At 34.8% G+C, this 257,270-nt stretch overlaps 22 protein-coding genes, 1 long non-coding RNA gene, 1 other non-coding gene and 6 pseudogenes across 48 annotated transcripts; 16 read left to right on the top strand and 14 right to left on the bottom strand.

Moving 5' to 3' along the window:
- Window positions 1-7,183: 7,183 nt before the first annotated feature.
- Window positions 7,184-9,369, top strand: LOC142542289 (BTB/POZ and TAZ domain-containing protein 1-like). Its single transcript, XM_075648858.1, has 5 exons — window positions 7,184-7,426; window positions 7,739-7,872; window positions 8,189-8,492; window positions 8,607-8,923; window positions 9,078-9,369. Exons 1-5 carry the CDS (start codon window positions 7,199-7,201, stop codon window positions 9,229-9,231), a joined length of 1,137 nt encoding a protein of 378 aa, XP_075504973.1. The 5' UTR covers window positions 7,184-7,198; the 3' UTR covers window positions 9,232-9,369.
- Window positions 9,370-19,994: 10,625 nt separating this feature from the next.
- LOC142542292 (uncharacterized) lies at window positions 19,995-21,966 on the top strand. The gene is made up of 2 exons (XM_075648865.1): window positions 19,995-20,686; window positions 20,987-21,966. The coding sequence occupies exons 1-2, from the start codon at window positions 20,138-20,140 to the stop codon at window positions 21,110-21,112; spliced, it is 675 nt and encodes a 224-aa protein (XP_075504980.1). The 5' UTR covers window positions 19,995-20,137; the 3' UTR covers window positions 21,113-21,966.
- Window positions 21,967-23,067: 1,101 nt separating this feature from the next.
- Window positions 23,068-23,139, bottom strand: TRNAT-UGU (transfer RNA threonine (anticodon UGU)). Its single transcript has one exon. It is a non-coding gene; the product is annotated as a tRNA-Thr (tRNA).
- A 79-nt stretch (window positions 23,140-23,218) lies between these two features.
- LOC142542291 (protein-L-isoaspartate O-methyltransferase 1-like) lies at window positions 23,219-25,689 on the top strand. Of its 4 annotated transcripts, XM_075648863.1 has the most exons (5): window positions 23,363-23,487; window positions 23,942-23,989; window positions 24,167-24,497; window positions 24,883-25,047; window positions 25,405-25,689. In XM_075648863.1, the coding sequence occupies exons 3-5, from the start codon at window positions 24,170-24,172 to the stop codon at window positions 25,653-25,655; spliced, it is 744 nt and encodes a 247-aa protein (XP_075504978.1). In that variant the 5' UTR covers window positions 23,363-23,487; window positions 23,942-23,989; window positions 24,167-24,169; the 3' UTR covers window positions 25,656-25,689. The 4 variants fall into 4 exon arrangements, with proteins under 4 accessions (XP_075504975.1, XP_075504976.1, XP_075504977.1 ...); XM_075648860.1 differs by lacking the exon at window positions 23,942-23,989 and having other exon boundaries at window positions 23,219-23,487; XM_075648861.1 differs by lacking the exon at window positions 23,942-23,989 and having other exon boundaries at window positions 23,219-23,487; window positions 24,913-25,047.
- Window positions 25,690-29,622: 3,933 nt separating this feature from the next.
- On the bottom strand, window positions 29,623-33,345 carry LOC142542293 (E3 ubiquitin-protein ligase RGLG2-like). 3 transcript variants are annotated; one of them, XM_075648867.1, is made up of 12 exons: window positions 33,215-33,345; window positions 32,436-32,662; window positions 32,001-32,085; window positions 31,786-31,926; window positions 31,596-31,709; window positions 31,417-31,514; window positions 31,190-31,269; window positions 30,983-31,088; window positions 30,738-30,865; window positions 30,476-30,656; window positions 29,968-30,024; window positions 29,623-29,865 (listed from the first exon to the last, which is right to left on the bottom strand). In XM_075648867.1, the coding sequence occupies exons 2-12, from the start codon at window positions 32,655-32,657 to the stop codon at window positions 29,785-29,787; spliced, it is 1,293 nt and encodes a 430-aa protein (XP_075504982.1). In that variant the 5' UTR covers window positions 32,658-32,662; window positions 33,215-33,345; the 3' UTR covers window positions 29,623-29,784. The 3 variants fall into 3 exon arrangements, with proteins under 3 accessions (XP_075504982.1, XP_075504983.1, XP_075504981.1); XM_075648868.1 differs by having other exon boundaries at window positions 33,159-33,288; XM_075648866.1 differs by having other exon boundaries at window positions 33,073-33,224.
- A 3,304-nt stretch (window positions 33,346-36,649) lies between these two features.
- LOC142542294 (putative late blight resistance protein homolog R1A-10) lies at window positions 36,650-39,629 on the bottom strand (annotated as a pseudogene).
- A 724-nt stretch (window positions 39,630-40,353) lies between these two features.
- LOC142542295 (serine/threonine-protein kinase AFC2-like) lies at window positions 40,354-43,924 on the top strand (annotated as a pseudogene).
- A 740-nt stretch (window positions 43,925-44,664) lies between these two features.
- On the top strand, window positions 44,665-60,222 carry LOC142542296 (quinolinate synthase, chloroplastic-like). Of its 2 annotated transcripts, XM_075648870.1 has the most exons (8): window positions 44,665-45,608; window positions 52,424-52,708; window positions 53,294-53,518; window positions 53,624-53,803; window positions 54,352-54,846; window positions 59,535-59,696; window positions 59,780-59,890; window positions 60,131-60,222. In XM_075648870.1, exons 1-7 carry the CDS (start codon window positions 44,838-44,840, stop codon window positions 59,864-59,866), a joined length of 2,205 nt encoding a protein of 734 aa, XP_075504985.1. In that variant the 5' UTR covers window positions 44,665-44,837; the 3' UTR covers window positions 59,867-59,890; window positions 60,131-60,222. The 2 variants fall into 2 exon arrangements, with proteins under 2 accessions (XP_075504985.1, XP_075504984.1); XM_075648869.1 differs by having other exon boundaries at window positions 44,666-45,608; window positions 59,780-60,222.
- A 1,580-nt stretch (window positions 60,223-61,802) lies between these two features.
- On the top strand, window positions 61,803-62,909 carry LOC142542299 (manganese-dependent ADP-ribose/CDP-alcohol diphosphatase-like; annotated as a pseudogene).
- A 255-nt stretch (window positions 62,910-63,164) lies between these two features.
- LOC142542298 (high-affinity nitrate transporter 3.1-like) lies at window positions 63,165-64,275 on the bottom strand. The gene is made up of 2 exons (XM_075648871.1): window positions 64,078-64,275; window positions 63,165-63,834 (listed from the first exon to the last, which is right to left on the bottom strand). The coding sequence occupies exons 1-2, from the start codon at window positions 64,205-64,207 to the stop codon at window positions 63,347-63,349; spliced, it is 618 nt and encodes a 205-aa protein (XP_075504986.1). The 5' UTR covers window positions 64,208-64,275; the 3' UTR covers window positions 63,165-63,346.
- Window positions 64,276-68,291: 4,016 nt separating this feature from the next.
- Window positions 68,292-70,930, bottom strand: LOC142541319 (uncharacterized; annotated as a pseudogene).
- Window positions 70,931-73,614: 2,684 nt separating this feature from the next.
- Window positions 73,615-77,214, top strand: LOC142541395 (uncharacterized). Of its 2 annotated transcripts, none has more exons than XM_075647932.1 (8): window positions 73,615-74,401; window positions 74,515-75,230; window positions 75,324-75,538; window positions 75,624-75,704; window positions 75,800-75,886; window positions 76,035-76,167; window positions 76,370-76,435; window positions 76,544-77,214. In XM_075647932.1, the coding sequence occupies exons 1-8, from the start codon at window positions 73,947-73,949 to the stop codon at window positions 76,690-76,692; spliced, it is 1,902 nt and encodes a 633-aa protein (XP_075504047.1). In that variant the 5' UTR covers window positions 73,615-73,946; the 3' UTR covers window positions 76,693-77,214. The 2 variants fall into 2 exon arrangements, with proteins under 2 accessions (XP_075504047.1, XP_075504046.1); XM_075647931.1 differs by having other exon boundaries at window positions 76,370-76,441; window positions 76,544-77,212.
- A 1,642-nt stretch (window positions 77,215-78,856) lies between these two features.
- LOC142542300 (uncharacterized) lies at window positions 78,857-80,961 on the bottom strand. The gene is made up of 2 exons (XR_012819498.1): window positions 80,834-80,961; window positions 78,857-80,021 (listed from the first exon to the last, which is right to left on the bottom strand). It is a non-coding gene; the product is annotated as an uncharacterized LOC142542300 (long non-coding RNA).
- A 2,983-nt stretch (window positions 80,962-83,944) lies between these two features.
- Window positions 83,945-87,519, top strand: LOC142542302 (large ribosomal subunit protein bL19c-like). 2 transcript variants are annotated; one of them, XR_012819499.1, is made up of 7 exons: window positions 83,945-84,069; window positions 84,158-84,345; window positions 84,725-84,946; window positions 85,052-85,138; window positions 85,234-85,367; window positions 86,031-86,188; window positions 87,314-87,519. XR_012819499.1 is itself a non-coding variant. In XM_075648874.1 (6 exons), exons 2-6 carry the CDS (start codon window positions 84,259-84,261, stop codon window positions 86,134-86,136), a joined length of 636 nt encoding a protein of 211 aa, XP_075504989.1. In that variant the 5' UTR covers window positions 83,945-84,069; window positions 84,158-84,258; the 3' UTR covers window positions 86,137-86,371. The 2 variants fall into 2 exon arrangements, 1 of the variants encoding a protein (XP_075504989.1); XM_075648874.1 differs by lacking the exon at window positions 87,314-87,519 and having other exon boundaries at window positions 86,031-86,371.
- A 483-nt stretch (window positions 87,520-88,002) lies between these two features.
- LOC142542301 (putative serine/threonine-protein kinase WNK3) lies at window positions 88,003-92,134 on the top strand. The gene is made up of 8 exons (XM_075648873.1): window positions 88,003-88,423; window positions 88,633-88,670; window positions 88,786-89,013; window positions 89,096-89,319; window positions 89,415-89,572; window positions 90,208-90,391; window positions 90,470-90,607; window positions 90,698-92,134. Exons 1-8 carry the CDS (start codon window positions 88,331-88,333, stop codon window positions 91,504-91,506), a joined length of 1,872 nt encoding a protein of 623 aa, XP_075504988.1. The 5' UTR covers window positions 88,003-88,330; the 3' UTR covers window positions 91,507-92,134.
- Window positions 92,135-99,139: 7,005 nt separating this feature from the next.
- On the top strand, window positions 99,140-100,894 carry LOC142542303 (elongation factor Tu, chloroplastic-like). The gene has a single exon (XM_075648875.1). The coding sequence runs from the start codon at window positions 99,236-99,238 to the stop codon at window positions 100,667-100,669; it is 1,434 nt and encodes a 477-aa protein (XP_075504990.1). The 5' UTR covers window positions 99,140-99,235; the 3' UTR covers window positions 100,670-100,894.
- A 1,867-nt stretch (window positions 100,895-102,761) lies between these two features.
- On the top strand, window positions 102,762-105,457 carry LOC142542304 (pentatricopeptide repeat-containing protein At3g48250, chloroplastic). The gene has a single exon (XM_075648876.1). It carries the CDS (start codon window positions 102,860-102,862, stop codon window positions 104,720-104,722), a length of 1,863 nt encoding a protein of 620 aa, XP_075504991.1. The 5' UTR covers window positions 102,762-102,859; the 3' UTR covers window positions 104,723-105,457.
- LOC142542305 (pachytene checkpoint protein 2 homolog) lies at window positions 104,838-111,133 on the bottom strand. 3 transcript variants are annotated; one of them, XM_075648878.1, is made up of 14 exons: window positions 110,867-111,133; window positions 110,688-110,751; window positions 110,420-110,526; window positions 110,174-110,241; window positions 109,675-109,778; window positions 109,473-109,577; window positions 108,909-108,998; window positions 108,776-108,800; window positions 107,959-108,028; window positions 107,803-107,873; window positions 107,622-107,712; window positions 106,645-106,778; window positions 105,675-105,803; window positions 104,838-105,235 (listed from the first exon to the last, which is right to left on the bottom strand). In XM_075648878.1, the coding sequence occupies exons 1-14, from the start codon at window positions 111,027-111,029 to the stop codon at window positions 105,095-105,097; spliced, it is 1,362 nt and encodes a 453-aa protein (XP_075504993.1). In that variant the 5' UTR covers window positions 111,030-111,133; the 3' UTR covers window positions 104,838-105,094. The 3 variants fall into 3 exon arrangements, with proteins under 3 accessions (XP_075504993.1, XP_075504992.1, XP_075504994.1); XM_075648877.1 differs by having other exon boundaries at window positions 108,725-108,800; XM_075648879.1 differs by lacking the exons at window positions 104,838-105,235; window positions 105,675-105,803 and adding an exon at window positions 105,810-106,393 and having other exon boundaries at window positions 108,725-108,800.
- A 1,176-nt stretch (window positions 111,134-112,309) lies between these two features.
- LOC142541320 (uncharacterized) lies at window positions 112,310-112,735 on the top strand. The gene has a single exon (XM_075647874.1). The coding sequence runs from the start codon at window positions 112,310-112,312 to the stop codon at window positions 112,733-112,735; it is 426 nt and encodes a 141-aa protein (XP_075503989.1).
- Window positions 112,736-114,873: 2,138 nt separating this feature from the next.
- On the bottom strand, window positions 114,874-119,760 carry LOC142542306 (protein JOKA2-like). The gene is made up of 6 exons (XM_075648880.1): window positions 119,472-119,760; window positions 117,206-118,396; window positions 116,836-117,087; window positions 116,387-116,536; window positions 115,204-116,004; window positions 114,874-115,108 (listed from the first exon to the last, which is right to left on the bottom strand). Exons 1-6 carry the CDS (start codon window positions 119,496-119,498, stop codon window positions 115,103-115,105), a joined length of 2,427 nt encoding a protein of 808 aa, XP_075504995.1. The 5' UTR covers window positions 119,499-119,760; the 3' UTR covers window positions 114,874-115,102.
- A 971-nt stretch (window positions 119,761-120,731) lies between these two features.
- LOC142542308 (C2 and GRAM domain-containing protein At5g50170) lies at window positions 120,732-126,753 on the bottom strand. 2 transcript variants are annotated; one of them, XM_075648881.1, is made up of 9 exons: window positions 126,125-126,753; window positions 123,870-125,027; window positions 123,225-123,407; window positions 122,861-123,144; window positions 122,663-122,779; window positions 122,220-122,482; window positions 121,964-122,135; window positions 121,607-121,879; window positions 120,732-121,497 (listed from the first exon to the last, which is right to left on the bottom strand). In XM_075648881.1, the coding sequence occupies exons 1-9, from the start codon at window positions 126,477-126,479 to the stop codon at window positions 121,300-121,302; spliced, it is 3,003 nt and encodes a 1,000-aa protein (XP_075504996.1). In that variant the 5' UTR covers window positions 126,480-126,753; the 3' UTR covers window positions 120,732-121,299. The 2 variants fall into 2 exon arrangements, with proteins under 2 accessions (XP_075504996.1, XP_075504997.1); XM_075648882.1 differs by lacking the exon at window positions 126,125-126,753 and adding an exon at window positions 125,765-126,118.
- Window positions 126,754-129,676: 2,923 nt separating this feature from the next.
- On the bottom strand, window positions 129,677-130,871 carry LOC142541396 (RAF-like serine/threonine-protein kinase 20). The gene is made up of 2 exons (XM_075647933.1): window positions 130,628-130,871; window positions 129,677-130,517 (listed from the first exon to the last, which is right to left on the bottom strand). Exons 1-2 carry the CDS (start codon window positions 130,773-130,775, stop codon window positions 130,045-130,047), a joined length of 621 nt encoding a protein of 206 aa, XP_075504048.1. The 5' UTR covers window positions 130,776-130,871; the 3' UTR covers window positions 129,677-130,044.
- Window positions 130,872-132,612: 1,741 nt separating this feature from the next.
- Window positions 132,613-137,768, top strand: LOC142542309 (histone deacetylase 6). 2 transcript variants are annotated; one of them, XM_075648885.1, is made up of 6 exons: window positions 132,613-133,249; window positions 134,335-134,775; window positions 134,917-135,059; window positions 136,065-136,155; window positions 136,223-136,364; window positions 137,429-137,768. In XM_075648885.1, the coding sequence occupies exons 1-5, from the start codon at window positions 132,704-132,706 to the stop codon at window positions 136,316-136,318; spliced, it is 1,317 nt and encodes a 438-aa protein (XP_075505000.1). In that variant the 5' UTR covers window positions 132,613-132,703; the 3' UTR covers window positions 136,319-136,364; window positions 137,429-137,768. The 2 variants fall into 2 exon arrangements, with proteins under 2 accessions (XP_075505000.1, XP_075504998.1); XM_075648883.1 differs by having other exon boundaries at window positions 137,548-137,768.
- A 690-nt stretch (window positions 137,769-138,458) lies between these two features.
- Window positions 138,459-143,072, bottom strand: LOC142542310 (tryptophan aminotransferase-related protein 2-like). The gene is made up of 5 exons (XM_075648886.1): window positions 142,073-143,072; window positions 139,709-140,012; window positions 139,309-139,589; window positions 138,865-139,169; window positions 138,459-138,761 (listed from the first exon to the last, which is right to left on the bottom strand). Exons 1-5 carry the CDS (start codon window positions 142,318-142,320, stop codon window positions 138,574-138,576), a joined length of 1,326 nt encoding a protein of 441 aa, XP_075505001.1. The 5' UTR covers window positions 142,321-143,072; the 3' UTR covers window positions 138,459-138,573.
- A 6,413-nt stretch (window positions 143,073-149,485) lies between these two features.
- LOC142542311 (cell division cycle protein 48 homolog) lies at window positions 149,486-155,002 on the bottom strand. 3 transcript variants are annotated; one of them, XM_075648887.1, is made up of 9 exons: window positions 154,800-155,002; window positions 153,329-153,494; window positions 153,021-153,249; window positions 151,561-152,327; window positions 151,189-151,410; window positions 150,989-151,060; window positions 150,561-150,842; window positions 150,116-150,475; window positions 149,486-149,954 (listed from the first exon to the last, which is right to left on the bottom strand). In XM_075648887.1, the coding sequence occupies exons 1-9, from the start codon at window positions 154,835-154,837 to the stop codon at window positions 149,652-149,654; spliced, it is 2,439 nt and encodes an 812-aa protein (XP_075505002.1). In that variant the 5' UTR covers window positions 154,838-155,002; the 3' UTR covers window positions 149,486-149,651. The 3 variants fall into 3 exon arrangements, with proteins under 3 accessions (XP_075505002.1, XP_075505004.1, XP_075505003.1); XM_075648889.1 differs by having other exon boundaries at window positions 153,329-153,539; XM_075648888.1 differs by lacking the exon at window positions 154,800-155,002 and adding an exon at window positions 153,665-153,847 and having other exon boundaries at window positions 153,329-153,518.
- A 746-nt stretch (window positions 155,003-155,748) lies between these two features.
- Window positions 155,749-170,415, bottom strand: LOC142542312 (protein MICRORCHIDIA 6-like). 6 transcript variants are annotated; one of them, XM_075648890.1, is made up of 19 exons: window positions 170,260-170,414; window positions 165,596-165,898; window positions 165,317-165,391; window positions 165,175-165,209; window positions 164,570-164,648; window positions 164,347-164,436; window positions 164,206-164,278; window positions 162,277-162,355; window positions 161,091-161,219; window positions 160,888-160,986; window positions 160,655-160,756; window positions 160,371-160,508; window positions 160,079-160,171; window positions 159,500-159,551; window positions 159,298-159,409; window positions 158,777-158,985; window positions 158,527-158,639; window positions 156,666-156,709; window positions 155,749-156,502 (listed from the first exon to the last, which is right to left on the bottom strand). In XM_075648890.1, exons 2-19 carry the CDS (start codon window positions 165,888-165,890, stop codon window positions 156,427-156,429), a joined length of 1,893 nt encoding a protein of 630 aa, XP_075505005.1. In that variant the 5' UTR covers window positions 165,891-165,898; window positions 170,260-170,414; the 3' UTR covers window positions 155,749-156,426. The 6 variants fall into 6 exon arrangements, 3 of the variants coding, with proteins under 3 accessions (XP_075505005.1, XP_075505006.1, XP_075505007.1); XM_075648891.1 differs by lacking the exon at window positions 170,260-170,414 and adding an exon at window positions 166,761-166,942; XM_075648892.1 differs by lacking the exon at window positions 160,371-160,508.
- A 4,756-nt stretch (window positions 170,416-175,171) lies between these two features.
- On the top strand, window positions 175,172-177,062 carry LOC142541322 (DNA (cytosine-5)-methyltransferase 1A-like; annotated as a pseudogene).
- Window positions 177,063-181,321: 4,259 nt separating this feature from the next.
- On the bottom strand, window positions 181,322-186,700 carry LOC142542315 (pre-rRNA-processing protein esf1-like; annotated as a pseudogene).
- A 6,010-nt stretch (window positions 186,701-192,710) lies between these two features.
- On the top strand, window positions 192,711-250,642 carry LOC142542314 (serine/threonine-protein kinase ATM). 6 transcript variants are annotated; one of them, XM_075648893.1, is made up of 81 exons: window positions 192,711-192,922; window positions 193,787-193,895; window positions 194,000-194,143; window positions 195,661-195,822; window positions 195,909-196,104; window positions 196,212-196,368; window positions 196,450-196,586; window positions 196,700-196,772; window positions 197,013-197,116; window positions 197,397-197,495; window positions 198,019-198,075; window positions 198,539-198,623; window positions 199,049-199,093; window positions 199,196-199,270; window positions 199,713-199,754; window positions 199,873-199,943; window positions 202,158-202,234; window positions 202,492-202,577; window positions 203,061-203,132; window positions 203,465-203,611; window positions 203,698-203,775; window positions 203,857-204,044; window positions 204,531-205,134; window positions 205,235-205,306; window positions 205,413-205,577; window positions 206,009-206,134; window positions 206,271-206,398; window positions 206,783-206,939; window positions 207,109-207,155; window positions 207,239-207,302; window positions 207,386-207,460; window positions 207,537-207,656; window positions 208,002-208,187; window positions 210,771-210,892; window positions 210,983-211,052; window positions 211,178-211,305; window positions 211,762-211,903; window positions 212,002-212,142; window positions 212,290-212,388; window positions 212,502-212,548; window positions 212,877-213,060; window positions 213,161-213,373; window positions 218,307-218,378; window positions 225,598-225,667; window positions 226,285-226,402; window positions 226,527-226,650; window positions 227,637-227,777; window positions 230,039-230,149; window positions 230,848-230,895; window positions 230,998-231,102; window positions 231,248-231,334; window positions 232,407-232,721; window positions 232,818-232,930; window positions 235,478-235,544; window positions 235,620-235,694; window positions 235,860-235,979; window positions 236,327-236,491; window positions 236,564-236,662; window positions 237,170-237,318; window positions 238,145-238,346; window positions 238,485-238,529; window positions 238,639-238,722; window positions 239,045-239,128; window positions 240,372-240,452; window positions 240,572-240,661; window positions 240,756-240,818; window positions 241,030-241,170; window positions 241,256-241,312; window positions 241,461-241,520; window positions 241,671-241,765; window positions 242,065-242,173; window positions 242,839-242,928; window positions 246,137-246,216; window positions 246,304-246,382; window positions 247,939-247,985; window positions 248,058-248,157; window positions 248,334-248,465; window positions 248,545-248,679; window positions 248,764-248,829; window positions 249,265-249,411; window positions 250,267-250,642. In XM_075648893.1, the coding sequence occupies exons 1-81, from the start codon at window positions 192,845-192,847 to the stop codon at window positions 250,342-250,344; spliced, it is 9,216 nt and encodes a 3,071-aa protein (XP_075505008.1). In that variant the 5' UTR covers window positions 192,711-192,844; the 3' UTR covers window positions 250,345-250,642. The 6 variants fall into 6 exon arrangements, with proteins under 6 accessions (XP_075505008.1, XP_075505009.1, XP_075505010.1 ...); XM_075648894.1 differs by lacking the exons at window positions 199,049-199,093; window positions 202,492-202,577 and having other exon boundaries at window positions 202,186-202,234; XM_075648895.1 differs by lacking the exons at window positions 199,049-199,093; window positions 199,196-199,270; window positions 202,492-202,577 and having other exon boundaries at window positions 202,186-202,234.
- Window positions 250,643-251,533: 891 nt separating this feature from the next.
- LOC142541397 (uncharacterized) lies at window positions 251,534-252,645 on the top strand. The gene has a single exon (XM_075647935.1). It carries the CDS (start codon window positions 251,703-251,705, stop codon window positions 252,570-252,572), a length of 870 nt encoding a protein of 289 aa, XP_075504050.1. The 5' UTR covers window positions 251,534-251,702; the 3' UTR covers window positions 252,573-252,645.
- The last annotated feature ends 4,625 nt before the right edge of the window (window positions 252,646-257,270 follow it).

The following is a 257,270-nucleotide window of genomic DNA, read 5'->3' on the forward strand; positions in this document are numbered from 1 at the left end:
ACACAGTATTTGTTGGTGGAAAAATCAAGGCGGATTAAACCAACTAATTCGGACTTTCTAATGCTCACAAAAGATATGACTTCAAGAAACAATCAAACTCCAGATAATCCCAACTTTATTCTCTGTCATTCATGGAATAGAATCTGTGAAGCACATAGATAAAGAGTCCATAAAGTACTCTCCACGACACCGCGATACCTAAGATGATACACGCAGCCTCGATTTTATGTGCATCAATCGTGTACAAGATGTCTTCAAGAATCAACCTGCAGCTTCTTTCCAATTTTTTCCAATGCCATTTTACGTTGTTTTCTGGTCTTATTTGCTTCCAGGATGTGAGGCAGTAGTCCTTGCTCGTTCCCTCGAAGGTAGTTTGATCCCTTAAATGCAGGAGGGTGAGTACAGAAGAATATAAATAGAGTGTTAGTGACAAATATCACTTTGTAACCAATGATATTGTAGCTGGAAACTATTCCACTCACTAGATCAGAAGCATAGAGGGTTGACCAAAAGTTATTCACGCTGCTTCGCAAATAGATTATATACCGACTCATCTGCCCTAATATGAAGTATCGTAACGAAAAAAGCGCCATACATGTGATAAGGGATGAGATGACATGAAAAGAAGTGCAATACGAGTCGGGGGACGTTCCAGGTCTAGAAGTGAAGACTGCTTGGATCTTTGATTCTAGGGAATATGTTGCATAATGGCTTGAACTACGACTTCTTGAACCGTGCACTGGATTAGTAGTCGATTTTCGAGCATCAACAGGTCCCACGATTTCACACCTGATTGCCTGCCTGGAAAAGTATTTCACCTTTATTGTGCTATAGCCGGGGAAAGGTTTGATTGCCATGTTTTTATTCCGCTGGGAAGTTCTACTCGAGTTAAACGTGATTTTTAGGCTTGTTTTCGTGCTCGTAGGCGTAGACATTTATCCCGGTTAAGATGATCGATCATAAGGCTTCAATAATCGGCTTTAGGGTGTAAATTAAAGTTGATGCAATGAGTTAAAATGGAAATCGTTGGTTGCTTTGTAGTTGTAGTCATTGCCAACTTAACAGTGTTTCTTAGGACTTTCAACTATGTTTACTTCGAAGTTTCAGAAAATTAATTCCTTCTTCACCACTTGGTTTGTGTAATGATTTAATATATTTTTATTGTTGGATGTTCTTTTTGTTCTTATTCATATCAGTAGGTAACGTTAATCATTCAAACATTATAAACAAAATAAATATCTATATGTATATCTAGTCTAGCCTAATGTATATACTAATTTAATCGGATATTCAGGTCCAGTATGTTAAGATTGGAAGTTGGACCTAACTCAACCCCAAAAGCTAGCTCTTGGAGTTGAGTTAGGTCCAAGTTTCAATCTTAACATGGTATCAGAGCTCAGGTTCCACCGTTATTTGTTGGACTACCCATAGTTGGGTCACACGTTCTGCCCATAATTGGGTCATTTGTAAACTTCACGATCCAGATGTTCATACCTGGGCGTGAAGAGGGTGTGTTAATTATCCCACATCGGTTGGATAAAATACCTGGGAATTGTATATATGATCTTGGACAATCCTCTCCCTTGAGCTAGTTTTTGGGGTTGAGTTAGGTTCAAGTTCCAATCTTAATACAGTATATATATAATTTAATCGAGTACTCAGGTCGAGTACGAGTAAGATTTTTTAATGTTTGTCCTCACTCCCATAATTGATTACTCGTTTTTGTATTCGAATAAAAATATCTCCGTCCCGTTAAATGAGTGCTTCTAGTAACGATTTTGAAGCGCAATATCATTCGGTTTCCGGGGCCCAATTTTTGGCAAATGAAACATGTACGATTTATATCAAGCCCTGAGACAGATCACGATCGAAACCACACAAATGGATACAATTTACGAGTCCAGGTGTTCCTTTTAGGATGATGGGCTCCGGTAAGTTAAATGGGTAAGAGCCACATAGGTACATCGGCCGAACAAGACATAATCTTTAAACAGCCTTACAAGGTTGGGAAGAAGATTTTTTCGGTGTGACACTGACATGTCAAAACGGGTTAATGGAGTCTGTCTGTCTGGTTAAATTAGCGCATCTATTTTATGTGACAATGTGGATCTAAACAATTTTATTTATAATTTGATAAGTTGGAACGGCTCAGCCTCCTAACAGAGCAGGTCGAGAATTTGTCGACTTGAACCCACCTATTTTATACGATATTAAAGATCTAGCTAAAGAATGAGCTCTCCAGTGTAGCATAATCTCACCTACAGATAAAAAAAAACCGTGTATGTGTGTCTATATATATATATATATATATTATATGAAATTTTATGTATCATGTTTCATATTAGAAAGATATTTTCATGACCTTAGCTGCTAGCTGAATTTTCTTCCTTAAAAAAAACCACATATTAATTTGAAATTTTCTACTAAAATCCAATACCTCAATGATTGTGACTGATGTTAACCTTGTAACACTGTGTGCGTGTGACCTTTGAACAATTAGCACAACTGAATGAATCACATATTACGATTATACACAAAAAAATCTTTATTTTTGTTTCTGGAAACTTCGGGTTTTTCTTTTCTGAAAAAATCTCGTCCTCTAAGAGACACTTGGAGCTCCTCACACCCATGACCAGTGGTAATTGGCATCACATACTCCACCCTTTTCGTTGCGATCACATCCCCAAGAATCGATGGAGAAATAGTGTGACAAGACGGAGAATAAATCACGAAATATTTAAATGAAGTACGTATAGACAAACGGTTGTCTAATAAAATTCTCTGGATTAACTAAATTATGATAACGATGTGAAATTAAAATTACTAAACTTGTTATTAAGTTAAATATTAATTGTAGTTTTGTTAACTTTTAATCTCTTGCGGATTTTGTTTCTGTTTGTTTTTATTATAAATATTATATATAGTTAATTTTATATCGAATCATTTGTAAATTAATATTGATTGTTAATAATTTCATGTGAAATAAAATTTGACAATAATATCACTCCAATATAATATGTGTAATAAAACATGTATATAAATAAAATAATATGTAATATAAGATCATATGTAAAATTTTAATCTCTAAGAAATGTTAGTAATTCATGGCTATTATAAGGATTATCTTGGTTAAAAAAATTATAAAGATTATCTCATAAATTTATTTCAATCTTTTTAATTTCTCATTAATTTATCTTTCTATTAATAAAATTAAAATAAATTAAACTAATCAAATTATATTATAAATAAAATATTAAAAAATTTTGCAAAAGAACATGTATAATCTACATGCTCTCAATTTCTATTTTCATTGGAAAAATATCATAAGAAAAATGACATTTACTGACATGTTTTTAATAAAACTTGCAGAAAAGTGTAGTCTTAAGATATATATTGAGAAATTAGTTAAATATCATAATTTAAGAAATAAAAATAAAATACAGTATCATATTAAGATATTTTGTAGTATTTGTCGTCGATTCAACCAAATAATGAAATAAGACTATTTTCATTTCCAATCTCAATCCCTAAATATATTTTTCTCATATAATTTACGACAATATCTGAAAATTTTCATCTATTGTCTGACTTAATTTATTTAATGAGAATTTCAAATTAATACTTTATTAAGTTAGCTAAATTAACATAATATTAGTCGAGTTATTTTCGATCACAAATCAAATCATCTCATCTTAAACCAAATCAATAAAGTATCTCACCCACATTTTACTTCAACTAAAAAAATGAACAATAAAAGTTAAAATTATTCAAGGGAAAAACTAATCAAGATTTTTCTATGTGCAATTTTTTTTCGTAAAATAGATATTTATATTTTGTAAAATAGTCTGCTAAGTTTTAGCTTAAATGGAGTTACAGAACCAAATATATAGACACTGAAATATAATAGACCTTAAAAACTCAATGTACCAAACAAGTTAATTTAATAAAACTAAAATAAATAGATACTATTATATAATTCAGAAGAGAAGAGCTCAAAATTACAATCAAAATAAATTCTCGGAGACTAAGATAATCTCATTATTTTGTGAAAAATGATAATTATATTATATAGATTAACCGAACCGTAAAAAAATGAAGAAAAATAAATGAAAACAGAAACGAATCATCGATAAATTAAACTAATTAAACAAAAGAAACCAACGAAGCGTCAAATAATTAAGTAAATAAAACTCATAAAATGAGGAAAATATATAATCATTAAAATAAAAATAAAACCCTAAAAGATCCAATATACTGAACAAATTAATGTAATAAAATAAAAAATATATAGACTAATACATAGTTTGGATGAGGGAGCTCAAAATAACAATGAAAAAAATCTTTAGAGACCTAAATGTAATCTTCAAATTTATAAAAAGTGACAAATTTTTTTTTTTACTAATTAATTATTCGATTTATAGGAAAAAAAAAAAAACAAAAACAAAAATAAAAAGCCGCCATGTAGAAACGTATAAAGAGAAATAAAAAAAACATGAATAAATTCAATGAATATTAATGCGCATGTGATATATATGTTGTGGTGCTTGGATCTTCTTCTTATGTATGCAGTTACGTATTAGATTTGTGACTGCCTCAATCCGTGGTCAAGATTTAACACGGCTTGCCTTGCATGACAATTGAGGAAGGACCTACCAATTTCTTGTTTTAGTCATCGACTTCTGTCAACCATTCCTTCCTTATATTTTAGTTATATTCGATCACAAAACAAAGTAAAGATAGATAATTACCTAATGGTAAAAACTTGTGTGAGACGGTCTCATGAGTCGTATTTTGTGAGACTGATATCTTATCTGAGTCATTCATAGAAAAATATTATTTTTTATGCTAAGAGTATTACTTTTTATTGTGAATATCGGTAGGGCTGATCTGTCTCACAGATAAAGATTCGTGATATCGTCTCACAAAGAGACCTAATCTTAATTAATATTTTATCTTCCATCTTAACCGATGCTTGATGTTTTAAAACACTTTTACTAATGGATTTGATAAAGTTAAATAAAAGAAAACAAAGGTGGTTAGTGAAAATTAAATGACATGTACCGAATATAAAGAGAAAATGGTTAATGGGTGCACCGAAAGATCAGACAGAAGAAAGGAAGCAAGCTGCCATGCCCTCAACAACCCCCGCCGCACTAAACAAAAGGTCGTTATTTTTGCATGAAAGTAAGACAACGGCTTGTTCATAAATTTTAATTGATTAATTAAGACGGCACCTGTAGATATTTATTTGCATATCTATTATACATGAACCACAAAATATTTAATTAATTAAAAAGGAAAAAAGTTCCAAATTTATTGTTAATTAAATATCTCAAACGATAAGCAACAGGCACACACGTGTGTGTATATATATATATATGTACACACTATTCTATTAAGGTTGATACACTTAGAATAATTAACTTTGGTGTCATAGTCTGTTTTAATAATTATATATATTAATAAAATGTTAAAATTTTAATTTAAATTATATGTAATTCAGCGGATAGAGTCATTGTTTCTTGGGTTTAGGTTATAGGTTCGATTCTCATTGAGGTCATTATTTTATTCATTTATTTTTTAATTTATATATCAAAATTACAGTGTACCTCACTATTTCTTATAATTATATTTCGATCTTCATTTAAATATAAATCAAATAAATTATAAAAAATATTATACAAGCATTCAACGCGTACTATGTATGCATTGAGAAGCCGGAAATTTCATTTTATTTTATTTTATTTATTTTACGATATTAAATCGTCAAATGACAAAAAAAAAAAAATCGGCAGGTGAAAGATTATTATTAGTAAAAAAAGGCTTACAACTAGCACTCTTAACATTTATGATATTAATTAATGGGTCATGCCACGACACACACAAACAACTTGCAAGTTGAATTGTACTCCTATTAATTAATTAATTAATTATATATATATATGTATGTATATTTATTAAGAATCTTGATTGTAATTTTAAAAAAAATAATGTCATCCTATATATGGTGTTTTGTTATTTCCCAAAAACCATATTCAATTCTTGAAAAATCAAAATCGCCGAGAAGCTTTGAGGTTTTAGATATTAAAATAATAAAAAAATTGACGACAAAAATCTGAATTTAAAAAACACACGATTGAAAATAACTCGGTGGCAAGTACTTGGCAGATGGATTTATATATATTTGTTATGACAAGTTGGAAGCGAGCAGGTACACAAGGGATGAGGATGCCGCCACAAGGAATGTGGTTTGAGTCGCTTCCAAAATCAAAAGGCCGTTTTTTCATTTCCTTTCGACGGCCTTTCTTCCCTCTGCTTTATCCACAACTCATGCTCCAACTCAGCATCCGTCCCACGAAAAAAGCCTTCGAGGACTAGATAGTCAAAATTCTATCTTCCCGAGGGTAGACCAGTCATTTACATTTTATTCCACGTCGTTACATTGAAAATTTGGATCCAGATCCAATGTACTGTCATAAGTGATTTGATCGGTATCATTTATTATGAAGATCACGCATTCTAATTCCACATTTGTAAAAAAAATGATTTTAAATTTATAATAATAAATTAATTGATTTATTTTTTGGATCATCTTTGAAATGTTTTTGAGACGTCAAACTAGTTATTTTTTGAGTTAATGTGATGAATTTTCAATCCGTCTGGTGATGGCGGTGTTTCAAATAATTATTTCAAATATTTTCTCAAATTCAAAATTTTCTCAATCTAAATGTAATCTTATGTAAGAATTTTATTTGATTTGATGAATTTGATTTAGACAATGTATTGGAAATGACACTCGGTTTCAAATATATTACTCGAGTTTCATATGCTAATGTTAAAATAGTCGATGAGATTTTTATCATTGATTATGTCTGTTGTGATATGGTCTCACGGATCTTTATCTGTGAGCCGGGTCAATCTTACCGATATTAACAATAAAAAAGTAATACATTTATCATAAAAAATAATATTTTTTCAAAGATAACCCAATTAAAAAAATCGATCTAACAAAATATAATCCCTGAGATCGTTTAAAAAAAATTTTTATGTGGTACGCGTTTGGTGTGTCGAGATTTACAATATCTTCCTGTGAGCCAGTTGTTAAATTGACCAGGTTGCCATTACGTTTGTAGGAACAAGGGCATGTTGGTGGACCCCATGCGTTAGGTCGGTAATCGCCTCAATGTTTACTATATAAATGGCCACACGGGCTTCGAATCTCTCACAATACCAGTCTCTCTCTTTCCATTCTTCATTTCTCATTCTGTATTCTGTGGTAACAATGGTTCAATTGAAGAAAGTGCTCTCCGGCGAGATCAAACTGAAGAAAAATCTTTCGTTTCCCGGCGCCATAGTAATGCCGGAACCGGACGTTCAAGTCATTACCTCATGTGGCTCGCGAATTCCGGCGCACTCAAAAATCCTCGTACGTTCTCTCTATCTGTTTGAATTTTTTGGAATTCTTTGTTGTTTTCTTTTAACATTTGTGTGAGTCGTCTAATTCAATTTAAAAGGAACAAATTCGACAGGATTTTTTTGAAAATCTTCGTTTGATTGTGATGTTACGTCAGATTTTTTAACTTTCTTTTTTTCGTTTCTCTTTCTGAATTCTGTTGAAAACGCTATATTCCGACTCGTTTTTGTCACATGCTGAGATATGATGACTTTCGGTGCTTTTCTAATGCAAATTTGTTTGAATTCTGGTTTTTTAATTAATATTACGGGTGGAATAGTGCAGGCCTCTGCATCACCGGTTTTAGAGAACATAGTAGAGAGGCCGCAAAAAGGCCAGAGCTCGGAACGGAAAATTCCGATTCTTGGCGTTCCTTACGACGCCGTTTCCGTGTTCCTGCAATATCTTTATTCCTCCGAGTAAGTTTCAATTGACTCGCGGAAACCTGTGTGATATATCTTTAGTAATTTTGGTTTTATTAATTTTATTTATTCTGTTCATCAAAGATTTTTTATTTTTTTTTAAAAAAAGAATCTCTGATTTCTCGGGTCACCAGTTCAATATTGAAATTTAGCTTATTGTTCAAGTATCAGCAGTTCATTTTAAGTTCTCCGCATTAGTTAAGCAAACTCGACGATACGAACATTTCTTTATAGTCCCCAACGGGTTGATATTTGGGACTAAAAACAAGATGCATAAGTTGGTGTCCAAACTAAACAGGATTTTTGTATTCAGGTGTGGAGAAGATCAAATGGAAAAATATGGCATGCACTTGCTAGCTTTGTCACATGTATACATGATTCCACAACTGAAGCAGATATGCTCGAAGGGGTTATCACAAAGGTTGAATGTTGAGAATGTAGTGGATGTGCTCCAGCTTGCAAGATTGTGCGATGCGCCTGATCTTTACCTTAAATGCATGAGATTGTTGTCTAATAAATTCAAAGCTGTTGAGAAGACCGAGGGATGGAGGTTCTTGCAAAATAATGATCCATATCTCGAGCTCGAGATTCTGCAGTTCTTCGATGAAACCGAATCGGTATGTCCCGTTTCCTATTTTAATTGAAATGATGCAAATTTAGAGTCTTGTGAGAAGTGAAAGTTGGGATTCTTCATTTGTAACAACAGTTTTGGCCCCCTTTTTGTTGTGTAGAGGAAAAAGAGGACAAGAAGACGTAGAGCAGATCAGAATTTGTATGTTCAACTAAGTGAAGCAATGGATTGCCTTGAGCACATATGCACTGAGGGATGCACTAGTGTAGGTCCATACAACATGGATCCGTGCAAACACAAGAGTCCATGTACCAAGTATTCGACCTGCCACGGTCTTCAGCGTCTGATTAAGCATTTCGGCACTTGTGCGAAGGGGGCTAAAGGAGGATGTTCGCATTGTAAGCGTATGTGGCAACTTTTCAAGTTGCACTCCTCTATCTGTGACCAACCAGACGAATGCCGTGTTCCTCTTTGCAGGTAAATAATTTCTTGCAACACATGTTTCTTGATAGTTCTTTGTCACCAAATATGACTGCTAAAGTCACCCACCCACCCCTGGTCCCTTTTCGTTCATTAACGCAGTATTGTTAACCTAAAACATGTTAATCAAAAAGGGGTTTGTTTTGTGCAGACAATTCAAAATGAAGGCAAACCAAGTTCGAAGAGGAAACGATGCACAATGGAGATTACTTGTGAAAAAGGTGGTATCAGCCAAAACCGTATCATCTTTGTCTCTCCCCAAGATGAACAAAACGCCAGTGGATCAACTTCATCAGAGCGTCTAATAATCACAATTATGAAACTTTGTCACTAGATGCATACATAAGTTTTTTCATGGATATGGTTTGCAGGTTCCTTTTGTAATAGATGGCTGGTTGTTGAATCTATTTTATCCGTTCAATGAAATCAAGTCTTATCGTTTATTTCAACTTGTCTTCAGTTTTTATTTTTGAATTTCTAATTTGGCATGCGAGAATAACTAGTCGAACATGGCCCTCACAGAACATCCAAATCAAGTATACCTTCACATAACTATTGTACACATATACATGAACAGTGTTGATATATTATTACGTTGAAATTTATTATTTATTAAATGTGATGAAATATGTGGAAAAAAAATATTTAAATCGAGATAAATGTAGCTATACGTATCAAGTGGACTGGTAAAAGTTGGTCCACATTTCAAGGAGGACCCTATCCCTGTCTTCCACTGTGCTTGATAGAATTGTTTGTTTTTAAAGGCAAAGATGTTCCCTCGACCCCTTTTTCCGAGTTCGGTAGTGTTTGTCAATGATTGAGTAAGAAACAATTGTGCCGGGATCATGAATTATTCCTTCTGAAATTAAATCCGTAGAATTATTATTTTATAAATTCTAACCAAATTCACGAACCCACGGGAGGTCACTGCAGTCTACACCAGATAATATATGGTATGCGCTCAACAAAATTGAAAATAATGCACAAGTGGTGGAGGAAAGACTTTTAATAATAATAATAATAATATATATCATCGATTCTTTGAATTTTTTTTTAAAAAAATACCATAGTCATAGTTATTTTGAATATTTATTTAATTATTTTGTTGATAGATACCCAACTAATATATATGGACGCGTTAAATATTAAATTGTGAAGAGGTGTATCACGATGAAAATCTTTATTAATATTTTTCATGTGTTCAGTTGAAAATAATGATTTTAAAGTTGGCAAAAACTTGTGTGAGACGGATATTTTATTTGGGTCATCCATGAAACATATTATTTTTTATATTAAGAATATTACTTTTTATTGTAAATATCGGTAGGATTGACCCGTCTGACAGATAAATATCCGTGAGATCGTCTACCAAGAGAACTACTCTTTAAAGTATTAAAAGTTGTAAGTAATATTGATTGTATATCTAAAAAAAGTCCATGTACCAAGTATTCGACTTGTTGATTCTAATAAAGTATTAAAAGTTGTAAGTAATAGCAAATATATATCTAAAAAAATCTTTATTTATTTACGACCACCACTAAATTAGTGCATTGATTTCAATTCCATCACTTTCGATTCCGTATTTCTTAGAAGTGATTGATGCATTCCCAAGGCTTAGTTCTCACCATGGAAAAATCAATTAACACAAGATATTTTTCTTGTTCATCTGTCAAGTTTTCACCAAAACAATAATGGTCGAATACGAATAATATAGTCCACAAAAAAGAATTTCACTAGCAGAGGATTCGTCAAATATCACTGAGTTGGATTTATTTTTCAAAAAAATCTTTTGAAAAAAAACAAAAAACTTAATATCGCTGATGCCATGATATTGGAAGATGATATCGATTGGAGATGGTCAAACTGGAAATTTTATTGTAAAATAAACATATAATTAATGAGTGATGTAAATACAACATAATTTATTGTAAATCGATGTCCAGGTTGATACCAAGATCTCAAGTTCGAGACTTAATTATAACAAATTTCTTCTCAGGTCTGGGGAAAAAAAAACGAAAAGGTTTTTTCACAATAATGATGCCGAAATAGTGCTTGATTCATGTTTCACACGCTCGCCTCTTCATATGATCACTATAATCCACCAAAAAACAACATTTTCCGCCCTAGCCTGATCAAAGTGACAGCTTGATATGTATTAGAATATGAATAGATCTCTCGTGAGACGGTCTCACAAGTTTTTATATGTGAGACGGGTCAACCATATCGATATTCACAATAAAAAAAAATACTCTTAGCATAAAAAGTAATATTTTTCATGGATGACCCAAATAAGAGATCTGTCTCACAAAATACAATCCGTGATACCGTCTCACACAAGTTTTTGGCTTGACCAAAACCCAATTGCTTTTTTTTTCTGTATATTGTGCTCCCGATCTCATAATAATTACTACGCTTTCGGCTCTAAATATATACATATGCGCGACACTTTGGGGCCATTTTATGATGAAGTAAAGGGCTTCTTGCTCGCTTCTTTTTGCCCTTTGTGTTCGTCTTTTGGTGGTGCTGTGGGCTGCAGGACAGTCTGTCCGTGGCTTGTGGGTACGCTTAAAAAATTTAAAGGTGTTCCGATTCTGGTAGACAAGTATCTCAAATTTAGTTATTCGAACAATCTAGACAAGCTTCATTCAGAAAAAGAATCTATATGGATTGGATGGCAAGGAGGGAGTGACTTTACTCGAATTAAGATTTTAAACTCTATAATGTTTTCAATTTTAAATTGGCGAGTTAATATCAAATTAATATAAAATTATCTAAAATTTATATATAATTTTTTCTAAAAAAAATTTGGTCGGGTGGAGTTGCAGTGACTCCGTCACTCCGTCACTGTGGGATGGGTTGCAGGAGTGTTAATTAAACGGTTTGTATCGAAAAATCGAACGGATTGTAAATTTCGGTTTTAATGGTTCGCTTTTGGTTTTGGTTTTTTACAATTTCGATTTTCAAAATTAAAAACCGTAGAACGGAACCGATAATTTTATATATTATGATAATAAATAATAAACTAGTTAAATAATTTTTAATTTGTTATGAAAAAGTAAAAATTTATGGTAAAAAGTAAAAATCTCAAACTCTCAAAATTTACCAAACTACACACTTTATAATATTTTTCTCTCTACTCAATTGTGATTTTCTTCACAAATGAGAGATCTATTTATAGGAAATCTTTACAAATAATCCAAAAATAAAATACATCATTACCTACATCATCACACACTAATTTTCAATATTTACAACTCTTATTTTCAACATTCAAATATTCAACATTCAAATATTCAATACACACATTTTAAATATATTTTTCAACACTCCCCCTTGTGATGATGATCATAATGATTGTCTTCATTACGTGTTTTTATACTGTCTCGTTAAAAACCTTACTAGGAAAAACCCATTGGGATAAAAACCATAGCAATGGAAAAAGAGTGCAGTCACGTAAACTCCCCCTCATGTTGACACGAACAATTCTTCACAAATTTCGTAGATTGCGTATCCCAATATTATATATGTGCTTTCTGAATATTGACGTAGGAAGCGCCTTTGTGAAGAGATCTGATGAATTTTCACTTGATTGAATGTGACGAACATCAATACATTTATTCTTCTCAAGCTCCTTGGTGAATGCGAAGAACTTAGGATGAATATATTTAGTTCTATCGCTTTTTATGTATCCTTCTTTCATTTGAGCAACACATGCAGCATTATCTTCATATAGTATCACAGGCTTCTCGTCGAATGATAATCCGCATGAGATTTGGATATGTTGGGTCATTGATTTTAACCACACACATTCACGACTTGCTTCATGTAGTGCAATAATCTCGGCATGATTTGATGAAAAGTTGTTACGAGCGTTTGTTTCTGTGAACGCCAAGAAATTGCAGTGCCTCCACGAGTAAAAACATATCCAGTTTGGGAACGTGCCTTGTGTGGATCAGATAAGTATCCAGCATCGGCATAACCAATTATACTTGGATTAGCATCTTTTGAATACAAAAGTCTCACGTCTGTCGTTCCTCGTAGATAACGGAATATATGTTTAATTCCGTTTCAGTGTCTCTTTGTTGGATATGTGTTAAATCTTGCCAACAAATTTACGGCAAAAGATATATCAGGCCTTGTACAATTTGTAAGGTACATAAGGGCACCGATGGCACTTAGATATGGTACTTCTGGACCAAGAATATCTTCATCATCTTCACATGTACAGAATGGATCCTTTTCTATGTTTAATGATCTAACAACCATTGGAGTACTTAAAGGATTTGCTTTATCCATATTAAAACGTTTAAGGATCTTTTCTGTATAATTTGTCTGGTGAACAAACATTCCACATTCTTTTTGTTCAATTTGTAAGCCCAGACAATACTTGATTTTTCAAAGATCCTTCATTTCAAATTCTTCCTTCAAGTATGACACAACTTCTTGAATTTCTTTATTCGTTCCAATGATGTTTAAATCATCAACATATACAGCAATAATTATGCATCCGGATGTTGTTTTCTTAATGAAAACACAAGGGCATATTGAATTATTTACATATCCCTTTTTCATCAAGTGATCACTTAGTCGATTATACCACATTCGACCTGATTGCTTTAACCCATATAATGATCTTTGTAATTTCACAGAATAACATTCCCTGGGTTTTGAACTTTGTGCTTCAGGCATCTTAAATCCTTCAGGGATTTTCATATATATATTACTATCAAGTGATCCATATAAGTAAGCTGTAACAACATCCATAAGACGCATTTCTAAATTTTCAGATACCGCCAAGCTAATCAAATACCGAAACGTAATTGCATCCATCACAGGAGAATACGTTTCTTCATAATCAATTCCAGGCCTTTGAGAAAAACCTTGTGCAACAAGTCGAGCTTTATATCTTACTATTTCATTTTTCTCATTTCGCTTTCGAATAAAAACCCATTTGTATCCAACAGGTTTTACACCTTCAGGTGTAAGGACTATAGGTCCAAAAACATTACGTTTATTTAACGAATCCAATTCAACCTGGATGGCTTCTTTCCATTTTATCCAATCCTGCCGATTTTTACATTCACCAAAGGATTTTGGTTCATGATCTTCATTATCATTTATGATGTCGATTGCCACATTATAAGAAAATATATCATCAATTTCTTCTATATCTTTTCGGTTCCATATTTTTCCAGTATTAATGTAATTGATAGAGATTTCATGATTCTCGTCAGTTTGTGGTTCTGACAGAATATTTTCATCATCATGTGTTTCTTCAGGAACACCATTCTCTATTTTGTGATCATCATGTGTTTCTTCAGGAACATCATTCTTTATTTTGTGATCATCGTGTTTCTCTATAAATTTTCTTTTTCGAGGATTTTTATCCTTGGAACCGACTGGCCTTCCACGCTTCAGGTGTTTAATGACATCATGAGTATCTTCAATTTGTTTCTTTGGAATTTCAATTCGAGCAGGGGCATTTGCAGCATGTATATATGATTTAGTTACCCCTTTTGTGTCAGCAAATGCATATGGTATTTGATTGGCTATTCTTTGCAAGTGTACAATTTGCTGTACATCTTTTTCACATTGTTTTGTTCTTGGATCCAGATGTAACAATGATGATACATACCATGTAATTTCTTTTTTGGTATGTTTCTGTTCTCCCCCTAACATTGGGAAGATTTCCTCATTAAAATGACAATCAGCAAAACGTGCTGTGAACACGTTGCCTGTCTGAGGTTCAAGATATCGAATGATTGATGGACTATCATAACCGATATAAATTCCAACCTTTCTTTGAGGTCCCATTTTCTTTCGTTGCGGTGGTGCAATAGGCACATACACCATACATCCAAAAATTCTCAGATGAGAAATGTCTTATTCTTTACCAAATGCAAGCTGCAATGGAGAGTATTTATGATATGCACTTGGTCTGATGCGAATTAATGAAGCAGCGTGTAAAATTGCATGTCCCCATATAGAAATATGGAGCTTTGTTTTCATAATCATTGGTCTAGCAATCATTTGCAGACGTTTAATCAATGATTCAGCCAATCCATTCTGTGTATGTACATGAGCAACAGGATGCTCAACAATGATTCCCATAGACATACAATAATCATTGAAAGTTTGGGAAGTAAATTCACCAGCATTATCAAGTCTAATTTTCTTGATTGTATAATCGGGAAATTGATTCCTCAATTTTATTATTTGAGCAAGTAATCTTGCAAATGCAACATTTCGAGTTGACAATAAACATACATGTGACCATCTGCTGGAGGCATCAATTAATACCATAAAATATCTGAATGGTCCACATGGTGGATGGATTGATCCACAAATATCACCCTGAATACGTTCAAGAAACATTGGTGATTCAGTTTGGATTTTGACTGGTGATGGTCTTATAATAAGTTTTCCAAGAGAACATGCTTTACATTGAAACTTATTATTCTGAAAGATCTTCTGGTCTTTCAGTGGATGACCATGTGTATTTTCTATAATTCTTCGCATCATTGTTGAACCAGGATGTCCCAATCGATCATGCCAATTGGTTAATATCGAAGAATTATCAACTATCATGTTTGATTCAATGAGACTTATATGTGTATAATGCAATCCAGTAGGGAGCATTGGTAGTTTTTCAATCACATATTTCTTTCCTGATTTATATGTGATAAGACACATATATTTCTCATTCCCTTCATTCATTGTTTGAGTATCATACCCATGGGAATATATATCATTAAAACTCAACAAATTTCTTTTCGATTGTGGTGAATATAAAGCATCATTGATCAAAAATTTTGTACCATTAGATAACAAAAATTGTGCTTTACTACATCTTTTAATCAAGTCTACAGGACCTGATATTGTATTCACCATTTTTTTTTTTTGGTTTTAGTTCCAAGAAATATCTTTTATCTCGGAGGATAGTGTGCGTTGTACCACTATCGGGTATGCAAACTTCAGCTTTGCTCATAGCATTTTCCATTTTTGAATTTCAAAAAAATATGCAATGAAATAAAATTACTGGCAATATATATTTAAATATAACACATATCATAATTATACAATAAAACATTATATGGATACATGAAAAATAAATTATTGTACATTTATATTCTACCACTATATTGTTCATTTTCAGAGAAATCATTGAGAAAATCTGCAGCATCAATATTGTTCATTTGTATCCCACCAACATATTGATCATTTACAGAGAAATCATTCATAAAATCACCAGCATCAAAATGAGTTGAATCACTCAAACGGTCGGTCTCCTTTTCTTTCCCCTTTAATGATTCTTTATAAAGTTTACAAAGGTGTTCAGGGGCTCGACAAATTTTGGACCAATGTCCTGGAGTACCACATCTGAAACAAGAACTTTCATATCTTTTTGAGTGATTCTCATTAACACTTGTATTCTCATGATGCCTTTTCAGTGGATGGTTTGGGACGCTCTTTTGAGATGAGTTATAAAAATAACTATCTCTATTGTTTTCAAAACCACGGCCTCGACCACGACCACGGCCAATTCCACGTCCACGTCCACGTCCATCGACCTCGACCTCGACCTCGACCAAAACCTTGTCTTTGAATTTGATTTTGGTTTCAAGGTTTAAATTCATTTTTACTTACAGCATTTACTTCTGGAAATGATGTTGATCCAGTGGGTCGGAACTGATGATTTCTCATTAATAGCTCGTTGTTTTTTTCCGCCACAAGAAGGCAGGCGATGAGTTCAGAATATCTCGCAAATCCACGTACTCTATATTGTTGTTGTAGAGTAATATTTGATGCATGAAACGTGGAAAATATTTTTTCAAGCATTTCCGATTCTGTGACCTCATGTCCACAAAATTTTAGCTGCGAGATTATTCGATACATCGCTGAATTATAATCGCTGACTTTCTTAAAATCTTGGAATCTTAACATATTCCATTCATCACGGGCGGTCGGAAGTATAACTTCCCTTATATATTCAAATCTTTCTTTCAATCCTTTCCACAAAACCATGAGATATTTTTCAATTAAATATTCACATTTCAATCCCTCGTCGAGATGTCGACGCAAAAATATAATGGCTTTTGCCTTTTCTTGTGATGTCGATATGCCATTTTCTTTTATTGTCTCACTTAGACCCAATGACTCAAGATGCATTTCTACATCGAGAGTCCATGGCATATAATTTTTTCCCGTGATGTCGAGCGCAACAAATTCGAGCTTTGTTAAATTTGACATGGTGGTACTAAAAAAAATTACGATGCATTTTATTAGTTAATAATTATTGCAATACAAAGTAACGGATAAACAACAAGTACAAGTATTTGTAAAAATAAAGAAAACGCACGAGGAAGGATATTCTCCGATAAATACAAGACTCGTGAGTATGACAATCAAAATAATTAAAAATATCCTTGAGAAAGCCATCTTCTTTTTTCTTCGAAAAATTTGATGATGAATAATTTTTAGAGAAGAAGAGAAAGTTGGAGTGATTGAATGTGTTTATGAGATCATATTTATGGGGCAAAAACTAGCCGTTTGTTACCGTTTATGACCGTTGGTGTATAAAAAATAAAGGTATGTATTTGTATAATTTTATGGTAATAATATGGTGTATATAATATTAGACATATTTAAATAATTATGTATATCATATCATATTATTATAATGATGTGTCATAAGATATTTTATTTAAAAATCTTATAGACTTTTATACTTGTCGTATCCCTTACCGGGAGTGTGTGATGTCGTCTTAACATCCTCCCAGGATTTATAACAAGTTTTTGAAAAATTTATTTTTATTATTAATAATAACATTATATTATATATTAAATATATACACAATAAATAAATAACAGTAAAATAAATATTATTACTTTTGTTACCTTTTTCTTCTGTTTGGAGCTTGGAAAAGGATGAAGGACTTTTAGAGCTTCGTGCTGATAACGTGTTGTGAAAAAGTAAAAATTTATGGTAAAAAGTAAAAATCTCAAACTCTCAAAATTTACCAAACTACACACTTTATAATATTTTTCTCTCTACTCAATTGTGATTTTCTTCACAAATGAGAGATCTATTTATAGGAAATCTTTACAAATAATCCAAAAATAAAATACATCATTACCTACATCATCACACACTAATTTTCAATATTTACAACTCTTATTTTCAACATTCAAATATTCAACATTCAAATATTCAATACACACATTTTAAATATATTTTTCAACATAATTAGGTTATTAGTCTTTTTTATTAGTATCTTTTTTCACGCCTCCATAACCCTCGACTCAAGTTATTTAATAGGTTTCTTGTGAGACGGTATCACAAATATTTATCTGTGAGACGAATCAACCCTACCGATATTCACAATAAAAAGTAATATTTTTAGCATAAAAAGTAATACTTTTTTCATAGACCCGTGAGACCGTCTCACACAAGTTTTTGCTTATTCGTTATTTTCATCATAAACTATTCAAAATTGTGTTTTTTTTTTACCATTTTTCATGTTTTCGAGGTGATAATTTATATATTTAGTTAGTTCTATGAGTTACGATGTTTTATGTCTTCTATCATTTTAGATGGTATGTGAGAATAACATTATGTGTTGTACTTGTTTATCCGAAATATTCATGAAATGAAGTGAGCTTAATGGAGGATATATATCAAATGGATGAATTGTAAGATAAATTACAAGTTCGATGTTTTATTGACTATTTATTTGATTGCAATATATGGTAAATTACGTCTATATTAAATTCGCTGACTTAATAATTTAAGTTAAACACGCAACATATTGGAAACATAACTGGTATTTATAACGGACGTATCGTTGTTTTTCCTTCGCGCGTATCTTGCTATGACTTGTTTTTATTTTGTTTTTGGACAGAATCTTGGTATTGACTATTTGCAATTCGCGATCGTGCTTGAAAGGAATAGTTTGAGGCGTGCAATGGGTGGAATTTGTGTATTCACGGTACTGTGTTATAAAAAAAATACATGGTTCAACTAGTCGATTTTATTATTAATTTTTTAATCAAGAAAACTTATGACATTGTATTATATAAATTAGTCAAATGAATCAAATCCATTTCTAAAAGAACTGAACCAAACTGCAAAAGTAGACATGAAACGAAAACAATTTATACCTCGTAAACGTGGTTGTTCTATTTGTTTGCTACTGAAAAAAATAATAATCGAATCGTTTTGAGCTGAACAATAATTTTTTAAAAATTAACTAATTACTCATTATCCGTATAACCTGATTATTTATGCTATTTCTTGAAATCTCTCTTCTGATTCAAAATCACGGTGTAATGTGTATCCTCTCCTGTTCCGGTCATGGAATAGATGTAGTAAACAACGTTAGTTGTGTGTTTTTTAGAGGAATTTAATTATGGATAATTTTAGTGAGCCGGAATGCAGTTCACTAGCCCGTTGACAATATTGCACATTTAATATGGGCCACCTATGTAGCCCAATTATGGCAATTAGAGTCAGATTACAATTTTTTTGGAATATGTTGGAATATCCCGACACTCGATTCGAACGAAAAGTCAAAAGAGTATCGATGGGTGATTTTAAAAATTAGGGGTGAGATGGTCTGCCAAACACCATGGCATTGAGTTATTCTAAACCCCATTTTCATATTATATAGTATACCTCATTTTCATATTATAGTATAAATACAATGTATACACACAAATTTATATATATCGTGCAAATTTATGTAAACACCGATGTGGTGATACTCTTGTAATTTTTCTATATTTCATGACATCTTATATATATATATATATATATGTTCGATTTTTATTTGGCTCTTTTTTTTTTCTCATTCTTTTTTTAATTTATTTTTCAAATTTATATATCGAAATTATATTATAGCTTTTCACAGTTTTTTATAATTATATTTTGATCTTCATTTAAATATAAATCAGATAAATTATTAAAAAATATTGTACTAATATACAGCGCGTATGAGTCAGTACATCAGAATATTATAATATATTATTACCTCATAAAAGAAGTGCAAGTTGATTCATAGCCCATAGATCAGAGCTTCATCGTCGGATATCACATTGACCTGCTTTGGTTTGTGCAGTGTTGTTTTATGATCCACTAACTCGGAAGCAAACAAGAGATTTCGCTGTCCGCATCTGTGAACTGGTTCTCAGTGCATAGCTACGAAGCTGTTGATGGAGAAAGTGCTCCGTTTTCCTCTGCCATTAATCCATGGATCTCCCCTCAAACTTATTTCCTTTGCAACCTTATACTTCTTCACAAATAAAAAACCTCCGAAAATCCGGCTCAAAATCGCAGATGTTGCTGTTCACTTCCTTCTCTCGAACCTCAGACGGCTGATTATTCACCATGCTAGATTGATCCTTGGAGCCAAGAACCAAGCGGAGATGCTGGAGAACGATATCCATCTGTTCAAAGCCTTCCTCAAAGATTCAGCCAAGAAACGCCTCAGGAACGACGCGGCTGAGGAATTTGTGAGGGGAATAAGTGTGGTAGTTTCTGAAGGGGAATATGTGATCGGTGCTTTTGAAAATCTAGCGGGGGAGAGGAGGGGTCGGGATTTCTGGAAGAAATTAGGGTTTGGTGGAATGATTAAACTTGTTGGGATTGCAAAAGAGGTTCGGAGTGTGAGGATTAAAGTGGAAAGAATTTGTAGTGCGATTAGAAGGATAGATTTTGGCGTTGTGCAAGTCCGAGATTTACCTGAAGAAGCCAAAACAAAAGTATGCACATTTTTCAATAAATTTAGCTTCTGCATTTTCTTGTTCCAAGTAAAAATTTTTATTGTTTACCAGTCATGGGTACTAGAAAAGCTGTGTTTCTTGACAGCTCGATCAATAATTTTGGTAACGAAAATTAAATTTTTTTAGAAATTTTTTGTGAGTGTTGTATTATGATCATCAATGAAGTTAAAGCACTAAGAAAATATGGTGTTGATAAAAATGTGATTCTTTTAGCAAAAGCATATCGAACTAACGCTAGTTTTTCCCGCATTTAAAATGTCAGTGTTTCAATTTTTATAGGTGGTGAGGGAGGAAAATGTGGATGTCAAGGAGATTGAAGTGTTGTCTCTGCATTTGTATGCAACGAGTTGGCAAGATTTTTCGCAATCTGAAAATTGCACACGAATTTCCAGTTCGCGATTATAGGCTATTTATTTCTCAAGGAATATGGTCTTATCAGGAGTATTTGGCTCAAAAACAGTGTGCGCGTAGACAGAAAGGAGAGTTCGTGATTGTCTTGCATCAAGACATGAACGCTCTCGTTGCTTGGGATGAAGTACTCCTAGTCTCTTTTTTAAAGAGCAAAAGAGCGACTAATAACAAGATGGTGATAACTACAAGACATAGAAAGAAGTCAGGAAAACTTTTATTCGGCAATATGTGTCTGATTGTCATGGATGATGAGTGTTATAGTGAGACATGGAATCAGCTAAAAATGTCTCTTCTTGATATTAACAACGGAGGCCAAGTAACTTGTAGGATGAAAAATGTGGTTGTTCATTATAGCTGTTGTTATCCTCGTGAAATGGAGTTTCTAGACGAGGATAAGAGTTGCAATGGGCCAATGGTTGCACGAAAAGTTGTTTGCAAGACTGACCTACTGAGTTACAGAAAAATGAAAGAAGATCGCTGAGCTTGTTAAGTCGCAGCACTTATTAATAATCCAGCGCTGAATGTACAGAGCTTAAGTGACAGGATAAGATTTGGTGGCTGGTAACCTCGTAGGCGTTCCGATTCTTTCAGCATTCTATCTGGCTGAATCAACTGTGATGCCTGTGAGTGCTTCAATACCGTAGCACTAACACATGCAAAATAACTTCAAGAAACTGCTCCATTACTTCTTTAGAAACTCCACGACATAATAAAAGGAATTTCTAATATTTTGTAAGTTCAGGTTGCTTTTGCTTCTGTAGAGATATCAAGTACGGGATATGAATTTATCAAAAGCTGGTGTTCGGCCCATTTGGCTCGAACGGTGCAAGTTTCAGCTTTACAGTGACCGAGATATCGTCTGTGTGTTTTACTTTTGTTAGGAACAACATTTTCAGGCAATTTTACATGGTGGAGATCAAAAGATCAGCAAGGCACCTTTGGGTAGATGGATTGAGTGCTACTTGTATGGTTTGAAGGTGGCCACTGATACTCGTCTATGATGGATCTTCTGCTCGAACTGATCAAAATCTAAAAGACCAGACCAGTTCATTGCTTATCTGAACGATGATGCAAAGAGTAGTACTCTTGAGTCGATCAGATTTTAATTTTCACATGTCAAGATTAAGTTTGGATAGAAATTGTTTAAAAAAATATAAAATACAAAATTATGTAATTTTGTAAAATAAAATAAAATTAAGTGTAGTAAAATAAGTTTTAACGCCCTCTAATTATATTTACTAATGCATGAATATATATGTTCGACTAATGGTTACGAGTATGATTTCTCTTATCAATTCTTTTTCGAGCGAGTTTGGTCACACAAAGGTTGTTCAGTATGATTTACGTGATTATAGTGGTTTGTATCTTATTGCATTAGTTTAATGAATTTTCTAACACATATCGAAAGATAATTGCCGTAGGTTTTCACATTATTAAAAAAATATATTAACATTATTTAACCTCATTCGGATCTTTCGGTTTTTATTTTCGGATCTTTCGCTTTGTATTGCTTCATTGATTTTTTGAAATTAAAAGTTAATTTTGTAAATTTGAATTTAATAATGATTGTATGATGAATTTTTCTTTGGCGGTTGAGCAATATACCTTTTGCAATTTAGTTACGAGTAGGTCTTTCGTGAGGGTTTTACGAATCTTTATCTATGAGACGAATCAACCCTATCGATATTCACAATAAAAAGTAATATTTTTTCATAGATGACCTACCTAAATAAGATATCTGTCTCACAAAATACAACTCGTAAAAACGTCTCACACAAGATTTTATCTTTAATTATTAATTAAATATCTTAAACAGTTGGAACATTTATAAACTACAGTTGAGTTTTTCAAAGGATTTACATATTATAATACAAGACGCGGTTCGAATAAAAACACCAACAGTTTAAAAACTAAATTTTTTTAAAAAAATTTACTTATATTTAATAATATGCCCCCATGCAGGATCGAACTACAGACCTCCAGTTTACAAGACTGGCGCTCTACCACTGAGCTATAAGGGCTATTGATTCGTTGCTTTTTAAGCATTTATGAATATTAATTATTTAGCGGTGCGATAGAAGCAGCTGAAGCTTGACAGAGAGACACGAAGCAGGCGGTAAGCAAGAAAGGTCTGGTTGACAAAAAACGATATGCCTTCCACGTCACACTCACCAATAGCTTGGGGTTGCCGCTATCGTGCGCCTATTCAGTTATCCTTCTCGTTCTTCACTCCTCGCTACCTCCACCACCGCCGTACACGGGAACTCTCTCCGCCGCCTGTAGCCGTCCTCAATAGCTCCACCATATCCTCTGGCCGCCGCTTGCTTAATCCTCACTTCATGGGAAACTCTCTTTTTTCCCGCATGGAGGTACTGTTCTATTTAGTTATTTTTTTTCCACTGTTCTTTACCGAGGAACATCATCATGATTTACCAGAGATTTTTCTGTAGAATGAATTATGTGTATTGCCTTGATGATGGCACTGCATTTTGGCTTGAAGTGGCTGTAACTACTGAAATTTTTCATGGAAATGTCTTGTTTGGAATATATTGATTGTTCGGAAGCTGGATTGAGCTTTTCTGCGGTAGGAAATGTTTAAAATTGGATATCTGAAGTGATTCAAAATTAGTCTTGATTATGCAATAAAAAGTTGGAGTAGATGTGCCGTTTATATGAATGATAGCTTATCTGTTAAATGGAATGTGGAAGGATTTACTGTTCCTTGTATGTGAACTAATAAACAAGATTAAGCTGCTGAAGCGAAGTCTAGTAAAAAGTATCTTTACTCGACCAAATAATTGGTTTTTGCGATGGGTTTCGCAGGATTTGTTAAAATGGTAATCGAACTTGGATTGGCGTTTATTGACCTTGGTAAGGAAGATGGTTTCTTCTTTGTTTATTTTTTCCTGAGGTTATATTTTAGAATTCATCACTGAACGAGTGCTTTGAATAACTAATTTTAATTTTATGATTGACTGAATCCTAGAGTTTTCTTAAGAAAATTATGTTATGATATTGTTATTTAGTTTCCTGTTCACTTGGTGACAGATCATGAGACGGACCGTCCTGTCACGTCTTATCTCAATGTTGTTTTATGTTCCTAAGCAGCGGATCTGGACTGGAAGTGGTGTCGATAAGAATAATGAAATGGTGGATCAGTTGCAGAGATATGGAGTGATAAAATCAAATAAAATAGCTGAAGTAATGAAAAGCATAGACAGGGCATTGTTTGTTCCTGAAGGTACACCGCCATATGTTGACACTCCGGCGCAGATAGGTTACAATGCTACTATTTCTGCCCCGCACATGCATGCCACATGCCTTGAATTGTTGGAAAACAATTTAAAACCTGGAATGCACGCGTTGGATGTTGGCTCAGGTATGTATCACCTCACCCTTAAATATTAGGAATTTTTATATTCGTGTAAGCTGGTTTCTGGCCCCACATTGAAAATGTGTTCGCCATTTCTGTTTATTTTGGTTTTTTTTAGGTTATCTGATATGGCTATCAGTTTTCAGCGCATCTATTCCATGTAATTAAATTAATTTACACTACTTTTTAAAAAAATTAATTTACACTGGCAATACCGATGGATGTCAAGTTGGATTTGATAAATGGTTTAAAAATCTTGTTTGTTACTGTTATAAATTATGTTTTTCATATGGTGAATTCGGTAATAAAAAAAAAAAAGATAGATGCAATTTTTGGCCACCGGAATTGAGAACTCTCGGATTTTTATGTCCTGAAACATCTTCGCTTTTAGGCACTGGGTATTTGACCGCATGCTTTGCAGTCATGGTTGGGCCACGAGGTCGTGCTGTTGGAGTGGAACATATTCCTGAGCTGGTCGACTCCTCTATTATAAATATCCAAAAGAGTGCTGCTGCACAACTACTGAAAGAAGGATTCCTATCCATGCATGCTGGCGGTATGTCGTCGATTGCCATTTTATTTCCGATGGAATTGTGCATTCAAAGGTTGTTTTGTTTAGTTATCAGGCTTTTTTTTCGAGGAAAATGGTTTCATGTGCTTTGTAACTATTTGTTGCCTAACCTATTTTGAAGACAGCTGACATATGGTAACTTGATGCCTCGTTTTTATCCATCCCCCTCACCCTGTAAATCCTGAGGCACCCCGTCCGCCCTTTGAGCTTTTGAATTTCTCGCTACCTAGATTAAGTTGTTTAGTCAACTTATCCGTTGAAATCAATTCAGTGCCAAGAAAATCATGTTAGTTCTACTGTATGTTGAACTTCACGGATTACAAGATTTTCAATGCTTAACAGATGGAAGACTGGGATGGCCGCAGTGTGCCCCTTACGATGCAATTCACGTTGGAGCAGCCGCATCAGAAATTCCAGAAGCACTTATTGAACAATTGAAGCCAGGCGGAAGATTGGTGATCCCTGTTGGGAACATGTTCCAGGATTTGAAAGTCGTAGAAAAACAAATGGACGGTTCACTTAGCGTCCGAAGCGAAACTTCTGTACGATATGTGCCACTGACAAGTCGAGAAGCTCAATTGAGGGGGGAATAGGTGGTCTTTTTCATATTGAGCGTGTATACTTACATGGTCCCGAAAATGTAAATAATATGACAAAGTAAAACTCCCTTGTATTCTTCCCAGGTTTGTGTAAAAAAGTGCTTTTTATGTGTAGTTGTTTGCACAATATTGATATTTGCGGGCGTGCCAAGTGCAAAACTGTACCAATTTGTGTAAAAACAATGAAATCTAACTTTTAACTATTCAAGCGACGTAAATTCTAAATTCGACCGTCGGAGTTGTTGAAATCTAAAATGACAGTATCTAAAATGCTAGGAATATACTGGAACACTTGAAAATTAGAGCTTGAAGATTGCAATTTGGTAGAGAGTATTTGTAGATTTTTGTGTTTAGAGTTGTCTCCCGTCTTTAGCCGATTCCTTCATTTTCTTCAGAGCGCGGTTTCTTCTCCACTCTCCCGTGATCTCTTTCTATACGCTCCACGATGTCCTCCTATACGCACGTCCTTTGACTTACTCAAATCAATTTAAATTACTAATGGGTTTATCATTTTCTTTTGTTTTTTTCTTTTGAATTGAGTTTGTTTATTCTTGGGCCTAAATAAAATATTGCCCCAACTGTAGTGTTGTGCATACGCACACATGATCAACTTTCGGCTTTATGAAAACTGTAGCATTTGAAAATTATCATTTCAACCCAACTATTTTAAGTGGTAAGGACTCGACGGATCTTACCAATTTACATGTGATTTGGTGGGTTTGGACGGATATAGTCTATTTGACGTCTCTATTTGTATTTTAGTCATTTTATAAATCGGCAACATCTGAATATAATAATTCATAGCTCATTTACATTTATAAAATCCTGTTTGGATTTCTTCAATTGCCCTTTTACCAATTTTCACAGGTTATAACAAAAGAATACAGAAACGTGAATGGCCAATTTCTCTTTTGCTTTTCTGTTGATCATTCGATAAGATTTTTTTTTGGAATAGATCATTCGATAATTTCGAAATATATAAATATAACACTTTCTAATTGTACTTTTATCGCTGTTCTATCGCAGATATGCAAGTCAGATTTACTCTCAAATGCAATTCTTACATTAAAAAGGAAAAAATAATCATGATTAGATTAAAGATTTGAGTTAGCTGAGAACTGCGTGAACTTTGTATTATATTATATGGAACGTAATCTATAAAATTAACATTGAAATAATACTAAAGAAACGACCTTTTTTTAAATAAAAAAAATTAAATTTTAGAATACATTTGCCTCTATTGAATTATTAATTAAAAACCGAAGGATGATATTATTAATCAAACAAGTCAATAAACTTACAAATCTACAGAGATACACCAAAAAGGAAAAAAAGAAAAAAAAAAAAAAAGAAGAAAACTTTCAGGTATGTTTAAATCTAACCCATTGAGAGATACCAGGAATTTCGTTATTGACAACACTAAGCATGTAATAACCAAAAGGTGCCACTTTGGGGAGATGGAGGAGCTTCAAAAACAGCTTTCATCCCTTCATTCTCATCCCTTGCCATCTTCTTGCACTTGAGAATCAGCATCCTCTGGTTCATTGATGTGGAATGTGTGTTAAATGGGAGCGAATACTCTATAAAAGTGACCTCGTTTCTTGATTCATTCTTCTTTTCCAAGAAAAAATGAACGCTAAATTCCGCCCCATATCCCTCCCCTTTATCACTTCCATTGATGTGAATCGACACATTTCGTAGCCTTTGATGATCGAAATCTTCCTCCATCTGAGCCTGTACAAATACCTCCAAACGTAGTTCGGTGGTATACCTTACATTGTTACGTGTCCCTCTGCATCGTGTCCCATTGTATCTTGCAAATTGTTACGCGTCCCTTCTGCATCGTGTCCCCTTGTATCGCCTACTGGCCTGATTCGGTGTGGTCTGAAATTATGACAGTGCTGTGGTGAGTTAAGGCCATGTGCATTGCCACAAACCTGTGCTGTTCATTAGAAGCTGCCATTTTCCCTTCCCCAATACATCTTTTATTGCACAGTTCAATAGCAGATAATTGAAGACTGATCATGAGAATTTGGTGGAGAAATGGAATTGTTTATTTTCCATGAGGAATTTGAGTGTTGGGTTAATTGAATTGCGATTCAGGTTACCGTTTGTTGCTAGATGGGTTTTACATGATGAGATGCATTGCATGGACTTAAATCTTGTCAATCTTCTAACATTCAAAATTTTAAAAAGATTATTTAAATAAATTCGTTGAAATTTTACAATACGCTATATAAACATATTCCATCTTTTATTTGCAACAAATTTGAATAAGAATAATTGCTTGTGAATTCCCAATAGTACACAAAGTTTTCAATCCCACTGCGTTAAGAATGTTTTTACATACTGTACATCAATCGATTCAATCCGCTTGATTCAAAATCTTGCCAAAATATGTCGCACACTACTTTCGAAAGTCCGATTTTTAATCTCGTTCTATAACACAAAGTAATGTACCATTGCCTACGACTTGATCACACCAATCTCCAAGTGAAAAGTAAAAAATACAGCCATCTCTAAAAATATTAATAGGCTAATAATACATCCCTCATTTTTTTTAAATTCAAACATATTTCAGCCCCTGGTAAGGTGTTTTATGTCTGATTTATAAAAACAGGAGGTTTATTACAAAGGGTGTTTTTTTGTTTTTTGTTTTTAATTTTTAAAGTGGTTGATGCAATGAGCCCATCGCGAACCTTCAGAGGACTAAATATATAAAATGGTGCATGGAAAGAAATTAAATCAATGGTTTTTTTAATGAGTTCTTTTGGTAATTAATTGTACATCTTAAATGACTTTGGACATTAATGCATATTGAATTCATCAATTTATCAATGATTTTTCTTTGTTGCTACTAAAATTGGTTGCTAAAATGAGTTGATTTTTTCATGTTTGCTAATGAATATTTAATTGTTTTATTTTATCTTTTATTTTACATATAAATACATCACTTTTATAACAAGTTGATTTTTAAATATGAACTAAGAAGCATCATATTTTTTAATTTAAATATGTCATTTTGTTTTTGTGACACTATTTTTTTCTTATATATATATTTTTAATGTTTGCGGGTGTTTTTGGGCTTATTATTTTTATTTAACATTGTTGAAAATATTATATGCATAGAAAATTTAAATCATAATATGTCTACATTATTGTGTCTACACGCGTTTGCAAATTTAGGATCAATGTTCATAATGTGTTTTACGTGAAATGGGTCAACTCTATCCGTATTTACAATAATAATTAATATTTTTGTCATAAAAAATAATACTTTTTCATTAGTGAATCAAATAGGAGATTCGTTTCACAAAATGACTCGTGGACTGTCTTTCAAAATTTTGTATGTTATCTTATTTATATATCTATTTTATTTAGTAAAATCACAATTGATATTTAATTTAATAAATGTTTATTGGTTTTATTTTAACATTATTATGATAATTTAGTTAATTAAGATAATTTTATTTGATAATATTTTGTCTATGTTTACTCTATTTAAGTACATCGTGATTTTGGTTTTGATAAAATTCACTATTATGTTATTTTTATTATTTTTTCATTGTGAATTATATTTGGATGAAAAATATATTTTCTAATGTAAGAGAGTTATCGTTATGTTATAATCACGCGGATTGAAAGTGTCATATGAATAGGTGAATATATATGATTTATTGTCATAATATATTTTCATTTTTTGTGTTTTATATATATTTAGATTGATAAATACTCATAAACAATATGTTATTCGATTTTAAACATTATCTAAATCTCATTATTATATATTTCATTATTAGTTATCTACGTGCATCGCACGTATACATTCCTATTATATATATACATATATATTACTTGAACAAGACTGAACAAAGAAATAAAGCGTCACAAATCGGATAGCATTTGCATTATAAACAACTCAAGAAAAGAGGTGCATTAGTTTACGAACTAAACAGAATGCTAAACAATCAATGTACCTTCAAACGATCAAGAAAAATAATCTGATGCTGTACAGATGCAGATGCAAGAGTGAAGACAGAGTAAGGAAAGTAGCAGCAGATTTGTACATGGAAGAGATCTTTTATTGGATGAATCTCATTCAATTCGATGATAAGGTTTCTATTCAGTAAAGCTTTATCCTTGTTTCAATTGACATTCGGCAGATTGGGCATGATGACAGGTCTTGGCCACATCCACAACACGTCTGCTTAACGAAAAAGGAGAAAAAGCATGGAAGATGAAGTCATGGTCACCGGGCATTGTTATTTTTTTTTAGTAAATGGAGGAACTAAAATAGTACTTATACCTGATGTCCACAGCCAAACGCCATATCCTTCGGATCCATAAGGCAGACAGGGCAAAGCTATCAAAGTATTAATAATATAAGGTCAATATACCTGGACTTTGTCATTGAAAGTCGGTGTGCCATTATCGGAATCAATAGCGAGCCACATGCCTAAAAGGGTCTTCATTCTAGAACGAATATGTCATGCCTTAGAGGAGTTCAGTTCCTGTTCATAGCTTCGAAACTCCTCTTGCTAAATCCCTCATATACTTCATTAAATTGGTAAATGGTGCTTATTTTTAGGCCTTTGTCACTTAATGTTCAATCAACTGGGTATATACATGGTCATATATTTCCTAATTATTGTTGCACCACGTACCTTGAACTAGAGCTTTTGAAAAACATGGTTTTTAACAGCAATGTAAAAGAATTATGGTATTTAGGCATAACTTCATCACCCAAGAACAAAAGAACAGAGAGAAACAACTAAAAAAATTAATGGACTATTTACAAAAGCGGGATTCCATACATGGTTTTCGGAAGCATAGCTTGAAGGCTGGCTCGTTTGAGCAACTGGATCGTGTCCTCGAGAAGCAGGTGCACTTGGGTAAAAATTACGAGAATGGGGAGGCTTTGATGCAGTGGCAGCAGCTGGACGATATAGAGGAGGGGGAAGAGATACCCTGTCTACATCCTTCCCTCTAGAAGCACTGAGCAAACCACTCGATCAATGTAAGAACATATCGGTTAAACCTTTCCCAAATTAAAAGAAATTAATTGTAATATTTTACCCAAGAATTTGGAGCTCCAATGTTGCTTTATATTGAGACGGTATCTCCATTAAGGCTCCAAGCGCAAACTCAGCTTCTTTCCTGGATCGGTCCATGTTTTTTGACATGATTTCTGTGAAGTTTACAAACTAGGGATATACAGGGAAGTAATAAATGATGTAAGATTTTAAGATAATTGCCAAAATGAGTACTCTTTTTTTTTTCTTTTTTTTTTACAACGAGCAAGCTACATCTGGTTATCTTACCTGGAAATTGTCGAATGCTCGAGCAGGGATATTGTCATCAAATTCCTTCATCATATCCCATGGCCCATCTCCAACTCCCACTAAAATTATTGATAACGGGTACTCACTGCAAAATGAACCAAAGAACGTAGGAAATATGGTGAAGGGATTCAATTTATTTTTTAGCACATATGATCGCAGCACATCATTGGCATTCACTAAATGCACCTGGCTTTAACTATTGCCTCAACGGTTTTCCTCTCTTGAGTACTTAATTGGCCTCGATCAGTGTCAACACTTCTTGTAACCTAATTAAATGATAAACCATGGATGAACAATGATTCACAAGCCAATACTTCAAAAAATGAACCATTACGGTAAAAACCAACGTAAAGTTCCATCAAGAATTGGGGACCAATTATAGTTTTTATTTGTTCCAAAAAAGCACTGCTTACCTGTCCGTCAGCAATAATCAGTAAAACATGGTACTGGCCACCACTATTCTCAACAATAGTGATCGCCATTTCAATGATAGGAGCGAATGATGTTGGCCCTGAGGAGACAAGAAGCAAGAGTTATCAAGAGAAAAGAAGACTGATAAGTTGGGTAAAAATCAGAAGGCTCGAGTTTGAACCTGCAAGTCGTAATCGAGGTACTAATTCCCTATATCGTGTCAACACTTCCTCAAAGCCATCACAAAATCTCTCATCCGGGAAAAAACTAAAAACTTCTTGGTCATGCGTTGATGCTGTCAAAATAGAATAATAAAATCTCCAATTTCTCAACCGCAGAAAAATGAAATAACAAGATTCTCGAGAAAATACCATCTCCAAAACCATAACATGGAATTAAATTATCTTCATCAAATTTGGATAATGTTCTCCCAATAATTGATATCGCTTGTTCATAAGGATTTTGCTCATCTCCAATGGCATGCAAACTTCTTCGATGAAATGACCTTGCACCTAAAACGGAAGAAAGTTCAATAGCACTGCACTTTTATTATTTTAAAAAAATGGCACTGCAGAAGACAACATACCTGTCCATTCATTGCTCTTGGTAAAATCAATGCCAACAATTAAATTTGAGGATTCCAGACCGGCTCGTGATAGTGCATCAGTGACCTAAATCAAGCATATTTTATTGAGATGAATAGTTCAAGAAAGTTCAAGGCACGCTTCCTATCTTTACATAATTAGAAAGGATGAAACTAATTTCAACATCAGATTGTTGTTTAAGAAGATAAACTATCTCGACATATCCACAAACACGTGCTTACCATGCACATCTTTAACAACTTTAGACAAATCTTAAGAATGCACGACATTAAAAATTTCTACGCCATCGAAGATTTAGTTTACAATAACCGACAATCAAGATTCCAACTAACTGACAAGAAAGATCCATGAATCTGCTCTTACTTGCACCCTTTTTTAATCTTATTCAGCACAAGGATTTCAGATGATGAGTCTACCTGTTCTAAGGTGTCGTAGTTGTCATCTATTCTCGAGAACTTCCTCTCCAATTTTCTCTTGGACTCATACGGAACACCATAGGTTGGCGTTGGGGGTGTGTAGCTGTGACTCGGTTGAACATATGATGGCTGTGGATAGGGATGATTATTCCATGATTGTGAACTGGAGCCATAATTTGAATACCGACCCGAACTCGGATTCTTTGAATTCTTCCCACCCATGAGCTCTACAGTAAAAAAAACATTCATGTTCATAGAGAGGATATGTGACTTTCCCTCAAGAAGGAGACATATTATGCAAGCCCCAAAAAGTATAACATCAGAAACTATAAGTTTCTGAGGATCTAGACTTGTAAAATTAAAAAAACAAATAAAGAAATGATTCCAAAAGAATATGATATAAAAAATTCCCACATCATTTCCATCCCAAAAATTCAAATGCGATTGCAATATATGAACAAAATCAGCACCAGCACGTTTCAGTTGAAGTCCTAAATCCAATAATGCAATTCAGATCTACCAAAGTAAAAATTCAAGCATATCAGTCCACGGAATCGCACTAAGATAATTAATAGAACACATTTTTTTCTATCAGCAACAAAATAAAATGAAATGAAAAACCACCAAAGATTCTAACCTTGATCCTCCAAAAATTTCTTTAAAAAAATCACAAAGAAAATATAAAAAACAATAAATATAACCAAAAGGGAGAAGGGAAACAACATTAGCATCAAAAACAGTATTTTTCCTCCTTCCCATCAAGAAATATATCTTCAAACCTTGTTATCAAGCACCGCACGCCATGCTCACTCTGTTACAGTAAATATTGGAAAGAGACGATAGAGTCGAAAGTCGTCGTGGAAATTTGCTCGAGTCCACTCCACTTTATCCTTTTAAACTTAAATTAATTAATACTAATTATTTCACACACGTATAGTGTGCGTCTGTATATTTTTTATCATTATCTATGGACTAAAATAAAATTTGATAAATTATTGAAAGATTAAGTTGATATTTGAATTGTTGAAATAAAAAATATAAAATAAAAGTGTGTGTTGAAATTTAAAATCGAAAACAAAAAACAAAAGTCTAATATTAATATCATATAAGGGTAAAGTTGGAAGAAAAAGTCGGTGTCTTAAATAATTATATCAATTCCATCTATGTTAACGTCAATTAAATTTTAAACATGGAAGAAAAAGAATATAAATGATGATTTATAGTTTATTTGACACGAAAGTTTTGGAACCAAATGTAATTGAAATCATGATAAATAATAATAAATAATAAACTACATATGAAAGCAATGTTTCACCCAACCAACATGAACAATGACACAATTGCACTTAATTGCTTGTACCTTTCAGATCCTTTGTGAAATAAATCGGCAATCGCTCACTCAATCAAATCATCAAATCTAATATATACAAGGGTGATTAGTGATCATTTACTACTTTTTATCACATTTTTCTAAAGTTCCATTAAGTGAAATGTTCAAGTAATTTTTTAATATGTGATACGTCGAGTCGATCCAAACTGTCATATAAATGAGATGGACTAGGCTGGAGAAATGTCAACCTATTTGGAGGTTGGCCAAACGGGTTGAGTCCACACGGGTTATGGGTGAAGGCGGTGCTGGTCGAGACAGTAATATAAAGTTGTGTTGTTAAGTTTTTTTGAGATAATTTTTTTTTACTTACTTTTAATGAATTTTAATAATAAATAACTTTGTAATATTTTTTTAGTTTTTTTTCATATTTTATTTAACAAATTAATTTTAGACATTTTATTAGTTTCTTAAAGTAATGTTTTTAAATATTAGTTAAACTATTTGATTAAGATATATTTTTATTTTCTTAGAATTTCAATTGTTTGTAAACATTTTTTATTAATTTTTTAAAAATAAACGGGCCGACATGTTTAACCCGCAACCTAATGGCAGGTTGTGAGCTGATCCGCCAGTGCATTTTGACATTCATAGTAGTAAACGATCACAAATCCGAACTAAAGTTATTAATTATTTGATAATTTATATCACAAATATCTCAAATTAAAATATGATGGAAGTTATTAATATTATTCTAGTACTCAATGACATGCTATCCGTGCATAAACAAAAAAATTATTATGATTTTTTAAAAAATAATTAAAAGAAAAAGTTTACATTTTTTAAATATTATTTTGGTTTTTTATAATTATTTTTAAATGAGATCACATGATAATTTGAATTTAAATAAGATTTAGATACAATGCAAATAGATTTGTGTTGATAAATTTACTATCATATATTTCTTCTTAAACAACTACTTTTAAATTAAAAAATGAAACTGATATTAAATAAAAAGAGGGCCATAACATCAAATTTGTTAGTATAAAGACATCAAGTTTAATAATATACGTAGATAGATTATTATTGTTAAATTATAGGTTAATTACCAAAGTCCGAAAAAAAAAATCATGTTGACCATTAAAGATTTTATTTATTTACTACCATTTGATTTTTGTCAATGTAAAGTACACGTAACTGAAAATTGCTCTTGTAATATTATATATATATATATATATATTCTATAAAAAAAATAAATAGATTAAAATATTGAATTCAATGCAAGCTACTTGACAAGAAGATTAAAGATAGGTGAGACATCGGGAGTTTTTCTCCTTTTATCCTAATATTATTAAATAATATGTCATTCGTATTTTTGTACAAGTTACATATATATATATATAAATGATTCAAAAGTTAATATTTGACCAAATATGAGAAATACTTCAAATATAACATAAAATAATACAAGATTTTTGGCCTTAATCAGTTTAAGGGTGTTTTTTTCCCTCTCCTCATAAGTGAGAATATTTAATCTTTAATTTTAGTGAGAAAACTTGTGTGATACGGTCTCAAGGATCGTATTTCGTGAGACATATATCTTATTTGGGTTATCAATGAAAAAATATTACTTTTTATGCTAAGAGTATTACTTTTTTAGTGTGAATATCGGTAGGGTTGACTTATCTCACAGATAAAGATTCATGAAATCGTGTCACATTAATCCTATTCAAATATTTTTATTTGAAACCGGCAAAAAGTATATATATATTTTTTGGTTTACCAATTCACCAAGATTCGTGAATACTTTAAATTGGTTTATTAAAAGGTACCACGACTGGAAAAGCAATGAAGAGATTTTGGTTGCTTAAACTTTTAGTTTTTTACTCATTAATATTATTTTGTTTAAAAATAATGAAACACATTTTCTACTTTGATATTGGTTGAAGTCGCTGATCTTTTTGGTCAGTCTTTTTTTTTTTCCTTCTCAATTTCTAGAGTTATATTTCACAATTTATACAAATCAAGGATCGGCTGACCGGATCATCTTCTAAACTCGAAACCATTTCCATTGTTGGGATGGGAGGCATTAGTAAGACAACTCTTGCTAGAAATCTCTACGATGACTCACTTATTGAATATCATTTTGACACTCGTGCATGGGTGACTGTATCACAAGATTATAACGTGCGAGAAATTTTTAGAGACCTTCTTAAATCTAGTGGATCTGTCAAAAATGAGTTCCGTATTGTGATGGATGATGTGTGGGAAAGGTTTTTTCCAGATGAATCGTCTTGACTTCCCGGTTATCAGAGGTGGCTCTTTATGAAAATTCTATTAGCTACGGAAAAGAATATTTTATTTCTTTCTTATTTTGATAAATATCAATTTAAGATTTTGATTTTTTAGATTATGAAATCTTGCTTGATTTGTTTCTATGTGATAAGATCTTGGTTGATTTATATTTAGATATCATAGGATTTGTATTTAATATAATCTTTTATCTCCAAGATATTTTATCCATGTTTAAAATAGTTTTATCCCTCGTGAAAATCTTATTAAAAAATTATATTAGTCCGATAAATCGAATTGAGTAACCGGATTTTTATTTATTTATAACCGTCAGCATAATGTATTCTTATAATATAGTAGATAAAACAGTATAAATTCAAGTTAATGTTTCAGAAGAGACATTGAAAGAAAGGCAAATTTTATTTGTTTCTCAAAGTGCGACCATAAGACTAAACAAATTTAAACCAGAAAGAGCAAGCAGTTGGAGGATCACAAGATTGATGGGTTTCCCTTACATTGTTACATTTGTTAGAAAACATGAGACCAGCAGTTTAAGAATGTTCGCAAACTGCGGATAGAGCTCGATTGAAGCAATCGTTCTATAAATTACAAATATTAGCATCTTGATATTGGGTACCTCAACTTCATGTAAGAGTACTGCGTTTGCGGATGGGAACACCAAATGCACGTCGAAGGGAAAAAAATTTAAAATGAAAATAGTGTATTCCTATTACAGATACAATTGAAATTGTACCACCTTCTGAAGGACGGTTTTGTCTTAAAATGTTCGATATTTCACACTAACTTTAAGGCTGTCGTTTCCTAAGCTCCGTTGTTCCTCTTCTATTAGCTTTGCTGACTTGACAAGGGAATCGCTACAACAGCGCAGCTCAAGAATCTGAAGAGTTGTAATGTCTCCAATGGCAGAAGGGATCTCTGCCAGTTTGAAGCAAAATAAAACATTCAGCTGCCGAAGGTTGGGGAAGTGTGTTTCATTGGCCTTCCATTGTCTCAAATGGATCTCATCAAGAAGCAAATATTTAAGCCGGAGAAATTCCCCTTCCTCTGGTTCCCACACTCGGCCTTCGAAGGCGGATTTTTTAAGTTTCAGAACTTCAAGATTAGGCAAAGAACCCACCATCGTCATCTTGCTCCAAGGAATCCGACAACCACCGCTCAAAGTTAACTTCTTGAGTGTTGACGGGAAAGAAAAGTTCAATGGTAAATCTTTCCAAAGTTCCACTGTCATCTAATGACAATGTCAAAGTCTCAAGACTGTGTAGGTAGACGAAACTGTTGAAGTCCTTGGGCGACCATCTTTTCCGCTTGCCAAAAACATAGGAAATCCTCAGTTTCTTGAGATGTGGCATGATCTGAAAGACCTCCTTTCTGCATTTGAAGTTTTCTATTCCAGAAAGTGTCTGCAGGTGTGCCATATCAAAAGAATATTCCCTATCAAGTCGTTCGCGGCAAGGGTGAGGGAGTAAACCTCTCTTGAAAGACAGATGCCTCAGTTGTGGCATTTCCCAGATTTCAGAAGGTAGACACCAAACTCCAAAGTTGAAATCATACACCCCTTGACTTAAAATTAAAGTCTGCAGATTTCTAAGTTTGACTATTGCTGCAGGAAGTTGGAGTTTGAATATGTGTCTTGAAATCAATAAACCAAGGTATCTTAAGTTAACCAATTCAACCATCTCAATCGGAAACCCATGAAACTTTATTGTAAGTGCATCCAACACTTTTAGGAGTCTAAATCTCGCAAAAGATAATGACAAGTTCCCCGAGTCATTCTCGGCAAAACATAGAAAAGAACGGACTCGAGATTCGTGCATGCCCACACGCAAAATATGTGAATGAATGCTAACGCGATACTCGCTATATCCGACTTCAGGAAGATTACGAGCGTTGCGATTCAGAACAAGAAGAAACCTCTCCTCCTTGGCTTTTTTGACGCACAAGTCCCGCAAGATGTCATGCATGATGCATGTTTTGATTTTGCCGCGATGGCCTCGCTTGCCAACCATAATGAGACTCCTGTCCACAAGATCTTGTAAACAGTCTTCTGCCACCTCTTCCAAACTCTTGGAATATAGTGGCTTTAAGAATCCTTCAGCAACCCACAGCTTGATGAGTCGAGAGATCAAGATGTCGCGATCTTCAGGGAAGACTCCCATGTAAAGGAAACACGCTTTTAAATGATGAGGCAAGTGGTTGTAACTCAAAGATAGAATCTCCATTAATCTATCATCATTTCCAGTTACACCTGACTTCATATTTCTTGCAATATACTCCCAATAATCTCGAGTCCTGCGTTTGGAGAGGACACCACCAATCGTGACTAGTGCAAGTGGAAGCCCTTTACAATTTTTCGCAATATCCATCCCAATTTTCTCCAACTCAGAAGGGCAACATTCTTCTCCAAAGACCTTAGCACTCAGCAGATTCCAACTCTCTTCCAAACCAAGAAGATTCATATCATGAATATAGCTAAAAGATTCGGAAGAAAAGGCCACCTCCGATAACCGAGTAGTCAATATAATCCGACTACCGTTGTCGTCATCTGGAAATAACCTTTTCATATAATCCCAGAGCTTGGTATCCCAAACATCATCCATCACAATCAGATACCTTCTGCCCTTCAAACTTTTATACACAATCTCTGCTGATTCTTCAATACTGATCACTTCATCATGTGATTCGAGTTTGACAAGTACAACGGAGTTCCAAAGATCCTTCACTACGCCTTGCCAGTGATAATCTTGAGATACGGTCACCCATGCGCGAATGTCGAAGTGATAATCAACAAGTGAGTCTTCATAAAGATTTCTACAAAGAGTAGTCTTTCCGATACCCCCCATCCCCACGAGTGAAATGATGTCCCGACTAGACGATGATCCAGTCAGCCAATCCTTGATTTTCAATAAATCTTCATTCAATCCCACAGTAGCACTCTGTCCACAGGAAGTAGTTCTTGATAGGCGAGCACCAGGTACTCAAAGATTCAGCAACCGGAGGCAGGAGTTCTATCATTTTACCCTTCTTAATCTTGAAGAAAGATTCCAAGATAAAATCAAACTCCTCTACACTCTTCCGTAGGTGCTTGATTTCCAACTCCAAATCATGATTCAAGACCTCTCTTTGACGGAAGGCCGGAATCGCGTTTTGAATCGTAGAGCAGAGCATCTCCCAAAAAGAAGTGCTCGACTTTGGAAGTGCCTCTTTTGCTAAATGGGATTCAATGATATCTTCCGCCTCGTATGCTGCATCTCTGATTTGGCCTTCTAAATCAGTGATTGTTATGGTACAGTTTTCGGAAGAATCTTCAAGAAAATCCAGCAAGTAACATACATTTTCCTTCAGAGATGAAATCTGTGGACAAGGATGAAGGATTTTGTCAAGTGTTTGCATGAGTAAAACTAAAGCAGAATAGGCCATCTCAGTTCATCTCCTCACACACATTACACACAATGATTTTGAATCACACTGCAGTCAAATATTTTCGTCACCAGATGCATCCCACACATGTTTCAATGCAAGTTTACCAACTTTGGATTCTTAATAGAAAAAGATAATGAAATGTGTTATTATTTTATTAGCAACTTGAGAATTTTAGATACTTTTTTTCTACTTTCAAAATACTGATTTTTTCAATAGTTGTTTTTTTTAGGAGTCATACGATTCATTCAAAAGTTTTAAAATCTAGATAAAAGATAAATAAATATTTTAGTATATTTAAAATAGAGTGAGTCTCATGTGAGCCGAGACGGGTCAACCTTACCTATATTCACAATAAAAAGTAATACTCTTAGCATAAAAAATAATATTTTTTCATTGATGACCCAAATAAGATATCCGTCTCATAAATACGACTCGTGAGACCGTCTCACACAAGTTTTTGCCTTTAAAATATTGAAAAGTAGGCGAGATGATAATTATAGACTACCAAATTTACTAAAACAGTTTTGTATAATATTTTTTATTAAATAAAATTAGAGAACTTTGTAATTAGAGAGTTATTTTTGGAACCTCAAAAATCAAATTTATGTGTGTGTATTCCATAAAACTACAATTTGATGGGCCCAGTTGACCAAACCGAAGGTAAGCCCAGACCACTAGTGGTATAGGCCCACTTGTTAATCTCCATAAATTGACAGCTTTTATTTTATTGGTGGACAGGGTAGTCATCCAATGAAAGCAAGGGTTACGATGGTACCACGTGGACGGTCAGATTCGCCCCAAACGAGATTAGGCCACATTGTTAGGTCAATACGATATAGGTAGCGTCGAACATCGGTTTTCTCGCGCACACGCACAATCTCTCTCTCTCTCTAAAATTCTTTTGTTCTCTGGGATGCCTCTCTCTCTTATTTCTCTCTAAAGAAAGTTATCTGTTTTATCTCGGATTCGTATATCTGTAATGGAGATCGAACGCGTTACGGAGTTTCCGATGCATCAAAGGCCGAGGAAGAGGCCGCGGTTGGGCTGGGATGTTGCTCCTCAACAGCCGGAGGTATTTTTAGACCTATTCTTCAGATTCCGTGGTTTGTCGATTTTTACTCGGGACTTTTATGGATGTGATGGAAAATTAGGATTTTAATAGAATCGGGTGGAAAGTTATCACCTGTATGCGCTTGATTGTGCACGGGGGATAATTTTTAAGATGAATCTTTTCTTTCGGTCCAGGCCTGTATGTGTTTTTTTCTCTCGAGAGATGGGTGATTCTTATTTTGGTGGATAAATTGCTTGCGTTATATTTGATGATATCGTATATATTTAGAAATAGATTTTTTTCCTTGATAGAGGTTATGCATGAATTATCTGTTTATCTATATTTTATCAAAATTTTACTCATCATAGAACTATAAATACTTAGGGGTTTACATTAATTTTATGCTTGGATTTTTTTATGCATAATTTTTTATGCCTTAAATGCGCTTCCTGTGAAATTTCTTGGTGAAGTTCAGTCCTAGTTTGATATATTATGATGGAAGGGAAACAAAATATTTGTTTGGAACTCACTCTGATATAGTGTTAGATGGTTACCTTTTTTTTAATCTTGTTAAGGAGTTTTTGATGGATAACTTTGAGTTCAAATAGTTTAATTTGAGTCGATAGCTTGATATTGATTGACATACCAAGTGTTTTCTTCCATTGACTTGGTATGAATATATTTTTTATTTGAGCTGAGTTATTTTATGAAAAAACATTATACTAAGCTTCTCAGTTGATGCAACCTATGAATGAAGTGTGTATCGGTTGGTCTGGAATGTGTTTTCGTGGAGGTAAACAAAATTCTTAATATGTGATATTGAAGAAAAAAAACATGAACGGATGTGTGTGTAGGCTCAGCTAGGATTGTTTTGTGGCCAAGAGGTTGGAATTTGACGAGCTATGCGCCTTCAAGAACGCTTTCGGATCATCCTAGTTCTCTCTTTCTTAAGGACTTGGCCCGAAATGTTTCTCCCCCTTTACGAGAAGATGATGAAGATGGCCACTATATGTTTGAGCGTGGAGAAAATTTAACTTCTCGCTGTAACTATCTTCTTTCATCATCAGATCATATTAAATTATTGCTGGCTCCGTCTTCTGTGTACCATGCATGTAATTTATTGCTTCAGTTTGTTAGAAATAACATGAGATGATAGTCCAGTTTAATTTTTGACGACATGTATCTTCCGTATGTAGGACCAGGGGATTAATTAACTTGCTGTATTCAATGCTTAAAAATTTAATTTTGGATTTATGGACACATTTTATCTGCTTTAAATGTTTTAATCTTTATAGTTACTATTTCTGTAGTACTTAATTTCTATTTATATTTCTAATTTGCAGATAAGATCCAAAGTAAGATGGGTGAAGGTATGTTACCTTATCGGTGATCTTATTTCTCTACTCTATTACTGTTTATGCATTTGCATGATAAATGGAATTCTTCCTACCAGGAACATTTGGTCAGGTTTTGGAGTGCTGGGATAGGGAAAGGAAAGAAATGGTTGCCATTAAAGTTATTCGTGGTGTTAAGAAGTACCGCGATGCAGCTATGATTGAGATAGACATGCTGCAACAACTTTGTAGACATGATGAAGGTGCCGAACGGTGAGTTTCTGATTCAGCTTGTTGGCAAAAATTTGGGCATTTGTAAATAATTAGTTGTTGAACCAGTTTATTTCTTGCAGTTGTGTCCGAATATGGAACTGGTTTGACTATCGTAACCATATATGTATCGTAAGTATATGGTTGATTTAGTGGATTAAATTTCCCCTACTTGATGAATTATAGGGATTAAGATTTGTGGATGGACTTAAATGGTCTTAACAGGTCTTTGAGAAGCTTGGACCTAGCTTATACGATTTTCTTCGCAAAAACAGTTACCGCTCATTTCCAATTGATCTTGTCCGTGAGATTGGCAGACAACTGTTGGAATGTGTAGCATGTGTGTAAATAGTTTCTCTTCGTCGTTAATATTTTCAATTGGATTTTTGTCAGTAAATGTTATGATTTTATGAAATATAATTTTATCCCATTAAATGAATACATATTTTGTCAGATATCTGATCTTTTTACTTGAGTTGGAACGTGGTGCAATAGCTTCATGGTTCATTATTCCGGTGTTTTGCATTATTTTGATGTTTGGTTTGTTGAATCTCAGTTATGCACGATCTGCGCATGATCCACACGGATTTGAAGCCTGAGAATATTCTACTAGTCTCACCTGAGTACGTCAAAGTTCCGGAGTACAAGGTAGATTGTTATCTCATATTTCATTTTGTTGGGTCTTTAGGATGATTGGTCATGTGCTTGGTTTTTAGTTTGCAATACTCTGTACTTCTGTTACTTCCTGCCTGTGTTATTTAGTTTGTCTTGGTCTTTATATTCTGTGTTAAAGTTGTCTGCTTACTACATCGTTGTTTTTTGTTTCTGTCCAGGATTCGTCGAGGTCTCAAAGTGGGTCCTACTACAAGAGAATTCCCAAGTCAAGTGCCATAAAGGTCATTGATTTTGGTAGCACAACTTATGACATACAGGGTCAGTCATACATCGTATCAACCCGACATTACAGAGCTCCAGAAGTCATTTTAGGTACGGTAAAGTGATTAATAATATATTGTTTATATTTACTGATACGGTAAAATTATTTTGCCTGTGTGATTACACTTTGTATCGACTTTTTTGAGCAGGACTTGGGTGGAGTTATCCTTGTGACATATGGAGTGTTGGTTGTATTTTAGTGGAACTTTGCACGGTATGTCAATTAAAAGTCTTATATTCTAGGTTTTGTGGACATTTGACTGATTGTCTTTGTTTGTCTAACTGACTTAATAATTGCTTTGCTTGTCTTAACAGGGTGAAGCATTATTCCAAACACACGAGAACTTGGAACACCTCGCCATGATGGAGAGAGTCCTTGGACCCTTACCTCACCACATGTTGAAGAGAGCTGTGTAAGCTAGGATTCTTGTGTGGCAACACAAATGAACAGATATTCAAGTAATTCTAAGTTGTGGTGCATTTTTATGCTTACAGTGGACATGCTGAGAAGTACGTCAGAAGGGGCAGGTTGGACTGGCCCGAGGGAGCAACATCTAGAGATAGTATTAAAACTGTTTCGAAGCTGCCTCGGCTTCCAAACTTGATTATGCATCATGTAGACCATTCAGCTGGAGATCTCATTAAATTACTGCAAGGTCTTCTGAGATACGACCCTTCGGATAGAATGTCAGCTCGGGAAGCCCTCGGGCACCCCTTTTTCAAGGAATCGTATAGAACAGTCTTGATTTGATACCACATTTTGATGCCAGGGAAGAGGATGCAGTGCCATTTTTGACTCGCTACTAATATTATATGCTTTTGACACCCCATTTTTACCTTTGGTCTGTACATGTGTCTATTTCGATTTTCTTAAAAACAAGAAATCATGTTTTATTTCTAATTTTGAATTTATTTATGAAAAGTTTATATCGATATTTCAAACATTTACGTTGAAAAAAATAACATTTTATTTATAATTATGAATTTATTTATGAAAAATCTACATGATATTTCAAACATTTACGATGTTTTATGTTTGAAAAAAAAAAACATAGTCATATTTCTGTACAACTATATTTGAGTTACATCAATACTCTCCAAAAATATTTTCTTCATGATAATAATATATAATAATTTGTGAACTTGATTTATTTTTCTCAATCTTGAATGTGGAAATTTTATGAAGGTAGAGATATTTTTTTCTTACATCTTCGTGAATCGATAAGAGGGTGGCGCTTTTTAATTACGATTTTCCATGCAATAACTTCCAAATCTAATTCATTTATTTAAGATTTTCCAAAAAAAAAGACTAGCATTTTGAACAAAATCCAATTACTTGATTGTTCTTAAACGGGTGAAAACATAAGAGTAATTTTCTGTGCCATAAAACTTATGTATTAATTAATTCTTTTCAATAAATAAATAATTATTTATAATTTTTAAATTTCGTGGTTAATAATTAAGAATAATTGTGGAAATATAACATATAAAAAATAAAATTTTATTTTCCCCTCAATTTTTGGGTCGTGAAAAGGTGGCTAATTTCCACCTTGTATTAATCCAAAGGCCCTCCTTCATTTCCTGCACAATATATATCCATTTTGCCACCGCCAATCTCCGCCATTCAAGCCCCTGACCCTCCGCCTCTCACCGGCAGCTGTCTTCATCCCTCTCACACACCTCTAACACACACAGATCTTCTTCATCGTGTCTGCGCTTCTGATTCATGCACACAAATTAACTCGCAGAAGATGGACTCAACAACCACACTGTCCGCCGTTGGAGCTGCATCTTCCTCGTTCTTTTGCAGTTCTAAAAACCCTAAATTCGGCCACCTATCCAATCCAAAACCCGCGCACCCTGTGATCAGATGCTTCCATTCGCAAAACCCATGTCGTAATTCTGTGTATCCGCTCAAAACTACATCGAGAACGCCTTTTCATTGCTCGGCCGTCACCTCACAAGCCTCCGGAAGCGGTAATCTGACGAGTACTTCCACCGCTGCTGACGCTAAGCTGCGTGTCCTTATTGAAGAACTTCAATCACTGACCGAACCGGTAGACCGTGTCAAGAGATTGCTGCACTATGCCGAGCTCCTCCCTTTTTTCGAAGACTCATTAAAAACTACGGAAAACCGCGTGCCAGGATGCACCGCACGGGTGTGGATCCATGTAGAACTAGACAGTGAGAATAGGTTGAGTTTTTTGGCGGACAGTGATTCGGAGATAACAAAAGGGTATTGTGCCTGTCTGGTCTGGATTCTTGATGGAGCAACAGCGGAGGAGATTTTGGCAGTAAAGACAGAGGATTTAGGGCCGTTGAATGTTGTTGGATTAAATGGGAAAGGAAGGGGTTATTCTGGCAGCAGAGCGAATACTTGGCACAATGTGTTGATGAGCATGCAAAAGAGGACTAAGGCTTTGGTGGCCAAGCGCGAGGGAAGGTTGCAAGGCGAGCCGTTTCCATCGTTGATTGTGAGTGCTGATGGTATACTAGCTAAGGGAAGCTATGCTGAAGCTCAGGTGAAATTTTGATTTCCGTGTTTGTTGCATGGTTGATTAGTTTTTATACTTGTTTTTGGTGTTTTCTCTGAAGAGTGTTTTTCGTGAACACGTGTTTCATTATGGATTTTTTCCTTAAGAAATATTGCATATATTCAGTCAAAGTTCCATATTATGACCCATTTTAATAATAAGCAAACAATTTGGCACACCTATCTTTCGGGCTTTGGAGGTTATGGTTGGTAAAAATTTCTCTCTTTTGTTTTGAATCAACTGTATGCATCAGAAGTAGATCAGGAAATTAGATTGTTCCTTTTTATTATCTTTTCAGGGGATATGAGATGTTTGTATTATTATTTAGTTTCTAATCATGCTAAGTGTGTGCTAGATTCAGATGAAAATTGCAAGTTAACAAAGTGTAAATTCAAAATTTGCTAGCCACAAAGGTTAACTAAAGCGGATTTAGAGAGAGAATTTTTTGAAATATGCTCCTCCTCTCTCTGAATCTTCCACCGGCCGAGTCCTTCCATCGACCTATCAGAAACTTCTCTACCTTAGCCTAGTCGTCTGCCTCCTTCATCCGTCTCTGTCGCCGGCCGACGTCTGTCGGCGGTCCTCTAGCTTGTCACCTTCCCTCGCCACTGTCGTTGAAGTTGCTTTTAAAATTTTTTCCCGATGAAAGCCAGCTTACCCCTTCCATAATTATCCTTCACACCCTTCCGACTGCCTATCCGACGCCATTCAGGTCGGATATAACCGCGTCCAGAGGTTCATCGCTGACTCAAATTACTCTCTTTGGAGCGACTGGAACAGTTTCGACAAATGTACCCCAGGAATCGCAAGAACATTTGGTATGCGCCAATGGGTATCAGGTCAGATAATCGAGATGAAGTGATTAGGATCGAACACAAAATATTCACGCTGAGACTGGGTAATGAAGGATAATCTATCTGGTGGTCCGAAAGAACAAGGAATTCGAGCTACATGTTGGACTTCGGGAAAGAGGAAGCCCACTGGATTCAACTAAGAATCTTAGACTCCATTTCTACTTCACCGTCTGACTCGCCATTTTTCAGACTCAGAGGAAGGAATGCGGTGTTCACAGTGCAGATATTCTCTAACAAGCGTGGTAGATTTCTCGAATTGTCCAAATACAATCAACAAGGCAGGAAGCTAACCACTATCGTGCCCAGTGGTTTCAAGTGTGTGGGATGGAGAAATTTAGCTACTATTTTGGGAAAGTTAAGGTCGGGGTTTACTCAGAGGGGCATTATACTAGGGCATCACGGCTCAGACCACAGAAACTTCAATAGCGACAACAATGAATGGAGGCTGGGTGTGAGGGACCTCGGCCGAGAGGGGCTGAAATCTTCTGACAATAGAGGCTTATTAACTACCGGAAGGAATTGGGAAGAAGCTCTAATAGTTACCAAACGAAGGGTCAGCACTTCTTGGGAATCTATTCAGAATGCTCTTGGGAAACCAACTAAAACGAATGCAACTCTATTTCCGTTTGAAGCTAACAGAGCAGTGTGGTGGCCTTCAAATGCAGCTCTTTCTATCTGAACTTGAAACGAGGATTCTTTGATAATGGGATTTCGTTGGAATTCGAGGGATGGAGGAAAGACATTAACACGCCATTTATAGTTGAAAAGTGCTGTAATAGTTGGATTAGTATATACGGGCTACCCTGGAATCTATGGAGGCCGGATATTTTTAAGATTATTGGGGATCGTTGCGGAGGTCTGATGGAAATCAGTGCCGATACTCTATCAACTAGTGATCTCGGTGTAGCTAAAATCAGGGTCAAAGGCACTGAAGGTGGGTTCCTCCAAAGCAGAATGCTAATTCCTCTTCTAGGTGAAATGACAGAGTTAAGTAATAGGGTTGAAACTTTTGACCCTTTAGCTTATCACTAGTATGAAAAGCTAACTTACGCCCAAGTGGTGGTGAATGGCAAAAGAACTTTGGCAGGGGTGGGGCAACAACAATATTCGAAGGAAGCAATCTCTTGAGGAGGGGTTCAAAGGAGGACACACCGAAGGGACTCGAGCGAAGAAAGACTCACCAGCCCATGCATTAGACAACGATTTAACGGAGCTGCACACTGGTCCGGTTATCAACTCTAAGCAGAAGGAAGATAGGCATGGTTCTAATGTTCGGGAGGTTAAACAATATTCATCATCAAGTAAGAGTGCTGAACCGCCATCAGGTACTGGTAGCAAGGCACTCAAAATCCTATCGAGAGTCGTTCCTAAAGAACCATTAAGATTTCAGAGTTCACAAGTCTATTCAACGAATTTGACGCCGACGAATGTGCAGAACAGTGTGGAGGGTGCTGCAACCTCTAAAAGACCAATGCCGACTTATGGCAAAACTTATCACAGAAGATCTAAGAGAGATGCTGTTGAAAAAAAAGACCAATCCGATACTCATGGGATCAACATCCAAGGTATTAACAGCCCAAAGAAGTGTTTATGCGAAATTGATGATGGCCAGCAGGGAGATTTGGTTATGGAAGATGAAGAAGACTGCTTGTTCAACGATTAACAAGATGATTTCTTCGAGGAAGAGTCCGATTTAGAAGACACGGCCAGCTTTGTTTCTGGGAAATCTAGTGCATCGAGTAAATCAATAGGAATGCTGGGGGATATCCAAGGGCTATTTTCATCAGTATATGAGCAGCCCCCTATCCCAGCGCCAATTCCACAAGAGGATGCAACACCTTCAGCGGGAGGGAATGTAGCACATGCCAAGTTACATCCACATGAATATGCGACATCTGCTGTGGGACAGGTAATAACCAATTTTCATTCTTCTCTTCTCAATCATTCTCTCAAGCTTCATTCATACTTTCCTGCGTCATTCAATGCATTGGGGTTGTCTAGTGGCCTTTTAGGAGGGGGGTGAGAGGGAAGGTGAATTGTTGGGTTACGGGAAAGAACATTTCGAGGGGTTACAGGAGGTAAGGACAGGGAGGGTGGCAACGGAAATTGTGGCAGCTTGTGATGTTGGTTTATGTGGAGCGGAGGGGAAGGGTCCACCCATTACTTTGAAGAGAGAGCTGAATAGATTAAAGTGTGATATCAATTATGAGAGAGGTTCATCCTCTAAGGGTTCACGCATTTCTTTATGAAAATCTTCTCATGGAATATGAGGGGTGGAGGGACGACGAGGAAAAGAGAATTGGTACGTAGGATGATACGTAAGGAAAATCCAGATATTGTGGTACTTCAGGAAACTAAAAAAGAATATGTTGACAGGTGGTTTGTGACTAGTATGTTGAAATCTAGATTTGTCGAATGGGTTTGTTTACCGTCGGATGGGCGATCGGGAGGTATCCTCGTCATGTGGGATCTGAGAGTGGTGGTGGTCGGTAATAATTTGATAGGCGAATTCTCTGTGTCAATCAAAATAAAGCCGAACGATGATATTAAGTGGTGGTTCACAGCAATTTATGGGCCTGTCAAGCCGGGAGAGAGGGAGAGATTTTGGGATGAATTGGCAGGATTGAGTTCTATATGCGGGGAAAAGTGGTGCTTGGGAGAGACTTTAATGTGGTCAGAAACACGGGAGAAAAAGATGAATAGCATTTCTAACACTACTAGCATGCTATGTTTCGATATGTTGATAGGTGAATTGGGCCTTTATGATCCTCCTCTTTTGAATGCTAAATACACGTGGTCTAACTTCAGGGATGAACCGATTTGTTGCCGGTTAGACATATACTTATTTTCGATTGGTTGGAGGGACACTTTTCCAAACTTCAGACAAAATGTATTACCTAGAATTACCTCGGATCACTTCCCACTGGTTCTTGACACCACAAAGGCGAAATGGGTCCAGCCCCTTTCAGATTCGAAAACGTTTGGTTGTCGCATCATAATTTTAAAGATATGGTCCGGATGTGGTGGGTTGATGGGGAGGAGCAATGGTGGGAGGGGTACAAGTTTATGAAAAAGCTAAAAAAATTGAAAGCCGATATCTCAAAATGGAACAAAGAAGTTTTTGGCAATGTGGGTGTTAGATTGGAGGAGTTGAAGCATAGGGTTAAGCTTTTGGATGAGTTAGAAGCCGAGGGAGGTTGGAATGAAAATTTAAAATCAGAAAGAATAGACGTGAAATGTGAGATGGAAACTTTGACTTTTAAAAAATATCAATTGGAAAGTCAGAAAGCGAAAGTGAAGTGGTTGAAGTGAAGGTGATCAAAACTCAAAGTTCTTTCACTCAATGTTGACTAACAGAAGAAATAAGTCGATTATAGATAAGATGGAGTTGGAGGATGGGACTTTGGTCACGGAGGAGAAAGAGATCGAGGAAAACATTGTAAGATTTTATAAGCATTTGTATAGGAATTCGGAGGGGGAAGGAGGAGGGTTTGATGGATTGGACTGGTGCCCTTTGGATATCGGTGCAAGAGACCAGTTGGAAGTTTCCTTTTCCGAGGAGGAAATTAAAAAAGCGGTGTTTGAGAGTGAAGGATCGAAGGCGCCGGGACCGGATGGATTTACATTAGCATTTTGCCAAAAAAATTGGGACACAGTTAAGGAAGACTTATTGAAGACCAATCAGCCTTACAACGAGTTTGTACAAGATAATTGCCAAAGTGTTGACTAATGAAGTGGTCGAAGAATACCGTAAGAAGAAAAAAAAGGGGTGGGTGCTTAAAGTTGATTTGGAAAAGGCGTACGACAATGTTGATTGGAGATTTCTTGATTTCGTGCTCGAGAAAAAAGGATTCGGAGTAAGATGGAGAAGGTGGATTAGAGGGTGTGTGTCAAACATTTCGTTCTCGATTTTTATTAACGGAAAACCAAGGGGGAAATTTAGAGGGGAACGAGGACTTCGTCAAGGAGATCCTTTGTCCCCTTTTCTTTTTAACTTGGTCATTGATGCTTTGGGAAGGATGGTTGATAAGGCTAAGATTTTAAATGAGGTAAGAGGATTGGTGGTTGGCAGAGGTAATGTGGAAGTCTCGCATATCCAATTTGCTGATGATACATTGTTTTTAGTACAAACGGAAGAACATGTGAGGAAGCTAGTGGAAATAATCAATTTATTTGGGCTGAAATCGGGATTGAAGATCAACTTTCACAAGAGTGTGGTGTTGGGGATTAGTTGTGAGGAAGAGGAAGTGTTTTGTTTGGCCGAGAGGATTGGGTGCAAAAAAGATGACTGGCCGATTAAGTATCTTGGGTTACCTTTGGGAGGGAAACCGATGTCTCTTGATTTTTGGGAACCGGTCCTTACTAAGATGTCAAAAAAACTATCAAGCTGGAAGAAATCGTACTTATCAAGAGGTGGGCGGCTGACCATGATAAAAGCTGTGCTAGGCGCAATGCCTTCTTATTACATGTCCCTGTTTCGAGTGCCAACAAAAGTAGCTAAAATAATGGAAAAAATTATGAGAGATTTCTTGTGGGATGGAGCGGACGGGGACAAGAGTTGTCACGTTGTGGGTTGGGAAATGGTTTGCAGACCGAAAGGATAGGGGTGGGCTTGGATTGGGGAATATTGGTTTGAGAAACAAAGCGTTGGGGCAGTTGTGGAAGAATGTTATTAAAAGCATTTATGGTCTTCAAGAGAATGGATGGAATTTGGGATTGGCCAGGAACACGACTTCTCGTAGCCCTTGGAAATTTATTTCTCGTTCTTTCCCGGCAATTCTACTGTTGAGTGGGTTGGTTTTGAGAGGGGGTAATTTCATTAGGTTTTGGGAGGATGTTTGGGTGGGAGAGGGACCTTGTTTCAAATATCGTTTTCCTTCTTTGTTTTTGATTTGCACCGTCATCAATAAACCAATCTGTAATTTTTTTGAGGTTTTTGAGTCGGGTGACAGTCGCAATTATCGCTGGGACGTGCGCTTTAGGAGACACCTTAATGACAGAGAGTTGGGGGAGTTTGGAAATTTAATGGGTGTCCTTCATTCGGTTACTATCGAGTTGGGTTCGGAGGATAGGAGGGTGTGGTTGGGTGATTCTTCGGGTCTGTTCTCAGTCAGTTCTTTTTACGAGTCATTCTTTCCTTTCCATATTTTTCCTGTTTTTCACCCATATCATCACATTTGGAAAGTTCCTATCCCACAAAAGATTCAAATTTTCTCGTGGATTGTCGCTCTGGGCAAGTTACAGACCTCTGATTCAGTGCAAAGAAGATGGCCATCATGTGCTTTACTGCCACAGTGGTGCTGCTTATGTCACAACCACGAAGAGGATCAAGATCATTTACTTGTGCATTGTTCTTTCTCAAGAAGCATTTGGATTAAGGTCCTGCAAGAGCTGAGATTATTTTGGATTTTTCCGATGAGGGCCAAAGACATGTTTATCATAGATCCGGGATTTCGAAAGGGGGCTATCGTCAATACTTTCTGGTATACGGTCGTCCATTACACTTTTTGGAGTATATGGCTCGAGAGAAACAACAGAATTTTCAATGACTCGTCAAACTCGGAGGACAAAGTGTGGGAATTGCTGAAATTCAGGGTGGCACAGTCAATTAGAAATTTCAAAGAACTGGGTCATTTAACTATTTCAGATGTGGTTAGGGATTGGAATTTTGTAACGTTTTAATTCGTTAGCCGTACTATCTTTATTTTGGCGGAAAACTCTTTCGCTTGCTTTGTAATGGACTATTCTAATTCAATATAATCTAAGTTTCCTATCAAAAAAAAGAAAATTGTAAGTTAACACATTATATTCCAGAAACATCATCTGATGTCTCTTTTTTCAATAACTTATAAAATTTGGGTTATGACTAGTGTGCTTGTGAGGTTGGTAAATAATGAGTAACATCCAAATATTGAAAGTCATAGTTTCAATATCATACATGTATTGCAGGCGAGATTTCTGTCCCCTGATGAGGTAAAAATTCAAGAACTTGTGAATTTGCTGGAGGAGAAAAAAATTGGGGTGGTTGCACATTTTTACATGGACCCTGAGGTCCAAGGCATTTTAACTGCTGCACGGAAGCTGTGGCCTCACATCCATATATCTGATTCATTGGTAATGGCAGATTCTGCGGTCCAAATGGCTAAAGCTGGGTGCAAATTTATCACTGTTCTCGGTGTAGATTTTATGTCTGAAAATGTACGTGCTATCCTCGATAAGGCTGGATTTACAGAGGTACACCATGTTACTCTTATTTTTCTCTGATGTATTTCTTCTGTTGATTAGATGGTGAAATAAATTAATGAGCCTATCGATCAACTAATAATTACCCACTTTCTATATATATATGTATAATTACACTTTGCATAAAATGGCTTTTAAATTTATAAATATCAGGAGATTAATTGGTGGAAAATAAGATAATGGGCGCATATTAAGAAATGTTGAGAAAAGTGGGAAGAAGTATCATCGTTTGATTTTATGTGATATTACAGATTTTTCTTGATGTTTCTTATATGACTGATGTTTCGCTGGTTTATATGCTGGCTAGCCAAGGTTCTTTCTACGGTAAAAACTTCACCATTTTGCAGAAGGAAAATGTCTATTTCATTTTTAACAATAACTTTTATTGTTTTAGACCTAATGGAATCTTCCATGGTTAGAGTTATTGATTTGAAGAGTTGTTTCTAACGAAGGCACTTGATATAGTATGTTTACTTCATTTATTAAGTCTGGTTCCTAACACAATCAATGATTTATGAAATTAGTATGTTTATTTCAGTTTGTTGCGAGTATAGTTGAACTATGAAAATTGTTCAGGTAGGTGTGTACAGGATGTCTAATGAACGAATTGGTTGCTCCTTGGCTGATGCTGCATCCAGTCTTAAATATATGGATTATCTTGCCACTGCTGCAGCTTCCGTTCCTTCTCCCTCTTTGCATGTCATCTATATTAATACGTCCCTTGAGACCAAAGCTTATACACATGAAGTTGTTCCAACAATTACCTGTACCTCTTCTAATGTCGTGCAAACCATTCTGCAGGTTGGCTGCGTCATTGCTTTTTTAATAATTATTTTGTTGTTTTACTTTGTGTCCATACTTCAGATTCTTTTTACTTATTTTGAGCTGCATCTGGTAATTTTCAAGGCTTTTGCAGAAGTGCCTAATTTAAGCGTATGGTATGGTCCTGACACTTACATGGGAGCAAATATCGTGGAGTTGTTTCGGCAGATGACTGTGATGAGCGATGAAGAAATAGCTAGCATACATCCAAATCACAGTAGAAACTCTATCAAATCTTTGATACCTCGGCTTCATTATTTTCAGGTGAATATGTTTTTTAACTTGTGATAGCAAAAGGAACCAGTTGCTTATTGGAACTTGGGGTGCAAACTACTAGACTTGTACTAGATTCTTCATTTTTTGATCGCTTGAAAGTGAAATTTCTTTGATTCGAATTCTACTCTACCTAGATTTTATGATCAGTATGTTGTAAACTTTATTTTGAGGTAAGTTTTAATTTTAGGTTTTTCTGTTAATATATTTAAGGTATGAGTAGCTCGCGAGTTACTGAATGATATAATTTGACCTCAAATTCAGCATGGAAATATATTTGAAAATGTTTGAATGCAACTCAAGTTCGATAATTTAGAAAATGCATCGAATACCATTTGAGTTCGTTTGAAAGGTTCGTGAATTGGCTCTGTTAATTTCACCCCAATTCGGAACCATAGGTTTCCTGTTCTCAACATTTCCTTAAAGGAGGCAATACTTTGTGGAGAAGAACATATTGCATGAGAGTCTGGTTGTACCACACAGTCATGGTGGTTTCACTGTATTTTTTTTTATCATCTGCCTATCTTTTTCCGTGCCAGGATGGAACGTGTATCGTTCATCACCTCTTTGGTCATGAAGTTGTTGGCAAAATTAATGAAATGTATGGCGATGCATTTCTAACTGCTCATTTCGAAGTTCCTGGTGAAATGTTCTCTCTAGCAATGGAAGCAAAGAAAAGAGGAATGGGAGTAGTAGGTTCCACACAAAATATATTAGACTTCATCAAAGAAAGGGTGCAAGAGGCATTAACTAGAAATGTCGACGATCATCTTCAGTTTGTTTTAGGAACCGAATCAGGAATGGTGACTTCAATAGTTGTCGCAGTTCGCAAATTATTAGGCTCTATGAAGTCCGATGAGGGAGCAAAAGTGACAATAGAGATAGTCTTTCCAGTCTCATCGGAGTCGGTAACAACACAGAACTCAACCTTGGGTGAAACAGGTGACTTCTTGCAACTTCATGTAATACCTGGTGTAGCAAGCGGAGAGGGTTGTTCTCTCCATGGAGGCTGTGCATCTTGTCCTTACATGAAGGTTAGCCAATCACCTGCTCTATTTCTGCGTGATGATTCATGGAATATGAAAATCAGTGTGAAATATATTTGTTTTTGTCCTAAACATAATATGTATATGCTTGACCATATACTTGTTTAGTCATTGGAGTTTGAACCTGCAATTTAAGATTTTGGCTGAAGGGGGTATGAATTCTTGTTTATCTATATACCTATAAAAGTGTGGATAATAGAAAAGTTTTCCCATTGTGAACGGACATTATTACCCTTCACATGTTTATTTATTTTCATTATTAGGTAACATATGTGGTAATTTAACATTTAGTCTATTAATTAATAATTAATACTAGCTAATTAACCACATTTTATGGTTATGATTTTGTTTTTTTTTTGACTCCTCTCCATGTTCTTAAATATTTGAGCTAATTTTAAAAAAACATACTATTAAATCTATATACCTATACAAGTGTGGATAATAGAAAAGTTTTCCCATTGTGAACGAACATTATTACCATTCACATGTTTATTTATTTTTATTATTAGGTAACATATGTGGTAATTTCACATTTAGTCTATTAATTAATAATTAATACTAGCTAATTAACCCCATCATAAATATTTGAGCTAATTTTAAAAAAACATACTATTAAATTTACTTAATATTAATATTAATCAATTTTTTCATTAGTTTTTTATTTTCATATTTTTAATTAACAAAAAAAAGAAAAACGTTGAAAAAGTTAGGCACAATATGAATATAATGTATTAATAACCTTTTAATAATAATCAATTGAATTGAAAAACATTATTATAATTAAGTAATTATATTTTATTTTAATTCAAATTTAGTAACTTTTTAATGTTCAATATATATATAATTCATCAGTAGTGTACATGATTTTATTTTTCAAACGATAATAAGGAAAACCTTAAAATGTAAATATATAGTGAAAACGAATTCAAATTTTCTGTTAATAGATTCATTTTCAATTGTGAACGGACATAATTATCATTTACATGATTACTTATTTCATTATTAAATAACATGTGTGGTAATTTCACATTTAGTCTATTAATTAATAATTAATAGTAATTAACCACATTTTATGGTTATTATTTTGTGATTTTGATTTTCTTCCATTGTCTTTTTTTCATTCTAATAATATTTAATTAAGTTATATTTCATTTTTAAAAAAATTATTTCATTATATATATACATATAAATGTGTGGATATAGAAAAGTTTTCTAATTGTTATAAATAAGCGTGAGAAATAAAGTTGAGTTATATTTATATAGTAATTAACCACATTTTATGGTTATGATTTTGTGATTTTGATTTTCTTCCCTTGTCTTTCTTTCATTCTAATAATATTTAATTAAGTCATATTTCATTTTAAAAAAATTATTTCATTATATATATACATATAAATGTGTGGATGATAGAAAAGTTTTCTAATTGTTGTAAATAAGCGTGAGAAATAAAGTTGAGTTATATTTATATTTTAATTTAAATGTAGCAAATAAATCATCTCCATGTTCTTAAATGTTTGAGCGACTTTGTAAAAAACATACTATTAAATTTACTTAATATTAATATCAATTATTTTTTCCATTTTAATAATTTTCTTGGACTTTCATTTAAATTCTAAATTAAATTAATTACATTATTTATTGTTTTATTTCACTATCATTTGAGTACATTCAATGAATTATTAAAAACAAATTTTAATATAATTAGATTTAAAAAAAACTTCAAAAAATTATATATATAAAGGACCCATGATAAAGTATCTGAGGGCTTTGAATGAAGAGGCATTCAAATAAATTCTAAATTAAATATTGACAAACGAAAAAATAAAAAAATTAAAATAATTTTTATTAATTTTAAATTAAATAATACGATTTAAATTGAAAATAAAATTATATTTAATCAAATTTTAAATTTATTTTGTCAAACTATTAATTTCTAAATTAATGAACAAAAATAATATCTTATAAACCTAAATTTAATTGTGAATTTAAATAATATTAATAAAAGAATTAATAAATTTGAATCAGAAGTACCTATAAAAGTGTAGACAAATGAATTGTTCATCCACATACATCAGATGATATGATACTAGAAAAATATTGTTGTACAGTTTCTAAAATGAGAAAGAAATATGTAGAAAATCAATCAATTTTTTCATTAGTTTTTTCTCACTAATTTTGATAATAAATAAAATAAATTGAATGATTAATTGTTTTAATTACTCTCATAGATTCTATTTTATTTAAGTCTCCCCATATTTATATATTATCAAAGAGTACTCATTCATAACAATAATGCCATGACATTTTATTGGTATTTGTTGAGTTATTTACATACAAGTATATAATGACAATTATATTGACAAAAAGGTAATCAAACATTAAATAAAAAAAGAAATAAACACTTAATTTGAACAAAAAAAATATTTTGAGCTTATTCACATATGTTTATATCACAATTGATACTTTTTCAATTTATTTTTCTAAAAAAATTCAATGACGGCATCTATTATATGAAGAATAAAAAAGTAGAGTCAAATAATACATAGATAAAATTATTATGAAATTGTTTTAAAAAATGACACAAATGAGTCAAAAAGGAGTAAGAGTAAGATATTCCTACAAATAATTCTTAGTATAACGTTACCATAACTAATTTGGAAGTTATGTTGGCGTAGAGTAATTCTATTGTGAGACGGTCTCACGAATTTTTATTTGTGAGACGGGTCAACCCTACCGATATTCACAATAAAAAAGTAATACTCTTAGCATAAAAATTAATAATTTTTCATGGATGACTCAAATAAGAAATTTGACCCACGAAATTGATCTATGACACCGTCTCACAAGAGTTTTTGTGGTTGATGTAATGAGAATCACCAGTTGTGCAAATAATATATACAAATTAGAATTTAAATGAGAAGAAGAAAATAATCTATCATTAATTTTCTATATTTTATGTTAAAATTCTAAATTTCTTTCTTTGTGATGCCTTTAAATTTGTAGAGGAATAGATAATTTTATCTATTTACAATTGTAAAACAATTAAGTTATGACAATTATATCACTTAAATTAATATGATATAATAAATTTTAAAATATGAAAAAAAAGTTAGATCATTATAAATATGACATTATAATCATTCATCTGACATCTCTAAAATATTTCTTATTATCATGAGTCGCAATTTGACCATCCCAATTAGTAATTAATAAGAATTGATTATCCATTGTTATTACTATCTCATTATTATTTATTATCTCATGCCTCACCATTTTGTGATGTTAAGTTTTACTGTTTTAATTTAACAAAAAAAGAGGAAAAAGTTGAAGAAGTTAGGCACGATATAAATCTAATTTATTGATAATCTTCTAATAATAATCAATTGAATTGGAAAATATTATTATCTTAGGTAATTATAATTTATTCTAATTCAAATTTATTAACTTTTTAATGTCCAATATATATAGAATTCATTAGTAGTGTAATTGATTTTACTTTTCAAACGATAATAAGAAACATATTAAAATATAAATATATAGTGAAAACGAATTCAAATTTTCTGTTAACAGCTTCGAACCTTAGCAAATGTAATTCTAAAAAAATGAGAGGATAATGAATATGATGATACATGACACTGAAGATTAATTTAGAGTGGTGATATTTTTTTCTCTTTTCTGAGATAGAATATTGATATTTCAATTATTAATTTAAGTAAATGAATCTCCATTTAATAAAATTGTTAGAAATGAAGTTTTCTTAGTTTACTGCTTTAAGCAAATATATATAGGGTATAGAAGGGGTTAGGGATGACAACTTTCCCTACGGGTTTGGGACCCTGCGAAAAAACCCAAAACGGGGATGAGATCCCCGATTTTTTGGGTTGAGGTTCGGGATCAGGTATTTTTTAAATCTCCGAAGTAGTTCGGGACGGATATGAGCTTACTATCCCATCTCTGAACTCGCACTGCCCTGCCCTATTGTCATTTTTAGAAGGGGTGAATGGAATATTTATTTATTTTATTTTTAATTCTTGTGTTTAAATATATTAATTTTTTTCTCAAAATACAATTTGTGTCCATAGATTTTCTGTAGCTAATGTAATGTTTTATTATTTTTTTATATAATTTATTGATTAACAAAATGTAGGTTTGCGAAAGATTTCGAATTTACGATATTGGTTATAGTTTAGAATATAACATAAAATGAAAAATTGTTGTAACGTGTTCTTAATTATTCCAAAATTATAAGTAAGTACTATTTTAGATTTTCAAGATGTAATTTTTACATTTTAGGAACATATTTATCAATTAATTGATTTAATGATTAGATAAATATCAACATCATATACTAAAATGTTTTCTTCCACTCTTATATTGCTTAATTAATTAAAATATATTCATTTAATTCTATTTACATTGTTATATTGCTTAATCAATTCAAATCCTTTCATATTATTATATTTGTATTGTTATGTTAGTTCAATTTAGTGCTTAATCTGATAAATCATTATTTCAAATTCTTATAATTTGTTTTGATCTATCTTTTTTTCGAATGAAATGTTGTTTGATGGATTGGATCACATTATGCAAAGATTAAAAATATTTTTATTATTAATTTATTTTTTAGTTATTTAGAATATGGGTTTCTCATTACTTTTTGTTCTTTAACTTACCAGATGAACTCTCTCAGCTCGCTCCTCAAAGTTTGCCGCAGTTTGCCTCATGACAAAGATAGTCTTTCAGAATATGAAGCAGGACGATTCAGTTTGCAAACCCCAAATGGAAAACTGATTGCAGATGTTGGTTGTGAGCCAATACTGCATATGAGACATTTTCAGGTACTGTGGATTCTTGAAAATTCATTTTACTGCTGAAATATGGAGTATCTGAGTATCAATCATCGCCGTGGTGCCTTTTGCAGGCCACAAAGAAACTGTCGGATAAGCTGATTCAACAAATCCTTCATCATGGAAGATATCGTTGCAAGTCCGAAATGATCAAACGTTAGCGGATCGGTTTTTACTTCTACATGGTAAACTTAGGATTTGCTTATATTATTATCAAACATCAAGATTCAAGACCTTTAAGAAAAGTCACCCTGGCACGGATGTTCGCTGACAGGGTTGTATAGCTACTAGATTGATTGTTCTACACTCATTTTCTCAAGTTTCTTTTGCTAGTTTTTTGTTTGGTTATTTACAAATATGTTACTAGATATAGGGCGATCTTTTTTGTGGCTTATTTACATCATAATTGTGTAACATTTTCGTAGGTCCATTGCTTATATGAGATCGATTACTGATTTGTCATTCTGGGAATCAACAAGATCCCGGCTGAAAAGATTTAGCATAAAGAAAGTTCCTTGTAGTTTCTTGCTTTCTCGTGTCGTGCTGAGATTTGTGAAAATGTGCTGTTGCAGGTGACTTTATTGGTAACGTGTGTGTGTAGATAGTGATGAGATTTATATATATGTTATGTGTAAGTAATATCACAATTACATCTCCTATACTTGTTATTTAACTGGAGCTTTTTGTACTGAATGTTACTAAGTGTTATTTTTTAAAAAAGAAAATATATTCTTATTTATTTATTATTAGGTTTTTTTAAAAGACCAAGTATTCAATGAGCACATCTTCTACAATTGTACCTAGCTTTTCACCAATCAAAATGGTGCTATATATGAGCAAAGTGTCGTAAAGTTCTTGTTTGCTTCTCTTATTTATGGTACCAAATACAGGGGCGAGCTGAGTGTTTGGGCAAATTTTGGAATCCCAGGTCCCATTGATCATGGTTTCACCTATGGATATAAACAATTCAAACCAAACAGTTTGCGGGCTCGAGCTTGGCTCGTTTAAGATTATTTGAGGGCTCGAGCTCGATTCGAGCTTTTATTATCAGGTCAGAACTCGGTTTGTATTGAAATTACTAAGCTCGAGAAAAGTTCGAGCTCGGCTCGTTAAAAAGATCGTTTGTCATATTAAACAAGTCTGGTTTCGTTAATAGCTCGTTTATCATGTTTAACAAGCCTGGCTTGAGCTCGGTTCGTTTTCGAGCTCGTAAAGCATAGAATTGAGCTCGAGTTTGAGCTTGATCCGAGCTTGTTAAAAATTAAATCTATCTATGAACTCATTTTAAATCAGACATAAAAATATAAATTCATTCATAAATAACCAAAACTACAAAAATAATTACTAAAAAAACATAAACTCATTATATTATTAAACATCTCAAAATAATACATCTATCATTGTGATAATAAATTTTCGTCATACACTGATATCACCATATAAATAACATTATAACAATTTCACTACTTTAATACTCCATTCGCTGTGTTCCAAATATAATCAATATAAATTCATTATATTCAATTTAATATAATATTTTAGGATAATAATTTATAAAGTTACTCAACGTGTATGTGACTTGGTGATGTAAATTTTTTAGGGAAAAAAGAATAAGTTGGTGTATTTATGTTAATTTATTATGTTTTAAAGAACATTTTAGTACAATGATATGCAAGAAAGAAAAAAAATGTAAGTGTGATTATGTGGTGTATTTTTTTAAAAAAAATTATGTTCTGTGTTCAATTTCTTTCATTGACATTAATACTAATGTTTTTATTTGTCAACTCAACAAATGAGCCAAGTTTGAGTTTACGAACCACCTAAACGAGTCGAGCTCGAACTTACGAGCCACCTAAACAAGCCGAGCTCGAGAGCATATTATCGAACATGTTTGCGAACTCACGAACTAAATATCTTTGGACTTGAGTTTGGTTTGATTAAATTTTCGAGCTCAAAATCGAGCTTGAACTTGACTTGATATGATTAACAAACAAACTCAACCCAGCTTTCTATCGAACCAAACTTCTCGCCAACGATTTAGTTCATTTACATCCATAGTTTACCGTTTCAGGTTAAATAATTTAATCATTCTTTTCTTGCTGCTGCTCAATAGGTTGTGCAAACGGAGTGGTAAGCGTTCGAAGGAGGCAACCACCGCTTTCCTTTGGGGTGATATCAGATATCCAGTATGCTGACATTCCTGATCGCCGCTCATTCCACGCTATTACAGGCATAGCTTGCTTGTGATGCAAAGAGCAGTAAAGAAATGGAATGAGAAGCAGCTGAAGTTTGTAATCAATTTTGGGGATATTGTTAACAGAATCTGCCCAAAGCTCTAACTGCTGTCAATAAAATCGTAGACGAATTTAGTATTTTCAATGGCCCTGTATATCACATGATTGGCAATCACCGTCTCTACAATCTGCATCGTGAGAAGTTGCTTCCAATACTGAACATCCATAATCGTGAATGTCTTGCTTATTATGAGTTCTCTCCGATTCCTGAGTACCGATTTGTAGTGATAGATGGTTATGATAACATTGCTATAGGTTGGCCGAAGGATCATCCAGATACCTTAAAAGCTCTAAATTTTCTGAAGGAGAGAAATCCAAATTCAGATAAGAATAGCCCAAATGGTCTTCTTGGGCTGGACCGAAGGTTCCTTTTGTTCGATGGAGGAGTGGGGAAAGAGCAGATGGAGTGGTTGGATCGTATCCTTCAAGATGCAACTAAGTTAAACCAGAAAGTTATTATATTCAGCCATCTACCTTTGGATCCTCAAGCCATGAAGCACTTTATGGGATTCTAAGGAAGTGATGGATTTGATACATCGATACAAATGCGTAAAAGGTCTCTGTTGCAGGGCATAAAGGTGGATATTGACATATTGTATTGACTCCCATGGTGTGCACCATCGAGTTCTTGAAGCGGCATTGGAATGCCCTCCCAGCAGTGATTCCTTTGGTTATATCGACCTTTTCCATGATCGATTGTTACTCTGTGGTACAGACAGAATGGGAACGACGGAAATGGTTTTCATCTAGACAGACAGAAGAATATCTACTTGTAACTCTTAGTGCTAACATATTTCATCAGCAGTGAGTTTATTCTAAAAGATGCCGAAAGGTTCAGATTGGTCTCTTTTACTTCTCCATTCTCCTTGTAAGTTGTAACCACTCTACTATCAAACATGTTGGATATTTTCATTTTTTTCATTGTGTACTGAGGTAGTTTGCCAACTTAATACACAAATGAAATATCATATGCTATATTTATTGTGGATGTATCTACCTTAATTATTTGTGACAACCATAGGAAGAAATTCTTTTTGTTTAATTAAGGGGTTTTAAGCTTCAAGAAATGCTATGATGTAAATTCTACGTGCGATAGATTAAAAGATTATTAATATCCTGGAATTCTTTATTCCCTTTCCTTTTCATACCTAGAATTTCAAGAATATAACATATAACATAATAAGAGAAGTATGTATACAACAGCAATGATAATGAACCACACTCACAACCCTCCTTAGTATGATGGATGACTTAAACCTCGAACTTAAATGTTATCCAAGAACTAGTTGTGTCTGTAAATTTCTCTAACTTAACACAACAAACTTTAAGAACTTTCCAAAGATTGCATCACTTAGTTTGCAAAGCTTTGGCCTTTCTCTTTTCAATGAAAAAGAAACCAAATAATGACACGACAGAGAAAGTAGAGAAGCAGACTGAGGCAATATCCAGTGAAGTATGACGCCCTGAAATCGCCCTCACTTCGAACAAATTGCTGCCCTTCTTCGAATCCGTTGTTTGGCCGTAGGCTACCTCTTCATCAGCAGAGTTACATGCATAAACCCTGATAAAATAAGTTGCAGTAGGCACATCCCTTTGAACTACCAACGTTAAGGAATTGTTAGAAGCGTTAGTGTATGGCTGGGCACCCATCTTGTGTTGACATGTCTTGTCTTTTGCCAAAATGTCCACTGTTTTCCTCCAGCCACGATCTTTTTGGCTGATCGGGGAGTAGCACAGCTTGATCTTTATTGTCTTGTAAGTCGAATCTACACCAGTTTGGAGGCTGGTGTTGAGTGACCATGTTACTGTTATTTTGTCTTCTCCAGCGTTCATAACTGCAAGGTTCATATTTGTGTGAGTTTAGCAAGAAAAAATATGTTTTTTGTAAACGTATTAGGAAAAGGATAGTTGTTTTGGCTTTGGTATGGATACAGCTACCTTTCTTGCAAAAGCCTGAAAATTGGGTTTCAAGTTGCATTGCTGCTACTAAGAATAACATTTGACAGTATGCTGCTCAAATGATTATACCATCCATGTACTTAAAATTCTTGTTTTAGTCGGGATTATTAAGATTTTACCTTGTCCCGGATGAGGGGAAGCAGTAACGATCAAGGTTTGCTGAAGGGAGGAAAACGTCGTTACCCCTTTGGAAGTGGATGCAAGCCAAGAGAACACAAAGGAAGCCAGGAGAAAAGCTTGAAGTGCCATTGATGACTTCTTGGTTATTAATTCAAATTAGCTAGTTTTGGACCAAATATACTTTTAGGCTTGATCTCTCTCTATATATAGATAATAACACTTCTTAAAGGGCTTTTACATTTATCATTGATTTAATGGGACCGACATCCAAGAATTTGAACGAGTATATACATATAATAAGATATTAAATACTCTAAGAACTGAAAATTTAGGCAATAATATGTAATATTCTTGGGAAAAAAATAATATATGTTACAATTATTTTCTTTTTAATTTGAAGGACTTGCCTTGATTATTCATTCAGTTCTTTCTCGATTCGTTTTGTTTTGTTTTGTTTGGGAGCTCAAGGGTGGCAGTTATTCCTAATGTAGGAGAAGGAGTCAAACTCTACCTAAATGACAAATTTAAGTGATTTAAAGGATATCTTTTTCATTAAATTAATTGTTTGGATATATTATATTGAAGTGGATGGTAAAATGACTCTTAATCATGCTGAAGAGATATGTTTTTTAGGCTTAAATTCATTAATTTATTAATGGTTTTATGTGATTGGAATTTTGTTTAAAAGCTGACTTTGCTTATGTAAGGATTTTCTTGAAGGGAATGGGAATTCCGTGAGATACATACAATGTTTAAATCGATGTAATTTGTTTTGTCGCCCAATGCATGCGTAGGAAAGCGCAAAATAATCCACAATTTAAATTATCCGTTTTTACCAATGTGTATTAGGATAATGTGATTCAGGTTAGTAAACAAAGTTTTATGCATTTTGTAGCATCGAGTGCTTGCCGGTTTATCAAAAGTTATAGCTGGTGGTAATGGTGCAACTCAAATCTTTGCTGCTCAAGCACCACGGTTCGATCGCTCTACCGAGTAGAAAAAATTATTGCACCCAACAATCTCCCTCCCAATAATTGCACTCCTTGCAATTAATGGAATCGAACCCGTGACATTGGCTCTGATATTGTAGGACCGAACGCTTGTCGCTTTACCAAAAGCTATAGCTGGTGGTAATTGTGCAACTCAAATCTTTTAAACCGCACAACTGCTCAAACACCACGGTTCGATCGCTCTACCAAGCAGGAACAATTATTGCACCCAACACATTTTTTTATCTTACAATTCAATTTAAATTAATTTTAAAAAAGATTGTACGTGTGTGCCAAATGTCACTATTATTAAATAATGTATAAGGCCATCTCAAAAGATTTAATAAGGCGTGATTAAATATATGTAAAAAAATGCTTTTTCTTGAGAACACTTAATAAAAACTTAAATGTAAATCTTTTTTTAAAAAATGTGTTGATTTTCAGCGGGACTGCATGCGACCACTATTCCCTATATAACATGCAATTGTGTTTAGACAAAAATTTATGTGAGACGGTCTCACAGATCGTATTTTGTGAGACGGATCTCTTATTTGGGTCATCCATGAAAAAATATTATTTTTATGCTAAGAATATTATTTTTTATTGTGAATATCGGTAGAGTTGACTCATCTCAACAGATAAAAATTCGTGAGACCGTCTCACAAAAGACCTACTCTTTTGTTTATTAACTAGTTTTCACTTGTGCGATGCACGGTCAATTAATTTTTCTAATTAATGATTAAAATTTTTAAGTATGATAATATGTTTAACTTTCTCCATAACGCGACTGTTTGTCAAACTGAAATGTCTATTGTTTTCATATACATATATATATTAACAATGAAACTGTGTGGACCCGGACGCTGATCTTCTTCTTAATCATCTTTGGATTTAATTATCAATTAAGATAAACAGGGTCTAAAAATTTTTCTTTTTAAAATAAAGTGCGGAAGGTAATGGCATCTACATAATATACATATCTGTATAAAACTACATTTCATTATAAAGGTACAATAATGTACAACAGTCTTTTCAATTAATCTAAGGTTCAACTACTAAAGTTCAAGTAATAAAACCAAATCTATCCAAGTCCGGAATCACCACGCTAAACTCGTCTTCTCTCATCATCTTCTCGACCCCGATCTTGTCCCACCTATTGTCATGCACACATACAAAACAAGACAACAGCCGGATACTCTGGTGAGAATAAATCCCAGTATAAAACATGGTAAGCATGCATATAAACAATCTAAATTATAAACATGCTATCATGGACATATTTAAAAGTAATAGATTTCATAATCTATAAAATCAAATCAAAATAAGCATGCAACTCAATTCAGATAAACATGCAGTTTAATCAAATCATAAACATATACTATCATGACTGAAAGCAATAAAGATGGGTTTCATAGTCTATGAAACCACATCCATAAACGCATACAGTTCTAGTCAAATCATGTCTAGACTCGACTCAACTATAACTCTAGGGATCCCGGTATGAATAAGACGATCTATCACCTACCCTCCCAATCGGGGTGACGGTACGTCTTATTCCTAGACTTCGGCTTGATCTATATCCACATCTACAATAGGAGACTGATCTTCCCCTACGCTGTGATATAGCCGAACATCTAGAAGTTTGACTGATCTGTCAAGACTCCCTATCTTAAATGCAATAAATAACAATCTGTAATTAAAGCATAGCATATCAACACATAAACAAAACATATTCATATCAGAATATAACAATAATCTAGTATGTGATTTTGTTGGGAAACTCAAATAGGATCTTATTTGAGTCGTGTCTTCCCGAATATCACATGAATTATACCTTTGTCGTCCCGGTCTGACGAAGACGATGACCTGTATTCAAATCTGTCCATATCAAATCTGAAATGACAATATCGAATACACTGTATCAGTGAATAACTCAATACACAATCTGTTCTGATTAATACTCAACTCAATACACAATCTGGTCAATATCAATGTAATCTCAATCACTATCATATCTGATCAATCTAAATCAATACTGAATCTGATCCATCTAAATCCAATAATTCAAAGTAAGACTTGGTTTGCTCAAAACTCAATCTATATCAATTCCGGCGGCATAACGGCGCAAATTCGATATACCCGGCAACTCAAACATCATTAATCTGATACCAACGACTAAAAACCTCACAATATCAACCACAACATAATAAAATCTGCACCTACTAGGTTCGAACAACATGCTGGATTTTTCAAACCAATTCATATGATGTCCGTTCTTCGATTCGATTACGGTTCTATAATCTCTATATACTCAAGAACACATATCAACAATTAAATCACAAATCCTCCGACATCTAAATTTTGAAACATGCTGGAAATGGATGAAAATTACCTCCCCTTGAAGCTCTTAAGGTAAGGATCAAGAATCTATATTTGGATTAATAAGTTGATGGTTGGATGTTGAGATATGAATTTTTGAAGATCAAAATCCTTGAAGGAACCCATGGAAACTCACGTTTTCACCCTTCCAAGCTAGGCATCCATGAAAAAAATGAAAATTGGAAGGGAATGCCACGTTCAAGAGGTGACCAAGACAAGTGTCCCACTTAAATTTTCATATTTGCACTTTAGTCCCTCAACTTTTCACTAATTGCAAATTGGCCTCCGCTCAATCTTTTTAATTCAATTCAATCCTAAATAATTTCATTTCAATCCTAAATAATTGCAAACATCTTGGAATATAATTCAACACTCCAAAAGTTTCCAATTACATACTCTCGGATTAAAATAATATCATCTTTATTATCTCGGGCCTTACATGAAACACTGAATAAAAGAGCTAGTTTTGTATTTCGGCTGAAAAATAAAATCATATTTGTATTAGACAATGAATGACATAATGTGTTTATCAATTATATCATATACACATAAATGTATGTACTATGTACAAAACAATAACTATAACAAAAATAATGGGGTTTTAATTTCAATAAGGGGTCATATTCTAATTTGAAATTTGAAAAGTCATCGACTTGACATGATACTATAACATATTCATTATAAATTGGTACAATAACATATAAATTATATATTAATTATTAAACATTTAATATGTTAAACAGATACTTACATTATACATATTTTTCTCATTCAACAAATTCATTTTGGGGGATTTTACTAAATTGACACAGGATGTTAGTTTATATAATTAAATATTTAAATTATTAAGAATGCACACTAAATGGATTATAGACCATATAATTAGAAAACAAAAACAAATTTTGAAAAACTTCCTTAAATATAACATTTGTCGTTGATTTTTTCAGGTTGCTATCATTATCACATATCAAAATTTTTAGACCTTTATGATTTGTAACTCTGGATACAGCAACGTACAACTGACCATGACTAAAAACAGAGTTCTTAAAAAAAAGTCCTACATGAGACAATGATTGCCCCTGGAATAAGCATTTTATGACCTGCATTACTTTCGGTTATAATTTGTCCTTCCAAAACATGGTTTCCGAGCCTTGTCACGATCAATCTAGTGCCATTGCATAATCCAAGAGAATGATCTATATTCCGCAGCAACATAAAAAAAACCGGAGTTCCAACCTTCAAATTTAACTCGTGATTCGGTACTCCAGAACATCTTATTCCATTTAAGAATTCAGGGGTATGCAAATCATTCAGCAAATCAACATTTCTATCCGACTGACACGTCATATCAGAACTTAAATACAACCTTCCCTCTGAATGGTTTAGAGATATCATGTATTCATTTATGGATTGAACGACATCAAGTGTCGGTGCAAAAATAGCTCTTTGCTGAAAATATGCATCATTGTTGATATTGTTGTCTAATGACGGATACATACTCTCAACTATTGCTGCAATAGAATCATTGCCATTTTTGATCAAAAATTCATCAGGAATATCTATTGTAGCATAACCGTCATTATGTTCTCCAATTTCTCCAATTTTTCCATCTCCTAAATCAGCAATCCAATCTGAAAATTTTTTGACTTTAGCACATTCTTCATCAGAACCTAAATTCTGTAATCGTATATTTTTCGTCAATCTCAAAACTATACAATGTCTCCAAAGATATGAAGAATTGATAGTGGCGTGAACAATATCTTGTCTTCTGCCTTTTGGAATAACATGCAATATTTGTCGAAAATCATCACCAAAAACAACCGTTTTGCCTCCAAAAGGCAAATGAAGGCTTGAAAGATTGACAAATCTCATTATATCTTTCATGCTTTTATCCAAAGCTTCAAAACAAAACTTATGCGTCATTGGAGCCTCATCCCAAATGATAAGTTTAGAATTTACAATAAGCTCTGCAAGATGACTCCCTTGTTTGATATTGAATGTTGATTTTTCATTGGGATTAAATGGAATTGCAAAACGGGAATGAACAGTTCTTCCACCGTCAATTTAATGACGGTGTATGTCCCTTTATATCCTCCAATCTGATTGGATCTAACTTGAACTTTGAACAAAATATTTTGATCTATTATATTATCAAAATCTTTCGGAATTTCTACTGATTCCTTACCCTGAAATATTATATGGATGATTAATATTTGATTAAAAAAAATTAAGTATATCACGAAAACCCAAGAAAGATAACCTGATTTTCCTTTTCAGTCTTCAATTCCAGTGCATTTTTTCCAATAAGTTGAATAGACTCTCTATCCCAAAATAAGAAAATAGCATTTCCAGTACTGTCTGCAACTCTAACTTGAATCTTAAACCTAGAAAACAATTTTTTTAAAAAATATTTTAGGTAGATAAATCAAAAAATAAATAAAGAAGCAAAGTCCCTTGTACATGAAACAAATCTAATATTTCCTGTAGTATCAAATTTGTCACATTTTTCACAGTAAAATTTATCACCCACCGCAATCATCTTCTTGGGACATTTTCTAAATGACAAATATCACCAACATCTATGAGATTCAACAGATACAATTCTTGCATAAACCCAGAAACTCCCCACCTGGAAATAGACAAAATAATTTAAGCAAGTACTAATTGTATATACTGAGATGATCAAAAAAGTTAGTGAAACTATTACACAAAAAAGAATATAAATAAATATACCTCATTATTTTCTAAAACTTGTTCTATGGTTCGGAAAATATCCTTCGCATTCGAAAGTTCTTCCATGATATTTGGGGCAGATTTCATCGAAATGGTGCTAATCGAATTTGTTGGGGTCTTACAATCAGAATTCATCCTAAATTGGAAATGTTAAAAGAATTCAATAATATGTCAAAAAAATAAAATAAATCAAAAACAGAAAGAAGTACATGTTACGAAATTCAAGAATTTCAGCTAAGTTTTCATTTATTATCATTTTGGTGACAAAAAATGTACTTTGAACTCGCACTTCACCCCTAAATCGTCTTGCACGACACATTTGAAGAATCACAACAACTGATTCGTCACCGACAGAGCTCAAATATGCCATGATTTCATCAACAAAGTTTCCCCACAAAGTACATGGTAATTTGTTGTTTCTAACAAACATTAAATATATAATGTGCCAAAAATTAGTTCGCACATAAAATATAAAAATAAGATAAAATGGTGGTTACTCTAAATCTTCAATGACCAAGTCGAGAAGTTTTGTTGCGTGTCCATTAATCTCTTTATTTTGAGGTGAGTCTCTTGCTATTATTTTTCCAATGACATCTAGAAATAAAAAAAAACTTATAAGTAAACATAAAATTATTAAAAAAAACTCGATAGATCCCTAAGTAAATAAATAAAAAATCAGCTTACCAAAAAGTTCATTCTCATCAATGATATCTGCATTCTTCAAATCTCTAAAGCTTTTGAATTCAAACATACTTGATGAAATAAAATCATCGAAAATCTCGCAGACATTAGTTTTATTCATAAACATGAGTTTATATTTATGTGTTGTTGTCTTGTATTTCAGACGATTATCTGCAACAATTACGTTTTTAATTGCAAAAAGATGACCTTCTTTGAGAATTGGTTTCATTTTCTGTATGAGGTCTTCTTTTATTGTTGCATGTATGCGCGAACCCTAAAAAATAGAGATAGTCTATATATTATACCTGCGTGTTTAGAGGATTTTGATAGCCAAAATCTAAGAAAATTTGTTACATCTTGATCATGAAAGATGCATTCGAAAGTAGGTCCACTGTTTTCATACGGAGGAAGATTGTAACAACGAATCAACCGTAGTTTGAACGCCCATTAGCCAGGTTGAAGGTTCCACTTCACGAACATAACTGAATAAAGGGGCCATTAGGGTATAGAAGACTTATTGGCTACAAAATCAATTTGAGCACGAGAAGAGATTTTGTAATTGTTGTGTGATGATAATATATCAAGCAAATTTATATATGTATTTATAGATTAAATAAACATTAGTTTAAATTAATAAAACGATTTCAAATGAAGCAAAATTTTTGGATCATGTGTCAAATTTCAGAATTCAGATGTAAATTTTTGAACGAAGCAAAATTTCTTGGAACATGTGTAAAATTTCAGAATTCAGATGTAAATTTTGATTTGTATTTGATTTTTAATTCGGACTTGTATTAGGTTTGTAATTCCCAGAAGGAAATTTAATTTTTGAATTTGAAATTTGAAATGTAATTTAATTTGGTCACTAATTCCTATCAGAATTCAATTTTCAAGGATTATATATACACATACATTAATATGGAGTTTAAATACTGAATTAAATAACTATAATCATTTATTATAATAACATGTCTCGATTATTTCCTTTTATAGAATGTTTATTTAGACGGGAAATTACTAAAAATAGCAGACAACTCTGCTTTTATATATATATAGATTTGAACTTGTAAGATCAATCGCAAAGATGTAAAATAGACGTTGATTACACTTAATTTCTTGGTTATCGTATTTGTCATATAATTTACAAATCTATGCAAACGGAGCTTTCCCAAGATTCCCTACACGAAAGGGAAGTCGAACAGATTTTATTACCACAATATTTCTGTGTTCATATAAAGGAAAACATTTTTCCTTTCCTACTGAAAAGAAAAATCCTTAATCTTCATACAATTTATGGAAGGAAAAAAAATTTTGTATCCGTCAATAATATTACTATTTTTAATATGTGAAATGAAATTGTTCTTCTTCTCAACTTCTCTTCGAATTGAGTTGAGTTCAACATATTTTTGAAACATTGTCCTAAGTATATAACATTTATTCTGACACGTGAGATCCGTGATTTTTTTATTATTATTTTTTTTAATGTGGATCAGATATGTGAGGGATGAGTATGGACAGTTGGACCGCCCAAAATCAGTTCCTTCAAAAATCTTCAACTCCATTGCCAATTCGGTGCGTAATACAGTATGCAGCAATTGAACCATGAAATTTCTTCTCTTTTTTAATTGTACTACGAAATTAACGATTATAATTTTGAATTTTTTTTAAACCATGAAATTTCTTCTCTTTTTTAATGTACTACGAAATTAACGATTATAATTTTGATTTTTTTTTTAAAAAAAAAATCAATTCAATTTTTTACATCAACAATCAATCAAGTGTGAATAAGTGAGCTTCGAAAAATACAGCAATAAACTAATTGTTATTTTGCACGCCTTTGATTCAGTGGGAAGCATCTTCCCCACATATGCTATTTCTTTTAAATTGTTATTAAATAAATTTTTTTATGAGAATATATTTTTTAAACCATTTCTTCGTTTTTTTTAAAAAAAAAATTAATTTCTTGAACTTTGTAAAACCTCTACATAGTCCAAAATCTCATTCCTTCATACAAAATAACGATTTGAGTACTAACTAAAAAAAAGTAAGTCTTTTATGATATGATATATCATATTTATATATATGAGACATATCGATTCGATCTATATTTACAATAAAAAATAATATTTTGACATAAAGGTAATAATTTTTCATGATTCAATCGATTTAAAAATCTGTCTCACAGAATTGATTCTCAAGAATATCTCAAAATAATTTTTATGAGAAAAAAAAAAAGAACATTTGGGCCCGGTATTATCTCGACATTTCAAGAGCCCATATTACCAACTGAAGATCAACAAGGCAATTTATATTAACATTTATAAATAAAATTTTTTTAATCCAAATTCAAATTTTAAAAGAGAAAAAATTTATATTAAACTTTCTAATGCTCTCAGAAGGAGTTAGCAATTTTTAATAGATGAAAAATAAATTTTATATATTGATCAGAAGATTTCATTACATGAGATTCTTAAATTCATAATTATTAATGATTTCATTAGAAAACTTTTAAAGCGAACATTGGAAATTCTAGATCTAATGAGCTCGATAACATCACAAATTATACACATAAATAAAATAAGTTCAAAATTCAGATAATGTCATTGACATGAAGAACATATCAAGCACTTCAATATTCTCGTCAATAACTTATAACTCATCTCATACGAAATGCTCAAATTTGAGACGAGATCTTGCATTTAAGACTCGATTATAACAATTGAAAAAAAAAAATCTTAGCAGTCTGCAATTTACTTAACCCTCAAATCTTCAAGCTCACAAGCTTCAAGGGAAAAAATGAAAACATCACTTTCACTTTATTCTCAAGAGATCTTGGACTGAGTAACCTCATTTTGAAATTTATAAACTAAAATTCGACCCCAAGTGTGTGATATTTATTTATTAAAAAAAAATTGTTTCCGCCATCCCCGAAACGAGAAAAACACACACAAAGGACACTAACTAAGGCCGGCAAAGGTTATAATATAATGGCTAACATTGTCGAACCGCAATTTGTCAATCTCTTCTTGAATTTTCAGTCCAACATACAATTTCCTAGCTTCATGCGTACGTACACTTGAGAAACTATGAGAACTGAAGCCATGGCTAGGAGATTCGACCCGCGCTTGGCTGATGAAGGTAGGAAGCCATCCATTAGCCTTCAGAGGAAGTTAGTCGAGACCAAGAGCGATAACAATCGTAGCAAGCCCGATTTGACTGATTTCATGAATGACATGTTCTTTGGCACGACAAACAATGTCGATAGCAACAAATCGTACAATTTGACCGGTGAGGAGAGGCGTAAAGCTCGCGATGCTGATAATAGCCTGGATGATCAGTTTGATTCCAGCACGAGAAGTGTAAGCAGTCGACGGACTCAAGATTGGCTTGAAAAGGCTAAGCTAATGGTGGCTACATCGCCCGGGAGAGGGCCTGAGTCCCCGGCTCGACTCCTTGGCTCCCCTAGATTTGGTACAACTCAAGGCCGGCTTTCGACTTCGGCAATTGAAAAGAGAGACCCTCTCTCTAGGTCTGCTAGAAGGTAAAAATAATTACGAATCACAAAACTGCATGCATATATTCATTTAAGGGTGAACATTTAATTTATCGAGGTCTGTTGAATTCTCCAAAACTAAAGAAATTTTTAAAAAGCAGGCAAAGGGCATTAGGAGGATACAGCGGGGAAATCCTCTCAAAAACAGCCCAACATACCCGGAACAGATCCGAAACCAAATTGGATTCTCCATCAGATGAATTATTGCCTGCATCAGACCTACAGAAATGGATCTCCAACAACCTCCAATTCCCGAACTCCGAACCTGCAATCTCTCCCGAGCCTACCCCACCAAGCCCCACCAGCCCTCACGCACACCTACCTCCACGCCAATCAATGCTCCGAAGGTCCCGTTTCCATTCCGACCCCACTGCACCGCTGCCACACCTGATCCCAACCCTAACCCCAACCACCCTTCCCTCCAATTCCAAACGACATTTCAAAATACAAAGTCCCTCCAACAACGCACAAACAACAATCTTGGACAACAATTTGCTCTCCCCTCCAAAAAATCTCATAGAATCAGCTCACCGGAGATCGATTTCTTCTGGCACGTGTTCCGTTCCGGTGGCTGAGCCGTTTTCTTCTCCGCGGGATTTGGTGGAGTCAGGCCACAGGAGATCTGCATCTTCATCCACTAGCAAAAGTAACAGAATATTGCCAAGATCTATCGACGCCGATGGGATATTTGAGGATGGAAAAACCAAGGATCAGGATTTAAACCGTTTTTTGGAAGAGCAAAGGGTGAAAATTGGCAAGATTTTGAGTGGAGAGGTTGATGGAAAGGCAAAGATTGTTCTCTCTGGACCTTCAAACAGTTGAGTTCTTTTGTTCAATATACGTCATGTGAGATCCATCTCAACTAATTCCTTTGAGTTTGAAATAGCCTCTCTGGTTTTGATTGTTTAAGGTACGAGCTCGATGGTGGCAGCAATATGCTACGCGTGGTTGTTGGAAAACACAAAGAGGACTACTGATAAAAAAGGAGATGGAAAAGGTAATGGTTTGGAATTTGTAGTGCCTTTGATGAATATAAGGAGAGGGAAAATGTGGAACCAGCGACAAGCGGCATGGCTTTTTCATCATGTTAATCTTGATGCCAATGCTCTGCTGTTTTCCGATGAGGTGCTCCTGTACTGATGATGCTCTTTTAAATTCCCCATTTTATAGATAGGAACGTGTGTTTCTGATTCTTATGTTTGTTTTTTAGGCTGACTTGGAAACTTTAATGATGACAAAGAAACTGAGCATTCTTGTCGTAGGGGAGGATATCTTGAGGACAAATGGAGAGGTTCAGTTAGATCAAACGTCCCTTACGTTTGATTCGATATCTCTATAAGAATGAACAATCCTAACTTTGTTATGTCTCCTGTTTTACATGTTAAGGTTGGATCAGCTTGCACTATTCTTACAGACAATTACTGCGAGGACGCCTACGACCTACTTCAAACTCCAGTCCTGAAAAAACTTATGGTACAAAATTATTAGCATTTCTTGAGTTGGTTTACTGCATACATGGTCAGATTGAGTCTATGTTGTGTCTGGTTTTCATTTTTATAATGTCCTTGTGTGTGTGTGGTTGTGTGTTTTACAAGAAAGTTATTAATATTTTCTTGAATAGCTTGCAGGCATTCTATTAGACACGCAGAACTTAAGCACCTCCCCTAAGCTGTCAATGACCAGAGATGCTGAGGCAGTTCAGTTGCTGTCAGTTGGATCGTCTCCAAATTACCGAAATACCCTTTTCGACCAGCGTATGTCTTCATCATTTCTTGACGATTATCTATTAGAGCTAATCCAATGGGTGACGCGGGGTGGTCTCTGCAGAGTCCTCTAATGTGCCTATTTTCTAGAGTTTTTGTTGCCATGCAACAGAGTTTCTGGTCCTGTCCTGAAAGTAACGATGCCTCGAAAATCATGAACTAAACATCAAAAAATATGTCTTTAACATTGCAGTGATGCAAGATCAAAGTGACAGCGATTTTTTTGAAGTTTTGCGTCGCATATATGGGAAATCTCCGGGTGGAAGTAAGTTAATATTGGTCTTAAAAATAAATTTCCCGAGAAACATCACTACATCCCAAGTCTCATCATTTTTTATTTCACTTTGCTTAACTGGTATTTTTACAGGCAACCTTGATAGCAGAGAACCGGCACACCGTAGAACCCCAGGGAAGAACTCTGGCAATAAAGTGGTGACACCAAGTGAAAAAAAACCTCACAATGAAACAAATGAAGCAAAAGCCAAGAAGAATATCTTGGCTAGTCCAGGCAAATAAATCCATCTTGTTTTTACCTTTTAAAACACTAGAATTTAACTCAGAATGCATTCTTGCTTCAAATAGAAAGGCTCATTTTATCTTACATTTGCTCTCTTCAGGTAAACTTGCACCACCTCCTATGCAGCCAACTGGGAAGGCACCAGCAAAACCAATCGACCCTCCTCGTCCGAAAAACAACAACTTTTTTGCGAAGCTATTTGGATTTGGCTCGAAATCATAACATTGTAATAATGCTGGTTTCATCCAGATATCGAAGCTTGAAGATTCGGTTAAAAGGAGTATTGTCAAACTTCTTAAAGGTTCTATAATTATGGGAAATAAATATAGGATCATCTTCCTTATTTTAATTTCTTGGACCGTTTTCATTCGATATTTTTTCATTTTTTTTGTATCGTGAAATAAATTGAGGCATCATGCATGAGCTGTTCTCTTGTAATAAACTGTCTTACTGCGTCACAACGAAGCAGAATAAGACTGAAGTGTTTTTTTTTTTTTTTTTTTTGGACGAAGAGACTGAAGTGTTTCTTCACTGTAATATGGTGAAATTTTATTTTTTACATTCTCAATATACTGTGTCAATTTTAATTAAAATTAGTATATATTCAATGCGGCTCGATCTCAAGTTAAAATGTACTAAAGCTGGAGCTTAAAAAACCCAACTTTCAAACAAAAAGTTTTGGAATTTATTCACAAAATATTACTAATTATATTCAATCTCACAATCCATTGAAGAAGACAATTCATGTATTAAATTCAACAAGAAATATATAACGGTACATAGTTTGAAATTCATCTTGATTTCCATAATTTTTATATTAATAATTAAATTTCATTTAAATTAGCTTGAATGATTTTGACCATATTCAACACATATTTTCTTGCTCTAGCTTTTTTTTTTAATATTATTTATTGCATTTGCCTATTTAAGAAAGAGAATTAAAATAATTATTTGACAAAAATCTGTGTGAGACGGACTCACAGGTCGTATTTTGTGAGACAGATCTCTTATTTGAGTCATCCATGAAAAAGTATTACTTTTTATGTTAAGAGTATTATTTTTTATTGTTAATATCGGTAAATTTGATCCGTCTCACAAAAAAAAATTCGTGAGATCGTCTGTTGTTATTTTCAAAATTTTATTCACAAGAACACAAAAGATGCCGATTTCACAATGAAAAGATCCTTTATCTGACATATTAATTTTTAATACGTTACATTTTCCCGACAAATACGTTATATATATATATATATATATTTGTGTTGAATCGATTAAAATCAAATATTTTTATATCTTATATTATTTCAATTATTAATTAAATTTAAGTCATGTATAGTAATCGATTATTTGACATCAAACTAAATTAATATTAATAGCTAGCTTACTTTACCTAAACTAATACAAATATTATAAAAAAAACATGAAAAAAATTAGCAACATTAAAGAGAGGAATTACAAAACACAGACATCGCGTGTGCTCGATCACTTGTATGTATAAAGATTTATGAGTAAGTTTCTTGTGAAACGGTCTCACGAATCTTTATCCGTGAGACGGGTCAAACATACCGATATTCAAAATAAAAAATAATATTTTTAGCATAAAAATTAATATTTTTTCATGAATAGCTCAAATAAAAAATTTGTATCATAAAATACGATCCGTGAGACCGTCTGATACAAATTTTTGCCAAGATTAATAATATGATTGCTCACTTTTCAAGATCAGATCATGGAGGAGAGTAGAAAACATTTAAATTTAAAAGAATAAAAAACAAGAACATGGAGATGCTTGTTGATTTGAAATTAATCAATAATTTTAATTTTGAATGTGTGTATATTATATTAATCTGTCTTGTTCAATCATACCATCCAGCTGTCACTAACTTCCAACTTATGTAGAGAGGGCCACCTTACTTCCCATGTGCTTTGCCCCCAATCTTCATCCTAATCACTTTCCAATTTCAATTGGCCCATCTCTATTCCAATTTACAATTATTCTTTTGGACCAGAAACGGAATAAAGTAAATCAATTTAATTTTCTTTGGAAAAAAACGACAATTTTTCAAAAACCAATGAATTTATTAGTAAGATCATTGTTTTACGTACAATCAATATATCTTTGATACACAAAGTTTATACGTAAATTAACCATACAAATCGATGGGATGTTGAAAATTTATGCATCAGATTCACACGTTTTGACAGATAGGAACGATTATTAATGTTGTTGTTGGCACAAAGTCACACTCACTACTCCACCTTCCAGGCATACAGGAACAGGCAAAATTCAGGCATCCCACATGAATTTAACCCCTCCGACGAGCCGGAGCTTCTACCTGATTGGAAGGACGACGAAAAACACGACGATGTCGGCTTGAAGACAAACGATGCGTGCCGTAAACCGGGGATGAAAAGCCAATCATGAACATCCCAGAACACTTCAATCTTTCCCTTGTTCACAAGAAATGATTCATTCCCTCTGAATTTCCACTGCAGATGCTTCACATGTATAACTAAATCACCATCGATCTTAATCTCCATTTCGGGACCGACCCCATTATTCTTGCACTCGATTGAAATTTCGTGTAGACTCCCCTTATCATGAAACTTACCCCTTGTGAGAAACTTCTTCTTACCAAAAATATGCTCTTTTCTTGAAACTAAAATAGGGTCGATTAGAGAGGGTCTGCATCTTGTCTTTCTATAAGCTTCCTTCTTCAAATTCCCGAGAAGTAGCACTACCTCTTCTTCACAAACAATTGCTACATAATAATTTGAACTTGGCTCGGTTTCGCCATTGAATCTTGCTGATTTAAGATCCCAGAAAACGTCGACCGGTTTGCCGTCTACCAGAAACTGTTTCGAGCCTTGTTTCTTCCAAAAATACCATGTTTTGAGCTCGATTTTGCAGGTATACTGACTGCCAAGTTCTGGACCTTGTACTGATATAGATAAGCCATGGAGTAGCAAGTTTTTGCACCATGTTACCGTGATCAAACGGCATTGATCAGCTATTTTAGTCCGGTAAACGGACATGAAAAGATTCTGGCGTGATCTGGTAATTGCATTGGGATCATCTGTTAACTTCTCTCCCGATGAAAAACAAGCTGGGATGCCTAGTTGTTCATGCAACATATCAGAAAAATTATGGAATTTTTGTATGGAAATGCAATTTTGGCCTGAGCCCTCCTTGTGGAAGATTCAAGAAAATGAAATTCTTGATCAATGGAAATAAATTATGAGTTTGTTGAGTAGATGCAGAGAAAGTTGTATAAATCTCAGTTACTTGATGTACGAGCCATAGATGTGGTGCCAGAAGTTTTCTTGGCTGCATTAATGGAACAAAAGAATAAAATATTTATGCTCCAAAATGGCAGATAAAATTAAGTGTGCGATGAATCAAAAATCAATCACTTATATACATGTTTTTGTGTGTGTCAGTCTCTCTCTCTCTCTCTCTCTCTATATATATATATATATATTCATGTGTGCGTCGGATATACACATACTGTAGAGGGCCATTTTGACAATTTCTCGTCAAACTTATTTCATCAAGACATTTGTGAACCAAAAATAGTTCGGGGAATAAGAGAAGTAAACCAATAAAAATATATTTCACTCATGTGTATATATGTTTATTATGTATATCGTTACTTGGATGGTGTGTGTCATATCAGCTGGTTTCTTCACATGTTTCCAAGGGTTCTTGTCAATTTCTTGTACCCTTTTTAACCAGACCACCTTTATTTTTTTTACTCCAAGATAAGTTCAATTATGTTACAGTTATAAATTATATATATATATATATATATATATATATATATATATTAAGGATGAGGACATGATAGTAACCAACTATGTGACACCAATTTTTTCTTCCAACTTTACCCTTATATGATATTAATAGTACACTTTTGTTTTTTGTTTTTTTTTTTAAATTTCAACACACACTTTTTTTTATTTTTATATTTTTATTTCAATAATTCAAATATCAATATAGTCCCTCCATAATTTGTCAAATTTCACTTTAGTCCATCGATAATGATAAAAAAACATTATACACAAGCATCACGTGTAGAGAGTAACTAGTATATATAAAGACTCCATGAATGATGGGTAGAAAGTAATTAAGAAGAGTACCGAAAAATGCTGGTGAAAAAAAGGGGTTTCCAATGGTGGGGCTTATCCCCCCGCGCCTCTTGATTCATCTTTCCTGCTTCCTTTGATAGGAAATAGCACCAACCTTGACGTACATGTGCAACTCTTTTATTTTTACGCTTTCTTAGTTAAACATGATGCATAACTACACACATGCTTAAATTTGTAGACTATTTGTTTTTATTATTATTATTTTGTTTACTTTGCTAGCTATTTTGTAAAAATACAATAAAATCGTCGAATCGATCGCTATATGCCGATATCATTTGTATACTTATAATTCATTAAGCGGAATGTAGTCATGTAGATAATATCACTCATCATAAATTCACAATATATGATATATTATGATTTTTTAAAAAATAAATAAATAATTTCTGCTAATGCAAGTTAATAATATGGTTACATAATAAAGGATTTAAGAATCCCTATAATTTTCTCCCATTGAAATTAGACTAGCAATATATTGAACAACGACCGTCTCGATATAATTGGATGGTACAAATATTAAAAGTTAGAATCCCCCTGTCATCCTTCCTTTTTATAGATGTAGTTTCTTGTATTATCCTGACCAGATATGCTTTTTTTAATGGGTAAAAACTTGTATGAGACGGTCTTACGGCTCGTATTTTGTGAGACAGATATCTTATTTGGGTCATCCATGAAAAAATATTACTTTTTATGCTAAGAGTATTACTTTTTATTGTGAATATCGGTAATGTTGACCCGTCTCACAGATAAAGATTCGTAAGACCGTCTCACAAGATACATACTCATTTTAATTACCCTTCGTTTTAGAGAGTTTGCAATTCTTTTTTACATCTTAAAAATAATTATCATATATATATTAAATATACTATCAATTTAATATATTAAATATACTATCAATTCAGCATTAAATATATATATTAAAATAATTATCATATATATATATATATATTAAATAATTATCATATATATATTAAATCATTTTTTATTAAATATGTAATTTTTTGTGAAATATACTGACTTGGTTATTTAAAATGGATCTTATGATTTTCAACATTAATTTGGACTAAAGTCATATTTTGATAAGGAATAAAATCCATTGAAGATCAAGATTCCCTGATCACGAAATTATTATAATCTCGGATTTTTTTTTTTTTTTTGTGTGCCTAATTGACTATAGAAACTAGATTCTGTAGATTCAACGATCTAAAACCGAACACAAAATTAAAGTATTTAGCGTTATCTATTTAAAAACTAACCAATACATACATATATATATATATATATATTGATGTATCGGTTTGTCGCATCCAAGACACGGCAGAAACTTAAAATTTTTGTAATTTGACAATTAAAATCACAATTTGGGTGTTGCATGATTCTAAGTTCATTCATGTATATAGCTTTTATTAAAAGATTACCTTTATCATTTAACGTCTTACTTCAATTATTTCGGATTTCAAATGGAGATAATTCTTGTTGTAAATCTATTCAATCTCAAACAATTGAGTCCACGGTTAAAAGTTTTTCTCCTCTTCTAATTTTGTGCTAGAAAAAATTTTGTGTTGAGATTTCCGGCCGAAAGGAAGCGGAAACACCGAGGCGTGTAGTGACGAGCGTGGTGGTGTGATGTGTTCAGCCGAAAACCTTCTTGTCAAATAAGGTGGTGCTCGAAAATATGGTGTATAGGAGAGAAAAATCTTGTACATTATTTGACAAGCAACCTTATATTTATAGATATCATTGAACGTATTAAATTTCTACTAGGATTCTTACTGGTAGTTTGACATTATCAACGCTCTCATTAAAGTTTTTATCTTGTCGAATCTCTCATGTTCATATTATTAATTTTTGAACATACATGATAGGATTAGATAACTCATTACCCATCGAAGAGTTTCTAGATTCTTCTAGAACTCTCAACGAGTATTTTGACTTATTAGAAAATCTAGTAATCAATGTTTGATTACAAAAAGTTCAAATTTAATTAATCAAAGAATTCATAATTGTGGTTTAATAGTAATCTCGATCGACAATCAGACATCATCAATATGACGAGAGTACAAAACTCGTTATTATTAAAAAAAATTTATACAAAACTCGATCAGACATCACAATTTTGATATACAGTTACTAGAGTTATGCCAATATCTGAGTTTGTTAATTAATATTTCTAATGTCCTTTTTCGGTTGTTATATTTGTTGATATCAGATTGTTATTTTTTTGTATAAAAAATTATTATTATTTTAAAACTATTTCAAGATTTATATTTTCCTGAACGAGAATTTTCTGTTTAAAACGACTGAGTATAAATTAATATTCTAGCTAAATAAATACATTTTGATTTATTATATTTTGAGAATGGATAAATTACTTAAATAAAGCAAAAATAATATTTTTTTAATTACAAGCAAGGGATTGTTCTCAATCGGTGTTTGGACTCTGACATCAGCCACGAACAAAAACAGAAAGAAGATCATGTCATTTCACTCTATGGATAGTGGGCACAAAAAAAAAATAAAAAAAATAGGTTTCTTGTTAGACGATCTCACGAATATTTATTTGGGAGACGAATTAACCCTACCGATATTCACAATACAAAGTAATACTCTTATCATAAAAAGTAATATTTTTCATGGATGATTTAAATAAAATATCCGTCTCACAAAATACGACATGTGAGACCGTCTCACACAAATTTCTGTCAAACAAAAATCTGAATGTACATAAAAGATTTATAAATATCTTCGTATCTCGATCAAGCGCTTATATTAATATTTTTTTAATGATTATGTATTATTAAATTGGAAAAAAAGTGATATCAAAATATAAACAAAATTTTTGTAACACGGATTTTTTATGTGGATCATTCATGAAAAAATATTATTTTTTATAATCAAAATATTATTGATTAATGTGAATATGGACATGGTTTCTCATAGATAAAATTTTTTGAGACCATTTTAGACCTACTACAAAAATACAAATTCCGTCCCTTATTACAATTTTTTTGTAAAAAAACTTAAATATTGAAATAAAATTCAAAACCTTATTACAAAATAAATTTTTTTAAAAAATTAAATATGATTTTGTTGGGATATGGCATCGCTGAAAAATAAGGTAACTCTCAAGGGCTGTCATGTCAATTTGTTTCCTCATATAATCGAAACCCCTCCGTATTGTTGATTAGGGTTTTGTGAAATTTTGATCTTCCAGAGATTCATACGAGGTTCGCTATTTTTTGGAAATGTTTACCTCTGCAGCTATTGATTGCCTGTCGATTATCTCATGAAATTTTTTTGTTTTTTCTTATTCAGGTTTTGATTCAGAGCTATGCAATCTCTGTTTGGGAAGCTTCGATTTTTCGCGCGACTAAGGGTCGACAATCTGAAAAATGTTGACTTGAAAACAATATCATATGTTGAATCGAAATTTCTGGCGAATTTGGTTAATCAGGACGCCGCGATTCAATTATCGGCTTTATTCCAGCTCGGCGTTCTTCTTGGTATGTGTTGGTTATTGATTAATTCTCATCAATGCTAGCTGAATGCTGATTGTCCTTGAATGATATTTCTTGGAGTCGTGCACCTAGAGTTATTCATTTGGCCGAGTCAGTTAAGTATAAATCCAGAAGTTTGCAAGATCGCCACCAGGATGCCGCCAGCTTTGGATAATTGTGTTGTGAGCCTTGAATAAAACTTGAGGTTGTTTATTCATTGGACCGAATTGACTGAATATGGGCTTAGATCGTGTAAATCTGGTGACTTTGATGTATTTGAGCTATCTATTGCTTTGTCTCTTAATGTTGCTTACGGAGATTTCAGCACTTGTTTTTGTCTGGCCATTTGGTTTTCTGATTCTGATGAAAGAGTGTCTCAATCCAGGATAAAAATATTGGCACTAAAACTTCATCTCCAAACTTTTCTACAAGTGACGGAATAGGTCTAAACTCATGCTTGAATCAGTCATCTTCAATGGTATGTGCCTTGCCAACAAGGAATATTACAAATGTTGGATCTGCTTCTCAAGATGAGTCCCATTCTTGTGATGTGCCTCAACGCATCAAATTCAAGAGGCTGGATAAAACAGCCAGGCACATTATGCAGGCACTAATTTGCGAATTTCACTCTATTATTTTCCTTTTTACCTACATGACGTGGTAGAAATTATTGCATAATGGCAACATATTATTTGCTCGATACGAACTGCAGATAGTTGATAAAGAAGCAGTTGAGGAAGTGAAATCAAATCGAGAGATACCCGATGTCAGGCCAGGTTGTATTGTCCAGCTTAAAGTGGTACTGGTTTTCCTTCAGAATAATCATGATAGTGCATTTTTTTCATTGTCTATCTTTAAGACTTGATTTGTTTTCTCCTGATTTTGCCATGGCAGGAAGTACCAGAAAATAAGAGACGTACTTCAACCATAAAAGGTATTGTTATAGCTAGACGAAATGCTGGTCTAAATACCACTTTCAGGATAAGAAGACTTGTATCAGGAGTGGGCATTGAATCTCTATACCATTTGTGAGTATGCATTTCCATCATGTCAACCCTTCATTTATTTATTTTTCGAATACATTATCATTGCTTGTTTTGGGGCTACTTATCAGGGAAAATGTAGTGAATTTCTCATAGAGTGGTACCAAGTATGGGGTTTATTGTTTGTCTTGGGAACTTACTAGCCAAGATCTTCATCTTGTGCCATCATTACACCCTGTTGCCACCACTTCTCTTTTTGGAACTAGTTCTTAGAATTCAGATCTATTCTTAGCATTTGTACTTCCACGGGAGGTGCAAAAATCATATGATGAAAATAATTCTGGAGTATTTACTTTGATGTGACTTTGAGTGCTATTTTATTGATCCTATTTGCTTCTCACAACCTTCTAAGCTTCTGAATCGCCTGCTGATTTTCTTTTGTTATATTTATTGCGGTATAATGTGGGATCTTTTTCATTGATATCGGTTTGATTTATCAGTTATGCTTATAACAATAGACTCCAAGCTGTAAGCAATGTTATGGAATGCATAAAATGAACTTTGTAGAACCCCTTGATCTATGTGTTTTGTTATGATGTTTCCCGCTCTCTTACGATATTCTCTCGAATTTATTTTATAAACTTCCTTATCAGTTATATTTCTCGGATACTGCCACGAGTTAGCCTCTAAATGAATGGGTGATGACAGGTATTCTCCAAATATAAAGGAGATAAAGGTGTTGGACCAGAAGAAAGTGAGGAGAGCCAAGCTTTACTATCTCAGAGATAAAATGAATGCCCTTAAAAGGCAGTGATCAATGCACCTGAGAAGCAAAACTTCCTGTCTAGATAGTGGAGATGGAAAAGGTATGGTCATTTATTAATGGTGGGGCCGTGTTGAGTGGAAAACACACATTTATTTTTGAAGGAAAAAGTTTTTGTCGTGTTTATTACTGTTCAAGGACTTGGTCTCTTAGTACGCACGACTTATTAGGTAATCACTGTATGAGGATTCAAAGTATATGAAAACATGAGTGGAATTCTTTGCTAGCCACCAATTTTTTTGTCGTTGCTCTCACTTTGGCACTATTACTCGAGCAATTTGAGTTTTTAGAGCAAATTTGTAAACCTTAGATATTATTCCCATGTAGTCTGTTATTCATTAAAGCGTTGATTTCCTACCATTTACCGTAAAATGTCTTGTTTAATGCTTTGAATAGAATTCAGGGGAAAATAGCTATCTTTCTTGATGATGAAAAAGCATAGAGTAAAAGTATATATGCATGCTTCTGTTGGCTACTTTTATGGGGTATCCGTGTAGGCTGTAGCTTTTAATTTGACTAGAACTCGGGTAGCGTTTGGTTTCATGTTCTCCGTACCTGGAACGGAGCGTTTTGAAATATAATATGTTATAATAAAATAATAATAGAGTTATCAGGGAGCGATAGAGGTTGAATTGATAATAATAATAATGTTAACAAATTTAAAGGTAAGGTTTCGGGAATGGGAAAAAAATACTATTATTTATTTATTTAAAATGAAAAACAGGACATTTAGACTTTAGTGCTTGTTTGCGAGTTGTCTTCCCTATACTCGTTCTATAACTTCTTGTGTTCTGCAATAATTTTTTTATATGTTTCGATGCTTCTTGATTCAACTTGTTTTGAACACACGTTTCTTGATTTAGCTGGGTTCTAAGCATGGAGACATTTTTGCAGTTGTAGTGTGTCTTCAATGTATTATAATGCGCTAAAGAAAAATGTTGAATGAGAATAATCCGACGGCTAGTAAATCTAACTTATCCAGATCACATGATACCAGTGACTATGGCATGTTGCTCTCCCTGCCTTTTCCAAAAAAAATGAATGGCTTCCAATATTTTGTTGTACATCTGTGTTTCATTTCATATCTAAGTACGATTTTTTTTTTGATTGAAATTAGATTTTAAGTTTATTTTGAGATGCATTTTTTTTTTGTTGTTGTGAAAAATAGATGCAAGTATCAGTTAGACATTCAAGGTCGGGACTTAACAGATAGCCGCAATCACCTGGCTGCCTTCGGCTGTAGTTGTTTCATCTCTCGAGCAAATATCGATAAATTTTTTTTACTTCCCTCTATGAAAGGTGTTTGGATGTTTGATGATGAATTGTTGGTGCATTGCTGATGACTTGTAATAAAACAAAAGGAGCAAAAAAAAACCTTTAAATTGAAATTTTTAGTAGTTTGGGTACAAAAAATGTTGCTTAAAAAAAAATTAAATAAGTCGAGCTTTTAAAAATATTTTTTAAAAAATAAGTTGAAGTTATTTTTTAAACAAAAACTCAAATACGATAACTTTTCACGGGTCAATCTTGTGAGATTAATCTCTAAGTCGACTTAATTAATAAAGAAATTATTTTTTATGTCAAAATATTATTTTTATTTATAAATATGGATCGAGTCAATCCGTCTAACGTTTTATAAAAAAATCACTCTTGTCAAAAAATCGAGTTAACTCGATCTCACATTTACTAATTTATTATTACATTATCAACTCTTTTTTCTAAATTTTGAAAAAATAGAGTTTTTGTAAGATGATTTAACAATATTTATCTGTGTGAAATGAGTAAATTTGATTTATATTTTAAATAAAAAAATAAAGTTTTAACATAAAAATTAATGAATTTACCTCTAGATTTGTTCCAAATAGAAAAAGAAAAGAATACCCTGAGATGACAGGAGTTTGCTTCCTCGTTTCGATCAAATCTTTTTCTATGTTGCTAAATCCCACGTATATGTACACATATACATATGTTATATAAGACCCAGAATATAAAATTCCAATTCAAATCTCACAGAGTTGAGAAATTCTTACATATTTTTGCTCGTATTCCATTTTTTTAATCTTCTTGATTCCAATTCGAGTGTCAACTAGTTTAATCAGCCTCAAATACTCCAAATTTTCGTTTTTAGAGAGATCTGAATCTGCGAGGTCTTTTGTTTCTGTAATTTTTTTAATTAATTGGGACAATGCCGCAAGATTCCGTGGCGGAATCCGACCCGGAAGATTCCGATTCCGAGCCTGAGTTTGTTGAGGTTGATACCTCTGGTCGCTACGGTCGGGTGCGTATCCTTCTTAGAGTTGCTCTCAATGCTTTGATTTTAAATATTATGTAATCATAGCTAATGGTGCAATTCAAAGTTTGGGATGATTTGCGTTTGCGTCAGCTGGTTTGATTTTTTTTTTTGGAAGCGATCAGCTTTCTATCATAATTTAATCATTTGCTCTTTGCTTGCTGATTTTCAATTTGTTGTGACGTTCAATTTTGTAGTATAAAGAAGTGCTTGGCAAAGGAGCTTTCAAGAAAGTGTACGCTTTTCTGGAATTCCTGCTGCTTCAATTTATATATTTATTATTACATGTACAGAATTTGACTAGTTATGGTGTTTTTGTGGCTCGTGCCTTTTTTATGCTGTCAAAATAGATATAGGGCATTCGATGAACGGGAAGGAATAGAGGTTGCTTGGAATCAAGTTAAAATTGCTGATCTCATGAGGAATTCCGTTGACTTTGAGAGGCTGTATTCCGAAGTTCACTTACTAAAAACCCTCAAGCACAAAAATATTATCAAATTCTACAATTCTTGGATTGATCCCAAGAACGAGCACATCAACTTCATAACCGAAATTTTCACATCCGGGACTCTGCGGCAGTATGTTCAAATTTAAGTGCTTATTTGATTTATAGAGTTGGATGTGGATGGTGTATTGGAAGCTGAATCTGTTTCTGTTTAGGTATCGGAAGAAACACAAGCATGTTGATGTGAGGGCACTGAAAAATTGGTCAAGACAAATCCTGGAGGGGCTTTCTTATCTTCATAGCCATGACCCACCTGTTATTCATAGGGACTTAAAGTGTGACAATATTTTTGTCAATGGAAATCAAGGGGAGGTGAAAATTGGTGATCTAGGACTTGCTGCTATTCTTCAACAGGCACGTTCAGCTCATAGTGTTATAGGTAACATTTGATTTATTTGTATTTTTATTGTTTTTATGTGGCATGCAATAGGTGTTTATACCTTGAAGGATGATGTAATGTGATTTTGATACCAGGCACACCGGAATTCATGGCTCCGGAGCTTTACGAGGAGGAATACAATGAACTTGTAGATATATATGCTTTTGGAATGTCCTTGCTGGAGCTAGTGACCTTTGAGTATCCATATGTTGAATGTGCTAATGCTGCTCAGATATATAAGAAAGTGACAGCAGTAAGTCATATGTTACTCTCGGTGTAATATTTGAATCTTTTCTGTAATCAGCATGTTTTTCGGTTGGAATATGTATTATAATGCTTTTTGTTCCCTTTAGATTCATTGTTGTACTAGTTTTTATGGGGACCGCTGTGTGGTATGGGGTATTAAAAGAAATTAGCCCCGGACTAATGAAGGTTCTCTTATCAAAATAATTGCCTGAAATTATGTTCACACTGTCATGGTTGTTCATTAGAGTACTTCTCTAAGGAGTTACGTGGACCTCGCATTTAGATACTTGGATGTTTGGTGTTGAAATTATTTTTGTACCACAAAACCCTCGACTCATCTCCATCCTATTGAGATGGATCGGCATGGAGTTTGTCAGATATTTTGTTTGTGATCCATTTTTATTCGCATGGTTTGTTGTTGATCTTCTTGTCGCTCTAAAACTAGATTATCAGTGAGATCCATAGCTCTATGATTTTGATGTTAGAAGCCTTGGAAGAAGGAAAAGTAATAGTTTATTGCTTCTACTTTTATGCAAATTTTAGTTGCCCCAATTTGGATTGAGGAAAGTTTACTTATATTTTTCTTGACTTCTCTTCTGCACCCTGCAACCACGTTGTTTTTCATTGTTCCCGCTTGAACAGGGAATAAAACCTGCATCATTGGAAAAAGTTAAGGATCCTGGGGTTCGGTCATTTATAGAGAAGTGCATTGCAGAAGTCTCTGAGAGGTTGTCAGCAAGAGAACTTTTGATGGACCCATTTCTCCTACCCGATGAGGAATCTGGAAGTAGAGGTCGCTGTGTGCAATCCCAACCCTTGGATGCAGGTACATGTGACTGGTTTCTGCCATTTCTTTATTGGAATTCCGTCATCCTTCCCAGTTTTTGACACTTCTTATTTGAAGATGACAATGGCAATCAGCTTGACCGAGGAAGAGACTCTGAAGACTCTATGCCCGAGGGAAGTCGAGATTTCACGGTGCAGGGTCAAAGAAAAGACCATAATACAATATTTTTGAAACTTCGAATTGCAGATTCATCAGGTTATGTTTGTTTCCTTACTCAGCTGATTCAGTGCGTTTGTTTTTACAAAGATTTCCCTCACGGGTGCAATTGGTTTTCTTCTTGAGCAGGTCATATTCGAAACATTCACTTCCCATTTGATATCGAGGTGGATACTTCAACTGCTGTCGCTAGTGAGATGGTTGAAGAGCTTGACCTGACTGATCATGATGTCTCACTAATTAGTGCAATGATTGATTCTGAAATCCGATCCCATATTCCTGACTGGGCGCCTATAGAAGCCTCTGGTGACAATGTTAAAGGTGAGATTATTTCAGAAAGTGCTGAATCTGGAGCTGTGGATGATGCTTCCCCCATTAGTAGTGATTCTGGCCCATTTGTTCTGGAAAGATTACCATCCGGTCGGAAGTATTGGTCCGATTCACCCAAAGCTAGTGGGGAAACCTCACCACTTAGGCCTGGGCCATCTAGCTTGTTGGCAGAGTCAGTAGCCTCTGGATACTGCTTGTATGAAGAAAATTTAAAATCTCCTAGTGGCCATAGAGATATGGATTCTTACCATTTGACTTCTTCATTCGGCCATGTGGAATATTTTTCTGATTGTGATAATAATGTGGAGGAAGCGAATTCTGGACCCCCTGATTCAGAAGTTGCTGATATTCCTGCCAACCGTTTTTATTCGCTTGAGAAAATCTTGATACAGCATGAAACAGATTCAACCGACATCAAAATTATTGTTGATAAGCTAGAGCATCTATTGGAGGAGCAGCTTAGGGAGCTAGGCGATATTCATAAGAAGCATGAACTAGCTGTTATGGATCTTCTGAATGACCTTCCCCAAGAGACTCGCCTGGAGGTTCTTAGCTTCTGCCATCAAAAGTTAACGGAACTTAAGTTGCACCATACATGGTACAAGTAATCCTTGGTATCGAAGTTCCTGTTTGATGTAAGTCTTGCAATCTGATCTAGCTCAGCCGAAGAAATTAATTTGATTTGTTCTTTAATCCTGTCGTTTTCATCCTTATCTTGCGGGTTGAAGATATTCCAGAACGATCAAAGCTTCTTCTAACCAGTGAGAGTGCTAAAAAAACTAAGGTCAGGTAAATGAAATACGTTTATCATGGACCTGTTCTTGATCTCAGCTTTTTGCTTCTTGCTGCTCTTGTTGAAGTGGACAGGAAAAACCACGATTATAGCTCGAACACGTATGCCATAGATTAGTACAATGCTGCTAGGTGATATCTCATTAAATATTATCTTCTTTCGAACTTGAATACCTTTGATATATTTCTCTCTATTCCACAGATAATCTAGCTTTCTCAGAAAAGTATAAATGTATATAGCTACATCTTTGTGTATTAACAACGTTACACGCCATTTATTCTTGAATCGACTATCGTTGTTTTTGTCTGAAGAGACTACTTGTTATTTTACTGGTGAGATTGTTTGAGGATGACAGGAAATTGTTCATATTTGTCCGTGCAGTAAAGAAATGTACGTTGGCAATGGTTATAGTGCGGTGCTGTGTTTCTTTGCAGTTTAGTATATATTGGTGGATCAATTTATTTATATGGGCTTATATGTGAATAATTATGTATTGTGGGTTGTCTATTAAGTTAAGCCCAAAATAAAGTGATCAATTAATGTTTCGGGTTATTGGGCTTTAATGTATCTAATGGGCTGTGGGCCTTTAATGTGTAGAGACATAAGTGTAATTTCTGTTTTAATGATGGGCTAAAACAGAAATATCAGAAGATATTGATAAACATTATCTATAAATATGGGTCATGGTCCCCAGATCTCGCGTTATCACTTTCACTATTCTCTCCTCCATTAAGAAAATAGTTCTGAAGAGAAACTAAAGGATTCTCTCAAGAAAAGAGCGCGTAGATCTGGAAGATCAAGACACGTTCTAAAGAATTCAGGATTATGGCTTCAGGTACGCTTCCGCTTAAGTTTTCAGTCAAATTCTTGATGATTTATCATGATGGATTCTGCGGTTTATGGGTTTTCCCCAACAAGTGGTATCAGAGCCATTCATGTTTGAATCATTGAGATTTGTTTAAAGTTTTTGGATACTTTTTGGATCCAGATCTGAAAAAAAAAATAAATTTTGTTTAAAATTTTTTTGATATGGCTTCAGATCTGGAAAATATATTGATATGTTTTCAGATCTGAAAATATTTTGATACGGTTTCAAATCTGAAAATTATTTTGGTTTAGATCTGAAAATTTTTTTTTTGATAAGGTTTCAGATCTGGAAAATATTTTGGTTGAAAATCAAATCTTTAAAGTTTCAGTTTTGGTAAAAAGATTTGGTTGTAAAATTTTAAAGATTTGGTATAAGATTTCGATTTTCCTTCCGGTTTTTGTTCAACAAAATATTTTAGAGAAAAAATCGAAAATTCGGATTAAATTTAAAAAAAAAAGGTACGGGTTCGGGTCGTACGTACCCGGGTCGACCCGAACCGTACAGATCCGGGTCGGGTCGTACGGAACCGGGTCGACCCGACCCGTACGGAATTTCCGAAAATTTTTTTAAAAAAAAAACAATTTTTTTTTTCGGTTCAGGTTTATTCGGTTAAGGTTAAATATTCATTAATTCAAATAATGACAAGGTTATATGTATTTTTAAAATTGATTAATTGAAATAAAATGTCGCCAAAGTGACCTCTTTTATGGAAATTAATTTTATTTTGAAATACAAAAGGATTTTGGGTATATGTGATTTATATGAATATTGATCGGCCCAAAGGAAGGTTAATATTTAATATAATCACATATGCAATTGTGGTGGTAAACATGTGATAGTTTTTCGGTTTTTTCATGTGAATAATAAATCGGCCCAAAGGAAGGTTGTTATTTGACATGATAGTTACTATCAGTGTTTGACTGCTGCGCCAGGATATCACTTACAAGTTAATCTTTTGTCCAAAGATGAAACATTAATGGAGTGCTCGATATTCTGTTTATGGGGTTTACATTATTTGAATTTATTGATTATTTTATTTGGATATTTGGTTGAGCATGTATATTTGGTTTTTTGTTCTCTGTTCAGATTTGACTCCTGCAAATATTCACTCCAACATAAATTCTATTCCTATGTTAAATGGCTCTAATTTTAAATCATGGCAAGAGAATTTATTGATAGTTCTCGGAGTCATGGATTTGGACCTTGCGATAAGGGTTGACTCTCCTTCTGCCGTTACGGATAAGAGTACCTCTGATGAAAAGAGGGAGTTTGAAAGGTGGGAGAGATCGAATCGCATGTGTATGATGATCATGAAGAGGTCCATTCCAGAAACATTCAGGGGCACAATGTCTAACGACATTGCTACGGCTAAGGCTTTCCTTCAAGACCTCGAAAAGAGGTTTGCTAAAAGTGAAAAGTCTGAAATTGGTACACTTTTGGCAAGCCTAGTTTCAATGAGGTACAGAGGTAAGGGCAATATCAGGGAGTACATTATGGAAATATCTCATCTTGCTTCAAGGTTGAAAGCACTGAAGCTTGACCTCTCTGAGGACTTGCTGGTGCATCTGGTTTTGATATCTCTTCCTCTTCAGTTTAACAAGTTCAAGGTGAGCTATAACTGTCAGAAAGAGACTTGGTCTCTGAATGAACTCATCTCGCACTGTGTCCAGGAAGAGGAAAGGTTGAAGCAAGACAAGACAGAAAGTGCTCATTATGCCTCTACCTCGAAGGATAAAGGAAAGAAACGAAAGTATAAGGAAGCTGCGGATACACAGCCTCCGAAGAAACAACAGAAGAATCCTAGTGATTCTCAAAGTTCTGGTTGTTTTTTCTGTGGCAGTGATGGGCATATGAAGAAGCAGTGCAGTAATTATCACGCTTGGCGTGCTAAGAAAGGTATGCTTCTGAATATGGTTTGTTCTGAGGTTAATTTAACTTCAGTGCCTAGACACACGTGGTGGATAGATTCTGGTGCAACAACTCACATCAGTGTGTCTATGCAGGGTTGCCTGGATTGCCGAAAACCAAGTGATGCTGAAAGATTCATCTATGTTGGTGACGGCAACAAAGTTGAAGTTGAGGCAATAGGAAAATTTAGATTATTGTTAAAGACTGGAATATATTTGGATCTTTATGAAACATTTGTTGTGCCGTCTTTTAGACGGAATTTGATTTCCATTTCTGCATTGGACAAATTTGGTTATTCTTGTTCTTTTGGAAATGGAATATTCAGTTTGTTTCTCGATTCAAAATTGGTTGGTTCTGGTTCTTTATCAGGATACGATAATCTCTATTATTTGGATGTTATTGCTTCATTTAATGAATCCTTGCAAACAAGTAGAGGCACTAAAAGAAAATTAACCAGTGAGAATTCAGCTGCGTTATGGCACAAAAGATTGGGTCATATCTCTGAAAAGAGAATAAGAGACTCCTGTCAGACGAAATTCTCAAACCTTTAGATTACACAGATTTTAATAATTGTGTTAATTGTATAAAGGGAAAACAAACCAACAAAAGAAGATTTGAAGCCAACAGGTGTTCAGGCGTCTTAGAACTTATACATACTAATATTTGTGGGTCATCCCTTCGGCTTCTTGGAATGGTCAACAGTATTTTATAACGTTTACAGACGATTTTTCAAGATATGACTTCATTTATCTCATTCATGAAAAGACACAGTCATTGGATGTGTTCAAAAACTATAAAGCTGAAGTTGAAAATCAACTTGGCTTAAAGATTAAAAGCGTTAGATCTGACCGTGGTGGTGAATACTATGGTAGATATGACGGTTCAGGTGAACAACAACCAGGACCTTTTGCTAGATTCCTGGAGGAATGCGGTATCGTCCCACAGTACACTATGCCGGGTTCGCCCACTATGAATGGTGTTGTTGAAAGACGAAACAGAACGCTTAAGGACATGGTGAGGAGTATGATCAGTCATTCTACCTTACCAGAATCACTCTGGGGAGAAGCACTAAAGACCGCAGCATATATCCTTAACAGGGTTCCAACTAAGGCAGCGACCAAAACCCCTTATGAACTTTGGACGGGTAAAAAGCCCAGTCTTAAGCATCTGCACGTTTGAGGATGTCCAGCTGAGGCAAGGCCTTACAAGACTAATGAAAAGAAACTGGACTCAAGGACGTTTAGTTGTTATTTTATTGGATACTCTGAAAGATCCAGGGGGTACAAGTTTTATGATCCCACGAGTAAGTCGATTTTTGAGTCAGGAAATGCCAGGTTCTTTGAGGATGTTGAGTTTGCGGGGGGAGATAAAGTAAGGGATATTGTCTTTGAAGAGGAATATGTAAATATTCCCACAGGTGTCTTGGACATTGGTCAGGATCATATTCCTCACTTTGACCAAGACACAATACAGGAAGACAATATTAGAGATCATCTCATTCCAGATAAACAAACTCAAGCACCTCCAGAACCTATGCCATTAAGGAGATCCACTAGAGAGCGGAGAAATGCAGTGCCAGATGATTACATTGTATTTCTTCAAGAACATGAGGCAGACATTGGATTGATGGAGGATGATCCTATTAACTTCTGTCAAGCCATGGAAAGTTCTAACTCTCAAAAGTGGAATGATGCCATGAATGAGGAGATAAAGTCCATGAAGGACAATGACGTATGGGATCTTGTCCCATTGCCTAAAGGTACGAAGCCCATTGGTTGCAAATGGATATTTAAAACCAAGAGGGATTCGAAAGGCAATGTGGAAAGATATAAGGCTCGTCTTGTCGCTAAAGGCTTTACACAGAAAGAAGACATTGATTATAAAGAGACTTTCTCTCCGGTTTCTTCGAAAGACTCTTTAAGGATTATAATGTCTTTGGTGGCGCATTTCGATCTTGAGCTTCATCAGATGGATGTAAAGACTGCGTTTCTAAATGGTGACATTGATGAAGCGATTTATATGGTGCAGCCAGAAAATTTTGTGTCCAAAGACACAAATAATATGGTTTGCAAATTAAAGAAATCCATCTATGGGCTCAAGCAAGCATCTCGACAATGGTATTTCAAATTTCATCAAGTGATCATCTCGTTTGGTTTTGAGATGAATTTGGTCGATGATTGTGTGTATCATAAGTTCAGTGGGAGTAAGCATATTTTTCTGGTTTTATATGTTGATGACATTCTGCTCACTAGCAACGATATAGAGTTGTTGCATGAAACCAAGAGATTTCTAGCTAAGAATTTTGAGATGAAGGATCTTGGTGATGCATCTTTTGTACTGGGTATTCAGATACATCGGGATCGTTCTCGGGGTATTCTTGGATTATCTCAGAAAGGCTATATCGAGAAAGTTCTCAAGCGATACGGGATGCAAGATTGTAAACCAACAGATACCCCTGTGGCTAAGGGAGACAAATTTAGTCTCAAACAATGCCCAAAGAATGATTTTGAGGAAAAAGAAATGCAGAAGGTTCCCTATGCATCTGCAGTGGGGAGTCTGATGTATGCTCAGGTTTGTACACGTCCAGATATTGCGTACGTGACAGGAATGTTGGGACGATATTTAAATAATCCAGGAGTGGAACATTGGAAAGCAGTCAAAAGAGTTTTACGGTACCTACAGAGAACAAAAGATTACATGCTCATATATCGGAGGTTGGATCAGCTTGAGATCATTGGGTATACTGACTCCGATTTTGCTGGATGCCAAGATAGTATGAAATCTACGTCGGGCTACATCTATCTCCTTGCTGGAGGTGCCATTTCCTGGAAGAGTGCTAAACAGTCACTTATAGCCTCTTCCACCATGGCAGCTGAGTTTGTAGCGTGTTATGAGGCATCCAATCATGGAATATGGCTGCAAAATTTTGTCACGGGACTGTGCATTGTTGATGGCATTGAAAGGCCACTAAGATTACATTGTGACAATAAATCAGCAGTTATGTATTACAATAACAACAGGAGCTCGACGAAGTCAAAACACATTGACATCAAGTTTCTGGTTGTTAAAGAAAGAATTCAGAGTGGAAAGTTGTCTATTGAGCATATCGGTACAAACTCCATGGTTGCGGATCCGCTTACTAAGGCACTACCACCCAAACAGTTTCATGAGCATACTGCTAGTATGGGTGTTATGTCAATTGAGGAAATCCAGTTTTAGTGGGAGTTTGTTGTTTTAAATGTTTTTCAGTTGTAGACATTTTCAGTTACAGTTATGTAAATTTATTTTCTGCAGAAATAAATTTCAAGTTAAGTCACACTCTGATTATTATTTAAAGTTTGATCTCAATAAGGTTAAAGGGAGGACCAGTTGGAAATAGGCATGTTACGGTCACATTGCATGAAATTTCCATGCTACACATCCACTTCATGATCCATGTCATTCAGTTGTGTTGGCATATGTGACCATTGATGGGTCTAGTTACCTTGAGTGTAGCGAAGACTGCTTTGATCCTATGTTGATGTGATTGATGGACCAGATTGGTTATAGATACATTTCGGAATGACAACAATTTTGAGCTCATAAGGTTATTTTCACAAACATAAGTATAAAGTTGCACATATAGCCCAAGTGGAAGATTGTTGGATCAATTTATTTATATGGGCTTATATGTGAATAATTATGTATTGTGGGTTGTCTATTAAGTTAAGCCCAAAATAAAGTGATCAATTAATGTTTCGGGTTATTGGGCTTTAATGTATCTAATAGGCTGTGGGCCTTTAATGTGTAGAGACATAAGTGTAATTTATGTTTTAATGATGGGCTAAAACAGAAATATCAGAAGATATTGATAAACATTATCTATAAATATGGGTCATGGTCCTCAGATCTCGCGTTATCACTTTCATATTCTCTCCCCCATTAAGAGAATAGTTCTGAAGAGAAACTAAAGGATTCTCTCAAGAAAAGAGCGCGTAGATCTGGAAGATCAAGACACGTTCTAAAGAATTCAGGATTATGGCTTCAGGTACGCTTCCGCTTAAGTTTTCAGTCAAATTCTTGATGATTTATCATGATGGATTCTGCGGTTTATGGGTTTTCCTCAACATATATTGGTTGTGAGCTTTGGCCACTTATTTGAAGCCTTCGATTTCTTTTTTGCTTTTTTATTTATCGGATTCAATAATTTAAGGACTGAATAATAATTTGTATATGATGTCATTTACTATAGCAATATAAGTTACTTTAAAAGTAACAAAGCTTGTATACACATATTCTTCATGGAGCTTTGTTATTGTTCTTACAGCCTGTTTTTGCAGAAAATAATTTTCAAAACTAATATGAGGTTGGAGCTTGTAATTTTTGTGGCCCAAATTTTTGAACGTGGACCAAAAGTAGACTCAAATTTTTGTGGGCTTCCATTGTTTAGTGCAACTGATTCAAGTCTCTTTTCTTCATATAGGTATAGCCACAAGAAATGTATGAGATCATACCTCAAAGAAAAATAAGTCTCTCATTAAATTATTAATTGTTGTAAAGGAAAAAAAATTAAGAGAAACTGTTGAATTTGACATGACACGTGTCAAGATCTGGTCGTAAAATAGTTTTTTTTTTTTTTAAAAAAAAAGAACTTGAGGATTGGGATAGGAATCGGACGAAAGGCCATATTTGCTCTGCCAAACATATAACACGCTCACACACACTTGTTATCCCTCCAAACCCCATCCATCCCGATTCTGCTCTCTTCTCCTCTCAGCTGTCGCCGCCCATGGCTTCGATTTCCGCAGCTGCCGTATCATCGACGACCGCCACAAAATTGGGATATCCCTCCGCCCCTTCTCTCTCGAATCCCATTTCATCAAAACCCACCAAAGTCATCCTATCCTCTTCTTTCACACCCTCCTTATCTACTACTCTCTTCCTCCAACCCGCCACTGCTACCACCGCGCCGCTCCGCCGCTTCACGATCCGCGCAGCGCGTGGCAAATTTGAGCGCAAAAAGCCCCATGTAAACATCGGCACAATTGGCCATGTCGACCACGGGAAAACAACCCTCACTGCTGCGCTTACCATGGCTTTAGCTTCCGTTGGTAACTCTGCTCCTAAGAAATACGATGAAATCGATGCTGCCCCTGAAGAGAGAGCTCGTGGGATTACTATTAATACAGCTACTGTTGAGTATGAGACTGAGACACGGCATTATGCTCACGTTGATTGCCCGGGACATGCTGATTATGTTAAGAATATGATTACTGGAGCTGCCCAAATGGATGGAGCGATTTTGGTGGTTTCTGGGGCTGATGGACCAATGCCGCAGACGAAAGAACATATTTTGTTGGCGAAGCAAGTTGGGGTTCCGAATATGGTGGTTTTCTTGAATAAAGAAGATCAAGTTGATGATGAGGAGTTGATTCAGTTGGTGGAGCTTGAGGTAAGGGAGTTATTGTCTTCTTATGAGTTCCCTGGTGATGATATTCCTATCGTTTGTGGTTCTGCGTTGCTTGCTTTAGAGGCTTTAATGGAAAATCCCAAGATTAAGAGAGGGGAGAATAAGTGGGTGGACAAGATTTACAAGTTAATGGATGAGGTAGATTCTTACATTCCTATTCCACAGAGGCAGACTGATTTGCCATTTCTGATGGCGGTTGAGGATGTTTTCTCGATTACGGGTAGAGGGACCGTGGCTACCGGTAGGATAGAGAGAGGGACTGTTAAGATTGGTGATAATGTGGATCTTGTGGGACTGAGGGATACTAGGTCCACAATTGTGACAGGAGTTGAGATGTTTCAGAAGACTTTGGATGATGCCATGGCTGGAGATAATGTTGGGTTGCTGTTGAGAGGTATCCAAAAGCTTGATATTCAGAGGGGTATGGTGCTGGCAAAGCCGGGAACCATAACTCCACATAAGATATTTGTGGCAATTGTTTATGTGTTGAAGAAGGAAGAGGGTGGAAGGCATTCCCCGTTTTTTGCAGGATATAGACCTCAGTTTTACATGAGGACTACTGACGTGACGGGGAAGGTGAATTCCATTATGAATGATAAGGATGAGGAGTCAAAGATGGTGATGCCCGGTGACCATGTCAAGATGGAGGTTGAGCTAATTATGCCGGTTGCTTGTGAGCAGGGAATGAGATTTGCCATCAGAGAGGGAGGCAAGACTGTAGGCGCGGGTGTCATTCAGTCCATTATTGAGTGAAGTGGATGATAAATGGAGGACCATGAATTGATCTATACTTGGTATCGTGCATTTGAACTAATGATATACTGGTGACAATGGATTGATCTTCCCTTGGGAGTGCATGCATTTTCAGTTAATCGTCATTGATTATTCCCTTTTTGGTTTACTTTTGTTACGCATTAGTCTATTAGTTTAGCTTAAGAACATCGTTGCGATGATTCAATGAAAGATCCAATTTGTTTTGCTCCTGTTGTTCTTAGAGCAACTTATAGCCAACTTGTTAAGTGATTCTGCTCTGGAGAAATGAGAAATTTCCTTATTTTCTTGATTGCTTAAACCCCACCAAAGACAAAATTAACTGCAGGTTATTGTAGGAAGCAGCTTTGGGAAAGCTAAGGGTAGCATCTACAATGAGTTTGGCCTGTCCCATTTTGCCTTTTGACGAGGTTGTGAATTTTGAGATTTTGCTCGTCGGAAAACATTGGCATTCCCATCATTGTTCCATATTATGGTGGCTGAGTAAGGAGAACATATGAAAACTCACAATTTATATGGAATATATGTGTATCGTATTGTCTTCCTGAAATAGCTTTGTTGATGCAATCTTTGAACTTCTATTTATATTTCAGGTGCAATAAATGCTTGATATTAGTTGTTTGTGTACTTGAATTTGGGTTCGGTCGACCCTACCCCTGCGGGCATTGCCTGCAGTGGTCGATCCAACGGTTCGGATTTTTTCGAGCCAGTTTTTTTTTTTTTTTTTACAGGGAGGTGGGCCCGGATCACTCATGTGGAGTGATCCCGGGCCGTTCATCGCCCGTGCAGGCAGTGCCTGCACGGGTAGGTTGAAACAAACCATGAATTTGTAACCAATAAGCATTTGGTTACTCACTTAGTTCAATGTCTACTGATCAGTGCATTACCTTAGACTAAATTTAGAAAGAAGTTCTGAAGGACTAAGAGGGCTGAATAGATACAATTCAGTTATACCTTCTGGATAATTTTCTAACACTCACCAGTTTCGACCCCTCATGAAAATAATCAGCTCTCCCATAAGACTAAATTTATGGGTGGTACACACTTGATTATGTGCTAGAGTACTATCCGAGGACTCAACATCGTGTAAGTATGCAGAGATGCATTCCCGTAATCTTTTTTTATTTACAACGGGGAAGGGACAGGCTCGAACACACGAACCCTCTAGCCTATATCCGACTAGCAGCTTCACCTAAACACGGAGTTTATCATGGCAAGCTTTATCCTCAGAATTTAGCCCATATAAAGAGACGTGTAGTGAGTGGCCACAGTCGAGGTTGTAAAATATAAACTCGAACAAGGTTGTTTCATCTGCAAATCGGAACTCTTTTTTTTTTTCTGAAACCAAGAAGCATCTTCTTGATTTGGTTTTGCTTTGGCTTAACAATATCTTGAACTTTAACAACACATATTACTGACTTGTTCCATCGTTCTCCACCAATATAAAACTCTTCCGTCCTATCGGGAATCCTGTGACCTATGTTCCAACTTCTGCTTTGGTCACAACGAAAAAGGAAGATTGAATCAGATGTCATTCTGGGAGATATGGTTTATATTACAGTTCCATTTTTTGTGCCTCTTCTTATTTGGAAACTTGTATTGACAGGATAATTGTGCTTAAAAATGTATCTTTTTTTTCAAAAATTATACAGCACATCTTTCACAAAGTTGTGTATGTGACCGCTTAATTAGATTGTAGGACTATGGTTTGAATCATATTAAATTTGGAAGTGTGAGGAAACTTAATAAAAAAGGACTTATTACTACGCAGATAAGAATTACACAGAGATCCCATTTAGATGTTTTATTTTGATTTGAATTGATGAATTATCAACAATATACCGATTGATTTTATTCTCCAAATTAATCGAATTCAATAAATTACGCACAAATACTGTATATTAAAGGTTATCCTAAACAAAAACAAACAAACAGCATAAAATTTGTGTTCATTTCAAATTACATTTATTCGAAATATTCGATATTTTGGGTTTTAATTTGGGAAAAAAAAAACCCACGATGAATTAATAGATAAATTTAAAAGTTGTATCTAATGTCTAGTTCTAATGATTCAACCCCCCAAACGATACTACGTTTAGGTCTGGGCCAATCCGCCTCTTTAAAACTCTTGGAAAACCTCTGTTCGTGGGAGAATCAAAAGTGCGAGCAGCCATGAATCATATGAATAGAACACTCCGATTCGCTCACTCTCTCTCTTCGATTCAACTATCTATATCTCAATCAATTCCCAGACTAGTCAACCCCTTTTATCAATTTACACCTTTTCTTTTCGCAAAGATTCAGTCTTTAGAAAGCAGAACTCATGAGCAAATTCTCTTCTTTTCATCGAGTCCGGAATCAGTTTTCTCCCTTTTCTCGTCCGAAGATTGGAGTAAGAATTTAGATAAAGAGATGCAAGATTCAAATTTGGCTCTAACCCATGAAAATGTTGTGTTTATCTTGAAGAAATTGAGCAAAAACCCGGAAAAAGCTTCAAGGTTCTTCAAATATGTTAACGAAGATGGGTTTGAGCCTAGCTCTTCTATTTATAGTTTGATGTTGAGAATATACACAAGAAAGGATTTCTTGAAGGAATTTTGGGTCACGATAAAGGAAATGAAAGAAAAGGGGTATTATCTTGATGAAGAAACTTACAAGACGATTTTTTCAACTTTTCGTGGTTCTAAGATGGAAAACGAGGCCACAGCATTAAGACATTTTTATCAAAGGTTACTTAGAGAGAACGCCATGGGGGAAGTTGTGAATGAGGTGGTTGAGATCATTAAAAGTTTGGAATGGGGCGAACGGGTTGAGAGGAAGTTGGAGGAGATGAAATTCGTGGTTTCGGATAATTTCGTGTTGAGGGTGTTGAAGGAGCTTAGAGGGAAAGGGTATCTTTTGAAAGCTCACAGATTTTTCAAGTGGGTGGAAAAGAGTTTGGGTTTCAAGCACAACAGTGTTACTTACAATGGAACCTTGAGGGTTCTATGTTGGGTAGAGTCGATCACAGAGTTTTGGAGTGTCATGGAGGAGATGAAAAGTGCTGGTTTTGAGATGGATCTTGACTCGTATATAAAGATTACGAGGCAGCTTCAGAAGAATAAAATGTTGAAGGATGCAGTGAGACTCTACGAGCATATGATGGATAGCCCGTTTAAGCCATCTTGCAAGGAATGTGATATGCTTTTACGAGCCATTGCCACACATTCTAGTCCAGATCTTGATTTGGTGTTTAAAGTAGTGAACAAATTCGAGGCAGCTGGATATTTGATGTCTAAGAGTGTTTATGATGGAATTCATAGGTCTCTCACGAGCTTGGGGAAGTTTGATGAAGCGGAAAAAATTGTTCAAACTATGAAGAGCGCTGGTTATGATCCAGATAATATCACATATAGTCAATTGGTGTTTGGACTTTGTAAAGCAAGGAGGTGTGATGAAGCATCTATCGTCCTAACTGAGATGGAAAAACGAGGCTGTAGTCCTGATATCAAGACTTGGACCATATTGATAAAAGGGCATTGTGTGGCTAACGAGGTTGATGAGGCAATCCTTTGCTTTGCAAAGATGATGGAGAAGGGATTTGATGCTGATGCTGACCTCGTAGATGTGTTGGTTAATGGGTTCTTGAGTCAGGACAGAGCAATAGGTGCACATACATTGCTACTTGAATTGGTGAAAAAAGCTAGGTCACGGCCTTGGCAAGCTACTTATAAGAACCTGATCCAAAAGCTACTTGGAGGGAGGAAATTTGAGGAGGCTCTTGAGCTTCTACATATGATGAAGAAACAGAAGTACCCACCTTTTTCCGAACCCTTTGTCAAATATATTTCAAAGTTTGGGTCGGTGGAAGATGCTCACGAATTCTTGAAGACCTTGAGTGTGAAAGAGTATCCATCTGTTTCTGCGTATCAACATGTTTTCAAGTCCTTCTTTGATGAAGACAGACATTCTGAGGCTAAAGATTTGCTATTTAAGTGTCCACATCATATTCGTAAACATCCAGAAGTAAGCAGTCTTTTTGGTTCTGCGACTTAATGTGTAGAAATGCTGGTATTTCTCTGGAAGCGAAATATAAATGGTAAGATAAAAAAACAGTTAAACCCCCAAATTATTGATAAAACAATTATGTTTTTGTAGAAACTCCAGCAAATATAACCACGTTCAAGTGTTTCTGCTGAAATTTGGCAATTGAGCTAATTTGTCTGATACAAATAATGGATTAATACTCCATCTCTGTAACCCTTTACTGGAAATTGATGGGCATATAACTGATGGGTCGAGCGACCCTTAATGGCAGCTTTCTGTGTAGCTTTCATTTGTTCAGTTTCTGAAACATGGTCCTGACATATTTGAAAGAGAACCTTGATGTTGAAAGTGGTGGTGTTGCGAAAAATAATGGTAATTCAGTCAGTCCGGCCTCTCAGAACATTCTCGTTTTGCTGTTTCTATCATCTTCCGCAAGAATATGTCTGGTCCACAGGTAAAAGGATTTGCAAGGGCCGCGTGTGCCAAAAATGGAAGTTTTCTGAGTGTTCTTCCACTTAAACCCTGCAGATTGAAATATATAACTACCAAATGTATCCCCTAACGGTGGACTTGGGAGGAGCTGAAATCTGAGAAAGATTTTTGCTTGAAATTTATTCCACGTATGGGACGCTCTTACTGTATGGACAGAACTATGATGAAAGGTTTGGTTTTCGCTTAAATTTTGGATGATTAAATTTTAATGACATTTCAGGGAAAAAAAATAACCTTGGGACTTGTAGTTTAGCATTTCTTTTGTTTCCATGATTGTTCACAACTATGCTTCAAATCCACGCAGGGAAGATGAAGAGAATGAGAACCTTTTGCTCGAAATCATAAAATTCAAAATTTCCGGCAATTTTAATTTCTAGTCGCAGACAAAATAGACACACTCCCAAGTTTTAGGTGGGAAAATCTGATACTGAGACTTTGATGAATGTACAAAATAAGTAAATGAAGTTACCTTGCATGCTTCTGCAACTTCAAGCAATTGTTTAGACAAATTTAATGGGGCTGCGGACTCCGTTGCTCCTGTTGTCGAATTTAGCTGCTCTCGAAGACTAGTAAAACTCTGAAGAAGGAGATCACCATCCTGCATGAATACCACTCTTACTAAAAGATTAGCAGAACTGCAGCAACTAGTCAGTCTATTCCAACTAATACACCAAGTATCAACATAGTTTAGTTCATTCCAAAGACTGTTATCCCCAACCCCGTAGCGTTGAGTCGAATGGTTTTCTTTCTGCCATCAACTACATAAGATTTCCCTTAAATTGCCGTGCAAAAATATAAATATTCCACATTTCCAAATCATCGAAACAGTAATCCACCCATTGAAGCATGGTAATTTGGCAATTCTGAATGAAAAAATCCCGTGATCGATATTATAGTACAATAAAACACGCCTCAGCTGAACAAATTAAGAACACTGAGTACTCAAAATTAGACATAAAAAAAACTTCAGATCAAGGGTGAATAACCTTTATTTTAATATATTCAAATATACTACGAGCTAAAAAAACATTTGTCTATTTCAATATTTTGTCATTGTTCTTCTCCAACGTCAAAGTTGAGAGAGGTGGAAATCAAGTAAAACGAAATGACCAAAATCATGGGCCGAGCTGGGCTAGTGTCAGTTGAATTTACCGAATGGGCCGCTCTGCCATACACGTTTAGGTATACCTACAAACATTACAAATCATTTTCGTTCGTTTTGTAGTATATGTTACATATAAACGAATCGAAAAATAGCGGGTAAATAATTTTTACAATATAGTATATATAATGATATTATAAAAATCCCATTTCACCTCATTTTTCAAGTTAGTGTATTAAGCACTAGCCGGAAGATATACGAATCTCTTTCAACATTTACAGCAATGTCAATTAATCAAGATTTAAGAAGCCTATAACTCATCCTTGAGAATATGTACCTGGACCTGGGAATCTGATAATATTCCAGTCCGCATAAGTTCAAGCAAGCAAGATCTTAAAATTTCAAAGCGTGCTTGGAGAGTTGGAGGTCCCACATATGCCTTTATATCAGCTCGATCCACGAAAGCGATATCTGCAGCCACAAAATGATAGAAGTTCAAGCACTTGGCACATGGGTTTTCCGAACTTACATAATGTGTTTCAGCAAACAAACAAAAAAAAGAAATTAACATATTTGCGTATGACTTCAACTTCAGCATTTGTCAGATGGGTTTTTTAATCAAGAAAAACATAACATTTAAGGATTGTAGAAGCTTGAGTGATGAAGTTGAGTGGGTGCAAAAATTAAGGAAAACCACATGGATGAACTTCAATGTAGAAAATATGAGGAAAAGAAAAGAGAATTTAGCCAACAATTGCAGCAATCTCAATTCCTTCTTTGAAAACTTAGATTCTCGTATAAACGTGAGCCACCGAAAGCTTCAGTTCAGGTGGTCTTATGATGGAGAGTCTAACGTTTAACTGTTTCCGTACTTGCATCAAACTTGGAAAGGCAAAACATAGTTGCATTACCGTGGTGTCATTTTCTTAACAAAGGACAGCTTTATGATGAATAATTTAATACTTGTCTCATCACCCGAAATATTGACCCGTGATTGTCTTCTGTAGGGATCTGATGATTCCATCTGTCTTGTAACTATACTAAAGTTTCTTTTATTTTCAATTTTTAATGAACAAACTTTGTCAGTTCCCATGCAAAACAAAGGCCAATAATCAACTCCCTGAAGGAGAATGATGTGCATCAATTACCGGCTGAAATTCATCAATTCAATGAGGTCGAACTGACATTATGTATGATACTGTGCATTGAAGAAATTGAATGCATAAAGACCATGACGCTTGGTAAATGAAGCAGGCAATATGATAATGTGTCATACAAACATCTGATACACGCATACACGCAATATAACCTTACCTATAGCAGCAGTTATATTTGAGGTAGTTAGAATTATCACATTGGGTGAGGACTTCAACTTGTCCATCTGGGTCAGGAGAGCGTTGACAACCTGGGAGACAACATTAAGTATTTCAAGGTATAAATGGTTCACATGCACACTCGGTTACTTGAGGATATTCTTACGGCGTGAGAAATGTACCCGAATGGAATCAGAAGGTTCAGATCCAGACAAAGCAGCCTTCCTAGCAGCAGCTAAACTTTCAACTTCATCTAGGTATTTCATTCAAAAAAATTAAGGCACACTTTAAGGTAATTAGGCCAGGACAATTATTAATATACCATCAAAATTTCTTACCAATCAAGACAAATACGAGATTGTTTTCTTCTTCAACCATTTCTTGAATCTTAGAGAAAAGTTTTGCAACCTGAAATCACAATGATGTAACAACAAACAATCAACAGTAAGGACTGGGAAAACTGAAACATGTGGTATCCCCCATCACAGTTGAAGTTGATAAACATGCAACTTCAACACAAATTTAAACATAATATGGTATGCTGTGTTATTAGCCTTAACTGTGTAAAAGAATACGGTACAACTCATCATACTTAATTTTGATAATTGAAATTCGAAGTATTGAAAGGCACCAATTCAATGATGGCAGCTTATAGTTAAGGAAGATTTCGTGCAAGTTGGTTTCATTGAGTAGTAAATAATTTAAGCTGAAGAATTTGTGCACACGGAATGCTATTTTCTCAAAATTATTGTTATCTGGATCAGGATATTATAATAACATGATCCCTTGTATCCCTGGAAACAACTCAGACTCATGCTTTTCATTGTCATGAGAAATTGTAGACTTCCATCTATCTTCTAGTTGATGTCCTCTGTTTGAGGTCATTTCTGTCCATATTCAGATCAACAATCTCTAATCCTGTACATTCAGGCCCTCGGGGACAGGAGTACATTAATTTTCGAATCTACTCTTAGATGGCCATTTTAGAAGCTAAATCCCCGAATTTCTAATTATATCAATTCCAACACAGCTAAAATCTAACCTTGGGTGAGGAAATCTAGTAAGAAAAAAAGTTAAATTGAATGTAAAGGACAGTGGACATACCAGCTTGCCACTTTCAGAAAACCATTTACTGAACAAGGAATGTGCATTAACCTCGATCAACTGGCACTGTGGGTATCTGATTTTTAAACAATATCAAATGCTGAACCGAAATGATGAAATGCAACTGAATAATGGACTAAATATTAAATGACTGGTACACATACAAAACAGTTTTTAATCATACCTGGAGCTTAAGCGTATGGAGAGTTTTTGTGCCAATGCTTTACACAGAGATGTCTTCCCCGTACCTGGAGGTCCATGAAGAAGAACAATGCTGCATAACCATTGAAAAAGGATCAGCAATTGTCTGGAATATTCTTATAGAATTCTGTAGAATTTAGTCAGACAAATTTACTCTAACAAACACAGCCTTTTTAAGTAAGACATTAAACACCTACGGATGCATAAATCATAATATCTACTTCTGCCATGCATTAAAGCGCTTTCCAACCCATTATAGCAGCAAAGCAACCCGCTTTCCAACCCATTTCCCATCATAACTCAAAAGAAAGGTGCAATGTCTGATTTCTGAATTATATCTGATCTAAAGAATTAAGAAATAATATGCAAGAAACATGGCCATTTTCTGATCCTAAATTATTTGTGTTTTGAACCAAATGCTAAACTAAACAAAAGAACAGATTTTTTCATGCATATTCTGGACTTTGAACTCTGACCATAAAGATGAAATTTTTATGGTACTATTTCAAACCAGTAGTTAAATATTTCTAAAACCAATGACTCTCACCGGTTCCATGACACAAGAAAAGGATTCACACCCTTTTCAGTAAAAAGCAATGCACTCGCTGCATATCGTAGTAACCTTTGCTTCAGGCCAGATTCATAAATTAAGCTGCAAAAATAAAATAATGATAACTATAATAATGATAATAAACATGACATCAAGGTTCTACATTTGTCAACCTAAAATGAGGTACTGCCCAACAAACCTTTCCCACAGACCATCAAATTCATTTGCGGGAAGAATCCATTCATTAAAACTAGTATGTTGGCCATCATTATTTAATTCCTCGCAAGGCCCTTCCTCACTGAGCTGAAATTGCAAAAATTAGACAACTGCAGAAATTGTTGAAAAAAAAGTCGAATTTGACCCGTACCAATGGCAAAAGGTCAAGTGGTTGAAAATTATTTCTGGAAACAGTCCTTTTTGTCCACGATTCTTGCTTTAAAATGACTATATAAGGTGTTTACAGTCCACTTCATGCAATCCAGGTCCAAGATAACTAGTCATCAAACTAACGATGTTCCTACAGATACTTATAAACAAATCATGCCTAATATAGAAAGGATTGGTAAATTGTGTTTGCTGATATAAATGGACTTGGTACGAGGACGAGGATTCATTTTTCAAGGCCTCAATAAAATACTTACCATCAAGAGATAAAATCAGCAATTGTGCTAACAATTAGCTACAATCATAAAACTGACCTGAAAAACATGGATGACCGGTCTGACTTGCCAAAAGAGTAGAATATCGTTCTTTTCGACCCACATGTCTATAAACAACAAAACGAGAAAAGGAATCAGAGTTTATAGCTGCATCTTAATTTTCAAGTATTTTAATGCAAATAACAATGAAAGAAGTGTGGAAACCCTCCTTTCATTTCCAGATCTCTTTCTAAAAAAACCAAATTTGAACCAATAAAAATTATTTAAGAAAATAATCCGCTATACCTGAATCACATATACATATCCTTTGAACATTATCTACAAGAAATGAATTATCCACTGGAACCGGGATTGGACCATCAGCATAGCTCATGCTTCTCTTTTCGAGCATACTACACACAAGAAACCCAAGATTAAAGATTTTTAAAAAAAAATCCAACAAAAATAAGAAAAATAAAGACAGAATGAGGTAAGAAAAGTCTCGACCTACATTATTCACACAGAAAAATTACAAATGTCTAAATGAGAAAGTTAAATACCACCGAAGTTTTACCTTTCGACTGTTGACCTAACATCATCAAACCGAGCTGTACTGGAAGGTTTCAATAAAACTTCAACTATGACAGCAATTCAAAAATATTAGGTTAATCTGGAAAAATAAATTCCACAGTTGGATTCAAATATTAAACAAACTTAGCATATTTTGCGAATTTACGCCGTTTTAGCTTGCACCTGAAACAAGGACTTTATCTTCGTTGAATATCGGCGGATCAGGAGGCCGAGCAGATGATGCAACTGGTGGCTCAGTAACGGCGGCGTCTTGTTCGAGAACGCCACATTGGGCGGGGTTCTGCATGGTGATATCCATGGGAACACTCGTTTCAGCTGCTGTCATAGCAAGAAATCAGAGAAATTGAAGGTGAAGATCTGATTTGTGAAACACAAATTGATTCCGTGAATTGGGTGTTTAACTTGAAATTGAAACCGAGCGCGGGAGAGAGCATTATTTTAGAAGGCCTCCCTCATATTTGTATACATTTTCTATTTATATTTATATTTTAAAAAAAAAACAATATTTATATTTATATTTATATTTTTTGATACATTCATTTATATTTAAGTAGGAAGAAAATGAAATTTTAAACAAAATTCAATCCATCTTGCCGTATTTATTGAACTTTCGGAATGAGTTTGAAAGTTGGAAAGGAAAAAAAAGGAAGATTTCTTGTGCATCAGTCTCACGTATTAATATTCGTGAGACGTGTCGATTCAATCTATATTTATAAGAAAAATTAATATTTTTCATTCAAATCAGTATATATATATCATTAACAAAAAAATGAGATTTTTGAAGAGAAGAATAATAATTTGACATTAAAAAAATATTTTTTATGGGTCGAATCGAAAATTTGTCTCACAAATTTCATATAAGAGGGATTTTTAAAAAAATTTGTGAAGAAACAGATAGAAAATATAAGAGGAAATAGAAAAAATATATATAGAAATTATGCTTTTTTTTTTGGTAGAGTTGAGATTTAAAAAAAAAATTTCCTTTAGGAGTTTTATACTCCCATTTCTTCCCACTTTTGGGTGGAAATCTCCGTGCACTATCCTTCCATTACTTTAAAAAACTCCCAAAAAAAAACTATTTTTTAACTTTTTCCTTCTAAATCTTTTCTCTACATTTCGATGCTCTCAAACAAATCTTAGCTCAACGAAGATCCAATTTGCGCTTTGTGGCTTATTTGGTTGAAATTGCATCTTTTTTATTAAAAAAATTATCATTATTGAGATAAGTAGTAAAATAGAGTTAGATTTTAACCAAATATAAGCAAACAAACAAGAAAAATATTACTTTACTTGAATTGAAACGATTTGAAGTCGGATGCATTCCATTTTTAAAAATTATAATAATGGAATTCCACCTAAAATATCTTTATTTCCTAACAAAGTTGTGAACCGATTTATAATTTCATTTGGTCTCTACGTAAGTTCCATTATTAATTCAACTCAAGAAAAAGACAACTTAGACGCCATACATCCCATCTCCCCAAATTTCCTCATCTTTAATGGCAACAAGATAATTGCAGCCAAAAACTCATAAATGAGGCTCAGATTTATCCCAACACATTAGCATGGATCCATAAACATCCCACTCACGAGATCCAAAAGACCATGAAGAAAAGCAAGATCCATGAACAAGAAAACTACGCCGATATCATCAAGGCCGTGGCACAGGCCTGGCATGGCCACTCCAGCAGCTCTATGATCGAATTCACTTCTGAGTTCGACGCTCACAGGCTGTGCTTCCGGTCGAAACCGACCCGGTTCAAGATCGAGGCGTTGCGGGAACAAGTGTTGGTGCCTGCAGGTGTGAAGAAATGGGATTTCGCTAAGTCGCTCTGGGACTCTTATGAGATCGTGAATGTATCCAAGAAGTTGGAGAGATGCTTGTTGAATATGGATGATCCGTTTTCGGAGTCGAACAGGGTGAAGCGGGTTCTGGTCAAGAGGCGGAATGAGAGCAAGAATAGCCTGAGGAATTTGTTCCAGATATCTTCGAGGAGATTCAATGAAGTTGGTTTTTCGTCAAGAAGGTAGTCTTGTTTTATCCTTGTATTGCCGGTTTCAGAAGCAAATTAAAGGCCCTTTTTTGACTGATCCTTCTTCTGGTAAAAGTGAAGAAATTTCGTGCTATTGTGTTGGAAAAAGAAGGGATTGATCATGTAATCTTCATGGTTCCGAAGTCTGGTTACTCCATGTTTTTCATAGCTGTCTCATTGCATAAATATGCATGTTATCGCTTTCTTTGGTCATCGATTCAAGCTTATGGGTTTGATGGGAGGATACTTCTTCCAGCCAAAATTTGACAAAACTTAAAACCATGCTCGCTGCATTATATGGATATGGGGAGTTTTAAAAAAATAATTAACTGATTTTATTAGTCACCTTATCAGTTGAATATATAGTCGAACTTCGGTATCTCGCAGTGTTGGATCGATGTTAATGACTTGCAATGTAATTCAAGTTATTCATGTGCATGAATATCAACACATATTTCACCAACCTATATTTATATCATCAATGACTTGAGTAGACAGGCATGTTGTTTATTTGTATAGTTGTAGGACAACGTTAATAAACATTATTTAGGTTGCCACACTGCCTGCTTTATATCAATCCATATATATTCCAACCTTAATACCTCTTAAATGTTTTCCATTTATCAAAAGTTTGATGCTTCTTCTGAATGAATCCATTGGCCTAGATATCGGCGTTGATCTCCTCATCATGAACTTCATGTTTCCCATTCATATCGATCTCCTCATGTTCAACAAAATGAACTTTCCTGTTTAATTCCGGCACCCTATGATGCCCTTTATTATATGATGATGATTCATAACGTGAATATTATTCTGGTGATGATCCTCATTCTTGTCAGAGCCGTACATGGAGTCGGTCTTGAGACCATGGTAGGCAGCTGGGGCGTTGACGAAGGCATGGGGAACTTGAGAGACGATGTGCGGCATTAGGAAATATTCATCGTCGGAGATGGAATCATCTTTGGCGTAATATTGGGTAGAGACGGTGTAGTAGTCGTGGTGTTTTTGCATTTTCTTGGCTTGTTTTAGTAGTCCTGGTTGCCTGCCCTGGGAGAGTTACGTTGTGGAATAGAATTCCAAATTTATAGGTGGTTCATGTACAAAAGATATTCCATAGCGACAGATCCAATAATTTAGTCGATACATGAAAAACTCGAGGGAGGGGTTGCGAGGAAACGTTATAAATTTATATTGCTTTTAAGTTTACAATCTTAAATGATTAGTTAGTGTCCATCTCTCCCGGAGTTGAATTTTTCCTTAGGTTGGCATGAATTAGATTCTTGTCTTTCGTCCATTTTCATAATATTTGAATGATGTTTCTAGGGAATCTTAAATCATCATCGGCCGAAATCTTTGTTCGCGGAGAAATTATAAATTGAATCGTAAATTCAAGAACTAATCCAGACAAAGTATAGACCAACCCGGAACATGGATATACTTGCAGCATACCATAATTGGAGTTTGGGAGAAAAGATTGTTCTTTCCAAGGAATATAAAAAAGGGGATTCTCCGGCACTAGCGAGATAATGAGACAACAATAAAAAAAAAAAAAGCACAAAAAAAAGAAGAAAAAAGAAACAGAATATGAAATAACCAATGCAGAGCCTAATAGGTTTCATTAAATTGACTTATAAATCCACACTTTTAATGCAATGGAACAGTATATTCACTGACTACTTTTGGCTTGATTCTGATCATCGAAAATTACTTGTACCTAAATAAGATGAGATGTAATGTAAAGGGAAAATTCGCAAAAGTCACCTAAAATTTCAACATAAGACACAATGACATATATGATCTCTATGCTTTGATTGCTCATTTTAACTGAACACCATAGATCATAAAAACCTATAGACATTCAAAGACAAAAGATAGAGCTTTAGTCGAACGCATCGTGGCTACATTCCGACTTGTAAATTTAGATTTGATTTATTTATTTATTTATAATTTGAAATCAATATATGTTCGAATGGAAGAAAAACCTGTAAAATACAATGCTTCGGAAATATAAAGACATTTGATTTGAGCTATGAATATGAAATCAGCCGGACCTGAGCACAAAAAAGTGGGAATAGGATAGTTTGTTCTTCTGTATGAAACATAAATAGGTTTCATTCCAGGAAACATATAAAACAGTTCAAAACCGAACATGAGATATGTTAAACGGACAGACAAGTTCAACCAGCACAAATCCAAGTAAACAAGATATATAAGAGACCGAGAACCGGAAACAAGCTCGAACAATTTATTCATGTCTGGATGTTCCTGATGTTAAAAGTATGATATATTACTACTTCTTCTCCAGAAATAAAATCCATGGCAAAACGCTTGATGCTTCTATTTTTCTTCATAGGCAGTTTCTTTTTCATTTCTACATCATGAAAAACATGGAATCAGCGATCTCTTTAAAAACATAAACAGTATATTCTTCTGTCAGAGCAATATAAAAATTTGAATGGAACTTACCATTTCCTGGAGCTCCTCATGGAAAGAATTCCACCCAGAACATTCACACAGATCTTCGAGTGTTTTTTGCAAATCATACTCATGAAACCTCAAAATCTCCTTATTTAAATCAACCTGCTTGAAGCCCATCTCCTCGAGTTCTCTCAGAAGTTTCTTCTCTAATTCTTCCATACCTTGAAGCTCTTCTGTGTTTTCTCGTGTGTATCCAGCAGCAGGTGGGGGCCAAGAATTGAGCAAAGTTGGTGGTGTTGAAGTATAGAGCAAAGGCGGATGTGGAGGAAAGGTCGCCAGAGGTGGAGGTGGAGGTGGAGGTGGAGGTGGAGGTGGAGGTGGTGGTGGATAGAAAGCGTGTGGTGGCGGAGGATAGAGCAGAGATTGTGGAGGTGGAGGAAGAGGGTAGAACGCAGGCGGTGCTGGTAGAGTATAGAGTAATGGTGAAGTTTTAGGAAAGATCACTGGAGGTGGTGGAGGTAGATAGTGCACATATGGCGGAGGGTACACTGGTGTTGCCATATCCAACTGATCAATAACAGGATAAAAAATCGATGAAGGGGCAGTTGGGGCGGATTTTGTTGCACCGCTACCTACCATTGAACTGTCAGAGATAGGAAACTTCGTATCATGTTCAATATTTGGCAGCGGTGTAATAGGTTCAAATACTTCCACCGGGTGACTATCTTCCACCAGGGGAGCCATAACAGCATTATTGATTTCGGAGCCAGTTAAGACATTGTTTACCAGAGGTAAATTTAGGTTCAAGCCCGAAACACCATGTTGTATCTTTCCAATGGTAGCATGAACCTACGGGTATGCACAAAATATCTGTCGATTTTCCTAGTAGATCAATAACATGAAGAAGAAACACAGAAGAGTACAGGATTTAAGTTGTTAGGCTATAAAAGCCTACATCCACGACAAAATGCCAAAAGGCCCAAACTTTCAAAATCTCTCTTACGTTATAACACTATAATCACCTCTTTATACATGTCGAAATATCTTAGGGTGAATATTTCTTAACAACATTACAATAAAATATAAAAAATCATAATCTTAAAAAAAATTTGATTCCAAAAAAAAAAAAATAGCATCCATGTTTTTAGTTTTGGCAGATCAATGCAGGTACTTGACGAAGTGCGTGACATAACAACGAGATAAATGATGATGTCACGTAAAAGTGACCAACCTGGATGTGGACCCAAACACGTTGCCCAAACGTTTGCCCAGAGGGTGCAGCCATTCTCCAATAAGAGACATATCGACCCGGAACTTCGGGAGAAATGAAATCAACAGCAACATCAAGCTCCTGGTTGACTGCCAGACCAATTGCAGGGACCTAACATGACACGAAACTCATTGTGGCAAAGAAAATCACTTAAATAATTAATGATGAAGTCAGTAAACTTTCAAGAACAAAGGCATCGAGAATACAGTTGCTATAATTCATTTGATGACCCAAAGAAAGCATGCTTTCACCACTTAAAAAGGAAAAAAAATAAGGATATGGTACCAGATGAAATAAGAGAGCACCGAGAAAGTCGGCACAAAATAATGGCATATACAAACCCAAAGAGATAAGCTTACCTGTATAGACGGCAATAGAATTTATATAAAATCACAATGAAGAAAACTCGCCTTTAATTCCACAGAAAATGCGTTGCTCAACTTATCTCCTCCAATCCAAACAAGTTGTGTCTTCTCGGGCCAAACAACTGTACCACTGTTCCTCATACGCCAAATCTTGGTAAATGAAGTTAAAGGTGTTATAAGAGCACCATCAATCATGGTGACATCCACAATGAAGCAGCTATCTAGCTTGGATACACCTGGATTAACTTCCATACCCCTGTGAACCTGTGATTCCAGCGAACAGTGCCCCTGGGCATGCTGATTTAGGACAGGAGTATAGGACACAAGGTACATCACAGGCAACACAAATTAGCACAAGAACAGAAGTGCTAAAACAAAGAAAACAAATAAATAAAGGATTGATGAAAAAGCATACAAAATCATGCAACCCCTTAGACGGCCACTGATGTGGATGTATTTCAGGGAGATCAATTCTGTTGTAGGCATTATCTTTCCCCATCATTCCATTGACATCATTTTGACTTCTGTTCCTCCCGAATGAGACTGCCTGAGAAGCAGGTTGTGGTAAAGCAGCTGAGATGTTTTCAACAGGTATTCCAGAAAGCTGACACTCGTAAGCATGAAAAGGACTGAAAAATGAGCCCGGGAAGTTACTAAAACTACCAGGATTAGAAACAATGAGTGAGTGCGAAGAGTTTCCAAAATCACATGGGAATCTATGTTTGGTACTTCCATCTAAAGGATCACCCTTCACACGATCAAGAGCACAAGAAAATGCTGGGTTTGGTCCAAGGTGAGGCCCACTAACCTTATTGTCCTTCTCTTCTCTAGAAACATCATTTGTAACAGAAGGAGCAATAAAAGAAGTGCACGAAGGTTCAACTTTCACCTCATGGATTTTCATGGTTGAGACGGACTCAATTTTGGGTGAGTCCTCGTTATTCCTGGATAACTGCTTTTCAGATTGTCCTTGTGATTGGGCCTTCGATGGGGTGGGATCAACCTTGGATGAATCAGTCTCTTTGGTCTCTGTCACGGTTGCCTTACTTTCAGGAATGTCATTTTGTGCGGTAGGGCGCACTCTCACTTGGGGTCCTGAAATACGGGAAAGATAGGACAATCCCACTTCGGAAAAGTGTTCAACAACCTCCGCAATACCTGGAGTTATACCAGGAGCAGAAGAAGACACTTTAGACACCAAATCGGCGGAGAGCTTTGCAAGTGTCTCACGTAGAGGATCGGGTATAGTTTTTAGAATTTCAGAAACACCGGATTTGATGTTTTGAAAGTGTTGTTGCACTTCAGGGGAACTCAAGGGAGTAGAAGATCCAGTTGAACAAATAAATGGAGAGCTGTTCTTTTCTTCATTCATTGTAACAGTAATTCTCAAAGGATTCAGGCCCTGTTCCACCGCATCGAGGAGATCATCATCATCAACAAGAGTAACAGTCTCACCATCTTCATCAATGTAAGTAAGTGTGAGCCCAGTATCAGTAGCAAAGTTGAAAAGGATACGAATCTTATCTATCAGTTTGCCCACACTGAGATCCAGTTTATCATCCATAACACTTGCATTAAAACGCCTGAGAAAATCCCCATATTTTACCTGTCAAAATGTTGAGTTTGGTGATCAGGGACAGTGATCGTATAAGGTGAACACAGACTGGATATATAAAACCAAAAAAGTAAATTAAAAGAATACTTATCACAAACTAAAATGCAGACTGACAGCTTCCAATGTGTACACACAAGGGTAACTCAACAAAAAATTAGATAGCACTCATAACTAGTCAGATCTACTGGAGGATAAAGGCATTCAAAAATCTTATCGTGGATCAATGCTCATACAAAAAGCAGAAGTTCACATTATTTTTCAGAGCCACTAAAAACAGAATGAGGTAAAACATTTGCTTTGAATAACTGATTCGTAGTTATTAAGAACAAGAGAGTTTACACATTCCAATGAAATTAATTCCACCATCCTTTCTTGATTGGAGAGGCATGTCACATATAAATGGAGAAAAAAATCGATACTGTAACATTGAAAAAGGAATTGGATATCAACATAGTGAAAGTTATAATTTTACAAACATTTAGGTTGTGATGAATTGCTCAAAAATTAAAATAAAAAATCGTTAATTTCCATAAATTTAGAAGAAAAACACATACAAAAGAGAGAATGAAAATATGATTCATTCGATTAATTATTACTTTCATATCATTTTAGCGTATATTTTGTTCTTACTTTTTCGAATTTCATTCATATTTTAATTTTCAACCCCATATCTTCTTATTATTTTATTGCAGCTTAAAAAAAACTTGATTTCCTTAACCCGCAGTATTTTTTTTACATAAGGATATGGATTCTAATAAAATCATCGTTAATTAAATTTTTTCATCAAATTCTTGGTCAACATATTTTCAGAAAGTATTCTTCAATCTAATAAAAAGAAACGTATTCAGCCTGAAAATACAATCTTGCGACCTTTCGTTCCAAGCATCGAGAGATAGAGTCAGCAATTAACTTTAGCCAATGATCATGCAACAACAAGTGAAGCGCACGTAAAACCCAAATCATTCACAAGAATGCACAAACACTGAACTCACGAACACAGCCCAGAAATCATACACAAGCCAGTAAATCATTGACAAAAGAGAGAGAAAAAAAAAAGAAAAATAACCTTGATCACCAGAGTAGAAGCCTCCATATCCCTAGCAGGGGAGCCAAACCCAGAATCGCCGCCGCCGAAGAGAGCCCTTCTGCTCCTTTTCCTGTGTACGTATATCAAATATACATAACAGAATTCAAGTAAGAAGGCCCAGTCTTTTCAAATAAATTAGAAGCAAATCATCAAACACGAAGAAATCAGGAGTTTTGGAATATATATATTGTTAATAATATATTCATTTTTTGTCATACAGACTCTCTTTCCTTGCTTCCAAAGTAAGCGAACGGATGAAGGAAGCCAATTAGTCGCCGACCCTTACTTGGTCGTATTTGAAATTATTATTATGAGATAATAAATTTTTTTTTTGCTTATTTGTTTAATAAAATGTATTTAACAAGTCTATATTATTGTGTGTATTAAAATATATTAAATTTTTTTCTCACAATTATATATGAACTTATCGAAGATATGTAATAATTGATAATTTGATAGACACTCGTTAAATTATATATTCAAATCATTTTCGTATTTAATCATTATATAGAGTTGAAACAACATAAATTCACCATTGTTATCTAATGCCTGATAATTTTACAAAAACTTATGTGATACGGTCTCACGGGTGGTATTTTGTGAAACAGATCTCTAATTTGGGACATCCATGAAAAAATATTACTTTTTATGTTAAGAATATTATTTTTTATTGTGAATATCGATAGGATCGACTCGTCTCACGGATAAAAATTCATGAGATTTTTTCACAAGAGACCTACTCTTATCCAATATCATTTAAAAATTCAAATGTTTGGATAAAAATTAAAGAAAATATTTTAATAATCTTAAAAATTGGACATATTCATTAAAAAAATCTCAAATCCATGATATACATTTGGTTCAAAATTAAAATAAATGATTCGAAAACCTTATCTATTTATATTTTCTAATTTCAATTTCAAATATACTGCTCAATCTAGTAAAAAATTTCAAATCAAATTAAACACGACTTAATTGAATGGGCTAATTTAAAATTAACTTATCAACTTCTCCCACTCTAAATTATTCTCCACTATTTATTTCTTATCTTCCTCAATTTTTTTCTCAAATCCTCCAACCACCAAATCCATAATTCTCATTCTTATCAAAACTTCTCCTCAAATCTTGCAACCACCAAATCCATAATTCTCATTCCTATCAAAACTTCTCCATGTAGACCAGCTTGATTCTTGAAACAATTTTTACAACGCTGGATTATTTATTCTACGTACAACAACACGCATTGTGTATACTTCGTATAACATTTCATCGCAAAAGCATTCGACATACAATTAATGCAACAGTATGATGCAAGAAGCCAACTTTATGTATCTATTGATTACATTATTGTAAGTATATATGTGTGTGTGTGTGTGTATAGTAACTCTCAAGTTATACCAATTTATGTTCAATAATTAATCCCTCTCATTCTTGCAACTTCTTGCATGTCTTCTTCAGAAAGGGCTTCTCGTACCTACTTGTAAGAACTCGCCTTTCGACCTTTGCTGGTCGACTTTAATACAAGAGCTTCAAGTCATCAATGTATCTTCTATATATATGGCTAAAAACCGCGAATGAGAATGCGAAATATATAAACTTTGCCAGAACCAACACAAACAGCAGCAATATGATAGAAGTTATCCGGAAAGCGCAAACTCGACTGAAGGTGGATATTAATACCTAAAACCGCCGTAGATCAGCCCAGAATACTACAAATTTATTAACTCAGATGCAAGATTTTGTGATTTCAGCTTACGTCTGAATTTGTCAATCGCATTGTAATGTCATGCAAACTCTTAGTTGGCAACTATTGACTTGCCAATAAAACCTCTCTCTCCATCGTTTGCAATATTTCCTTGAACCTTTGGGTGAACTTCCCGGTAACATTCTTTGTTATTCTCTGTTGAAACTTGGTGCTTTTCAACCACACAACACCGGTATAAATTTCACACTTGCAAGAATTATGCGTGAAAGAAGAGTTCTTGATCTGGTATCTGACATGAACCTGCATGCATGACAGAAAAATTTCACTTATTGAACATCACTATTAGATGTTCTATATCCTTGAAAAAAAATCAATAAAATCTGCCAACTCCCGGAGAATTTGATCGTACTCGAAAATGATCACCAAAAGGCACACCACGAAGGATCATGATCTCGTTCACCACCCATCCTCCCTGATTTTCAAGGGGCACTTTTTGTTGTGTAGATGCAACGTCCCCTCCAAAGGTTGAGATATGGTGACTGAACTTGTATGAAACCTGTCGTTCTTGAATTTCGGGAGCCACGGGTTCCCATGTTGTTGTCACATAGTTGAGGCAACCGCACTCTGTCATAACTCTATGTTCCAAGTCTCCTCCATCAAACATCATCGCAAGTGATTTGTCCTGCAAAATTAGACAAGCAGAGTTGATCAATATAAATAAAAAAAATAAAACCGAAGCCGAAATTTTGACTGATTAATATTTTACATTCATAGGAAGTCCGGCAGAACAAATCAGAGACATCTTCAAATCATCGACGACAAAATATGATTGCTTGTCCTCAAATAAATGCTTTCCATTCTCATCCATCTGTTGTTCCAAAATTTCCTGTTTCTGTTCTCTTTCTGACGTTCTTGTTTTCCACAAAGCCATGATTGTCCTTTTTCATCACGGTTGATGAAACATTATGTTGCATATACTATTTTACGTGACAAAAATTAGAAAAATATTTCCTGCAAAATACCTGATCGCTACGTTGAAAGAAACGAAAGAATGGAAGTGGAAAGTCAGCCTTCCTTCCTCATCTAAAATCTTTGCACCGTGTTTTGCATCGAAACCTCGACCCTTGTGTAGAATAATTACAAGAGAGGGGCTTCCAACTGTTGAAAAGGATGGTGAAAGCTCCTGAATATCTTCTATGTCCTCCCAAAGGAAGAAAAATTTAGTTTTGTGACCCAAAAAGTTGGCATAAAACCCAATTATTCGAGCAGAACAAAATAGCCGCCCCTGCAAAAAATTAGCCGCAGCCTCAGACACAAGAATGGAATTTTTTTTATTACAGATAATATGGAACCATTATCTATGGCAAAAAAAAAAGAGCATTCCAAAGTTTATCAAGATGAGGGATGTTTCAAAATTTAGCACTAATCTATGAGTTCGATTCCTAATTGCAAGAAAATGTGCTACCTGTAATGGAAAATTTCTTTTCAAGGAACACGTGAAATCATTGATAAGAAATTCTTCAGATGGCAATCCAAATAATTTCTGAAAGGTTGAATTCTTGTGTGGCGACCGAAGTTTTAACTGCAACCACAAAATACTTTATACTTTTAACATAAAAATCCAATTTCCCATCATGACAATGTAAGAAAGGAACGAGTGTACCTTCTTTCCAACCTCTTTCTCCATTTTTGCTAGATAATCTGCAATCGTTTCGACCCCGTTATTGTTGTACAAAAATATTCTCAAGTGTAGCTTGGATTGTGAAGACTGAGCAAGCTTTCCATTTAAAGGAATCCACATGTCTGCCAGTTCAGCAGAAGTGTGTTTCAAAAAATTGATCTCCGCATGCCCAAGAGAAGAATCTTCCTCAAATGGGCCATCGAAATCAAAAACTTCCACATGGAGCACGGAAGGTGGATCTTCTACAAGATCGAACTCGAGTATCTCTGTAGAAATACGTACAAATATATAGCAGTAAATAATGATAGCATGGAAAAAAAAGACAAGCCGTGTGAAGAGATCATACCGTTCCATTGAGGACAGAGAGTTTGAAGCTTGACGGAGCTTGTTCTTGTCTTACCATTGCAAGTGAACACGACATAAGGATCAGATAACTCTGCAGAGTTCAAAGAAGTTAAATTTGCTCCCTCAATTAAAGTGATTGTAAGAATCCATCCATCACCTTGTGCTTTAACTCCAGAATCACTTCCTATGAACAATGTAATATCAGAACACATAGGATGAAAGTTTTTCCTTTATATAAATAAAACCGATATCGTATAACAGGTTACGCAGTCCCTACGTGTGTGTATATAGCTGAAACAAAAGTACATGGAAGAAGTTCAAGCTTTATGACTAAGATACAAATCTAATCACAACAATAGAACATTTTATGTGAAAGATACAAGCCAAAAAGAAATGACGAGCCAAGGGGATTAGGGACAAAGATTTCAGGAAAACTGAGAGTAATTCCCTTGATACCAAGCATACACGAGTGACCGAGTCCCAAGATTCACAGGCCTCCTTGCATAAATCCAATAATTAATTATTGTCCACTTCTCAACATAGAGAGGCATTCTGAACTAAATAACAGTATTTTTCAAATACAGAGTCCCAAAAATTTAAAACAAGTCTCAACATCTTCACATGCAGCCAAATAGAAAAAGGTTACCTCTTCGTAGTCTAGCATCCACAAAATGTATAATCATGCCATAAACTCTCTCCAATTGAGTGATTAGTATTCCACAAGTGATGATTTCGCCAAAACTATCTGGTAAGTCAAGCCCACCGAATTCTAACCCTCTCAATTTGTCTGGTTCACAGAGAAGAACATGAATCACGATGTACAAAACAATGAAAAAAGTGGACATAACCGTGAAATTCCAAAAGTATTTCACAGTTAACTCCATATTAGACTGAAGCTCTGTCTCTCGAGTTGCCAAAATGTGATCTTCCCCGGAAATATCTGCAGCTCTAACTAATTTAACTTTTCGAGACAGTACGCTTGCAAACTGTTCAAAACTCTCTTTTATTCCTTGCTTCACTCCTCCTTCAATCACGCTTCTCATCATCGTTTTTTGGCTAAAGTTAACAGCCCAAGACACTTCAAGACGGGAAGATTCCTCTCCCAAAGATAGAGATGTGCCAGGCATTATCTTGTAAAGCAATTCAACATTGAAAATGTTTCCATATGGGACATCAGGAGTAATTACATTAACTAAAACTGTGAATTCCCCCCCACCAGCCTTTACATATTTTTGTTGCTCAGTGGCTTTCACAGCCTTAACTAATTTTGTTGCAGCTTTTGTGTATGATACAACTCGTGTCAAACAGAAATCATCTTCAGATTTACAGGTCCAAGCTCCCTCGTGAATGTCTACTGTACCCTGTAATTCTGACAACTCATTTCGAAAATCAGAATCGGGAGCAAAGAGAATGGTATTAAGATCATCTGCAGATGTCATGTACGTCTGATCTAGAAGAACACCACCCTGAAGAGTTCCCGGAATCTCTTGTTTTCCAAGCTTGGATTTCATAAGTTCGACTAATTCATGGAAGCTAGAGCTACAATGAGGTTCCTCCGAACAATCTTCCCCTTCTGATGTGGTGGAAGTTTCAGATGAATTGTCCATTCTTGATGTTTCCTCTGTCTTTACGAATAATTTGTCCACACGATCAGTAATGGACTTCATCAGCGATTTCCCATCATGGGTCATTTTAGGCCAAAGGGAGGACGGATAAGAAAATCGAGACGAAGCAGATTTGATCTCCGGATCAGAAGAACTACCCTGATCTCCTCCATGCATGGAAAGCGAGAGAAGAAGTTTACCTAAGTTCGCACAAGAAAAATTGGCTCATATCACCTGTTTAAAATAACATCATCTTTACAAAGTTTCGGGTACTATCCAAAGCCAAATATAGACAAAACATTAGCACAGAGAGCTTGTAAATTTTTTTGAACTCTGATGCATCATTTTTTAATATGATTGTGTTGTTAACAAGAATGTAGGAACATAAATAGCCTAACAGGGTGCTGAAGCGTAATCCAATGTTTTTTCAAAATCTTTTCCAAAACTTTTCAACTAGAAAATAAACCAATGGTTTCTCTTCTTTATAATCAACACAACAGGGCGAATTTTAAGGTGTGCAGTGCACCACTGGAGAATTTTCAGAAGCATTTATAGGAGAAAGATCATGGCGAGTTTATTGCAACATGATGGCTGCAACATGCAATATCTGTTTAATTCTTCGAACTGAGTCAAAACCAACCTACTCGTAAGTAAGAGCAGGGATACAAAGTGTAACTACAAGTTAACCAAAATGCAGCTTTTGAAAGTGATATACTTCAAAATAAAAAAACTCATAGTCTTATATTTGCATCTGCGTGTAAGGATGTACCCAAGCAAGTAAATGTAAATGTAAACTGTTTAAATGGACGAAATTTTTTTATTTATTGGGAAAAGGACAGCATGAAGACCTCCATGATCTACATGTATTCTAATCAATAATATTATGCAACAAAACATTGATTAACTATTCGATAAACCAATATTCAGCACAAAATACCTTAGAATTAGAAATATGCGCAAACGGACCATATCCTAGACAAGCCATGACGCTTAATCCACGTTTTTGCAGTGGTAACAGAATAAATTAATATGACCACTGGTATTAATTAAAGTTAAACATGATCAAACACATAAAATATCAGCTCCAAAAAATTTATGTACTCAACTCCATCAATCTAAAGTGATCACACCCCTGCGTACACTTAAACAAGTATATCAACCATAACCAAAAACCGCATGAGAATAACTGATGTACACGATAAATCCTGAAAACATAACTAAAAGATGAATTAGAAAAGAATGCCAGAGAAATTTCCAAAAATAAAAGAATGCCATAGGGAGAAGAAATCAACTTTACCACAATCCCTGTCGATTGATTTCACATTCTTGGACCTATGAACTGTAAACCAAGTGGGGGGCAGATGCTGATTCTCTTCTTCTACAACACTCCAAAGAGGAATCTTGACCCGACCCACCAAATTCCCAGCACTGACATTGAAGAATCCTGGTTCATGATCATTATATTTATACACCGAAACCACCAGCTCCTCCTGCAAATCATGCACCCCAAACACAAACTCCTCATTCCAAACTGGGTTCTTGGTATCCTTCAAAACTCGGGTTTTCGACTTAAATTTTCCTACTTTCAACTTCACGTAAGAGTCCTTCACCGCCCAGTCTCTGCCCTCCAACAAATATGCGTAAAGCTTCATTCTCTCCGCTAGCTTGTCTTGAATCTGCGAACGTCGTTTCTCGAAAAGAAGAAGACGTGAATAAAGTTGGGTTTCTTGATGAAACGGCAGTTAAATGGGAAAGTGACAGGGGGTCGAGATTTGTGTATGAAGCCATGAAAAAACGTGGTGAATGGTAACGGTGACACGAAGGGACAAAGCAAGAAAATTGATCTCTCCCTATTAAAGATGTTTTGGTGTGGTTTATTTTAGTGCCTGTAAAAAATGAAAACTTTTTGCAAAGCAAAATGCTATTTTGGATACTTTTTTTTCTAAAGTTTTTGTACAACATTTTATGCAATTATATTTTCAATTGTAGTGTTAAAGAATATACGATATGATAATAGCTTATGTTTTTTTTACTACCAATTATAATATATTTTATCTAACCAATATTGGACTATTTAACTAGCCATAAATATATTAGATAATATTTAACTTTTAAATTATACGTAAATATTATAAAATTTGAAAACCTTAGTTTTAGTTAGAATACAATAAAAGGGCATAACTGGTTTTTTCTTCTTTGTTGGTTTTGAGAAGACAAGAAAAGTTGTATCTAAAATAATTATTATATAATATTATTCAAGACTTATCTATATCATATATATTTCCAGACTCTTCTATATAATATAATAATATAATATAATATAATAATATTTTAGACGCAAAATTTTATTTTATTTTGGATATATATATAACTCGAAATATAACGAAATACCTTTTACTTTCCTATTTAGGAATTTTTTAGTATATTTTCGTTTGTATCAACTTGACTAGGTAACTTAAGGCCAAAGGTTCAGAAGAAAAAATGTCATGTCGATTTGACGTTTAAAGTAAACAAATATGTTTTTTAATCTAAAAGTACGTCTTCGATTTTTTTTTATATGATTATATCATAACTTTAGAGGAAATCAGATCCAACTTTATCAAAGGCATTTTTCATCTTATTTTTTGATAAAATAAATTCGTCCATTAAATTTATTATAATTACTTAAATTTTTTTTTTTTTGAGGAGATAATTACTTAATTTTATACATATATGTATGAGTTTTGTAATTGAAGAATAATACAAGTTTGGCTTTCTCAAGTCTAACAGCTATTTCGAAACGATGTTACAAACGGATACAATAGATATTTAATTCATTTTCTTTCCCTAATCAGTATGGTGTAATCGTGTGTGCATGAATTATGAAGTCGTGTATTTGGAGGAGAACGGGGGTGCTGTTTTACTCCCACATCACTATTTAAAAAAAATTTCATTTTAATTATTTCTTTTTTTTTGTTTTAACTATTATTATGAATTTTTCTTAATATAATTTATATTTTATATTATAATTATATATAATATTTAGGAAAATAATTTAATGATTCGTTAATTATTAAATATTTTTATTGTATGATTATTAAAATTCAAAAATAATTTAATTTTAAACGGGTCCAACATTAATTGGATTCGTCGGATTTCGGATCAGGGGCAAGGCAATTCCAATTAGAATTTGGCCAAACTCATCCTAGACCTATCTTGTTTGAAATAATCTTTAAACACGGTTAAGCAAGTCTACAAGCAGGGCGAGTCATGAGATTTAGTAAACATGGCTTGGACCCCTCCCACCAATTATATATATATCATTGTCTTGGCAAAAACTTGTGTGAGACGGTTTCATGACAAGTACTCCTACAAGCACATTTAACATACTTCCCACTATATTTAATTTACTATTTAATAAACTTAACTTTTCAGTTTAATAAATTAAATCCTCAAAATTTATAAATTTAACCATTTGAATTTATTCTATCCAAATTTAATAAATTCATATATTAAACATTGGAATTTACTATTTCATAAATTCAACCCCTTAAATTTATTTTCTCAAAACTTAATTATCATAAATTCAATTCATTTAATTTACTATAGCATAATATAAATTCAACTTCTTAAGTTTATTCTCTCCACGAGAACAAGTGATACAGTGCTTGTGTGACCCTCAATGGTTCAGGGATACGGCTAGCCGTGAGTTCAGAATTCCTTGTGATTCAGGATATAATCCTTTATTCGGGTTTACCTTAATTTGCCACATACTATGTATCAACAATTGATCACGAGAATGTCAGAAATCATATTTCTGATTAAACCCATCGAACCATGGTAAGAGCGTCTAGTAGCATCGTCTCATGATTCCCTATGTGTCACTGATAGTGCCTGCAAAAATCAGTCGATTGTGATTAGCGTACAGTACAGTCCCTTTATCCCATATATCCAGATCGAATCTGCAACTATTGGTTCATCAGGGTTGCATATTAATTCGATAACTATGTGACACGTATAAATAGTGACATCGCATATACTATTAGAGAACTCATTCTCTAACGTACATCTCATTTTCTGTCCAGAGATTTCACGCACTATTATTTCATTAGATCACATAGGATATCAACATCCATAGGTGAGCAGTGAATCCCCGACTATAATGCACTGGCTCCTACATGTGTCGCATCTGTACCCAACCTCGTCACCTGATGACTTTCCTGGAGTCGGTAAACGAGTCAAAGCACAACACTAACATATAGAGTCTCAGTGTTGTCTCGGGTCGTAAGGACTAATAGTGTACAATCATAACCACAGACTTATCATATCGATGAATGTTAACTACTTGAAAAGTCCGAGGGAGGGTTGTTCGGTATAATCATCACATGAATATCTATCTGCATGTTTGGACATCTCTATGCCCTTACCAAAAAACGCGGTACACAACATCACAGATGCTACTATCGAGCTCAACCGACCTTTATCCATGTTTTAGGCGGCTGAATCTACTACGAACAAATTTAGATCATACAGTGTTTACAAATGAGTTTCAACATCGAATTACGATTCATTTGTATTAAAGTACAATCAAGGTCTTTATCTATGTTTGATGACATGAGTATACATATAAAGAAATGACAAACCATGAAATAATAAATTATATTAAAATAAAGATGGTTTATTACAACCGAGTAAATAAAATCCCTAACCAACAGTCGGCTTACATGACATCTACTCTAACACATATGTCGTTATCGATTTCTGTAAAGAATAAGGTTTAACTCTTCTATAAGTCCAGGGAAAACAAAAAAGAAATTCAAAATTTAATAAATCAAAGAAAATAACACTAATCAACGAGCATATAAAATAAATCATAATATAGACGAAGAATATTCCCTCAGTCCTTGCACCACAAAAACAAAAAATGGGAATATCTGATCTGAAAAAAATACAAGGGAGATGCGAATATCTGCTCATAAATTTTCAGCTGCGTAAGGCCAAAAAACGCAGCTAAGGTGTCAGTTCCCCCCAACAGGATGCGTTCAACAGTTGGTGCAATCCATGTTTGAGTAGGAACCCGGAGTTTTGCCGTTCATTACAAAATCAAATTCAACCTCAGAATTCAATGAATAAGATCAATTCCTCAGAGCAATTCGGTATTCACATCACGCGTGTGTTACTTAATCCAAATATTCAATGGTATCTTGAATTATTTTGTATCTTGTTCTTTTTCTTCGACTATCCTTCATAATAGTAACGCGAATGAGAATAATTCCGGTGAGAGATATTTTGCACGTTCCTTGGATTCCACCCTTCGTGTCGCCGATGATGCCCTGCGGGAATAGGATACACGAGCGTGGATGATTCCCGGCGGTGGATCGCCTGTGAGCAACACCGGTGAACCGCCACATGCGGTGCTGTATTGCAGTACGTCACAGCGGAGGGGCTTCTCTTTCTACAAGGTTTCGGAGGTGAGGGAAAATCAAAACACGACATAGGTGATGGCGGAGGAGAGACTTTCTTCGCCGCTTTGATCGGGAAAAGCACGGCTCTGATTTTCATCTCCAGCGAAGCTCTATCATACTCCTCCATCACATTCCTCAGATCCTCATTCGATTTCACTGAAATCAGTACGTCCAAATCTTCACTCGGTAACTTACACGTCAAAATCATCGAGGATCCACACGATTCACCAAATTTCACCATCAAATCTGTTCAGGAACAGAAGTCAACAAATAATTTAGTAATCAACATTCTTCTTCCAAAAAAAAAAAAACAACGCAAGACGAGGGTAAGAAAAACAACGCAAAGCACAAAATACCTAAAAAAGTAATCGAACGATCAACGGAAAGAACTCTAGTGAAACCGCCGATGTACCGGAGAACGCCGTCGGATGGGCGAGGGACGATTTTGCCGCCGTAACTGTAAAGAAACTTGATTTTCTCCGTAATGTCCAAGCTTGAATTCATAGCTGAAACAATTCAGCGATCAAAGAGAGAGAAAAGTGGGGAGAGAGAGAGAGAGAGAAGGCGAGGACAGTAGCGGCAGCTTCAAGAAAGAGAGGGAGAGAATTCATGAGGTATTTATAGTCCCAGGCTGCGAGGAAGTTTCAAAATTAATAAGAATTCAACACGGAAAAGTAATGCTGGTGAAGTTTGGTGACTTAGTAGTCTAATTAAAATTTTGAATATTCGGTGTTGGAAGATTGACTTTGAGTCGGGGTTTTAGAGTAAAAAAAAGTCAAACATCACTAAAATTCGGATATTTTATCTTTTAATTACAGATATTATTTAATTTAAAAAAATAACCTCGATATTTGAAATATACCTGAGAATATCTTTTTCTTAAATAAATATCTAAACGAAGTTATTTTACGATCGAATTTTTCTCTAAAAATCCTATCTCAAGAATTAATTGTGCTTGATTTTTTTAAAAAAACAAACAATGTAAAAGATCATTAATGATAGATAGGATGTAAAATGCTATTTTCCCAAAAAAAAAAAAATATCCACGCACGAGTTTATCTACGAAAGAATGACTAGGACAATATTCCCCTATGTTTCAAATAAAACCACAAGTTTTTTATTTTTTAAAAATTAGCATAATTCTATTCAATTTCATACACAAAAGGAAAAGAAAAGAAAGAAAAGAAAATTCCATGCACCGATTTATCCACGAAAGAATGACTAGGACAATATTCCCCATTTCCCCTACATCTCAAATAAACTATAAAACAAATGTACAAAAATTTGTATGAGACGGTCTCACAGGTTTTATTTTGTGAGACAGATCTCCTCTTTGAGCCATCCATGAAAAAATATTATTTTTTATACTAAGATTATTGCTTTTTTATTGTGAATATCGGTATGGTTGACACGTCTCACAGATAAAGATTCGTGGGATCGTCTCACAAGAGACCTACTCAAAAAATGATTATTTTTTATAATCATTACAATCATTTTAAATTTCACAAAAACTCAAGTGTTTTGTATTGGGTGAAGGAAATTATGAAACATGGATAGCCAAATAAATAATAAATAAACTATAATAAAAGTTCAATTAAAACAACAATAATAATATCATAAAAATTGGGAAAAACAAAAATTCGATTGAACCAAAAACTTTGTCATACCGATGTAATTTAAAAATTGGGCTTGATTAATTTAGAAATCCATTTGTTTTGTTTTGCTATTAAATCGAAATTTTGTTCCTCCATAATTTTGAGACAAAAACCTGTGTGAGACGGTTAATTTAGAAATCCATTTGTTTTGTTTTGCTGTTAAATCGAAATTTTGTTCGTCCATAATTTTGAGACAAAAACCTGTGTGAGACGGTCTCACGGGTCTTATTTTGTGAGACAGATATCTTATTTGGGTCTTCCATGAAAAAGTATTACTTTTTATTTTGGATATCGATAGGGTTGAGCCGTCTTACAGCTAAAGATTCGTGAGACCGTCTCACAAGAGACGTACTCTAATTTTGATTATATTATTATTATTGTTGATTTTAAATTTTTTAATATGATAACTATTGTTATCATGAATTTATTTCATATGATTTTCTTATCATTATTATTCAATTTTTCAGTATTATTATTTATATAAATAACGAAATTAATAATATATATCAAAATATATAAAACAAATTATACCAAATCTAATGGGCCAAGGTTTAGAACAACGGCCCGCATAATTTATTTGTTAAATGGGCTGGGTTTTGAAACCTCGGCCCCTTTAACTTCAAAAAACGGGTAAATTTTGATAATTTATCTATTTTTTCTATTATTATTGAATTAATTAAAAAACCCCTAACATTGTCGCATTGAGAGATGGTGACAAATTCCTCCTCTAGGTCGGAACTTGCTTAGCAAACTAAAAAACATAAACAGTCCAGAGAGATGGTGAACTCCGGTGGCGGCGGCGCGTCGCTGCCTGCTTCGTGTCCCGACGCCCGGAAGCGGCGAGTGTCGTACTTCTACGAGCCAACAATCGGCGATTACTACTACGGCCAAGGCCACCCCATGAAACCCCATCGCATACGCATGGCCCACAACCTGATCGTCCACTACTCGCTCCACCGACGAATGGAAATCAGTCGCCCATTCCCTGCTGCCGCCGCCGACATTCTACGCTTCCACTCTCCTGATTACGTCGAATTCCTCTCCTCCGTCACCCCTGACACGCTTCTCGACCACACCCACTCGCGTCAGCTCAAGCGTTTTAATGTGGGAGAGGACTGCCCCGTGTTTGACGGGTTATTTAACTTCTGCCAAGCATCAGCCGGCGGTTCTATTGGCGCTGCCGTGAAGCTTAATCGACAGGACGCGGATATTGCTATAAATTGGGCGGGCGGGCTTCACCATGCGAAGAAGAGTGAGGCTTCTGGGTTTTGTTATGTTAATGATATTGTGCTTGGAATTCTTGAGCTACTCAAAGTACACAAGGTAATAATGCACAGATCAATATCCCCTTTTCTATCTTTTACTGGTTGCTTACGCTTTCATCTTAGGATTGGCGACAATTAGTTTTGGTCGTGCTCTTGGAAGTCATGGAGCTCTTTGAGAGACTACTAGTTTTCAAAATTTCTTTAAGCCATTCAAAACGAGGGACATGTAGCTCCAAAACTGCCTACCTCTTGAAATCGAATATGTTGGTTGGGATTTAAATCTTTTTCAGCACTTTTGAAAGTATTTTTTTGTCAAAGATACCTATTTTGCGTCTGCGAAGAACTTTTTGAAAGTTTATGGGATGTTCGAAACCGTGTTAAATTTAGATTTCTGAAAAATGTGCCTGATTTAGAATTTTGAAGGTGAGTATATTTTAAAATATGTGGGAGTGCTATCTTAATTTTGAGAGAAGGATGAATCTAATGGACTTTTGAATGGATAAACATGAACTCAAGAGCACTACGAAGCACAGAGATAGTATCTTTGACATATATGTACTTCACTTATAAATGTATAATGAATTTATTGTTCTGGCGGTCATGAAGACCATGATTGCTCTCTGGAGATTATGTGGCTGATGTTTGAGATTTTGTCTGATTCATGGTTATAGTGTTGTAGAAGCCTTGAAAACCTAAAACACAATTAAATGTGAAAAAATCTTTATTATAATTTTCACGAACATTTGAAAACTTACTGTTGTAGCACGAGTACCCTTTGCATATTGTGGTTTTCCCTCTGTATCTTAATTTCTTTAATTGGGTTGTTTTACCTTCTTCACTTCATAACAAAGCAGTGAAAAATTGTTGTCTATGTTTTCTTCTTTTGGTTTGTTTCGGAGTTCTCTTTGAAGAATGGTTTTATCAGTGTTACTACTCTTGGATCCATGTGTGGATACAATTTTTCAAGATCTTGTGTTATTATTTTAGACTATCTTCAACAGCACCAGTATTTGGTGTTTTAAATTTTCAAGATTATTATTATTCATAGTGTTCATTAGATGACTCGTACTTTTGGTGAGATGATCAGTCTTCACTCTTATATCTGGTGGGTTTATGTTCTGAATTATGTATTCTCAATGGCAGCGTGTACTATACATTGACATTGACATTCATCACGGAGACGGTGTTGAGGAGGCCTTTTATGTCACTGACCGAGTGATGACTGTGTCATTTCACAAATTCGGTGACTTTTTCCCTGGAACAGGGCACATCAAAGACATCGGGGTGGCTGCTGGGAAGAATTATGCTCTTAACGTTCCATTGAATGATGGATTAAATGACCAAAATTTTCGAAGTTTATTCCGTCCCATCATCCAAAAAGTCATGGAGGTGTACCAGCCAGATGCTGTTGTTCTTCAATGTGGGGCAGATTCCTTGGCTGGAGATCGGTTAGGGTGCTTTAATTTGTCTGTGAAAGGACATGCAGATTGCCTTCGTTTTTTGAGGTCTTTTAATGTTCCTCTCATGGTTTTGGGAGGGGGAGGGTATACAATCCGGAACGTTGCTCGTTGCTGGTGCTATGAGGTGTTATTCTCCTTCTCTCTGCTCATGCCTGTGTATTTTATGATTCTCCGAATATGTGCAATTTCTATGTTGATATGGTTGTCAGCTTGGTCGGTCATAATCACATGAAATCACTAATGTTGAAATTTTTACTCTTGGTAGACTGCTGTTGCAGTTGACGTAGAACCGGATAATAAATTACCGTACAACGATTATTATGAGTACTTTGGCCCTGATTATACTCTTCATGTGGAACCAAATCCGGTGGAAAATCTGAATATGGACAGAGATTTGGAGAAAATGAGGTGAATTTTTTGCACCGAGTTCCATTTGAAATTAGAAATATCATTAGTGAATCAATAAAATTTGTTTTTCGATATTTGTTTTACTTTTTTGTGTGTTGTCGAAGTGACTTGAGCATTATCTTTACTTGTCTTCCTGAATTATCCTAGTTTAAATTCAGTTTTGTTTTTTTCTACTGGCAGCTTACATCTAATAATAACTGTTGGCCCTAAAAGCTATGTTGGTTTTGTATATTTCTGTGTAATACTTACGCATCGATTCTTTCACTGCAAGATTTATGGTAATATGTTGTAATATGTTGGGTTTCGTTTGTTCTTCTTTGAGAGTCCTTGTTTATGTCTGCTTCTATTTGTTACTCTTTTATTCAGACTCATCATATCTGTGTTTTCCATTAATTTTACTAGTTAAGTTATTTCATGAGTCGTGTTCAGATATGTAGATTCATTTTGTTTAGTTTATTAGAACTCTTTTAGTTTGCATTTGGATTTGAGAGGGAATTTGAAAGTAGAGTATGAAATGACTCCATATTGAGATAGATTTGAAGTCTGCTACAATAATTCGAAAAATAACTGTTAAGGATTTAAAATCTATTGTAAAATGAATGTGTCTATCAATCTAAATGCACCCTTACTTTCAGATGGTAATAATTTTTTTTCTCTTTTCTCGTTAAGGAGCAGGAACTACGATTTATTAAAATATGCTCTGGCTTTTAGATATCAAATTATTTACTTAGTTTTTTGTTGCCATTGCAAGAATCTGTTAAGGTTAGAAGTGTGGATATCTTTTATAGACTGAAATGGAGCAGTGACCTATTTGGGAGTGACTGATATGCTGACTATTTGCAAGTAACCTTTTTAAGCATCACTTTTATTGCTCCTTGGCCCTTTTTGCCATCTATTTTATGAATTTTTCATGTTTATGTACTGGTCTTATCATTTTTCTTGTTTATGTTAATGTAAAGATATCTACCTTGTTTACAAATTTCTCTTGATTCCTTGAATTTGCAGAAATATGCTACTTGATCAACTTTCTAAACTAGAACATGTACCTAGCGTCCCGTTTCAAGTAATGCCTCCAACCACTGAAGTTCCAGAAGAGGTAAGTTTGCTGAGTACTCAACAATCTTCAAATTTAATTTACATAATTCCATGCTCTCCATTTTCAGAGAGAAGAAGACATGGATGTAAGGGAAAAACCTCGTATATGGAATGGTGAATTGGATTATGAGTCTGAAGGTGATGAGAATGAGAATTCTCTGTAGGAAATTTGAGTAAACAGTTCTATATATGAAGCAAATGATGTATGAGGTATGTTCTGACCTTGTCATTATGGCATTATGCTAGGTCATTTAATGAAAGCAAGAATTTTCATGATAATATCGATTATTTGCGGCAAAAATTGACGCTGTTAACAAAAAGCAGTCCTACACATTTTGAGTTGATGAGCTAAGACACTGGGCAAACCTACTTTTATTGACATATGCATTTCAGAAAAGATTTTAGGTTCTATCTCGTTTTGTCAGTCAATATCTAATGAGTTGATGATCAAACTAAACACTCCGGAAAATGCTCATGAATCAATGGGAAAAAAATAAATGTTATGTACTTTTACTCTTGATATACGTGACTTCATGGTTCTTGGGATCCAAGATTTGTGGTTTAATATAAATAGTCTCTCACTACTCTCATATTAAGTTTTTGGGGAATATGAGAGAAGTTATATAAAAATTTGATTTTGTGTATGGATAAAACATTTAAAAGGTTCATATGGTGGCTACTAGTTGATGTTTTGTTATAATTATTTAGAAAAATAATTGGTTAAAATTAGTGATCGTGTAATTATTGTGCTGAGTGTTTGAAGTGATGGTTTGATGTGTGAAATCATGCGTGGTTTGAAGAATTTGGAAAAAAAAATTCAAAAGAATGGGAGACTAGGCTTTAAAAAGACAAGTGGAAAGAGATTTTAATCAGACCAAGTGTATTGGTATTCACAAGGCAATTATCATTCCATTCACATGTTTTTATATCTTTGATTCGATGGTAAAAGTGGTTCAATGAGCTCTAATGTTTTGGTTGCTGCGTGCTGCAAATTTGATGTCACATATTCTCAGAATTGCGTGATGGCTGGTGCCTTTCACAATTTGTCATATGGTTCCATTCTGATCTAAATGAGAAGCATTACTATACCATATGTTTTAAACTTGAGAAGATTGTATCGTGCTTTTGTTGTGAAGAAATGTTACTTGAGAAAACTATTACCATATATCTTGCTCGTACTTGCTACAGAAGATATATATACTACTAAACGAGTACTATACATGCTTAAGTTTCTTCTTTGATAAATAATTTAGATGTGCACGATTATTTTGCAGATGCATTTCTGTAACAAGCTTTGAGTTTGCATCTTGCTTCATCAGAAAATCAGAAAAAATGTCGATGGTTGTGAACTATTCTGAGATAATTCCGGTTTTTGACTGTCATTAATGTTCAGGGGTTGGGTCATTTGATGCTACCAGTAAGGACGATGCAGACAGATGCAAACAAGATTTTTACTTGAAAGATTTTGGGTTGTGGATAAAATAATGATGTATTATTCAGGTTCGCCAACTAGCCCATCTCTTTCATTTTTTTCCTTTCCTGGTGTACAGGATCCAGTTAGTAACCTTGGATGCTTTATCACTGTGAAAATGAAAGCATGTGATTTTGTTGATATTTCTTGGCATGTTTTGTGTGTAGTCCTTCTGCGTCTTCTTTTGTTTTGGTTTATACTTCTCTTTTCTGTTTGCCATTTATGTGTTTTAAATTACAAGTTTGTGAGTAGGTGGGTTTTTTGTCCTGATCAGTTTTTAATGTAAGTTATTATTTATGAATTTGTCAAAAAAGTTCCGACACCAGAAAATTATGCTGCAAGAAAGGTACTTTAAGAAATGGTCATGCAGTATTGAATGCTTTTGAATATATGTGATGGAAATTATGAATTGGATACGTGTTGAATATTTTGGAAGAATATCAAGAGAGATTAGAGCATCAAATTATTCAAATCCAACAAATAACATATAAAGGAATATCTTTCTTTTGTTAAAAAAATATTTAAATAATGGAGAAAATATAAATTGTAAAAGATTAATTTATACATACTATTAAAATTCATGGATGATATGTTGCTAGAGAGACATGGCTTGAAACAATTTCAAAGTATATTTTATTCATTTAAATTTCTGTTGGAATAACTTAATGATTATAACGCGAACATAAATTTAGAGAAATAAGCACTTACTTGTGGAAATCTATATGTTTTACTTATTGATTCTAGTATGCACCCGTCCAAACAACTGTTACGGTAGAAAAGTCTAATGCATGTGAGCATGATGAAGAAAATGATATGCAGATGATTTTCTTGAAATATTTACTTCCAATGTAAGAGAGACAAAGCAAATATACGAGTACGAGCTTCTACAAACCATGGTTCATTCCTAGTTTCTTACACAAAGAAACCAACAAAAGAAGAAGGTTCATACTATGATGAACTGATACTAGATAATCGTTTGATAAATTGATCAAATATTTTATCGCGCGGTAGAACATTTATTCGAACAAGTTTTTCGTCATCACCAAAATGCTTACCACCTCTAGTTAATATCTTGTGGTGGCGAAGAAAGCTTTCACAGTCATCTATTTCACCTTCACACTTAAACCAAGCGAAGGCTGCAAAAATTGAAATTTCGCGGGGGCGGAGGAGTTAATTTGAAATAACGTACTGGTAAAAATCCAGAACCATTATTACTGAAGAAAAACAGCGAATTTTTACCAGGTTGTGATGCAAATGAGCGATTGGTAAAGCTGCAGTGGCCAAGGGGAAACTCGGGTAGAGTAAAGATTTTTCCATTTTTCACTGTCTCTCTGAGCTGTTTCCATCTTCTTGCCATGAGTTTATGGCTGTGTTCGAAGAAGGCTTCACCTTCATTAAAATCGCCTGTATACTTATGGCTATCAGATACTACTTGTAAAATCTTGGCAGCACGAATCTGTGACTCTTTTGATACGCCTATGCTGCTTAACACGATGAACTCAGTCATTTTCTTAGCTATTTCTTGATCCTTTACGAGAGCCCATCTGCAATTGCATGCCCACAATGTGTCATGAACTGAAAATTCTTTTGAGTTCCATTTTAGGATTGGGCATGTTTTTGTTGTGTTGAATTGAGTTGTTGTAACTTCTCGAGCGATAACTGGAATCGGGAAATGTAACTTACCCGAGTCGTGTACCAGCGTGGCCGGTGCTTTTGGAGACCGTAAACAGCATGATGTCGTGATCTGCAGTGTAGGAGATCGGAGTATACTGCGGCCAGTAGTATGCTAAGTCATGAATTAGTATCCCTCGATCTTGATTCACGACAGCAATTCTTGAAAATCCATCTGGATTGTTTGGAGATGTTACTAGCTCAATGCAAGGCTTGTCTTTCTTGAATTTGCGAGCATCACCACCCCATTTGTAGAGTCCAGACTTCAAAAAGTCCGTGATCAATGGATATGACTGCAACAGTAGAAGAGCTTGGAACTTCATAAGGTGAAGGTGAAGCTAAAAAATTCCATAAGATGAGGGGCAGAAATCTAATTTTCACTTCTTAGTTGATCTAGGAAACCATGGCTTACCGAGTAGAATGGAGCAGCGGATACTACAGTTATTGGCTCTGTAGCATTTGGCGGAGAAACCGCATACAACACAGCCTGGAGCAGCTGTGTAGAACCCGTTCCGACAACAATATAGCGATTCTCAGTCACAGCATTGCCTACTAACTCGTGCAATCTTATGATAGCATCCGCAAATTCGGGCTCCAGAAACCAGCAAAGATTTTTGACATCAGAAAAATAGCTGATGAATCTCCAACCAGGGATCAGGACCGCAGTTTTGTCCCCCATTTTCTGCCAATACCTCTCATACATTGTTGGATCACCGCTGTCATAGTAATTAAATCACAACACAGTGCATAAAAGTGAAAAAATTCCGAGATTTGAAGCTAGAATATCCAAATATTTTTGTACAAAGAAACCGTATGTGCACATTGATCCTTATTGAAAAGGATCAAGCGTGCAATTCGGTTCAAGTCACAATCAATACATCTGTATCAGAAATAACAACTCAGAACAGGCCTTGCGACCGAGCTAGCATAAGTCCTCAGGACAATTATGGGCTTCTAAGTTCCATAAAAAGTTCCCCACGGAAAGTATCCAATGACATCAACACTTTGGGATGCAAAAGACATGCATCCCAAGTGCTGCTGAACAAATGCCCACCAAAATCGTCTCAAGTCACTTTTCGCACACCTCCTATAAGGGCTATTCAAGACGTACTTAAACATGAAGCTTATGTTTTCTTGAATATACATGTATCATGCGATAAATTATAAGAATACGCGATCATCAACTGCGCAATAGAAAACCAAACGTTTATGCAGCCATGGGGATGTAGACGACTTAACAATCACAGGGAAGGTACCTAATCCAAAGACAGTGGTCGTCACCACTCATTTAGGTTTGAAGATGGGAGAGCCAAACTTGTTGCTCATGCTCAATAATGCGATCAAATGATTGGATTGGATTACAAGCAAACATCACGAGGTCCACAATTCACTCTTCATATTGATATCGGTTACATGATACCACCCATAATGGCCCTAAAATCTGAATCAACTATCTTCAACTTCTTTATCTTACATATATTAAAAAAAAGAGTAGAATTATTTCCAATGATGCATCTCATGGAAGAAAGAATGAGAAAATGCTCTACTTAGGACCACCATCTACTGTGATTTCAACAAAGAGCATAAATTGAAGAAGCTTGTACTCTAGCATGCACCATTGGAATCCTCGAGCCCAGAAGGACTTGTCCCTGTCTCTAAAGTGACATGACATAAACCCCGAAGCGCCATGTCATGGAATCTCACCAGTTTGACAGTTCATTAATCTACCTATTTACACACATTAAACAATCTCCTCGTTCGAACAATAAAGTCGAACCATCACTCTAAAGCTACTGCATGGGTGGATGAGTAGCGCAGATCTGCCTTCTTAATCGAATAAAGTTTGAAACTTTGTATGTAATTTCAAGATAACTTTTTATCCGGTAAAAGGTAAAAAGGAGAGGCAACAGAGTTGATTTAAACTGGAAATGTTGTTGCTAGTTGACTTCTATTCTCATATGTTTTTTCTCGATTAAATTCCCTTGTACTATTGATTCTCTTCCTTCGATGTGAAGAAAAATTGGATTGATGGAAAGAGAATGGCATTGATGGCATAGAAGCAGCAAGCTATCGACAATTTTTCTCGGTGCATAAAAGTTTTAAATCATAAGTTTTGCTAATTCGAAAGCCAGTGTCTCCAGTCAGGACCCAGCTCCTTCATTCACCCCAATTCTTGAGGCCGGTCCAGCTTACACCGTTAAATACTGAAGTTTTTGACAAATTTAACACATATTCTTAATAACATGACGAATGAGCTATTTGGGCAGCTTTGTTTCTCAGTTTTAGCCCCACTAATGTCGGGAAAAAAGATATTTATCAGAATTGAAGATTCCAATCAAAGCCAAAAATAAAAAAAATTTAAAAATGGTGGCGCTTTATCCTAATGATTCGACATTTTTGCCACATTTCCAACACCAGATGAATGGAAACGTTCTGCCTTATTGAAAGAACAACTTGGAGGAAGATCCCAAGTACCAAGTCCAACCCCACATCAAGATTTTTCTTTCAACTTTATTCTCCTGGTCGGGTAAACTACTAAAGAAAAAGTGGACAACAAAAGGCCCTGTTTCTCCCACTCATGTCTATACACCAGCATGGGGGCATTCCCTCGAATTTTATGTATGTTTTTTCAAAACAATAGAAATCCCATAATTCAAATATTTTGAGTCGTCTCGTACAAACACGAACTGTTCCTAACGTACTTAGTTTCACCAAGCACAACAAAATAAAACTGTCATTGCAAGAATAAAGAGGAGGGTATTTGTAGATCACTTACTGGTCAAGATCAATGGTTTCATCAACAGCTTTTGAAGAAGATGTCTCTTTAGTTTCAGGAACAGTACTTTCAACAACATAATTAGCATTTGAATTTGTGACCAGAGATGCATTATTGAACTTATTTTCAGAGCTGAAAAACTCTTGAGACTTTTTTTTCCCATTGCAATAGTCTCTGTACAGCAAACCCACATTCAAGGCTAAAGAAATCATCAAGAAATGCCCCAAAATCATTATTTTAAACTCCATACTTGAATTTCAATATCCCTTCTATAAGTGTGCAAAATCCTGATGAAAATAAAAGGGATCTTACAGAACATAAACATAAAGCAAATAAAGTTCAGAACAAGTGAAAAGGAGCCAACGCTGCATGCTCTCCCTGGAGATTGATGCCTATATTTATACAAAGACATGATTTTCTTTCACCATTAAAGTGATATTGCATATATTTTCAGAAGGAAATCTTTACAGCTTAAATAGCTGAACAAGACAGCATGAAATGTTAATCTCATGCTAGAAAACAAATTAGACGCCAATATTTAAATATTCATACATCACTCATTTATTTATTCACTTAAACAATTATCTGAAGAATCTGAAAAGAATTCCCACTTCCCAATGTTCTTAAAAAAAGGTATGCTAGAATCTAAATTTTTTTTTCCATATTACCAAATATTGGGCAAGCTTTTAGAGAGAGCTGGTGAGATACTCAAGTGGGCAAAGATTATACACGCATTTATATTGGTAAGAATCAAACTTTACGTTGAAATCTTATTGACTTTTTTATGAAGATGTTTAGGGTAAAATTAGCATAAATTGCAATGGATTATTTTTAGAAAGCACTGCAGCTTCCCGTAACCAAGAGACACTTGGAGGGTTATGGAAATAGATGGAGAAATCCCATTATTTTCTCTGAGAACTTTTCACGTGCTACTGCGATGTGTTTGTGAGTGTGCTTTCCAGGTTATGGGTCGGAAGGCAAAGTTAAAAAGAAAAGCAGTGTTGTTCTCTGACTGATTCGCTACTATATATATATAATTTGTGAAAATTAATCTCAATGCTATAATCTTTTTCCATGTATTTATTATTTAAACATAAACACTCACGTGAGATGGTCTCTATCGATAGACAAAAAATTAAGTGGTAGGCATGCTTTGTTGAAAATTGCATATGGAATGAAACTGCTGATACACGGTTTCACACGGACGTAAAGTTTTATTCTCTTCTGTCAAAAATAATTCATTCATCAAGTTATTTATCTCATCTTATAACATTTGTGTGTTTAGATCTATAGTATTTATGATGTGTTTGTTCTCGTGTATTAAGAGAATGTGTGTTCTCTTTGGAAACACAGTGAGTGGTTGTACACCATATAATATTACAGTGAAATTCCAATTTATTATTTATTTTCATTTTTATTATTTCAATTTGTCACACCACCAATAATCTCATATATCAACTTTGTGGGCCATATTTAACTATCAAACTCATGTAAGTATTATTTTTTGTGTCCAAAGTGTTATTTTTAATGCAAAAATATTATTTTTGTTAGTTATATTACGAAGAAAAAGTATTCTATATATATCCTGAAATTTTTTATTTTTTATATTGAAAAAATTTTATATTAACTGAAAATATGAATGGAATCCATTGTTATAATGAATCTTTGCACCTAATCTTTTTTCAAACAGAATAAACGGTGTAAAGGGACTACAAAATCAGATATCCACTGACAACATTGGAATATTAGGCACATTATGGGACCACGTTCACATTGCCGAAGTTAATGGGCTGGATCTTTCTTAGATCTCACAATTAATATTAGTCGCCATCCGTTGGCAGGCCCAAAATGAGAAGTGGTCCAATTCCTTGATTAAATGGGCCACAACCCATCAATTTTTGGACCTCAGCCCAGTTGCAGCCTTCCTTCACATTCAAGTCGGCTAGTGTCAGTCGCTATGTTTACAAGGTCCCCTACTAGTAGGTCTAAAATAGTCATATGAATTAATATCATTGAGAACTAGCGGGACGTGGAATTATATTTATTAAATAATAAATGGGTAATTAATTTTCTTTGGTTTTTAAAATTATTTTTAAAATTCTTAAAATTTTATATTGTTTATTTTCATAAAATTCCTACATTGGAAAATTATACTAACTGATCATACATATAAAGAAACATTTTCTCTCTAACCGCGAAATTTGATCTGGATTCGTCTTTGAAGCTGATTTTACGTGAGATGGAAAGTAAAACGTCTTAATTGCATTTTACATGATAATCTTTTGAAATGAAAATGAAATTCAATGTAGAACTTAATTAGACGATTCAAATAAATTTAAATACGTTGGGTAGAGGGTGGGGAGTTATTTCATGGAATATATAAGCCACAAATGATGAACCACGAGACTTTTTTCCTTCTTATCATAAATAACACACTTGTACGTCTATAATTTTTATATTTTTTCAATTTATTTTTTTATTATAAGATAAATTGAAATAAATGAATGATATAATATGGGAGATTAAATTTGTATGAGTTGAGTGGATTATATTGAAGTAAAATATACTGTTAGGATCAAGCGTTTATTATTAGATCAAAAACTATATATGTTAGTCATGACGCAATTTTATTTCTTTATATGTGTGGCAGCGCATGATGCACCTACTTGAATGCTATTAGGTCGGTTTGTTATTTCATCGAGCGATATGAGACATTATAATCCGTTAAAATCTGACATCACTCTTTCACAATCCACTTAGTCAACCAGATCAAGTTGCACAACATCAGCATTTTGACATACGAGAACTTTCTAAAAGGTCGGTATTACCATAACTTTTGCACGCTTAACACGACATATAATTATATAATTCGGGAATATATTATGTGATTTCTTATGTACAAATTAACAAATGATTTACTTTTTTTATTTTTGCCATAAATTTTCATTGAGGGAGTGAAGTGTACTTATCTACGTACTTAAAAAAACCAGGCTTTATTTGTTTAAGGATTATCTCTATATAGACTTAACAACTCGCACATACGATCATTGACATCGATATATTTTTCAAATGAACTAACTATGCTTACAATTTTATTAATTAATGATCATGATTAAATTCAATAATAATTTATAAATATTTTGTGATTTTTAAAATATTGATATAGAATATAAAATAATTGCATTCGGACTACAAATTTACTAAAATAAATTTTCGTGATAATTTTATGAAATTAAAAGATTAATTTTATCCATTTTCTTCTGGAAATCAAAACCATTAATTCTCATATTAATGCTTATTAATTAATATAATAATATAGATTCATGTATAATGTAAGGATATATAACTATAAATAATTAAGTTCGTGAAAGGAAATATAATCATTTTTTGAATTGTATAATTTTACTGGGTCCTATAATTAATATAGTACCTAAAAATTATCTTTTATCATTATAATCGAATAATATGACTAAATAATTGGAATATGATTCTCCATATAGATTTTTCACTTTTCGGATTTGCAAAGAGTTTTCCATGGGTGAAATAACTCATTCAGAGTAATTTTTAGAAGGCAAAAACTTGTGTGAGACGGTCTTACTGATCATATTTTGTGAGACAGATCCATTATTTGGGTCATCCATGAAAAATTTTTACTTTGTATGATAAGATTATTACTTTTTATTGTAAATATTAGTAGGGTTGACACGTCTCACATATAAAGATTCTTCAGACTGTATCACAAAAGAGTTACTCTTTTAAAATTGTTGTTTATAGTAATCATAAAAAAATTATTCTAATTATATCATGGAATGAAACAGGAATATATCTCACCCCAGAAGATTTTTTTTTATACGAGAAATAATATATTTTCTTACGTAATTTATTTTTCTATATACACATATATAATTTAGTCGAACATATAAGACCGATCATTTTCCGTCTTACAAAATAGTATAATGTATGGTAATGATAAAACTCCAATATTTAAATGGTACAACAATCCAAACATCACGGTTCAATCAAAATATGAACAATTATTGAACACAATAGAACATATATAACACATTATCTATTTAGGTATATTTAGTTGTTTGTTTATACTTTCATTGCCGAGATAAGCAAGTCTCGCGTCCAAGGTCAAGTCCTATCAGTAACATGAACAGTTACGTTGTATTTTTGTAGTCTAAAATAATATCACAGTACTTAAAAAAAACAGTACTTAGTCCCACCATGAATAAATAGATGCAACTTCCATCACACAATGTTGTCATGCACCCACACCAATTAAAGATAACACCTTAGCTTTTTCCATCTTTAAATTAAATAAGATAATGATTTAGCCACTTTATAACATGCTGACATGTAATTACAAATCTGACGTGGATGTTGAAAGAAATCTTCGAGATAATTTAATATATTTTGGGTAAAAAAAAATATAATTAATACTTTGCAACAGAAAAAAAAATCACTTTTGCATGCAAATTTAATATAATTTTTTTTAAAAAAATAAATGAAATTACCACTTGGAAGCATCTTTTGATCGGTTTCGAGTATTGCACAATCTCGTTGTACAAAGGCCACACTCTTTCACGCGAAAACAACATGGAATCCATATATATCTCCTTTATTGTAGCTTATATAGTCAGTCCCTGCATGCCTACATTTTCCATTCAAATCGCCAGATTAAGTCAGATTTCTAGCAGACAAACCTTTATTTACCTTTTCAACTCCAAATCTCGACAATGTCTCACGTCCACAAGATCAATATTTGGTGCTCATGGCACATGGACCTCCTCGTCGACGACTACTCGCCGACTGTCTCTGTGGAAGGCGACGGGGACGATGATGATGGAGATTATGATTACGCTCCTGCCGCGTGATTCGGGGAGACTACGTACAAGAAATATAATATTACTGATCATTAGTACATTATGGTGCAATCTAGCTAGTATGTTAATTTGTACGATGGAATTTAGCTACGCTTGGTTTGGTTGAGTTGTACGTGTTAAGTGTTGTACTTTCCTGGAAATAATCACTATATATTTTTCAGTACCTATATATTTCGGACTAAATTATTTTTGATACAACGGTGGTGGGGAATTTGCGCGACAGACGACGTTATACATTGAGCAAAAAAAAATTTCGTTAGACCGTCGTACGTGCCAATTTTATCATGCATTTCATGATCTTTCTATTGACGACTTATGCACAAGAAGATCAAACACAGTACGTACGGAGAAAGAACTTGTATAATTACTGTCGTGCATTTGAGTAATTCAATATTTTATTTTTATGATGGACATACGCAAGATCGCAAATTAATGCAATTTGTACAAAATCTCTCTATCTGGCTACAAACATTATTGAATCGCTGCGACTACGGGTTGCATGTCTAAACGTAAAGGATTATATATCATTTATATGCATGAGATATATACGTACGTACGTCTTTCATTATATTATACAATGCAATTAATTATAAACAAAAGTCAAATTTAAACTGATGACAAAAGACCATCCTTAATTATTATTATTATTATTATTATTATTATTATTATTATCCAGACATAGATGTTACGTACGTACTCGCTTTAACAATTAACATGCATGCATGGCTTTCCTCCCATATTACGTTTGAATGATGAATGACGGTCATATGCATAAAACTGATCACTATATCCTTCATTGTTATTCGAGTTTTAATTGATTTATAATGTGAAATTTTGTATATATATTCAAAAAGTTTGATAAAACAACAATTTAACTTATTTAAAGAAAGAAAAATTAAGTTGATTTTTAAATATAATTTGGATTAATCAGTATAAATTGATTACCAATTCTTTATGACGACAGCAGGAATCTCAAGTCCCAAAGTGTAGCACTTTGGAAGTATGCTCCACTAAATTGAACCAATATTGTAATGGTAAATGTAGATTGCACTTGAATTTTTAATGTTTAAAATCTCATTTATCACCGCGGTTTTATTCTTTATTCTATAATTACATTTTGATTCATGAGTACTCCGCAAGTGTAGACCGATTCACGATATCTACATCCAAAGATTTATATTCTCCATATCCTTATAAGCTCATAAATACGCGCGTGCGCACACACACATCGTGTTTGGTTGGATGAATTGGTCTCGTGGAGTTCCAAATCAGGAGAATTGAGGGGCATAATTAATCGGCTATTCCACGTTCTTTACACACTCAACACGTGCAAACCCTCGGCCAAGTTATAATGCCTTCCATTCCATGCACCACCTCCCCTCATAAATACATACATGCTCTATTGGATCGGATCTACTTTATATATGTTATACCAATAAAAAATATTCTTTAAATATATAATTTCATCTGTTTCTTTACATATATATAACTTCATCTATATATATATATATATATATATAGCAATTTCCCGTCAAAGTGATATCTATAAAAGGAAACTTTTATATATCATTATTATTTTTTATTTTAATGCCTTAATTTGAGTTAGAAACTAGAAATTTGAATTAATTAATGCTAATTAATGAACACAACCCCATTATTTGGAAATAGATTCAGGAGACAAGGTGACGATTGAAATTACTAATAAAACCTTGGGAGTGATTACTATTAAAAAATTTTACTTTTTATGTTAAAGAGCATTACTTTTTAGAGTAGGTCTCTTGTGAGACGGGTCAACCCTACCGATATTCACAATAAAAAGTAATATTCTTATAATAAAAAGTAATACTTTTTCATGGATGACCCAAAAAAGAGATCTGTCTCACAAAATACGACCCGTGAGACCGTCTCACACAAGTTTTTACCTTACTTTTTATTGTAAATATCGGTAGGGTTGACTCGTCTCACAGATAAAGATTCGTGAGACCGTCTCACAAGAAACTTACTCTTAAATAAAATGACATTATATGTGTCATACTAGTAAAATACTAGTTTGTCAAACATGTGATTTATATGTATAATTTATGTAAATTCTTGGTGCTCCAAACCACACAACATTTGACTCTAACAACAAGTTCTGTTTGAATGAATTATTAAAAATTAAATCAATTAAAACAATTTATTATTATGGATGAATGATATATCCGATGAAATAAAGATGACTATAATAAATGAAAATATGGATGAATGATATAAAATCCTACTCAAACCCGACACATTGTCATCCATCGGAGAATCCAAGGAATATTCTTCTCATCTCAAGATTAAAACAATTATATCAGTAATAAACTTTAAAGAAATCAATTATTCGCTACACTATCTGTATATAAAAATTGTAGAGATTAATTTAGATTTGCAAATAAGCCAAACGATTCCTATTTATTATATAAAAAAACAAGATTCTTCATAACAATTTTTCAATTTTTACCAAAATCCAAATGAATTTCGAAATTCTAAATTTATTTATTAGTATTTCTTAGAATCGATTTGTCCGGCTGAAAACTGGGGAAAACAGCAAATAAGGAGGACATCAACACATAATCACTTCAAAATGTACAAAAATTCCAGGAATATAGTACAAGTTACAAGCTTTGTCAGCAGGAAAAAAAAATCATACTCGAACATCACCAAGCTCAGCTGTACAAATCCTCGTCATTCCCTGCGGTTGTCGTGGCTGCCGAGAAAGGGTCCAAACCTCCGGCACCACCAGCAGTCTCAGAACGGTCTGCGAACCGAAACTCAGACCCTAACCCACGAGACTGCTGCAATGTCTGAGCGAAGAGCTGATACTTTCTGATGTCTGCATCACTCACGCTCCTGCGTGCGTACTTCATTGACTCTTCAAAGTGTGCCGCTCTTATCTCAGAAACATCATCTGCGTCATCTTCTTCCATTGCTTCAGGGTTTTCGTGCTTCTTCCTTTCTCTCTCTATATCCTGGATTGGCAAATGCATGCGATATATGAGCAACAGAAATATAATAATAGGAACAAAGAGCACACGTATTTCATCAAATATATCAATATAATGGTGCAAGTATTTGAAAATAGCTCTAACAGTTGGCAGGCGATGAGATGCCAAGAAATAATATAGTCTACCTTTTCAATATTTTCTCGAATAGCATACTTGCAAGCACGTTGACATATTTCCGTAATATCTGCACCACTGAACCCGTGTGTGTGTCTCGCAAGAGCTGATAAATCAATGTCCCTGGACACTGGGGACTTCCGCAAGCATGCCTTGAAGATTTGAAGACGAGAATTTTCATCGGGAAGGGGTATATAGATCAACTGGTCCAGACGTCCGGGCCTGAGCAATGCCGGGTCAATGATATCCGGCCTATTAGTCGCCCCTATGATAAAAACCGTCTTTTTTGCTGTCATTCCATCCATTTCCGTCAGCAGCTGGTTAAGAACTCTATCAGCTGCACCACCGGCATCTCCAACCGAATTTCCGCGCTGAAGTTTAAGGAGCAGCATGTTAGTTATTAATAAGTTCTATAATCCGATGCACGCATGTAAAGAAAAACAGATCAAGTGGTACCTGCGTAGCAATTGAGTCAAGTTCGTCGAAGAAAAGCACGCATGGAGCAGATTGTCTAGACTTGTCAAATATCTCTCGAACATTTGCCTCACTTTCTCCGAACCACATAGTCAGCAACTCGGGTCCTTTTACGCTTATAAAATTGGCCTGGCATTCGTTAGCAATGGCTTTTGCTAGCAGCGTTTTTCCACATCCGGGAGGTCCGTAAAAGAGAACCCCTTTAGAGGGTGACATGCCAAATTTCTCAAATTTTTCGGGATGTTCCACAGGATACTGAACAGTCTGTTCAAACATAGAGATGATGATTTTTGGGAGCTCAAAATCCACTAACAGATGATGATGGTAGGCAGGAAAGGATGAATCTTGAAGCATACGGCTAGAAACCAACATATTTGGCAATAAAAGCTTAAAGATTGACATGATGATACCTCTTGGAGCTCTCGTTTGACGTTATCCAACCCACCGATATCTTCCCACGATACATTAGGAACCTCGACAACCTGCCAACCAAGAACATTATATTGACTCCCTCAATTTTTAAGTAAAGTACAACGATAGCATTCAGAGAAGCATACGATGATGATAAACTTGCAGATTGGATAGCTAATATTTTAAGGAATTCGCGTACTGTTTCACGCAAAGCTGATGGATTCGAGGCACCCAATGCTGTTATAAAGTGTTCATTGCTCACAGCCATTGAATTCAAAACTTCAGCATCAACTGACTCATCCTCCAAATCAATTATGTCCATTTTCTCTCGGATACACTGAAGAGCAGCTTCGGTGCAAAGGGCAGCAAGATCAGCACCAACATAACCGTGGCTATCTTTCGCCACTCTTTCAAGATCGACCTGTATATTTCAACCAAGTGGACATAATATCTATATGTATACTCTTTTATTTTAATTGCAGGAGGGGTTTGTTACAGTTAAGTTATTGGTGGCAGATCTCAAAATGAGTATAGAAGGAATAAAAATAAGTTAATAAGTAAATTAACTCACATCATCAGCAAGCTTCATATTTTTTGTATGAATTCGGAGGACTTCTAACCTCCCAACTTCATCTGGCACACCAATGTCAATTTCCCGATCAAATCTCCCAAATCTCCTTAGAGCAGGATCAATACTATTTTGTCTATTTGTAGCTCCCATGACAATGACATGAGACCGAGTCTTGAGGCCATCCATCAATGTAAGAAGCTGGGATACGATACGCCTTTCTACTTCACCATGTGTTTTCTCTCTCTTTGGAGCAATAGAATCTAGCTCGTCGATAAAGATGGTGGAGGGTGCATTCTTCTCCGCTTCCTCAAATGCTTTCCTCAAGTTACTTTCACTTTCTCCGGCCAATTTCGACATTATTTCTGGCCCATTAATTAAGAAGAAAAATGCACCCGTCTCATTCGCTACTGCTCTTGCAATTAAAGTTTTTCCTGATCCAGGAGGTCCATAGAGTAAAATACCTTTAGGTGGCTTCACACCAATTGCCTTGAAGAGCTGTGGATGTCTCAAAGGAAGCTCGACTAGCTCACGGATTTGAGCCATTTGCTTTCTCACACCACCGACATCATCATAACCAACTTCATTCAATCTCTCCTCGTCTTCCCGCTTGATCGGTTCACCCTCGCAGAAGATTGCAGTATCAGGCGCAACAACACAGTACTCACCAGGATCTACCTCGACCACCTTGAATTCAACACTTCGCATGCCGCCTCTGACCTGAAAGAGGTCACCTTTCCTCACGGGACGATATGCATCCACGAAGTAGGCTGACCATTTGGGAAGATAAATGTTCAGTCATATAGCTCAGCTTGTTTCGCATACTCAATTAAAAAAATTCTTAATATTTACTTCAAAAACTCTAATAGAACAATCAGCTCACAGTTCAAATTAAGATATAATTATCACATAATTTAACATTTTCCTCAACACTTATTTAACAATGTATCACTGTATTACTTCTCACATACCTTAAAATATATACCCAAACAAACTTTTCAAAAACACTACTAACCTTTTTCCCTTTTGAATTTGTTGGTTTTTGGGGTATGTTGCGATAGTAAATACTGCAAGATTCAATATGTGAATATTTTCAACAACGAAGATTTTATATTGATTTTTTCAAGATGACTGCATTGATAGAAATGAAGGCTCCATGTAGCCGTTAAGCAGCCAAATAGTTGACAATTAACAACACTAATTCAAACTCTAATTCTACTAATGCAAGCCTGCTATTCATTTAGCAAAATTTGATCACTATTCACTTGTCATCTATTCAACAAATTCAAAACATATTTAGCGCCATTTTGCAACAGATTTTAATTACTTCCACACTATTTATATCAACATTATCATTGACATATTACAAAATTGAATTAAGTTTGAGTCAAATTCAAGCCCTCCCAAATACGACCATAACATCCACACTTCAAGAAGGGATGAGAAGAAGATGATATCCTTACGTTTTAAGTACACATCAAACAAGTTTCCTGTGAGACCCTCAACCGAGTCATCCATGGGAAGGATATGAACACAGGTTCCATACTTGACATCTGGACATTGGTGTACGGATACCATGTCAGTAAGGCGTACCCTCAAGTTTGCTCGGACGACTTTGTTCATTTGTATTTTTGTCTCATCACATTGCTCGTCCGCAAGAACAACGCAAATGGTGTCCTTTCGTTTCTTCCCCTGTACAACACATACATATTAAAGAAACTCCAGGTAGAAGGAAGGCTTAGCATAAAATGCAAAAAGAAACTACGTTCACCCTTATTAATATAGTGTCTCCTCGAAAGAGTTGAAGCATTTCCATTCTACCCGGATGCATTGAGACCACAGAGTTGTCATTGTTAATGGACTCCTCTACAAGAAGGCGATTAGGAGACCTTTTCCGTTCCAATATTGCAGTAGAATAGTCTTTTTTGTTACTTTTCCTGGATTTTTCAATTCAAAGGTAGCTTTCCATTTTAAAGAAAAAACTATACACAAAAAAAACTTTCAGAAGATTGACTGAAAACTTGCACAAGAAACTTATCAAGGAAAGCAAACTTATCTAATCAACAAGTAACCAAATAAATGCCACGAAACTCAACTGAAACAAGACAAATTAACGTACTACTGTCATTAAATGGAAAAGTGCACAACTATTCTGCAAAATGTGGCCCGGAAAATCAGACCTTTTCTTAGAGTTAGTGGAAACCCCGCATTTTAGATGAGACGGGTGGGTTGATGTATGCTAGAGGCCACAAAATTAATTTTCAAAAACTTATGAATAAAATCTAAATTTTTTTCACTAGGTTTGGATGACTCCTCTTTCTCATATGACGTACCACATTCCTCAAACTCCTCAGTCGTATCTCTGATTGCAACTATTTCGCCCCCATTTAAATAAAATAAAGATTCTCTAAGATTGCATTTGAAAGGAATGACTTGATTTGGAAGAAGAGATTTGAGTTGGAAAAAGGCTCGGAAAATGGATCTGAAATGAAACATCAAGATACAACAAAATCAACAAAGGATGAATGTCCATGCAAATCCATCAAACAATCAAATGTATTTGGTATCATGAAACCTCACTTGAAATGCACTCTCACAAATTTTGAAAAGCGGACTCTTTATTAAATATGTAGATATTCCCAAAACACATTGAGTTAATCCAAAAAGTATGCCCAACTATAATATGGTTTTATTCATGTTATCCACAAGGGTAGTGCCATTTTCGACTAGAAACATGACACGTGCATGATCACTCATTCAACAATAATATATGAACGAGTGATCATTATTTATCATTCGGCCCATGTGTCATGAGTGACCATATGGTATCATCAACCAAGCCCTCTAATATCTCACGAGATATATTATTCATTCATCCAAAAACAATAATAGTTCTTTCCAGTAAAAGCAAAAAGTTAATTTAAATAATAATAGTAGAGCCCCTCTTGCTGCTTCCCGAAGAAAAAACAAAATTGTAAATTTCCCGAAGAACATGTGCCGTGGCGAAAAATTCAAGTTCCATAATTCAACCTTGACATCCTCAAACAGCAACATAAAAGGCAGAGGGGAAAACAAGTAATCCAATATCACCACATCAAACCAACAGGAAAAAAGAAGGAAAAGACAACCTTTGAACGTCAAAATTAACCAACAGAACCTCAACAAAAGGAAATATGAGCAACTAACAAAACATCAATATGGGCTTTTGCAAAATGAGGTTAAAGCGAAAAAGAAAAACTCACGTGTCGGAGGTTTGAGCAGAAGAACTATGATCAGCCATGTTGCTGAAGACCCAAATATGCTGTACGAGGTGTCGATATTCATACAAGAGAACTATGATAATACTGCGCTACGAATCTCTTGTAGCGGTGGAAGGCAATCAGACAAGCAGAGGCGGGGTCGTGAATACGTGGCGAACGAGAGAGAGTCGGGAGAGAGACATTAAAAAAAGTCGATTTGGACTATCTTAAGTTTTCAAGAGAGATACACAAGTGACACTTGGCTTAGGCATGTATAATTCTCTTCGTTCAACTTTTTTCTTACAATTTTTTGGGTATATTACTCTATATTTTAATTTTATTATTTTACTAATTTAGCACATGAAGACAATTAAGTTTTGTGCAATTTATAATTACACTTGTTCAACTTTTTAAAATATTCTTCATTTAACCTTCTCTCTTAAAACTGATGATCCACATAATTTTAATTTAATTATACAAGTTTGTATTTGTATAAAATTGACAAAACAAATATTTGAATTTTTGCAATACCGAAATTCAATTTTTTTTTAAAGTAAACATTGGAATTAATTATTACTATATTTAATTTTAAAAACTCAAAAAGTGGAGTTAATTGGACGGATTTTTAACCCCCAAAGAGAGATCAAGGATGACATTGAAATAAATTAAAAGATCAAGAATGAATTTGACGCTAGTTTCAAATCCTCGAGGATGAAAGTGAGATTTACACAATTTTTCCAGTTGTTTTCAGGTCAACCACCAAATTTTCATAAAAACGCGGTGCACGCATACTTCATTTGTTGAAAGAGGAAACTTTAGTTTTTAAGGATGACTCATAGACTTCTTTATGAACCAAGAATTTTGGTTTGCATAAGCACGTAGTTTGGGATCGATATATTTCTTCGCAAAACCAGAAGGGAAGTTTTTTTTGGGTGAAATAATCAGACAAGTGTGACGGGAAAACTTACTTATTTTTATGCTTATTTTGAAAATTGCAGCAGTAGATGACAAAAAATAATGTAAACAAAATTACAAAGGTAACACAGAGAGATTGAAAAAAATAGGAAAGAAAAATTTCTAATAAAAAAGAGGTCGATCTATGTTACTCGCGACTATTTCCCCTTATAACCCTGTCCAAAAATTTTGATTCAAGCAGCAACCGTGCATACTCCCTTTCTGCTTCTTGTATCTCTTCCCTAAGACGTGTATCTGCATTCGTATCGCGCACACAAAAGATTTTAGTTTTCACCAGTAATGAAATAAAACACAATATGATATAATTATGAAAGAAAAATATGGACCGACACATTTTACAAGTTAAGAGCAAAGCAAACGACCTAACATTTGCTCATTCGTTCGATGGTGTCATTAAATAGTCATTAGGAGCAGTCATTTTGAATGTTGGAGTCTACAGATTGGTTTCGCTTTTGCATACAGGGCACATTTCGTGTCAATTATGTCATTTTGGACTTCATACCCCATATCACTACGTTACTTAAACTTCAATATAGGGGGCTCAAGAACAATTGAAACCCACTGATGGAAAAATCCTCCTGAATATTCTGCTAGATGTGTGCCAATCCCCACAAACAAGAGAGAAAAAAAAGAAGAAAAAAAGCGGCAATGTAGGTTAAAACAAAGAACGCACAGTGGTTTGGCTTACCGTGAAATTGAGTTCTCCCTCGGTCTTCTTATATTCTTCACATCTGTTATTTTGAAGAAAAGATACAAGAATAAGAACTTGAGTGTAAATCATAGATTCATGGTCCCAGTAGATTGTGGTTGATTCACTTTGCCTCTTGGTGTTAAGCTTAGTGAGGTCATTCCTAAGTATTTCATTAAAGCCATGAAAACAACGTTTATACTTACTGAGCATGGCGCTTTTGATTTTCTTGAATTATGCTTACGGCTTCCTGGGGTTCCAAAATGTTTGCAGGAGCAACAGAATGATACAAAAAAGAAGGTCAAAGTCGGCCACAGATTTCCACATGGAAAAATATGAAAAGTAACATATGAATAATGTAAAACAGGCTGAATAATTCAAGCTGTCATTAATCCAAGTATCCAACAAACCAGGGCATTTCTCATTAAGCTAATATTTTTGTTCAAGGAAAAAAAGTTAGGAGAGATCAATTTGATGGCACGGTGAAAAGACGGTTCAAAGTTGAAAAGGGGACTTGGCTTGTGTAAGTGGAATTTCATTTAAAAAAAAAGGGGTAAAGCACAGTTTCAAAGGGTTGTGATTTTCATTGACTGGATCCAACCCGAAATGGTCTCTGGTATAGGTCTCTAGATATACAACCAGATTAGACATGATATTAAAGTATCAATTAAGTAAATAAAATGACCGCCATTGGTTACAACTGATATATTTTCACATAAAATTTGAAAATTGATTTCCACCACAATCAGCCTTTCTCCCAAACTAGTGCACCGACGCACGCGTTACGTGCTTGTATAATATTTTTTATAATTCATTTGATTTATATTTAAATGAAGATCAAAATATAATTATAATAAATAGTGAGGGACTACACTGTAATTTTGATATATAAATTAAAAAATAAATTTAAAAATAAAAGAATAAAAAAATGATCTCAATAGGAATTGAACTTATAACCTAAACCCCAAGAAACAATGACTTTATCCGCTGAACTACATATAACTTGCATTAAACTTTTAACATTTTATTAATATATATAATTATTAAAACAGACCATGACACCAAAGTTAGTTACTCTAAGTGTCTCATACTTAATAAGATAGTATAGATAACCATCAACTATGAGCCAAGCATGATAGTATACTGCAGTTGTAATACCCTGAATTAAGGGTTTACAATAGACTCATATGACAACTTGGGTTAACCATTTTCGTAAAACGATGACGATGAGAATTAGTTTCTATTGAGACCTATTAAGCAGTCGCACCTCGAGGCGTAACATAATGGTATCAGAAACGGTCATTAGAAGGGACAATGGGAAATAAGATGGGTAAAGTGTTACGTGGGTGGGGCCCACCTATTGAACATGCGGGGCAAAGTGCAGGAGGGGACTCTTGAACTTGTAGAATCTACCACTAGATTCCCGTCACTAGTGGATCGAGAGACAGGCCACGAAGAGAACATTGTGATACCCCTTGTCTCACAATGATAGAAAATGAAAGTTTAAAATGCTTTATAAGGGTTTACAATAGACTCATATAGCAACTTGAGTTGATCATCTTCGTAAAGCGAGGACGGATACGAAGTAGTTTCTATGAGGCCGACTGCTGCCCCAGGGCGTGACAACAGTTATGTTTAATACGGGTTTCAAATTATGTTAAATAAACATAGACAGAGCCATCAAACCTACCAAGTTTAATATGTGATTGAAGAGAATGTTGAGTCAAAATCTATAACCAAATTCTAGGCACATTTGTCATAAAATCTCAAAGCAGATACAAGAGTGTGGATCAAATTCATCTTCCCAGTATGAACCAAGAGAATTATGATAAGAAGACTTTCCACATAGTCAACATAAGGTATGCATTTTCATTGCATATTGGTTATGATTTTCAGAGCATGTGTGTAGGAACACGTGTCATGGATGGTGTATGGAGAACCATATTTCAGAATTATTCTGAAAAGAGTATTTTGTTGAATTTCTGAAATTATAAGGAATGCACAATAAGATCCAGGTTTTTCTATAATGCCCATAAATTACTAAAATCATTCAACACACGCGCATACCTGTACACGTTGACCATGCACAACAGAAGCTGTTCGGGGCCCTTTCACAGCCATCTTTTTTTCCCTTGCAGATTCTACCACGTGATCATTGTCCTTCCTTTTTAGAGCTACTCCTGTCGGTCAAAATGTAAAACATCATCAAGTTAGGTACAAGAATGACAATCTGCAGAGTAATTCTGCCTCTCCCCTCAAGATCGAGCATCAGCATTTATTGAGTTCTAAACTTTTTTTGAGTTTTGATTAAAGATACCACGATTTGGTGCCATTCGATTCAAAGAGGCATTTACTTCATGTCCAGCAGCTACAGAAAATTTTGCACCAGCAGCCACCACGGAATCTTCACCCAACAAAATAGGTTGATATGTGCCACGATCTTGTGTTGAATCAGAAGAAAACTGTGCAATCGCTGGACGGGGTTGTTTCTTAGGTTCGTAACCAACAAGTCCACAATGATAATCCCTGTCAAACTTCAAGAATGTTCATAAGCCCAAATGAATCTCATCTTTCTCCTGTAAGCAACATTAACGACCAAATCTTGAATTCTTCAAGATGCAGATACAACACTGTAAATCACAAGAAGTACAGATAACAGACACAAACAGGAGAACACGTTTCTTTTCTTGAAGAATCACGTTATTTGTGAAAAAGTAGCAGATGTTCATATACTTCTCAACTCGTTCTGTTCTTAAGTGATGAAGAAAAGTGGAAAGCCAATAATACTATCTAATAAAACAATTCCTCCTCCAAGTTTTTCTCAAACAAATCATTTACCAATATTCCTGAGTCATATCTTTCAAGCGGGATTCGAGCTTTTGAAAAACTGGAGTTCGCTCAAATTCTTGTTTATTGTGAGTTGGCTCGATAAAATTCGCTTCCAAAACACCTGCCATACCCTTATAGCAAGTCAGGTGACAAGATACCATGCTCAATAAGGTCAAATATCGCAAGAAGTAACAGGATACAAAACACTTACCCACAACACCTCTGCCTCTGCTACGAGCATAGCTTACAACATGCCAAAATGGCTGCAAAAGCAAACAATATGCCATGCATAAGAAGGATGCATGCAGAAGTAAACAACTAAAACAATACCATTATATCTTCATTGTTTTGCACGTGTCTGGTTGATTTTTCTAGCTACATAAATTTTTTCATTTTTTGAACATGTTCAAAAAATATGAACAAAAGCATCAGCACTACACACACACACACACACACACACACAAGCACACAAATGTCACGTATGTTAGCTAACATTCGTTCATTTCATCAGAAAGAATCATATCTGGAATTTGTCATTGCTCTGCGTTCACTATAGCCAACTTACTGGATCTTAGTCTGTTACGACGACTGGCGTGCAGAATTATAACACAAAATTAATGAGCAAAATAAAAGTGTCATGTGACAAAATATTACCGATCAAGCATTCAATAGTAAAAAAAACACAGTTTATTCTCCAAAAAGGTTCTTTTCACAAGGCAGACCAGGAGTCCTCTACAATGTATTATATAACTGGCAAATAACAAAATGTAATTAATGGAAACATATTTACCATTATCAATCTATTCTTGTGGTAAACATTGAAGCCATGGATATTCACATTCGGAGCTTCCTTCAGAAACCCAACTGTCGTAACAACCTGACCCTGCAGTCATAAAACGAAGAATTGTTGTCTCAAAGTTTAATGACATCAAAGTCCAACAGCAATCAGAAAGGTTGTGGGCAGTTGTTTCAATGAACTGCACTAATGCATTTGGGTATTAACGTAGACATGATATTTTCAGTCCGCAATATGCTGGTAACATGTCATGCAAATTCATGAGTACAATGAAAGTTTTCCCAACCTCCACGTTCTGAGGCTTGTACAATATGAACTCAGGAAATTTGAGATCATTAGCAATGCTGTGATAAATAACAACCCGTCGACGCAATAATATGAAGAAGTTCTGTGGAATTCTCAAGTATAAGATTGATAAATATGCCTGTAGGGGTGAGAAAACAAAGAGTTAATTAGGTCATGCCATGCTATCGACACATTACAAAGATCAAAATAACAAAGCATTAATAGGTTATGCCATGTTATCAACATGTTACAAAGAGTAAAATATTTCACAATGTCCAAACATACCCGGAGTGAACAGCGAAGACGATTAGCAAGATGCTGTTCACTTAATGCCATCCGGGAATTCACTCTTGCGGTATCGGTTTCCTTCACAGATACGCAAATGTCCTGATAGCATCGAATACGGTAAAGATCAAGATTAAACTTACAAAATATGACCACCCATAAATAGGGAAAAAAAAACCCAATTGGTTGAAGCACAACATATGATTGTCGTTGATTTCAGAGTAAACATAAACCTCCGGATCAGACTCAAAATTGAGCTCCATTTTTCCTTGATCGTCACGCCATAGATTGTAGATTATTATCCTGGTGCCATGAGGACCAACATCATCACACTGTTCAACAGAGAAAAAATGAAAGATTCCAAATCATGGTCATGAGAGGATAATATAACTTGAGAGTGACAAAAGGAGACTAGCCCCGTGAAAGCTACGCGTACTTGCTTCAGAAGTTCAGCTTCTGTGGAAAATGGAGACCACTGCAACAAAATGGAAAGATTATTCTCATGACGTTGTTCATTGTGTAATGAATTCCACATGCCATTTTGGGTGTCAAATTGATAATCAACCTGCACAAATGTAAATGGATGCTGAGACCTTTTAGGCATATCCAGCATGTATTACTATAAGAAAAAAATTAAAAAAAAAAAACTTTCCTCAATGGGAATAATAATGTTAATATTGATTACTCAGAAACAAGAAGAATAAAACCACAAGATTCGGCAATAATTCATGAACTTAATATCAAGGATACACCTACTATGACTTCACAGCAAAAAATTGATTTTAGCATCTGAAGAAATTTTAAAAAATAAGCATGAAGCTGAGCTGGCTACTCCGTGTCATAAAGGTACATCACAGTAAAATGTATGTTAAAGAGTTTTAACAGAAGTGTCTCTCAGCCGAACCAAGTGAGAAGGAATCGCTAACTTAGAGGATATAAATCCATTTATGCTTCACAATATACAAGTTCACCCATCCCTGTTCTGTGAACTTTTGGAATGCCAAAGACTCTATTTGGTTATGATCTTGTAACAATTTTTATTTCAGTAGTTATTGTGAAAATCTGTCAGCCTAAACATTTTCTCAAAAAAAATTTCCTCGATTTTCCAGAACACCGTATAACTGCACGGGTCAAAACAATAAATAAACAAATTTCTCATCAATTTTTTTGTCTCCATTTTTCCAACAACTACAGGACAACACATTACACATCATAATCATTACCGGTCATATCAACTTCCAAAGGCTATTACTATCCAAGCACCACGCCAAAGATATGGGAAATAAAACCTTTGCCAAATTTCTCAAGAATGCTAAAATGGAAAAAGAGTAAACGAGGTAAAGGCCTGGACTTTCTTTTTTTCATTGTTACAGATTAAAGGACTTGTCCCCTGTCAAACATTTCAACCAACAAACAGGTGGTCATGCGCGTGAAATGTTTTCACCAAAAGGCGGGTGAAAATATGCTCATAAAGGAAAATTCTAAAAATTAAAAACAGATATATAAAGAAAAATATATTCAATTTTCTATTCACCAGTTCAACTGCCGGTTGGGATTAAAAAGAACCGAAACTGTGAACTAAAACAATTTGCCTACAAAATTAGACCAGGACAAAACCTCACCATGGGAACCACTATTCTGTCATGCCGTGTTTGCATTAAAAATGTATATGATAGAAGACCAACACTTTGTGTCGAATTCCTGGTCACAGATAAGGAAGGTTATACATATAAATAAGGTCAAATTAGGATTCAGAAAAGAAATATAAATTTGATAAGAAAATCGACCTACCTAATTGTTAAAAGTTCACGAATCAAGATTGTAATTCAAAATTTGGAAAACTTGCTAGATCATTTGCATGTTGGAATTGGAAAAAAGGGGGGAAGTATTGAAGTACCATAATATAATCTTATTTTGACAGATCGGGGAAATTTTATCTGTAAGATGTGCAACAAAACACTAGTATTTGTTACAACCCAAATTAGCAACAAGGAAATATGATTGTTGTCAGCAAAATGAGCACATAAATACTTTAACCACGCTGAGAGACAAGATTATGAATTCAATGTTCTGCAGCAGATATTTAGTTCTTCACAAAAGTTTTAGGAGTTTTTTTAAAAAAAACGAGAGAACCATTTCTGATGACAGACCACCGTCTTTGAACAATAAGATTTATCACTCCAATGTATATAGCAACTACGAATATTGATAGGCTGCTCCGTGAAGCAAACTCAGTAAGGTCATACATAACCTTTTTTTACCAAGTGTAGGATTTAATATTTATTCTTCATTTAATAATTAATAATCTAAACTGACCAAACACTTTGACAATATAGGAAGGGAGAGGTAGAACAAGATATTTATGCACACTGTGGATGTTGAGTGCCCACTTAACATTCACCACGTCAGCATACTAACTACAGCTTATAAGCCAGTTTCAGTAATGACTTGAGATCCTGTAACGTAACATAAAACAAACTCATGCTCTACCTAGAGACCAGAAATCATCAAGCATTCTCAAATGCAAAAGTTATATGCTTTATAATCTTGGGAGTACCATGAACCTAATGTCTCCCAGAAGCCAATTTCATAGATAATTTCTTCTCTTTCTTTTTCCAGTGTAAAAGCCTAAAAGGGAGTGATATTACTACATTAACGCCATAGTTATTAAAGGCACAAAGTGCACTACGACGCATAAGTGAGCTAGAGCATGGATTCAAGGCACAAGTTGAAGCATGAGACTTATCGAAGCGAAGCACTCCAAGAAATAGCATTTTTATATCATGTATTATATAATCTGTAACTCACAAGCCACTATAAAATAATAAAATGAAAATTCTTATAAAAGCAAAACTAGATTTAAATTATATTATAGAACACTGAACACTTAAAATATAGAATAATTTCAGTTAAGACATGCTTAAAATGCACTTTTGGCCTTTAAAGCACACCAAAACACGTACTTTATGCCCATGGCGAGTTGACGAGTTGTCCTCAGTATGTCTAGACACAAATGCCGATCTTTCTCATGTCTTGAGCCTAGAAGCACACCTTGGGCCTAATAACTACGATCAACCCCTGATTCATTTCTATTTTCAAAAACAGCCCCAATACATCACAGTAAATAACATTTGTCTCACTCCATTCCAATAACCTCCTCACAAAGATCCCCCCAGTTGATGCCTCTAAAAAGGGAGTTTCATATTTCTGTGGCTCGTTCACCCGGACAAGCACAATTCATCAGTTTTTCAAAGAAGTCATACCCTAAATCTATAGGTACTTAATCCATTATTTTAACATAAAAGAGAGTAGAGAATCAGAAGCATTTCAAGCAAATACAAATACCTGAAGTGTGTCGCAATAGAACATCACACAGAATGCAAACTAATTGAGAGCTCACAAATAAATAGATATGTATCATAATATTATATATGAATACCTCAAGTACGTCACAGTAGATTATGATACAGAATGCAAACTAATGAGAGCTCACAAATAAATATATATGTATTATAAATTCCACTAACCAAAAAACCAGAAAAAGAACGGACCTGTCCTTGTGGCGACTGAAGACAACAACATCAGCGCCAAGTCTCATTGAACTGGTCTTAAATCCATTTCCATCTGAAAGGCTAGAAGTCAACTTCTTTTCAGGAGCCAAATAGATAATAAACGATATTTTTCATGCTTACACTGTCCAATAGTGGTTTTTGACTTCTTATCTGAAAAACCGAAACTCATGCAACGGCGTATTGCTTCTGGGCCCATTCCACCACCATCATCTAAAAGAAAAATCATCACGGTTTACAATTATGTGACTTTAATTTATTTTATCAAACACGGATTGTTAATTAGAAGCATAACCAATGGACAAAGATTTATATCATATTATTTGATGAAAGGAAAAATAAGTACCTTGAATGAGCAATGCTGGTGTCCCATCCCTTGGGTTCGAAGTTTTATCTATGACGACAAAGGTGGCCCCATTGCGTGTCTACCAGTTGATGAGACAAAACATGAATACCAAACCAGCTTTAGCATAACCACTCAACACAAACAAGAAGTAGAATTTGCCATAAACTTGCAACCTGCATCCCTCAAAGATATCCTAACCTATCCGGAAATCAAACTCATCCCCGATCCCCGTCAATGCTAAGTACATTTGATTTTTATCACTAAGAGACTAAATACAGGGACAGCAAATGTTAATCATTGTCACCTTCAGATACTTGTCATCCTCACTTCGCTAAATAAAGGAGATTCCACACCAAGGCAATTTTTTATTCAAATAAAATCCATACATCTCCATGGCAGGGAAGGAACAATATAACCTCGTCATAACTTAATTATTGAGATTAAACCATAGTTTCAAACGTCAAAACCTTGAAGCTGATAGGAGTGCAATGAGACAAATATTGACAACATAGCTTCAAGGTTTATCTTTACATCACCCCGAGCTACAAGGCAAACACGTAAAAAGAAGAATGAAGATAACTGATAAAAGTTTAATGGAATATCACCTCATCAACAGCATTATCAACCAATTCTGCTATAGCTGTAAAAATTGAAGAAGTAAAAATGGCATAAGAAAATATATACTTGAAGCCATATCCAATATGATATCTTCATGTCAAACTGGGAAACAGCACAACTAGCACATACCACCAAACACCCATTTATGCGAAGTGGCATTTGAGTGAAGAAACTTGGGGTGGATACGAAGATAACCTGTTCCAGCTGATAACCAAAGAGCACAATTTAAGATTACCAAGAGTTGAAAAACAATTAATGGTGGCAAGGATAAGAAATTTGATTGAACCACGCACAAAATTTAAAAGCTGACACAGCAAAGGTAATGTTTTGTGTCTAAATTCAAAATTAGAATGTCAAAGATCATTTATCACGAAAAGGGGAAACATCAGTTTTGTGAGAGCACAACACCTCCACAGGTGGGCTTGGAATTATGCGTCTCGTCATAGTATCCAGCATTCCAAAACTGCCTACTAATGGGTGCTGGAGTTATTGATGATGTGGAGCAAAGCGTCGAATCATCAATTGAAAACTGCCCTTTATCCCAGATATGTGAGCCACCATGTTCAGTATTTAAAGCACCCAACCTACTATCCTCTTGTGATTGCAAATATATTTTAACAAAATTTTGCTCCAACTTCACAGCTTTCTCATCTACCTCTCCAAGACCGTGGATGCTACTTAAATTGACACCGGTAGAGGTCATTTCAGAGACTGGAAAGGAAATGAAACATATGTGAGTTAGTTATCAAACCAAGAAAGGATTACAAGTTTCCTTTATAAATATAAAAATTGTGAGGGCATCAAACAGTTTTTTCAGTCAGAATAAAAAAAGGCGACATAGTAAACTTTGAAAGATTATTGTTCGGTAAACTTTGAATAAACTTTGCCAGCGGTAAGAATGCACCGACAACTTTCCTGTTATCCAATTGCTCGGAGTGGACCGGTTCGGGCAAGGTTTATTCATCAACTTACCTCGTGTAATTTAAAAAGGCCAGAGGAGAGTATAGAAATTTAAACTTATATCAGAGAATTCGAACTTCAGAAGTAGAACATACTCTTTAATGGAAGCAAAATAGAAAAGTGGTTGGACCACTCCTAGTCATTCTTAATTCGGTCAACAGTCCGGTCAAATCTAGTGCAACCCTTTAATTTTTAACTCAGTTTTGGATTGAATTAAATACTCAATTCGGTAAATATGGAACCGGTTTAATTAGGTATGTTGTCGAATTGGTTTGATTCCACTACTTAATAATCCGGAACCGCTTAAATCCAATCCGGTAACATGCGGACGACGACCCACTTCGTGAGATAAAGGCTTCTTCTTGTTGTTTTGTAGGCAAAATGTATGGAATGATTCATTCCATCAACAAATTTAACTAACCAACTTCAATACTCCAACTAGCATGCCCAACTCACCGATTAGAACTGCTCAAACAAGATTCTAACATTGTTTTTTAACACAATCCACAACGTAACCCCAATAAAATATGAATATTTATACCCATTACCACGGATATTTAAAAGAACAAGATTGAATTTAATAAGGTAACTATATAATCCTCTTAGTGTTCACATTATTCACTGAGCTGGCCATGCGAACTCCCTAGACCCTTAGCCTCCTTCCTCTGTCTCAGACCACCGGTAACCCTCACCGGTCGTCGCCGGTAGTTGCCGCCGCCTTCGTTTCCCTTAGTCGTCTAGAAACCCTAGAGAGTGGTTTTTTTATAATGCATCTCCCTCCTATTCCAGACTAAAGCCGCCCAGTCTTCAACTTTCTAGGCCTTCATCCTCTGTCTCCGACCCTCGCTGGTCATCGTCAACAGTCACCTGCCGCTTTCGTTTCCCTTAGTCGTCTTCTGGTTGCTGATGTTTAGTTAGAGGGTGGTCAATTTCTATTTCTGCTTAGTTTCTTTTCCCCTTCACGTGGTCCGCTGGTCCTCGCTGGCTGCCGGCAAGTGTCTGATCCCTAGTCGTTTCTGGTTTTTAACTTATCCAAGCCTTGTTGTTTCTCGTTGTTTCAATCATTTATCTTCCAGTTTCTACCAGTATTCTTTTTTTCATCGTTCATCTTTTCTTTGTTTGTTGGTGTATCTTCATCTTGTCTTGGTTATCTCCCCTTTTTTTTCCTCTCTACTCCTTTGCTTACTCGGGTTCACTTGGCCTAGACTCGGCCCAACCGAAAGTGTTTCTAATCAGGCTAGGTAGTAGTAGTGGGGAGACTTCAATTTGTCTTAGATAAAGAACTAGGAATGCAAGTTATTTGTTGGAAGCAAATTTCGGTAGTATCCGATGGTTGTGTTCGATGCTTTGGGATTACATCAATAATACTAAATCATTCCTGGTTTTTAACTGATTCAGGGGCATCAACGCAGTAACCGAGGTAGCTTTTTGGAAGTGACTAAATACATTCAGTAAGGTAAAAGGTAGGGTACCATACTGTCGAGTGGTATTGCTATGTGGGAGTGGAAGTATTTGGCTAATCATTTGTCCAAAGCCCTGTGTGGGAAGAAAGAGGTGCTGGTAAATACGCGAGTACATCGAGAGCGAGTTTCTCAGCCATACGATAAAGTTGATTGTGCACAGAGTAAGCAAGCATCTACCTTTCTTGAAGATAAGGTCAAATTTTTAAATGGTAAGGATAAGGACCGGAGTGAAGCACTTATTATCACTATGTAGGAAGTCGATATCTCTTGGGAATTGATTCGGGTTGTTCTTGGTAAGGCAGTCAAAAGGTGCATTGAAATTTTTCCATTTCAAGCCAATTATACAGTGTGGTGGCCGAACAATGAGGACTCCGCGTTTTATATAAGGTTGAGGAGATGTTTCTTTGAAAAGAGAATTACTTTGTCCTTTGAAAGATGGAGTCAGAATATAAATAGAAACGTAGTGTATGATTATTGTGATAGTTGGGTAAGGATTTTCAGAACTCCATTGGCCGGAAACCCGATGAAAATGTCATTACGGAAACTTTTTTATCAAAGATGTCTAAGAAGCTAGCAAATTGGATGAAAGTGTTTTTGTCTAGGAGGAAGATTAACTTTGATTTTTGCAGTGTTCAATGCGATGTCATTGTATTTCATGTCTCTTTTTAGGGTCCCAGAGGGTATAGCAAAGAATATGGAGAGGACTGTGAGGGATTTTCTATGGGATGGTTGATGGAGATTCACACTGTCATATGGTTGTGTCGGAACAAGTCCGTAAACCTAAAGAAAGAAAGGATTTGGATATTGGTAACATTTGTCTGCGGAATAGGGCCCTTCTAGGGGAAATAGTTGTGGAGGTGTAATATTGAGGAGGAACAGTTATGGAAGGTCATTGTAAGTAAATACGGTTACATGATAATGGTTGAGCGATGATTTAGTAAACGATGGAACTATTAGAAGTCCTTGGAAGTTTATTTCGATAAATTATCCGAATTGTCGCCATTTAATGAGGGCAGTGGCCAGAGAGGGCAATAAGATCAGGCTTTGGGAAGATAGGTGATGGGGGATACTTCTTTTGAGGACCTCTATCCCATTTTATTTCAGCTATCATCGGTTCATAGTAAGTCCATTTCCCATTTTATGCTCTTCGTCTCCATTATCCTTGGTTTTGCATTTTATGAAGGATAGGATGAGGAAGTGGTTGAGCTCAGTTCATTGGTAGGGTCTTTAGAAAAGGTCAGATTGGTTGAGGAGTTGATGATGGTCTGGGGCGGGGATCCTTCATGCTTATTCTCAGTCAAATCTTTGTACGAGTCTTTCTTTCCGGTCATTGGTGTGTCTTGGGTTCAAAGCTTTGGAGGATATGGGTTTGGTTTGGGTAGTTCCAAGATCTACACACAAAACTATTTGTTGTAGATCTTGGACTATTTGTTGTAGATCTTGGACGTGACCTTGTCAGGAGGGGTAGAATTTTTTGGACAGTGATAATTCATTGCATTTGTTGGTCAGCGTGGGTGGAGCGGAATAGACGGATTTTTGATAATTTAGAAGATTCGATTGAAGAGTGGTGGGTCAAGATTAAGATTCAGACATCTAACTGAATTGGGAAGCACCCTTTTAATCACCAAAATTAAATGGCTTTGTATCAGTTCTGATTCTGAATTGGTTAACTTACTAATTACAAATCAGTTCTGCACCAAGGGTGGTGGGTTCAAATGGAGTCCAGTCAGGACATAAAGGGAACCTTGTGGTTTGGTTCCAATTCGATGGATCTTGTTAGACATCCCTTGTAAAGAACACCAAATATAATATCATTTCTTTTAAACTGAACAAAATCTTCAAACAAATTCTAATAAAAAATTAACAGTGATTTTAATTCAAAATGTCAAAGAGGTGTGAAAAGAAAGAAAGTTATACCTAAGCATTAAGCTTCAAATGCAAACAGGTGAAAGTATTTGCCAATTAGAAATTAAATTGATGTTTTTTCATATAGAATTGATAAATAAATAACTCAAGGAAACAAGGACTATATATAAGCTTAGAAAACTAATTTTACAAGGAAACAAATCAAATATAGGGAATAAAATCAATTGAAATTATTATGAAAATCTCAACAAAATCTTACCGAATATAGAATATACTTACCAAGAACAATGGTGGAAGTTTTTCAATAAAATAATTGAGATTCTATCTATATATGGTGGTATTTAAAAGTTTGAAATGATGGTGAATCGCGGTGGTTAGAGTCCTATAGGTATAAGATTCCTATCGAGTCATGATATAAACCCAAAACAGACAGATATCTCCAGAACAATAAGATATTAATTATCAGCAAACCAACTCAATATTCGAAAAAATGTGTCACAGGGTTTACATGGGTTTTCTTAAAGAAAACAGATAAGGGATAAACCACATTTTATCAGATAAGGGATAAACCACAAATCATGCGGAATTCGAACTTCATCAAGCGCTCAAGGATAAACGACGATACTGTACAATTTACTGATTCCACGTTAAGCCATCGTCAACTAGAAAGAGAGAAACTATCCATTATGCTTTTCTTCGAATCGAAAAGAGAGAGAGAGAGAGAGATTGGACACTGCACTCCGTACTCGGCACACAAACTTTAGGGCTCAAAAGTAAAAATACCTCGCCGGAAGTAAATGCTCCGCTGAATAGGATTACTCGCGACAATGACTCCGATTTCGAATCATTTACCGGTTAAACCCTCAACAAGCTCGCGAACGTATATCCGATGAGTAGCGGTTGGCGGAGGGACGGAAACCCTCGGCAGTAAATAGAAAGAAGGGAAATAAATAAATTTACAGATGAAGAGGGTTTTCGTGCTTAAAAAAAGCACTCATTTAAGTTGAAATTAGAGCTTTATTAAAAGCCCTATTTTAAAGTTTTTTTCACTAGTTTTTTTAATAATCTTAAAAAAAATATCCACCAGTAGCCTCCTCTCAATCTTTTCTCCATTCTTCTACAAGGTACAATTTTTTTTTTTCCGTCGAGTTTTTGTTCGTTCATTTTTTTCTGCTTTCTTTTTGCTGCAGAATCTACACTCCCTATTCATTTACGTCTGTATTACGTATTGTGAATTAGATAATTATGTTACAATTCGGTCAATGATCCGATAAATCCAGGAAGTCAGGAAGGGGAAAGTATTTGCTTATTCCATTTTTTTTCAACTACGTATATAATATTCATCAATTCTTGTGTATTACGTATATAATATTATATTAATTAAAATATGTTATATACCATAATATTACTGTAATATTATTTAATACTTGCTTGTATTACTTTTTCATTTATGATATTGTGAATTAGATAATATATTGTTTTTTTATGTTTTATTTTTTGAATATATAATGTATTCGAAGTTAGCTCCTAAACGAGGATTATCAAATCCAAGTCAATTACCTAGATATACGATTGAGATTGTTGAACCTGGATTTGTTGCTAATGGGAATAATAAGGCGGATTGGACTGATCAGAATACCGAAATATTTTTAAAAATTTGTGAGGAAGAAATTGAATCCGGCAATAAGCCTACCAAACATTTAAACAAAACGGGGTACACAAATTTAGTTTCAAAATTTCATGAGAGAACGGGACTTTCTTTGAATAAAAAACAATTCAAAAATAAATGGGAAAATATTTTGCACTGTGGGCACAACTTATTGGAAATAATGAGACTGGCCTTGGTTGGGATCATAACAAGATGACCGTGCAAGCTGATAATAGTTGGTGGGAGGATAAGATTAAGGTACATAATTTATATACTACATTTTAAATTTTTAATCAATTATTTTTATTTATTTTTGTTACGTTGCAATTTACAGGAAAATCCCGAGTATGCAAAGTTTAGATTGAGGGGACCCAAGAATTTAGATTTATTGAAAAATATATTTAAAGGTTCCATAGCAACTGGCTATGCTGCAATAGCACCATCAGAGGATCAACCAATTCATAATAATTTCAACGATGATACAAATGATTGGGATGTTCAGTGAGATGGAGAGTTTCAAAGTGATGTTTATATTAATGTTGAAAGCCAAGAATTTATGGAAAACTTAACAATGGGAGCTGACAACTCTATGCAGCAAAGGAAAGAGAAAAAGAAGGGAGAGTGGGGAAAAAAGAGGTCTCATTGCCACTAGGTTAGCCGATCAACTTGATCGTGTCTTTCAAGAATTTGATACTCAAAAGTCTATACACGAAACACCAAAAGATGATCCATGTAGCATTGAAAATTGTCTGTAGGTTATTCGTAGTTTGCCTGGTATGGTGGTTGGCAGTGGTCAATTCTTCATAGTTACTAGAGTTTTGGGTAAAAAGCATAATAGACAAATATTTATCGGATTGAAGGACTCGGAACTGCAGCTTGGTTGGGTAAAGACATTCACTAAAGATGATTTGAAGCGTTATTAGCATGAGTTATGTTTTTAGGAAAAATACTTGAATAATGCACTTGTTTTTTTCTTTTATTGATTGATGAGTCAACTTTACTAAGTAGTATGTTTAAATTTTTAATGCAATAATCTAAAACTTTCAATGTTTATTGTTTTTTTTATATATTTATCTTTATTCATATATTTTCACAGGATGTCTGCGAGTTCAGGCTCCACTATATCAGATAACTCTGATGCATCAAGTGATTCCGACGTTTCTGTTGATTCTATTATAAATACACATGTCTCTAAGAAAAGAATGGTTTTGTTATTCTTGTGTGGTGTTACGAATTATGTTTTGAAATATATTGTTAAAGAAAAATGTATGACATCGTGGTTATCAGGGTCTCAATGGGTGGCAGAGATATTGAATGGTAATGAGACACGATGCTTTGAAATGTTTAGAATGAGGAAACATGTTTTTTATAAACTATGTGACGATCTACTCCAAAAATATAGCTTACAGCCAACAAAAGGAGTTGATATATATGAAAAGGTGGGATTATTTTTGTACATGATGGGTCAACATGCTTCAGTTAGAAATGTTCAAGAGCGTTTTCAACACTCGGGGGAAACTGTTTCAAGACAGTTTCACAGCATTTTAGAGTCCATATGGAAGTTGTCGAGAGATATCATCAAACCTATCGATCTTAATTTTACAGATGTCCCTGAATATATTAAGTATGACAAAAGATATTGGCCTTATTTTAAAGATTGTATAGGGGGTATTGATGGCACACATATATGCATTCGTGTTCCGCCTAGCAAGCAAATAGATTTCATTGGAAGAAAATGGTATACTTCAACAAATGTTATGGTTGTATGCGACTTCGACATGTGCTTTACTTTTGTATGTGCTGGTTGGGAAGGTTCTGCTCACGATTCTAAAATTTTTAAAGAGGCTATGCGCAGAGAGAGATTGCATTTTCCACTCACACCTGAAGGTTTGATATTAATATATCTTATATGTTTTTTTAAATAATTGTTAGATAAATATTTACACTTTAACTCTAATTTTTTGCATGTAAATATTATTTAGTTGATGCAGGTTATCCTACTTTCAAAGGCTTTATGGGACCGTATAAAGATACTAGATATCATTTACCTCAATTTCGATTGGCTCTAAAGTTCAGATAAAAAATGAAGTATTTAATTATCATCATTCCAGTTTAAGGATGGTTATTGAAAGAACATTTGGAATGTGCAAAGCACGGTGGAATGTATTACAAAATATGCCCACATTTTGTCTAGATACTCGATTTAAAATTATAGTGGCATGTTTTGCTTTACACAATTTCATGAGGCGATACGATGCGGCTGGAGATATTCTTGAACAACTCGAAAATATTGATGATTTACAAGAAATCAAGCAAGATGGTGAAAATGTTTATGTCCATGACAGAGGTACGAGATGGCAAGAGCCAACACAAGAAATATTACGGAAATGAAAGAATTGAGAGATGACATAAGAAATTCACTGTCAATACAAGGTCGACATTGAACTATTAGTTTTTATTTAAATAAATTAAAGTAGAATGTAAACATTAACCATTGTTATTAACAATTGTTTTTATGGTTTTTAAGATTTCAATATTTTATTGTTTTGGTATGGATTTTATTATTTATATTTATACATCACACTTGTTTAGAAATCCGTTATAAAATATATATATATATAAATTAATGAGTTAAAAAAGCACTTTAATGATATGTATCCAAATACATTTATTAATTTAAAAAGTGTTTTTTATCTATTCATCCAAACACAATATTAACCCAACTTTTACTTAAAAAAAAGCACTTTTAAAAGCCAACTTAAAAAAGCACTTTTTTAATCAAAAAACTTTTGATACCAAACGGGCTCGAAGCCAATAAAGAGGGAAATCCCATTATATTTCGTCGTTTCCAATTTCGTCGCTTTCCTTTTTTGTAACCATTGTATTTATTTGTTATCTGAATTTAAACACTTGAGAGCATTACTTAGATTGTTGAGTTTAAAATAATAGAATTCAATTTCTATTAAATTCAGTTTTATTTTACATTTTCTAAATAAAACTTAAAATTTTAATCAACTTTCTGAAAATTCAATTATTTCAGAAAAAAAACTGAAATATTTAATTTCATTTGTTTGAATTGGTTTTCCTAAGGGTCAGTTTTTTAAAAAAAAATCAAAAAAATCACATGAATTGATCAATTTTATCAAAAACCAATCCAAACAAACAGAATTAAAAATTTCAGTTAGTATCTATATTATTATCTATATTATTATATATTCTATATTATTAAGTTTGAGACACTTAGAATAACTAACTTTTATGTTCGTTAACAATTGCAGAGCTTACAAGCTCTCATAGTTTGTTTGGTAAAAAAATTACAAACAACTTATACGCTACTAAAATAAATTGTTTGACAGCTTATAAGTTGTTTTTAAAACATTGAGATATCCCTCATTTATTCAAAAATATCTTATTTTTATATTTCACTTCTCCGAAATATCTTTATATATCTTCTCAAATATCCATTTTATTTTATTTTTTTATCAAATTTAAAATATTGTTTTATTCTATCTTTTTATTATGATATAAAAACAAAAACATAAATATTTTATTAAGTAAATTAGTAACTATAATTTTTTAATCAATATTTTATTTACACACATTAAAAAAATTAAATATTTTTTCTCCAAAGAACATAAATTTTTATAAATATAAATATAAATAAATTTATTTTTTAAAATATTAAAATTATAAAAGTATTTTCATGTATATTAACCACTTACATTAACTCACATTATTATATTATTTTTGGTAATTTTAACAATAAAAAATCTTATAATACAAAACACATTAAAATTTTAAGTGTATGAAATAAGTTCATCCAAATATTTTAACAACTTATTTATAAAATAAGATATCACAACTTATAAGCTCCTAGAACAACATGTACAACATATAAGTTGTTTTAAATAAGTTACACACATACACACAGATGTGTTGCACATAGCTATCTCGGACATGCCATCAACATAAAAGAATATTTACTGAAACCATTTATATACAGGGTTGTGATGCAAAAATGTGGTGATGCCACTAAATTGGCATGAGATGGTGTGTGGTGACGACTGCATTTCGACCTCTGAGGCCACTAAATTGGCTGCATCATTGAACCAGGTGGATGTTGATAATCTCCCACTGCCAGGGCAATTTGATTTTATAAATGGAAGACGTCCTTGCTAGGATGGTTAAAACTTAAACAATCTATTCTTTTCATTGTTGTGTAAACAATCCGCTTTCAGATTTCCAAACTAAATGAATTAACAACATTGCTAAAAGTGGACACAGTTTCTTCTGTAGGGTTTTTCTGGAATGAATAGATTCAATCGTAGTACCTGGAGTAAAGTTCAATGTGAAATGATTTTAACTTTTTTTATCGTTCACTAACTACTATCTATCAAAGTTTTTCGTTCCGGAGAATGTGCGGAATTTTGTGACTTTTAACTAAGGGCGGACATTCCGCTTAACTTTATTTTCCATTCCTGAGATGATATCAGGTACATGTTGTTGGATTTTTTTTTTTTTTTTGAGAGAATGAGGTTTTTAATTTATTATATTTTCTGGAGTATTTATATGTATTTGTTGCTTATGGATAGGTGAGATTCGATATCCTTGAAGCTGGTGCATTCGGAGTACCTCAGACGAGGAAGAGAGCCATCACATGGACCGCATCTCCTGAAGGGATGCTGCTTGAGTGGCCAGAGCCAATAAATGTCTTTGCGCCGCCAGAATCGAAAATCTCACTTTCTGTATTACTCTGCTGTTGGGAGTACTGCAACAGGAGCTCCGCTGCGTTTTCTTACTGTCAGAGATACAATTGAAGATCACCCGCTAGTGGGCAATGGAGCATCTAACGCAAGCATAGAGGTATTAATGATGGGAAAAAGTTGTATGGTGTAATAGTATTGGTCAGGACGTCAGATATTCCATAGTTCACATATAATTAATTTTTCTTATTGTTAGTTGTCAAACATTGATCAGATAAAATCGCTTGGAGTTATATATAGATTTGGACAATTCTCCCTTTTGAGCTAACTTTTGGGGTTGAGTTAGGTTCAATTATCGATTTTAACATGACATCAGAAATCAGATCCACCGTTATGTATTAGACTGCCTATAGTTGGGTCATCCGTTAATGTCTTCACGCTCCACTTGTTCATTTCTGGACGTGAGATGGTGTGTTAAAATGTCTCTCATTGGTTGGATAGAGTTTCTCGGAGTTTCATATATGGAGTTGGACAGTCTTTCACCCCTTGAGCTAGCTTTTGAGGTTGAGTTATGTTCAAGTCTCAATCAAAACATGGTATCAGAGCTCAGGTTTTATCGTTATGTGTTAGACTGCCCATAGTTGGACAAACTATTCGGCCCATAGTTGAGTCATTTGTAAATTTCACGTTCTAAATGTTCAAAATACCCGAGAGTTGCATATATGGACTTGGATAATCATTCCCCTTGAGCTAGCTTTTGGGGTTGAGTTATGTCAGAGTCTCAATCTTAACATGGTATCAGAGCTCATATTCCACTATTATGTGTTGGACTCTACCCATAGTTGGACCACATGTTCTACCTATAGTTGGGTCACTTGTAAACTTCACGATCTAGATGTTCATTCCTAGACGTGAGGAAGTTTGTTAGTTGTTCTAAATCAGTTATATAAAATCTATAGGAGTTGCATATATGGACTTGGACAATACTACTCACTCTCTTGAGCTAATTTTTTATTGTGAGTTAGATAAAAGTCATAATCTTAACATTTATACATTGAAATGCAGTTTCAAAGTGGACCTATATCATGATTCAGAAGAAAATTCGTGGAAACATGGAGATATTAAATAATCTCACTCAAAAGAGATGATTGAGATTAACCTAATTAGGTGTGAGGATTCTCAGGCGTCCTGGTGCAGATTTGCACGATCTTCCAGATGAAAAGGTGTCAATATAACTGTGGGGACCCAGACGCTAATCATGTTATTAATCATCATCAGGACAATTAAATCAATTATAATAAACAGGGTCTAATTTTTTTTTTAAAATTGCGGAACGTAATGGAATACATGCAAATATACATATCAGTATATTAAAAGTACAAGTCTGGTACTATATACAATCATTCGAGCTAAGGTTTAATAACTAAATGTCAAGTGTCCAAACCCTATCTCTAATCCAAGTCCGTAGTCTCCACTCTAATCACGATCTATCTTCATTTGCTCGACCCTGAACCTGTCCCACCTGTTGTCATGCACACATACAAACACGACAACAGCCGGATAACTCCGGTGAGAATAAATCCCAGTATAAATTAACGAAACATGCAGTCATATAAACAATGTAAGAGCATGTAACAAATATCAGTGACATGTATTAAATCTGAAACATAATCAATATGAAATCGTAAATCAGACTCGTGACTCCACGTCTCAGACTAGACTCACTCCTAGTCTAGGGATTCCCGGTTTCCAGATGTTGGTATTCCTATATCGAACATCAGTAATAGAAGAAAATCCAATTCTATCCACTTCGATATATCCAAACATCCGGTGTCTTGACCTATCCGTCACAGACTTTGGCACTATCGCCAATTCACTATCCTGTGACATCGTGCAATGTGCCCGTGGCGATCCCACCACTATCAGGAACTTCTGTCACAAGATCACTCGTCTAATACTCATCTAATACGTGCTTTCTATAAATCAATAGAACAAGCATATCAAATCAAATCAATGCATATAATAACAATAAGTATGTGATTTAGGAAACTCAAGTATATCCTACTTGAGTCGATCTCCCAATACCACATTGACTTATACCTTTGTCTTCTCGATTGACGAAGTCGAAGTCTCGAAGTCAAATCTGTCCATCTCAAATCTGAAATGACAATATCGAATATACTGTATCAATGTATAACTCAATTCAAAACATGTTCTGATCAATACTCAAATCAAACATAATCTGATCCATATCAACGATATCATGATACAATCTCAATCAATACTGAATCTGATCACAATCAATCTACTGATGTTTCGATGGCATAATAATACAGTCTCGATCGCCCCGTCACTCTCAACATCACAGAAATAATACCATAATTCATAATCGATATCAATAGGAATCATAATCTTCAATAAGAACAGGTCATGATATCAAATCTGTAAAATCTCGATCATATTACTTCAGAAAATCATAACAATTACATACTCAGCCCGTTCTTCGATCTGACTTCAGTTATATACTGATCAGTATACCCAGAACACAATATATCAGTCAAATCACAATTCCCCCAATATCATAATTTCAAAACATATCAAAACGTAACACAACTTACGTCCAGTTGTAGCCTGCGTCGATAGGAACACAGTACCGAAGTCGGATTCAAAATCAGACGGGCGGAAGTCGGATTCAAAATCAGACGGACGGATTCCTCGCGAATCGAATTCTAGTATCAAGGATCAAAGCTTTCCCTGGATTTTCGTTTTCTTCTTGTTCTGAGGAGAAAAGGGCCGATTTATATATATATACATCTCATGCATGAAAAGGGGCAAGTGGCTTATTCTTCATAAAACACGTCTCACCGCGGGTGCGCTACACTTTGGACCGCGGGTGCGCTGAGCATACTGATCCACACCCAAAATTGCAGAAGCAACGACCGCAGGTGCGCTATCCTTTCTACCGCTGGTGCGGTCTGGTTACCGTAGGTGCGGTGGCTTTTCTGGCGCGGGTGTGGTACGCCTACTGTAAACCTTCAACATTTCATGATAAACGACCGCGGGTGCACTGTCTCGGCTGTCCCAACAATATATTTTGCAACTAAAATCAAATTGCAACGTCGCTTCTCCGTGTCTGTTCTTCCATTCCCTTATTCATAATATAGGATAACTCAAAAGTATTAAGCTAAAATCTCGGGCATTACAATAACCAACTGGGGTGGGATTGAGATCTTTTGTCTCCAACTGTCTATTCAAATATTCCACTTTATTTGATGTAGACTCAATCTCATTTGTAAACCAATAAACTATATTTAATAATGAAAAGACCATCTATATCAGATAGATCAGTATTTATCTGATATTATATTATGGTTAATCCGTTGATTGTATTATTTATACCTGTAGAGACCTAAGACTTAAGGACTTACTGGCAAATGGATCAAATTGTATCATACATATTTTCATTTGATAATTATTGTCACGCTCCTTTAAAAGTCAAACACTTCTTGGTAGTACATACGAGATTTTTCTCTATGAACATTGTTTCGTAAAATCAGACTGAACATGTTTGTGCATGATTTTCTGGACAAGTTTAAATTTTTTGGCACTAATCTTCACAAGCACTGGTAGATTGGAAATGGTGTCCCATCGTTTTTAGATAGTGATGAATATGCACTGGGAAGAAGACTGAAGGTAGCAAGACATATTTGGTGTTAATGAGACTTTTTTTCCCTGACCGTCAAAGTATTAGAGAAATTTCTAAAAGTTGAGAATTGGATGCAAGTGAACCGTGAGCAATTCAATCAAATTCAGTTCAAATTTAATCTCGATCGAGGTCAAGTATCAAATTGAATTGAATTTCGTTATTCATTTATTTCGAACATTTTATATTACATATGAAATATCACACAACTTCTCGTATATGAATAATATAATTTGATTTATTTTCTAATCTACATTTAGAGTGTATCATAGTAAGTTTGGTTGGTTGGTTGGTTTACATATTTATTTTTTTAAGAAACTATTTTCTCAATTTTTCGACAAGATATTATTATTTAATCCCTAAATATTTAATTTCCTACAACTCCATATGTTTTTGCATTTAATTTAAATATTAGCATCTTCAAAAATTACCTAGTCATACCTCTAAACAGAGCCGTACCCGTGGTTCACAGGACCTGAGGCAATATGTTAAAAAAAGCTTGTTGTGATAAATAATCGTAAAACTCATTTTGCAAATTAAAAATAACCAAAAAATAGATATAAGGAAAATATAATTTATAAGTTATATATTTATCTCTTTGCGATTTTTTTTTCGTGCGTCACAACATCAACATAGGTCTAATGTAATGCAGTATCATATGAACAGTTATATTGAGAAAAAAGATTGAAATTGACAAAAAATGTAAGATATGTTGCCAAAATTGAAATTTATCAATATAAACTATCAAAATAACAAAATGATAAATATAATGAACCAATATTGTAAAAATATATGATTTGTTTTAAATAATAAATATAATATTTTATTCAAGAAAATAGAAAATAAAGATATGTAAAATAGGTAAGTATCACAATTTTTCGTGTTTTATTTTTTTGAAATGGGTCCAACTACGTAAATTCAAAAAAAGCTGTCAAATAATTTGATTAAATCCACAATAACACAATCATCATATTTAATCATATTTTCAATGGATCAATGTCCAAATTTTTTTAAATGCCCATTACACATACTATTTAGGTGCATACCTAAATAACATGAGACTTATGATTTTTTTGGACCCCTGTGAGGGCCGGGCCCTGAGGCGATGGCCTCTCTCGCCTCATAGGAGGTACGGCCATGCCACTAAAATAAGAGAAATAACAAGCATTTTAGGTACCGTTTGATTCATGGTATGAGATATATAGTATGGAGATAAGTAATGTTTTGTAATAATAAATAAATAGAAAATGATAGTTAATATAATGTTTGATTTAATTGATTTGATTGATTAAATTTGAGATAATATGATATTGCTATTTTGTCATTGTTGAAAATATTAATAGAATATTAATAATATTATTTATTAAGGGTAATATCGTAATTTTATATTATTGATTTGATTGATGTGAGTTAAATTATTACGAATTTGATTGATGTGAAATAAATAATTAATAATTTGATTGATCGAGATAAATAATACTTGTACAAAACAAGTGATATGATAAGACTATTTATATTTGTACTTACAAGTACTTGAACCAAACAGCACCTTAGAATAATTATCTTAGCATAACCACTTCAAAAAAACAATTATCACATTTATTTCTAATAAATTTAATTATTTATTTGATAACTTATCCAAAATAAAACCTGTCCTAAAAAGTGAAAATATTTTTTTTATTTAAATAATTTTTTTGAATAACTTGAAAAAAAAATTAAAAAAATCTAGTCTCGTAAAACAAGGAACAAGAAAAAAGATTATTTTCAAACATAAAAAAATTATATAAACAGTAGCACGTGCACATTATCGTTACTAATAATAATAATGCAGTACAGGGTGCTCTTTTTACAAGTTCAACTACCTAATGATGCAATTTTTTTATATAAATAAAGTAAAATGTTATCTTCATTTCTAATACAGTTTCAAAAAACTCGATTTCTTGAAACTTATATCTCAGATGGGGTATTACCCGACTTTTCTGTAGGAAATGCTCTTACAAACTAGCTATTGTTGAAAACTGACTTCAACATTCCAGGTTTCCAACAGCAGAAAAAATTGCAGCATATGTTGCGCTTGTCAATTTTCTTATTTCTCTTTGCTTGCCTTGTGTCCCGGGGATTTGTGTTTCCCTGAAGGACCTTTACCTTGAGACAACAAAGGCAGTTGCAGTTGTTTCGACTTCAGTTTGAGCGAATTAACCAATGAAGATAACTCGTGCTTCCCTTTTCCTCGAGGCAATCCATCCGTTTTTTCATGTGCATGTTCTTGTTCGGGCACTTCTGAGACTTGACCAAGAACTTCTGAGTGAACCATTGGGCCATTTTCTTGATTGCTAATCTCCCGTTTTTGGGCAATCTGCCTAGAATAAGTCGCACTCCTGTAGCGCCAAAACCATAATTCATTTGCACGCAGTAGACATTGAATGTCTTGAAATTTGATATAAAAAAAATAGCAGAATCTCTTTTGACAGATCGAATAAAAAATACTGTCAGTATCACAACGTAGGCTGTAGTGTGGTAATGCATTAATACGACAACAGGATATATACCTTTTGAACTGAGGATCTGTTGGATCCAAAGCAAAGAGCGGTGAGGTGAATAAAGACGAAAAACGTGGATCATCAACGTCTGCCGTTGGAATTTTTCCCTCGTCTAGAATTTCCGTTCCTTTTTTCCCCTTCTTTTTCTTAGGTTTCAAATTGTAGCCCTTTATATTTGTGTCTCCTCCATTGTCATCAGCAAGTAACAATTCAAGCTCTGCTATGCTTGCTTCAGCTTCTTGGACAGTTTCTTGAATGTAATTTCCTGTCTTAGTGCTTCGGACTTGATTCCTTTTACTGTCTGCGGCTGAAGGCTCATCAATGAAAAAGTCATCCTGATGTTCTGCAGGTTCTGAAATCTTCTGATCAGTATAACCGCCTTCGTCATCTGATGAATAATTGGACCTGTTTTTATTTGCCTTCTTTTTCTCTCTCCTCTTTCTGAGAATCTCATCCCAAACAGTTTCTGATCTCTTGTCTTTCTTTTCTAGTATGCGTTTGCTAATATCTTCTAAGCTGTAATTAAAAGTGACCTCCATGTCCTGATCATCTTCCTCTTCATCATTATCATCTGAACCATCCCCAGACTGGATCAACTCACGGTACATATCTTGTTTTTTGCGTTTTTTCACTAATCTGTCTTCTGTGTCATCAGCACTATCATCATCAGTTCCGCTCTCATCAGATGCCAAAAACTCTTTCAACTCCAGCTCCACAAGCTGAAAACAAAATAAAACTCGTAGCAACAAAGTAATTTTGTTTTTGGGGAATACATGTCGGGCAAGAGACCAAAATCCCATTTTCACCTCCTTAATAAAGACTTTGCAAACCCAAATACTGAGCCAACCGATACCCGGCAATTACCTCATAAATCAATTTGACCATCTTCGAAGGGCATGGAAATTAATATCAAGCAAAAGATTAAAAAAGACCAATTGTTTAGTCCGAGCTATTTCTTATGATTCACTTGGTTTGATCTCTACATGCTAGCAATTTGAGTAAAATAACAATAATAATATGGCAGAATATATTCATGCTCTTACAAACTTCCACAAATAAAGAATTCTAAATGTGAGATAATTACATATTAGATCATTTAATTATAACAGTGATTCCCATACCAAAGTAAGATGACTTGTGGTTTAAACATTTTATATATATATATATATAGTTTGATCTGATGCTCACCTATGTACCCAGCAAGCATTGAGGTGACACTTACCTATAGGATATACAATTTTGATATGATTAATCACATTCAATAAGTGAATGAGATACCTCAACGGTGTAGGTGAACAGCATATTAAAACTGTACATATATATATATAAAAGATCCAGGGCCCACGCAAAATTGCTAATCATGCATGATAGTGAGTAAGCAAAAGCCAACCCACAAACATGAATTAATATGAACCTGATCAGTATTTAGTTTTCTTTTCAAGGTCTTCACGCGCTGTGGTCCATCTTCACCCATGTAAGTTGAACATTGCTCTGTTGCAATGCTCTAGTTTGAAAATCAAGACCTTCGTAGTCAGCTGGTGCCTAACAGAGGACAGAATCAGAATTCAGAACAGTTGATCAAGATTAAATTAGCAACAGAACTCAGATATTTGCAAGGTTTCCTTCACAACCACAAGTTAAAATAGCTGTCGCTGGAACTAACCTAAAATAAGAATCTGACAAAAGAAACTCTACCAGTATCAAATGCTCACAAAAGAATATAATTGGAGAGAGACATCAAGTTATTCTCTTTTTACAAAATGAGCGTGATTAACTTTTTAAAATTAATATTTAAACTTTGGAACCCTGCAAACACCATGATCTATTAGAACATTGAAAAAAAAGAAGAAAGCATATTAAATGGTGGCAATTAGGTTAAGTGATTCGTATACAAATGGAAACAAGTGGCACACATGAGAGTGGCTATAAGGTTAAGCGATTGATATTACCAACGGGAATAAAAGTGACATTAAAAAAAGGACTATCATGAATGGGCCATTTCCTTGACATAGCTGTTTAGTAACATAGTTTAACATGATGCTAGAAACTACAACTGTTCCTTTGATGACCAATAAGATTATAAGCACATGCACTATAAAGGAAAAAAGTTACAAAGCAGATATATTATACAGAGAAAATTTGTTCATGCACTGATCGAGAGTCGAGATTTTACCTCCGTCGCAACATCACGTGGCTGATGTTCAAAATTCATAGAGTCTGGAATAAATCTTAAATCCAGTTTATTTCCAGACCTTTCAAACTCTACCCCATCACAGGCTTTGTAAAGGTAATCTGCTGTAGCACTTGAATCAAATTTCACAACCGCAAAATAGTACCTAATGCAAGAAGGTAACTATCTCATACTTTAGAACTGGAAAATCATTGCTAACAAGTGGGTAAACATTTGTGTCACTTCGAGCAAGTTAAACAGTGGATCTGATTTCACCGTATTTTCATTTATGTGAGACCTCTTCAATTGATTTGCAATCAATACAGTTTAGCATAAAGATGATAAAAAAAAGAGGAAGGGCAACCAACTCAGACCAAAACCCAAAAGATGTATAGCTATTATTTTACGTTCATAGAAAAGAGTAGAACCTACATATTCTCAAAGATCAAACATCACCAGTTTTTTACTCCACCGCAGCCAACTGAACAACAATTAAACAAAACTTATTGTCTAAACCCGAGCATTGGTTATACATCGGATAAACAAGCAGTCAACAAAAAGTAAAACAAGTATATTAAAACACTCAAATCCAGCAATAGATGTCACCTTAGCCTACTTAATTCATAAGCACGTAGCTTCTTTTTATCAATGCCAGCATCCTCATTATCATGTTCCTCGTCATCATCATCAAACAATCCAACAGGACCACGTGTACCTTCCTCTTCCATGCGTTTGAGTCCAAACTCAGATGGATAAACAGTTACAGATAAAATCTGACCCCCTTTAGGAAGAAATGATGTGAGCAAGACATACAAGTCAACTGCCTACATTATTGGAGATTAACTTAGTGAGAAACTAAAAGCACTGACATGATACCATGATATTGAGAGATGTATAAGTCAACTGCCGGCTAAATAATTCAACAACACTTAGTAAATAGTGGATATTCTATGATAACAATAAATAAGTTTCCACATCAAGGCAACATTTAAATTTAATTAATGGAAAACATGGCAGCATGTTTAGAACAGCACTTCAGATGGCGTTAGTATGACACAAAGATTGCAACGACTGCATAAAATTTTGAACAAGACCATGCAAAAGTGGGAAAAAAGTCAAAAACACAATTTTCATCACCTTATAGACTCGTCATTTTGGAAATACAAATGCATCTTGTAAGCCCAAGAACAAGGTAACTCATAAAAATTGGAATGAAGGTTCAAATACGGAGAGCACAGTGTTAGAAAGTAAATTTCATAATACGGTCAACAGCATGTACAAAAATCATGGACAGAATCTGAAAACACAGATTTGTTAAAACGCACCCTCACTTGACTCCAGTCGAGATTAACAACGGCTAGCCTGTGTGTTTCTTTCTCGGTTTCTGGCACAGTTTCTTCCTGTTGCACCACAACGATGAAAAAGTAATTTAGAGAGTTGGCAAAGAATTACAGATCCATCCAAAGTCCATCTCCGCGGAATAAATCAAATCAAACAAAATATAAATCAAAATGGTTCTAACCTGTACCATAAAAGTATCCTCCTCTTCGTCATCCATGGAGTCATCATCTGAATATGTTGAACTAGTGGATGATGACTCATCAAAACCCATCTCCTCTTTGTTCTCATCAAATTTTTCACTATCACTTTCACTCTCAGAATGACTAACAATGCTGCCATTATCAATGCCGCCACCTTCATCTTCTCTTCCTCCTCCTCGAATTGCAGACTTCTCATTCTCCTCTTCTTCTTGAAGAAGACGGTAGTAGTGTTTTAGAGAGGATGAGTTTTTATTTTTGCCAGGTTTACCTCGCTTATCAACGGGGCCGCTCGAGGAGGTAAAGCTTCTATCAGTGAAGACACGTTGGAAACGAGAGTCGATAGCCACTTTCGCCCTCCTCCTTGGAGCCTCCATAAAGCGAGGGTCTGTCTGTGCAGATACGAATCGATCATCCATTATAACTTTAGCTTCTCCAGCGTCCTTTCCCTTCCCAGAACTCTTCTTGTTGCTGCTTTTGTTCTTCTGCTTCTTTTTTTCCTCGGAGCCCATGGATCAAGCCGATTTTCTTGAGAAAAGAAAAGGCTTTCTTTTTTAGTTAGCCTGAGAATGACGCAATGTGAGACAAACGTGACAAAACACCCATAATTTGCTACGATCAAAATATAAAAAGCAATAATGACAGTGAAATCCTAATCATGTTATAAGATAATTCAAGTAACCCGAATGCCAAAGCTCTAATTTGTTACATAGTAAAACTTAACAGTCAATTTGGACGTCGCAGCTCCGGTAGGAGGTTATCAGCGTGAGGACCCAGTTAGGTTCAAAAATATGACAAACGCCGTCGTATGAGCGGAGGAGAGCACGGAGGCGAGTGCGGAAGGAGGACGTCGGTGGCTATAGCCTATAGGTAGAAGTCATAAGGTTCTGTACAAATTAGGGTTTAAACCAAAACGATCCAGTTGAGAGAAGCCAAAAATGTAAAACAGATTTATTCCTCCTCCACATCTAATAAATGAGAGACCACGTTTGGGTCAATTTCACTGGGCCTACAAATTAGATTCTTCTGGCCGATTCAAACCCAATAAAAAATGTAACAGATTTCCTTCCTCGTAATAAAAACACTTATTTAATAATAATAATAGTAGTAGTAGTAATGTCTGTTAGCTTTCATACAAAAAAATAATAATTGTAGTATGGTATAAACTCATTGACCCAACCGTTAAATTAAATCAAAATTGGACGTGATAAGTCGTCAAAAGCTGTAACGTCTCACAAATTTGAAGGTTCACGTGAATCACATGTATGCAAATTATCAAATTTCTTATTATTTTAATTAATTTATTTTTAACGCATTAATGTATGATTTTAACATTAATATATATGTTTAATTATTGGTTCATTAAGATTGCATGATATAAGACTTTTAATAGTATTTCACACTCAAACGAGGAACGAAGACCGTTGACAATTAAGGAAAAATGTTTTTATTAAATAATTATTTTTGATCATTTAATATATGATGTTAATACGGGTGATTTTCGAAAATGAGCTCTGTTAAGATATTTTCATGCGACGAGTCGTATTTTAAGCCGGTATTCAATTTTTAGCAAAACGAAGGACTTTTGGAGGGTTCAAACAATATTTTCAAAACATACATAAACAAAATATTTTGCGATGGTGTTTTTGGATTATCGGGCCTACTTTAAGTGGTATTGGGCCCAAACTCCTTCACCTCTTAATTATTTTATTAAGTGCTCATCATACAACTTTTTTATATGAAACCCTATCCCAAAACCCTAATCCCCTCACCCCATTACATTCGGTCGCCCCTCACCTCATCCAGCGGCTCCCCACTCGAGCTGCAGCAGCTTTGTCACGCCACCTTCGAGGAAAAATCGTGAGATTTGTGATCACGTCCCTTCAGTGTTCGTCCCTCATGTTGTTTGTTCGAATCTTCGAGTGTTTAGATGCAAAGACACGCCTGATTCCCTTATTCTCTCATCGATCACACTATATTATGTATGTTGAATTGTATTTGCATGATATATTAATGATATAGTGTTATGGATCGGTTTTGCTTAGCTTTTATGCGAAAACGTTGGACATTCTTGTATATTTATCACGCCTTGATCTGATTTGTAAGGGATTGCCATGGCTTGAGAGATAAAGGCGATCTATTGTAGGTATACCATGAATTCAGATGGGAAATGTCGAGGTAGAACTCGTCCTGCAGGTGGCCGATTGCATCTCATTGTTCTAAGGCTTGGGACGGTTAGGTTGTGCGAAGAAGGCGAGGGCAGCGTGCATGGGCTCAGTCGGGGCGTGGTTCACACCCTGGTGGGTTCATGTCGGGTCTTGGAATGGTCCGTCAGCCGCTAAATGCATGGCTTGGGTGGGATCGTGTGTTATGTAGCAAGCTAGATTATGGTTTAGAGGTGTCCGCGCGATCCATCGTGCAGAGACTGTAGGCATGAGTTTGGTCGTCCAGGAGGGGGGCTCTTGGTTCGGTCTTGGTCTTAGAATAGTCGGCTAGGAATGGTCTAAGTGAGTTTGGTCTAGGGTCGAGAAATCGGGAGCTAGGTGCTATAGGGTTTGATTGTTATTGCGTGCAGAAAATTCCTGCAGTTGGTCGAGGTATTTCGTGGGTCTGAAATAAGTGGTTTAAGGGCTTGACATGTGGGTTCAAGTCATGGTTTAAATTTAGGAAAGTTTGGTTGAGTTTCGGGTTGATTCGGGTTAAAATCGGGCCCCGGTCCAAGTTTTAAAACGAATCGTAAAAGTTATGGGACGAGCTCGAGGTTTCGTCTAGGAAATGATTTTAAATATGTTTTGATGTTTTTTAAGGAGTTTGGTTGGCTTCGGGTAGAAATTTTTAGGTCCAGGGGTAAAATGTTCAATTAGGGTTTCCAGGGGCAAAATGGTCATTTTGTACTCGGGTCGAGTTAGCAGTCATGGCAGCGCCCTGATCACAAATTGACATGTTTTAAATATATGTGTTATCATGAACATGATTTTTTTATGGAAATACGAAAAATATGCATGCTTAATTTTAGGAAATTTATGCATATGCATTATTTTTATAAGCAATCAATACGATGTCATGTTTTTGAAGGAAGAAAATTGGTTGTGACTAATACGAACATGAACATATAAGGTCAAGGCTCAGTGGATGATAATAATGTCGCTTATGTACCACCGCCGGGTACCGCGGTTATACATAGATGGATCTATCGACTAGAGTTGGTACGAAAATTACAACTAATGAACGTAATTCAAATAAAAAAATTTAACACGTATATGTTGATATGATGCGATATGAACACGTTCATGCTTTGTCATGTTTATGTTTCCGCTTTGATATCATGAAGTGTATTTTAATTACGGTATTTTTCACGGTTGCATGTTATGTATATGTAATTGCTATTGCGGTTCAGGTGTGTTGAGTCTTTAGACTACTAGGTGTGATTGATGCATGTGAGCATGATGATGTGGAGACTGGAGGCGCTGAAGACTAAGTAGGCGGAGCTGGGTGTGGGCACGTTAACCCGATGACCTTGCATATTTCCGCATATTAGGATCATGAGTCATGGGTGTAAAAAATATTGTAAATGTTTTTGCAACTCTTTTTTACGTTGATGAATTTAACAGACGTTGAGTTCTTTTAAAACAGTAGACTAAAAGATTGATTTCATTTTAAGATTTAATTAACTACAATTATTTTTATTCAGTGGTTGGAGACTTTTTAAAATGCCCGATTGACTGCTTTTATTGCATGCATGTGTTTGAGTATTTTCGAAAAAGAGCTTTTTTAAAAAAATTAAGCAGTTAATTTAAGCAGTAGATGTTACATTGGCATTATAGTGATAACTGACATACACATCTCTTAATAAGATATAAGCGTAAATTTGATACATAGTTAAATCAAAACAAATCACACCATTGTAATTATAATAAAAAATGAATTATCATATGATAATATGATAGATATTGTGGAATTTCATGTTACATTAACAGTTTGGACTATTATTTGCAGTTGGTTTGAGATCGAATGAAGCACATTCACTTAATTTTTTTTTTGACAGAGAAGCACATTCACTTATATTTGTATATTGTCACACTTCACATATTATATCAGATAGATTGTATTATATTTAACTCGAGTATGTTATTTATATACAAAGAACAATTTATTCTAACATAAAACTAAATTGTCATAAAATATATTTTTCCTCTTTACATTACATTTGTATTTTTTTCTATTTAACATACAATTTTTGTATTGATGGGATTCAAAATTTCTATGTAAATTATTCAAAATGTTTAGATATATATAAAAATATGCACGGGGTTCGGTCTGGTGAACCTGGTACTTCAAAATGGTTCAGCACGAGTCGGACGACGGTCAGCTTCGGATTTGCACAAATTAACATGAACAAGAGGGCGTCATAAATATTTTCGTTACAACTTATCTGATATTTAAATCAGTACTATGTATTCACCACCATAATTATTTGGGACTTTACTCGATAAAATTTATCATGTTGCTCGACTGGTCTGCCCTGATCATCTCGATAAGCCTTATGACCAAGTAGATGAAAGATTGGAGTTCATGCAAAATTATGGCTCGAGCCCAGCCCAATTGTATCAATAATACGCTCATTATTTATATCATTTAAGTAAATGATATGGGGTATAAGTGCTCTGGTCAGATCTGGATCAGGTCGGCTACCTGGGGTATCAGGTTTTATTGATTATTTAAATATAATATTAATAATTGTATAAATATTTTCAACCACTATATTATTTTTAAAATTTAATCTTGTATAACATAAATATTTTTTTTAAGAACACAATTATTATACCATTTTCTCACACATTTCATAACGATGCGACGGTTAGTTTATGAAAAATGGCAAATGGAAGTATTTGAAGAAATATCGTTTTAAGGTCTAGAAAATTCGAACTACGTAATATGACTGCATGCAATCTAAGGTTTTAATAAATATGTATTTAATTATTTTAAAGCTTAAAATGCATGATTATTGTATGTATATGTGTTTTATTTCATGGTTTATAAATGCTTCATGTATTACGGCTTTTAGTAGTATTTCACGCTTGAACGAGAAACAGAGACCGGAGATAATCGAGGAAAAAATTTTTTAAAAAAATAAAAAATAATTACTTTTAATTATTTAATATATGGTGTAATTAAGTGAGAGTTTCGAAAATAGGTCTTGGTGGAATATTTTTACTCACCGGCTTATATTTTAATTCGGCACGCAACATTTTAACAAGTTGGATGATTTTTGAGGATTCGAACTACATTTTCAAAAACATACCTAAACGAAATATTTTACGAGTGTGTTAATAGGCTTCATGGCCTATTTTAAAATATTTTGGGCCTACACCGCCACTCCTCCTAATTATTTTAATTAAGGACCAATTAGCAGTTAATATTTTAATTAAACCTACCCCAAAAACCATATTCCCATCCTCACCTCTCTCAACCGCCCCTCCCCATTTTCCCAGCATCCTCCACGAGTTCCACCAGCAGGAGTGATCGTATTCCTCAAGAATTTTCTTAAGAAACATTGTCTCATCCCTTCGGTGTCCATCTCTTGCCTCGCTTTCATTGTTTTCAAGCGTTCAATCGCAAAGACATGCCCGATACCCCCATTTTCTCGTATTTCACACCATAATACGAGTTTTTGATTGATTGTCGATGTTTTATTGTCATTCTAATGTTTTATGTGAGTTTATTGTCATTTCTCGTATACAAACATCTTGTTTTTATAATATTTTACTAAATAGTTTTTTTAAATTAATTTTTTTTTTAAAAGGCCCAAAACTCAAACTCAAGACTAAACACAAAGTCAAATTGGGAATTCGTGACAGACTGTCACAGATTTAGAATCCACTATAAATTTCTACGGATTACACTATTTTTACAAACATCTCATTTTTACAATATTTTACTAACTAGTTTTTTTTTTTAAATTAATATTATTTTTTTAAAAAACCCCAAAACTAAAACTCAAGACTAAACACAAGTTAAATTAGGAATCCGTAACATGCTGTCAGAATCCTTGACTGTTATTCTTTAATTTTTTTTTTTAAATTTAGAATCCGTTATAAATTTCTACAGAGTGCCCTATTTTTACAATATATCATTTTTACAATATTTCACTAAGGCAAAAACTTGTGTGAGACGGTCTTACGGGTCGTATTTTGTGAGACATATATCTTATTTGGGTCATCCATGAAAAAATATTATTTTTATGCTAAGAATATTACTTTTTATTATGAATATCGGTAGAGTTGACCTGTCTCACAGATAAAGATTCGTGAGACCGTCTCACAAAGACTTATTCTTTTACTAAATAGTTTTTTAATGAATATTATTTTTTAAAAAAGCCCCAAAACTCAAACTAAAGACTAAACACAAGTCAATTAGAAAATCAATCGACCGTTAGAACTGCAAGAATATATTATTAAAAAATGAAAGAAAGAATATCGAGTTTTTTTAAATAAAATAGTAATAAAAACTTTAAAACCAGGAGGCAAGCCTACTCAAATTAAATGAGACATGTTTTTTTCTTCTTCTTCTTGTATTGTTAATTCAATAAATTTAAATTTTGTCACTTTTGAAAATATCTAAAATTTAAAAATAAAAATTTGCATTTTGACATATTAAATTGTATGTGTTTATATAATTAATAAGTTTATCAAGTTATTTCAAATATTTATACAAAAATATTTTAGTAAAATAAATTAAAAACGGTGCAAACCATGTTATAAATTATTACCTAAAATTTATAAGACCATTTTTTTAAATTTATCCCGAGAGGAACGTCTGAATGTTGTTTACAGATACTAACGGAAAAGTTACAAAATATGAGATGGCAATGTTAACTGCCGAAAAATATTTCCATTTTTTAATAGGGTTTTGGTAAATACAAATACACGTTTTGTCGGTTTCTATATCTGAATCCGCTCCGCTCCCGGGTTCTTCCTCCCCGATCCATCTCCTGATTATCCCGCCTTTTCTCTCTAAAGAAACCCTAGCGCTCTACTCCGAAGGAGTGATATCCGATACGCTAAAAATGGCATTGAAAGTCACTTCCAGAGACATTCAAGAGATCGTCTCCAAGCTATCATCCGACAAGGCCAAAGCTCGAGAAGTAATCAAGAAGATAGATACTTGGTTTTTAACATGTTTCGGCTTATCCGGGAAAGATGTTCAAGTTTATTATATATTGATTATTTTGCACCTCTGTTACGCTTTTGTGTTCTGAGTAATCGCCATAAACTCGTAGGAATGTGTTCTGAACAGAATATATGGTTCATGTTATGCTTCGGATATTTTCGAGATAAGACTTTTACTGGCGTGTCTGTTTAGTTTCTTGGAGGGTAACGAGTTTGAGTTTCTTGTATATGCAATCATCTTTACATAATTTTCAATGATTTTGTTTAATAGGATCGAGCAATAAGTAGAATTCATACTTGTATAGTTTCACACAGTTCGTTTGTTTTGCTGAAACATTTCCGATTCATATTTCTTATCTTAGGATGGCATTGGGTCCTACTGTTTAACAGGCATTGAACAATTTGTAGAGCTAATTGCCATTCCTTTTGTATCTATTTAAAAATGAAGGAAACTTTTTTTCCTTTTCATTGTATTATTTAGTAAAGTTTGACGGGTACATGATGATAGTTTTTGATGTTTGTCATTACCTTGTTTTATTAATTTATTTTCCCCCTGAAATGGGCCAGTCGATAAACATAAAGATAATTTACTTTCTTTTATTTGATTTTAAATTATTCAAGCAGGGAGTCTCATTCACTAGATGTGTTATGAACTTCGAATCTTTGCGAGAATGATTGGAAATACTTATAATTGGCTTTTTCCGTAATTAAGTTTAGGGAATTTCATATCCGCCTCTTCAATTCTACAAGTGATTAATATTCTGAGATAATTTTTTCGTGGATAATATTTTGCTCATGTAGTGTATTAATGTTTTTTATCTTATGGTTTATGAATACAGGAAGGGGTTAAGTTGTTGAATACATGGTTAGAAACCGATAGATCCATTGGATTCTGTAGATATTTGTCTGATAAAACTTCGGTGCTTAAGCCTAACGAAGTTCCACATGGTAAGCATATATAACCATCTATGTTTAAGCACCTGAAAGATTTCGTTTTTTTATTGTTTTGGATGAATTGATGGTGTGCAGTTGCTTACTACTTTTTTGTGCAGCTGAGACTTGGCCTTTTCTTGTCAAAATTTTAATGCAATGTGCATCTTCTGAGATCTCATCCAGCAAGAAGAGATTACCAAAGTCAATTTTTGCGAAGACTCTACGGATTATTGTGCAACGAGCCCAGGATGATGGGTGTTCAGGTTAGTGTTTGAAGTTTTTGTTTCATATGGAACATGAAAGCAATCTGATAAAGTTGTGTTTGTTCGCAGAATTTCATGTGGTGAGTAGCTTAGATACCTTTTTAATTTGAATGAATTTTGATGTATGCAACTAGCTGTGACTTTATCTTAGAAAATTCTTCCAAGAGTGATAGTTGCTTGTCGGCCGGCTTTAACTTGTCGTAAAGGTCTCTTCTCATTTCATTGTGTCAATCATGTGTAAAAACATTATCCTCCTCACTTCGAAAGGTCTTGTGTTGAATTCCCACCAACGTTTTCATCACTTAAATTTAGTGAAAAAGAAGACAATCTACATGATGCTGAAGTGAAGGAGTCCTTTGCTTGTGTATCTAGTTATCAGTGTCTTTTTGAAATGTTGCACTAAAGGGGTTGACGCAGCCTTCAAATTTCTCCTTATCTTTCAGAAGAGGCCGCACATGGTTAAACTTAATTAATTTCTTATGAGTATTATATTGTATTAATAATTCTTTTGCTTGAATTTACTGTATAACTGACATGAAATATTTTAAATTTTTGATTAACAAATACTCAATCATATCTTGTTCCAATGCTCCACCTTATCAAGGTTTTTAATTTGTCAGATGCATCTTCTGAATTTACCAATTACATGGAATATAATCTGTCCAAAATTGATATTGGGATTGGTTTATACTTGTAGATTATAGTATGATTTTTAGAGATTTTGAGATAGAAATGATGCAGGTCTTTGTCTTATTTGTAAATCATAAAATGTATTTTGTGAATTCAAAGCTGTTGATTTATTTTGCAAAAAATGAATGAAAACACTGAAATGCTCGGAATGTCTCTCATGAACAAAACTGCCTGGAGGGGAGTATGTTATAAAAATCTAATGCTTGAAATGGACCATATGGATAGAGAGGAATAACAGAATTTTCAACGACAAAAATGCCAGCGCAATCGAATTATGGGAGATAATTAAGTTCAGAGTTGCTACTACAATGACAAGAATCAAAGGGCTTAATCATCTTTCAGTGTCAGATGTTGTTAGGGATTGGAAGTTTGTAATGGTTTGAAGATTACGTTTTGATCTTTTATCTTGCGGATCACTCACCCAGCTATAATTGTATTAAGAATCTTTCATTACATATAATATTATGTTTCCTATCAAAAAAAAAAAAAAAGATCTCTTGTGGATGACAACATAAGAATCTGATGGCTGAGATTGAATGAAATTCATTAATTGGCCTGTAGATCAGATCAGGTTTTTTATGAATAACAAGAGAAGCATCTGTTAAGTGAGATTGAATAAATTCATCAGATAATCAACATCGAATCCGAAATTTAAAGATAAAAAATGGTTATCCAGATTCTTGTTTAAGAGAGAATTATTAAGACTTGCGGATTGGCGAGGGGAACCACATGTTTCTGTATCAAAGAAATGTAGTTGTAGGTCATCAATGTAAGATTTATCATTGATGTAGTTTTTTCTGTTTCATTTGATTTCTTCTCTTTTTCAGGCAAAAAAAATCTTCTTCTACATGTGGCTAAATCACTTTTCAATCATGTGTGGGATGTCCTCAAAGATGTTCCAAGTTTCCAATCTGAGTATGGTGTTATCCTTCGCTATCTTTTGGAAGTTACATATTATCGGTTTCACATGCGGAAACGAGTTTACTCAAGTGAGTGTACCTCCAGTAACTTGGCTAATACACTATCTATACGACTGTGTGAATTTCATCTGCTTATCGGTTTTCAATATGGACAGATCTTGTACTTCTGTACATGGAAAAGGTGGAAACAAGCCTGAGCACAGAAAATTTTGGTCAAATAAACCCCAAAGAAGAGGTTTTCCGCTTCACCTTGACACTTCATTCACTTATTGAGAACCCTCCTGGAGATATTCCTGAAGATCTTCGAGATAACATTATTTCGGGTTTTATTGGAATTTTTTCTCATGTAAGGTAATGCATCGATATTTTTGTATTCCGGTTCCACCTTACACAGATTTCTTATAGTTATTCTATTGCAATAATCGTCAACTTATAATTTTGTTCTTTTTGCATGTTAGGGATGAGGGAAAAATTTCTCGCAAGCTTGTGGAGTGCATCAATACATATTTGTTAAAGGATGGACCAAATTTAGGTGGCAAATCCCTGGAAATTCATCAAGCAGTAAATCATTTCGTGTTTCGGTACTGGTTTGCTACTCATGATCGATGTCTAAAGGTGTCTTGAGCAGTGCTAAATTGATGGTTTTGATTTAAAGTTAAATGTCTGTAGTACTTCTAATTTGTCCTTCTTTAGTAGGATTCTCTTATTTGCTATGCAAAATTGCAAGTAAGTTTAACTAGAGGTGTGGATGACGGTTCTATTTTACTTGAACTTGTGGATGTGATGAGCAAGGAGCTTGATCAAATGAGTACTTCCAGCACCAATTCACCCTGGTTAGAATTATAACGTGCTTAATTTTTTGGTGGGTTTATGAAATGCTACTTCTCTGTTCTTGTTTGTGTTTTATTTATTTATTTATTATTATTATTTTGAGTGACTCAATTAGGGGTGAAAAATGTGGGATTATGACAAGCTCACAGTTCAAGCTGGCGGAGCTTGCTGCCCTTGTGTTTTGCCGGGTACTTATTGCAGCAACTTAATTGTTCTGCCTTTTAAAGTTGTTACTCCATTACATATTTGTGGTTGTGTGCTTACCAGACACGATATGGCTCTTTTGTATTTCATTGGGTTATGGGCTCGGTTTTATCTTTTGGTTGTTCTTTTCAACCTTATTTTATGTTCCAGTGTTGCTAAAATTGTAGCAGATTACTCTGTTAAATTTTATGGTCAAAGGTTACAAGGCAATGTTCACTTTCCAGGTGTGCGCTAATACATATAAAAGCCTAGTTACTGAAAAACGAGCCCGGAGGGAGCATGTGGTTGTCCTGATAAAAGAGAGAGTCATGGAGGGCAAATGGCCATGGTAGGTTTCAACAGAACTTGTTCTTTTGCGTAGATAAAAAATATAAACATCAAATATCTCAATACTTAACAGTATCCTTTGGGCTGGTGGATGGTGTGATATCATGTTTTTTGTTGTTCATGGATCACACATTCAATGGCAAATCCGACACAATATTTTTCAATAATTTCCAAATTTGTTTTTATGGTCAAAAGAATGAGAATCTATTGTTCACATTTGCATTCATGTTGCTACTTATTATCCACCATTTTGAGTTAAAACTAGCTAATATTCGTGGCAGGCATGCTGCACTTGTTTGTCTCATCCGCAATTATTCTACTCGCATCCGTAAAGATCACTTATTGTTTTGGTTTGACAGCATATCTGCAAACTTTGAAAGGTAAAATTCATTGATTTTATTGTCACTTGACTTTTACCTGTAGCTTTATTGACTGGTTTATATTTCATCCTCCGGTGACAAAATATTTGTGCTCCTGTAGTCTATTTGTCTCCTTCCTGTGTGCTGGAGATGCATTCACATTTTCTCGATATTTTAATTTGGTTAATATCTATACCTCTTCGTTGAGGGAAAGGAGAGCTTCTGTTGTCTGTTTTGCTTTTTGCCTTCATTTCAAACTTATTCTTTTGGTACCAGCAGGGAACTATTTTTTTTCTTGTTAGGGTCTTGCAGGGGCATAATTCTCTTATCTTTGTTGGTTTGGTCATGTGCTTTGTAGGTTCTCTTTTTCCTTTTGCTTTTCAGTACAAATGTTAATTCATCAGTTTGCTTACTCAAGGGATACCACCACCATTGAGACTTGTTTCTTATGTTTCTGTTTTTCATACTTCTGATATCACATTTGCCCTTTCTGGAGTCCACAGTCAAATTTTGATTTCCGGAATTCGCTTGTTCTCGATTGCAGAATTATTAACGCTGGAACTTTGGAGCATTCTTATGATGACCTGTTCTGGACGTTGCAGTAAGTTGTTCCTTTACACGCAAAAACTTCATTTCACTCTGTATAATTGAGCCTAAGAAAGCAACTGTAATAATTTGATGCTTAAACAAATACTATGATATCTTACTTTTTATGTGATATAACTTATTTCTTATGTGCAGAAATGCCTTCTAGTTTCTTTTTTTCTGAGAAGAAACAATATTATTTTAATAGAATATTTTAATTACAAAAAGGAGACCAGAGGTCATCGCATAACAAAGTAAGAACTGGAATCGTATTAACACAATATTAGACTCCAATCCCTAAACAAATCTGACAGCGAAAACATTTTAAACTCCACATTATTTGTAATATAGCATGGAGCCCTAAGTTTAATCTTGTCTCAGCACTCTTTGTTTTTCATTTTAACTTCTGACCAATTTTGTATCTCATCTGAATGAGTCTGCTTAAGATTCTTCTCACCAGTTTTTTATTTTATTTGAAGGAGTCTGCTTAGACTTTCTTTATTGATGCTTTTTGCTGCTCCAAATGAGAAATCATCGCAGAAGCTAGCTTTTCCCTTGAATGAGGTATATCACATTATACGTATGGAGGAAAATATATAGTTTTATTCAGTGTGTCCTCCTGGTTTCTTGAAATAATTTTGTTCCTTGGACCATCATTTCCTGAGTACTTGTCATTTAAAGTCTTATGCTAATTAAGAAGTATAGTTTTTAATGCAAGCTTTGGTTGTAGCATATGTGGGGAAGGATGAAGTCTAGGTTTCTTTGTTCACTTTTCTTTATCATGGCCAATAGCAATCATATTTTGTGGATGGACTGGATTGTTGCTCATCAATTATTGCGGACATCTTACCTTAGCTACTTTTCTCCCTTTACTTTCCCTATCTCTTATTCTTATTAATAATTTTTTTCTGGCTCTTTCTATCAACGTCCTTTTTGAAGAAAAATGGCTCTGATTAAATTTGTTTGGTTGGCGTCTGGGGCTTACTAAGGATAATGAAAATAAACTCCATGAACTTTCTGGACCATTATATGAGGTATCGCGTTTGTAGGATGTCTAACGCAGGGACCTGCTTGATATTCTTTTTTCTTTTAATCCTTGTGCATATTTTGGTTTTATTTTTGTAAAAATTCTCCAGGTTGGCAACGGTTGGCATGTGATATGGAACTGCCTTATGCGGAGTTTGCCAACGTTTTGCAATCTCACCTCAATTGTAAGCATCCATTTGTGTAAATTCCCATCAAGGCATGGTGTAGATAGATCTTTGAAATGCTTCCTTTCCTCTTTGGTGAATTGTTAAGTACAATTCATCTACTTTGCATTTCATATTGTAGGAAAAAGTAGGTACAGTTAGATTCCCTATCACAAAATCTCAATCTCATTCTAATAAATGTGTTTTTAATATGGCATTGATTATGCACTTAAGTTAGGAGAGAAAAAAAGCTACCCCACTTTTGTTATGGCTGACTCCTAAATTGAAGGTTAAGTATAGCTTAATGCTGTCTTAACACCAGTTTCTTCCTGTTTCCATTATTGTATAATGTTCTTCTATTTGTAATTATGATTGGATATTCAAGTATCTATACAATTCTGAAAGAAACTTTTCAAGCTCTAAATTCAGTATTACAGGGTTAGTTGTGCTCTCGTCTTTGCAGGTGGATGCTGCTTTTACGCTGCTTTGTAGCATAATGTTGAGCGTAAGATTATAGATAACAGTTTGTTTCTCTTATTTTGATTTGATTGTTTCTTTGCTAGTAAAATGCTTGCTTCTCCATGATTTCGGTATAATAATTTCTTTCCTTGGCATTTACCCAGGATACAAAAGATTCATATCTTGTTCCTCTCGAGATATGGGATCTTCGGCTATTTAAACGCACACTTTCAACGTGAGTGATTCACCTTTGCAAACTTTTTGTCGTTCATGTCGTTTTAGAGTATAAATCTTTCGTTGTATGACATTGTCGATCTCATCTTTACCCTAAAATCCACTGAATAGTTGTCTGATATTCTTTCTTTGTTCCGGAGAGATGCATGTTATATATATTTTTGTTCTTTTACTCTCTTGAATATGACCCGTGGTACTGTCGGACGGTTCGTTCAGCTTTTTTGGAAACCTGTAGCTACTTGTAATTTCTAGTTCAATTAATTTCTCTTGAGATGGTAAAGTCTTCGCTATTTGGGTCCAACGAAGAATATATGACCTAGATTGCCACTAAAATATGTCATGTAAAAAATGCTTTAGGGTCACCAGCCATGTTTCGGCAAAACTCCTCCGATGCCCAAGAGAAAATATGTAACGAGAGAATATTTGAATGCATAGTACTTGGTGTAAAATTGGCATACATTAGCATACCTTTTAAAGTTTGTGTACACTACCCACTATTTGTAACATTACCCACTATTTGTAGCTATAGAGGTATAATTGGTTGAGAAATAATAATTCACAAGGATTTGAAGTTCATCTCTATCCGGAAATATCGGGACAATCATTCAACGTGAAAAAGAGAACACGTTAAATCTAGAATTCCGATGTCAATATTTCTCGCCATTGGGACGAAACTACAAGTTAAAAGAATGTAGGAGTGGAGTCCAATGGAGAAACAACCCTAAAGCTCTGTTTATTAGATGCGTCAGACTCTCCAGTTTATAAAAAATGAATTATTCTAACATTGCATATATCATGTCAAGCCAAACGCGTATTTCATAATTCTGGACTTTATTTAATTCACCTTAATATATATCTTAAATGTGAACATTGGTTATATTATATCAGCACTAACCAAGTATTAATCATATGCTGTCTCTTAAGCGGAGTAAGAAGGACAACTTGGCAGACTAGTGTATTAAGTGCATACATCTTTCAAAATAAATTGCAACTCCTAATATCTTGTGTGACATGGAATTATAGAAGCCTTACTATCGTCCTTCCTATATGCTACTTTTTTAAATTTTCATTTTATTTTGCTTTTAATATTGCTAGGTAAATATTTTACGGAATAATCACCTTATATATCCATTTGATCTCCTCCGTGTGATGGTCTAATAATTCTGAACACCTTAAATAGTTAATTTGATTTCCATGATATCTTTGATGGAATTTGTTTGATCATATTTTCTCATATTTTTTACTATTGCCTTTTTTATTTTTTTCTTCATTAATATCTTGGGTAGAATTAGTTGGTGACAATTGTTGCTTACCTTAATCTAATCAAATTATTAGAGTTGTTGGTTCTTAGCAGACAACAATTGTTCTCAGTGGTGCTGTTTCAAAGATTAGAGTCTTTAATGTTTAAAACATCAGTTCTTTTTTTGTGTATTATCAAGCACTTAAATTCTATAATTAGTGAAGTGCAGTTTAGAGTAAACATTAGGACAGAATTGTTGGTCTTATATGAATGTTGCTTTTTTCCCACCCCCCCTCTGGCAGCAATGTAGTATTTGTTTGTTGACATTTAATTTACTATACATTCATAAGGATTTAAATTATGCAATTACCATCAACTGCATCCTTATGTACAATAGCAATTTTTATTTTATAATTACGAAACTTGTAATGTTTAGATTCCATTGTCGCCATTAGAATACCATGGTATGTGGAGTTACTTTATAGTATATTTGAGTGATAAACTAATAACGGTTTGGTTTTCACTTATGTTTTCAGAGGAATTGTTTCTCACTGACTTTTTTAAAATAAGAATGCAAACTGTGGGGTTGTAAAGAAGTAGAATTTTCTAGTCTTATCATGAGATGGCCGATGCACGAATGCAATTTAGTTGAATACTTCCTTTCTTCCGGGGTCAAGTTTTAGAATGCTTTTATGTGATCAGATATTCTTGTTATCATGCAAACTTTTGTTTTAAGGGGAAAATTCTAGTTAAGTGCAGTTTTGGTGGCTTGAAATTGTTGTGTATGGATCCCCTACAGAAGATTTGTGTTTGAGATTAGTTTTCCACCATATTTTATTGGTATGCCGTGTGTAATTATGTCAAAGTAACTTGCTGTATGTTCTCTCAGAATATGAATCTTTGATTCAGAGTTCAGAATGCAAGAGTATACTTTTCCTTTAGCTTCCATAATTCTTTTCCGATGATTCTATCCAGTGTCCTGATGTTGGGAAATATATTTCAGGTCTGTTTTGTGCTTCATCTCATGCTACTTCTCCAGGAGAACCTCGCTGGTAAGAACCCATTATACTTCTCATTTTTGTATTCATATAATAACTGCAAGAGTTCTTTTCAAACGTGTGTATTTGATATTTCTCTCTTAGTTTCTTCTCTTATATCCAACCCGAAACATAACAACTCTGCTGTGTAGAAACATATATGAGAGTCTTTTCACATCAACAACTCAAAACGGAATGACTCAACTGTGTGGAAACATGGCTAATAAAGTTCACGTTGTATCTTTCTTTTGATTTCTTTTGTTATTTCAAAGCTGTTATGGTGGTTGGAAAATATCTAAAAGGTGCTCACTTTACTGTTGATATAGTCAAGAGTATGATGACCATGAGAAGCATACAGGTAGGCATCTTGTTGCGGTTCAAAATTTGTAGTTTTGGAAGTTGGAATTTCTTACTCTAATATTATGGCCATGTTTATAGACTTGATAATAATTGATTGGTGCTTTAATAATTTCCACAAAGTAGGTGGAAAGGAAATGTTGCCATCCCATTATCATAAACTGCAAATAAATGGTGTAATTGATTTTTGCGTCATTCCCTGAGATGCAAAGCTTGTTATTTTGTGCTTGTTTCCCGTTGCCATATGTCATACTGGATGACTCTGTTAATTATTCTTCCTCATGTATCTAAGCCTGCAAATTTGTGAGTTGGAATGAAATTCTTGGGATCCAAAAAAGATTTTCCTTCATCTTAACAGCTTTTCTTTATTTTAGCTTTTGAATTCAATTTGAATGGATTACATTTTAAAAGGGTGTTTTCACGTGTTTTTATTTATTGGGAGGATTCAGATTGTATCTTAAAAGTATTCGTTTTCTTGCTGCAGGGTGATCTGCAAGATTTTTTGTATCTTAGGCAGAATGTGTTACCAGCTGTTTTAGCTATACTTAACTTGAAGGTACATTCCAAACTAGGTGCAGTGGCTTTCATATTTTGAAGTGATTGGATGAGATTGATCATAACTTTTAATAACCAGGGAATTTTTTTACAATCTTCAAATGATTCTCTGTGGAAATTCCAGTCTATCTGCATAAGAAATGAATCCCATCAACGTCTGATTGAGAGGCAATATATGATGAACATATTCAATTCTGTCCATCAATTTTCTAATCCCTAGTACTACATCTTTTTTTGTATCTCTTTACTTCTTTGCTTTTCTTTTATACATGTATAGGTGGTGCAGGATGTTGACATTATTTAGAATATTTGATTGACCTCCTAATTACATAGGAATTCACAACACTGAATGAGCGGTTCGTTGTGCTGCTGCCGGCAGCTGCATATGCCCTTTCTACTGGTTGTACCCCTCTTCTTTATGAGGCTTCAGGACTTCTGCCATTGCTCTATGCTACTGAGCCTGTGGAGGAATTGGCCAAGGTATTATTCTTGCAAATCCATCCTTATAAACCTTTTGATATCACGTATAATGGCTTATCTTAAAAATTTGTATTGATGTCTGGTAGATAGAGGAAAGTCCAAGTGATTTTTTGGAATGCTCAGTTGAAGTTCTTGCGAAGATTGATATTGATTCTGGTCCAAAGGTGTTACATAATTCTATTTTTGCTACTTTTGAAATTTTAATAACCGATGGATTTTCACAGTCAGTTTTGATCAATTTTTAGGTCAATTTGTCCAATTACTGCCAAAATGTACGATTGCCACTGAATCTAAGAGATCAGCTGCATCGTGAAATGGAAAATCACGTTCTTGAATGCATAAAGGAAGTAGAAATTGACAAAATGCTGCTCTCAGAAGTTATCTACACATGCGCTCTCTTAGCTAATTTCATGTTCTGCTCGTATTCAACAAGGTCAATCTTCACTTTCATTGATCCTTCCCATTCTCCGTTGCGGCAATAGTCCTTTTATATGTCCCATGACTTCACTTAAAAGCTTTTGAACTGTGTTGTATGCTCCTCTGTAAACTTTTAATATGCTCCAAGTAATTGGGGCTTGAGACAAACCTGCACATGACCCATCACACTCTTGTTCTGGTTGGATTAGAAGGTCCATATTTTCTCAATCACTTGATTGGGGATGCCAATTCTATTCATTCCATTATTCTTTTTGCTTTCGCTAACAATTTATAGGCTTTTTGTTTCAATATGATCTTAGTCATTTGTTTCGTCAAATATAATGTTTTTGTGATAAATTTACTTGACATGTTTCTCTTTAGCAGTAGTTTGCATATTTTATTATTTCCTTCATTTTTCTCAAACAACTATAAATTTTTATGGACATGGTTTTTAATATTCTGTTGTATTCTCACAGTGTCACAATTTTTCTTTCACTCTCAGGATCAGAGAAATTCCCCCTTTCTTTTATAAACTGGGTGAATCGTTGTTAGGATATCTAAATCATGCCATTTCAATTGTGGAGAAATATTACAATGATGGTTTGTCTGGATGTTTGGAGTGGAACTCCATAATTAATAACATTGACTCGACCGCGACTTCTTTTAAAAGTTTCACTAGCTCGCCTTTACTTAGCAATTGCCAAGAGAAAAATATTGCAAGTTCTGGATTTTATTTTGGAATTGTTCAATCTTCTGAGAGGCTTCTGAAAGCCCTTGCAAAACTGTATGAAGGATGTTCAGAGTGTAGAAGGAATTCTCAAGCAAAGCCAGACTTCCCCGACTTATCAGACGCCCACTCCATTCATGATCTTTTGCCGCTAAATAACAGAAAAAAACTGATTTTGGATGTGGAGTTGGATATGAACGGTGGGTCTATTGATGTAGATAGGTTAGGTATTGACGGTAGTCAGACAACTGGGTCTTCCATTTCTTTAGTGAATCAGAAATTGAATTTCCTGGCAATCATTTCAAGTTTTTTCCCAATTCTATCATTTTCAACGTGGGAAATCATGTTCAATCTTAAGGAAAAAGAGAACGACCCACAGGTATCTTAGTCTCATACCTTTACGTTCCATGTTTTTCTTGGCATTTGTTTTATAGCTATCACGCACACAAGTAATTTATTTCTGTTTCACATTTGAGTAGGTTTTAGAAAACTTTCTATGCATTCTCAGCCGGCATCCTCACTGGTCTTCCTGCAGACACATATTGGATTTGGTATTGTGCTCTTTTTGTCGTCTCTGTCATTTCAATGCAAGCAATTTGGTGACATCATTTGATTATTCTAAAACTACACGGTCTCCATTTGGTTTCCCCTCTGCAGGTTACGTCTATGACTGATGTAGTAAATTCATATGAAAATCTTAAATTCCCGTGTTCCTGTATACTGGATGGCATCTGTTGTTTGGTGGCAAGCCTGTTGCAGTCAAATGGAGTTGGAACTCAAAATACTGTTGCATCTTCCTCTACGAAAAGAGAGTCCGAAGAGGTGTGATATTTGTGATATGTCTCTAAGCTTGCTTGGAATGTTTTAGTGGTAAAGTATTGATGGCAAGTGGGATGTGAGTTTGAGTTGTTAGTGTCAATATTTTTGTTTCTTACTTGATTTTGCTGACTTTATACATGTCATTTTTAGCTTTTGTCATAACAATCTTAAGGAATGCAATTGTAAGTTATGTTTAATTTGTACAAATTATCCAGTGTTAAAATAAAAGTTGAAGTAAAAAAGATACGATTGAAGCATAGTTAACTAGAAGTTAGGTCGCGAGAAATTAGGTTTTGGATAACGAGGACAAACCATGTGAAGAAATTTAGTGTGCGGAATTACTTGTGAAATAGTCATCATATTTAAAGCTTTCTCATGGTAACACTTGTCAGAAAAATTGTTTCCTTTTTCTAAATTAGCCTATTGACTTTCAGTGCTTGACTTCTCTCGGAGATTTGGTGACTAAAGTCTTTGATAATAGTCTCTTCGACTGGTATGATCGTGCGAAGCTTGTTAACTGCATATGCAATTTTGTATTACTCAGACCACAACTTGCTCAGGTGATTAATCTTTATCCCTATCATGATTTTTATTTGAGAAAATGTGAAGCTGGTTTATTTATCTTGATTTTCTTTCTCAGTAATTAATCTTTAGTCCCTCACTTAGGTTGTCATCCTTTTATTCATTCTTATACAGTTAGTGATCGACAAGCTATTTATGCTGCTCCGAGATCCTGATTATCGAGTTAGGCTTTGCCTAGCTCGTCGGATTGGTGTCCTTTTCCAGACATGGGATGGTCACTCTGAACTCTTCCAAGATGTTTGGTAATTGGCTTGAGATAGACATGTTTCCAGTAGCTATGATAATTTATCAAATTTATTGCAGCTTAAGTGTTATTCTAAATGGCCATTGACATGGGTCAGGTTACATTTATGATCTTGTTTGTCTAACCACACTTTCTAATACTTGCTCTACTGATAAGTTTCTTGATGCCTTGCACATTTTAAGGTTGGACATACCATACTATATTTTATCCGTGGGCTAATGTTTTAGGCTTTTCTCCATTTTGTACAAGTCTAAAGTAGCTTTGTGTGGTTTAATTAGTGTATCAATTCATTTAGGATTAGCTCATATACAATGTGGTTTCTGATATGATTACACTTCCTTTTGCTTCTAAAATAACATCGTTCTGGAAAATGTCACTGCAGTTCAAATTTTGGAAGGAAATTGGTTACTTCCTCTGGGGAGAAAATAGTTCGAGCACAGGAAGTTTTGTCTGCTGGTCCTCAACCTCGTCCGATTATGGAAACAATTGTCATAACTCTTATGCATCTTGTACTGCATAGCGAAAAAATAGAGTTAGAGGTACCAAAATTATTTAGTTCTCGCGAACACTATTCCCACGAATTGTCATAACTCTTATGCATCTTGTATTGCCAACTCAAAATTTTCAAACTATTGCCAATTCAAAATTTATTCAATGAATTGTCGATAAATTACTTTTAGCCTTCTGATTTCTGAATTTTACGTACAGGCAGTTTTTATGATATCTGTTGTTGCTGCTATTGATCCCTCCCAAAGGTAAGAGTGGAAAAGTAAAGTAGCCACATCTTTATGTTGCATTTGGCCTCGGCTTAATTTTCCAAATATCCATCTTTATTCAGAGAACTAGTCAGTGCTGTGCTTGACAGTTTATCTAAGGAAGCATGCTATACAAACAGGACAAAGGTGATAAATACATTTTTGGTTGATTAATTTAATTACATGATACCAACTTTACAAATTATTTTGTGCTTTCAACATTTGTGAAGTTCTTGGAGGAGCTTATGGGGCCAATTCTTTTTAATTGGGTTGCTTGTGGTGTAAGCTTAGTTGCACTTGTTGAGGTAATGTCATATTTTGCATTCGAGGTGTTTAGCATGTAAATAGAAAACTAGACAGTTAATCTCATTGGATTTGCAGGCAAGAGACATTTTTACGTCGAATTTGGAACCTATGAACTTCATAAAATATTGTTGTCCGTGGCTGCTTCCGGCTTTGATCTTGCAGGAAGATGCTAACAGCTTAAAATGGGTTGCTAAGGTAGCTAGCCTTGCATTCATTTCCTCTAAGAATGTTGTAGCTTCATTTAACTTTTTGAACATTAATATTATTTTTAGATTTGTATTAAATCTTTGTCCAAGTTATTTTGGTTTAGATGTCTTCTATGTTTTCTTAATGTGGTGAGGTGTTTGATCTAATTAATGTTAAAAATGATAGTACCTTGAGTCAACGATTTTAGCATAGGGTAGTTGTATGTCGTGTTGACTCGATGTGGATTGATCTTTGCAAATTGATAATACCCATGTCAGGATCATAAGATGACATTTTTGCTATTGAATATCTTGAACTATATATGCTGGTTTTTATTATTGTTCTTTTTCCCAGGTTGCTTGCCAGACTTGTGCAGCTTTAGTTAAGAGACACTTTGTGCATATCTTTTCTGTCTGTATGGCAATGCATTGCAGTAAGAAAGCTGGGTGGGAGAGGGGATCAAGAGTGCTGGAAACTTCTATTTTACTTATCGTGAATATCTCTGAACATGAAAGGGATGAACTCATTAAGAAGCAAATGGTACTTTCACTTACTGCCTACAACTTTAGTTTTAACTTTTAACATCTCATGTTGAAAATCAGCTGCACTCTATTTGATACTTTTTGCATGAAGTTAATGTTGTAATTGTGTTTCTTTGAAATATTTTTCTTTTATGCTAAATTGTGATAAAAATGAACTAATCTGAATAAAACCTTTGTCTCTTACACGTATGTATCAAGTTTCAGTCTCAAAAAGCAATTTTAATTCTAATTTATGAAAGCGTTTTGTAAATCAATGATATAATTTACATTCAATTAAAAAGTTCATTTTTTATGCTTGACCCGCTAAAAATTGGAGTTTTTTTGAAACCTAGTTTGAGCTGTATGCGATGTTTCTCAGCATAAGTGGATAATTCACACCTTGAACTAGAAAGAACAGGATGATTTTTGAAGATTTAGAATTCTTTGGAAAGAATGTCGGGACAATATGGTTTCAAGTTGGATATCTAAGAATGTGGAGGTTAAATTTTTATCGGTCTCAAGCTTGTATAAGAATTGAAGTCTAGTATTACGTTGACTCGTAGTGCGAGTCTTACCTTACTATGCGTGGACCTTTGGTCTGCTTTTTGTAATTAATATCTTTTGATAATATAATATCGTTTTTTTTAAAAAAACTAGTGCGAATAGAAATAAATGTCTTCTTTGTTACTTGGAAAACATGATCAAATTCAGATTGTAACTTTCTCAGCCCATCCAAGTAATAGGTGCATTTTCTCTCCTTGTTAGTATGAATCTCAATCTTTGTAGGATTGTCTTCAAGCAGAGTGAGTGGAAATGCCTTTGAACATTTAAGGTGTTTAGGCAATCTCTCTAAAAAGACTATTAGAAAAACAAGGTGCAAGCAAGATGGATGAAATGGATAGTCTAAGAGTAAATATGATGTTCCACCGCTTGAGATGGACATAGGAGCCGAGCCCTATGAACAGTTGGGGACAATAGTGTGTTATGTGTTGTGGGTCTGCTAGCTATAAGATTAGTCTCCCTGAATAAATAACCAGGAGACCGAAATTACCTTCTTGAGGAGATAACAAGAAACCTGAGACATAAATCATTAAGAGAAATATGAGTTTATTTCTTGTTTCCTTTTCAGCTCGTTTCGGTTTGTATTGATATGTATAGCCATCTTTCTCCCAGAAAATATTGATCGAGTATTTAGGGCTATTACAGTTGGTGCAAAGACAAGTATTGGCCCTGTATTATTTTTATGGATAGCCATTGCAGAGGCTTTAGAATGATCATTTAGTCTAATATTAACACCTTTGTGCTTCTCGATTGGGCTGCGAATAAGCTTCCTCTAGATTTGTCAAGGAGAGGAAGCCAAAACCCTGGTTACTAACTCGATGTAGATTGTGATTAAGACCAAAAAAAATATATAGATCCGATACTTAGCGGTACATTTCCTTAGTTTCTCAATATCCTATGGACATTGCATATCATTTAGCCTACAGTAATCAAGTTGCAAGAATTTTGAGTCCAACTCACTACATTACTCCACAAGAGGGCGATCTCTTTGGTGTGGTTGGAATGTTTGCTTCATTGGCTTTTGGACTTGAGAAGAATTTGACACATCCAGATAGTTCTTGATTCTATTCCAAACTTCTTTAGCCGCCACACTACGCAAATAGGCCACCAGCCTTCTATCATGGAATTGATGAGCAAAGACTTGACCTTAGCATCTTTAGCCTCCCATTCCTCATAGCTTGGGCCGATCTATGCGATGCAACCTTCATCATTGTGATGCATCCCAATTTCTTCTGCCTGAAATATGCATCTCTATAAGTTGAGACCAAATACGATAATTAGCATTATCCCACTTGATCAAATTTGTCGGAAACAGAAGAATTTTTCAAGAACGGGAAGACAGCACGGAAGAATGTTGGGAGAAAATCAAGTTCACAATAGCAAACTGGATTGGAGCGGATAAAGAGTTTCAGGGCTTATCTATATTTGATCTTCTATTAGATTGGTCTTATGTGTATTGTTAAATGAATGATTTTCTATTTCATGGCAGTGGACCACTAGTCCACTTTTTGTAATGTAAACAATCATATATTAATAATATTATTATGTTTCTTATAAAAAAAAAAAAAATTGTCGGAAACAAAATTTCATGAACAGTTGCTATGAATTTTTGCCATTAAGAGTGTTCACATTTGCTTTTCCAGACATGATGTAAGAACTAGATGAAAGATTAAGAAAAACATGGCTCTAATTCAGCCGAAAAGAAAGAACGATTGCGGTTTCTACTCTCTATACCAATACAAATTGATAAATGGTTGAATGATCTTCATATATACTAGGGAAACCTATACACAATATACATAACCTATTCTATAATAGTAAACTATACAATCAATAGGAATCATTCATGCAATTAATATTTTGATTGTCAGACATCAAAGCCTATCTAAAAAGAAAATTTATCGATACAAAATATCGGACGGCTCATTTTCTGATTCTAATACATCAAATTCTATTTAAAATGAAAATATGATAATGCAAAACATTGTGCGAGCTATATACGCTTACTGGTTTGTTGTTATGTTCTTCACTTTGTATGCAGGTTTCTATTGTTAACCATACATTATCTCTAGCTTCCAGCTCCTCTGACTGTCCACTTCCGTTCTTTTCTAAAGATACAATTGCATGTACAATTCAAACTATTGTGGATGGCTTCTTGGATAGGTTCCATACCTTCTGTTAGTTGTCTATATTTTTTTCCATGTTTCTTCTAAAAGTTTGAGTGTTCTATTATTGATTGCTTTATTCTTGCAGTGAGGAGCACTCTAAAAGTTTCGAACTTGTTGACAAGATTAACATCTTCAGACCGGACAGAGTATTTATGGTGATTCTTCAAAACTTATATTTCAAGCTGTTTTTTCATTATTATATTATCCTTTCCAATAATTTTGTCTTGTGTATTTATTGTTGAATGCATATTTTTAAAATAAATGACACCTTATTTTGTAGTTTATAGTTGATCTACATTACAAGATCGCTGCTGCGGCTCATCATTGGCATAAATGCAACCATTTGGCCGGCATTGAGGTGCTCGTCAATTTGCTTGGGCATAGAGCTGTAATTCCTAGTACTTTTAAGTGAGTATTGCTCACACATCTTACACCCATGACTCGGTGATATAAATATTAGGAATTACTCTACTCCATTATTTTGCTGTTTGGGAGGCATATAAATATGTTACATTTTTATCGAAATTTTTTGTTTATGTTAGTCGTATTATACCATGATATGTTTGTCGACACAAAGAACATTTTATCATATTTTTCTGAATACAATTTTAAGATTAATGAAGTCTTAATGGTCGTTTATAACTTAGCTCTGTTGATTGCTATTTTCAGTGTGTTATATGGTCTTAAGTATGATATTCTTCACTTGTAAAAGAGTTGTTTTATATATTTGGAGGAGTTTCTTTAGAATAGAGTGAGAGGGTACAATTGACTTTAATTTGGATCCTAGTTGAACTCTCAAGGGGCTTCTTATATCATGTGATCTTGCAATGGTTGGTGTTAATTTTCTGTTACTTTTCTGAACAGTTACCTTCTCAATTTGATTGGTCAATTCATTGGTTGCGACTGTTTACTTGATCAATGTTGTTGTATAATTTCTACACTGCTCAATATATCAAGAGATTACCCATCAGGGGAGACTATCAGAGTGCTTGGTGAACAGCTTCAGGCAACAACATATTTTAATCTCTTTTGTTCATTTAATGTTTTGTATTTATGCTGATAATGTTTTATGATATATGCTGACTTAGTTGTTTCACTTGATAGTTTTTAGTGTCAGAGTTGGTCGCATGTTGCGTCCCTTGTGGATCTAATAAGAAGCTATCCGTAACTACATCATCCCGAGCTGTATTACTTCTCCAACAACTTACCATTGGTGCTGATTCATCTATGGTTGAATACATAAAAGTATGATCTATGTATCCTTGATTGAAATGATAGATTTCAGAATATACTCGTAAAATTTTAATGCTGTAAACTATTTCTTTTACCACAATCACTTTCACAGCTTTTAATTGTAATTGCTCATTATTGTTGGTCAATATCTTCAATCAGGAACTAGTGGCATTCCCTGAATTCGATATATTTAATGAAATACGAGACTTCCACCAGAAAATACGTCAAACCTACTCACCGAGGGTTCACTTACTGAATGTAAGCAAGCGCTACCTGCCTCATGTTTATTGCCACTGGACCATTATGTTCAAGCCGTTTGTGTTCTTCATTCATAGCTTACTTTGTTATAAGAGTGTTTTTAATCTTTACAGTTTGTAAAGAGGCCTCACTATGTCCCTCCAAGATTACTTCTTTGCAGGTATGTCCTTTACTCTCCCTGTTCACATTTTTTTGTTTCATAATATTCTACTGCTGAAACAGTATGGTGAAATATGGTATAAACACATCATCTTATTTTGTTCTGTAAATGTAATATTTCTTTGGCTTAAACAATTTAGTGAAGAGTATAATTGACACTACTTCTTAGTCACAGTGAGCGCAGTTGGTTTGTTTCCTTAATTACATGTTTAAGATTTTCTAAAGTGCTAGCATCGTTCTTTTGCTCTATTAGAGGATCTTTAGGAGAGAAATTAACTACTTCTATCTAGAGATAGTTACAAAATCTTGTTTATCAATTATTCTTGCAGTCTGAAAGCATTGCATAAAAATATTGGGTCAAGTGGGATATTTCTTGGAGATCAAAATGATTTCAAAGATGCATATTGGCATTCGGAAAATGAAATTTTTCATGCTGCTTGGAAGCTTGTTCCATTGTGCAGCTTAGATAACACAAATGATCTTAGTGCAATGGTTTCTGATATCATATCCAAGGTAACCGTAGCTTTGCATTTTGATCTTCTTAGGAAACATTTCTCAAATTCATGAAATATGCTTTCGAGTACCTTTTATTATGCTTCAGTTATGATTACAGATTGGAATTGGTGATCCTCATCGTGTTGTATTCCATCTTCCTGGTGATTATTCAGTACCTGTGTTTGGAATAGCTATTGGCATGGCAGAGACTAACATCCATGCAGATACGGGCATATCGGAAGAAGCTCTTCTAGTCCTTATGAGGCTTCTAAAGAAGTATCTGATGGATGATTCTGTTGAGATAATTGACATGGCATCCCAAGCACTAAGAGTGAGTCTATATGACTGCTGTTAGATTTTTACTGTGCTGTAATCATGCGTTGTGCTTATCTTCATTCTTTGTTTTGAAGTTAGATGTATATGATGTCATTTTTCTTGTGATTTAAATTTCATTATAGAAAAGATATCTATTGAAGTTTCTAGGACGAGAGATGAACAAATATGTATGAAGAAAACAGTAACTAAAATAGGTTACAAATAATTATGCATAATTGCATATCTTAATTTATTCTACTCACTCAGATTCTGGACTTCTGCTAAATTTTTTTATATAAAATTTACGATAATACCCGTCAAGTTGGTGCATAGACATTGATTATGCACAAATGTTTATAGGTAGGCTTTGTAAGTTCTTTGGCCGAACCACCTGTTCTTTGTTGAGTTGTTGACATGAATGACAAGCATATAGTTCCAACTTCATTTTTCTCCTTTGTAAAGTGACTATCTTTGTGCTTTGTCTTATCATGTTGAATTGGGTTATGGACAGTACTTATTGCTGCTTTGTTGGCACGGTATAATCTCAAAGGCTTTCTATTATTCTTTGGAACTTTTCGAGGACTCTTTTTAACCAACGAACTTCAAAGACTCTTTGGGCCGTAACATTGAATTCAGCCTTTGCACTACATCTAATGAGATCACTCTCCTAATTCCACCATCTCACTGAATTACCCAAACAAAGGTGTTATATCCCGAGGTAGATCTTCAGTTAGTGATAGATCTAGTCCAATTTGCTAGCAAAACTAGGTAAGGACACTCCTCAAAAGCTTTGCTCCGTGACCACCATCCAAAACTCTTCAATAGATCTAATATGTATTCACACTGAGAAACAACAATTTCTTGTTTTGCAATTTCCATTCTCAGAAAGTATCTCAATGCCCCCAATTCCTTAATTTTAAATGCATTTGCGAAGTTCTTTTTAGTTTTACATTTACGTCTCATGTAAAAATAATGTCATTAACTTATATAATTAACACTGGAATTTTGCCATTATGTATAATAAGTCTGTCCTTGCTGATATCCGTGCTACTCTACAGACTGACTGAATTTTTCAGACGAAGCTCTCGGATACTATATAAGCCTATATAGAGATTTTTCTAGTTTGAACGCTTTAGTTTTCTTTTTCTTCTTGATCGCCATTAAGAAATACATTCTTTACATGAAGTCGTTGAAGAGGCCAATCCAAGTTAGCTGCCATTAGCAAAAGGACCAACACCGTGGTAAGTTTTACAATTGATGCAAAGGTCTCAAAGTGATCTACACCATGAGTTTGTGTTAAACCTTTGACTACAAGTCACTCCTCATATCTCTCCAATGAACGGCCATAGTCGTGTTTTATGGTGAAAATCCATTTACAATTAAAGGTTGTTTTCACTTGTTAGTGTCAACTGCACTCCTACTGCTGTCTCCTCAAGCAATGCATCTTTCAACTTTGGAATTTTAAGAGCTTCACATACGTTTTTTAGATTTTCTGCATAATTGCATTGGACACTTTTGAAGTGAAAACAATAAAAAAAGAAATCTTTTCATAAGAAACAAATTTCAATAAAGGATGTTTTGTACATGACTTAGTAGCTTGTCAATGAATCGTTAGGCTCAGTCTGAATAATTGAAGGAGATGAAGGATTACTTGACAGGTTCTAACAGTTGATTTGATTTGGGTTCAGAGTAATGACTGTGTGACAGAGGAGAGTCCTTGGGTTCTTTGAAGATGATAAGTCGTACTTTTGGAGAAAGAAGAAGAAGCCTTGGGGGCACATAGCAGTGCATAAGGATTTTTTACAGCATTTACACAAGGAATCTGTAAATAATTTGGCTGGAGATATTAATGAATAGTCTACAGATTCTCTCATGAGAATTGATCGAGGTCATAATATGTTTTTTAATAATGTTTTATCGAAACTGATCAAGGTCCTAACATGATCGAAGCATACAAGAATCATGCCTAGGCGCGCCTCAGGCGCTAGGCGGAGCTTCAGCGCCTTAGTTGACAACCAGGCGACGTGCATGGCTGGGCGAGCGCCTTTAGCGCCTTGAAACCGCCTTTCTCCAGGCGATGGGCGTTCCAGGCAAATCGCCTCTTTGCAGCAGCCTGTGCGCATCGCATAAGCAGCCATCTCCTTTATTTTTTAATGACCCAAAGCCCAACTAAATAAGCCCATAACTAATTTCAGCCCATAAATAATTTATTTTTAAAAAATAGCCAAGTTTTGCATGTCGATACGTATTCTATTATCAACCCCTGCCGATTGAAGCTTCTGCGCACCATGCTCTGTCTGCCGATTGAAGATTGAAGCTTCCTGGACCTGTTATTCTCTGCCGATTGAAGGCTCTTGGACCAGTTATTCTCTGCGCAGGCTTCTGTTTCAAGTAACTTGGAGTTGTTCTTGTCTGCAGCAGATATCTAATTATGGCTTCTCATCCTCAATCAGAAAACACACAACCAGATGGGGATAATAAGAGAGACCCCGGTTGGAAGCATTGTTATTTGAAAAATCCAAATGATACTAATAGTGTGACGTGTAGGTTTTGTGGCTTCACGTCCAATGGAGGAATTTTTCGAGCCAAACAACATATTGCTGGGAATTCAAAAAATATCAGAAAATACAAAGAGTGTCCTCAAAGTGTCCGTGATGAGCTGTTGAATTATATGAATGAAAAGAAGAAGCAAACATTGAGAGCTTGCGGTGGAATGAAGCAAGATTTTTGCTTTCTTGATATCGATGAAGATGAAGACGATGAAGAAGATGTACAACCAAGCAAAAAGAGAATTTTGACTTCCATACACGAGACTGGAACTGGAAGTGGAAGTGGCAGTGGCAGTGGCAGTGGCAGTGTTAAAGGGCCATCTGGGCTGATGGATATCTTTATCACGAAGAAGAAAACCAAAAGGGGGAAATTGAGGCAAACAAACATAAACGATGCTTGTGATAAAGAGCTTAGAGATCGAACAGTTCAAAAGATAGCTCGTTTCATGTATCAAGCTGCGATTTCTTTCAATGCTGCCCATTTAGATAGCTTCAAGGAAATGATTGAAGCCATAGGTCAGTACGGGCCGAATTTGAAACCACCAAGTTATCATGAATTGAGGGTACCACTTTTACAGAAAGAAATTGCCTACACAAATGAGTTGTTGAAAGAAAACAGAGATGAATGTGAGAAATATGGTTGCTCAATTATGTCTGATGGGTGATAGGAAGCATAGAACATTGATCAACTTTTTGGTTAATTCACCCAAATGAACAATGTTCTTGGAATCTGTGGATGCATCCGCCCATGTCAAGACTGGAACCCTGTTATATGAGTTGCTTGATATATTTGTAGAGCGTGTGGGAGAGAAAAATGTCGTGCAAGTGATTACAGACAATGACAACAATTATGTTTTAGCTGGTAAGTGAAGTATTGAAATTTTATTTCCTTTGTGAAAGGAATTGGAGCATATTTGAGCATGTGAGTAAATACTATTACGGTATTACATGACTTCTTTCACTTTTCTTTTTAATTTATAGTTTATGATGGTTTCGTGTCACAGATACATTCAAAGAAAAAGAATAGACTCGATCACAAGAAACTAAGAGATTTGGTATATGTGAAGTACAATCAAACACTCAAGGCTCGTGCGGCTAAGAAGGATAAAAGAGATCCCATAGTTTTGAGGAATATTGATGATTGTAATAATGAGTGGTTGATTGGAATGATCGAAGCTGGAGAGGAACCTGTTTTTGATGATGATGATGATACTTTGACATGGAACGTTGTAACAGAGGCTGCTGGAGTAGAAGAAGAAACCAGACATACTAGACAACAACGGACCTCGAACCCTATTTATAAGGGAGCTTCAACTTCTAGAGGCAAAGGTAGGGGAGGACGAAGAGGTCGGATGACAAGCCAAACTACTCATGCTCTACAATCACCAATGGATGTAGATGAAGAATTTACTGACGAGGGAGAGTTTGATGATGATGTGTTGAAAGATGATTATTCAGACATTGATGAAAATGTGGAGGATGATGATGTGGATGAAATGATTGAATTAGAAAGTGATTGATCTGAGTCTAGATTGTTTTGGAAAAATTAAATTGTCTAGCATAAGAATTAAGATTTGAATGTGTTGATTTATCGACAATATTGAGATATTTTTGTTTTTTGTTACTTGAAGCTTTATATATTTAGGTTTTCATATAGTTCATTATTATTAATAGTTGATTTTTAGTAGAACATAAATATATAATACATTCTCTCTATATTATCGCCTCGTGGCTAGGCGATCGCCTTTTGTCGCCTAGGCGTTCGGGCGCTAGGCAGTGGCTCGTCGCCTTGACGTCGCCTAGCGCCTTGACAACTATGACGAGAATTGATCGATCCCACAATCAGATGAATACAATTAAATAAGAGTTATTCTCCAGAATGTATCAAGAGTTTATCCTCCAGAACTTATCTTTTTTCATAAACTCCTCGTCAAGTGGTTTGTGGGCTAGAGCTTTTGAAGAATTGAGATTGGTTTGGGTGGTGCCGAGATCATCACAAGATTTTTTTGCTACTGATCTTGGACATCTACTTGGCAAGAGGTCAAAATTATTTGGAGAGTGGTGTGGTACATGACATATGTTGGTCAGTGTGTTTTGAGAGGAATATAAGACTTTTTGACAACATTGAAGAGACCAGTGAAGAGATTTATTGAGAGATTGGACTTTTGTGTATTGTTGAGATGATTAGTCTTGTTGAGTTTTTTGTCGTGAGTGGTTCACTAGTCCACTTATGTTAATTAAAAGCCTTTAAGTATTTAATAAAATATCGTGTCTTATTAAAAAAAATAAATCTTTTTTCATAAACTCAATATGATTGTGTTCATTGAGGCTTTGTGTTTGTTTGATTTCTAGTTGTTAAGGGACTTGTCCAGAACTTGAATTTTAGTGTTATTTGCTCAGGGTATTCTTTCAACTGAAAATGGTCAACGGGCTTTGATGCAACTGAATTCCTATGAGAGGTCTCTTATTGAGGTTAGAATGTATTTAAGATTTTCCATTATATTTTATGCTTTACATTTATGATTTATGTGCTCTTTTTCCTATGACTTTGTCTTTTGCTGATTACGAATAATGTCTCATTGTCTTGGAGGTCGATTTATTTGAACTAAAAATAGTTTGGCATCTTTCTGGTGGTCACGACTGAATGATTGCATTATGTCTTTTGAGCAAATGAAGTTTTTTATATATTTTGTCGGTATTATTAAATGAAAGACTTTTTTTTTTAAGAAACATAATTTATTAATAATGGAATAAGAAGATTACAAAGTGGACTAGTGGTCCACTCTCTTCATGAAAAAACAATATCAAATTGTCTCAGTGATACACATATTCCCAATTTCTCACTAAATCTAAAACTGAAACGTTCTTAAAATCATGATGATTGCCAATCCACATCGCAATATTGATCTTTATTTTTTCCCAGCAACTCTCCGTAGTTTCTTCGATGTCTTAAAAAATTCTTCTGTTTCTTTCAAGCCATGTTGTCCAACATATGCAGTGAACAACCACATTCCAAAAAAATCTTCCCCTTGATCTAGTTTACTGTCCCAAATCCGTACATAATAAATCATTTGTTGACTTCGGCATCACCCACACCAAACTAAGTTCTTGCAAAGCTCTAGACCACAGTGAGAATGTGAATGGACAGTGAATGAGCATATGATCCTGAGTCTCTGCTTCATTTCTACAAAGGACACACCAATTTGGACACAATGCAATTGTTGGCCATCTTTTTTGAATCATCTCCGAGGTAGGTAGCTTACCCAAGGATGCAATCCAAGAAAATAGTTGTATCTTTTTTGGGACTGGAGTTTTCCAAATAACACTGAAGACAGTAGAAAGTGGAAAGCGATTAAGTGGAAAGAAAGAATCGTAGAAAGATCTTACTGAGAAAATACCCGAAGGGTCCCCTTGCCACCGAAGAAAATCATCTACCCCTTCTACCAATCTCACTGAATCTAGAACCCCTAACAACTCGGACAGCTGAGCAATCTCCTCATCTCTGACATTCCTTCTAAAATGAAAATCCCAAGAAAGAGTAAACGTGACACTATCAAAACGAGCAAAATATGAAATAGGCAGATTATGAAGTGATGAAAGCTGAAACAAAGCTGGAAATAGGTCTTTAAAAGAAAAATCCCCCCACCATCTATCCTCCCAAAACCCAACCTTGTTACCTCCTCTCACCTTAATTACAACCCTCTGTTTAAAAGTTGGGTAAACTCGGGAAATAAACTTCCAAGGGCACCTGAACGTGACGTTTAATGCCGACCCTGCATCCCACTTGTTTTTTTGTAGCCCATATTTGCTCACTATTATTCTCTTCCACAGTGTCCCATCTTCCACAAAATATCTCCACCACCACTTTCCCATCAATGCCTTGTTTCTCAACATTATATTCCCAACACCCATTCCTCTTTTATCCTTCGGTGTACACACCTTATCCCACGCAACCAAGTGGCAATGAGCATCACCATCCACTCCGTCCCACAGAAAGTTTCTAGAAATCTTATCCATTGACTCCGCTATACCTCTCGGGACCTTAAATAAGGACATATAATATATCGGAATAGAATTCAAAACCGATAAAATCAATGTCAGCCTACCGCCTCTAGACAGAAATGATTTCTTCCAGTTTGCCAACTTTTTCGAAACCTTAGCCACAACGGGAGCCCAAAAAGAAGTTGCAGCGGATTGCCACCCAGAGGCATTCCCAAATACTTGATAGGCCAAGTCTCCCTACAACATCCCAGTTGTTGTGCCAATAAATCAACCTCTTCTTGATCACGGTGTATACCCAGCAAAGCACTTTTTTCCCAATTGATTTTTAAGCCTGACATGTCACAGAACGATCGCACCACTTTGACCAGGAATCTGATATGATCTTCATTTTGCACAAAGAAAAGTGTGTCATCGGCAAATTGAATGTGTGATATCTCTATCCTGTCTCTACCAACTTCAATCCCCCTTATAAGATTTGTTTCCTTCGCTTTATCAATTAATATCCCAACACATCCACCACCAAATTGAACAAAAACGGGGATAATGGATCACCTTGTCTTAGCCCTTTGAAAGCTCTGAACTTACCTCTCGGTCTTCCATTGATCAAGATAGAAAATGAGACATTTGACACACAACCTTTCATCCAAGACCTCCATCTTCTTCCAAACCCCTTTTTCATGAGAACAAAATCCATGAAATCCCAATCCACATTATCATATGCTTTTTCGAAATCCACCTTCAAGACCCATCCTCTTTTTTTCTTTATTCTCCCCTCTTCCACCAACTCATTCGCTATAAGTCCGCAGTCTAAAATCTGTCTCCCTTCAATGAAAGCATTTTGAGATTCGGATATGGTGTCTGCTATCACAATCTTAAGCCTCGCCGTTAATACCTTTGCTATAATCTTATACAAACTCGTTATAAGGCTTATTGGTCTGAAATCCTTAACGTTATTCGATTCCAATTTCTTTCGAATCAAGCAAATATATGTTTCATTAGTCGCTGCATTTATGATTCCTCGTTGAAAGAATTCCTCAAAAACCTTCATCAAATCTTGTTTGACTATTTCCCAGCAATCTTGGAAAAAGGCCAACGTAAAGCCGTCGGCCCCCGGGCTTCTACATCCGTCGCACTGAAAAACAGCGTGCTTTAATCTCATTTTTTGAAATGGTTTTTCTAATTCTCTGCTCAACTCATCATCGATTGGACACCATTCGACCCCTTCAATACCCCAACACCTCGCATTTGACAAGCTGTACAAATCCCTATAAAACTGTAGAATAATAGAAATGATTTCATTCTCATCCCTCGTAATTGAACCATCATTTCTTTCCAGTCTATCTATTATAGCTTTGTTGTTTCTTTGAGTTAAAATTGAGTGAAAAAATTGTGTTTTGATCCCCCTCTGTAATCCATTTGATTTTGCTTTTCTGATTATTGATCTGATTCTTTCGACATATCAAATTTTCCAGCAGCAATTTTGTTTCTTTTCTTTCATTCAAAATTTCTTGCGATCCCCAACCCTCACTCTCTAACTTGTCCAATCTGCTGATTTTGTTTATTAATTCTGTTGTTTCCATTTCCACCTTCCCGAACACATCCTCATTCCATCTTTTGATTTCACCCTTAAAAGCTTTTAGTTTCATCATAAATCTATATCCCTCCCATCCTTGAAAACCCACATTGTTCCACGCCGCTTGCGTCAAATTTTTGAAACTTGAATGCTTCAACCACACATTCTCGAATCTGAATGGAGTCGGACCCCACTTAATTTTAACCAAATCAAAGACCACTGGATAATGATCCGAGGTAATACGTGGCAAGATTGATTGCCTATAACAAGGATAAATTTCAGATCACTCCACCGTGAACAAGAATCTGTCCAATCTGCAGCAAATGGGCGATTCCCTAAAATTCAACCACATGAACTTTCCGTTGAGTAGGGGTGGATCGATCAACTCCAGTTCTTGAATCAATGAATCAAAACAGAACATGCTTGTTGTATGTGAATGACTATTAATTTTCTCTGTAATTGATCTGACTACATTGAAATCTCCTCCCAAGCACCATCTATCTCCACATAAAACCTGCAATCCAGCCAGCTCATCCCAGAAATAAGATCTTAATCTAGGTTGACAAGGACCGTATACCGCTGTAAACCACCAATCGATGTTAGTGTCCTTCTGAATATGAATTGAAACCGAGAATTCCCCAATCAAATTATCCTTAACCGAAATGATCCTTGGATCCCACATAATCAGAATTCCCCCTGACCGGCCAATTGCAGGTAAAATGAGCCACTCCACAAACCTCGATTTCCATGAACTTGCAATAAATCTTCGATCCACCACCTCTCTTTTTAATTCCTGCAATACTATTAAATCTGGTTTTTCTTTTACAAGAACAACACGTATCAATCCCCTACGTGAAGCTAAACAACTCCCCCTAATATTCCATGAAACAACTCTCATCGATTCACTGCATCTGCCCTTGAACTTACTCTGCACATGGAACATCACTCTCCAACATCCTTCCTTCCTTCGCTGATTTTCAAGAATTCTACCTTCTCAACACCCATAGCTGTCAGGCAATCATTTTCAACTATACTTATAAAATCCTGCATCCCGAAGCCCACTGTTGTCATTCCTTCAACCTTCTCATATTGTTGCCCTACTGAATTATTTCCGGAGTTACCCAACTTATCTACAGAAGGTGTAATTCCCACCCCTCCTAATTTCTCCACCCCTCCCACCAACCCCACTTTCGTACCTGAAGAAGAAAGAGAATGGATAGAGGATTGATTAGGATAAGAATTATTGGGTAGATTGCCAACCTTACTCGGAGACTCTTCGAAAAAGACCCCCAAATCATCAAAATCCGTGAATTGCAATGTCGAATGATCAGAAATAAGGCTTTCGTCTGCACTGGATTCACAACCTTCTTCTGATAATGCTGGATTTAAATTTTTCTCCCAGTTTCCTTAATCCCCATCTGTAATATCAATGTCATCTTCGATGAATGGAATCTTTGAATCTTCTCCCTGTCGCCCATGAGTGATTACATTCTGTGCCTTGAGTTTTTTCCTACTGTAGACATGCTCAAACTCCCTTTCTTTGGGAGTATTCTTCAGAGACTCAATCGTCCCTGTCTGAAATTCATTCACAGCTTTTGGCTTTATCTTTTTAAGAATCTTGATTTGCTTCCCTCGATACCATGGTTCGGAGATACAATTTCGAACTCAGAATTGTCTAACATTCCTGCATCTTGAATTTCTTTGGCATTTTGTTTACTGTCCATCTTCGGAGTTTCAACCTTCTGATCTTGAACAACACTCGCTTCTGTTCCTTTGGGTCCTTTCAAACTACCCCATCCTGGTAGTACTCTAGCTCCATTAACCATCACTTGAGCATAAGATCTTTTTTCATAATTATCATACGCTGCTAAATCGACGGAATCCACTATAATTCGAATAACCATAGGGCCTCTTTGGGTTTGAATCCTTAAATTTCTGTTGATGAACCCGCCTTCAATACCCACTACTTTGATTTTTGCTGCTGATAAATCTTTGAGTAGAATGGTGTCCTGACTAATGTTCAGTAAACCTCCACACTGATCACCAATTTCCTTGAAAAGATTTGTGGACCATAGATCCCAAGGTAACCCCAATAATCGAACCCAGCTGTTGCAGCATTCAAAAGTTTCTTCTTCGATATTGATCTGTTGATTCCATTTTTCAAATGACAAGGTAACTTTATTTTCCAGAAAACATTTTTTCAATCTCAAATAGAAGGATGCATCCTCCTCATTATGTGGCCACCAAACTGCTTTGTTGGCTTGGAACGGAAACAATTCGATCTTCCTCTGGACTGCCTTCCCAAGGGTAGTACGAACCAAATCCCATGATATGTTAACACATTCCCTTGTAATGATGAGAGATTTGCTCCAATCCTTAGCCAAACATGCTGGTAATTGTTCAAGAGTGGCAACCTCTGGAATCCCTTTGTTATTGTGAGTCGAACTAAACTTATGACGCTTTTGAGCTTGTTCTATATGCTCTCTTCCGACTCTAATGCGCGGTACATTATTCTTTCGTACTACCATGAGTTTGGACATATTATGTGCCATCCATTTCCAGCCTGAATAAAATCTTCCGCTTGGTATGATGATACGCTGCGTCTTCCCCCTCCAAACAAACTTAGATAATTCTAGATAGCTTCCTCGTCCATTCGCAACTTTCTGCACAGATACGACCGCTTCTCTACCTCTGAATCTATTTCGAACATGAAAGTGGTTTGTTGATGTATTCCCACAGTCTTGCCAAAATCCAATATAAACTGTCGAAGTCCAATTCCAGCACATAGCTTGCATTTCTGGTTCTCTCGATCACGAGCACTGTATTACCCCTTCTACCCATACTCATTAAAAACAACTTATGTTCGATTTTAATCTCACAGCTTGTTTTTTGAGTTGATCCCTGGCTAACCCACGATTCATCTTTATTGTCGCTATTCTATTCTTCTTGCTCAGAATAGATTAAGGAAGAAAAGGAAATGAAAATGACTACTGAAAATCGGAAAGATGATAAAATGACCGGATATATCAAAAGGGTATGTCTGGATTGAAATGAGAGAGAGTTACGAAAAAACAGTAAGAGGAAAGGAAACCTACGTTTTTCAGAATTTAACGGTGAAAGTATTTGGTGACCGGAAATTAGTCGGAGAAGGCAATCGGATATCAAGGTTGAACAGGGGTGACCAGAGATGGTGGGCGGTGGTCGGATCTGAGCTCGCAAAGGTAGCGATAATTTGAGGAAAGTAGCATTTTCAAAAGCTAAGACTCGGAATGAAAGAGTCGCCGACGGTCGGCGACCGTCGCCTGAAGATGGTGAACGAAACGGCCAGCAGGATTCAGGGATTTAATGAGATGATGGAACAGTAAGGGCTCTCGGTTGAACGAAGGAGAAATTGGGGGGAGAGCATTTTCAAAAAATTCTCTCACTTTAAGATATTAAATGAAAGACTTTCTTTCATATAATATATTGTTTTTATTAGTTATATCAATCGCAAACTTATGAAGTGCAAAAGCAATTGTCGTTGGGTTTGGCTTGGAGATATTTCATCTTGTTGCTTTAAATATGTATCATTATGTCATGCTAAATATTTTGTAGCTGCTAAAGTGGGCTTGACTTTTGATTCAGTATAAAGAATACTTCATATTTTTTTGCAATGGTCATCGACAAATGTTCAAGTTTCTCTTTTTTTTAATGAATAACATCCATTAAAATAAGTTAAAAAAATTGTTTTGTATATATACACTGTGCATCCCGATAAGATAGCAAATATTGAACCAATAGAACCAACGATACCATCACCAACTACACGGGGCATACCTACAAGCAAAGATGATCATATTCACACACATCATAAGAAAAAATAATTAATATAATCAAGAGCGGAGAGCCTATATCCATATGAATTGGCGAACATCAAAGGGTAAGGATCTTGATTTTCGTAATGATATCCTTGGGACATGGCATTTCTTCTTAAAAAATAGCTCGATTGCGTGCATTCCAAATGTTGTAGACACGTGCTGCCACCGCAATACGTCTAAACTTAACAATTTCGCTGTTTGTGCACTTTTTGTGATAAATAGATTTAATTATGTTTTCCAATTTATATAATCATTCTAGGTCCACTCAAAAGGTGTTAATTTGGAGCTTGTGCAGAGACTTATTTCTAATCTACAAAGAAAGTTGACAGGTAATTTGTTACCGAGAAAGATCGTTAGCTCATATTTTCATCCGTGAGATTTCTCCTTCAAAAATATCACTAGTGGCAATGTGGCATGTGTTTTTCCTTCATCTATATGCTAGCACATTAAGCAAATCTTGCTGCTGGGTGATACTTTTAAACAGCTGTACTCGTTTTTTTTTAAATATATTCATTACAGAAACTTTGTAACAAACTTCTGGTGGAAATTTAGGAGTTTCCTGGGTCCATATAAATTTCACAGAACATAAACTGATAAAGAGAGGAAACCTTAGCGATAGCAATGAATATGGAAGTGGCATGGATCCCCGATTGTCTAGGTCTGTATTTATGCCTGCTGGGAAGGCAATACCTTTTCTGTGTACATCTCATGATGACACTGGTGAGTGGGAACAACTAGCAATAGAGTAAATGTGACCACCAATTCGACTAATAAAAAGTAGTCTTAACAATTTTTTATAGCTGAAGCATGTGTTGAACCTTTTCATGTATGAACTGAAATTCGAATGACCTCGAAGAAATTTAGTGAAGGCATGCACACACTTAGACAGGCAACACAGATATTCTCTTAGTTACTTACATCCTGACTTTATTTCCTAATTTTTCAGCTGAATCAATTTCTATCGAGGATTCAAATGTGTGGACAACTTTGGATAAAACATTTGAAGCATGGATCTGTCCACTTGTATATGCAGTGATAGGTTATTGCAACGATGTCATTCTAAGGTTTTCTACTAGTATTTGTCTACTAGTATTTGAGATAGCTGCTCAATTCCTGCGTTACTATTTTTTCCATTGGAAGTTTTCGTAAATCAATCATGCGGCTGATCTATATTACTGGTTGCTTCAGATTATGTCAAGACATTGTGCTGGTTAAATCAGAAGTTGCAGAATTTCTGTTCCCATATGTCATCGTCAATGTTGCTGGGAGAATGGATTTAGATGTGGATCTTTGCAAACTAATCTCTTTGAAGGTTACTTACTCTGTTTTATGTACACCGGTCTTTACATCATGGTATCATTTGTTCTCAACAACTTAATACAAACGGTGTTTGAGAAAAATACATTCACTAGATTTCTTTCCTGCTTGCTTTATTGTGGGAAGGTGTCCACAAAAGGCATGATTGTTCCTTGTAGCATAAAGGTTTCTTAAACGCATCATTTTCCCACTTGCGTTTTTTATTTTAGTTGCCATGCGTACCTTTCTTTCCCAAGTTCTCTAGTATTTTTTATGCTGTGTCTTTTTTACTTGTCATTTCAACTAAAATAATTGAAAAGAGCGGATCATGTGAGAGGCTAATAAGTATCAAACCCCATAAAGGTAAGTTTGAGTCTCTAGGAGCTTGATACTGAATGTAAAAAATGATTAGCCTTGGCATTGGAAACATAAACGGGGAGCATATTTTGTGTAATTTGATTTCGAGAAGAGTTGTCTTAATTTCCTTTATACTCTCAAGAATGTCTTGGTATGTTAAAACGAAGTTCAGAATTGTTGGTGCTTTTGGAATGGAAATGGATGTATTTGAAATCAACCCATCCAGTGTGAAGTATCTTGCGTGTTTTGGTTTCCAGATTCAGAGTAGTAGAAATTGCATGAGCATTTTAAATATTTGGCCAGTGTATCAAAGAATTGACTGATTGATCGTCTTGTTATTTCATCATCTCTGGTTGGTGGATCAATATGACCTCTGAGAGTAAGGCACTTCCTGCATTACTGACTGATATACATTGACCTAGTTGCTTGCTTTGCTAGTTGTGCATTGTTGTTTGTTTTGAAATTTGAATTGAGATTGCTTGTTTATTCTTGTAATTGGAAATTATATCGGCATATCATGATAAATTTGTTCAGTAATTTGCATACGAAGATAAAATTTGTTCAGTTTAAAGGTTATTCATAGTTTTATTAAGATCTATGAGAGGAAGATCTTTGTTGATTTGTAAGTTCTCTCATTGTATACAGGTGCAGGAAAATATATTTATCGAGTCCAATGCCTCGATCAAATCAATTCAGATATTCTTGCATGCTCTAAATGAGCTTCGACTGTGTCATGTAACGGAAAGAAAGTCTTCTGTTGTTCCTCAAAAGCAGGAAAGCTCGAAGGTAAAGGTGCTAGCATATTGATTTATGATTGGATTAATGTGATAAAAATAGTAGCATTACATTCTAAAGATATGGTATTTCAGCTGACTGAAACATCAAGGAAAATAAATATTTGTCTGCTTGCTAAATGGGGGCATTTGGGTTCATGACCCTAGTCAAATTTGAATTTAAAAATAAATTGCCACCTTCTGATCAAATACTTGTGACTCCACCTTTGGGACAATGCCCTTGATGAAAAAGATCATTTTTTAAAATCTTATTTGACCATGGTCATTGGCCCTATTCCCCCTTAATGTGATGAAAATGTAGCAGTGGGGTAGGATAGGCATTCATAACAAGTATGAAACAACGTTTTTTGTTAAAAGAACGTGGTAGGAAAATGTTACAATAAAACTATATTTGTTAAAAGAACGTGGTAGGGAAAATTTAGTTTGTAAACTGACTTACAAATATGCCATTGCCCTCCATTTAAACTCACCATTTTGGTGCTGGTTGTAGTCTTCATTTCCTAAATATGGTTGACATAATTTCAGAGTCCACTTTTGTAAATGTAATTAAATTGAGCTCGTCGGATGCCCCTCTTCATGTGTCATGGTGATGGTTTCAAAAGCTTTAAAATAATCACACGAGTGTTGAGGAGATTTTTTCTGTCACACATATCTGACATAGAATTTTATAGGCTTGTGCCCCTTGTCTTTGGGGAATGGCTTGTATCGCTCATTCTATTTTGAATTGATGAAACATTTCTTGTTCTCTCATTCAAACTGCTTTTATTGGGTTCCATTTTAGCTATGTAGTATTTTGAAATATCATATATGGATCATATACAACACGCCAATACGCGTGTCGGATACAGAAAAATCCGTATCGTTTACTGTTTGTAGGTCTGACCAATCGGAGACGTCTTGTACACGGCGAGGATACGCCATGCCGAGATACATTTTCCGGATACGTTTTGGCAAAATTGCAAATAATTAAAAGTTAAAATGAAACAACTGAATTTTTTAGAACTGATTTAAAAAAAACATTTAAAAGGAATTGGGCATATAAGTCCTAAGGCACAACTAATCGGTTCTGGTATGAGTGGTTTGCCTCTCATCGATCATCATTTGGCCAGTTTTGTTTTGCCTTTTCTTCTTAAATCCCCAATGTCTTAAATTTTAGTTCTAAATTTATTAGTCGTATCCTAGCCGTATCGCGTTTTATATTTTTAAGCTTATCCATGCAACATAGCTTTTTTAGTGTTATTATATGTGACTGACACGTGATTGGATAACATAAGCTGTAAATTACAATTCTAAGGCTTGAAGTTGCCTAAGAAATGGCCCTTGGAACAAAAGTACATCTGTAACTATTGACTGACATTACGTGTTCTATCCATAGTTATTAAAAGCGTGCGCCTGACTGCATCTAGGCGACAGGCCTAGCCAGGCGTAACACTTGAAACAAACGCGCTTAAAGCGTGCGCTTTTGCCTAGGCTCGAGGCATCCCAGAGACGCAGAAGCGTGCGCTTTAAAGAAGTGGGCTGACAGAAGTCCTCTATGCAAACTTTTACTGTCATCTTCCTTTTATGATGATGATAGAGAAAGAAGAAGAATTTGATGATTTAGATGATACTGTAATCTTTTATGTAAACTTTTACTCTAATTTTCTACACTCATGACTCTTTATGGTTTTGGAAGAAGAAGATGGTGATGATATAGTTGAGGAAGATGAAGAGGAATTTGATGATTTAGATACTTGAAGTTTTTTTAATATATTATGAATTAATGACTGACTTACTACTGAATTTGAGATGATTAAAGTTTTTTCTGGTTATGAGAATTTTGTTTTATAATGTTTGCAATCTTTGCGAAAAAGATTTAATTTATGTAATATTATAGATTTATGTAATAAATCTCTTTTTATATATTGAAATTAAAAATCTATGCCAAATACGCTTTACCGATTTACCGAAGTAAGTAAAGCGTGCGCTTCGCCTTGCGTTTCAGGCTCCAGGGTATCCTATAGCTTTACTGCGCCCTTAATAACTATGATTCTATCTGATTTTATCAACCTACCGTTATGGTTATTTTTCTAATTTCTTTTTCTCGAATTTAGGCAACCACTTCCAGAGTTTTTTACTGCTGTTAAAATAAAGCTGAATTTGATCTGTAAAAAGACCATTTGACCTTCAATCATCCGACATGTTCTTTGCAGCATGATTTGTGTGACATTAACTTTCTCAAAACTTATTTCACTTGATTTGTGATTTCAACAGCAAACTAAGAGCCCTAGTTATGGGTCAAAGTCACGTGTTGCATCAGCAAAGATGAAGGATCAGCAGACAACATCCTGTAGACTATCAGTATCAGCATTATGTTGGGAAAAGGTTAACATTTCTAATTACAGTTTAAATTTGTTGAATGTACATGGCATTTCCTTCAAGTAAACTTGTTACGATCAGATAATGTTAATCTGCTAATGAACCACAATTTATGTCACTGCAAAATCTGTTTCAAAAAAAATCTGTTCAATTTCCATGTCATTTCTTCTGCTAAATATTTTATGTTATTATCATTCATTGTCCGCATGCATATGTGGGTGACATTGAAGTTAACAAATCCGTGATTGACTTCTTGCATTATTTGCGTAAAAATATTATTTTCAACTCTTGTGATCCCTAAAGATGCAGATGCTCGAGTTCTGGAGCGTAAATAATCAGTAGGAGATTGGTTCACCATTAAATATTTTCTTTGGTGCTGGTTTTTACTATCAAATATTTCTTCATTCACCTTCATTGCCGAGAAAGATTGACAAATAAACTCATCCTGGATTTTTTCCGAACTGTAGATCAAACGATTCTCCCACTTCTCTAGGAAAGATTGCCACTGCCGGAGTTTTTTTTTTTTTGCTTAATTTGTTTAGTCCTGTTTAAATTCTTTTCTAAGATTCATGTTTAGTGACGTGTACTTAACTACTAAACAAGAATTTTTTACTCCATTTATTTCCACCTAATTCGCATGAGTCCCTCCATCCGGCTAAAACTGGCCTCTAAGTTCGTTTTCTTACAATTTTATCTATGTCCAGGTCTATTGGCTTTCTGTCGATTATCTTATGGCAGCAAAATCAGCTATTGTGAGTACAATTCCAAACTCTTCTCTCGAGCCTCTCTTTGTTTTTGAGTACCATTCCTGATAATCTCCGTATTCTCTTTTGTTTGACTTATTATGCTTGCAGAAATGTGGCTCTTACTTTAGTGCTGTTCTTTATGTTGAGTACTGGTGTGAGGAACACTTCAATAGCCTCACATTGGGCAGCCCTGATTTTTCTCCTCGTGAAATGGTTTGTTCACTTTTACCTCACAAAATTTATTGCCGAGTCCAAAATAGTTCCTCTTGAACTTGATACCATTAGTTATTTTCTTGTTTCACTCTGCATAATGTGTATACCTCACAGGAAAAAACCTACTTTTTTGTTTGACTGTTAGCTGCAATCCCACATTGAAATACTAGCATCTGCGGTAACTCAAATCAATGAGCCTGACAGCCTCTATGGGATTATTCAATCTCACAAGGTTTGTTGAAAATATATAAATGTTATTGCTTTGTGAATTAATGACTAGCTGTCTTGGTTTACCAAAACGAAAATGTTACATGGACAAGATAAACTTTTCAAAAGGTTTGATAAAATTGAAATTGGATGCAAAGGAATGGTAAAATGATTAAGAATTATTTGAACACCAAGAAACTTTTGCCTATATAAATTTCTTATTCACCAATAGGTTTCAATATCCCCTTAAAAGATTTATAATTAGAATCCCAAGTTATTGAGGATTTTTTGATATCACGACTTCATCATACGTATCAGGGATCTCATTTTTGTTGTGATGGAAGGAACATTCACGGGAATGGTTTCGTATATGATTTTCGGATTCTTGATGTAGAATTTAGCCTAGAATATTAGGTCTTTGAATAAGCGATATAAAATTCGGATGAGAAGGTTCATGAAGAGGACATTAGAACTATTTCTTCTGATAGTAGCCTCCACACGAAGTTCCCTGGAGAATCTTTCCTTTGTTACCTCATCATTTGTCTGGTTAAAATAATAGCTGCCACCTCAATATGATATTTTTGAGGAAATCTATTCACTGCACTTTCCGATGTTAGTCTATAGTATCATAACCTTGTATATCTTCTCAGAATATGCCTTTGTAATGAGACAATACCTAGATGTTTTAGCGAATTTATCTTAGTGTCATGGAACTACTCTGCAACTTTTCTAGGATGTGATTGCAATGAGATAGCCATGCAAATCAATCTTGAGAGGGAGAATAAATATCAACATGAGTGCCTCAGAAGCCTCTCTCTTGTGGATACACCAAGAGAATTTACGGCAATAACCTCCCTTAAAAGTAACCCTTCAATTTGGAGTCATACTTGTATGATTAAATGATTAAAATCAACGAATTGTTTAAAGTTAATTTATTGTCGATTTATTTTCTTAAACAACTGCTGAACCCATGTCTCTAGTGTGAAAATAAGAAATCTCCTTGCCCTCTTATCTGGCAAAAGAGAACACTGATAGCTTCCATATTCCCTAGCTTGCTGTTCGGCCGTGTCAGTATTCTTCACCTTTTGTTTTTGCAGCTCAGCTCTCAGATAACAACTTTTCAACATGAGGGAAATTGGAGTAAGGCGCTTGAATACTTGGATTTACAAGCACGCTTTGAGCTAATGCCACAAATTAATGGCTCCACGTACCCTTCTTCTGGGAATTCTCAGCAGCCAGCTCATGCAATTTTCTCTCAAACTGAACATGATACGACACACAAGAAACCTTATAAAGGTTTAGTTCGGTCTTTACAGCAAATTGGCTGTACTCATGTGTTGGATGTATATTGTCAAGGGCTGACTACTCAGAGGGGTCGGTTACAACACGATCTAGAATTTGCTGAGCTTCAGGTTTAAATAGATGAAAACTGATAATCTACCCCATCTTTTATTCTACATCCTGAGTGGTAGTTTGTTCAATGGCTTTGATTTTTTCTTGTTATGCAGTATGAAGCTGCTTGGCGTGCAGGAAATTGGGATTTTTGTTCATTGTATTCTTGTGGTGCTGCACCTGTTGCTCATCAACCTGGTGGACATCATTTCAATGAAAATTTGCATGGGTACTTCCTTGGATTTGAAATTTAGTGAGAATTTGGTTGATTCAATTTTAATTTTAACATTTAAAAATTTTTGAAACTTTAATTTACTCTTAATTTTTTTTATAGGAAACAATACTTTTATATAATAATAATGGTCGTTTTACATTAAAAGCGGATGAGCAATCCGCGAGTTCAAAGAAACTAATACACTATCGTCTAGACAATACAAACTTCAAATCCCTAAGAACATCTGAAATAGAAAGATGATTGAACTCTGTGATCTTCGTTGTCGACGTTGCAACCCTGAATTTGAGCATCTCCCATACTTCATCGACGGAGGCCGACGAGTCGTTGAATATTCTGTTATTTCTCTCGAGCCAGATTGTCCAGACAGTGAAGTGAACGATCAGATATCAGAATCTCTTTACTCTTCTCCTTGCTGGAATTCCAGGCTCAATAATGAACATATCTCTTGTCCTTCTCGGAAAGATCCAATAAAATCTCAGCTCTTGCATCACCTTTGTCCATATTCCTCTTGAAAAAGAGCAATGTACCAGTAAATGATCCTGATTCTCGTCGTGGTTTTGACATAACGTGCACCATTGAGGACTTAAAGCACAAGTTGGCCATCTTCTTTGCACCGAGTCTGAGGTAGGGAGTTTCCCCAAAGCCACAATCCACGAGAAAATTTGCACCTTTTGCGGGATAGATACTTTCCAGATATGATCGTAACATTAACGGAAAGAAAGAATCGTAGAAAGATTGGACTGTGAACAAACTCGTAAAATCCCCCAACCAAACCCTGAAATCCTCCGAACCCAACTCTAACCTGACTGTATCTAAGACTCCCAGTAAAGTAGCAAACTCCCTCAGCTCGATATCATTAAAAGATCTTCTAAAACGCACATCCCATCGATAAGATTGACCGACTCCTACATCGACAACCTCTAAAAAGCTACGAATATGTTTATTAATCTCGGTACAAATCCTAAACAAAGAAGGAAATCGGTCTTTGAACAAAGTACCCCCTCCGCCCCAAACATCCTCCCAAAACCGAATGAAATTTCCCTCTCTCAAAACCGTCCCACTCAAAAGATGAAATGCCGGGTAAGAACGGGAAATGTATTTCCAAGGGCTTCTGAACGTCTCATTCCTGGCCAATCCCAAATCCCACCCATTCTCTTGCAGACCACAGATGCTTTTTACAACATTTTTCCACAACGTCTCCCTTTCCCTTGTACTTCTCCACCACCATTTCCCTAGTAAAGTTTTGTTTCTCAAACAAATATTCCCCAAACTCAGCCCTCCCCTGTCCTTTGGTTTACAAACCTACTCCATCCAACAACATGACAATGCTTGTCCCCGTCCGCTCCATGCCACAAAAAATCCCGCATCAATTTTTCCATCTTTTTGGCCACCTGAGTTGGCACTCTAAACAAAGACATGTAGTAAGAAGGCATTGCGCTTAACACCGATTTTATCAAAGTCAGTCGCCCCCCTCTTGATAGGAACGCCTTCTTCCAACTCGAAATTTTTTTTGCCATTTTGGATAGGACCGGTTCCCAAAACTCGAAAGTCGTAAGCCTACCTCCCAACGGTACCCCAAGATACTTAATTGGCCAATCATCTTTTTTGTACCCAATTGCTTGTGCCAAACCAACCACTGCCTCATCCTCGAAATTAATCCCCAACACAACACTTTTTTCAAAATTAATCTTCAAACCCGATTTAAGCCCGAATAATTTGATTATTTTCACTAATGCAATCACATGCCTTTCTGTTTGTACCAAAAACAACGTATCATCCGCAAATTGGATATGCGAAATTTCTAAGTTTCTCCTTCGCACCACTAATCCTCTTACTTCGTTCAAATCCTTCGCCTTGTCGACCAACTTAAAATGACTCAATAACTTGTTCTTGGTCTTGATATCGTCTTTCTTGTGCAGCCCAAAAAATTGCTTCTAATGCACAAGTTTGATTCTTTTAGGTTGCTTGAAAGCTAGGATCATGCTCACGTTAAAACTGGACATTAATCCCTGGAAAATTTGCACACAAAATGCTTTCATATAATCTTATGAGTCAAGAAATGGTCTAGATCATTAGTAGCTTGCTAGAAAGTGGTTACTGGATCTAAATGTCATTCATTATATACTATCCATTGGAGCACAATGCTTGTCCGCCAACTGAGTATGATGTTCTATATTCCAACTAAGTATAATTCTTATGCACCACATACTATCAAGGTTTGATGGTGAATGGATGCAAGTTCCAAAGTTGGGTTTTAATGCGTACATTATGTACTTTCTTTCCATTTGCCATTATTCTATTGCTCTGTTGTGTCTAAGAAATTCCTCTAGTCAATTTCTTTTAATTTGCAACTTATGCATAATTTGACTCCGATAGAACTTATCTTTTGATGATCTTGTTCTTATATTTGTTGGAATTGTTATTTTCAATTTCATCATTACGTACATAAAACCTATCTTAGGCTATCAGTACGATAAACATTGCTTGAATTTGGAATCCTGTCGACAATTAAATGATGCGGTTCTTTTTGCTCCAACACAGTTGTTTGAGAGCACTACAAGAAGGTGACTATGATGAATTCTATACAACGTTAAGGAACACGAAGCAGGTTGGTTTGCATGCAGTACTCCCTGATAATTTTTGGGGTGCTAAAACCTGTTAGAATAACTAAGAACTTTATCAGGATCTTCTGATGTCCATTTTCCATGCAAGCAAGGAGAGTACCGAATATATCTACTCGACATTAGTGAAACTTCAGGTATGTAAAGTTCCAAGCAGCCATTTTTTTTCTGGATGTGTTTACAAGTGTAGGTAATCTCATGGATGTCCTTTTTGGGAAATAGAGGTCTTTCTTAAGATGATAAAACAAGTATTTCTATGGTCTATTAATTGCTTGATGATTTCTACACGAAATGCCTCCCAGATTTTTTATCATCTTGGAATGGCTTGGGATTTGCGTTGGAATTCATCCTGTGAAAAATTTGATTCATCTTCTGAGAGACAGAAACTGTTATCTGAACCTGTTGTCCCCTCCATGGATCAGGTATCTTGTTGAATTCTCGTCCTCAGTAAATGCATTGCTTGCATTACCATCATATATCAAGTATTTGTCACATTTTGTATCCAAAATAAGGAAACGTCTATGTGATTGATAACATCTTGGATTTTACTTAGCATCTATATATATATATATATTAAGAACTTAGCATCTATATTTCATGATGATGATGCTGTACATATATAATTTTTGATTGAAACCCCTGAACCAATCCTAGTTATGTTCGTTTGATCATGAGTCAGGTTCAATGTCTAATAGCATTGTACACCCTTATATTTGATTATCAAGTATATTCATTCACTCACCCTTGGGTTTAAATCCGAAAATTGTAGTTGCAGACGCTGCATAAGATATGGATCCGTATTTTCAAGCAAGCGGAGTTACACATGAATATGTTGGAACCTTTCATAGCATTCAGAAGAGTCTTGCTTCAGGTTTTAAATTCCAGTGACAGTACTGCACATCATCTCTTGGAATCGGCATCAATTCTTCGAAAGGTATTCTTTTAAAAGTTGGTAATATGCCAGAGCTGACCTTGCTAAGATGAATTTTTGGTTGCTCATCTGTAGGGCTGTAGGACTTCTCAGGCTGCGGCAGCCTTGCATGAATTTAAATATCTTTGCTCAGGTTTGGGAGAAGAGTATTCTAACTTGTACTGGCTTGGAAGGGTACGTGTTAAAATTCGTCTTTTGTGCTCCACTTGTGTAAAATTTTCCTGGCTCTCAGCCTTTTTTGGCCCTTGTATCACCAATTACGCATTTGTACAATCAATATTAATTTGGTCCAAACACCTCTTGTCCCAAAATACTTTGTTCCCTGTATTTGGATTCTCGTTTTTTCTATTTCATCTATAGGGCTCGGGATACTTTTATTAATTTAAGTTTATTTTCTCTGAATTGGACAAGAGTACTCAATGTGTGCTGGCTTGGAAGGGTATGCGTTTCTCTTTGATAGTCCATATCTCATGGAATGTGAAATCCATCTGCCGATTGTGTTCACTTCACTCTTGTAAATGCACCTTCGTATTCATTTGTTGGGCCTTCGTATGGCTAGGATGAAAAAATAAATTCATTATATTTTCTGAATTTCATCATTCACTGTTGCAAGATTCCGTTCTCTCTCTCTCTCTCTCTCTCTCTCTCTCTCTCTAACATTCATGAACTTCTGATGAAAAGCTTGAAGAAGCTAAGCTCCTTCGTGCCCAAGGTCAGCACGAAATGGCAATCAATCTTGCTGATCATATTTCACAAAATCGTCAATTGAAGGACGCAGCAGATGTCTTTCGCTTAGTTGGAAAGTGGCTGGCAGAAACTCGATCAAGCAAGTGAGTTATCCATCATTCTATTCCTTACCCTACAGGTTCTTTAATTATTGTTCATATACACATTTGGTCCTTCTGAATATACTGTTATTTCTAACATTGATGCTATATGTATCCCACTTTATAAATGAAATCATTTTTATTTTTGTGTGTAAAATAGAGCAGGAGTAATACAAATTGGAGTGCAAGTCACATTAGCCTATTTTTATATATAATACTAATACAAATTGGAGTGCAAGTCACATTAGCCTATTTTTATATATAATACTAGTTTCATAGATTTTTTTCTTAAAAATTTAGCAGCTGTAGAAATGAAAAAAAAAATTTAATGAATCTCTTTTTAATTGTTTTGATAGTAAGTTTGCTGTTTACATTTCCAAGTTTTTCTTATTCTGCCCATCATTAGAGGATGATTAATTAACTTTGTATATTTCACGCTGGTGAATGTAATCATACTTGGTAATAATCTCTGTCTGATACAATTTGGATGAATTTCTTGTGCTGTTTTCAATCATAAAAGTTGGTAATTTTCATATTTAATCAAAACTTCAACCAACCCAATTTTTTCAATTTGGTTAATTTTAAACTGATCTAAACCGTGACTAAAAACCATTTCAAACCATTAGTTTGATTTGGTTCGGATTGGTTCAAGTTCTAAGTTTAACAGAACTTTCAATTTGAGACATGGATTACTGAAATTCGTGAACTAGCTACAATTAATGTTTCAATTATTGGATACACAAATTGATCTTCGGATATATTAACAGTTAGTATGCATCTAAATTTTTTTATTTTGTAACTTTCATCATGGTCTGTGGTCGTGCTGCAGCTCGAGGACTATATTGGAGAAGTACCTGAAACATGCTATTGTTCTAGCTGGAAATCACATTACCACTGAAAAGTTGTCAGCAGAAAAAAGGAGCCAAATGCATTTTAATCTCGCACACTATGCAGATGCTCTTTTTCGTAGTCACGAAGAGAGACTTAACTCCAATGAATGGCACGTAGCAATCCGTTTACGGAAACACAAGGTATGCTCCATATATAACAAGATAGGCAAAGAAAATGTACAAAATTTTACTAGAGGGTGCTGAAGGTTGGAGGAAGGGGTTTATTTTGCTCATTGGTGATTTCAATTGTAAATGTGTTGTTGCCTTGTTGAGATGCAGACAAAGGAGCTAGAAGCACTTCTTAAGCGTTTGAAGACGTCAAAAGTGAGTCCCTATGCTTGTATATTCCTAAGATAGGTCACTTGCAGCTGCCACTGTCAATTAATTGTGAGGGGAATTATTAATTAGAGATGTTTGACGATGTGAATTTTAGGGTGATAAGATTGATTACTCATTAAAAATACAAGAGCTACAAAAGCAACTTTCAATGGACAAAGGGGAGGCGGAAAAATTGCAGGTATGATCAAGGGTGGACAGTTTTGCTGGAATTGGCATTATTTGTATGAGTTGACCCCTTTCACATTGTTATTATGCAATTGATGGGTGAAAATTCAGTAGCTTATCGAATACTTACTGTTCAACATCGATCTTTTCTTTTCATTATTTACGGTTATTTCTGCTTTGTCCCAGCATCATGTTGTGTTTTATTTGGTTGTCAAAAAAGGTATTTGGTTAACCGGCCTAAATCTCTTTTGTACTTTAGCTGCACCTTTCCTATAGCTGATTTTGTTTAGGTGATACTACTGATCTTATTTCTACATGTTACATTTGCTACCCAGGAAGATAGGGACAAATTTCTCTCAACAGCAGTAGAGGGATACAAGCAATGTTTGATCATCGGTGAGAAATATGATGTCCAAGTGGTATGTATTTACAATTGTGTTCATTTCATTTCAATCAGAGTAGAATTACAGTACTTAGTACATGAATTTGAAAATTCTCACTCACCAAACATGCCATAGATCACTACCCTTGTTTGGGATCATTTTCCTGAGCCTTGGTACTGACTGATTCACAGGATTTCTTGAAACTTCATATGGGAACGAATTGAGTTTTTGCTTGTGTAGAAATACATATCCTCGTGATGCAGTTTATTTTTTTTTAATCACATTCCATTAGTTTTAAATAGTAGGATGATAAAGCTATTGGGAGAATCAACTACCTTCCAATAGATCGACAATTCACCGATTTGTGTGACGTTCTGAGAAAATTAGGGGGTCTGCATCATGTTGCAATGGGTATCTCTGTCAACATCCCTTGTTTGAATTACGCATTGAATATTTATATCCATGCTTACTACAAACTAATTATTGACTACTGGTAACAAAAGTCGCTAGTATATAAGAGGATAACACAAGAAAAGGTTGTTAAAGCATGTGGCAATAACTAATTTATCGCCTTCCTGACTAAAGGAAATTATTTTCTGGTCGATATTATTTAGAAACATTACACATAGGATACAATGCTCAACTGTAATAGTACCTGATAAACACTCTAGAATAACGCTTAGTTCAGCATGGATATGAGTTGTTAGGACTGCCAAGAATCAGTTTCAGTAACGCTCATGTGCTTTCCACCAACATGGTTTAGGTTTAGACACAACATGGTTGGTTAAGTTTAGGTGCAAAACATGTTTTAAACAAAAGGAATTTGGTTTATTCTTATGGCCTAGGAACTGTGAATAGATTCCTACCTCTGACTTTGAAACCAAAAATATTATTAATCTAATAAATTTATAGTTTCCTATAAAAAAAAAAGATCTTAACACAAGAAATGGCAAATGCATCACATCTCAGAGTTAGCTGTTCGTCGTTTGGACAACAATTAATTACGTGCAGATAAAAATTAAAATGATGTTCATTAAAACACAGATCCTAGTTGCATGTTTGTTTTGCATAATACGAGTTCTTATTAGTACTTGAACTTGAACATATGGATGCTTGTGGCTTCAAAGTTGTCCTCTGATCGATTAAACACATTTATTGATTTAGTGCTTATTATGGCACTAGTTAATTTTCATCACTTTCTGTTCCTTATAGTTTCTTAATTCTAAATATATATTTTTTCTATTAGTTGAATATGTGTTTTTATTTTTTGAACTTTTAGGTGTTTCGACTTGTTTCCATGTGGTTCAGTCTTACAACCAAAGAGATAGCAATAGATAGTATGCTCAGCACCATCAAGCAGGTATTATGTTGATATCATGCTTTGGTTAATTCGGGGCCATGGGAAATGATATGTTCCAGTAGCTCAGATCATCATCTTCTGGACAAAGTTATGCATTTGTTGTGTCCATATGCTTGCAGGTACAGTCTTACAAGTTTATACCATTGGTTTACCAAATTGCTTCACGGATGGGTGGCAACAAAGATTCTTTGGCACCTAAAAATTTTCAGGTTAATTTATGATGCTCACTTTGTTTTTCCGATGTTTATCCTTACTGTGTATATTTTGTCCGCTATTTATGTGATGAATCGTTGATGATTGCAGTTTGCGTTGGTTTCTCTTGTGAAGAAGATGGCACTTGACCATCCTTATCATACAATTTTTCAGGTATGAATTGTTTTGTTGCAGGAAGATAGTATCTTTAGTTGCTAGAGATTGATGTTTGTTTTTCATTATAATCCTTTCTGTCACTTCAATAAACCCCTCCACTTCCACTGAGTAGTCATCGACTTTATATTACGGCCCTGTGGTTTAGATTTTTAATAAGAAAAATTATATACATGACCTTGGCAATTCTCTTCCTTCTGTTACTTATCAGCTGCTGGCTCTGGCAAATGGTGACCGGATCAAGGACAAACAGCGTAGTAGAAACTCATTTGTGGTGGATGTCGATAAAAAGGTTGCAGCAGAAGATCTCTTAAGGGAGCTATCTGCATACCATGGTGCTGTAATCAGCCAAGTAAACCCCTCATTTTTCTGATGTTTATCTACATGGTTTATATTGTTTCCTCTCACTTTCTGGTTTCGCATTTTGTGTGCCTTAGATGAAACAAATGGTGGAGATTTACATTAAACTCGCTGAGTTGGAAACAAAAAGTGAGGTAAGTGACTGTCATCACTTTGCTCATTCTTATTTCTGGTAATTATTTCTGTGCTTTACATCTTTGTTTTCTGGGTCTTTTCTTCTTCCTGGGGTATCTTGAGTCGAATAATGGGTTTTTTTAGCTAATGGAAGGAATGTGTGAACAGGATACCAACAAAAAAGTTACTCTACCGAGAGAACTCCGTGGCATTAGAGAACTCGAGCTCGTAAGACTTATCTTTTGGTTTCTTTCGTAGGTCTTAGTATCTGTACTTGACCAATCTTTTTGTTAAAGATACCTCTATACTACCTTAGCGCTTACTTTATTTGTCATTGAGATGGTTAAGTAAGGCATCTAACTGCATGTTTCATTTCAGGTTCCTGTGGTAACATCAAATTTCCCTGTTGACCAAACTTGTCAATATCCTAAAGGGTTTTTCCCCCACTTCAGAGGGCTGGCTGATTCTGTCACGTGAGTAATTATCCCTCTGTTTGGATCCTGAATTTGGATTAAGGAATATTATGGAATTTTATTTTCTTTTGCGTGATTTCAAGGAAACTAGAAAAAGCTTTTAAGGTTTTAGTTAAGAGGATAATCTTTTCCTTTGAAATGAATTAATCTTTATTATATTTATAATAATTGATCATAGTGAAAAAGGTTATAATAATAATATAGAACCCAAGTATTGTGATAAGTGCAGTCAGCATAAGGCTCTCATAAATACGCTCTACCTTTTTTTTGACTTTCTGTTTTTGCACTAAAATATGCAGCATAATGAATGGTATAAATGCTCCGAAAGTGGTTGAGTGCCTAGGTTCTGATGGTATGAGATACAGACAACTGGCAAAATCTGGAAATGATGATTTGAGACAAGATGCTGTAAGCGTTCAGTCATTTGTTATTCTTGTGAATCATACGGTATTCTTGGTAAAAGATGAACTACAATAGTTGTGGTTGGACACACTTTATTTTGAGGAGTTACAGCCAGCGGTAAAATCTCAATTGAATTTAACATACTTCCCGGAGTTTCAAGATTATCACATTGTTAGAGCAAGCTGGTTTCATTTTCATGTCTTTCCTGTACAGTTATCCTTGGTCAAAATAGAGATTACAAAAATGAAAAGAAATTAAACGCGAAAGGGGCTGTCAATTGGTGATTTAACAGCAGTGCTTTGTGGAAAGTATGTTTTTGTAATTAATTGAGCGGTAACAATCTAGTGCATTTGGTCCAAGAGTGGTGATTTTTCATTTTTTGTTTAAAGTTATTGTGCCTGTAGCCTCACTTTGACTTCCACCAATAGTTTTGTTTAGTTGCTTTCGAATTCTAGATTTCTTACATTTCGTGAAAACCAGCTGTCTGTTGTACCAGCCCAGCTTGGTTTATCCCGTTTTCTCTGCACAATCATGCTTGAAATGAATCTCTGTTATTCCTTTTTTTCGTTTCATCCATTTTCCTTTCTTTTTAGTGGTGATATATTCTATTTTTTTATATTTGCAAATACTCAATGGGTTTCATTATATAATTTTTTAAAAATAATTCACAGGTGATGGAACAGTTTTTTGGTTTAGTCAACACTTTCTTGCAGAAAAATCGTGACACGTGGAAGAGGAGACTCAGAATACGTACATACAAGGTAGTGTGATCATAAAAGCAAATTAATCAACGCTGCTTTCTTCAAATTTCTTTTCTAGAGCAAATTGTACTGTGTTAAAATTTTCATTTTGCTAATAGTTTTTTACATAAAAGCAAATATACTGTTTTATGTGACAAGGTGATCCTTTTTCTCTTTTTTTGTTTACCTTGGTAGTGGATGTGTTTGGGGTGGTTGATTGATAAAGTTGAGGGCAGGGATTTAATAAAAGGGATCGAGGTTGGTAGAAATAGGATAGAGATATCTCATATTCAGTTTGCGGATGATACCCTTTTCTTTGTTGAGGAAGAGAATCATATCAGATTTTTGGTGGAAGTTGTGAGGTCATCTTGCGACATGTCTGAGTCAAAATCAATTGGGAAAGGAGTGCTTTGTTGGGCATCCAATGTGAAGAAGAAGTTGAACAATTAGCTTAGCAAACTGGATGTGGTAAGGAAAAAGTGACCGATTAAGTATTTGGGAGTTCCTTTAGGATGAAATCCATTACAAGTCTCGCTTTGGGAACCTATTCTGACTAAGATGTCTAAAAAGTTGGCAAGTTGGAAGAGAGCATTTGTGTCAAGAGGGGGAAGGTTAACGTTGATTCCATAAGTTTTAAACGCATTGTTGATTTGTTACGTCTCTTTTTAGTGTACCAAAAAGAATAACGAATGTGATGTAGAAAATTTCAAGGAATTTCCTTTGGGATGGAGCTGATGGTGATGCACATAGTCATTTGGTTGCCTAGAAACATGTGTGCAAACCTAAAGATAAGGGGGGATTGGGTATTGAGAGTATTGTTTTGACTTTTGAGAAACAAGGCTATGTTGGAGAAACGGTGGTGGAGGTTTTATGTAGAAGATGGGAAGTTGTGGAAGTTGTCTATTGAAGTTTATATTGGGAAAATCATGTTGAGTAACAAAGTTACGTTGGGTAAATGGTTGTGGAGATTTTACGTCGAACATGGGACGTTGTGGGTGGAATGCGGGTTTAGCAAGAGCGTCACATTTAGATGCCCATGGAAGTTTATTTCCCGAATATACCCAACTTTTCCACAACTAGTTTCGAACTTTTGATTAAGGTTAGAGAAGGTGACAAGGCTAGATTTTAGGAAGATAGGTGGTGGGGGAATTACTCCTTCAAAGAACTTTTTCCGGCTTTATTTCAGCTTTCTACGGTTCAAAACATGCCTAAATCACACTTTGTTCATTTTGACAATTCGACATCTAATCAATCATGGGATTTGCATTTTAGAAGTGTCGTGAGAGATGAGGAGCTGTTTCAGTTGACTGAGTTATTAGGTTTCTTAGATAAGACTAGGTTGGTTGAAGGGTAGGTGACTATCGAGTGTGGAGTGGGGATCTGTCTGGTATTTTATCGGTAAATCTTTCTTTGACTCGTTTTTCCACATACTCGCTTCCCAGTTTTTCCTTTTTTCAATGTTATATGGAAGGTTCCGGTTCCAACAAAGATTCAGGTATTTTCGTGGACGGCAATTCTGGGTAACCTACCGACCTCGGAGATGATGCAAAAAAAGTGGCCCTCTATGGCTATGAGTCCCAATTGGTGTGTATTGTGTAGGAATGAAGCGGAAACACAAGATCATATGCTAATTCATTGTGCATACACGACGATTTTGTGGACTAGAGCTTTGAAAGAACCCGAATTGCTTCGGGTGGTGCCTAAGTCAACGACTGATTTATTTGCTATGGATCTAGGACAACTAACAATTATGAGGGGAAGAATTTTTTGTGAGTGGTGGTGCAAGGAATATGCTGGACAGTATGGCTAGAAAGAAATCGAAAATTTTTTGAAGATAAGGAGGACAATAGAGAACAACGCTAGGATAAGATCAAGACAAAAGTTGCTTTGTGGTTCGACATTCATGATAAATTCAAAAACACGACGATCATAGATATTTTGAGAGATTGGACTTATTATGTGTATCATTGATACGGTTTTGATATTATGTAACGCATGTTGCTAGTGGACAACTAGTCCACTGTTGTAATTAACTCTTATCATATAATTAATAAAATATTGTTTTTTATAAAAAAAAAAATATCCATATCTTACCCCACTTTTCAACAATTAGTGAGAATAAATGTTAGAGGAAGTACCAAGGCTAGGTTTTGGGAAGACAGATGGTGGGAGATTCTTCCTTTAGGGATATTTACCTGACTTTATTTCAGCTCTCCGCGGTTTATAACATGCCTATATCCTATTTTGCTCACTTTGACAATTCATCGTCTTCCCATTCATGGAACTTGCATTTTCGAATGGTTTTGAGGGATGAGGATCCTTTTGGTCTTTTCTCAGTTTAATCCTTATTTGCGTAATTTTTTCCCCACAGTCGCTTTTCTGTATTTCTATGTTATTTGGAAGGTTCGGTTCTAACAAAGTGATTTTGGATAAGTTGTCGACCTCGAAGATGATGCAAAAGTAGTGACCCTCGTGTGCTATGTGCCCAAATTGGTTTGTTCTGGCGGAATGAAAGGGAAACACAAGACCATATGTTCATTCATTGTGCATTCACGAACGGCTTGTTGGCTAGAGCTTTGAAAGAATTGGATTTGGTTTGGGTGGTGCCGAAGTCAACGAAAGGTTTATTCGCTATAGATCTTGGACGACCGCTTGGCAACATGGGAAGAATTTTTTGGTAAGCAGGTGGTTCACGACATATGTTGGTCGGTGTGGTTAGAGAGAAATCAAAGAATTTTTGAAAATACAGAAGATAATAGTGTCAAGTGAGTGGATAAAATCAAGATCAAAATTGTTACGTGGATTGATGTTCATGAAGAATTTCAAAATGTTTCAATCTAAGATTTATTTAGAGATTGGACTTTTGTGTATCATTGATAGGGTAACGATCTAATGTAGTTTTTGTTGACGTGGATCACTAGTCCACTTATTGTTATTAACATCTTTTAAGATTTTAATATCGTTTCTTATAAAAAATAAATAAATAAAGCAAAACACGATTTTCTATTAGTTGAATAATCATAGCTCTAGTTATGTCTAGTTGTAAGATGCTCAAGTTCTAAAAGATTTCCTTTCCTTAGAATCCTTTGAAATAAGTTTGACGATGTTCCTTTATATTCTGTTCCTTTATATTTTCCAAATATTTAAATATCTACATTAGTTTTCTATGTGGTCAGCTATTGAGCACATGTGAACAGAAACTCTAAGTTCATTTGCTATGATGACACAGGTAGTTCCTTTTACACCTAGTGCTGGTGTTCTGGAATGGGTGAATGGAACTGTCCCACTGGGTGAATATCTTATAGGAAGGTTAATGAAACTATAATTGCCTTAAAACAACAATTTGATTTCTGCATGATTATCTGCATGATGAATACATTTATTTCTCCTATCCAGCTCCAGAAATGGTGGAGCCCATGGCCGCTATGGAGTAGGAGATTGGACATTTCTCAAATGCAGGCAACACGTGACTGCAGTATGTGTCATGTTCTTTAAATTCTTGTTATTTTCCTTTTCCAATGGCATAATGGCATGCTTTTACCCTTATGTATCTTGTTTGTTTCTAAGTAAAGACGGGGATATGGTACACTTTAGCACTAAAGACTTGCCAAGTCAACTTGGGTACTCCCCTTCATCTTCATGCATAACTCATAAGATAAAATGCATGATGAACTGTTGCCACTTGGGGTGGTGGGTGGATAAAAAGTAGAACTGTGATAATCAGTCGAAACAGAGTAATTTGTAATCTAGCATTTTATGTTTTTGTCCATGATTCGACTAAGGGAAAGTACCTTCCTCTTTTCTATGTTGCATGGCAAACCATTAGTATTTTCAGATTCAAGAAGCAACCTATTTTTTAAAAATTTGATGTAAATGGTTAACCTCTTTCCCATTGATGTATTACTGGGATACACCAACCTCTACTTTCTTCTTTTTTAAAAATTAGTTAACCCTTTTGAATTCCTTAAAATTCAGAGCCTCTCCCTTAGGCCTAGTATCAGTTTTGTGGTTCTTTTTTTTAATGTGATTGTTTTGAGTTGGTGTTTCATGGCTTTGACTTCATATTAGCGTACATGCTTTCTTTTTATAAAAAAATTACTATTGGGGGAAGAGGGTGCTGCCAATGTGAAAAAAGGTTCAGTAATATTTGCATGACATTACCCACACCCCCTTGGAGACCTTGCAAAAATATTGACGGGAATTGATAACTTGAAAATTCTAGAACTTTCATTTCCATGAAAGTTTCTCAGTAAAACTTTTAAAACATAATAGAAATAAATTTACCTTAAAATCTTGAAACTGTTGATAAACGAAGCCAAAATGAGTCATTATTGTGTTTGTCAATGTACAAAACCGGTGATTAAATGAGCTAGACTAGCAGATCTAATCATGATCTAGTTCGATGTATCACGTGATTGTTTTTTCTCTTGCCTTAGATAACATGTCACGAGGAAACCATAAATTTCATTAAAACATTGGTATGATGTTAGATAACCTTAACGTGGTTTCCACTCTTCAGTCTGTTCTGTTATAGTTGGAGGCTATTTTGGTTGTGCATTGAAGGAAAAGTTGGGGATCCATGCTTCTGATAAAAAATAATTTATGCTTATTCACTATCATTATGTGAATGTGATGTGGGAATCAATCCAAGCTTTATGTCATAACCTAATAACGTAATGCATCACTTTCCCTCTTCAGCCTGTTCTATTCAAGTGGCAAGTGTTTTGATTCTACTTAGAGAAAATGAAAATGCTGATCCATATTTTTCATTAAGAAAAATTGCTTAAATAGGCTGTGGTGTTCTTTAATAAAGTTGATATTATTTTGTATTCCATAATTCTACTTCGGATTGCAAACTAAAGTAGTGGGAAATAAACTCTAGCTCATGTCGTACTCTGATGATGCCATGCATTACCTTGATGGCTGTTATTTCAATTTGCTTCAAACATTAAAACTTGGTGTGCATTGAGGAATTGTTTGTTCATTGATAGAATATTTGGAACATATATGTTATGTATTCTTTATTTGCAGGAAAATAATAAGTCCAGGGCCTTCCTGGAAGTCTGCAAGAATTTTAGGTATGTGCTTTTTTGCCATGTCACCTTGTTATGAAACAGCTGAATTTTCCGCGAATGATTTATCATCCGCAGGCCAGTCATGCATTACTTCTTCTTGGAGAGATTTAGGCATCCTGCTGATTGGTTTGATAAGAGACTTGCGTATACAAGAAGTGTCGCCGCTAGTTCAATGGTCTGTTTGTTCTTTTGACTTGGCCTGACATTTCAATTATCAACTCTGTACATGAAGTCACAACATTATGCTGTTTCGTCCCCCACTAAGAGAAAATACCCAACATAGTTTGTTTGGCCTTGAATTATTATGTTATATTATTTTCAAATTGGCTATAATTACTCATTTTTATATAGGTGGGTTACATTGTTGGACTAGGGGATCGGCATTCCATGAATGTCCTAATCGATCAATCTAGTGCAGAAGTTGTTCATATAGATCTCGGTGTCGCATTTGAGCAAGGCCTGATGCTGAAAACACCTGAACGAGTTGGTTTTAATTTGAAAGTTTTAATTGTCACTTAGTTTTTTGTTTTCCTTGACTACTGATGGCCTTAACTGTACCCAGGTACCATTTAGACTCACAAGGGATATCATTGACGGTATGGGTGTTACCGGGGTGGAAGGAGTTTTTAGAAGATGCTGTGAGGAAACTCTCTCTGTCATGCGAACAAACAAGGAAGCGTTGCTCACAATTATTGAGGTATAGTTAATAGATGGAAATCATCCTATGCTAAATGCAATGAGAAACCTAGCTATTATAGTATAATAATGTGGTAATTTGCAGGTTTTCATCCACGATCCTTTATATAAATGGGCTTTATCGCCTCTAAAGGCTATGCAGCGCCAAAAGGTATACATGTTACTTTTCTTTTGTCTGTACTTAAATTTGAACGTAATCTTAGTACATTTCAAGCCTTTAGGTAGTAGAATCATTGTGATGGAATCTATCAAGATAGACGTAAAATATATTTATTTAAGTCAAATCGAATGTCCTCACTGAGACATTTTTTGTAGGACTTGTGATGTTCCTTGTACAATCAGATGAAATATCTTCCTTTTTGCTCTAAATACTTTTGTGTAGATAGGTGGTTTGTTGGACTAGAGGGGTCGTTTGCAAATTATATTTTGGGTAAGTTCATTATAGTCTAGGTGATCATATTTTTTAGGTATGTGACCATGTGAGCTTATTTCTTGATTTCTAAATCCTGAATCGTTCGTCACTGGGTCGGTATGTATTCTTAACATATGGATGAGATGTCTTAACAGTTTTTTGCACCCTTATTAGGATATCGACGATGATTTAGATGCCAACTTGGAGGATTCAGATGAAGATGAGTATGAAGGGAACAAAGATGCAGCTAGAGCTTTATTGCGAGTAAAACAGAAGCTAGATGGGTACGAGGATGGCGAAATGAGAAGTGTTCATGGGCAGGTAATATGTTCACAAAATGACACTCTTTATCATGTCTTTAAATCTTGAATTGAGCATGTTAGATAGATAATGGCATTTTAAACCTTCCATCAACTTTTAAAGCAGCGCTTGTGAGAACTATTGACAAATTGTGGTGATTTAAAAAAAAATTTAAGCAGTGACTGTTGGTTTAGAATGGAGCTTGTAAGATAATTAAAATGAACGAACTCATGAAGCCATGCTTCTGGTGGGACCTAGTGGAGATCGGAGCTCCTGCTTCACCCTAGCCTCTTCCACTAATTAAAAAATGTTTTTCTTTGAGCTAAAAATAGGCTTCTTCTGTTGAGGAACAGAAAAACGTTAGGATTAGTCATTAGTGTTGGTATTAGTGTTTTGACCACTTCCAATTTCTATGAAAAATCATTTCCTCTCCCCCCTTCCCTCTCTTACAATTTCTTTATTTTAGGATGTTTTCGACATATTGTCTTTCTATCTTCTTCTAATCATTTCTGGAAATATACTCTCAGGAACTTGATTTCACCTTAACTCATGGTTTTATCAGTCCTAAATCACTTCGTTTTGTAAGCTTGAATTATCTTTTTATTTGGATCATGTTGTCAAGAATTTTCTGAGTCGTCTTTTTCATTCTACATGTTTAAATTAATAAACTTGTGGAGTTTCGAAACATTGATCATGCAACTTTAATGTAATTACTGCGTGAATCAATGACTAATCCAAGCCTGTAAAGATTCAATCAAGGACTACAATGGCATGAGTTTCAGAACCGAAAAAACATCAACTCACAGAAATCAAACAATATTCATGATCTAAAAAACCTGGACTCTGTTGAATGACATAATACTGTATGTTTTGTAGGTTCAACAACTTATACAAGATGCCATTGACCCTGATCGATTATGCCATATGTTCCCTGGCTGGGGAGCTTGGCTGTGACAAGACAATAACTGTTGGAGGCAATCCAGCACCATCACACAATCTTGTTGGAGGTCGAAATGTTAATAAATAGAGCAATGTACATGAATCGAGATGAACTTTACTTTCTTATTTTTCTGAGGTTTTAATGCATTTGAGCTGCAAATAGCAATTTTGATCAAATATTCCTTGGGATTCCATGTAAAGATGTGAAGTGGGTTAGTTTGTGTGGAAAATAGGTTTATGGCAAGCTTACTGTAATCATAACTTGATATCAAAATGGATGCTTCAAATAATATATAATAATATAATTCTTCCATTCAGTTGTGTCCGTATGTAATTGAAAAAATTGTAATTGTAGAATCGTAAGCTGTGCGGGATTTTTTGCACTTGTGTATCAGGATTGCAATTTTCATCCCTAGAAAAATATCGGATCTCTTTGCTTCATTGCAAAAGATTCAAAGATCAAGTGATTTTTTTATTGGAAAGAAAAATGTCCGTTTTGAATTTGAAAAATTTCGGATGTTTTGTTTTAATTAACATATAAGAACTTTTACGCTATGATATAACTACGTTCATGTTTCCACAAAATTCTGTTTAAGCCAAGAATTTATTTTGAAAATACATTAAAAAAAATTAATGATTGTATTATTAAAAAATCTGAAACAATTGTTATTGCTTTAAATTTGGGTTCTACAATTTTTCTCGTCCAAAGACCTTAAATATCAAATTATATTTTAATTAATATATGAAAAGTGTTAGTTATACCGTAGAGAAAAAAATTATTTTCTTGCTTACAAGTGATGTATAACAAAGCTTAAATTGATTGATATAATAATATTAGAAATATATTTTATACCTATATCGTAATTGTGTTTAATTTTTGTTCAAAAATTTGTATAGTCGTTTTAGGTTTTTAAACATAATGATTTTATTTTAATAATGACTAAATAAAACCATCGAAAGTTTATTGTGAAAATAATTATTTTTAAATAAATACATAAAATTAACTCAACAAATAGTGAAACTTAATTTCAAAATAAAATTAAAAATATTTCGTATAAAAATTTGTGGAGCAGATGTTTTAAATAAAATGAAAATTACTTGGCGTTTTTTACATGAAATTTTTTTTAATCAGTACTTTCTTTTTAAAATTATTTAACCTTGCAAATTAAATACTTCAGGTCACCCGCTCCCCGTGGTCGCTATGCATTCTCTTTCATTTTCCACTCATTTTTTCAATCAACTCCACTCACTCAAGATTTTCCGCCATTTTCAACCGTTAATTTTCTCCCTTCTTGGAAGTTGAGCAACTGAAAGCTGGAGATTTTCATATATGCTTAGATATTGATAATACAGGCTATCGAGTGCATGCAGTGATGTCTCCATCACCGAGCTTTAACTGCTTTTCCAATAGTAATTTAGCAGAAATCGCTGCTCGGGTCGTCGAAGAATTCAGGGTCGAAGATGGTGTGTTTGAAGGAGCCAACGGAGCAGATATCTCAGAATCTGCAAAGAAAGATGGTGTCCAAGAGGACGGAGAATTCGAGTTCGCGCCAGTGACGTGGGAGAATTCTGAAGCACATTCCACAGTTTCAGCCGATGAAATCTTCCACGATGGTAAGATCCTTCCCCTTTACCCGACTGTTAACAGCAACAGGGCCCCAATGAATACGGGTTCTCAGAAGGGTGCGAATATCGGGCCTCCTATAAGGAAGCTATTTGCTGAAGAAAGGGAGACATCCACAGCCACGTCTTCTAGCTCGTCGTCGGATGTGGACGAGCTAGACGGTGTCCCGGCGGATACATACTGCGTGTGGCGGCCAAAGACGGCGGAGGACGGGGGGTGGAAGAGGGGTAGCTTCCCCGGCTCTCTCTCTAAGAAATGGAAGTTGAAGGATTTTCTGCAGAGGAGCTTCAGTGTTGGCAGCAGGGATGGTCTCGTCTTGTCATCTCCCAGCAACAGAGGGAGATCAAAGGGAGAAGAAGAGACAATCAAAGAAACCCTTGTTGGCCGTAAAAATAGCCGTAAGGAGAAGGGTCTCGTGTTCTTATCTCCCAGCAATAGCGGCAGAAAAAATGTGAGCAATAACGTTAAACGGCCGCCGGCAGCTGCTGGTAAACCCACACCGCCGCCGTACAACAGAGACAGCGGCGAGAAGCGGCGGTCGTACTTGCCTTACAGACAGCATCAAGTGGGCTTCTTTGCTTACATGAATGGTTTGGGTAAGAATTTGCACCCTTTTTAAGATTATTATTCTATATTTCATCTTTCTTGTTTCTTGGATAAACCTGTTTTTATACTTTCATCTTTATTGTACGGAAAAAAACTTGTACAAGACGATCTCACATATCGTATTTTATAAAACATATATTTTATTTGAGTCATCCATGAAAAATTAATTCTCTTTTTATGCTAAGAGTATTACTTTTTATCCTGAATATCGTTAGAATTGACCCGTCTCATAAATAAAGATTCATGAGATCGTCTCACAAGAATCATACTCTTGTTGTAAATATATTTGTAATATTTTTTTCCAATTTTAAAGTCGATCATCGAGATTGAATATGTTAAAGTAACCAGGTTGATTTTAAATTAGTTTATTTTATCAGGTAATTTGTATGAAATATTTATCAATATTATATATAAATATAATATAAAAACTACGTATAATTCTATGGCTATGTGTGGCCACACGATTCGCATTTGAATGTAAACCATCAATCGCGCCGAACTCAAATATAAATCAGTTATATGTTGATGTTTTGAAATTATCTTCAGTCACTCTCAAAGAATAATTATGTGAAATATATGAAATTTTAGAAAATGATTATTAGATTTTTCATTGCAAATCTAACATAAGGATCATTTTGTTTTAGAGATAGCGAACACTTCTTAGTCTGTAATTACGACATAATCAAACGGATGCACCATAATTTTAAATGTATTTCATTTTACAAAATGTTGGTCCATACTGTTATATATTTTTTAGTTTGAGAGAGAGTTTGATACAATTGAATTTTGAATCGAAATTTCGTTCTAAACTTATGATCTCGTTGATATATGAATTATAATCGATCAACATTTTTTAAGATTAATCATTGTTGTACATCTAAACAATTAATCAGGTTTTTTTTTTTTTTTTTTACCAAATCTCCTAGTAAAATATCGAAAATACGTGTTTCTCATCTGTGAAATTAAACAGATATTATACAGCTTAACATTTTATACAAATTGCACAAACACATAACCTACACCACTTGGAATCTGACGAACTGAAATATTTTGATAATATTTCATAGTACAATGATCGAAATGACTAGCGGACAAAACAGTTAAAAAAATTAATTTTCTACAAGTCATATATCAGTCTTGCAAGGCTAATTCGGACGTTATCTATGATAACCGGACGCTATAAGATCGAGCTGGATGACACATATAATACAATCGATAGCGTCCAATTAGCATAGATAATGTCCGAACTAGTCTAGCCGACTTGAAATATGACTTGAGGAAAATTGAGTTCTCTTTCAAACTGTTTTGTCCTTGGTTATTTTTGATCAATAATCTACGAGATATTAATAAAATACTACATCTTCCCAGGTTTCAAGTTGATGTAGTAGTCAGATGATGTTCGTGCAACTTTTATAAAATATTGAAATCTAGAATGTTTATTTAATTTTCATAAGAAAAAAGTGTATTTTCCATATTCGTGGATGGTGCGGTAAAAATAACTTCAATTAATCATTGCTTTGTAATTTTAAGTTAGACTTGCAATTTATGTAGCCACACAATTCAATAAAACCATAATGCATACATCTAGGCATTTTACTTCCCTTCGCAAATTTCTTAGAATCTCGTAATTTACATTTTCAAATCGTACTAAACATATAGCTATATTATCTGTAGAGTATTTAAATCACAACTGATATTCACGAGAAATTTAGGGTCCGATTTCAGCAAGTGTCACTAAGTCCAGACACATGTTTTGAAATTATCCTGAGCCTGAAATCACAAATAAGATCGTTATGAGGGGACCAGGGAAGGTGTCCTGGCATAGCCCCTCCGACGTTCAAGTCAGATACTGAGGATATATGAGGGAGCAACTAAGGGTGCTGCTGAAAACAATATATTGAATTTTTAATCATACGCTCAAACCTGGTATTTATAGAAGAATACATGGACTTGTCATGGGCCCTTCAACTATAGGCCTTAGATTGAGCCTTATCTTAATGGGTTCATCCCTACAGTATCAACAACATTTCCTCAAAATTTCCATAATAATTTCCTTCAAGATCTTGTGTCCAGTGATTGTACTTGCACAGCTTTCAAATACATATTCTACACGCTTGACAAAAATATGTGGTGTAAGTTTATTGTGAGACGGTCTCACGAATCTTTATCTGTGAGACGAGTCAATCCTACCGATATTCACAATAAAAAGTAATACTCTCAGTAAAAAAAGTAATTTTTTTTCATGGATGACCCAAATAAAATATTCATATAATAAAATACGACCCGTGAGACCGTCTCACATAAATTTTTACCAAACTTGTGAGTCCTAATTTTTCCCCTTAAGGAAACAAAATAAATAAATATTTCAGACCTTTTTGAAATTAAATCTCTATATTATAAATAAAACGTACTGTCGCCTAAAGAAACATCGAAACTTGGGGTGGATAAATCAAGTATTTAATTTTATTTTAAGGCTATTCCAATTTAACTGTTACCTCTTCTGTTTAAATCTTATTGGGAAAATTCATCCCAAATTCTTTTCCCAAACTATAAATTATACAATTTCTCAGTTTTAATATCTTCAATTTACTCCTTATACACTACACCGGACCGACCATTTTAATTATTATTTTTTGGTTATCTTACTGAATTTCATGCCTTTCTACTAAAATAATGTATCTACCTCAATCATACTTTTCCTCAATGTTTTTCAAACAAATGATGATTGGGTTGGTAAATGGAATCACTTCACTCTAGTAATATGCTCTAACATTTCAATATTGTGCAAGTTTGCTCTGACCTGAAATTTTCATACCAACCTTTTTAACACTAAGAAAAAAAAATTGTAATTATTTGCTAAACTAAATGATGAATAATATATTATATATATATATATATATATATATATATATATATTGTGTCATGGCTTTACCCAAAAGACCTCGTACCAATTGAAATATCATTTCATCTTATTAACTCGTGATCTTCTCTTTGTAATTCTAATATGAGACTTTGTTTGCATGCCCGCAATATATATAGTTTCGATATGTTGTCCACTAGTTATGCCTACTTTTGTGTCCACCACTGAAATGAAACTCACATATTAGATATACAATTTTGATATGTTTCATCACATCCAATACATGTAATGAGTATATATATATATGCGACCACTCTCGTGAGACTTGTATAGTTGTATCAGAATGATAAGATTAAAGCTTATAAAACAGAGGACTGGGATTGAAACAATTATAAAATACGGATAGAATAATTTTCGAATAGAAAATTGAAACCAAATACGTTTAAAATCATTATTGCAATGCCTTTTTTTTCTCTTTTTGAATGTAATAATTGCATCGTATTTAAATTAAATGAACGTATGTATATATATAATATATTGACTTTTCAAAATTTGACATTTGGCTCAAATAAAATTAAATGACTATTAATTATGCTATCTACTTACGTTGATCCTTTTGTTTTGTTTCAGTAGCTCATAAACAAGCGCGTTTGTGTGTTAATTATTAATTTAATATAATTAAAAAGCATAGAGATTCTGTATTTTTTCTAAATAAAAAACATCCATATTTTAAAATTTTATTATACTAAAAAATTGTCAAATAAACTAATAAAAAGAACAAATTAAAGGGTCACCTAAAAGTTTTTCAATCAAAAGGGTGCAAAGAACATAGCAACACCAAGGAAAATTGCAGTTTATGAAATTAATTTGTGATTAGAACCTTTATTAATTAGTGTTGAAAATCACACCCATTGTTCGAAAACAGAGCTATGTGGAAAGCCTACCATGAATTCAAAAACTATTTACTCAAAATTAATATATATAATATAAATATGTAAGTCGATCTGTTTAACGAACAATACTGTCTGAACTCGAATACCATGTTAAAATACAATCAATCCCATCTCGAAATCGCACGTTCCGAAAATTCGATGTCTTGAAAATTGATATATTTAAGTTGTGCTTTAAAATGAAACCCCTATCATATTTTTCCAAGTCAATTGAGTTTATGGAAAGACTATTGCAAATTTTGAACTGCTACCATACGTATATTCAAAATCAGAACATTGACTTTTGTTTAAAGTTTACTTGTCTTTTTAGTGATACAATTACACTAAGTGATTTTTTATTGTAATCTTTTAGACAAATGACATGCCACGAACCTAATAAATATTATCATAGAAAACTGTCTCTGTGATTATATACTAATTTTTATGGGTCTTGATTACATTTTTAATTTAATTTAAGCACATAAAATTTGGCTGAAAACACAAGAACAGCTACTGTATAACCAACCCCAACTAATATATGATTATTTCATGTATGTGATGGGAGCAACTAATTGGGTCCAACGAATTTTTTTAATATAAAGTTATATTTGATCTTTTTTTTTTTTACAAAATCATATTAAATCTTTCATGGGATGCTTACAAACGTTAGAGATGGTACATATCACCGCCTTGTCAAAAACTTGTATGAGTCGTATTTTGTGAGACGAATCTATTATTTGGGTCATCCATGAAAAATTTTATGCTAAGAGTGTTACTTTTTATTGTGAATATCGATAGGGTCGATCCGTCTCACAGATAAAGATTCGTGAAACTATCTCATAATAGACCTACTCCATTATCTTTGCTAAATAATTTTTTCGAGTAATTTTCATATATTTTTTTAATGAGAAGAAATAAGTAG

This window comes from Primulina tabacum, chromosome 4, assembly GCF_025594145.1.
Source record: "Primulina tabacum isolate GXHZ01 chromosome 4, ASM2559414v2, whole genome shotgun sequence".
In the NCBI taxonomy this organism is placed as follows: domain Eukaryota; kingdom Viridiplantae; phylum Streptophyta; class Magnoliopsida; order Lamiales; family Gesneriaceae; genus Primulina; species Primulina tabacum.

Coding starts and splice junctions, on each gene's coding strand:
- LOC142542289 (XM_075648858.1), top strand. CDS start 7,199: ATGGCCACACGGGCTTCGAATCTCTCACAATACCAGTCTCTCTCTTTC. Junction 7,427..7,738: donor CGGCGCACTCAAAAATCCTC/GTACGTTCTCTC, acceptor GGAATAGTGCAG/GCCTCTGCATCACCGGTTTT. Junction 7,873..8,188: donor CAATATCTTTATTCCTCCGA/GTAAGTTTCAAT, acceptor TTTTGTATTCAG/GTGTGGAGAAGATCAAATGG.
- LOC142542292 (XM_075648865.1), top strand. CDS start 20,138: ATGGAGAAAGTGCTCCGTTTTCCTCTGCCATTAATCCATGGATCTCCC. Junction 20,687..20,986: donor CTGAAGAAGCCAAAACAAAA/GTATGCACATTT, acceptor CAATTTTTATAG/GTGGTGAGGGAGGAAAATGT.
- LOC142542291 (XM_075648860.1), top strand. CDS start 23,269: ATGCCTTCCACGTCACACTCACCAATAGCTTGGGGTTGCCGCTATCGT. Junction 23,488..24,166: donor CTCTTTTTTCCCGCATGGAG/GTACTGTTCTAT, acceptor ACTTGGTGACAG/ATCATGAGACGGACCGTCCT. Junction 24,498..24,882: donor CGCGTTGGATGTTGGCTCAG/GTATGTATCACC, acceptor CTTCGCTTTTAG/GCACTGGGTATTTGACCGCA.
- LOC142542293 (XM_075648866.1), bottom strand. CDS start 33,166: ATGCTAATGTTGTTTCCCTTCTCCCTTTTGGTTATATTTATTGTTTTT. Junction 31,270..31,416: donor TGATTATTGCTGACGGACAG/GTAAGCAGTGCT, acceptor TCATTTAATTAG/GTTACAAGAAGTGTTGACAC. Junction 31,089..31,189: donor GAGGCAATAGTTAAAGCCAG/GTGCATTTAGTG, acceptor TTCATTTTGCAG/TGAGTACCCGTTATCAATAA.
- LOC142542296 (XM_075648870.1), top strand. CDS start 44,838: ATGGACTCAACAACCACACTGTCCGCCGTTGGAGCTGCATCTTCCTCG. Junction 53,519..53,623: donor TCGTGCAAACCATTCTGCAG/GTTGGCTGCGTC, acceptor GTAATTTTCAAG/GCTTTTGCAGAAGTGCCTAA. Junction 59,697..59,779: donor TGCATATGAGACATTTTCAG/GTACTGTGGATT, acceptor TGCCTTTTGCAG/GCCACAAAGAAACTGTCGGA.
- LOC142542298 (XM_075648871.1), bottom strand. CDS start 64,207: ATGGCACTTCAAGCTTTTCTCCTGGCTTCCTTTGTGTTCTCTTGGCTT. Junction 63,835..64,077: donor TTCCCCTCATCCGGGACAAG/GTAAAATCTTAA, acceptor TGAACCTTGCAG/TTATGAACGCTGGAGAAGAC.
- LOC142541395 (XM_075647931.1), top strand. CDS start 73,947: ATGAGAACTGAAGCCATGGCTAGGAGATTCGACCCGCGCTTGGCTGAT. Junction 75,231..75,323: donor TCTCTCTGGACCTTCAAACA/GTTGAGTTCTTT, acceptor TGATTGTTTAAG/GTACGAGCTCGATGGTGGCA. Junction 75,705..75,799: donor TCTTGAGGACAAATGGAGAG/GTTCAGTTAGAT, acceptor TTACATGTTAAG/GTTGGATCAGCTTGCACTAT.
- LOC142542302 (XM_075648874.1), top strand. CDS start 84,259: ATGTTGAATCGAAATTTCTGGCGAATTTGGTTAATCAGGACGCCGCGA. Junction 84,947..85,051: donor CAGCCAGGCACATTATGCAG/GCACTAATTTGC, acceptor TACGAACTGCAG/ATAGTTGATAAAGAAGCAGT. Junction 85,139..85,233: donor GTATTGTCCAGCTTAAAGTG/GTACTGGTTTTC, acceptor TTGCCATGGCAG/GAAGTACCAGAAAATAAGAG.
- LOC142542301 (XM_075648873.1), top strand. CDS start 88,331: ATGCCGCAAGATTCCGTGGCGGAATCCGACCCGGAAGATTCCGATTCC. Junction 89,014..89,095: donor ACATCCGGGACTCTGCGGCA/GTATGTTCAAAT, acceptor GTTTCTGTTTAG/GTATCGGAAGAAACACAAGC. Junction 90,608..90,697: donor TCGAATTGCAGATTCATCAG/GTTATGTTTGTT, acceptor CTTCTTGAGCAG/GTCATATTCGAAACATTCAC.
- LOC142542303 (XM_075648875.1), top strand. CDS start 99,236: ATGGCTTCGATTTCCGCAGCTGCCGTATCATCGACGACCGCCACAAAA.
- LOC142542304 (XM_075648876.1), top strand. CDS start 102,860: ATGAATCATATGAATAGAACACTCCGATTCGCTCACTCTCTCTCTTCG.
- LOC142542305 (XM_075648877.1), bottom strand. CDS start 111,029: ATGACAGCAGCTGAAACGAGTGTTCCCATGGATATCACCATGCAGAAC. Junction 110,527..110,687: donor GTTAGGTCAACAGTCGAAAG/GTAAAACTTCGG, acceptor TCTTGTGTGTAG/TATGCTCGAAAAGAGAAGCA. Junction 107,874..107,958: donor TCTCGTATTTGTCTTGATTG/GTAAGAAATTTT, acceptor TGAAATACCTAG/ATGAAGTTGAAAGTTTAGCT.
- LOC142541320 (XM_075647874.1), top strand. CDS start 112,310: ATGAAGAAAAGCAAGATCCATGAACAAGAAAACTACGCCGATATCATC.
- LOC142542306 (XM_075648880.1), bottom strand. CDS start 119,498: ATGGAGGCTTCTACTCTGGTGATCAAG. Junction 117,088..117,205: donor CTAAGGGGTTGCATGATTTT/GTATGCTTTTTC, acceptor GTCCTAAATCAG/CATGCCCAGGGGCACTGTTC. Junction 116,537..116,835: donor CATTTTCTGTGGAATTAAAG/GCGAGTTTTCTT, acceptor GTGTCATGTTAG/GTCCCTGCAATTGGTCTGGC.
- LOC142542308 (XM_075648881.1), bottom strand. CDS start 126,479: ATGAAGCTTTACGCATATTTGTTGGAGGGCAGAGACTGGGCGGTGAAG. Junction 122,483..122,662: donor AAAGAAATTTTCCATTACAG/GTAGCACATTTT, acceptor AATTTTTTGCAG/GGGCGGCTATTTTGTTCTGC. Junction 121,498..121,606: donor CTTTTGGTGATCATTTTCGA/GTACGATCAAAT, acceptor TCATGCATGCAG/GTTCATGTCAGATACCAGAT.
- LOC142541396 (XM_075647933.1), bottom strand. CDS start 130,775: ATGAATTCAAGCTTGGACATTACGGAGAAAATCAAGTTTCTTTACAGT. Junction 130,518..130,627: donor TCGTTCGATTACTTTTTTAG/GTATTTTGTGCT, acceptor GTTCCTGAACAG/ATTTGATGGTGAAATTTGGT.
- LOC142542309 (XM_075648885.1), top strand. CDS start 132,704: ATGGTGAACTCCGGTGGCGGCGGCGCGTCGCTGCCTGCTTCGTGTCCC. Junction 134,776..134,916: donor CTCGTTGCTGGTGCTATGAG/GTGTTATTCTCC, acceptor TACTCTTGGTAG/ACTGCTGTTGCAGTTGACGT. Junction 135,060..136,064: donor AGAGATTTGGAGAAAATGAG/GTGAATTTTTTG, acceptor TTGAATTTGCAG/AAATATGCTACTTGATCAAC.
- LOC142542310 (XM_075648886.1), bottom strand. CDS start 142,320: ATGGAGTTTAAAATAATGATTTTGGGGCATTTCTTGATGATTTCTTTA. Junction 140,013..142,072: donor GAAACCATTGATCTTGACCA/GTAAGTGATCTA, acceptor TTACTATGACAG/CGGTGATCCAACAATGTATG. Junction 139,170..139,308: donor CACGCTGGTACACGACTCGG/GTAAGTTACATT, acceptor ATGCAATTGCAG/ATGGGCTCTCGTAAAGGATC.
- LOC142542311 (XM_075648887.1), bottom strand. CDS start 154,837: ATGGCTGATCATAGTTCTTCTGCTCAAACCTCCGACAC. Junction 151,061..151,188: donor CATCAGCTTTGCGTGAAACA/GTACGCGAATTC, acceptor CTTGGTTGGCAG/GTTGTCGAGGTTCCTAATGT. Junction 149,955..150,115: donor TTCGAGAAAATATTGAAAAG/GTAGACTATATT, acceptor TTGCCAATCCAG/GATATAGAGAGAGAAAGGAA.
- LOC142542312 (XM_075648890.1), bottom strand. CDS start 165,890: ATGACCTCTACCGGTGTCAATTTAAGTAGCATCCACGGTCTTGGAGAG. Junction 160,987..161,090: donor AAGCTGAACTTCTGAAGCAA/GTACGCGTAGCT, acceptor TCTGTTGAACAG/TGTGATGATGTTGGTCCTCA. Junction 159,410..159,499: donor CAGAGGCAGAGGTGTTGTGG/GTAAGTGTTTTG, acceptor AGGGTATGGCAG/GTGTTTTGGAAGCGAATTTT.
- LOC142542314 (XM_075648893.1), top strand. CDS start 192,845: ATGGCATTGAAAGTCACTTCCAGAGACATTCAAGAGATCGTCTCCAAG. Junction 226,651..227,636: donor GCAAACTAATCTCTTTGAAG/GTTACTTACTCT, acceptor CATTGTATACAG/GTGCAGGAAAATATATTTAT. Junction 240,819..241,029: donor CTTATCATACAATTTTTCAG/GTATGAATTGTT, acceptor GTTACTTATCAG/CTGCTGGCTCTGGCAAATGG.
- LOC142541397 (XM_075647935.1), top strand. CDS start 251,703: ATGTCTCCATCACCGAGCTTTAACTGCTTTTCCAATAGTAATTTAGCA.